Consider the following 282,930-nt stretch of genomic DNA (forward strand, 5'->3'; position numbering starts at 1 on the left):
ACACTTTGAGGCCATGCCACCGTTCATGGCTCTCACATTTGGCTCAGAATCAATGTCTTCAAGTGTTTTATAGAGGTTGGCTTTTTTCATCAACAAAGGGAAACAGAACATAAAAAATTTGGAAAATTCACATCCTGGCCATGTGTTAGAAAAGAAAAGGTATTTTCAGGAGAGAAATATAAGCAGGCTGTGGAGCAGCCACTTGCTAGAGAGATTAGCGTAGCTAAAAGGGAGCTAAGTGCTCATATCGAGAACAAATGGAAAAGGCCTTGAAGACATTTCAGAAATCTCTGAGGCGATCTTTCCCATCACAGGCCCAGAGGCCAAGGAGGAAAGAATGGTTTTGTGGGCCATGCCCATGGCCACTGCTTCCTGTTCAGCCTTGGGACACTGCTTTCCACATCCTGGCTGCTCTGACTCCAGCCTTGGCTCAGATGGCCCCAAGAATATCTCAGCTTGCTTCTTTGGAGAGTACAAGCCACTATAAGCCTTGGTGACTTCCACCTGGTGTTAAGCCTGTAAGGCCCAAGAATGCAAGAGTGATGGAGGCTTGGCATCTTCCCTCTAGATTTGAGAAATGTATGAGAAAGCCTAGGTGTCCAGACAGAAGCCTACTGGCAGCATGGAGCCCTCACAGAGAGCCTCTACTAGAGCGGTGCCAAAGGGAATGTGGGGTTGAACCCCCATATAATGTCCCCAGCAGGACACTGCGTAGTGGAGCTGTAGGAAAGTGGCCACTGTCCTCCAGATGCCAGGATTGTAGATCCACTGGCAGCTTGCACCCTGAATCTGGAAAATCTGCAGGCACTCAACTTTATCCTGTGAGAAAATCCACAGTGGATATATCCTCCAAAGCCACAGGGGTAGAGTTGTCCAAGGCCTTGGGAGCCCACCCCCTGCACCAGTGTGCCCTGGGTATGGGCCTTGAAGTCAAAGGAGATTACTTTGGAGCTTTAAGATTTAATGACTGCCCTGCCAGATATCTGACCTGTATGGGGCATATAGATCCTTTCTTTTTGCCAACCTCTCCCTTTTGGAATGGGCTTGTTTACCCCAATGTCTGCACTCTCATTGTATTTTCGGAGTCAATAATTTGTCTTTGATTTCATAGGCTGATAGGTGGAAGGGAGTCATCTTCAGATGAGACGTGGATCTTGGGAATTTTGGGATGATTCTGGAATGAGGTAAGGCTTTGGGGGACTTTTGAGAAGGCATGATTGTATTTTGCAAAGTGAGAAGGACATGAGATTTGGGGGGCCAGGGGTGGAAGGATATGATTTATATGTTTGTCCCCTCCGAATCTCATGTTGAAATATAATTCCTAGTGTTGGAGGTGGGGCCTGGTAGGAGGTGATTAGATCATGAGGGCAGATCCCTCATGTATGATTTCGCATCATCCCCTTGGTGATGAGTGAGTTCTCCCCCAGTGAGCTTACACACAATCTAGTTGTTTGAGTCTGGGACTCCCCTCAGCCTCTTGCTGCCATTCTTGCCATGTGACATACCTGCTCTTCTGTTATGATTGCAAGTTTTGTGAGGTCCTCTCCAGAAGCAGATGCTGGTGCCAGGCTTCCTATACAGCCTGCAGAACTGTGAGCCGATTCAACCTCTTTCCTTTATAAGTTACCCAGCCTCATGTATTTCTTTACAGTAATGCAAATGGACAAACACAGGTGGCTCAAGATACCCCTCATCTTCTCCTTTGTCATCATATGGCTTACTTCCATGTGTGTCTGGGTCCTCTCCTCTCATGAGGACACCAGTGTTTAGACTTGGGACCCATCCAAAATTTAGTATGGTGTCATCTCAAGTCCTTACCCTAATTTGTGAAGACTCCATTTCTAAATACAGTCACATTCTGAGGTTCCAGGTGGGCATACATTTGGCCAGGGAGATGCCATCAGCCTGCCACATCAGCCTATGCAGGTACATTTGCATACAGCTTAGGGTTGACCTTTCCATGGAAGTATTACATCCCCCTCTGGACTCTGGTTTCACATGTTTTGGAATGCTTCTTCACCTTGTCCAGCAGAATGAGTCTCTTTTCATTTTTCAGTATTTTTGTCTCTCTTCTTTGGACTGAATTAAAAATAATTGACGTATTTTATTGATGCTTCTTTAAGTGTTCAGTTCCTTCTCATGTCTGCTGCAATCTGTTATTAAACTTGAGTAATATTTTTCTCTTTCTTTTCTTTTTAATAAAATAGAGATGGGGTTTTCACCATGTTGCCCAGGCTGGTCTCCAACTCCTGGAATCAAGTGATGCCTCCTTTTTGGCCTCCCAAAGTGCAAGGATTACAGGCATGAGCCACTGTGCCTGGCCAAATGATGTTTTTCATTTCAGAATCATACTTTCAGTTGTAGAATTTTCATTCGGTTCTTGTAAATATTTTCAGTTTTTTAGAGAGATTCCCCATCTAGTCACTCATTACAACTATATTTTCTTTTAAGTCTTTGAACATATTTAACATAAATTCTTTAAAGTCCTTGTCTGATAACTGAGTCTGCATCTAGGTCATCTTGGCATTGATCTCCATTGACCCCTTTTTCTTTTGACTATGGATCACCTTTTCATATTTCTTTGCATACATGGTAATTTTGGATGTGCACTCGATGTTGTTGATAACATGTGGTACTGACGTTGGATTTTTCATTCTTCCTTAGCAGAGCATTGATTGTGTTTTTCAATGTTAGGAAGCAGTTAGCTTGAGTTGACTCAGACCCCAAAGTCTGTCTGCCCGGCAGTTGTCAGTAGCTGGAATCTCAGTTCTCTCAACCTTACAGGTATTGTTTTCTGCTGGGCCCTTTGGAGTTTTCCCTACCCATGCACACCTAAGGGATCAGCCAGAGGTTTCCGTGGAGTTTACCTGCAGATTGTGGGGTTTCCCTTCAGTGATCTTCTCCTTTATGGACATCTTCTCTTCATTTCCAGCTGCTCTGAAAATGCAGCCCTGCATCCCACTCCTCAGCAGGAGGGCTGCAGTTTCCTGCTTGAACTCTAGCTGCACGTGTTACATGCGCTGGGGTGTGACTTCAGACAAATATTTCAAGGAATAATCCTTACCGGTGTTTGTCTACTTTTGGTCATGTTCCAGTGCCTGCAATTGGTGTGTGTGTGTTGTGTGTGCTTACAGTTTTTCCAGTGTTTATAATTGCCATCTGCCGAAGGACTGGTCTGATATTAGCTGCTCCAGCATTATTGGAATCAGAACGACTTTCTCTCATGTGGTTTTTCATTTTCATTTCCCTGTTGACTAGTGTGGTTCAACATCTTTTCAAATGTTTAGTGGCTATTTGGATATCTTCTGTAAAACATCTGTTAAATTCTCTTTCCTATTCCTCTATTGAATATTTGAATGTTTTGGGTTGGTTTACAGATATCTTCTCTATATTATGGATCTGTTTCTGTCAGTTAGTTATATATGTTTATAGGAAACGTTGAGAAAAACTGAAATGGACCAAAAGATTACTAGGTGCCTTCAATGGAAAGCAAGGCATCGTCTTGTACACTCTTCCAGGTTATTTCATTCTATGGAGCTCTGCATCTTTTATTTTCTTTGAACTATTTTACAACTCTATAAGCCAGGAGTCCCCAACCCCTGGGTCATGCACTGGAACCGGTTCGTGGCCTGTTAGGACCTGGGCCACATAGCAGGAGGAGAGGGGTGAGTGAGCATTACTGTCTGAGCTCCACCTCCTGTCAGATCAGTGGCAGTATTAGATTATCATAGCAGCGAACTCTATTGCAAACTGCAGATTCATGTGATCTACGTTGTACACTCCTTATGAGACCCTAATGCCTAATGATGTGAGATGGAACAGCCTTGTCCCCAAGCCATCCCCCGATCCTGGTCTGTGGAAAAATTGTCGTCCATGGAACCGGTTCCTGGTGCCAAAATGTTGGGGACCACTGCTTGAAGCTGTAAATAATTGATAGCGATGCAAAAACTCTTTGAATTGGTAGAAATTCAAGTTCTCATCTTTGGAAGGACAATGGATTCCTCCTCACCTCCCAGGGAAAAGGGCAATTTTGCATCTATTTATGAACTCCTTTTAGCATTCCTTAATCAATTATATAAGTGTAGTCATTTGAATTCCTCTTTGAACTGGTTGTAGCACCTTAATTAATGAGATAAAGAGCATCTCTGAAATGTGTCATCATGTTTATGTGAGTCATGATCATAATATTTTTTTAAAATGATCTTTTAACTCACTGCGATTTCTTCTTCCCCATGGCCCCACCCAGCCTCAGTATCCAGGAAACTTAGTGTTCTGTGGCCCCGGAGGGCAGGAGACCAGGTGTTGACGAGCAGATGTGAGGTTGGTGCAACTTGTCCCCACAGCTCTGCTTCAACCAGTGCCCTGGGAACGCCTCCCAGCCCCACACCTGTCCTGTTGGCCCAGGCGAGCTCCGTGCCATGTGGCATCTCTGCTGGTGGCCACCTGGTGAGTATGTGTTGAATAGAGAACTGTGCAGCCCCTTCACAGAGCTTCCAGGGCTTCTGTGCTCTCCAAACCTGTCTGGGCTCAAGGGACCTTCTCAGGGTGTGATGTGTTGGTGGCTGTGTTGAGCCCTTGTCCCTGAGGGTGGGAGTCAGGCAAGGACAATGTTCTGGACTCAAGGAGGAGGTGTGGGGTGCGTGAAAGGAACAGGAGCTTTGGGGTCAGAAATGTGGGTTCCAGCCTGGCATTGTCCCCATGAGCAGGGGCTGCAGCCTCCCCAAGGCCTCAGTTTCTACAAGGTGAGAGAGTGTCAGAGACCGCAGCATGTATTTGATAAGCATCAGGGATGGCAGGGGTCTAGGTGTGGCCAGCCCTTCTGAATACTGAGGGTGTGACCTTGGTCGTACCACTGACCTTGACGATTGTGAAAGAAAAATAAAATCTGAGTACTCCAAACTCATTTTGCCCCAAAGAAAAGCTGAGCTTGGAAGCTGAGTCATGGAAAAAATAATAATAAAAAAAGAACAAAAGTCATGCGTTTCCTCTTGTTTCTAAACTGATAGCAGCAGCAGGTAGGCCGGGTGTCCCCAGGTGGCCTCCCTCACCCTGACAATATAAATTAACAGCCCGGTCTTCATGGCATGGGGCAAAATGAGACAAGAAATCGTCCCTCCTGCCCCTGAGAAAAATGCATATTTGACGTCTTCTACTCTGTTTATTTTCTTATCAAGTGGAGATTCTCTGAGCACAAGGCGAACGAGTAATTGCTTCCTCCACCCCTCCTTTTCATGCAACGTGGGGGCTCAGTGAGCTCTAATCAAAGCCTCACAAGAATGTGACCCTCCCCTCTTGATTTTTTCTCCTTTATCTTTCCCCTCTTCCAGCTTTTCCCCTTTTCAATATTGAAGGAGGACACAGTGTGACTCCACCTGGGGTCAGGTGTGGGGTGGTCCCTGACCGTGGTGGTCCAGGTTTCCTGGGAGACGGGCAGACGTGGGTGCTGAGGGGAAGAGGCCGGTGCAGTCGCAGGACGGGAGAGAGCATGTCCATTGTGCTGAGCGGGCTGGGAGGGATCCACAGAGAAGACGGTGTGGCTCAGCAGCCAGCACTGGGGACGGGAACGTGGGTGGAGGGCCTGGCACATGGAGCGGCTCAAGGTGAGAGAACTGTGACCCGCCCGGGGAGCCCGTGCCTGAGCGTTCTGGGTGGGTGCTGGGGTTGCAAATGTGTGTATCCCTGCGTGAAGCCCGTGTAAGTACACATATGTGTCACATGGCCCCTGTGTGTGGCAGGCATTGTCGTGTGGCCCCCACGCGTGGTAGGCATGTGCAGCCTGAGTACCATGCCAGACTGGGCTTTCTGTCTCCTCCAGGCCCAGCCCTGCCATGTGAGCAGGGAGCTTGGCCATGGGACTGATGTTCCGTCTCCTCCAGGCCTGGCCCTGGCCTGCCATGTTAGCAGGGAGCTTGGCCTTGGGAATGGTGAGCACAGGTGTGACTGTGCCGGGCCCCACTGGCTGGGCTCGGTGGGGACACCACACCCCTTGCTGGGTGTGGGTAGCAGAAGGGTCGAGGTACCCTCTGGGAGGTGGTCGGGCAGCGCCAGGGTCGGGAGCATATTGGGAGATGGGTGTTCAGCTAGGTTCCTTCCCTGTGCAGTGGCTCAGCTGAAACCAGCCTGAGCCAGCTCCCAGGCCTCAACCCAGCTTGTCCTGGAAGCCCTGCCCCATGCAGAGTGACCAGGGCAGGCAGCACTGTGCCCAGCAGGAGGAGAAACTGCATCCATGTAGGCAAGAGGAGAAGCCCCGGGGGTCCATGTAGTGATGGGGCCAGGGAGGGCCGCGTGGGCAGTGCGTGTGGCCGCAGGAGGCGGGGGGCGTGTGCAGGGAGCCCCCGAGGTCCAGCTCGACCAGCCGCCTCCTGACTCTGCTTCCCACCGGGCGCAGGACGTGCGTGAACACAGGAAGGCTGCTCCCATCACAAAGTACAAGACTTAAAAAAGATATTTTATTGTCATCAAAAACAAGAAACATTAAAGACAATTAATGAGCTTTAGAAAATTTAAAAGAAGACAGAAGCTACCAAAGCTGAAATCGTGGCACCTCCTTCCAGTGAGCCCGGGGGTCCTCCCTGACGGCTGAGGCAGGCGCTTGCCGCGCTCCCGCTCGTGCCTCCCTTCCTGTCTGCAGACTCTGCGTGACATTCACCGAACGGCGTGACGCGGGCAGCAGAGCGTGGCAGCCTCTGTCCAGCAGTCGTGGCCGGCAGCCCCGCTCTCCCCAGGCCGCGGGCACCCTCTTTGCCGTCTCGCCTCCACCTCATGCCCCAGAGTGGCTGCTTGTTCCTGCTGCACGTGACTTGGGGCTGGACTTAAGCCTCTGTGATGAGTTCCGCCGTGTTCACGCTCCTGGCTCTCCTGGTGTCCCTCCACCTCTCTCCCCGGTGCTCCGGGGCCTCCTCTGTCCTCAGGACCCACCAAGGCTGAGTCTTGCCTGCCTGGGACCTGGTCACCAGGCCTCCTCTGGCAGACCTGTCTGGGCAGATGCTCACTCCTTCCTTGGACTATCCTCACCCTTGCCCTGTAGGGCTCCTGTAGCGACCCGTGTCCCGGGCTCTTCTCTGAGTGATCTCGGCTGAGTGGAGTGGGTGGGAGGTGGCTGTGTCCTGGGCCTGGTCCCTCCTCTCCCAGTGCAGACTCTGGGGCTGGCTGTCCCTGTGGGTCGAGTTCCACCCGAGAATCCAGCAGCGTGGGCCGGCAGCCAAGGGGTGGTGCTGGCACCGCGACCTTGTTCCATGAGAGGCTTCTTCCCAGGAGCCGGAGAGCAGCGTGCGTGGCTTGAAATAAGAACAACCTCATTCCTCATGTCAGTTCCCAGGAGTGCCCAGAATGGAGGCGGCTGGCTGCGGGCTGGGAGGAAGGCCATCTGACTGAGCCTTCGCAGCTCTCCGAAGCCTCCCCAACAGGGCCTGATGGTGCTGTGGCTTCTCCGCCTTGGTGGCTGATGCTCCCAGTCACCATGTGGAAACCACACCTGTGTTCAGGAGGCTGGCGTGGACGGGGTGGCTCCAGGGCCAGCTCCTGCCTGGGTGGGCGCCTGGTATGCCGGCCGCTGCCTCCTTTTGTGTGAGCACCTGGCGGGCCGGAGGGCAGGGATGTCCTGCTGAGGGGACACCTGGCCCCCAGTGCCCTGCATGCACCAAGCAGTGGAGGTCTGGGGTAGACCTGCTATGCACAGTGTCTGGAAGGGGGGCGTGTCTGGTATGGCAGGGTCAGAGGGCAACTGCTAGGCCAGAGAGCCATGGGGTTGAGGGTGGTGAGGTCAGGGGTCAGGCGTGGCCTGGGTGGTGGCTGAGCATTGCCCACGGCTCCTGTTTGGGGTCTGGGCGGCCCTGGACACCCCACAGAGGGTGGCCCTAGGGTCCCTGCCCAATCATGTTCCTGTAGTCAGGGATGATGGTCTGCTTCAGGTCCACCACCGAGGAGAAGATCCACTTCACCTGTAGGCAAGGCACAGCACAGGAGTGAGTGAGGCCACAGCCCTTCCCCCGAGGCCCACCCACCCCTCAGACTACCAAAGTCATTGCCCTGCCCCCGAGGCCCACCCACCCCTAGGCCACCCAGGCCACAGCCCTGCCCCTAAGGCACATCCGCCCTTCAGGCCACCCAGGGGCCAGGGCCTCACCATTGCCTGCTCTGAGGCTTAGACATGGAGAGCAGAGCCAGGGCATCAATAGCACGTGGACAGCACAGAAGACAGCGTCAGGGACATGTGGGGACAGTGTGGGGGACAGCATCAGGGATAGATGTGGACAGCACAGAAGACAGCATCAGGGACAGGTGGGGACAGTGTGGGGGACAGTGTCAGGGACAGATGGGGACAGCATGGGGGACAGTGTCAGAGACAGGTGAGGACAGTGTGGAGGAGAGTGTCAGGGACAGGTGGGGACAGCATGGGGGACAGTGTCAGGGAGAGGTGGGGACAGTGTGGAGGACGGCATCAGGGACAGTGTACGGGACAGTGTTGCATACAGGAGGGAACAGCATGGGGGATAGTGTCAGGGATTGTAGGAGACACAGTGAGAGAGTGTCAGGGACAGGTGGAGACCATGAGGGGGACAGGTGGGGACAACGTGGGGGACAGTGTTGGGGATAGGAAGGGACAGGAGAAAATAGCATGGGGGTCATTGTTGGGAATTGGGGACAGCATGGGGGACAGTGTTGGGGACAGCTGGGGACAGCATGGGGGACAGTGTAGGGGACAGGTGGGGACAGGAGACAGCATGGGGGATAGTGTTGGGGACAGTTGGAGATAGTGTGGGGGACAGTGTCAGGGACAGTTGGGGACAGCGTGGGGGACAGTGTTAGGGACAGGAGGGGACAGCATGGGGGACAGTGTTAGGGACAGGTGGGGACAGCGTGGGGGACGGTGTCAGGGACAGATGGGGACAGCATGTGGGACAGTGTTGGGGACAGGTGGGACAGCGTGGGGGACAGTGTCGGGGCCAGGAGGGAACAGCGTGGGGGATAGTATCAGGGATTGTAGGGGACAGAGTGGAAGACAGTGTCAGGGACAGGTGGAGACCATGGGGGGACAGGTGGGGACAGCACAGGGGACAGTGTCAGGGATAGGAGGGGAAATGAGTAAACAGCATGGGGGTCATTGTTGGGGATTGGGGATGGCATGGGGAACAGTGTTGGGGACAGGTGGGGACAGCATAGAGGACAGTGTTGGGGACTGGTGGGGACAGCATGGGGGACAGTGTCGGGATAGGAGGGGACAGGAGTAAACAGCATGGGGGGTCATTGTTGGGGATTGGGGATGGCATGGGGGACAGTGTTGGGGATAGGTGGGGACAGCATGGAGGACAGTGTTGGGGACTGGTGGGGACAGCATGGGGGACAGTATAGGGGAGAGGTGGGGATAGTGTAGGGGAGAGTGTCAGGTACAGGAGGGGACAGTGTGGGGGACAGTGTCAGGGACAGGTGGGGACAGTGTGGGGGACAGTGTTGGACTGGTAGGTACAGTCCAGGAGATAGTGTTGGGGACAGGTGGGGACCGCATGGGGGCAGTGTCAGGGACAGGTGAGGACAGCGTGGGGGACAGTGTCAGGGACAGGTGGGGACAGCATGGAGGACAGTGTCAGGGAGAGGTGGGGACAGTGTGAGGGACGGTGTTGGGGACAGGTGGGTAGAGTGTGGGGGACAGTGTGAGGGACAGTGTTGGGGACAGTGGGGACAGCTTGGGGGACAGTGTCAGGGACAGGTGGGGACAGCATGGGGGACAGTATCAGGAACAGGAGGAGAGAGCATGGTGGACAGGTTTGCCTACAGGAGGGGACAGCATGGGGAATAGTGCCAAGGACTGTAGGGGACAGAGTGGGGGACAGTGTCAGGGATAGGTGGAGACTGTGTGGGGGACAGTGTTGGGGACAGATGGGGACAGCATGGGGGACAGTGTCAGGAATGGGGAACAGCATGGGGCACAGTGTCAGGGACATGTGGCGACAGCCTGGAGGACACTGTTGGACAGGTGGGGACAGCGTGGGGGACAGTGCCAGGCACCGTTTGTGAGACAGTGGGGGACAGCGTCAGGGACAGGTGGAGACAGCCTGGGGGAGAGTGTCAGGGACAGTTTGTGACAGCATGGGGGACAGTGTCAGGGACAGCTGGGGACAACGTGCGGCCGACCTTGAAGAAGGTGACGGTGGCACTGTAGCACACGCTTAGCAGGAAGAGTGTGATGAAGATGGTGATGGTCGTCCACAGCCCGTCCAGCTCCCCATCCTGCGCCTCCGCACAGCTCTCCTCCAGTTGCAGCTCTGGACAGGAAGGGGGTGGTCAGTGCCGTGTCCCGCTGGGCTCGGGCCTCTGGGGGCGATTCCCTCTGTGGTGGGGCCCAGGATGTAGGGCCCGGCCGGGATGGGCCAACAGTGTCCTGAGGTCAGCTCCCCGCAGCTGCCCGCCCTGTGCACCAGCTTTGGCCCCGGGGCTCCGCCGGACACCCGGGCCTAGATAGCAACCCGGCCCTCAGCAGGACCCACTCCCCGTCTCCCGTGTCCCTCCCTGAGGCCCAGAGGGCAGGAGGATGGTGAAGCCCACCCCTCAGGTGACCCCAGCTGCAGGGAAGGGCGGTACTGGGAAGTGGGCCAGAGCCAGGGACGCGATGTGGCGTGGGTTCCCCTGTGTGTGGGGGCCTGTGTGTGTGTGGCGGCTGCAGGGTCTCTGCTGTGAGAGGAGGGCTGGGTTTGTGTGAGCTGGTCAGCATGTGGACAAGCTGCTGAGTGGCTCGTGGGCCTTGAGGTGCTGCGTGGGGCTCGTGGGGGCCTGTGTCCGCGGAGTGTTCACGTGTGCGGGGACCTTGCTGTGGTCTGGGTGCTGTGCAGGTCGCCCGTGTGAGGCTCTGTGCGAGGCGTGTGCGTGTGTGTGTGTGTGTGGTGGCTGTGTGGTCGGCCAACTTCAGTGCCGGGTTTAATGGGTCTGGGGTGAGTGTGTGTGTGTGGGCATCTGGACCAGTCCCTCCACAGGGCCCGAGAGTGCATGTCCCCAGGAGTCGGTTATGTCCCCATGCGGGTGTGAGGCTGGGCAGGGCTGCCAGGGGTTAGTGCCGTGGGGGCAGATGGGTGAGGGAGGGCCTGTCCCTACGCACATGGACTAGGCATGCCCCCGAGTGGGCAGGGGGTCTGAGGACAGGGAGCTCACAGATCAGGACAGTCTCCTACAGAGGCGGGGGCTGTGTGCCTGTCCCCAGGGGGCTCCTAGGCTTCTGGTGGCCCAGCCCAGGGCAGCTGCTGCTGGAGGGAGGGCCTCGCTGGCAAAGCCCCCCACCCCGCCGAGGGCGGCCCCTGGCTGAGCCCCACCCTAGGTGGCCCAGGCACACGTGCACAGCCTGGGCCAGTGTGGGGTCAGTGGGACCTGCTGTGCCTCCCTCGTGCCCCTCAGGCCTCAGACTCAGCCTGTCCCGCGGAAAGAACCATCAGAGTCTCGCAGGGGCCCAGGGCAGCGCTGGGTGCTTTATTTCCATGCTGGGCACCTGGGAAGTATGTACACGGGGTGCGGGTCAAGCATCCTCACGCCACCCCGAGAGCCCGGGGGGCGGGGGCTTGCCGGGTGTCGCACTCATTTACCCGGAGACACGGAGAGGCTCTTCTGGGTGTAGTGGTTGTGCAGAGCCTCATGCATCACGGAGCATGAGAAGGTGTTCCCCTGCTGCCACCTGCTCTTGTTCACGGTGAGCTTGCTGTAGAGGAAGTAGGAGCCGTCGGAGTCCAGCACGGGCGGCGTGGTCTTGTAGGTGTTCTCCGGCTGCCCGCTGCTCTCCCACTCCATGGCGATGTCGCTGGGGTAGAAGCCTGTGACCAGGCAGGTCAGGCTGACCTGGTTCTTGGTCAGCTCCTCCTGGGGCGGGGGCAGGATGTACACCTGCGGCTCTCGGGGCTGCCCTGTAGGGACAGAGGTTGGCACAGCGGTCACTCCCAGGGCAGAGGGTGGGCCGAGCCGGCCTCTGTCCACATGGCCCTCGGGCCCCGCGGGTCCCACCTTTGGCTTTGGAGATGGTTTTCTCGATGGGGGCCGGGAGGCCTTTGTTGGAGACCTTGCACGTGTACTCCTTGCCGTTCAGCCAGTCCTGGTGCGTGACGGTGAGGACGCTGACCACACGATATGTGCTGTTGAACTGCCTCTCCCGCGGCTTTGTCTGGGCATTGTGCACCTCCGCGCCGTCCACGTACCAGTTGAACTGGACCTCGGGGTCTTCCTGGCTCACGTCCACCACCACGCACGTGACCTCAGGGGTCCGGGAGATCATGAGGGTGTCCTTGGGTTTTGGGGGGAAGAGGAAGACTGACGGTCCCCCCAGGAGTTCAGGTGCTGAGGAAGAGATGGAGGTGGGCATGTCAGCACCCAGGCGGGGCCTGTCCCTGGACACAGGCCACTCTAGGGCACTTGTCCCACCTTGAGCTGGAGGGCGAGGCCTGGGCTGGCTTACCTGGGCATGGTGGGCATGGGGGTGTGAACTCTGCAGAGAGAAGATTGGGAGTTACTGGGATCTGGTAGGAGAGAAGGTTTTCGAGCTGAGGGAGTGGAGTTTGGCCTTTGGGGTGGGCTCAGGTCAGGAGCAGGGTCCTCCCAGATATGGCTCTTGACAGGTCTGAGCCCAGCACCTGCCCCTGTGTGTGCAGGGCCTGGGGTAAGGGCATCCAGCCTGTGCCTGCTCAGAGCCTGGTGGAAAAAGCCAGAAAACTGTCTCCCTGAGCATGAGTGGGGTGGGCAGAGGCCTCTGGGTGAGGAGACAGACTGGGCCTGCCCTGCTGCCCTGGGCTGGGGCTGCACAGCCAGGGTTTGTCCAGGTAGAAGGGCTGAGCCTGGCTTCCAGCAGACACCCCCCCTCCCTCCCTCGCTGGCCTCTCACCAACTCTCTTGTCCACCTTGGTGTTGCTGGGCTCATGAACGACGTTGCAGACGTAGGTCTGGGTGCCCAAGCTGCTGGAGGGCACGGTCACCATGCTGCTGAGGGAGTAGAGCCCTGAGGACTGTAGGACAGCCGGGAAGGTGTGCACGCCGCTGGTCAGGGCGCCTGAGTTCCACGACACGGTCACGGGTTCGGGGAAGTAGTCCTTGACCAGGCAGCCCAGGGCCGCTGTGCTCTCGGAGGTGCTCCTGGAGGAGGACGCCAGGGGGAAGACCGATGGGCCCTTGGTGGAGGCTGCAAGAGACGTGGCGCCATGTGACTGCGGTGTGGGACAGAGCTGGGCCCAGGGCGCAGAGGCCCCTCCGTTCTTGTCTCTCAGCGAGGGTCCAGTGTCTGGGCTCACGGGCATTGGGTGTGCACCTGGCTGGTGCCACCTGCCTCACCTTGGCCCCCTCCCTGCCCCAAAGGCAAGGTCAGGCCCAGCCTGTCCCAGAAGGCTTGCAGGAGTGGCGGCCCTTCGGTGCCCTTCTGCAGGCACCCCTGCAGCCTAGGAGGCGGGGCTGGGCAGCCGGGTTAGTGCTCTGTGTCTGCAGGGAGTCAGCACAGCCCAGGGCCTCTAGCTTGGCCTAGGCTTTGGCCTTCGGTGCCACCTCAGGAACGGCTCATGCCCGTCGGCCCCACTCCAGCCTTTTATGGGTGCCTGGCTTGACCAGTGGCCACTGTTCTCAGATGGCTTCTCGTGGGTCCCCCGAGGCCCCTGCAGCCCCTGACCCTGCCGCCCCAGCGTGGCCCTCCCCTAGTGAGTGGGTCTGACTTGCCCAGGGCCCTGGTCATAGCCTGCCCTCTGCCCTCCAGGGCCCTGTTTTTCTGTGCAGCAGAGGGGCCAGACACTGCATAGGGTCGGCACCCTCAGCCCCAGGGCCCCGGAACCTCCTGCCTTGGAATAGCCCCCGGGAGCCCCCTCCTCAGTGTCTCCCCCCTTTCCCCTTAGCCCCAGTGTGTACCACCCCAGGTCAGGGCCCTGAGTGCATCGATGCCCCCTGCCTCCCCAGTGTCCTCCATTACTTCCGGAGGCTGAGTCACCACACCCTCACCCTCCCAGCCCTGGCCTGGCCTTCTCAGCCACCAGCTCACCTCCTCCCTCTCCAGAGCTTCCCCTGGCAAGGTCCCTGCTGGGCTCAGCCCAGTCCCCCCGGCACAGGTAGGAGCCTTGCACCTGCCCTTGGCCCTCCCCACCCTGCATGGCGCCAGGACCCTCAGGCCACAGGGAGGCCCCATGTCTCTGCCGCTGGCCCAGTGGCCCTGGAGTCCCACGGCAGGTCAGGTGTGCCCTGCCCCCAGCCAGGCCATCCCCTCTGCTCAGCCCCAGGGCCCTGCTCACTACCCCTTCCCCTCACCTGCACCACAGGCTCTGGCCGACTCTGCCCAGGCTGTGAACGGGACCCTCTGGCTCCCCTGTGCTGGTACACTGCCCTGCACCACCTCCACTCAGCTTCATTGTGCTGGTGGCCCTGGCTGCTGGCAGCCTGTCTTGTTCCTTCTGGAGCGCCAGCCTCAGAGGCCTTCCTGCCCAGGGTCCACTGGGGCCAGCCCTGGTCTCAGCACACGTTCCCCTGCATCCAGACCTGCCCCTGCCTGTGAGCTGAGCCCTGAGCCCTGGAATGCCTTCCCTTCTCCATCCTAGCTCACCCAGGTGCTCAGTGGGATGGGCTCACACCCGCTTCCCTGCACCAGGAGGCTGCACTGTGCTTTCACCAGCCCTCAGCTGTCGGCTGCCAGCAACTGCCCAGCCCCTTCCAAAGTGTAGGAACTGAGTGCTGCCTCCCACCGGCCTGCTCACCTGTGGCTGCTGTGTCCTGAGCTGTAGTGCCTGTTCCCTGCTTGTTCTGCCTCCCACCGCCCTGCTCACCTGCAGCGGGTCTGCCCTTGTCCCCAGAGCTCCAGGAACTGCCGCCTGGTCCTCCTGCCCCCACCTGCCCCTGTTCAGCTGCATCTGCTCTGCCCTGGTCCTCTGAGCTCCAGTGCCTGCCCCTTGCTTCTCCTGCTTCCCACCAGCCCCTGCTCACGTGCGTGTGATCTGCCTTGGCTCTCTGAGCTCCAGGGGCTGCCCACCTGCTCCCTCTGCTTCTCACCGGCCCTGCTCACCTGCAGCTGCTCTGTCCTGGCTCCCTGAGGGTGAGCCTCAGTTCTGCTCACCTGATGCTCTCCCTTTGTCCCCTGAGCTCCAGGAGCTAACCCCTACTTGTTCTACCTCCCACCAGGACCTGCTCACCTGCGGCTGCTCTGCCTGGTCCCCTGAGTTCCGGGGCCTTCCCCCTGCTCATCCTGCCCGCCACTGGCCCCTGTTCACCTTCAGATGCCCTCCCCTGCTCCCCTGAGCTCCAGAAGCTGTCCCCTGCTCCTCCTGTCTCCCACCTGCCCTGCTCACCTGAGGCTGCTCTGCCCTGGCTCCCTGAGCTCTAGGAGCTGCCTCCTGCTTGTCCTGCCTCCCACCTGCTCTGCTCACCTGAGGCTGCTCTGTCCTGATTCCCTGAGCTCCAGGGGCTGCCCCCTGCTCATCTTGCCTCTCACCAGCCCTTGCTCACCTAGCAGCTGCTGTGCCCTGCTCACCTGAGCTCCAGGGGCTGCCCCTGCTTGCCCATCTCCCACTGAACCCTTCTCATCTGTGACTGCTCTGCCCTGGTTCCCTGAGCTCCAGGGGCTGCCCCCTGCGCGTCCTCCCTCCCACCTGCCCCTCCTCAACTGCAGCTGCTCTGCCCTGGTCCCCTGAGCTCCAAGAGCTGCCCCCTACTTGTCCTGCCTCCCACCAGCCCCTGTTCACCTTCAGATGCCCTCCCCTGGTCCCCTGAGCTCCAGGGGCTGCCCCCTCCTTGTCGTGCCTCCCACCAGCCCCTGCTCACCTTCAGATGCCCTCCCCTGGTCCCCTGAGCTCCAGGTGCTGCCTCCTGCTCCTCCTGCCTCCCACCAGCCCCTGCTCACCTGCGGCTGCTCTGCCCTGGTTCCCTGATCTCCAGGATCCGCTCCCTGCTTGCCCATCTCCCACCGAACCCTTCTCATCTGCGACTGCTCTGCCCTGGCTCTATGAGCTCCAGGGGCTTCCCCCTGCACATCCTGTCCCCCCACCGGCCCCTGTTCACCTTCAGATGCTCTGTCCTGGTCTCCTGAGCTCCAGAAGCTGCCTCCTGCTCCTCCTGCCCCCACCTGCCCTGTGCACCTGCGGCTGCTCGACCAACTGTTCAGTGGGATGGGCTCACACCCACTTCCCTGCACCAGGAGGCTGCACTGTGCTTTCACCAGCCCTCAGCTGTCAGCTGCCAGCAACTGCCTAGATCCTGCCAAAGTGTAGGGGCTGAGTGCTGCCTCCCACCGGCCTGCTCACCTGTGGCGGCTGTACCCTGAGCTCTAGTGTCTGTCCCCTGCTGGTCCTGCCTCCCACCGGCCCTACGCATCTGCAGCGGGTCTACCCTGGTCCCCAGAGCTCCAGGAGCTGCCGCCTGCTCCTCCTGCCCCCGACCTGCACCTGTTCACCTGCGGCTGCTCTGCCCTGGTCCTCTGAGCTCCAGTGCCTGTCCCTTGCTCCTCCTGCCCCTGCTCACGTGCGGGTGATCTGCCTTGGCTCTCTGAGCTCCAGGGGCTACCCACCTCCTCCTCCTGCTTCCCACCGGCCCTGCTCACCTGCAGCTGCTCTGTCCTGGCTTCCTGAGGCTGAGCCTTAGTCCTGCTCACCTTCTGATGCTCTTGCCTTGTCCCCTGAGCTCCTGGGGCTGCCCCCTGCTCATTCTGCCTCCTACCTACCCCTCCTCACCTGAGGCTGCTGTGCCCTGGTGCTCTGAGCTCCAGGGGCTGCCCCCTGCTCTTCCTGCCTCCCACCAGACCCTGCTCACCTGCAGATGATCTGTCCTGGTCCCCTGAGCTCCAGGGGCTGCCCCCTGCTCGTCCTGCCTCCCACTGGCCCTGTTCACCTTCGGATGCTCTCCCCTGGTCCCCTGAGCTCCAGGAGATGGCCTTGTTCCTCCTGTCTCCCACCTGCCCTGCCCACCTGAGGCTGCTGTGCCCTGGTCCCCTGAGCTCTAGGGGCTGCCCCCTCCTTGTCCTACCTCCCACTTGGCCCTCCTCACCTGCGGCTGCCCTCCACTGGTCCCCTGAGCTCTAGAAGATGCCCCTTGCTCCTCCTGTCTCCCACCTGCCCTGCTCACCTGAGGCTACTCTGCCCCAGCTCCCTGAGCTCCTGGAGCTGACCCCTGCGTGTCCTGCCTCCCACCAGCCCCTGTTCACCTGAGGCTGCTCTGCCCTGGTTCTCTGAGCTCCAGAGGCTGCTGCCTGCTTGCCCATCTCCCACTGAGCCCTTCTCACCTGCGACGGCTCTGCCCTGGCTCTATGAGCTCCAGGGGCTTCCCCCTGCTCATCCTGTCCCCCCCACTGGCCCCTGTCATCTTCGGCTGCTCGGTCCTGGTCCCCTGGGCTCCAGGAGCTGCCCCCAGCTCCTCCTGCCCCCACCAGCCCCTGCTCACCTGCGGCTGCTCGGTCCTGGTCCCCTGAGCTCCGATGCCTGCCCCCTGCTCATTCTACCCTCCCTCAACCTGGGGCAGCAACGTCACTCAGGCCACTGTTGCCCCCTGCCTGTCCTGGCACCCTCTGTCCAGGTTTGGGCCCTTTTTTCTGGCCTCATTTTTGTTTTTGCGGCATTTGGCTTGTTCCCTACGCTGTGGAGCACCCCGTGTCCAGTCAGGTCTCCCCAGCAGAGCCCCTTGCTCTTGCCCATGGCCCCCTCCTGGATGAGCTCCTGGATCCTCCCGTCCCGGCACTGCTCCTGCTCTGGAAGCGTCTCCTGAACCTCAGCTCCTCAGTGGCCTCTGCTCTGCTGGGTCAGCTCCCGGAACCCACAGAGCCTCAGCCCCTTTCCTCGCCCCAGGCCTGCTGTGCTCTGGGCCTTTCTGGGCCTCCCTGGGCTCTTCCCTCCTCGCGCCCATGCACTCAGCACAGCTCTCCGCTCCTCTCCGCTGCTGACCACAGCCCTGCTCCCCGCCAGCAGGTGCCCCAGCCCCGTCAGCTGGCTCTGAGCCCAGCCCCTGTCCGTCCCCTGTCCCTGCCTCTGCCTCTGGGATCCTTCACTTCCACCCTCCCGTGCTGCTGCCACATCACCCTCCCTGCTCTGCTCCCGGCTCACCTGCTGTCCTTGGTCCTGGCTGAGAAGAGGCCCCACGGCCAGCACTGCTGACCCTGCCCTGGGCTCCGGTGCTGCTGCCGGCCTGGACAACCCCTCCCTGGGTCCTCTCCTCCTCCCTCGCTCTGCTGCCTCCTCAGCTCAAGTCGGTCCTGGCCATCCTAGCATCGCCCCACGGCCGGCTCTGCCGCATCCCGTCATGTTCCTCGTGATCCCAGCCCGGTGGTCCTGGAGGCCTCCGTCAGCCTCTAGTGCGTCCTGCCCTGTTGGCTGAGAAACCTCTGCCCGCGGGCCCCGTCGTCTGGCACTGGATGGACATTGGTGCCTGAAGCCTGCCCACCTCCCCCATGCTGGCTCCGCTTGGGCCTCCATGTGGGGCCGGCCTCGCCCCAGCGTCTCCCCAGCCCCTTGCAGCCTGTCCGGCAGCTCAGGTCCAGGAGACCCATGGCTGCCCCCAGGCTCTGTCCTTCTCCTCCCAAGCCTGTGCTCCTGCCCTGTGCTGACCCCACTCATCGAGGTGGGGGTCCCAGCCCTTCCTACTCTGTCGCGGTTCATGTGGGTGTCCCCGCCCCCTCTGTCAGCCGCTATTTGTCTTCCTAGGAAAACACAGCTCAGGTCCCAGGTCCCCAGAGGTGGGAACTCCACCCCTGCACCCTGCAAAGACTAAGAACAGGATTGAAACCGGGGGCACTGCTTACTTCCTGAAGTTCCCTTTTCTTCTGGTGGTTTGTGTGTCAGAGGGCGAGGGGGAGTCCAGACACAGCCGAGGCTGCCTCCTGGGTGTGTGGGGATGGGGGTGGTGGGTGCCCCCATACTCACGGGAGAAGGTGGGGAGCCTGGACCTTGTGCGCTGCTCTTTTCTCTGTCCCTGATTCCCTGGGGCTGGACTGAGACTGGCTAGGATCATGCCCATTCCGCCCATGGTCTCAGCCTCTTAATACCTGGGCCTCCCACCCGAGCCTTCTGGCCCCCACTGGGCCCTGGTGGGGCCTGCTTTTGCCTGGGCGTCTCTCCAGGTGGCCCTCACTCATGGTGCAGGGAGGGGAGTGTCAGCCCATCCCGCTGAGCAGCTGGCAAGGGCGAGCTGGGACGGAGAAGGGAAGGCGCTCCAGGGCTCAGGGCTGAGCTCACAGGCAGGGGTGGGTCGGGCTGCAGGGGAAACGTGTGCTTGAGGCCGGGAGGGTCCCAGGGCTGGTTCGAGTGGACCTTGGGCAGGAAGGCCCCTGAGGCTGGCGCTCCAGAAGGATCAAGATGGACTGCCAGGAACCAGGGCCACCAGCTCTGCTCCTAGGGACCGAGGGGACATGGGACAGGTGGGTGAACACACTGAAGCTGAGGTGGTGCAGGGCAGTGTCCCAGCAGAGGGGAGTCAGAGGGGCCCATTCAGGGCCTGGGCAGAGTCAGCCAGAGCCTTTGGTGCAGGTGAGGGGAAGACGTAGTAAGCAGGGACCTGGGACTGAGCAGAGGGGATGGCCTGGCTAGGGGCAGGGCACTCAGCTTCCTCAGAGGCCAGGGGCACACCCGAGTTGCAGTGGGACTCCAGGGCCACTGGGCCAGCAGTAGAGTGAGAAATGGGGTCTCCCTGGGGCATGGGGGTGCTGGTATCATGCAAAGTGGGGAGGGCCAAGGGCAGGTGCAAGGGTCCCATCTGTGCTGGGGAGCCTGGACTGAGTTCAGCAGGGACCTTGCCAGGCAGAATCTCTGGAGAGAGGGAGGAGCTGGGCAAGGGTTGACTTGGAGGTGGGAGGTAGCAGGGGACGGGTTGAAGTCAGAGGGAGTGGGAAGACCAAAAGTCTGAGGAGGTGTAGCACAGGAAGTGTCCAGAATGGAACAGGAAGCATCCAGCATGGAACAGGAAGCATCCAGCATGGAACAGGAAGCATCCAGAATGAAACAGGAAGCATCCAGCATGGAACAGGAAGCATCCAGCATGGAACAGGAAGCATCTAGCATGGAACAGGAAGCATCCAGCATGGAACAGGAAGCATCCAGCATAGAACAGGAAGCATCTAGAATGGAACAGGAAGCATCTAGAATGGACACTTGCGAGGGGAAATCATGTCCCCCCAACTAAGTGTGCTCTCCACAAGGACCCAGCTCACCCTTGTGATCCTGCTGGATCCCCGAGCTCGCACCAGCCGTGCCCTCAGAGAGAATGTCTAGGAGGCAGGTGGAGGTGCACGTGTGGGTCCCTGGGGAAATCCATCCTCCGGCCATGTGCTCCCAGTTGGCTCCCAGCCTCCGGCTCTGGCTTCACACCATGGAACTCATTATGGGCTTAACCTCCCAGACTGGGGGAGGATGGAGTGAGGGGCCCCACACTGCCCATGGCACACCCAGAGGGCTGGGGAGACTGTGCTGGGCTAGGGCAGGGAGTTCTCGTGCAGCCTGTGGGGCTGGCGGCTCAGGACAACACCTGTATCTGTTAGCTGTGTCCCTGGCAACACAGCACCCCAGACTGCGTGGCTGAAACAACAGAAGTTTATTCCGTCCTGCTTCTGGAGGCCAGGCATCTGGGATGGAGGCCTCGGTGAGGCTGACTCCTCTGTGTGACAGGAGAGTCTGTCCTAGGCTCTCTCCTGGCTGCTGGGCGTTGCCGGCCTTCTCTGCCGCTCCTGGCTTGTGGGAGCAGCGCCATCTTCACAGGGCGTTCTCCCCACGTGCTGTCTGTGCCCAGATTCCCCCTTTTGATGAGGACAGCAGTCATATCAGATCAGAGGCTCGCCCTACTCCAGGGTGACCTCATCTGAACTTGATTGCACTTGCAAAGACTCTGTTTCCAAACAAGGTCACATTCTGAGGTCCTGGGGGTTAGGACTTCAACACATGAATTTATACGGGAACACATTTTAACCCGTGAGAGTTTGCCCTCCGCTCCCCCATGATCACGTCCTTCTCACATGCAAAATCCCTGCATCCCATAGCAACACCTCCAAGATGGCTAACCCCTTCCAGCACCAACTCTTCGTCCACAATCTCGGCTGAATGTCACCTGCATCAAGTGTGGGAGAAACCCAGGGTGAGATGAGGAGAGAAACCATGCAGTGGTGGAGAGTCTCCTGTCCCCTCCGGCCCCGGTGAGTCTGTGTGCACTGTGTGGGTGTGTCTGGGGATCCACCTGCTCCCCCATCTACCTGCTCATTTTCCCCAGGCTGTGGGCATTTGGGGCAGGGGCCTCAGTGCCCGTCCTGCTCTCTCCCAGTTCTATCCAATGCCCCAAGCTGTGCTGGGCTGCAGGTTCTGGGCAGGGTGGGCCCCCAGGAAGGGGAACAGGTCACCTGCAGCTTCCATAAGCCCAGGTCCAGTCCCAGCTGGGGCTCCATCTCTGGCCTCTGCCAACCTTGAGATCCCCAGGTCCTCTGTGTCTCCCTCCTGGGGCCCACCAGGCCTGCTCAGCTCCGAGCCCCATGTCCGTACTCACCCTGCTCTGCTTTTCCTTGGGGTGGTGGCCCTGCCCTGGCCTCCAGAAATTGCCCTTGCCCCCACCCCTTCCTGTGTGAGGGGCTGGGCTGTTCCTCTCCTGCCCGGCGTGTTCCCACCTAAGCCCAACTGGCACAGTGCCCCAGCCCCTCCTGCCCTCTTCTGGCCTTCATGCCTAGCCATGCTGGCAGTCTCCCCCAGTGGCCTGGGCCTTTACCAGGGCCTGGCTCTGTGTCCAGCTGCCCCTCCCGTGGTCCCACAGTGCTGCCCCTTTCCCTCAGTGACAGGGGCTAGACTGCATGGGAATGGGCTGTGTCTCAGCTGTACGCACCTGTGTGTGTGTCAGTGTGTGCATGTGAGTGTGTGTGTGTGCTGGGGTGTGTTGCAGGTATACTTGTTTCTGGGGGAAGGGGGAGCATCTGCTTTCCTACCTCAGGCCTGGAATGGCCCTGCCAGGGTGGGTGGGGGCAGCGTGTGTGAGGACAGTGCTGCTTCGGTGTTTGCGTGTGGCTGGTGGGGGCGGGTGGACATGGTGTGGCACGAGTCGAGTCTCGGGTTCCGCATCTCCATCCAGCCGCTCCCGGATGGCCGCACTCCTGAGGGTGCAGAGCAGCCCTGGGGGTCAGGAGGCTGTCGGGACGCTGGAGTCAAGCATTGGCCGGGATGGGGTGGGCTGGACAGGCAGCGTGGCCAGGGGGCTTTGAGCCAGGGCACTGAACCACCCCCGCAACTTTTTTAAGTTTTGAAAGTCATATTTATTCAAGTGTAGTTTATATTCAGTATAATCCATCCTGTTACATGTGAGTTTCAACAAATGCAGAGTCATGCAACCGCCACTGTAATGCACATGAACAGTTGTAAGAAGATGAAGAATCTCTCCAAAAATTCCACCAGTCCCTGATCACTAGGAATCCATTGATCTGCTTTCTGTCAGAAGACTCTGACTTCATCATCCAAATGATCTATTATGGAAAATGTTATAAGCATACAAAACACACAAAACCAAGTTTTAAAAAGTGACATATTTAAAAAGTTTTCTTTAGCATACAAACAAAATGAAGGTACCTTCCCATTTTACTACAGACGTGCAGATATTTTTCTTGGTGCACAGAGATAAGGCAGAATTAGAATAAACATGTTCTAAAACTGACCTCCGGAAGAACTAATGTTCATCATTTCTTTGCAGAGTATGTGAATCAAGATTAGGGTTTGGTCTTTGGTGTCAGCACTGTGTCAAGGATCAGACAGAAAATACAAATGGAGGGGCCCCTTTCTGAGGCCAGACCCCACTGTCAGGGCATGTGTGGTGACCGGGGGCCAACACCAGCTGAGGCTAAGAGGCTGCTCTGAGGAGGGCGGGTTTGCAGCTGCCTCTTGGACCCTTTGTTCAGGGACAGGACATGTGTGGCTGGGCAGCAGCCTTCACACCTCCCGCAGGCTGGTGCCCGGTGCCCACAGCCCTCTGTGGGGTTGTCAGGCCCCTGCACCCATGGTGGGGTGCTGGGCTCCAGAGTTCCCTGGGACCAGCTGACCTCTTGTCCTTGGTTTTGGCCCAAATGCAAGTCCCTGGTCTCTTCCAAGTAAATTTATTTTCCCAAGGCTGTGCAGCCTCCACTGCTGCCTGCTCCTTCCCAGGCCTCTTACAAGTCCCGGTGCTGATGCCTTTTTGTCCACCTAGTTTAAACTGTGGCCGCCGCCTCCAGCTCTGTGTCTGCCTCCCAGCGAGGGAGCCGTGGTTGACGATCTCGTGAGTGTCTGACCTTCTGAAGGGTACAGTGTGGAGTTTCATCGGTTTCACTTAAATGCCTAAGCACCTCTTCAGAAACCAGTGAGTCATGGGGGTTTCTCCATCTTTTCTCTAACCCTGTTTTCTAAGAATTTTCTTGGCAATTTCCTGGAAACTTGCAAGACAAGATTTTTTTGGTTGGAATGTGGGGTTGAACACCCATATAATGTCCTGACCAGGGCACTGCATAGTGGAGCTGTGGGAAAGTGGACACTGTCCTCCAGACGCCAGGATGGTAGATCCATTGGCAGCTTGCACCCTGAATCTGGAAAAGCCACAGGCACTCAACTTTATTCTGTGAGAGAAGTCACAGGGGCTACATCCTCCAAAGCCACAGGGGTAGAGGTGTCCAAAGTCTTGGGAGCCCACCTGCTACACCCAGTGTGCCCTGGGTATGGGCCTTGAAGTCAAAAGAGATTACCTTGGAGCTTTAAGATTTAATGACTGCCCTGCCAGATGTCTGACCTGTATGGGGCATATAGATCCTTTCTTTTTGCCAACTTCTCCCTTTTGGAATGGGCATGTTTACCTCAATGTCTGCACTCTCATTGTATTTTTGGAGTCAATAATTTGTCTTTGATTTCATAGGCTGATAGGTGGAAGGGAGTCATCTTCAGATGAGACGTGGATCTTGGGAATTTTGGGATGATTCTGGAATGAGGTAAGGCTTTGGGGGACTGAAGGCGTGATTGTATTTTGCAAAGTGAGAAGGACATGAGATTTGGGGGGCCAGGGGTGGAAGGATATGATTTATATGTTTGTCCCCTCCGAATCTCATGTTGAAATATGATTCCCAGTGTTGGAGGTGGGGCCTGGTAGGAGGTGATTAGATCATGAGGGCAGATCCCTCATGTATGATTTCGCATCATCCCCTTGGTGATGAGTGAGTTCTCCCCCAGTGAGCTCACACACAATCTAGTTGTTTGAGTCTGGGACTCCCCTCAGCCTCTTGCTGCCATTCTTGCCATGTGACATACCTGCTCTTCTGCTATGATTGCAAGTTTTGTGAGGTCCTCGCCAGAAGCAAATGCTGGTGCCAGGCTTCCTATACAGCCTGCAGAACTGTGAGCCGATTCAACCTCTTTCCTTTATAAGTTACCCAGCCTCATGTGTTTCTTTACAGTAATGCAAAAGATGATACCCCTCATCTTCTCCTTTGCCATCATATGGCTTACTTCCATGTGTGTCTGGGTCCTCTCCTCTCATGAGAACACCAGTCTTTAGACTTGGGACCCATCCAAAATTTAGTATGGTGTCATCTCAAGTCCTTACCCTAATTTGTGAAGACTCCATTTCTACATGCGGTCACATTCTGAGGTTCCAGGTGGGCATACATTTGGCCAGGGAGATGCCATCAGCCTGCCATAGCAGCCTATGCAGGTACATTTGCATACAGCTTAGGGTTGACCTTTCCATGGAAGTATTACATCCCCCTCTGGACTCCAGTTTCACATGTTTTGGAATTCTTCACCTTGTCCAGCAGGATGAGTCTCTTTTCATTTTTTAGTATTTTTCTCTCTCTTCTTTGGATTGGATTAAAAAGAATTGACATATTCTATAGATGCATCTTTAAGTTTTCGGTTCCTTCTCATGTGTGCTGCAATCTGTTATTAAACTTGAGTAACGTTTTTCTCTTTCTTTTCTTTTTTAATAAAATAGAGGTGGAGTTTCACCATGTTGCCCAGGCTGGTCTCCAACTCCTGGGATCAAGCGATGCTTCCTTTTTGGCCTCCCAAAGTGCGAGGATTACAGGCATAAGCCACTGTGCCTGGCCAAATGATGTTTTTCATTTCAGAATCATACTTTCAGTTCTAGAATTTTCATTGGGTTCCTGTAAATATTTTCAGTTTCTTATAGAGATTCCCATCTAGTCACTCATTACAACCATATTTTCCTTTAAGTCTTTGAACATATTTAACATAACTTCTTTAAAGTCCTTGTCTGATAACTGAGTCTGCATCTAGGTCACCTTGGAGTTGATCTCCATTGACCTGTTTTTCTTTTGATTATGGATCACCTTTTCGTATTTCTTTGCATACATGGTAATTTTGGATGTGCACCTGATGTTGTTGATAACTTGTGGTACTGATGTTGGGTTTTGCATTCTTCCTTAGCAGAGCATTGATTGTTTTTTTCAATGTTAGGAAGCAGCTTGAGTTGACTCAAACTCCAAAGTCTGTCTGCCCAGCAGTTGGCAGTAGCTGGAATCTCAGTTCTCTCAACCTTACAGGTGTTGCTTTCTGCTGGGCCCTTTGGAGTTTTCCTTACCCATGCACACCTAAGGGATCAGCCAGAGGTTTCCGTGGAGTTTACCTGCAGATTGTGGGGTTTCCCTTCAGTGACCTTCTCCTTTATGGACATCTTCTCTTCATTTCCAGCTGCTCTGAAAATGCAGCCCTGCATCCCACTCCTCAGCAGGAGGGCTGCAGTTTCCTGCTTGAACTCTAGCTGCATCTGTTACATGCGCTGGGGTGTGACTTCAGACAAACATTTCAAGGAATAATCCTTACTGGTATTTGCCTACTTTTGCTTATGTTCCAGTGCCTGCAATTGGTGTGTGTGTGTTGTGTGTGCTTAGTTTTTCCAGTGTTTATAATTGCCATCTGCCAAAGAACTGGTCTGATATTAGCTGCTCCAGCATTATTGGAATCAGAACGACTTTCTCTCATGTGGTTTTTCATTTTCATTTCCCTGTTGACTAGTGTGGTTCAACATCTTTTCATAAGTTTAGTGGCTATTTGGTTATCTTCTGTAAAACATCTGTTGAATTCTCTTTCCTATTCCTCTGTTGAATATTTGAAATTTTTTGGTTGGTTTACAGGGATCTTCTCTATATTATGGATCTGTTTCTGTCAGTTAGTTATATATGTTTATAGGAAACAGTGAGAAAAACTGAAATGAACCAAAAGACTACTAGGTGCCTTCAATGGAAAGCAAGGCATAGTCTTGTACACTCTTCCAGGTTATTTCATTCTATGGAGCTCTGCATCTTTTATTTTCTTTGAACTATTTTACAACTCTATAAGCCAGGAATCCCCAACCCCTGGGTCATGCACTGGAACCGGTTCGTGGCCTGTTAGGACCTGGGCCACATAGCAGGAGGAGAGGGGTGAGTGAGCATTACTGTCTGAGCTCCACCTCCTGTCAGATCAGTGGCAGCATTAGATTCTCATAGCAGCGAACACTATTGCAAACTGCAGATTCATGTGGTCTACATTGTACACTCCTTATGAGACCCTAATGCCTAATGATGTGAGATGGAACAGCTTTGTCCCCAAGTCATCCCCCAATCCTGGTCTGTGGAAAAATTGTCTTCCATGGAACTAGTTCCTGGTGGCAAAAGTTGGGGACCACTGCTCGAAGCTGTAGATAATTGATAGCGATGCAAAACTCTTTGAATTGGTAGAAGTTCAAATTCTCATCTTTGGAAGGACAATGGATTCCTCCTCACCTTCCAGGGAAAAGGGCCATTTTGCATCTATTTATGAACGCCTTTTACCATTCTTTAATCAATTATATAAGTGTAGTAGTTTGAATTCCTCTTTGAACTGATTGTAGCACCTTAATTAATGAGATAAAGAGCATCTCTGAAATGTGTCATCATGTTTATGTGAGTCATGATCATAATATTTTTTTTAAAATGACCTTTTAACTCGTTGAGATTTATTCTCCCCCATGGCCCCACCCAGCCTCAGTATCCAGGAAGCTTAGTTTTCTGTGGCCCCGGAAGGCGGGAGACCAGGTGTTGACGAGCAGATCTGAGGTTGGCCACAACTTTTCCCCACAGCTCTGCTTCAACCGGTGCCCTGGGAACGCCTCCCAACCGCACACCTGTTGGCCCAGGCGAGCTCCATGCCATGTGGCATCTCTGCTGGTGGCCACTTGGTGAGTAGTGTTGAATAGAGAACTGTGCAGCCCCTCCACAGAGCTTCCAGGGCTTCTGTGCTCTCCAAACCTGTCTGGGCTCAAGGGACCTTCTCAGGGTGTCATGTGTGGTGGCTGTGTTGAGCCCCTGTCCCTGATGGTAGGACTCAGGCAAGGACAAAGCTTTGGACTCAAAGAGGTGGTGTGGGGCGAGTGAAAGGAACAGGAGCTTTGGGGTCAGAAATGCAGGTTCCAGCCTGGCATTGTCTCCATGAGCACGGGCTGCAGCCTCACCAATAATTATAAGATTACTCACCTAGTTATCTTTTGGTCCATTTCAGTTTCTACAATGGTGAAAGTGTCAGAGACCACAGTATGCATTTGAAAAGCATCCAGGGATGGCAGGGTTCTGGGTGTGGACCAGCCCTCCTGACCATAACCCATCACACCAGGGATGTTATGCGACATCACATCCTGAATACTGAGGGTGTGACCTTGACGATTGTGAAAGAAAAATAAAATCTCAGAACTCCAAACTCATTATGCCACAAAGAAAAGCTGAGCTTGGAAGCTGGGTCATGGAAAAAATAAAAATAAAAAAAGAACAAAAATCACGCCTTTCCTTTTGTTTCTAAACTGATAGCAGCAGCAGATAGGCCAGGTGTCCCCAGGTGGCCTCCCTCAGCCTGACAATATAAATTAACAGCCCGGTCTTCATGACGTGGGACAAAAGGAGACAAGAAATCGTCCCTCCTGCCCCTGAGACGAACGCATATTTGACGTCTTCCTCTACTCTGTTTATTTTCTTATCAAGTGGAGATTTACTGAGCACAAGGTGAATGGGTAAGTTCTCCCTCAACTCCTCTTTTTCATGCAACGTGGGTGCTCAGTGACTTCCAATCAAAGCCTCACAAGAATGTGACCCTCCCCTCCTGATTTTTTCTCCTTTATCTTTCCCCTCCTCCAGCTTTTCCCCTTTTCAATATTGAAGCAGGACACAGTGTGATTCCACCTGGGGTCAGGTGGAAGGTGGTCCCTGACCGTGGTGGTCCGCGTTTCCTGGGAGACGGGCAGACATGGGTGCTGAGGGGAAGAGGCCGGTGCAGTCGCAGGACGGGAGAGAGCATGTCCATTGTGCTGAGCGGGCTGGGAGGGATCCACAGAGAAGACGGTGTGGCTCAGCAGCCAACACTGGGGACGGGAACGTGGGTGAAGGGCCTGGCACATGGAGCAGCTGAAGGTGTGAGGCTGTGACCTGCCCAGGAAGCCTGTGCCTGAGTTTGCAGGGTGAGTGCTGGAGTCGCACAGGCTTGTGTCCCTGAGCGAGGCCTGTGTGAGTACATGTTTGTGTCACGTGGCTCCCATGCATGGCAGGCATTGTCACGTGGCCCCCACACGTGGCAGGCATTGTCGTGTGGTCCTCACACTTGGCAGGCATGTGCAGCCTTAGTACCATGCCAGACGGGGCTTTCTGTCTCCTCCAGGCCCAGCCCTGCCATTTGAGCAGGGAGCTTGGCCATGGGACTGATGTTCCATCTCCTCCAGGCCTGGCCCTGGCCTGCCATGTTAGCAGGTATCTTGGCCATGGAAGTGGTGAGCACAGGTGTGGCTGTGCCGGGCCTCGCTGGTTGGGCTCGGTGGGGACCCCACACCCCTTGCTGGGTGTGGGTAGCAGAGGGGCCGAGGTGCCCTCTGGGAGGTGGTTGGGCAGGGGCAGGGTCGGGAGCGTGTTGGGAGACGGGGGTTCAGCTAGGCTCCTTCCCTGTGCAGGGGCTCAGCTGAAACCTGGGCTCTCACTCCCCTCACCCCTGCCTCCCCAGCATCCTCTCTCTGCCCCTCTTCAGCCTGCCTCGGGCCTTGCTCTGGGACCCCTGCTGAGAGGACAGGAGGGGCTTCAGGAGCACCCTGTGCTGGGCGAACACTGAGATCACAGCCTCACTCTGTGTCCCCTCACAAGGCCACATGGTGGCAGGTCCTTCCTCCAGTCTAACCAGAGTCCTGCTTGCTGCTCTGCAAGCCCACTTGGGTCCCGTGGGGCAGGGGCACCTGGCAGGGTGGGCTTCGTGGATTCAAGGGCCACCGATTCCTCCAGGTCAACATGCTCAGATGGTTCCATTCTCCCCCTTCCCTCGGCCACAGGGACCTCTGTATCCTGGGCTGACCACAAATGTCAACACAAGAGTCACACCAGGAATGTCACACCATGTCACATGTCACACCACATCACACTATGTCAGACCAGGATGTCATGCCACATCCCACCATGGAAATCATCACACTGGGGATGTCGTACCCTGTCACACCCCATCATGCCACATCACACCATCTCCCACTGCATCACATCACACCAAGGATGTGACACCCTGTCACAGCACATCTGATGTCACATCATGTCACACCACACCCCATCACACCCCATCACACGAGAGATGTCACATCCCATTATACCACATCACATTACGTCACACCATGTCAAACTACATCATACTACATCACACCAGGGATGTCGCACCACAGCACATTGTCACACTGCAACATACCACATCGAATTATGTTGCACCACATCACACCCCATCACAACACATCACATTACACCACATCAGCTACATCATACCCCATCACACCAGGGATGTTATGCCACATCACATATGTCACGCCACATCACACCACATCACACCAGGGAGGCACACTCATCACATTGTCACACCATGTCACAACACATCATACCCCATCACACCAGGGATGTTACACCCTGTCACACCACATCACACCACATCACACCAGGAGTGTTGCACCCCATCACTCTCCATCACATCACATTGCATCACATTATGTCACACCACATCATACCACATCATACCTCATCACATCAGGAATGTCACACCACATCACATCACATGTTACACCACATCACACCTCATCACATCACATCATGTCACACCACATCACACTATATCACCCCTAGTTACACTTCATCACACCACATTACACCAGGGATGTCACACCCAGTCACAGCACATCACATCATGTCACACCTTACCACATCACACCATGTCATACCCCATCACACCACATCACACCACATCACACCAGGGATGTCACACTCTGTCACACTACATCACACCATATCATACCCCATCACACCACATCACACCACATCACACCAGGGATGTCATACTCTGTCACAACACATCACACCATACCATACCCCATCACACTACATCACACCACATCACACCAGGGATGTCACACTCTGTCACACCACATCACACCATGTCATACCCCATCATACCAGGGATGTCATACCCCATCTGACTGCATCACATCACATCACACCATGTCCAGTCATGTCACATCACATCACACCAGGGACATTGCACCACATCACACCACATCACATCACACCAGGGATGTCACACTCTGTCATACCACATCGTAGCACATCACACCATGTCCTGTCACATCACACCACATTACACCCTGTCACACCAGGGACATCACACCATGTCACACCATGTTGTGTTACATCACAGCACAGATGGCTGGAGGGTGTGCAGGGGTCACCCACAGTGCAGCCTTGCTGGAGAGTTGAGGGAGGGTCCTGGGGCTGGGCGTGGTGTTACTGCAGGAGGGCTGTTCCAGGAGGGCTGGCCCTCTGGAGGATGCTCAGTCCCAGGTGGAAAGGGGGAGGTGGGGCCTGGGTGCCTCAGGGAGGGGCCCAATTTCCCCAGGGAACCTGGTCCAGGCACCAGGCCCTGAAGGGGGCAGGAGCTGCAGGGAGCATCTGCTTCTTCCCAACTCGGCCTGCTCAGGGCACGGAATGACGCAGCACCCAGCACTGCCCTGGGTTTCCCTTCCTTAGCTTGGCCGGGCCGTCTGTCATCAGAGAGTGGACTGGAGCCCATCCCACCAGAGCACCCGGAGGCCCCGAGGGCCGCCTGAAGGGCAGAGGGTGGAGACCTGTCCAGCAGGGTCCCTGCAGGCTGGCTCGTTCTCTGGGCAAAGCTCTCCTGCATCTCTGGGACGCCATCCTTGGGCTTCGGATAGAGCTGGTGAGGCAGCAGCTGCCCGCCCTGACCCCAGGTGCTGTCTCCCTCACCCCCTCACCCCCTCGCGGCTGCAGCAGTGTGTCCTGGGAGTTAAAGGGCTGGGCTTCAGCACCCGGTTCAGGCCAGGCCCCCTGGAACCCACCCTCCAGCGGTGAGGCCTCCCATGGCACCGCAGGGCCTGGAGTCTGGGGATTTCACCCCAACTCTGTGTTTGGTGCAGCTCCTGCTGCTCGATGCCACACCAACGAATCCAACCACTCCCCTTTTCCTGGGTGAGATGGTCTCTCTCCTGCCACAGGAAACTCCGATGGCATTTCCCAGCCCAGCCACCGCAGCCACCTCGGTAACAAGACCATGTCCTTGACTGAGTTCCAGCCAGGCTCCTTGGAGCCTCTCCACTCGGCCTCAGCTTTGGCTCGTAAAGACTTGAGCAGACACTAACAGTGTCTAACAGCTTCTGGTTGCACCCCTAGGCCGACCCCCGCCCCGTCAACATCTGCGTGTGAAAGCTCCGTGCACCAGAACTGACTGTTTGCTCCAACCCCGACCTCCCTTTCTCAGGGCGTCTGCTGAAAGGGCTGCAACCACACGTCCTTCTGTCCGTTCCCGATGTCTGTGCATTTCCTGTGACCCAGGAGGGTCTTTCTCGGGACCTGAGAGCCACTCCCTGAAGTGTCCCCATTGGGAAGATGGGGCCGGTGTCTCCAGGCTCTGGGAGGACAGAATCCTGACCTCAACAGTGGCCGGCGCGGACACAGCGGGCCCCATCCCAGGGACGCTGACCAGCGCTGGGCAACTTTTCCCTTCCCCGACGCCTGAGCCCCGAGCACCCTCGCTGCTCCCTGTACCGTCTCCCTTTACAAGGCTGTCGCCTCTGCACAGATGGAGGTGAGTTCAGGTCTTGCCGGACTCTTTCTTCTGTTGCAATAGTTATTTCTGTTGAAAATCGGTCCTTGCTACATGACCTAGTGCCCAGCTTTATCTTTGACAATGTCTGTCTTCACCTCTGCCTCTCCTGCCTGGTCCTTGTTTCTGGCACCCAACATGTCTCTTATGGGCTGAATTTTACCCCGGAATGAATCACACCAGGTTTCACCCATACCTGATCAAGGTGATATTTTGATGAGATTTCAGGCTGAGAATTGATGCTGAAAGGGCTAAGTTTGGGGGATGCTGAGATAGGATCAATGTATTTTGCATGTGAGAAGAACATGAATTTTGGGGGGCCAGACTATGGACTGTTATGAGTTACATTGTGAGTGCTACAAATTCATATATTGAAGTCTTAATCCCCGGCCTTGCAATGTGACTGTATTTGGAGATGGGGTCTTTACAGAGGTCATTACGTTCCTATGAGGTCACTAATCTAATCTGATGTGTGTTCTTCTGAGAAGAGAAGCTTAGGACATGGGCACACAGAGGGATGGCCATGTGAGGACCCAGGGAAGAGACGGTGTGTATAAGCCAAGGAGAGAGGGCTTGAGAGAAACCAGCCCTGCCTGCATCCCCATCTCAGATTCCTGGTCCCTAGGCCTGGGAGGATCCAGGTCTGCGGTGCGAGCCGCCCCTCTGTGGTCCTGAGCTGACTCACACAGATCTGACACCCACCTCTTGATTCTGCAAGGCCCTCCGTGTGGCTCTGCCTGGCCAGTCTGAGCCAGCTCCCAGGCCTCAACCCAGCTTATCCTGGAAGCCCTGCCCCATGCAGAGTGACCAGGGCAGGCAGCACCGTGCCCAGCAGGAGGAGAAACTGCATCCATGTAGGCAAGAGGAGAAGCCCCGGGGGTCCACGTAGTGACGGGGCCAGGGAGGGCCGCGTGGGCAGTGCGTGTGGCCGCAGGAGGCGGGGGGCGTGTGCAGGGAGCCCCCGAGGTCCAGCTCGACCAGCCGCCTCCTGACTCTGCTTCCCACCGGGCGCAGGACGCGCGTGAACACAGGAAGGCTGCTCCCATCACAAAGTACAAGACTTAAAAAAGATATTTTATTGTCATCAAAAACAAGAAACATTAACGACAGTTAATGAGCTTTAGAAAATTTAAAAGAAGACAGAAGCTACCAAAGCTGAAATCGTGGCACCTCCTTCCAGTGAGCCCGGGAGTCCTCCCTGACGGCCGAGGCAGGCGCTTGCCGTGCTCCCGCTCGTGCCTCCCTTCCTGTCTGCAGACTCTGCGTGACATTCACCGAACGGCGTGACGCGGGCAGCAGAGCGTGGGAGCCTTTGTCCAGCAGTCGTGGCCGGCAGCCCCGGTCTCCCCAGGCCGCGGGCACCCTCTTTGCCGTCTCGCCTCCACCTCATGCCCCAGAGTGGCTGCTTGTTCCTGCTGCACGTGACTTGGGGCTGGACTTAAGCCTCTGTGATGAGTTCCGCCGTGTTCACGCTCCTGGCTCTCCTGGTGTCCCTCCACCTCTCTCCCCGGTGCTCCTGGGCCTCCTCTGTCCTCAGGACCCACCAAGGCTGAGTCTTGCCTGCCTGGGACCTGGTCACCAGGCCTCCTCTGGCAGACCTGTCTGGGCAGATGCTCACTCCTTCCTTGGGCTGTCCTCACCCTTGCCCTGTAGGGCTCCTGTAGCGACCCGTGTCCCAGGCTCTTCTCTGAGTGATCTCGGCTGAGTGGAGTGGGTGGGAGGTGGCCGTGTCCTGGGCCTGGCCCTGGTCCCTCCTCTCCCAGTGCAGACTCTGGGGCTGGCTGTCCCTGTGGGTCGAGTTCCACCCGAGAATCCAGCAGCGTGGGCCGGCAGCCAAGGGGCGGTGCTGGCACTGAGACCCTGTTCCATGAGAGGCTTCTTCCCAGGAGCCGGAGAGCAGCGTGCGTGGCTTGAAATAAGAACAACCTCATTCCTCATGTCTGTTCCCAGGAGTGCCCAGAATGGAGGCGGCTGGCTGGGGGCTGGGAGGAAGGCCATCTGACTGAGCCTTCGCAGCTCTCCGAAGCCTCCCCAACAGGGCCTGATGGTGCTGTGGCTTCTCCGCCTTGGTGGCTGATGCTCCCAGTCACCATGTGGAAACCACACCTGTGTTCAGGAGGCTGGCGTGGACGGGGTGGCTCCAGGGCCAGCTCCTGCCTGGGTGGGCGCCTGGTATGCCGGCCGCTGCCTCCTTTTATGTGAGCACCTGGCAGGCCAGAGGGTAGGAATGTCCTGCTGAGGGGACAGCTGGCCCCCAGCGCCCTGCATGCACCGAGCAGCGGAGGTTTGGGGTAGACCTGCTATGCACAGGGTCTGGAAGGGGGGCGTGTCTGGTATAGCAGGGTCAGAGGGCAACTGCTAGGCCAGAGAGCCATGGGGTTGAGGGAGGTGAGGTCAGGGGGCACCAGTGGCCTGGGTGGTGGCTAAGCATGGCCCTTGGCTCCTGTGTGGGGTCTGGGTGGCCCTGGATACCCCACAGAGGTTGACCCTAGGGCCCCTGCCCGATCATGTTCCTGTAGTCGGGGATGATGGTCTGCTTCAGGTCCACCACCGAGGAGAAGATCCACTTCACCTGTAGGCAAGGCACAGCACAGGAGTGAGTGAGGCCACGGCCCTGCTCCCGAGGCCCACCCACCCTTCAGGCCACTGAGGCCACAGCCCTGCCCCCAGTCCCACCCACCCCTCAGGCCACTGAGGCTATAGCACTGTCCCCGAGGCCTTCCCACCCCTCAGGCCACTGAGGCCATAGTCCTGCCCCCAAGTCCTACTCGCCCCTCAGGCCACTGAGGCCACAGCCCTGCCCCTGAGGCCCATCTACCTCTCAGGTCACTTAGGCCACAGCCCTGCCCCTGAGGCCCATCTGCCTTTAAGGTCACCCAGGTGGCAGGGCCTCTACACTGCCTGCCCCCAGGCCTGGACATGGAGAGCAGGGCCAGGGTAGTGACAGCATGTGGGACAACACAGAAGACAGTGTCAGGGACAGGTGGGTACAGCATGGGGGACAGTGTCAGGGAAAGGTGGGGAGAGTGGTGGACACTGTTAGGGAGAGGTGGGGACAGTGTTAGGGAGAGGTGGGGAGAGTGTGGGGGACAGTGTCGGGGACAGTGTCAGGGAGAGGTGGGGAGAGTGGGGGACACTGTTAGGGAGAGGTGGGGACAGTGTTAGGGAGAGGTGGGGAGAGTGTGGGGGACAGTGTCGGGGACAGTGTTAGGGAGAGGTGGGGAGAGTGTGGGGGACAGTGTCGGGGACAGTGTCAGGGAGAGGTGGGGAGAGTGTTGGACACTGTTAGGGAGAGGTGGGGACAGTGTTAGGGAGAGGTGGGGAGAGTGTGGGGTACAGTATGGGGGACAGTGTCGGGGACAGTGTCAGGGAAAGGCGGGGAGAGTGGCAGACAGTGTTAAGGAGAGGTGGGGAGAGTGTGGGGGACAGTGTCAGGACAGGAGGGGACAGGTAGGGACAGTGTGAGGGACAGTGTGAGGGACAGGTAGGGACAGTGTGGGGGCAGTGTCAGGGAGAGGTGGGGAGAGCGTTGGAGACAGCAACAGGGACAGGTGGGGAAGTGTCGGTGACTGTTGGGGACAGGTGACAGCGTGGGGGACAGTGTCAGGGACAGTGTCAGGGACAGGAGGGTACAGCCTGGGGAACAACATCGGGGACAGGTGGGGACAGCATAGGGGAAAGTGCCAGGAATGGGAGACAGCATGTGGAACAGCATCAGGGACACGCAGAGACCGTGTGGGGGACAGTGTTAGGGAGAGGTGGGGAGATCTTGGGGTACAGCATCAGGGACAGGTGGGGAAAGCATGTGAGACAGTGTTGGGGACAAGTGGGAACAGCATCGGGGACAGGTGGGGACAGTGTGGGGCACAGTCTCTGGAATAGGGGATAGCATGTGGGACAGTGTTGGGGACAGCATCAGGGACAGGTGGAGACCATGTGGGGGACAGCGTGGGAGAGCGTCAGGGATAGTGGGGGGACAGTGTCAGGAATAGGGGACAGCAGGTGGGACAGCAAGGGGACAGGTGGAGACAGCATGGGGGACATTGTCGAGAACAGGTAGGGGCAGCGTGGGGAACAGTGTCAGGGACAGTTTGTAAGAGAGTGGGGGACAGCATCAGGGACAGGTGGGGACAGCATGGGGGACAGTGTCAGGAATGGGGAACAGCATGGGGGACAGTGTCAGGAATGGGGAACAGCATGGGGGATAGTCTCAGGGACATGTGGCGACAGCCTGGAGGACACTGTTGGACAGGTGGGGACAGCGTGGGGGACAGTCCCAGGGACAGTTTGTGAGACAGTGGGGGACAGCGTCAGGGACAGGTGGAGACAGCCTGGGGGAGAGTGTCAGGGACAGTTTGTGACAGCATGGGGGACAGTGTCAGGGACAGCTGGGGACAACGTGCGGCCGACCTTGAAGAAGGTGACGGTGGCACTGTAGCACACGCTTAGCAGGAAGAGTGTGATGAAGATGGTGATGGTCGTCCACAGCCCGTCCAGCTCCCCGTCCTGCGCCTCCGCACAGCTCTCCTCCAGTTGCAGCTCTGGACAGGAAGGGGGTGGTCAGTGCCGTGTCCCGCTGGGCTCGGGCCTCTGGGGGCGATTCCCTCTGTGGCAGGGCCCAGGATGTAGGGCCCGGCTGGGATGGGCCAACAGTGTCCTGAGGTCAGCTCCCCGCAGCTGCCCGCCCTGTGCACCAGCTTTGGCCCCGGGGCTCCGCCAGACACCCGGCCCTAGGTAGCGACCCGGCCCTCAGCAGGACCCACTCCCCGTCTCCCGTGTCCCTCCCTGAGGCCCAGAGGGCAGGAGGATGGTGAAGCCCACCCCTCAGGTGACCCCAGCTGCAGGGAAGGGCGGTACTGGGAAGTGGGCCAGAGCCAGGGACGCGATGTGGCGTGGGTTCCCCTGTGTGTGGGGGCCTGTGTGTGTGCGGCGGCTGCAGGGGCTCTGCTGTGAGAGGAGGGCTGGGTTTGTGTGAGCTGGTCAGCGTGTGGACAAGCTGCTGAGTGGCTCGTGGGCCTTGAGGTGCTGCGTGGGGCTCGTGGGGGCCTGTGTCCGCGGAGTGTTCACGTGTGTGGGGGCCTTGCTGTGGTCTGGGTGCTGTGCAGGTCGCCCGTGTGAGGCTCTGTGTGTGAGGTGTGCGTGTGTGTGTGTGTGTGGTGGCTGTGTGGCCGGCCAACCTCAGTGTGGGGTTTAATGGGTCTGGGCTGAGTGTGTGTGTGTGGGCATCTGGACCAGTCCCTCCACAGGGCCCGAGAGTGCATGTCCCCAGGAGTCGGTTATGTCCCCATGCGGGTGTGAGGCTGGGCAGGGCTGCCAGGGGTTAGTGCCGTGGGGGCAGATGGGTGAGGAAGGGCCTGTCCCTACGCACATGGACTAGGCATGCCCCCGAGTGGGCAGGGGGTCTGAGGACAGGGAGCTCACAGATCAGGACAGTCTCCTACAGAGGTGGGGGCTGTGTGCCTGTCCCCAGGGGGCTCTTAGGCTTCTGGTGGCCCAGCCCAGGGCAGCTGCTGCTAGAGGGAGGGCCTCGCTGGCAAAGCCCCCAGCCCCACCGAGGGCGGCCCCTGGCTGAGCCCCACCCTAGGTGGCCCAGGCACACGTGCACAGCCTGGGCCAGCGTGGGTTCAGTGGGACCCGCTGTGCCTCCCTCGTGCCCCTCAGGCCTCAGACTAGGCCTGACCCGCGGAAAGAACCATCAGAGTCTCGCAGGGGCCCAGGGCAGCGCTGGGTGCTTTATTTCCATGCCGGGCGCCTGGGAAGTATGTACACGGGGTGCGGGCCAAGCATCCTCGTGCCACCCCGAGAGCCCGGGGGTCGGGGGCTTGCCGGGTGTCGCACTCATTTACCCGGAGACACGGAGAGGCTCTTCTGGGTGTAGTGGTTGTGCAGAGCCTCATGCATCACGGAGCATGAGAAGACGTTCCCCTGCTGCCACCTGCTCTTGTCCACGGTGAGCTTGCTGTAGAGGAAGTAGGAGCCGTCGGAGTCCAGCACGGGCGGCGTGGTCTTGTAGGTGTTCTCCGGCTGCCCGTTGCTCGCCCACTCCACGACGATGTCGCTGGGGTAGAAGCCTTTGATCAGGCAGGTCAGGCTGACCTGGTTCTTGGTCAGCTCCTCCCGGGGCGGGGGCAGGGTGTACACCTGCGGCTCTCGGGGCTGCCCTGTAGGGACAGAGGTTGGCACAGCGGTCACTCCCAGGGCAGAAGGTGGGCTGAGCCGGCCTCTGTCCACGTGGCCCTCGTGCCCCGCGGGTCCCACCTTTGGTTTTGGAGACAGTTTTCTGCCTTGGGGCCGGGAGGGCTTTGTTGGAGACCTTGCACGTGTACTCCTTGCCGTTCAGCCAGTCCTGGTGTGTGACGGTGAGGACGCTGACCACGCGATACGTGCTGTTGAACTGTTCCTCCCGCGGCTTTGTCTGGGCATTGTGCACCTCCACGCCGTCCACGTACCAGTTGAACTTGACATCGGGTTCTTCCTGGCTCACGTCCACCACCACGCACGTGACCTCAGGGGTCCGGGAAATCATGAGGGTGTCCTTGGGTTTTGGGGGGAAGAGGAAGACTGACGGTCCCCCCAGGAGTTCAGCTGAGGAAGAGATGGAGGTGGACGCGTCAGCACCCGGGCAGGGCCTGTCCCTGGACACAGGCCACTCTAGGGCGCTTGTCCCACCTTGAGCTGGAGGGTGAGGCCTGGGCTGGCTTACCTGGGCACGGTGGGCACGTGGAACGACATGGGAGCCCTGCAGAGAGAAGATTGGGAGTTACTGGGATGTGGGAGGCGAGAAGGTGTCTGAGCTGAGGGAGTGGAGTTTGGCCTTTGGGGTGGGCTTAGGTCAGGGCAGGGTCCTCCCAGATATGGCTCTTGACAGGTCTGAGCCCAGCACCTGCCCCTGTGTGTGCAGGGCCTGGGGTAGGGGCATCCAGCCTGTGCCTGCTCGGAGCCTGGTGGAAAAAGCCAGAAGACTGGCTCCCTGAGCATGAGTGGGGTGGGCAGAGGCCTCTGGGTGAGGAGACAGACGGGGCCTGCCCTGCTGCCCTGGGCTGGGGCTGCACAGCCAGGGTTTGTCCAGGCAGGAGGGCCGAGCCTGGCTTCCAGCAGACACCCCCCCTCCCTCGCTGGCCTCTCACCAACTCTCTTGTCCACCTTGGTGTTGCTGGGCTCATGAACGACGTTGCAGACGTAGGTCTGGGTGCCCAAGCTGCTGGAGGGCACGGTCACCACGCTGCTGAGGGAGTAGAGCCCTGAGGACTGTAGGACAGCCTGGAAGGTGTGCACGCCGCTGGTCAGGGCGCCTGAGTTCCACGACACGGTCACGGGTTCGGGGAAGTAGTCCTTGACCAGGCAGCCCAGGGCCGCTGTGCTCTGGGAGGTGCTCCTGGAGGAGGACGCCAGGGGGAAGACCGATGGGCCCTTGGTGGAGGCTGCAAGAGACGTGGCGCCATGTGACTGCGGTGTGGGACAGAGCTGGGCCCAGGGCGCAGAGGCCCCTCCGTTCTTGTCTCTCAGCGAGGGTCCAGTGTCTGGGCTCACGGGCATTGGGTGTGCACCTGGCTGGTGCCACCTGCCTCACCTTGGCCCCCTCCCTGCCCCAAAGGCAAGGTCAGGCCCAGCCTGTCCCAGAAGGCTTGCAGGAGTGGCGGCCCTTCGGTGCCCTTCTGCAGGCACCCCTGCAGCCTAGGAGGCGGGGCTGGGCAGCCGGGTTAGTGCTCTGTGTCTGCAGGGAGTCAGCACAGCCCAGGGCCTCTAGCTTGGCCTCGGCTCTGGCCATCGGTGCCACCTCAGGAACGGCTCATGCCCGTCGGCCCCACTCCAGCCTTTTATGGGTGCCTGGCTTGACCAGTGGCCACTGTTCTAAGATGGCTTCTCGTGGGTCCCCCGAGCCCCCTGAAGCCCCTGACCCTGCCGCCCCAGCGTGGCCCTCCCCTAGTGAGTGGGTCTGACTTGCCCAGGGCCCTGGTCATAGCCTGCCCTCTGCCCTCCAGGGCCCTGGTTTTCTGTGCAGCAGAGGGGCCAGACGCTGCATAGGGTCGGCACCCTCAGCCCCAGGGCCCCGGAACCTCCTGCCTTGGAATAGCCCCCGGGAGCCCCCTCCTCAGCGTCTTCCCCGTTTCCCCTTAGCCCCAGTGTGTACCACCCCAGGTCAGGGCCCTGAGTGCATCGATGCCCCCTGCCTCCCCAGTGTCCTCCATTACTTCCGGAGGCTGAGTCACCACACCCTCACCCTCCCAGCCCTGGCCTGGCCTTCTTGGCCACCAGCCCACCCCCTCCCTCTCTCCAGAGCTTCCCCCGGCAAGGTCCCTGCTGGGCTCAGCCCAGGCCCCCCGGCACAGGTAGGAGCCTTGCACCTGCCCTTGGCCCTCCGCACCTTGCATGGCACCAAGACCCCCAGGCCACAGGGAGGCCCCATTTCTCTCTGCCGCTGGCCCAGTGGCCCTGGAGTCCCACTGCAGGTCAGGTGTGCCCTGACCTCTGAGGAAGCTAAGTTCCCTGCCCCCAGCCAGGCCATCCCCTCTGCTCAGCTCCAGGGCCCTGCTCACTACCTGTTCCCCTCACCTGTATCACGGGCTCTGGCCAACTCTGCCCAGGCCCTGAAGGGGTCCCTCTGGCTCCCCTGTGCTGGTACACTGCCCTGCACCACCTCCACTCAGCTTCATTGTGCTGGTGGCCCTGGCTCCTGGCAGCCCATCTTGTTCCTTCCGGAGCACCAACCTCAGGTCCACTGGGGCCAGCCCTGGTCTCATCACATGTTCCCCCTGCATCCAGACCTGCCCTTGCCTGTGAACTGAGCCCTGAGCCCTGGAATGCCTTCCCTTCTCCATCCCAGCTCACCCTTGCCAACTGCTCAGTGGGATGGGCTCACACCCACTTCCCTGCACCAGGAGGCTGCACTGTGCTTTCACCAGCCCTCAGCTGTCAGCTGCCAGCAACTGCCCAGCTCCTGCCAACGTGTAGAAGCTGAGTGCTGCCTCCCACCGGCCTGCTCACCTGTGGCTGCTGTGCCCTGAGCTCTAGTGCCTGTTCCCTGCTTGTCCTGCCTCCCACCAGCCCTGCTCACCTGCAGCGGGTCTGCCCTGGTCCCCAGAGCTCCAGGAGCTGCCGCCTCCTCCTACTGCCCCTGACCTGCCCCTGTTCACCTGCGGCTGCTCTGCCCTGGTCCTCTGAGCTCCAGTGCCTGTCCCCTGCTTGTCCTGCCTCTCATCGGTCCTGTTCACCTGCATCTGCTCTGCCTTGGTCCTCTGAGCTCCAGTGCCTGTCCCTTGCTTCTCCTGCTTCCCACCAGCCGCTGCTCACATGTGGGTGATCTGCGTTGGTTCTCTGAGCTCCAGGGGCTGCCCGCTGCTTGTCCTGCCTCCCACCAGCCCCTGCTCACCTGCGGCTGCTCTGCCCTGGTCCCCTGAGCTCCAGGAGCTGCCCCCTGCTGCCCACCTCCCCCTGAACCCTGCTCATCTGTGACTGCTCTGCCCTGGTCCTCTGAGCTCCACGGGCTGGCCCTTGCGCGTCCTGCCTCCCACCAGCCCCTGCTCACCTTCAGATGCCCTCCCCTCATTCCCTGAGCTCTAGAAGCCGTCCCCTGCTCCCCCTGTCTCCTACCTGCCTTGCTCACCTGAGGCTGTTCTGCCCTGATTCCCTGAGCTCCAGAGGCTACCCCCTGCGCGTCCTGCCTCCCAGGAGCCCCTGCTCACTTGCGGCTCCTCTGCCTGGCTTCCCAGAGCTCTGGGAGCTGCCTCTGCTTACTCATCTCCCACTGAGCCCTTCTCACCTGCGAGGCTGTGCCCTGGCTCTATGAGCTCCAGGGGGCTTCCCCCTGCTCATCCTGCCCCTCACCGGCCCCTGCTCACCTGTGGCTGCTCTGTCCTCGTCCCCTGAGCTCCAGGAGCTGCCCCCTGCTCCTCCTGTCTCCCCGCTGCCTTGCTCACCTGAGGCTGTTCTGCCCTGGTTCCTTGAGCTCCAGGGGCTACACCCTGTGCGTCCTGCCTCCCCCGTGCCCCTGCTCACCTGGGGCTGCTCTGCCCTGGTTCCCAGAGCTCCTGGAGCTGCCCCTGCTTGCTCACCTCCCACTGAGCCCTTCTCACCTGCGACGGCTCTGCCCTGGCTCTAAGAGCTCCAGGAGCTGCTCCCTGCTCATCCTGCCCCTCACCAGCCCCTGCTCACCTTCGGCTGCTTGGTCCCGGTCCCCTGAGCTCCAGGAGCTGCCCCCTGCTCATCCTGTCCCCCCACCGGCCCCTGTTCACCTTCAGATGCTCTGTCCTGGTACCTTGAGCTCCAGGAGCTGCCCCTTGCTCCTCCTGCCCCCACTTGCCCTGTGCACCTGCGGCTGCTCCGTCCTGGTCCCCTGAGCTCCAAAGTCTGCCCCCTGCTCATTCTACCCTCCCTCAACCTGGGGCAGCAACATCACTCAGACCACTGTTGCCCCCTGCCTGTCCTGGCACCCTCTGTCCAGGTTTGGGCTCTTTTTTCTGGCCTCATTTTTGTTTTTGTGGCACTTGGCTTGTTCCCTATGCTGTGGAGCACCCCGTGTCCAGTCAGGTCTCCCCAGCAGAGCCCCTTGCCCTTGCCCATGTCCCCCTCCTGGATGAGCTCCTGGATCCTCCCGTCCCGGCACGCTCCTGCTCTGGAAGCCTCTCCTGAACCCCAGCTCCTCAGTGGCCTCTGCTCTGCTGGGTCAGCTCCCGGAACCCACAGAGCCTCAGCCCCTTTCCTCGCCCCAGGCCTGCTGTGCTCTGGGCCTTTCTGGGCCTCCCTGGGCTCTTCCCTCCTCGCGCCCATGCACTCAGCACAGCTCTCCGCTCCTCTCCGCTGCTGACCACAGCCCTGCTCCCCGCCAGCAGGTGCCCCAGCCCCGTCAGCTGGCTCTGAGCCCAGCCCCTGTCCGTCCCCTGTCCCTGCCTCTGCCTCTGGGATCCTTCACTTCCACCCTCCCGTCCTGCTGCCACATCACCCTCCCTGCTCTGCTCCCGGCTCACCTGCTGTCCTTGGTCCTGGCTGAGAAGAGGCCCCACGGCCAGCACTGCTGACCCTGCCCTGGGCTCCGGTGATGCTGCCGGCCTGGACAACCCCTCCCTGGGTCCTCTCCTCCTCCCTCGCTCTGCTGCCTCCTCAGCTCAAGTCGGTCCTGGCCATCCTAGCATCGCCCCACGGCCGGCTCTGCCGCATCCCGTCATGTTCCTCGTGATCCCAGCCCGGTGGTCCTGGAGGCCTCCGTCAGCCTCTAGTGCGTCCTGCCCTGTTGGCTGGCAAGCACCAGCCCGCGGGCCCCGTCGTCTGGCACTGGGTGGGCATCGGTGCCTGAAGCCTGCCCACCTCCCCCATGCTGGCTCCGCTTGGGCCTCCATGTGGGGCCGGCCTCGCCCCAGCGTCTCCCCAGCCCCTTGCAGCCTGTTCAGCAGCTCAGGTCCAGGAGATCCATGGCTGCCCCCAGGCTCTGTCCTTCTCCTCCCAAGCCTGTGCTCCTGCCCTGTGCTGACCCCACTCATCGAGGTGGGGGTCCCAGTCCTTCCTGCTCTGTCGCGGTTCATGTGGGTGTCCCCGCCCCCGCTGTCAGCCGCTATTTGTCTTCCTAGGAAATCACAGCTCAGGTCCCAGGTCCCCAGAGGTGGGAACTCCACCCCTGCACCCTGCAAAGACTAAGAACAGGATTGAAACCGGGGGCACTGCTTACTTCCTGAAGTTCCCTTTTCTTCTGGTGGTTTGTGTGTCAGAGGGCGAGGGGGAGTCCAGACACAGCCGAGGCTGCCTCCTGGGTGTGTGGGGATGGGGGTGGTGGGTGCCCCCATACTCACAGGAGAAGGTGGGGAGCCTGGACCTTGTGCGCTGCTCTTTTCTCTGTCCCTGATTCCCTGGGGCTGGACTGAGACTGGCAAGGATCATGCCCATTCCGCCCATGGTCTCAGCCTCTTAATACCTGGGCCTCCCACCTGAGCCTTCTGGCCCCCACTGGGCCCTGGTGGCTTCTTTTGCCTGAGCATCCCTCCAGGTGGCCCTCACTCATGGTGCGGGGAGGGGAGTGTAAGCCCATCCCGCTGAGCAGCTGGCAAGGGCGAGCTGGGACGGGGAAGGGAAGGCGCTCCAGGGCTCAGGGCTGAGCTCACAGGCAGGGGTGGGTCGGGCTGCAGGGGGAACGTGTGCTTGAGACCAGGAGGGTCCCAGGGCTGGTTCGAGTGTACCCTGGGCAGGAAGGCCCCTGAGGCTGGCGCTCCAGAAGGAACAAGATGGACTGCCAGGAACCAGGGCCACCAGCTCTACTCCTAGGGACCGAGGGGACATGGGACAGCTGGATGAACACACTGAAGCTGAGTGGAGGTGGTGCAGGGCAGTGTACCAGCAGAGGGGAGTCAGAGGGGCCCATTCATGGCCTGGGCAGAGTCAGCCAGAGCCTTTGGTGCAGGTGAGGGGAAGGGGTAGTGAACAGGGCCCTGGGACTGAGCAGAGGGGATGGCCTGGCTAGGGGCAGGGCACTCAGCTTCCTCAGAAGCCAGGGCACACCCGAGTTGCAGTGGGACTCCAGGGCCACTGGGCCAGCAGTAGAGAGAGAAATGGGGTCTCCCTGCTGCTGGGGGTGCTGGTATCATGCAAAGTGGGGAGGGCCAAGGGCAGGTGCAAGGGTCCCATCTGTGCTGGGGGAGCCTGGACTGAGTTCAGCAGGGACCTTGCCAGGCGGAAGCTCTGGAGAGAGGGAGGAGCTGGGCAAGGACTGATGTGGAGGTGGGAGGTAGGAGGGGACAGGATGAAGGCAGAGGGACTGGGCAGACCAAAAGCCTGAGGAGGTGTCGCACAGGAAGTATCCAGAATGAAACAGGAAGCATCCAGCATGGAAGAGGAAGTATCCAGAATGAAACAGGAAGCATCCAGCATGGAAGAGGAAGTATCCAGAATGAAACAGGAAGCATCCAGCATGGAAGAGGAAGTATCCAGCATGGAAGAGGAAGTATCCAGCATGGAATAGGCAGAATGCAGAATGGACATTTCGAGGGGAAATCATGTCCCTCCTCCTAAATGTGCTCTCCACAAGGATACGTCCCTCCGTTGTGTCCCTGCTGGATCCCTGAGCTGGCACCAGCCGTGCCCTCAGAGAGAATGTCTAGGAGGCAGGTGGAGGTGCATGTGTAGGTCCCTGGGGAAATCCATCCTCCGGCCGTGGGCTCCCAGTTGGCTCCCAGCCTCCAGCTCTGGCTTCACCCCATGGAACTCATTATGGGCTCAACCTCCCAGACTGGGGGAGGACGGAGTGAGGGGCCCCACACTGCCCATGGCACACCTAGGGGGCCAGGAAGACTGTGCTGGGCTAGGGCAGGGAGTTCTCGTGCAGCCTGTGGGGCTGGTGGCTCAGGACAACACCCGTACCTGTTAGCTGCAGCCCTGGCAACACGGCACCCCAGACTGCGTGGCTTAAACAACAGAAGTTTATTCTGTCTTGGTTCTGGAGGCCGGGCATCTGGGATGGAGGCCTCGGTGAGGCTGACTCCTCTGTGTGACGGGAGACTCTGTCCCAGGCTCTCTCCTGGCTGCTGGGCGTTGCCAGCTGTCTCTGCCGCTCCTGGCTTGTGGAAGCAGCGCCATCTTCACAGGGCGTTCTCCCCACGTGCTGTCTGTGCCCAGATTCCCCCTTTTGATGGGGACAGCAGTGATATCAGATCAGAGGCTCGTCCTACTCCAGGGTGACCTCATCTGAACTTGATTGCACCTGCAAAGACTCTGTTTCCAAACAAGGTCACATTCCGAGGTCCTGGTGGTTAGGACTTCAACACATGAATTTATAGGGGAACACATTTTAACCCGTGAGAGTCTGCCCTCAGTTCCCCCATGATCACGTCCTTCTCACATGCAAAATCCCTGCATCCCATAGCAACACCTCCCAGATGGCTAACCCCTTCCAGCACCAACTCTTCGTCCACAATCTTGGCTAAACATCACCTGCATCAAGTGTGGTAGAAACCCAGGGTGAGATTAGGAGAGAAACCACGCAGGGGTGGCGCGCTTCCTGCCTCCTCCAGCCCTGGTGTGTCTGTGTGCACTGTGTGGGTGTGGCTGGGGCTCCACTTGCCACCCCGGCCCCATCTATCTGCTCATTTCCCGCAGGCTATGGGCACTTGGGGCAGGGGCCTCAGTGCCTGGTCAGCTCTCTCCTGGTTCTATCCAATGCCCCAAGCTGTGCTGGGCTGCAGGGGATGGGCAGGGTGGGCCCCCAGGAAGGGGAACAGGTCACCTGCAGCTCCCATAAGCCCAGGTCCAGTCCCAGCTGGGGCTCCATCTCTGGCCTCTGCCAACCTTGAGATCCCCCAGTCCTCTGTGTCTCCCTGCTGGGGCCCACCAGGCCTGCTCAGCTCCGAGTCCCATGTCCGTTCTCACCCTGCTCTGCTTTTCCTTGAGGTGGTGGCCCTGCCCTGGCCTCCAGAAATTGCTCTTGCCTCCACCTCTGCCTGTGTGAGGGTCCGGGCTGTTCCTCTCCTGCCTGACGTGTTCCCACCTAGGCCCAACAGGCACAGTGCCCCAGCCCCTCCTGCCCTCTTCTGGCCTTCACGCCCAGCCATGCTGGCAGTCTCCCCCAGTGGCCTGGGCCTTCACCAGGGCCTGGCTCTGTGTCCAGCTGCCCCTCCCGTGGCCCACAGTGCTGCCCCTTTCCCTCAGTGACAGGGACTAGACTGCGTGAGAACGGGCTGTGTCTCAGCTGTACACACCTGTGTGTGTATATGTGTGCTGGGGTGTGTGCAGGTATGCTTGTTCGGGCAGGGGGAGAGTCTGCCCTCCTGCCTCAGGCCTGGAATGGCCCTACCAGGGTGGGTGGGGGCAGCGTGTGTGAGGACAGTGCAGCTTTGACGTCTGTGTGTGGCTGGTGGGGGCGGGAGGATGTGATGTGGCACCAGTCTCGGGCTCCACATCTCCATCGAGCTGCTCCCGGATGGCTGCACTCCTGAGGGTGCCGAGCGGCCCAGGGCTGTCTATGCTGGGGGTCAGGAGGCTGTTGGGATGCTGGAGGCAAGCGCTGGTAGGGCTGGGGGCCGGCTGGCCAGGCAGTGTGGCCAGGGGGCCTCAAGCCGGGGCAGTGAACCACCCCCCAACTTTTTAAAGTTTTAAATGTCGTATTTATTCAAGTGTAGTTTACATTCAGTATAATGCATCCTGTTACATGTGAGTTTCAACAAATGCAGAATCTTGCAACCACCACTGTAATCCAGACGAACAGTTGTAACAAGAAGAGTCTCTCCCCTTTGCAATCAACGCCTCCCTGATTGCCAGGAATCCATTGATCTGCTTTCTGTCAGAATACGCTGACTTCATCATTAAAATGATCTATTATGGAAAATGTTATAAGCATACAAAACACACAAAACCAAGTTTTAAAACGTGATATAGTTTAAAAGTTTTCTTTAGTACACAAACAAAATGAAGGTACCTTCCCATTTTACTACAGACGTGCAGATATTTTTCTTGGTGCACAGAGATAAGGCAGAATTAGAATAAACATGTTCTAAAACTGACCTCTGGAAGAACTAGTCTTAGTCATTTCTTTGCAGAGTATGTGAATCAAGATTAGGGTTTGGTCTTTGGTGTCCGCACTGTGTCAAGGATCAGACAGAAAATACAAATGGAGGGGCCCCTTTCTGAGGCCAAGCCCCACTGTCAGGGCATGTGTGGTGACCGGGGGCCAACACCAGCTGAGGCTAACGGGCTGCTCTGAGGAGGGCGAGTTTGCAGCTGCCTCTTGGACCCTTTGTTCAGGACCAGGACATGTGTGGCTGGGCAGCAGCCTTCAGACCCCCTGCAGGCTGGTGCCCGGTGCCCACAGCCCTCTGTGGGGTTGTCAGGCCCCTGCATCCATGGTGGGGTGCTGGGCTCCAGAGTTCCCTGGGACCAGCTGACCTCTTGTCCTTGGTTTTGGCCCGAATGCAAGTCCCTTGTCTCCTCCGAGTAACTTCCTTTCCCCAGGGCTGTCCAGGCCCCACTGCCGCCTGCTCCTTCCCAGGCCTCCTGCAAGTCCCGGTGCTGACACTTCTTTGTTCACCTCGTTTAAACTGTGGCCGCCGCCTCCAGCTCTGTGTCTGCCTCCCAGCGAGGGAGCCGTGGTTAATGATCTCATGAGTGTCTGCCCTTCTGAAGGGTACAGTGTGGAGTCTCGTCAGTCTCACTTAAATGCCTAAGCACCTCTTCAGAAACCAGGGAGTCATCCGGGTTTCTCCATCTTTTCTCTAACCATGTTTTCTAAAGGTTTTCGTGGAAATTCGCAAGACAGGATTTTTTGGTTGCCAACTTCCGATTAGCTTTAAACTTGCCACGATCTCCCAGGTCATCCCGTCTATTGATGATGCTTATTACATTCTTCCTGATTTCCATGTGGTCAAATTCAATAGTTATTTACCCGAGGCTTGTATTTTGGAGGCTAGAGAACTCTGTTACCAGCTACATCCGTGCTGTTGCTGCTGTAACAAAATATCACAAATGTGGCTTCAAACAAGAAAAATTAATGTCTTCAGAGTTCTGGAAGTCAGGAGTCTGAGATCAAGTGTTGGAGACCAAGGTGTTGGTGGCTGTCTCTCTCTGAGTGCTCCAGGAGAGGACCCTCCGCCTCTTTCAGCTTCCTGTGGTGAAATGGGTTGGACATGTGTCCCTCCAAATTTCATGTTGAGATGTGATGCCCAGTGTTGGAGGTGGGGCCTGGTGGGAGGTGATTAGATCACAGGGCTGGACCCCTCATGAATGGTTTAGCACCATCCCCCAGGTGATGAATGAATTCTCCCTCAGTTAGTCCATGTGACAACTGGTTGTTTAAAAGTCTAGGACATGCCACTTCTCTTCTCTTGCTCCCTCTTACCATGTGACATGCCTGCTTCCCCTTCGCCTTTTGCCATGATTGCAATCTCCCTGAGGCCTCGCCAGAAGCAGATGCCAGGGCCATGTTTCTGGAATGGCCTGCAGAACTGTGAGCTAATTAAACCTCCCTTCCTTCCTTCTCTTCTCCCTTCCCTGCCCTTCCCTTCTGCCCTGTGCTTCCCTTCTGCCCTGCACTTCTGCCCTCCCCCACCCTTCCCCACCCTCCCCTGCCCTTCCCTTCTGGTCTTTTCAAGATAAGTTCTCACTATGTTGCCCAGGCTGATCTCAAACTTCTGAGCTCAAACTTCTGAGCTCAACTGATGCTCCTGCTTTGGCCTCCCAAAATGCTGGGATTACAGGTATGAGCCACAGTACCTGGTGCAAACCTCTTTTCTTTATAAATTACCAGCCTCACGTATTATTATTATTTTTTCTTCTAGTAACACAAACTAACACAGAAAATTGGTATTGAGGAGTGGAACGTTGCTATAAAGATTCCTGAAAATGTGGAAGCAGCTTTGGAATTAGGTAACAGGAAGAGAGGTTAGAAGAATTTGGAGGACTCAGAAGACAGGAAGATGAGGGAAAGTTTGGAATTTCTTAGAGACTGATTAAATGGCTGTCACCAAAATGCTGATAGACATATGGACTGCGAAAGCCAGGCTGATGTAATCTCGGATGGAAATGAAGAACTTATTGGCAACTGGGGTAAAGGTCACCCTTGTTAAATCCTAAGAAACAACTTGGCTGCATCGTGTTCATGCCCTAGGGATCTGTGGAAGTTTGACCTTAAGAGTGATGACTTAGGGCATCTGGTGGAAGACATTTCTAAGCAGACACTTCTAAGATGTGACCTGGTTGCTTCTAATAGTCTATAAAATAGGGAAGCAAAGAAATGACTTAAAGTTAGAACTTATATTTAAAAGGTGTAAATAAAAAAATGAAATGCTAATCCAAGGGGATTCCAAAGAAACCTGAAAAGCCAGTTCAGTCCATGACAGGAAGGGGAGGGGTTGGAGGTACCTCACTATAACCTCCCCCTTTTAGAGTTTAGGCTCAGCTGACCAGTATTAACATTAAAACAAGGAGCTTAAGACTGACAAAGCAGACTCTTTGTAGCAATAAGATATCAAATTCCAACCTGAGTCTGGTATAGCATCACATGACAGGTGGCAGGCATGGAAGGAAATTAAAGTATTTTATCCCAGAATCTATTTCTCTGACACATTTTGGAATGGCCCTGCAAAGCTGTCTCTTGTGGAGGAAATTTATATTCTCTAGAGAATCTTCTTCCCTTTCCAGGTCTCTTCCTGATTCAGGAGAGATTTATGTGAGTCTAGCACCTTTTAGGGTCTGATGAGAGACATTTGCCATCTCTTCTTTCTGAAACCTGGAGGCTTCATCTACATGAGAAGAACCTTGGCTTCCACAATCCCCTTTATCTTAAGCATTACTTTTTGCTGACTTAAACTTTTTAGGTAATTTAACTTTTTCAGCCAATTGCCAATCAGAAAATTTTCAAATCCACCTGTGATTTGCAATTCCCCACTTTAAATTGTTCTGCCATTCCAAAGCAAACCAATGTATACTTTACATGTTTTGATTGACGTGTTATGTCTCCCTAAAACATAAACCAAGCTGTAACCCAACCACCCTGCACACATGTTCTCAGGACACTTTGAGGCCATGCCACAGTTCATGGCTCTCACATTTGGCTCAGAATCCATGTCTTCAAGTGTTTTATAGAGTTTGGCTTTTTTCATCAACAAAGGGAAGCAGAGCATAAACAATTTGGAAAATTCACATCCTGGCCATGTGTTAGAAAAGAAAAGGTATTTTCAGGAGAGAAATATAAGCAGGTTGTGGAGCAGCCACTTACTAGAGAGATTAGCATAACTAAAAGAGAGCTAAGTGCTCATATCCAGAACAAAGGGAAAAAGGCCTTGAAGGCATTTCAGAAATCTCTGAGGTGGTCTTTCCCATTACAGGCCCAGAGGCCAAGGAGGAAAGAATGGTTTTGTGGGCCATGCCCATGGCCACTGCTTCCTGTTCAGCCTTGGGACACTGCTTTCCACATCCTGGCTGCTCTGACTCCAGCCTTGGCTCAGATGGCCCCAAGAATATCTCAGCTTGCTTCTTTGGAGAGTACAAGCCACTATAAGCCTTGGTGACTTCCACCTGGTGTTAAGCCTGTAGGGCCCAAGAATGCAAGAGTGAAGGAGGTTTGGCATCTTCCCCCTAGATTTGAGAAATGTATGAGAAAGCCTAGGTGTCCAGACAGAAGCTGACTGCCAGCATGGAGCCCTCACAGAGAGCCTCTACTAGAGCGGTGCCAAAGGGAATGTGGGGTTGAACCCCCATATAATGTCCTGACCAGGGCACTGTGTAGTGGAGCTGTGGGAAGGTGGCCACAGTCCTCCAGACCCCAGAATGGTAGATCCACTGGCAGCTTGCACCCTGAATCTGGAAAAGCCACAGGCACTCAACTTTATCCTGTGAGAGAAGTCACAGGAGCTACATCTTCTAAAGCCAGAGGGATAGAGGTGTCCAAGGCCTTGGGAGCCCACCTCCTGCACCACTGTGTCCTGGATATGGGCCATGATGTCAAAGGAGATTACCTTGGAGTTTTAAGATTTAATGACTGCCCTGCCAGATGTCTGACCTGTATGGGGCATATAGATCCTTTCTTTTTGCCAACTTCTCCCTTTTGGAATGGGCATGTTTACCCCAATGTCTGCACTCTCATTGTATTTTTGGAGTCAATAATTTGTCTTTGATTTCATAGGCTGATAGGTGGAAGGGAGTCATCTTCAGATGAGACATGGATCTTGGGAATTTTGGGTTGATTCTGGAATGAGGTAAGGCTTTGGGGGACTGTTGAGAAGGCATGATTGTATTTTGCAAAGTGAGAAGGACATGAGATTTGGGGGGCTAGGGGTGGAAGGATATGATTTATATATTTGTCCCCTCAAAATCTCATGTTGAAATATGATTCCCAGTGTTGGAGGTGGGGCCTGGTAGGAGGTAATTAGATCGTGAGGGCAGATCCCTCATGTATGATTTTGCATCATCCCCTTGGTGATGAGGGAGTTCTCCCCCAGTGAGCTTACACACAATCTAGTTGTTTAAGTCTGGGACCCCCCCTCAGCCTCTTGCTGCCATTCTTGCCATGTGACATACCTGCTCTTCTGCTATGATTGCAAGTTTTCTGAGGTCCTTACCAGAAGCAGATGCTGGTGTCAGGCTTCCTATACAGCCTGCAGAACTGTGAGCCGATTCAACCTCTTTCCCATATACGTTACCCTTATACATTACCTCTGGACTCTAGTTTCACATGTTTTGGAATGCTTCACCTTGTCCAGCAGGATGAGTCTCTTTTCATTTTTTAGTATTTTTCTCTCTCTTCTTTGGATTGGATTAAAAAGAATTGACATATTCTATTGATGCAACTTTAAGTTTTCAGTTCCTTCTCATGTCTGCAGCAATCTGTTATTAAACTTGAGTAATGTTTTTCTCTTTCTTTTCTTTTTTAATAAAATAGAGATGGGGTTTTATCATGTTGCCCAGGCTAGTCTCAAACTCCTGGGATCAAGTGATGCTTCCTTTTTGGCCTCCCAAAGTGTGAGGATTACAGGCATGAGCCACTGTGCCTGGCCAAATGATGTTTTTCATTTCAGAATCATACTTTCAGTTGTAGAATTTTCATTCGGTTCTTGTAAATATTTTCAGTTTCTTATAGATATTCCCCATCTAATCTCTCATTACAACCATATTTTCCTTTAAGTCTTTGAACATATTTAACATAAATTCTTTAAAGTCCTTGTCTGATAACTGAGTCTGCATCTAGGTCACCTTGGAGTTGATCTCCATTGACCTGTTTTTCTTTTGATTATGGATCACCTTTTCATATTTCTTTGCATACATGGTAATTTTGAATGTGCGCCCAATGTTGTTGATAACATGTGGTACTGACGTTGGGCTTTTCATTCTTCCTTAGCAGAGCATTGATTGTGTTTTTCAATGTTAGGAAGCAGTTAGCTTGAGTTGACTCAAACTCCAAAGTCTGTCTGCCCAGCAGTTGGCAGTAGCTGAAATCTCAGTTCTCTCAACCTTACAGGTGTTGCTTTCTGCTGGGCCCTTTGGAGTTTTCCTTACCCATGCACACCTAAGGGATCAGCCAGAGGTTTCCGTGGAGTTTACCTGCAGATTGTGGGGTTTCCCTTCAGTGACCTTCTCCTTTATGGACATCTTCTCTTCATTTCCAACTGCTCTGAAAATGCAGCCCTGCATTCCACTCCTCAGCAGGAGGGCTGCAGTTTCCTGCTTGAACTCTAGCTGCACCTGTTACATGCACTGGGGTGTGACTTCAGACAAACATTTCAAGGAATAATCCTTACTAGTGTTTGTCTACTTTTGGTCATGTTCCTGTGCCTGCAGTTGGTGTGTGTGTGTTGTGTGTGCTTACAGTTTTTCCAGTGTTTATAATTGCCATCTGCCAAAGGACTGGTCTGATATTAGCTGCTCCAGCATTATTGGAATCAGAACGACTTTCTCTCATGTGGTTTTTTGTTTTCATTTCCCTGTTGACTAGTGTGGTTCAACATCTTTTCATATGTTTAGTGGCTATTTGGATATCTTCCGTAAAACATCTGTTCAGTTCTCTTTCCTATGCCTCTGTTGAATTGTTTGAGTTTTTTTGGTTTGTTTACAGGGATCTTCTCCATATTATGGATCTGTTTCTGTCAGTTAGTTATAAATGTTTATAGGAAACATTGAGAAAAACTGAAATGGACCAAAAGACTACTAGGTGCCTTCAATGGAAAGCAAGACATCGTCTTGTACACTCTTCCAGGTTATTTCATGCTGTGAAACTCTGCATCTTTTATTTTCTTTGAACTATTTTACAACTCTATAAGCTAGGGGTCCCCAACCCCTGGGTCATGCACTGGAACCGGTTCGTGGCCTGTTAGGAACTGGGCCACATAGCAGGAGGAGAGGGGTGAGTGAGCATTACTGTCTGAGCTCCACCTCCTGTCAGATCAGTGGCAGCATTAGATTCTCATAGCAGCAAACACTATTGCAAACTGCAGATTCATGCGATCTACATTGCACACTCCTTATGAGACCCTAATGCCCAATGATGTGAGGTGGAACAGCTTTGTCCCCAAGCCATCCCCCGATCCTGGTCTGTGGAAAAATCGTCTTTCATGGAACTAGTTCCTAGTGCCAAAAAGGTTGGGGACCACTGCTCGAAGCTGTAGATAATTGATAGCGATGCAAAACTCTTTGAATTGGTAGAAGTTCAAATTCTCATCTTTGGAAGGACAATGGATTCCTCCTCACCTTCCAGGGAAAAGGGCCATTTTGCATCTATTTATGAACGCCTTTTACCATTCTTTAATCAATTATATAAGTGTAGCAATTTGAATTCCTCTTTTAACTGGTTGTAGCACCTTAATTAATGAGATAAAGAGCATCTCTGAAATGTGTCATCATGTTTATGTGAGTCATGATCATAATTTTTTTTAAAATGACCTTTTAACTCATTGAGATTTCTTCTCCCCCATGGCCCCACCCAGCCTCAGTATCCAGGAAGCTTAGTGTTCTGTGGCCCCGGAGGGCAGGGGACCAGGTGTTGACGAGCAGATCTGAGGTTGGCCGCAACTTTTCCCCATAGCTCTGCTTCAGCCAGTGCCCTGGGAATGCCTCCCAACCCCACACCTGTCCTGTTGGCCCAGGTGAGCTCCATGCCGTGTGACATTTCTGCTGGTGGCCACCTGGTGAGTATGTGTTGAATAGAGAACTGTGCAGCCCCTTCACAGAGCTTCCAGGGCTTCTGTGCTCTCCAAACCTGTCTGGGCTCAAGGGACCTTCTCAGGGTGTGATGTGTTGGTGGCTGGGTTGAGCCTCTGTCCCGGAGGGTAGGACTCAGGCAAGGACAATGTTCTGGACTCATAGAAGTGGTGTGGGGTGAGTGAAAGGAACAGGAGTTTTGGGGTCAGAAATGCGGGTTCCAGCCTGGCATTGTCCCCATGAGCACGGGCTGCAGGCTCCCCAAGGCCTCAGTTTCTACAATGGTGAAAGAGTGCCAGAGACTGCAGTATGCATTTGAAAAGCATCCAGGGATGGCAGGGGTCCGGGTGTGGACCAGCCTTCATGAATACAGAGGGTGTGACCTTGACCATTGTGAAAGGGAAATAAAATCTCAAGACTCCAAACTCATTATGCCAAAAAGAAAAGTTGAGCTGGGAAGCTGAGTCATGGAAAATAATAATAATAATAAAAAAGAATGAAAGTCGTGCCTTTCCTTTTGTTTCTGAACTGATAGCAGCAGCAGATAGGCCAAGTCTCCCTAGGTGGCCTCCTTCACCCTGACAATATAAATTAACAGCCCGGTCTTCATGGCACGGGGCAAAATGAGACAAAAGAATGTGTATTTCACAGCTGTTGGATGAAATGTTGTGTAAATATCTGTCAGATGCATTTGGTCTAAAGTGCTTTTTAAATTGAATGCTTCTTTGTTGATTTTCTGTCCAGATTATCTGTTCAGTGCTGAAAGTGGTGTTGAAGTTCTCAACTACCATTGTATTGGGATCTATCTCTTCCTTTCTTCTGCTTGATCAAATCTGCTGTTGAAGCTCATCACTGTATTTCTAAATTTTATTCATTGAATTCTTCACCTGCAGAATTTTAGTTTTGTTCTCTTTTATTTCTATCTCTGTTGAATTTTTGGTTCATACTGTAAATTACTTTCCTGAATTCATTGAATTGTTTATCTGTTTTCTTGTATCTTGTATCTTATTGAGTTATCTGAAGATCAAAGTTATCTGAAGACCATTATTTTGAATTCTTTTTCCAGCAATATATTGATTTCTTTTTCACTGAGGTCTATTAATGAGAGTCATGTTCCTTTGGTGGTGTCATATTTCCTTGCTTTCTCTTGTTTATTGTGTTCCTGCATGGATGTCTGTGCATCTGGTGAAACAGTCACCTCTTCCAAACTTTCAAGAGTGGGATTTTAGAAAAAGAATTTCACCTGCAGTTGGGTTTAGTGTTTTGGTTGGGAAAGTGTGATGACTCTGTTTCTGAATAGGTGCAGTGGCATTGCCTACGTGCATCTTCTTCAACTGCATTCAGCCTCAGCAATAACTGTGGGCACTTCAGTGGCCTAGGCTGTAGACGTTTGTGGATGTAGCAGTGGCATAGGTTTTTAGTGTACTCAGTGTCCAGGGCTTTTGGAGTCCTCCTCTTCTTGTTTCCCCACAATGAGGAGACTTAGTCAAGGGGCTCTCTCTCGGTGGCAGGTCTAATGTGACCAATGTGCAGCTGCAATGGTGCTGGGTTCCAGGTGCAGAAAATTAGAGTAGCTGTGCAGCTGGGGTCCTAGTCTCCTGGTTTCAAGAATCTACTGTGGCACCTGGATCTTGGGGTGTAGGTTCAGTTTCTGTGGCAAGGTTGGATTAGGTTGCTCACAGTGCTAGGATCTGTGACTTTGAGGCACCCCTTAACAGTTTTTGCTCAAGGGGTCAGGTTGCAGCTGTGAGTCTATTCCTGGGGGGTGCATCATTGGTCCAACTCGGGGAAAGAAGGGGTGTTCTGGAGGTGTGGACCTGGGGAGTAGGGGATGGCTGCAATTTGGGAAACTGAGCCAATAGGGCACAATGTAAACTTTGGTCCCAGGGGATGAGGCACTGTGTGGTATTGACTGTAGACCCTAGAATGGTGGGGCTCAGCAGGATCCCAGACTCTGTGAGACCAGGTACAGTGGCAGCAGGTATCCCAGGATGGCAGAGTGTAGCTGTAATTTGGGCCTTGGTAGGGGGCAGGCAGGGAATAGCACAGTGCTGATTCTACTTCCCAGGGAGAGGGTGCCTCAGCAGCTCAGACTCTAGGGGCCTAGGCAAGCTCCAGGGAAGCAGGGCACCACAGCTGTTTGCCCTGTCAGGTGAGATGTCTCAGCTTAGCCACTGCTCTGTTTCCCTGGGACATAGGGTGCTATATCAGCTCAGCCTAGGGATGTGCTGCTGCTCAGCTTAAGCCAGGGCACTGATTCCCTAGAGGGTGATGTATGGCTTCAGCTCAGGCCTTCTCCACTGTAAGGGAAGGCCTGCATTTACATATCGGTGGGTGTGATTGTTCTGAGTGTTCCAGGCACCATTTCCGTAGGATACAGGTTGCTGCTTCAGCCTAGGTACTACAGCGTGTGACCTTCTGGGTGGCCAAGGCATTATTTCCTGGGATGCAGGGTGATGCTTCAATGTAGACACTAGAAAGGCATGATTCTTCTGCATGGCCAAAGTCCTGTTTTGCTAGGAGACAAGAAACTGCTTTAGCTTCGACTCAAAGGGTTGGGGGAGGGGTGGGTGGAGCTGATCCACTTGACTCTGTGAGGAAGGGTTTAATAGATGCCCATACCTTGACTTGGAGACATCGGGCCACTAGTCTGGGTTGTTCGGTGGCAGCTTAGCTTCAGGGATGAAGGGGAGCTGTGGCTACTGACTCCTCGAGTAAGACACACTCCAGCCAAAGTTCCTATTCCCGTGTAGTGAAGCACTAGCCATGTGGGAGTGGGGTACGGTGTCAGCACCTTTTTTGGGGAGCACAGCTGTGTGGCCTCCCAGCAACTCCCTCTAGTGCAAACTGCAGGGGACCGCAGTGGCGAGGTCTGCAGGTGTCCAGGGTGTTAGTGGGTGCCGCTGGGATCCTCTTGCTTACCTCCTCATGTCAGAAGTTCCTCCGGATTCCCAGATAATCCTGGTTGGGCGAAGGAGTAGAGGAGGCCGTGTGTTTCCTTCTGTTGTCTATGTGGCCAGCCCACATCTCTGTGCGTATCAGGGTTTCTCTTACTCCTCTGATGGACTCAGTGCTCTCCCTCAGTTATTTTCATTAAAATAGAGTTGTGTAGTCACTGTTCTGGCTGTCTTTATGAGGATGATGAGCACTAGCGGCTTCTAGTTGGCCCTTTATTAGATTTAAGGCTCAAGATTCATCCTCCTCAGTTAATGCTCCATCTTCCAGGCCCACTGGGGTGGCCCCACGCTCTGGGCCATGGTGGCCACAGCAGCCCCAACAGCCTCCTCACCTGTGGCTCTGATCTCAAAGTCTCTCTTTCTTTATTTTGTCTGGTCTCATTTTTTTTTTTTCATGCCAGTCTTTACTTTTAAATGATTATTAGTACACTGAGTAATAAGATGTAACAAGTTCTTGAATTCTATCATCTAGTAATTTTGATTAAGAAGCTGAAGCAATTATACTAGTGGTATTCACTGTTCTAGTTATTAGCAGGAATGGACTACTTTAAGGCTGGCTGATGCTTCACACAGGTTACGAAAACTACTACTTTTTCGTAGATAAAGCCCCTGACCTTCAAAAAAGCATTAAGGAGAAAATGATTTAATTCCTTCCTTTCTTCAAAGGATTGTTTTGTTTTTTCTTTTAAACTTGATATAAGAAAGAAAAAGTCAACAGTGATATATATATGTGTATGTATATATGTATGTATATATATTGCTTGAACCAAACAGCATAATAAAATAGACAGTATTTACCCATTATATTCCTAAGAAATATGAGGTAAAAAGATGAAATCTTTAGATAAGTTTTATTTGAGACAGGGTCTCACTCTAGCACCCAGGCTGGAGTGCAGTGGCATGATCTTGGCGCACTATAACCTCTGCCTTCTGGGCCCAAGTGATCCTCTTGCCTCACCCTTCCAAGTTGCTAGGACTATAGGCGTGTACCACCAAATCTGGCTAATTTTTATATTTTCTTGTAGAGACACAGTCTCACTATGTGGTTCAGGCTGGTCTCAAACTCCTGAGCTCAAGCCATCTGCCCGCCTTGGCTCCTGAAAGTGCTGGGATTACAGGCGTGAACCACCATGCCCAGCCTAGATAATTTCTAAGTCTGTACAAAGAAACTAGTTTTGCTTCTCTCCAAAAAGTGAATGGACCTACTATATAATATACAGAGATAAGGTAATGTCTTCTTATGAGAATATAACTAGAGCTTCTTATTCCATGAGGGCATCTAAAATGCCAATCCATGGAACAGGTGCTTCTCTTTTCCTATCCATTTATGCGATAGTTTTCAGGGATTTCTGGCTGGATGCCTCAGACAAAGGCCAAAAGTTGATCTAAGACTTCTTCCCTGCTCTGCTGGAAGTAGGTCTGGAGGATGGTCATCCTGGGTCTGTGAGATCCTAGTGCTGCAGCTTCCTTGGCCTTGAACTGTTTCTCCTTCTGCAGGCAGTGCTGTTCAATTTCAGCCTGAGCTGCTGCTTTGGGCTGCTTCAGCCTCTGCTTCTTTTGCTTGTGGGCCCAGGACACCTTCTTGGTAGCCTGCCTCTCGGCCTGCAGCAGCTGCTGGATCGCCTGTGACTGACTGGCCATGGCCGTGGTGACTCTGAGACCGAGGTGAGCAGCCTACATCCGCTCGAAGGGCCCTTGGGTCAGCTGACCCAGCCACCTCAGCACTTCCCTCTTCAGCTGGTCTCTCTCTTCTCACATTTTACTGTAAGCTGCAAGGAGAAATCAGGAATGCCTTCAACAATTTTCTTAGGAACTTCCTCAGCTAAACATCTAAGTTCATCATGTATAATTTCTACTTTCCACAAGACGGGAGAAGACAGTTCAGCCAAGTGCTTTGCCACTTTTTAACAAGGGTCACGTTTCTTCTAGTTTTCGATAACACGTTCCTCACTTCTGTCTGGAGCCTCATCAGAGGCACCTTTAACATTCACATTTCTAGCAACATTCTGTTTGTGACAATTCATGTATTCTCTAAGATGACAGATGTTTTCTCTACAGCTCTCCTCTTTCTTTCTGAGCCCCCACCGGGATCACCTTTAATGTCCAAATTTCTACCAATAGTCTTCAAAGAAACCTAAGCTTTTTCTAACACACACCTCAGAACTCTTCCAGCCTCTACCCCTTACTGAATTCCACATTTTTGCTACTTGTGACCCCTGGGTTCACTGAAAACTTACTGCTCACTTCTGATTCTTCAGTTTCTCTTTTGATAACATGCACAAAGTGGCCTGGTCTTGTTCAACCCAGTTCTAGGCCTGTTATCTTGTAATTCTGGGGCAGCCTCAGCCAAATCCTGGGCTCAGCTGGTGTGATTGGGCCTCCCAGCCCTGTACCCTGAGGGCGCTTGGGCTTCACTGGGAGAGCCTGACCAAGTATCTTTCAGTACCGTGCATGTCACTCAATGTCACCCCTAGAGATTTGGGGGTGAGCAATAACATGGAGTTCCTGATGTGATTTAGATGTTTGCCCCCTCCAAATTCCATATTGAAATATGATCCCCAGTGTTGGAGGTGAGGCCTGATGGGAGGTGTTTGGGTCATGGGGGCAGATCTCTCATGAATGGTTTGGTGCCATCCCCTTGGTGATGGGTGATTTCTCACTGTATTAGTTCATACAAGAGCTGGTTGTTTAAAAAAGCCTGACGCCTCTTTCTTATCTCTCTTTCTCCCTCTCTCACCATTCTCACCGTGTGACATGCTGGCCTCTATTTTTTTTTTTTATTATACTTTAAGTTCTAGGGTACACGTGCACAATGTGCAGGTTTGTTACATACGTATACATGTGCCATGTTGGTGTGCTGCACCCATTAACTCGTCATTTACATTAGGTATATCTCCTAATGCTATCCCTCCCCCCCACCACAATAGGACCTGGTGTGTGATGTTTCCCTTCCTGTGTCCAAGTGATCTCATTGTTCAATTCCCACCTATGAGTGAGAACATGTGGTATTTGGTTTTCTGTTCTTGCGATAGTTTGCAGAGAATGATGGTTGGGTTGATTCCAAGTCTTCGCTATTTTGAACAGTGCCGCAATAAACATACGTGTGCATGTGTCTTTATAGCAGCATGACTTATAATCCTTTGGGTATATCCCCAGTAATGGGATGGCTGGGTCAAATGGTATTTCTAGTTCTAGATCCTTGAGGAATCGCCACACTGTTTTCCACAATGGTTGAACTAGTTTACATCCCACCAACAGTGTAAAAGTGTTCCTATTTCTCCACATCCTCTCTAGCACCTGTTGTTTCCTAAGTTTTTAATGATTGCCATTCTAACTGGTGTGAGATGGTATCTCATTGTGGTTTTGATTTGCCTTTCTCTGATGGCGAGTGATGATGAGCATTTTTCCATGTGTCTGTTGGCTGTATGAATGTCTTCTTGTGAGAAGTGTTTGTTCATATCCTTTGCCCACTTTTTGATGGGGTTGTTTGTTTGTTTTTTTTTGTAAATTTGTTTGAGTTCTTTATAGGTTCTGGATATTAGCCCTTTGTAAGATGAGTAGATTGCAAAAATTTTCTCCCATTCTGTAAGTTGCCTGTTCACTCTGATGATAGTTTCTTTTGCTGTGCAGAAGTTCTTTAGTTTGATTAGATCCCATTGTCAATTTTGGCTTTTGTTGCCGTTGCTTTTGCTGTTTTAGACATGAAGTCGTTGCCCATGCTTATGTCCTGAATGGTATTACCTAGGTTTTCTTCTAGGGTTTTTATGGTTTTAGGTCTAACATTTAAGTCTCTAATCCATCTTAAATTAATTTTCATATAGGGAGTTAGGAAAGGATCCAGTATCAGCTTTCTACTCATGGCTAGCCAATTCTCCCAGTATCTTTTATTAAATAGGGAATCCTTTCCCCATTTCTTCCTTTTGTCAGGTTTGTCAAAGATCAGATGGCTGTAGATGTGTGACATTATTTCTGAGGGCTCTGTTCTGTTCCATTGGTCTATATCTCTGTTTTGGTACCAGTACCATGCTGTTTTGGTTACTGTAGCCTTGTAGTATAGGTTGAAGTCAGGTAGCGTGATGCCTCCAGCTTTGTTCTTTTGGCTTAGGATTGTCCTGGCAATGTGGGCCCTTTTTTGATTCCACACGATCTTTAAAGCAGTTTTTTCCAATTCTGGGAAGAAAGTCATTGGTAACTTAATGGTCATGGCATTGAATCTATAATTTACTTTGGGCAGTATGGCCATTTTCACGATATTGATTCTTCCTATCCATGAGCATGGTATGTTCTTCCATTTGTTTGTGTCCTCTTACTTCACTGAGCAGTGGTTTGTAGTTCTCCTTGAAGAGGTCCTTTACATCCCTTGTAAGTTGGATTCCTAGGTATTTTATTCTCTTTGAAACTATTGTGAATGGGAGTTCATTTATGATTTGGCTCTCTGTTTGTCTGTTACTGGTGTGTAAGAATGCTTGTGATTTTTGCACATTGATTTTGTATCCTGAGACTTTGCAGAAGTTGCTTATCAACTTAAGGAGATTTTGGGCTGAGACAATGGGGTTTTCTAAATATACAATCATATCATCTGCAAACAGGGACAATTTGACTTCTTCTTTTCCTAACTGAATACTCTTTATTTCTTTCTCTTGCCTGATTGCCCTAGCCAGAACTTCCAACACTATGTCGAATAGGAGTGGTGAGAGAGGGCATCCCTGTCTTGTGCCAATTTTCAAAGGAAATGCTTCCAGTTTTTGCCCATTTAGTATGATATTGGCTGTGGGTTTGTCATAAATAGCTCTTATTATTTTGAGATACGTTCCATCAATACCGAATTTATTGAGAGTTTTTAGCATGCAGGGCTGTTGAATTTTGTTGAAGGCCTTTTCTGCATCTATTGAGATAATCATGTGGTTTTTGTCTTTGGTTCTGTTTATATAGTGGTTTACGTTTATTGATTTGTGTATGTTGAACCAGTCTTGCATCCCAGGGATGAAGCCCACTTGATCATGGTGGATAAGCTTTTTGATGTGCTGCTGGATTCGGTTTGCCAGTATTTTATTGAGGATTGTTGCATCGATGTTCATCAGGGATATTGGTCTAAAATTCTCTTTTTTTTGTTGTATCTCTGTCAGACTTTGGTATCAGGATGATGTTGGCTTTGTAAAATGAGTTAGGGAGGAATTCCCTCTTTTTCTAGGCTTGGGAGAGTATAAGTGTCCAGGAAATTACCATTTCTTCTAGGTTTTCTAGTTTATTAGCATAGAAGTGTTTATAGTATTCTCTGATGGTAGTTTGTATTTCTGTGGGGTTGGTGGTGATATCTCCTTTATCATTTTTTATTGCATCTATTTGATTCTTCTCTCTTTTCTTCTTTATTAGTCTTGCTAGCGGTCTATCAATTTTGTTGATCTGTTCAAAGAACCAGCTCCTGGATTCATTCATTTTTTGGAGGGTTTTTTGTGTCTCTATCTCCTTCAGTTCTGCTCTGATCTGTTATTTCTTGCCTTCTGGTAGCTTTTGAATGTGTTTGCTCTTGCTTCTCTAGTTCTTTTAATTGTGACGTTAGGGTGTCAATTTTAAATGTTTCCTGCTTTCTCTTGTGGGCATTTAGTGCTATGAATTTCCCTCTACACACTGCTTTAAATGTGTCCCAGAGATTCTGGTATGTTGTATCTTTGTTCTCATTGGTTTCAAAGAACATCTTTATTTCTGCCTTCATTTCGTTATGTACCCAGTAGTCATTCAGGAGCAGGTTGTTCAGTTTCCATGTAGTTGAGCGATTTTGATTGAGTTTCTTAGTCCTGAGTTCTAGTTTGATTGCACTGTAGTCTGAGAGAGAGTTTGTTATAATTTCTGTTCTTTTACATTTGCTGAGGAGTGCTTTACTTCCAACTATGTGGTCAATTTTGGAATAAGTGTGATGTGGTGCTGAGAAGAATGTATATTCTGTTGGTTTGGGGTGGAGAGTTCTGTGGATGTCTAGTAGGTCCACCTGGTGCAGAGTTGAGTTCAATTCCTAGATATCCTTGTTAACTTTCTGTCTCATTGATCTGTCTAATGTTGACAGTGGGGTGTTAAAATCTCCCATTATTATTGTATGGGAGTCTAAGTCTCTTTGTAAGTCTCTAAGGACTTGCTTTATGAATCTGGGTGCTCCTGTATTGGATGCATATATATTTAGTATAGTTAGCTCTTCTTGTTGGATTGATCCCTTTACCATTATGTAGTGGCCTTCTTTGTCTCTTTTGATCTTTGTTGGTTTAAAGTCTGTTTTATCAGAGACTAGGATTGCAACCTCTGCTTTTTTTTGTTCTCCATTTGCTTGGTAGATCTTCCTCCATCCTTTTCTTTTGAGCCTATGTGTGTCTCTGCATGTGAGATGGGTCTCCTGAATACAGCAAACTGATGGGTCTTGACTCTTTATGCAGTTTGCCAGTCTGTGTCTTTTAATTGGAGCATTTAGTCCATTTACATTTAAGGTTAATATTTTTATGTGTGAACTTGATCCTGTCATGATATTAGCTGGTTATTTTGCTCGCTACTTGATGCAGTTTCTTCCTAGCATCAATGGACTTTACATTTTGACATGTTTTTGCAATGGCTTGTACCTATTGTTCCTTTCCATGTTTGGTGCTTCCTTCAGGATCTCTTGTAGGGCAGGCCTTGTGGTGACCAAATGTCTAAGCATTTGCTTGTCTGTAAAGGATTTTATTTCTCCTTCACTTATGAAACTTAGTTTGGCTGGACATGAAATTCTGGTTTGAAAATTCTTTTCTTTAAGAATGTTGAATATTGGCCCTGACTCTCTTCTGACTTGGAGAGTTTCTGCTGAGAGATCTGCTGTTAGTCTTCCCTTCCCCCTTGCACTTCCCAGGTGAGGCGATGTCTCGCCCTGCTTCAGCTCTCACTGGTCGAGCTATACCCACGGAGCAGCGCCAACTGTCCGACACACCCCAGTGAGATGAACCCGGTACCTCAGTTGAAAATGTAGAAATCACCCATCTTCTGTGTTGCTCACGCTGGGAGCTGAAGGCTGGAGCTGTTCCTGTTTGGCCATCTTGGGCATGCCCTCCTTAACAAGAATTTATTTTATATTTCCAAATAGCTAGAAGAGAAGATTTGAAATGTTCCCAACACAAAGAAATGATAAATTTTGAGATGATGGATATTTTAACTACCCCGATTTGATCACTACACATTCTAGGCATGTATCAAAATATCATGCATACCCCATCAGTACATTAATATAAAATTATTATGTGTCCACAAAAATAATCAATTAAAAATTAGGTTATCTATGAAAGAGGCCATGGATGGAAAGGCCATATTGCCAGTCAGACCTTGGCCATCCTCCTCGTCATCCAAAACCTTTCTTGGTGTCCAGTCTTGTTTGGGCTCTAGAAGAAGTCAGCTTTTCCACTCCTTCCCTGTGATTTTTGGATATTCTCTATTCTTTAAAATTTTTGCTTGCAAAACCACCAATTCTCTGACCTAACCTCTTTTCTCTGGTTAATTAATGAAGGGAGCTAATAGTAGCCAACAAACTCTTAATACTCGATTTTGCCATCTCTTACCCTAGAGCTGCAGGCTGAATAGGCAGGGACTCTGCCTTCCAAAGTTTAATAACTGATTTATTAAGGCATGACAAGCGTCTGCAGCCCTCCAGCCTGACACCAGGTTCCTCACTAACTGCCCGTCATCTTCTAAGGCAAGTTTTTTATTTTATTTTTTTGAGCTAGAGTCTCACTTTGTTGCCTAAGCTGGGGTGCAGTGGTATGATCTCAGCTCGCTGCAGCCTCCACTTCTGCAGGCTCAGGTGATCCTTCCACCTCAGCCTCCCTGGTGGCTGGGACTACAGGTATCTGTCTCCATGCTTGGCTAATTTTTAATTTTTTTCTAGAGATGGAATTTTGCTTTGTTGCCCGGGCTGATCTTGAATTACTGGGTTCAAGTGATCCTCCTGTCTCGGCCTCCCAAAGTGCTGGGATTACAGGCATGAACCACATAATATTATTTTTTGTTACAGCATCACATCTCTTCAAGGTACTGTTTGACTTATTCACATTACTCATTGAACAGAACTGGTAACAGGTCTCCATCCACATGTGATGGCACTGGGAAACACTGTCTAGCAGGAGTCCAAAGGAAGGAGAAAAACAGGTATGGATGAGTTGTTGTCATCTTTTTCAAAGATTCCTTACCTTTGACATTGACAGTGTAAAATCTAATGTTAATGAAATAATAGCAAATGAAATCCAACCATGTATAAAAAATAATATACCCATTGAGATTTATCCCAGGTATGCAAATGTGATGGCTGATTTTACTTGTCAACTTGGCTAGGTTTTGGAACCCAATATTTGGTCAAACATCAGTCTGGATGTTGTGAAGTTACTTTTTTTTTTTGGACAGGATTAACATTTAAGTTGTTAGACTTTAAGTAAAGCAGATCATCCTCCAAAATGTGGGTGGGCCTCATCCAATCAGCTGAAGACCATAAGAAAAGACAGACTGAGGTCCCCTGAGGAAGATGGAATTGTGCCTCCAGATTATATTTGGACTCAAGCTGGAACATCATCTTTTCCCTAGCTCAGCTTCCACACTGTGGATTTGATTTGGACTTGCCAGCCTCCCCACCCACGTGAACCAATTCCTTAAAATTTCTCTCTTTCTCTCTCTCTCTCTCTCTCTCTCTCTCACACACACACACACACAAACACACACACACACACACACACACACACACACACACACACACACACACCCTATCCTATTAGTTCTGTTTATCTGGAGAACTCTCAGTAATACAAACAAGGCTGATTGGACATTCAAAATCAATTAATATAAGCTTTCCCCTTAAAAGTCAATTAACATATTCCATCTCTGGAAGAGATTAAAGAAAACTCATGTGGTCATATCAATAGAAAACAAAAAAGTATTTGACAAAATACAGCTCCATTTATCATAAAAACTCTCAGCAAACTTTGAATAAAGGGGAATACCCTCAAATTGATAAAGGACATCTACAAAAAACCTGCTACTAACATCATACTTCATAGTGAGAAGCAACAGGTAAGCAGGTCCCCTTACCGCTCCCAATTAACACCATGCTGGAAGTCCTAGCTAATGTGTTGAAACATGAAAAGAAAGTATAAGATACACAGATTGGAGGAGAAGAAATAAAGCTGCATTTGTCATCAGATGACATGATATCTATGCAGAAAATCCCAAATAATCGACCAAAAACCTCCTGGAACTAATAAGTGATTACAGCAATGATATAGTTTGGATATTTGTTCCTGCCCAAATCTCATGTTGAAATGTAATCCTCAATGCTGGAGGTGGGGCCTGCTGGGAGGTGGTTTAGTCATGGGGCGGATCCTCATGAATGGCTTGGGCCAGCCCGTTGGTGATGAGTGAGCTCTCGCTCAGAGTTCAGAGGAGATCTAGTCGTTAGTAGTGTGTTCCACCTCCCCCTCCACAGAGTCTCTTTCTTGCTTCTGCTTCGGCCATGTGATATGGCTTCTGCCACTTTGCTGTTTGCCATGATTGGAAGCTTCCTGAGGCCTCCCTAGAAGCAGAGGCTGCCATGCTTTCTGTATAGCCTGTAGAACCATGAGCCAATTAGACCTCTTTTTTTTTTAAAATAAATTACCCAATCTCAAGTATTTCTTTATAGCAATGCAAGCATGTCCTAACAGCATATTTGAAGGATGTTAAGTTTACCAGGCAAAAGCCATTTTTCTCCCCTGTATACCAGCAATGAACAATTGGGATTTAAAGTGGAAAACCGAATACTATTTATATTAGCACCAGAAACTGAAATACTTGGGTGTAAATCTAATAAAACATATACAAGATATATATTAGGAAAACTATAAAACTCTGAAGAAATGAAAGAAGATCTAAATCAGTCGACAGATATTCCACATTCATGAAAAGAAAGACAATATTCTTAAGATGTCAGTTCTTCCCAACTTTATCTATAGATTTAACACAATCCTAATCAAATTCCCACCATTTTATTTTGTGGATGTTGGCAAACTGATTCTACAGTTTATATGGAAAGGGAAAATACCCGGAGGAGACAGCACAATATTGACAAACAACAAAGTTAGTGTACTGACTCTTCCCAACTTTTATGCAAGACTTACTGTAAAGCCACAATAATCAGGACAGTGTGGAATTGGTGAAAGGATAGACAAATAAATTGACAGAACAAAATTGTCTGAAAATAGACCCCCATAAACATAGTCAACTGATCTTCAACAAAAGAGCAAAGGCAGTTCAATGGAAAAAACCTCATCTTTTCACTAAACGGCACCAAAGCAAAAAAAAAAAAAAAAAAAAAAAAAAAAAAAGGAATCTAGAGACAGGCCTTATAGGCCCTATGCTTTTCACAAAAATTAACTCAAAGTGGATCACAGGCCCAAATGTACAGCATAAAACTATGAAACTTTTAGAAGACAATAGGAGAAAATCCAGATGACCTTGGGCTGTCAATGAGTTTTTAGATATAATACAAAAAGCACAATTTGTAGAAATAGAAAAATTAGTTAACTGAGTTTTATTAAAATGAAAAAATGTCTACATGTGAAAGACACTGTCAAGAGAATGAAAAAGTCAGGCCACAGACAGGGAGGAGAAAATGTATATCTGATAAACGACTTGTATCTAAGCACTTAAAGAACCATTATTAAATTTAAACAATAAGAAAACAAACAACCCAATTAAAACATAGGCAAAAGATCTGAACAGACACCTCATCAAAGGAGGCTTGTAGATGGCAAATAAGCACATGAAAATATGCTCCACGTGCTGTGCCATTGGGATGGCAAATGAAAACAACAATGAGGTACCACAACCAGCTACTAGAGTGGAGAAAATCCCAAACAAAACAAATGAAACAAAAAACTCTCAACGCCGAATGCTGTGGAGGATGTGGGGCAAAAAGAACTCTCTTTCATTGCTTGAGATGAAGTTTTAGTTCATCAACTTTCAGGCTTTTATCTTTCATAATATATGCTTTTAAGGCTATCAGTTTTCCTCTAAGCACTGTTTAGGCTGCATCTCACCATGTTTTCATATGTAATATTTCCCTTATCATTCAGTTAAAAATATTTTAAACTTATTTTAATTTTAACGTTTCCATTATGATTTCTCCTTTAGCTTCAGGGTTATTTAGTAGTTTATATCTTACTTTCCAAACATATATGTATTTTAACTTACCTCTTTGCTATTTATTTCTGACTTAGCACTGTGGTCACATCATCACTAAATACTTTCAGTCTTTCAAAAGGTGTTAAATCTTCCTTTGTGGTCATAAATGGTATAAATTGTGAATATTCCACCTGGCTTGAAATGAAGGTGCATTCTGTAGCTGCTCTTTCTAAGATCTGTATATGCCTAGTAGATCGAATTTATTGATCATATTGTTCAAATTAAGCTCATTTTCCTTATCTTTTTTTCTGCTGTTTAGTCAGGAGAATTTTAATTGACCTGCCTTCAAGTTCACTGATTATTCTACCTGCTCAAGTTTCATCTTGATCCTGTGGTGAAGTTTTCATTTTAGTTACAGTACTTTGCATTTCAAGAATTCTATTTGGCCCTATTTTATAATTTCTATCTCTTTATTGATATTCTCTAGTTCTGAGGCATTGTTCTCCTGGTTTTCTTTAGCTCTTTGAGAATATTTAAGACAGTTGATTTAATGTCTTTGTCTAGTAAATCCACAGTCTGGGCTTCCTTAGGGAAAGTTTCTGTTAATTTACCTTTTCCTGTGAAAGGGTCATACTTCTTGTTTTTCTGCATGTCTCATACTTCTTTGTTAAAAACTGGAAAATTTGAATAAATATTATAATATGGGAGACTAGGTTCTTTTTCTCCCTAGGGTTTGTTGTTGTTGCTCCTTATGTGTTATAGTTGTTTAGTGACTTTTCTAAACTACTTTTCTAAAGACTTTTGTAAAGACCTTTGTCATATGTAGCCACAGAAATCTTTGTTATGTTAGTTTCGTGGTCAGCTAGTGTTTTGACAGACTTTCTTAAATTCCTTAAGCCAAAAGAAAGAAAGAAAGAAAGAAGGAAAGAAAGAAAGAAAGAAACACAAAGAGAAAGAAGACCCTCCTGTTCTTTGCAGGCTGGCTCCGGGTTACTTAGAGCACTGCTGCAACACTTAGCCAGGTCATTTACAACTCTGCCTTAGCTTTTACTTCCTGCTCATGTGAAGCCTAACCATCAGCCAGAGGTGAAAGCTTAGGGTGTTCTCAGGTCTCATCTGAGCATACATTTAGAAATACATGTGACTGTTTGAATTCCTTAGTATATGTGGGAGTTTTTTAAAGTTCTCATTTCCCCACATGTTTCCTTCCTTAGCCTTTTACTTCCTAGGTGTTTGAGCCTGTCTACTGTTTTCCCCTTCTATTATCTGTTGACCTAGATGGCTGTGACAAGTAAATGCCTTTAAATACTTTCCATGTATGCTGCCCAGGAGGCTGTTTGATCCTGCAGAGAATTCTGTGTTTGTGTTTGTTGGGGGTAGGACACGGGGGAGGGAGGGCAGGGGCAGGGTGAGCAAAACAAAGGCAAGCTCCTGAGCTGATCCCTCAGAGAGCTGTCAGATAGGTCGAGATTTGCAAGCACAATTCTTTGATGACAACAGCTTTTTTACTCCCTCTGGCACCAGCAAACCACACTGGGAAGATGAGCTGCTGTTGCCCTGTATGCTTCTGAGCCAGGACATGAGGGGTTTATAGGCAGGTAAGAAAACTCTACAATTCTCTTTTACCCAAATTTAGCAGTTTCTTTCTTCATTAAGCATCCTTTGATTTAAGTTTTTGGTTATATTCTAGAGTTATGAAAAAATGAATTCTGTCAGTTTTTTGCCAGCTTAATTGTTGTTTTTGTGAAGGGACATGTTTTTGGAGCTGCCATTTTCAGTGACATTACTCCCAGACCATTTACATTTAATGTAAATGCTGATATATTTGATCCTAAATCTCCTGTCTAGCAATGTGGTTTTAAAATTAATATAATTTTTAATTGACAAATCATAATTAGATATATTTATGGAGTTCAATGCAATGTTTTTTGTTTGTTTGTTTCTTTATTTCTTTGAGACAGAGTCTGGCTCTGTTGCCAGGCTGCAGTGCAGTGGCATCATCTCAGCTCACTACAACCTCTGCCTCCCGGGTTCAAGTGATTCTCCTGCCTCAGCCTCCCAAGTAGCTTGGATTACAGGCATGTACCACTATGCCCAGATGATTTTTGTATTTTTAGTGGAGGTTAGGTTTCACCATGTTGGCCAGGCTGGTCTTGAATTCCTGACCTCAAGTGATCCACCCACCTTGGCCTCCAAAAGTGCTGGGATTACAGGCGTGAGTCCCCGCACCTGGCCGCAATATTTTGATACATGTAAACAATGTGGAATGATTGAATAAAGCTAATTAATGTAACTGTTACCTCATTTACTTATTTTTTGTGGAGAGACCCTTTCAATTTACTCTCTCAGTTATCTCAAAATATACATTATTATTGAGTATAGTCACTCTGTCATGCAATAGATAGCTGCCAGCCTTGCTGGTCCTCCTTTAAAGCTACTGTGAGCTTCCCTGCCCTTGGCTACTTTTAAGGTAGCCTCTTTTTTTTTTTTTTTTTTTTTTTCTGTATTCAGGAGTTTTATAATGTTATGGATGGATGTGGTTTCCTTTCCTTTTCTTTCCTTTCCTTTCCTTTTCTGTGTTTTTCTTCTTTTCTTAAGAGTCTTGCTGTCACCCAGGCTGGAGTGCAGGGGTGTGATCTTGGCTCACTGCAACCTCCACCTCCTGAATTCAAGAGATTCTCCCGCCTCAGCTTCCCAAGCAGCTGGAATTACAGGTGAGCACCACCACGCCAGGCTTATTTTTGTATTTTTACTAGAGAGAGGGTTTCACCATGTTGGCCAGGTTGGTCCGAAGCTCCTGTCCTCAAGTGATATGCCTGCCTCAGCCTCCCAGAGTGCTGAGATTACAGGCATGAACCACCATGCCAGGCCCAGATGAGATTTTCTACGTATTTTATTCTATATGAATGATGGGGTGGATATTTCCTTAAGTTTAGAGAGATTTCTGCAATTGTCTCTTTAAAAATGTTTCTTCTTTTCTTTCTCACTTTTCCTTCTGGGACTCTAACTACCTATATGTTAGACCTTACCAGTGGACACTCTCTTCTTTTAACCCTCCAGTTCTGTGCTTGTGTTTTTGTCTATCCTTCATTCTAGATATTTTCTTCTGATCCAGCTTCTGGTTCACTAATTCTTTCTTCAGCTGTGTTAAGTCTGCTCTTAAACCCATCATGTGAGCTCTTAATTGTACACTTCTGTTCTAAAATTCTAAACTAAAAAAGATCTGTTATGTGTGTTTTATAGTTTTCAATTTATGATGAAATTTTCAGATTACATTTAAACTCTTCAAACCTAGTAGCACTGTTATTTTATTAGTTTTAAAATTTTACTTATTTTTATTCTTTTCAGGAGACAGGGCCTCACTCTGTCATCCAGGCTGGAGTGCAGTGATTCAATCACAGCTCCCTGTAGCCCCAAACTTCTGGCTGTAGCGATCATCCCACCTCAGCCTCTCAGATAGTGGGGGCTACAGATGTGTATCACTATGCCCAGGTAATTATTAAATATTTTTTGTAGAGATAGGGTCTTGCCATGTTGCCCAGGCTGGTCCCAAATCTCCTGCCTCCTGAAGTACTGGGATTACAAGTGTGAGCCACCCTGCCTGGCCTCTTACAGGATGAGGGTGGGTGGGGGAGGTGAAGAATAAAAAACTATATATTGGGTATAGTGTACACTACTTGGATGATGGGTTCCCTAAAATCTCAGAATTCACCACTATATAATTCATCCATGTAACCAAAAACTACTTGTATCCCCAAAGCTACCGAAGTAAAAAATATTAGGAAAGTCTTCATTTGATGATTCCCATAGCTGAGGTCTGGAGTCCCTGTTGATCTTCCGTTTTTGTTGTTCTTCCTCATGTTGCTTCATCTCCTTGTATGTGTGGTTCTTTGTGATTGTGTGCTGGATATTGTATTCAGAAGGATTGGGTTGAGCAATTGAGACTAAAGTGATGTTATAATTTTCCAGAGATGATTTTCATATGCTTCTGGCTGGTTCCTGGTGGAATTCAAAATCTGAGGTCAACTTAACCCAGTGGCAGAGGTTGAGCTTTTCTAAGGACCTGGATGACGTGCATCTGGTTGCAGTTCATGTGAGGGATGATTTCCTTCATCTTTGTTCCCATGAGGAAAGTCTATGGGTTTCTAATCCAAAGTCCAGGGAGTTCCCAAGTGCCTTTCTCCTGGTGAGTCCTGGCTTCTGAGTTTTTTCTCCCTAGCTCTAAGATTGTCAGGATTTCTGCTGAGCTTCTCGCTGACTATCCCAGAATCAGCAAATGCTTTCGGGGGGTGGCTTAGGGGGAAGTGGCCACAAATGACAACTACTTTGGTGGCTATTATTCACCACTTTGATATCTCTCCATTACCTTCAGACAGATTTTTAAAGTATTTCTTTCAGATTTGCTAACTGGTCCGAGTTCCCTGTATGCCCTTAATAGAAGCAGACGTCTGCCATCTTTATAAGAATCACATTTTCTGTTTGTTGCTGTTCTATAGGAATAAAACGGATTTCTGTACATTGGCATTATAGCCAGTGATCTATTATATTTAATAATATATGTTTTTATTATTTGTAGTACTATTTTAAGTAATAACATTTAAATTATTGAATATTTTGGATTTTTGTTATTTTGAATTACTTTTGAATACTTTTATATATTCTTCTGGATTTTTTCTGCTCTTCCACTGGGACACTGCGTAGACACTGGTGGGTCCTGTGACTCCCCTCCTCAGCCCAGTGCCACTCACTTTCCTGTGGCTCCCAGGAAAACACACAACCCCTCCTCAAGTCCCTCCGAGGATCTGTCACCATAAAGTGAAGTCCAAGGCTGGAATCGGGCCGGTCTGGCCCCGTGCAGTCTGGCCTCAGGCCTGTCCTTCCAGCCCATTCCTTCCCAAGCCCACTGGCCTTCCCACTGCTCTTGAACTTGGCAAGCACGTTTCTGGCCCGGACCCTTCCCCTCCTGCTCCGTCTGCCTGGGATGCATCTCCCAGTGGTCCATGTCCTCAAGGACACATTCTGGATGCCTGACATTGATGACCACACCCTCACGTGGCACTGTTGTCCTTTATGGAGCATTTATTTGTTTTTAATTGCTTTTTTTCCCTTCTGTTTTCTTTGTGATTGGGTTTTAATTGTATTATCCATTCCCCGCCAGGATCTTAGTGCTGCAGTGCAGGCACACTGCATGTGTCCACCTTAGCTCTTGCCTGGCACACAGTAGGTGTTCAAGGAACATCACATTGTAAGTTGCTTTCCATTGACGATTTGTGACTTTTAATAATCTCCATTATTAAATGGAGTTCTATTGGCTATTTGTGTCTGCAGCTTGCTAAACTGAACTCTTCTTCCCCATGTTCCACTGAAAACTTCTCCAAGGTTGAGTTTGTCTCATTCATCATTTTTTTTTTTTTTTACATTCATTTACTTGGACTCCGTGAGAGTTAATTTTAGATGTTAACTTGGGCAGGCCGTGGTACCCAGATATTTGGCCATGCACCAGTCTAGATAGTGCAGGTAATTTTTAGATGTTATTAACATTTCAACCAGTGGACTTGGCATAAGGCAGATCATCATCCATCATGTGGGTGGATTTTATCCAGGCAGATGGAGGCCTTAAGAGAAAACAGACGGCAGTCCCCAAGGAGGAGGGAGTTCTGCCAGCAGGCTGAACTTTGGACGGGAGCAGCAGCCTCAGCTCTTCTCTGGATCTCCAGCCTGCTGGTTTGCCCTGCAGATTTTGGACATTCGTCTCCACAATTGTGTGCGCCAATTCCTTAAAATCTCTCTCTCGCATCTCTCCCTCTATCCATACCTGTGGCCATAGACTGTGTCCGTGTTGATTCCTATTTCTGTCGATATCCACATCCACATCCTGTGGGTTCTGTCTCTCTGGAACTCATGTGAATGCAGACTCTCTCTGATGTTAGATACTTTGGTCACTTTCTTTCCTGTGTTGTTTGCTTTGTTTACGGAGGCTTTGTCCTTGGAGACTCTTTACTTTTTTCCTGTGGGCAAATTCATCAGTCTTACTTTTCACTGTTCCTGGCCTTAGCGTCATTCTGAGAAAACACTTATTCACCTTAAGAGAATATAGATATTTTGCCATATTTTTTTCTGGTCTGATTATTGATCTGTATCAGTGCTGGTCCTTAATTGCTTTTTGTCCTTACAATGAGAGCAGAAATGCTTTTTCTTTTCTCTTTCATTTCCCCAATTCTGTTTTGAGGTCTTGTCCAAACCAATGTTTTCTAGAATAAACTTGGCAAGTACAGATCTGGCTGTGGCCACAGCCACAGACATCAGGGCCTCGGCTGGGGAGGAGAGGTGCAGGCCTCTGGAAGGCTCTTTGGGGCTGGAGACTATGGCCTGATTTCTGTCCAGGTCTTGGGGGGCCTCTGTCCACAAGTCTAGCGGGGCAGAAAGGGCTCAGACCCTTCCCTCAGAATACCAAGGGAGAGGTGATCGGCTGGGCCCAGGCAGGTAGCTGGTGCTGAGCGCCCCGAGACCAGGCCAGGCTTGTCAAGCATTGATTTAGGTGTGCGAGGCACACATGTCCTGTTTGTTACAAGCTGGAAACAGATGTTTCTGCCCCGAGTGCCCCCTCAGAGGGTGGCGTCCAGGCCCAGGAGGCTGCGGCGACACGGGTGAGCTGCAGAGCATGCAGGGGCGAGGGCCCTGGCCCATGTCACGAGGCTGAGTTATGACTGTGGCTTCAGTGATGGGAACGCTGTAAACACATTCCTGTGCGAGGCCCTGGGCCACCTGGGGCCGTCACATGCCCCCAGCAGACAGATTTCTGTAGTTGGTCAGGACTCAACGGACATTTATGTAACATGAAAAGGGTAAGTGGTGCTGGAGGGCAGCTCCCTGAATCACTCTGTCGGAGCAAGTCTGTTGGATGAAGGTGCATGAAAACAACACAGTGCGGCTGAGGGCCAGGGCTGTAGACATTCGGGCAAGTGCACAGGCTGTGCTGGACCAGCCCCGGCACTAGAAACAGGCGCAGGGTGGGGAGTTTGCTGGGGACAAAGTGCGTCGCGTCATGCACTTTAGGGCATTTCCTAGGTATGATTGCTAGAGAGAAGCAAAGCTCAAATACAGACCATCTGCCCCACACCGTCAGATTGGGTTCTCACCGTCCTCAGGGGAATCACAGGTGACTGGCTTTGGAGCCCGAGATGTCTTCCCGCCTCCCAGGGGCCTGTGGATGGGGCTCCCTGCAGATTCAAGGCCCAGGGGAAAAGCCAAGAGCTGCCTCCTTGGGGACAGCTGGGCGGCAACTGTGATCACACCTGGGGGGCTTCGTGGCAGAGGCCTGAGCTGCTCCCTCCGTTGGCCAGCAGGCTCTGAGAGCCCTCGCCCGGCCTGACTGTTCATCCATCGTTTCACACGGAGGCCAGCTGTGGCTGTCTGTGCTCTCAGAGGGGAGGCGATGGCAAGGCGCCTGCCATGCAGATGGGTGGTGGGAGGGAGCCTGTTACACTCTGAGGCCAGGAGCAGACCTGCGGGCACTGGGGATCCAGGCTGGCTGAGGGCAGTGGGTCAGGCCTGAGAGTTCTGACTTTGTTCTTGGTGCAGTGGGAACGTCTCTGTGGGTTTGAATGGGCTGCCCTGACAGATTCATGTTTTAAAAAGACCACGTGGTCCGTGGGGTGGGGCTGGGGCCGGAGGATCAGCAGGAACCTCTGGCTTTGAAGTGATAGCGCTTTCTCCTTCGTCTCACGTCTCCCTCTGCCTCCCTCATATGACACCTGTGATCACATTCGGAGCCACCCACGTAACCCAGGCTCCTCTCCTCATCTCAAGATCGTTCACTTAATCTCATCTGCAAAGTCCCGTTTGCCACGTAGGATCTCAGAGTCACGGTTTTGGGAATCTGGATGAGGACACAAGTCCCATTTGCCATGTAAGATCTCAGAGTCATGGTCCTGGGAATCTGGATGAGGACACTTTTGGGGCCTGACTTAGCCGACTATCCCCCTTTAGTTTCGGATGTCTTGAGTAGGAGGCACACAGCTGATTGCCAGTGCCAACGCATGGAATAAAAGTCCACACTTAGGGACAGATACGAGTTGAAACCATGAACAGTTGCTGTTGGAAACCACAATATTGATAAGCTCGCCAAGAGCACGAGCAGGGGTTGAGGGGAGACTGAGCGGGACAGCTGCAAGAAGACGACCTACAGGGCACATCCTAGGAGCAAATGAGGCACCGGGTTGGGGACACATGGCTGACACCCGGGCTCACCCTCATCCTGTCTCTGATCCGTGGGTGGGGAGGGCACGTGGCGGGAGGACCTGTTTGGGGAGCAAGCTCCCGCCACACCCCACTATTGTTTCCTCATCTGGTGGAGTGAGAGAAGCCTGTGTCCAACTGACAGGGTCAAATCCAGGCCCCCCGTCCACTGCTGGAAGATTCCGGACAACGTCTTGGCCTGTTTTGGCTGTTGTACCAAATACCTGTCAAGCTAAATAATGAACAGAGAGAGACTCTAACAGAAAATGATATTTACTGGGGAAGAGTGAGGTGTGGCGGGAACTTGGTCCCCAAGCATTGCAGTGGGAGTGCACGTACCATCATAAACTACCTGTATATTCGGGGAGGTAAGGGACAACAAAGGTTTTTAAAGGAAAAATGAGGACGATTACATGATCGTTTCGAGGTAATCTTTGGCTACAAGGATCAATAACAAGGGTGATGCCAGTATGAGGCTCACAAGAAGTTGCTGGGCAGATGTCCTCGCAGAAGTATTTTTGTGTAAGGTTGCAATGGTCTTTGTGCGAGGCTGTGTTTTTTATAGTCTTTTGTGATAGTTTTTGCTAGCAGGTGTTTATGCATGAAAACGCTTCTTTTCTTATCCTTCTCTGGGTTTATATGTCAGAGTTTCTTTTATTTGTTGGTTTTTTAACACAAGTGACTCCATTTTGATTCTGACCACTTTCATCATATTTTCTCCTTTTGCTCAAGGTCTTTCTCTGGAATTCTCACTGATGGACCATGCTGTGGTAGGTTCTGATGTCCTCAGTACCTGGATGGGCCTGTCCCAGGTTTCTGGTCTCATCACATGTTTGAAGGAGTGATTGATGTCTAGGAGTCAGTGTCAAAATCCTTTTAGCCACATTTGAGTAACAAAGGAGGTTTGAAGAGAATGGCTTTCAGGCTAAGTCTACCTGGAGTACATGATTAAGTTCGATTTTGTTGTGCTGTAGTCTTTTGCTATCATCTCAAAGTGCTGGGCTAGCATTATTCCATTAGAAGTTGTACTTCTGAAAAAATTCAGCAAGTAACAGATACAAAGTTTAAAAAGGGAAAATAAGAAGTAAAATTAGTAATAATATGACAATCCTAGTTTGCATAATAGGATTATGCAATGTCTAGGATTAAAGGCAATTAATTGAATAAATAATGAATCTAGGATTAAAGGCAATTACTTGAATAAATATAATTGGAAACCAAGTAAAAAATGTAGGCCCTAGGACAGGTAAGAGTCCCATTATGATATGGAGTCTTGTTCCCATGACTCGGGAGAAGCTGTCTACAGAGTGAAATTGTGAAATTCTCATCCTGGTTTGCAGTTTGAATGTCTCTAGCCGTGACATTGGGCGGTCTGGTGCATTTTCTGTCTGACTTGGGCATCAAGCAGGAGACTTGTTTCTTAACATTTATCTAGCTTCAGCTTATAGGGCTTCAGGAACAGAGTAGCTTTCATTTTCCTCCATGGAAGAAAGTTGGATTGGAAGAATCTAGAAGAATTCAGGATCTAGTCTATAGGTAGAAAACAAGAACTTGAAAATAATGCACATAGCTACAATCTATAAACAGGTGTGTTATAGCTTTTCTTTAGAAGCATTACTGTTCCTCTGTACACTGATCAAATAGGAATCTCAAACTTCAATACCTCTTTATGCTGGTAAGCCAAACCAAGACAGGCTTTAGCTTTTTCTTACAGTTTTAAGGTTTCTGAGCTTGCCAAGAAGTGATGAGTTTTACTCATTATAAGGAGCCATGGAAACCAGGCATTGTTTTTTCTTTCTTTTTTCTTGAGATGGAGTCTCACTTTGTTGCCCAGGCTGGAGTGCAGTAGCATGATCTTGGCAGACTGCCATCTCTGCCTCCCATGTTCAAGCGATTCTCCTGCTTCAGTTTCCTGAATAGCTGGGATTATAGGTGCCCATCACCACACCTGGCTAATTTTTGTATTTTTAGTAGAGATGGGGTTGAGATGGGGTTTTGTCATGTTGGCCAGGCTGGTCTCGAACTCCTGACCTTGGGTGCTCTGCCTGACTGGGCCTTCCAAAGTGCTGAGATTACAGGGGTGAACCACCCTGCCCGGCCAAAACTAGGCATTCTATGTATATTTTTCAAATATGATATTTCAGCCAAAGCCTTAGTATTATGCCTGATGTTTCCAATTATATCCTGCAGTAAGGAGACAAGTTTTTATTTGGACTTACACAAATAGCCACATCATCATAAGAACACTCATGAATAGTTTCGGAATTTTGGAGGAATCAAGTAGGGGGGAAAATAAATGCTTTCATCTTTGTTCACAAAAAGTATACTTTATTAAATTACTGTAAACTATAGACAACCTAAGAGAGAAAATTTCCTCTAATCTGGCAAACAAAACATTTAAGTAAAGAACTAACAATGCTTCAAATAAAATTCATGAAAATATTCCCCTCATCAGCTCTTCAATATCATGAAGTTAGTTTTTCTGCTTGAGCTTGATCAGGGGTTTTTGAGTTTCTCAGTGTCTTATTAGAGTTCTGAAAATTTTTTATTGAGTCCATTGATCTTTTATCAGGAAACTGTATTGAAGAGTTCCTGTTTGAGTCTCTTCCATGAAAAGCCATTTTGGACAATAGCTGATGACAAATGCTCTTGGAGAAAAATCTAAACAATAACTCTGGGTCACAAAAACAAAACAGTCATGGTTAAACAGCTGATGAAAATTCATTATAATCAGCAATTGATAAGGAAATTTACTTTTTAAAAATTACTGTAGCGTTTTAAGGTAACAAACAGAATCATGACTGTGACTGATAACATCACATCAGAACCATCAGGGTTTTATAAATTTCACATAATCTTTAGAGTACTCACATCAATAACAGCTCCATACAAATATAGCTTTAAAGAAGATGTACCATAACCAAAATTATGGCTGATAACATTATAGACTTATATGAATTTATATAATTTTTGAAACATCATATCCATAGAATACCCATATACGTAACTGAAAGAAGATCTAATATCACTTATGATTTGACAATGTTTCCCATATAATTTACCATATAAGCCTAATCATTTATTTTCTCTATGGGATGAGAGAGAAATTATTTGAGGCTTTCCAGGGGTCTAACTGTAAAATCCCTAAGTCAATTCTAGATAAAAAAGACTTACTTTAGAAGTTTGATCCTGAGGAAGCCTGCCAAAGATGTCAACAGGATCAACATGGTTGATGAAAGCAGAATCACAGGTCACTATTAAATATGGCCATGTATTTAACTAGTGATCATCAAAAGACTTTAAAAGTAATACGGAAAGTTACATGGATTAAAAGGACCTAACTTCTTCAAAGCTTAAGTTTCCTAAGTAACCAAAAACCTCATAAAGACAACACAAAAAATCATACTAGTAAAATACAAAATCTTTGTTTTTTTAGGCCACTTACGCAAAAGTTAGAGAAATGCCTCCTGCAGTGTGATTGTGTCCCCTCATGGGAAGCCCATGTGGATCAACTGGCAGTCAAACCTGATGAAAAAGACACTGAGTTTAATTAGGCCGAGAAAGAGTGTGTCCAAGGCTATGAGTGTGAACCATTAGTAGAGAAATGTAAACAAGATAACTAGTACCTGAGCAGGGGAACACATAGGAAAAGTAAGAGCATGAGAAGTTTCCTGGTTACATGGGACAATTCAGTTATACTGGAATTATACTGGAGATAAATTTGTTTTCTAGACTTTCAGGATAAACATTCCGGCATCAAGCCATGACAGCCGAGTTTTAATGGGAGAAAAAATGTGATAGGAGTTGATAAAAAAGTTGAAAGAGAGAGTTATCACCCCAGGCCATCTCATGGGGAGGAGGAGCTGAAGGCGCTGATGGATAAATCTGTATTTATAGATATGATCTATAAATCCTTATTTATAGACATGATCTATAAATCATGTGCTGTGAGATACAACAGAAGTTGAACTTCTGAAATCTAAATCTGAGAAGCTTTAGGGGAAGAAGTCTATGTCAAGAAATGAAATTCCCATTTTACACGAAGAGGACATCATTTCCAACCTGAAACTAGGGAAAGTAAATGGATCCCAGGAAGCAATAGAAATGGTCTGTTAAAGAGGAGATTTTAGGATTAAAAATAAAAACTTCTTGTAGTTTTAAGAACAGATCAATACTTCAAGATAACCTTGTTGTTCTAACACACGAAACTAAATCTTTAGTTTTATATTAGTGTATTTTTAATAGCAAAGCTCAGTCTTTAGACTTACAAATAATTCTCTTCTAATCATAGCCATCTTGATCACACGCAAAATTCCTTTCATAAATTCATTATTTACACATCTTATTATGACTTACTGAGATATTTTATGACATGTTGAGACATTCTGCTTTGTTTGATACCTCCTTTTTTCAAGTAAGCAGTCATTTTACTTTATGACAAAAATTTATCACACAAGAATCTTCCTTTTTAAAAAATTATTCTCTTTTCTTTTTAACCTTTGTTACCAAAAATACATCTTCATACCCATAACTTCCTTCACATACCTCTCTTCTACTTACTGTTTTTAAAATGTTTTTGTCTTCTTAATTCTTTTAATTTTTATTTTTCTATAGGTTATTTGAATACAGGTGGTATTTGGTTACATGAATAAGTTCTTTAGTGGTGATTTGTGAGATTTTGGTGCATCCATCACCTGAGCAGTACACACTGCACCATATTTGTAGTCTTTTATCCCTCATTCCTCTCTCACCCTTACCCCCAAGTTCCCAAAGTCTATTGTATCATTCTTATGCCTTTGCAACCTCATAGCTTAGCTCCCACATGTCAGTAAGAACATAAGATGTTTGGTTTTCCATTCCTGAGTTACGTCACTTAGAATAATAGTCTCCAATCTCATCCAGGTCGCTGTTGATGCCATTAATTCATTCCTTTTTGTGGCCGTGTAGTATTCCACCATATATACATACTACAGTTTCTTTATCCACTTGTTGATTAATGGGCATTTGGGTCGGTTCCACAAGTTTGCAGCTGCAAATTGTAGTGCTATAAACGTGAATGTGCAAGTATCTTTTTCGTATAATGACTTCTTTTCCTCTGGGTAGATACCCAGTAGTGGGATTGCAGGATCAAATAGCAGTTCTACTTTCAGTTCCTTATGGAATCGCTGCACTGTTTTCCATAGCGGCTGTACTAGTTTACATTCCCACCAGCAGTGTAGAAGTGTTCCCTGATCACTGCATCCACACCAACATCTACTGTTTTTTGATTTTTTGTTTATGGCCATTCTTGCAGGGGTAAGGTGGTATCGCATTGTGGTTTTGCTTTGCGTTTCCCTAATCATTAGTGATGCTGAGCATTTTTTCATATATTTGTTGGCCATTGGCATATCTTCTTTTGAGAATTTTCTATTCATGACCTTAGTCCACTTTTTGATGGGATTGTTTTTTCTTTTTTCTTTTTTTATTATACTTTAAGTTCTAGGGTACATGTGCACAACGTGCAGGTTTGTTACATATGTATACATGGGCCATGTTGGTGTGCTGCACCCATTAACTCGTCATTTACATTAGGTATATCTCCTAATGCTATCCCTCCCCCATCCGCCCTCCCCACAATAGACCCTGGTGTGTGATGTTCCCCTTCCTGTGTCCAAGTGATCTCCTTGTTCAATTCCCACCTGAGTGAGAACATGTGGTGTTTGGTTTTCTGTTCTTGCGATAGTTTGCTGAGAATGATGGTTTCCAGCTGCATCCATGTCCCTACAAAGGACACGAATCCATCCTTTTTTATGGCTGCATAGTATTCCATGGTGTATATGTGCCACATTTTCTTAATCCAGTCTGTCACTGACTGACATTTGGGTTGATTCCAAGTCTTTGCTATTGTGAATAGTGCCGCAATAAACATACGTGTGCATGTGTCTTTATAGCAGCATGATTTATAATCCTTTGGGTGTATCCCCAGTAGTGGGATGGCTGGGTCAAATGGTATTTCTAGTTCTAGATCCTTGAGGAATCGCCACACTGTTTTCCACAATGGTTGAACTAGTTTACAATCCCACCAACAGTGTAAAAGTGTTCCTATTTCTCCACATCCTCTCCAGCACCTGTTGTTTCCTGATTTTTTAATGATTGCCATTCTAACTGGTGTGAGATGGTATCTCATTGTGGTTTTGATTTGCATTTCTCTGATGGCCAGTGATGATGAGCATTTTTTCATGTGTCTGTTGGCTGTATGAATGTCTTCTTTTGAGAAGTGTCTGTTCATATCCTTTGCCCACTTTTTGATGGGGTTGTTTGTTTTTTCTTGTGAATTTGTTTGAGTTCTTTGTAGGTTCTGGATATTAGCCCTTTGTCAGATGAGTAGATTGCAAAAATCTACTCTGTGCAGAAGCTCTTTAGTTTAATTCAATCTCATTTGTCAATTTTGGTTTTTGTTGCCATTACTTTTGCTGTTTTAGACATGAAGTCCTTGCCCATGCCTATGTCCTGAATGGTATTACCTAGTTTTTCTTCTAGGGTTTTTTATGGTTTTAGGTCTAACATTTAAGTCTCTAATCCATCTTGAATTAATTTTTGTATAAGGAGTAAGGAAAGGATCCAGTATCAGCTTTCTACTTATGGTTAGCCAATTTTCCCAGAATCATTTATTAAATGGGGAATCCTTTCCCCATTTCTTGCTGTTGTCAGGTTTGTCAAAGATCAGACGGCTGCAGATGTGTGGTATTATTTCTGAGGACTCTGTTCTGTTCCATTGGTCTATATCTCTGTTTTGGTACCAGTACCATGCTGTTTTGGTTACTGTAGTCTTGTAGTATAGTTTGAAGTCAGGTAGCATGATGCCTCCAGCTTTGTTCTTTTGGCTTAGGATTGTCTTGGCAATGCAGGCTCTTTTTTGGTTCCATATGAACTTTAAAGCATTTTTTCCCAATTCTGTGAAGAAACTCATTGGTAGCTTAATGGGGATGGCATTGAATCTATAAATTACCTTGGGCAGTATGGCCATTTTCATGATATTGATTCTTCCTATCCATGAGCATGGTATGTTCTTCCATTTGTTTGTGTCCTCTTTTATTTCACTGAGCAGTGGTTTGTAGTTCTCCTTGAAGAGGTCCTTCACATCCCTTGTAAGTTGGATTCCTACGTATTTTATTGTCTTTGAAGCAATTGTTAATGGGAGTTCATTTATGATTTGGCTCTCTGTTTGTCCATTATTGGTGTGTAAGAATGCTTGTGATTTTTGCACATTGATTTTGTATCCTGAGACTTTGCTGAAGTTCCTTATCAGCTTAAGAAGTTTTTGGGCTGAGACGATGGGGTTTTCTAAACATACAATTATGTCATCTGCAAACAGGGACAATTTGACTTCTTCTTTTCCTAACTGAATACTCTTTATTTCTCTCTCTTGCCTGATTGCCCTAGCCAGAACTTCCAACACTATGTTGATAGGAGTGGTGAGAGAGGGCATCCCTGTCTTGTGCCAGTTTTCAAAGGAAATGCTTCCAGTTTTTGCCCATTCAGAATGATATTGGCTGTGGGTTTGTCATAAATAGCTCTTATTATTTTGAGATACATTCCATCAATACCGAATTTATTGAGAGTTTTTAGCATGCAGGGCTGTTGAATTTTGTCAAAGGCCTTTTCTGCATCTATTGAGACAATCATGTGGATTTTGTCTTTGGTTCTGTTTATATGCTGGATTTACGTTTACTGATTTGTGTATGTTGAACCAGCCTTGCATCCCAGGGATGAAGCCCACTTGATCATGGTGGATAAGCTTTTTGATGTGCTGCTGGATTCGGTTTGCCAGTATTTTATTGAGAATTTTTGCATCGATGTTCATCAGTGATATTAGTCTAAAATTCTCTTTTTTTGTTGTGCCTCTGCCAGGCTTTGGTATCAGGATGATGTTGGCTTTGTAAAATGAGTTAGGGAGGAATTCCCTCTTTTTCTATTCATTGGAATAGTTTCAGAAGGAATGGTACCAACTCCTCCTTGTATCTCTGGTAGAATTCAGTTGTGAATCCATCTGGTCCTGGACTTTTTTGGTTAGTAGGCTATTAATTATTGCCTCAATTTCAGAGCCTGCTATTGGTCTATTCAGGCATTGAACTTCTTCCTGGTTTAGTCTTGGGAGAGCGTAAGTGTCCAGGACATTACCCAGTTCTTCTAGGTTTTCTAGTTTATTTGCATAGAGTTGTTTATAGTGTTCTCTGATGGTAGTTTGTATTTCTGTGGGATCGATGGTGATATCCCCTTTATCATTTTTTATTGCGTCTATTTGATTCTTCTCTCTTTTCTTCTTTATTAGTCTTGCTAGACATCTATCAATTTTGTTGATCTTTTCAAAAATCTGGCTCCTGGATTCATTGATTTTTTGGAGGGTTTTTTGTGTCTCTATCTCCTTCAGTTCTGCTGTGATCTTAGTTATTTCTTGCCTTCTGCTAGCTTTTGAATGTGTTTGCTCTTGCTTCTCTAGCTCTTTTAATTGTGATGTTAGGGTATCAATTTTAGATCTTTCCTGCTTTCACTTCGGACATTTAGTTCTATAAATTTCCTTCTACACACTGCTTTAAATGTGTCCCAGAGATTCTGGTATGTCATATCTTTGTTATCATTGGTTTCAAAGAACATCTTTATTTCTGCCTTCATTTCATTATGTACCCAGTAGTCGTTCTGGAGCAGGTTGTTCAGTTTCCATGTAGTTGAGCGGTTTTGATTGAGTTTCTTAGTCCTGAGTTCTAGTTTGATTGCACTGTGTTGTGAGAGACAGTTTGTTATAATTTCTGTTCTCTTACATTTGCTGAGGAGTGCTTTACTTCCAACTATGTGGTCAATTTTGGAATCAGTGCGATGTGGTGCTGAGAAGAACGTATATTCTGGAGTAAGTGTGATGTGGTGCTGAGAAGAATGTATATTCTGTTGATTTGGGGTGGAGAGTTCTGTGGATGTCTATTAGGTCTGCTTGGTGCAGAATTGAGTTCAATTCCTGGATATCCTTGTTAACTTTCTGTCTCGTTGATTTGTCAAATGTTGACAGTGGGGTGTTAAAATCTCCCATTATTATTGTATGGGAGTCTAAGTCTCTTTGTAAGTCTCTAAGGACTTGCTTTATGAATCTGGGTGCTCCTGTATTGGGTGCATATATATTTAGGATAGTTAGCTCTTCTTGTTGAATTGATCCCTTTACCGTTATGTAGTGGCCTTCTTTGTCTCTTTTGATCTTTGTTGGTTTAAAGTCTGTTTTATCAGAGACTAGGATTGCAACCCCTGCCTCTTTTTTTTTTCCATTTGCTTGGTAGATCTTCCTCCATCCCTTTCTTTTGAGCCTATGTGTATCTCTGCATGTGAGATGAGTCTCCTGAATACAGCAAACTGATGGGTCTGACTCTTTATCCAGTTTACCAGTCTGTGTCTTTTAATTGGACCATTTAGTCCATTTACATTTAAGGTTAATATTGTTATGTGTGAACTTGATCCTGTCATCATGGTATTAGCTGGTTATTTTGCTCGTTAGTTGATGCAGTTTCTTCCTAGCATCAATGGTATTTACATTTTGGCATGTTTCTGCAATGGCTAGTACTGGTTGTTCCTTTCCATGTTTAGGGCTTCCTTCAGGATCTCTTGTAGGGCAGGCCTGGTGGTGACAAAATGTCTAAGCATTTGCTTCTCTGTTAAGGATTTTATTTCTCTTTCACTTATGAAACTTTGTTTGGCTGGATATGAAATTCTGGGTTGAAAATTCTTTTCTTTAAGAATGTTGAATATTGGCCCCCACTCTCTTCTGGCTTGTAGAGTTTCTGCCGAGAGATCTGCTGTTAGTCTGATGGGTTTCCCTTTGTGTGTAAACTGACCTTTCTCTCTGGCTGCCCTTAACATGTTTTCCTTCATTTCAACTTTGGTGAATCTGACAATTATGTGTCTTGGAGTTGCTCTTCTCGAGGAGTATCTTTGTGGTGTTTTCTGTATTTCCTGAATATTAATGTTGGCCTGCCTTGCTAGGTTGGGGAAGGTCTCCTGGATAATATCCTGCAGAAAGTTTTCCAACTTGGTTCCATTCTCCCCGTCACTTTCAGGCACACCAATCAGATGTAGATTTGGTCTTTTCACATAATCTCATATTTCTTGGAGGCTTTGTTCATTTCTTTTTACTCTTTTTTCTCTAAATTTCTCTTCTCAACTTCATTTCATTCATTTGATCTTCAGTCACTGACACTCTTTCTTCCAGTTGATCAAATCGGTTACTGAAGCTTGTGCATTTGTCACATAGTTCTTGTGTCATGGTTTTCATCTCTATCAGTTCGATTTATGGACTTCTCTGCATTGGTTACTATAGTTATTCATTCTTCCCTTCTGTTTGCAAGGTTTTTAGCTTCTTTGTGCTGGGTACGTAGTTCCTCCTTTAGCTCTGAGAAGTTTGATTGACTGAAGACTTCTTCTTTCAACTTGTCAAAGTCATTCTCTGTCCAGCTTTGTTCCATTGCTGGCGATGAGCTGCATTCCTTTGGAGGGGGAGATGTGCTCTGATTTTTTAAATTTTCAGCTTTTCTGCACTGCTTTTTCCTCATCTTTGTGGTTTTATCTGCCTTTGGTCTTTGATGATGGTGACATACTGATGGGGTTTTGGTGTGGGTGTCCTTTCTGTTAGTTTTCCTTCTAACAGTCAGGACCCTCAGCTGCAGGTCTGTTGGAGCTTGCTTGAGGTCCACTGCAGACCCTGTTTGCCTGGGTATCAGCAGCAGAGGCTGCAGAAGATAGAATATTGCTGTACAGCAAGTGTTGATGTCTGATTCTTGCTCTGGAAGCTTCGTCTCAGAGGTGTACCCAGCCGTGTGAGGTGTGACGTGTCAGTGTGCACCTAGTGGGGGATGTCTCCCAGTTTGGCTACTCAGGGGTCAGGGACCCACTTGAGCAGGCAGTTCATCTGTTCTCAGATCTCAGCCTCCATGCTGGGAGAACCACTGTTCTCTTCAAAGCTGTCAGACAGGGACATTTACATCTGCAGATATTTCTGCTGGTTTTTGTTTAGTTATGTCCTGTCCCCAGAGGTAGAGTTTACAGAGGTAGGCAGGCCTCCTTGAGCTGAGGTGGGCTCCACTCAGTTTGAGCTTCCCAGTGGCTTTGTTTACCTACTTAAGCCTCAGCAATGGTGGCCGCCCCTCCCACAGCTTCGCTGCCGCTTTGCAGTTAGATCTCAGACTGCTGTGCTAGCAATCAGGGAGGCTCCATGGGCGTTGGACTGTCCAGGCCAGGCGTGGGATATAATATCCTGGTGTGCTGTTTGCTAAGATCCTTGGTAAAGCACAGTATTGGGGGGGAGTTACCTGATTTTCCAGGTGTTGTGTCTCAGTTTCCCTTGGCTAAGAAAAGGAATTCCCTTCCCCATTGCGCTTCCCAGGTGAGGCGATGCCTCACCCTGCTTCAGCTCTCGCTTGTTGGAGTGCACCCACTGACCAGCACTGACTGTCTGACATGCTGCAGTGAGACGAACCCGGTACCTCAGTTGAAAATGCAGAAATCACCTGTCTCCTGTGTCACTCACGCTGGGAGCTGGAGGCTGGAGCTCTTCCTATTTGGCCATCTTGGGTGCCCCTGGGATTGTTTTTTTCTTGCTGATTTGTTTGAGTTTGTTGTAGATTCTGGATATTAGTCCTTTGTCAGATGTATAGATTGTGAAGATTTTCTCTCACTCTGTGGGTTGTCTGTTTATTCTGCTGACTGTTCCTTTTGCCATGCAGAAGCTCTTTGGTTTAATTATGTCCCAGCTCTTTATCTTTGTTTTTATTGCATTTGCTTTTGGGTTCTTGGTCATGAAGTCCTTGCCTAAGCCAATGTCTGGAAGGGGTTTTCCAATGTTATTGGAAATTTTTGTAGTTTCTAGAATTTTAATAGTTTCAAGTCTTAGATTTAAGTCTTTGATCCATCTTGAGTTGATTTTTGTATAAGGTGAGAGATGAGGATCCAGTTTCATTCTCCTACATGTGGCTAGCCAATTATCCCAGCACCATTTTTTGAATAGGGTGTCCTTTCCCCACTTTGTGTTTTTGTTTGCTTTGTCAAAGATCAGTTGACTGTAAGTATTTGGGTTTATTTCTGGGTTCTCTGTTCTGTTCCATTGGTCTATTTGCCTATTTTTAAACCAGTACCATGCTGTTTTGGTGACTATGGCCTCACAGTATGGTTTGGAATACAGCTGTGTGATGCCTCCAGATTTGTTCTTTTTGCTCAGTCTTGCCTTGGTTATGCAGACTGTTTTTTGGAAATGAATTTGAATTTTTTTTTTTGAGACAGGTTCTCATTCTTTGGGCCAGACTAGGATACAATGGCACAATTTAGGCTCACTGCAAATCTTCCAGGTTCAAGTGATTCTCCTGCCTCAGCCTTCTGAGTAGCTGGAATTACAGGCGCATGCCACCACACCTGGATAGTTTTTGTATTTTTAGTAGAGATGGGGTTTCACCATGTTGGCCAGGCTGGTCTTGAACTCCTGACCTCAAGAGATCCTACTGCCTTGGCCTCCCAAAGTGCTGGGATTACAGGCATGAGCCACCGTGCCTGGCCTCCATATGAATTTTAGAATTGGTTTTTCTAATTCTGTGAAGAATGATGGTGGTATTTTGATAGGGATTGCATTGAATTTGTAGATTGCTTTTGGCAGTGTGGTAATTTTCACAATATTGATTCTACCCATCCATGAACGTGGTATGTGTTTCCATTTGTTTGTGTCATCTATGATTTCTTTCAGCAGTGTTTTGTAGTTTTCCTTGTAGAGATCTTTCCCTTCCTTGGTTAGGTATATTCCTAAGTATTCCTTTTTTTTTTTTTTTTTTTGGTGGCTATTGTAAAAGGGGTTGAGTTCTTGATTTGATTCTCTGCTTAATTGCTGTTAATGTATAGAATAGTTACTGATTTGTGTACATTAATCTTCTATCCAGAAACTTTGCTGAATTTTTTTTCAGTCCTAGGAGCTTTCTGGAAGAGTCTTTAGGGTTTTCCAGGTAAACAATCATATCATCAGTAGTGACAGTTTGACTTCCTCTTTATTAATTTGAATGCCCTTTATTTCTTTCCCTTGTTTGATTGCTCTGGCTAGGACTTCTAATACTATGTCCAATACTATGTTGAAGAGGAGTGGTGACAGTGGGCATCCTTGTCTTTTTCCAGTTCTCAGAGGGAATGCTTTCAACTTTTCCCCATTCAGAATTATGTTGGCTGTGGGTTTGTCATGGATAGCTTTTTTTACATTGAGGTATGTCTCTTGGTATGTCAATTTTGCTGAGAGTTTTAATCATAAAGCTATGCTGGATTTTGTCAAATGCTGTTTCTGCATCTATTGAGATGATCATGTGATTTTTGTTTTTAATTCTGTTTATGTAGTGTATCACATTTACTGACTTGCATATGTCAAACCATCCCTGCATCCCTGGTATGAAATCCACTTGATCATGGTGGATTATCTTTTTGATATGTTGTTGGACTTGGTTAGCTAGCATTTTGTTAAGGATTTTAGCATCTGTGTTCATCAAGGATATTGGTCTGTAGTTTTCTTTTTTGGTTATGTCCTTTCCTGATTTTGGTATTAGGGTGATGCTGGCTTCATAGAATGAATTAGGGAGGCTTCCCACTTTCTCTATCTTGTGGAATAGCTCCAATAGGATTGGTACCAATTCTTTGAATGTCTGGTAGAATTCTACTGTGAATCTGGTCCTGGACTTTTTACGTTGCTGGTAATTTTAAAATTACCATTTCAATCTCACTGCTTGTTATTGGTCTCTTCAGGGCATACAATTCTTCCTGATTTAAGCTAGGAGGGTTGTATTTTTCTAGGAATTTATCCATCTCTTCTAGGTGTTCTAGTTTATGTGCATAGAGGTGTTCATAGTAGCCTTGAATGATCTTTTGTATTTCTGTGTTGTCAGTTGTAATATTTCCTGTTTCATTTCCTATTGAGGTGATTTGGACTTTCTTCTTTTCTTCGTTAATCTTGCTAATGGTCTATCAATTTTATTTATCTTTTCAAAGAACCAGCTTTCTGTTTCTTTTATCTTTTGTATTTTTTTTGTCTCAATTTCCTTTAGGTTTGCTCTGATCTTGATTATTTCCTTTCTTCTGCTGAGTTTGGATTTGGTTTGTTCTTATTTCTCTAGTTCCATGAGTTGTGACCTTAGAATGTCAGTTTGGGCTTTTTCAGTCTTTTTGACATAGGCATTTAGGGGTATGACCTTTCCTCTTAGCACCGCCTTTGCTGTATTCCAGAGGTTTTGACTGGTTGTGTCGCTGTTGTCATTCGGTTCCTTTTGGAATTGATTTCCTATCATGCGGTCACATTCTATTCAACAGCGTATGGAACATTCTCCTAGACAGACTGTACGATAGGCCACAAAACAAGCCTCAATAAATTTAAGAAAATTGAAATGATATCAAGCACTCTCTCAGACCACGGTGGAATAAAACTGGAAATCAACTGCAAAAGGAACCTTCAAAACCATGCACATACATGGAAATTTAAATAACCTGCTCTTGAATGATTATTGGGTCAAAAACGAAATCAAGATGGAAATTAAAGAAATTTTCGAACCGAAAGTACCGGGTAACCTATAAAGGAAAACCTGTCAGATTAATAGCAGGTTTCTCAACAGAAACACTACAAGCTAGAAGAGATTGGGGCCCTATCTTCATCTTCCTCAAACAGAACAATTATCAGCTGAGAATCTTGTATCCAGTGAAACTAAGCATGTGGTGCGTTTGTCTCACAGCTGTTAAGATTCTTTCCTTCATCTTAACTTTAGGTAACCTGATGACAATGTGCCTAGGTTTTGTAGATTGCTTGCTTTAGTTTTAGTTTTAAAGTTCTTTTTGTGATGAATTTTCCCGGTGTTCTTTGTGCCTCTTGTATTTGGATGTCTAGGTCTCTCACAAGATCGTGGAAGTTTTCCTTAATTATTCCCCCAGATACGTTTTCTAAACTTTTATATTTCTCTTCTTCCTCAGGAACACTAATTATTCTTAGGTTTGTTCATTTAACATAATCCTGGACTTCTTGGAGGCTTCGTTCATATTTTCTTATTCTTTTTTCTTTGTCTTTGTTGGATTGGGTTAATTCAAAGATGTTGTCTTCAGGCTCTGAATTTCTTTCTTCTACTTGTTCAATTCTATTGCTGAGACTTTCCAGAGCATTTTGCATTTCTATAAATGTGTCCAATGTTTCCTGAAGTTTTTATTGTTTTTTCTTTATGCTATCTATTTCCTTGAACATTTCTCCCTTCATTTCTTGTATTTTTTTTTTTTAATTTCCTTGCATTGGGCTTTGTATTGATGTAGTGCCTCCATGATTAGCTTAATAACCAACCTCCTGAATTCTTTTTTAGGTAAATCAGGGATTTCTTCTTGGTTTGGATCCATTGCTGGTGAGCTAGTGTAATTTGTTGGGGGCGTTAAAGAGCTTTGTTTTGTCATATTACCAGAGCTGGTTTTCTGGCTCCTTCTCATTTGAGTAGGTTCTGTCTGAGGGAAGGTCTAGGACTGAAGGCTGTTGTTCAGATTCTTTTGTCCCACGGGGTGTTCCCTTAATGTAGCCCTCTCCCCCGTTTCCTATGGATGTGGCTTCCTGAGAGCCGAGCTGTAGTGATTGTCAACTCTCTTCTGGGTCTAGCCACCCAGCAAGTCTACCAGGCTCCAGGCTGGTACTGGGGGTTGTCTGCACAGAGTCCTGTGATGTGAAACGTCTGTGTGTTTCTCAGCCATGCATACCAGCAACTGTCCCAATGGAGGTGGCAGGGGTGTGAAATGGACTCCATGAGGAGTCCATTAGCTTTAGTGGTTTAATGCTCTATTTTTGTGCTGGTTGGCCTCTTGCTGGGAAATGGCGTTTTCCAGAGAGCATCAGTTGTGGTAGTATGGAGAGGAACCAGCGGTGGGTGGGGCCCTAGAACTCCTAAGAGTATATGCCCTTTGTCTTCAACTACCAGGATGGGTAGGGAAGGACCATCAGATGCAGGCAGGGCTAGGTGTGTCTGAGCTCACAGAGTCTCCTTGGATGGGTCTTGCTGCGGCTGCTTTGGGGGATGGCTGTGAGGTTCCCAGGTCAATGAGTTGTGAACCTAGGAGGATTATGACTGCCTCTGCTGAGTCATGGAGGTTGTCAGGGAAGTGGGGAAAGCTGGCAGTCACAGGCCTCACCCAGCTCCCATGCAATCCGAAGGGTGGGTCTCACTCACACCATGCCCCTTGCCAACAGCACCGAGTCTGTTTCCAGGCATTGCGCAAGCAAGCAGAGAACTTGCCCCAGGCTACCTGCTTCCCAGCTCTGAAAGAACAGGACTTTGTTCCTCCACTGGTGGAGTCTGCACTCCGGATTCGTGCCCTCCCCTGAGTTCAGCTAGAGACTTCCTTCTCCCTGTGACATTTTCCCTGTGCCTCTGGCCACCCTCCCAAAGTATTCATATGGTGCCAAGCAGGAATGTCCCTCTTGGGGACCTAGCAAGCTCCCAGGGCCTTTCCTGCTGCTCCCTCTACTCCTGTATTTCACTTGACTTTCTAAATTGACTCAGCTCCAGGTAAGGTTGGACCTTCAGTTTCTCTAGTGAGGGTGTGTGTGCAGGACGGAGGATCTCCCATTCCCACTTCCACTGTTTGGGCACTCACAGTATTTGGGGTGTCTCCGGGTCCTGCAGGAGCAGCGTGCTTCCTTCAGATGGTCTGTGGGTCCTCTTGGGATTCCTGATTTATTCCTGCAGTTGTTCTGGAGCTAAAATTCATGACGCGAGCCTCCACATGTGCTCTGTCCGTCCCAGTCGGAGCTGCAATCTAGCCCTGCCTCCTGTCCACCATGATGGTCTCTCCCCCTTCATTCTTTTTTAATGGCTGTGGAGTTTTCCACTGAGTGTTCTGTGGTTCATTGAAACAATTTCCCCACTGATGGGCCTTTAGTTTGTTTTCAGGTCTTTATGCTGCAAAGGGTATTATTGTCCATATACCTTAAAGTTACTTGCTCAACTCTATTTGTAGATTAAATTCAGTTCCACGTGGCTGGGGAGGCCTTGGGAAACACAATCGTGGTGGAAGGGGAGCAGGTATGTCTTACATGGCGGCAGATGAGAGTGGTTCTTTTCTATCTTGTTTTTAGGTTTTTCTTAAATCTGTGCTTTGAAACAACCTTTAAACAAACTCCAAATTAGATAATTATTTTTTGAAATAAAAATAATTTATAAATGCCTTTCTTATAATTTTTAAAAATAAAAAACATCTTTTTTTGTGGTATACTTTGTAGACAGAATTATATATATTAATTAGAATTTTAACTCTTAGTAACCTGCATCATGTCACACCAAGGATGTGACACCGTGTCAAGCACATCACGCATGTCACACCACATCACATCCTGTCACACCAGAGATGTCACACTCCATCCCACCACATCACATTACGTCACACCCATCAAACGACATCATGCCCCATCACACCAGGGATTTATGCCACATCACATTATGTCACACCACAACACACCCCATCACACCAAGAATGTTGCACATCATCACACCACGTCACATTACGTCATCCCCAACAAACGACATCACACCCATTCACACCAGGGATGTCACCCACCATCACATTATGTCAAACCACATCACATCATGTCACACCACACCACATCACACTATGTCACACTGTTACACTGCATCACACCACATTACACCAGGGATGTCACACCCTGTCCCATCACATCACATCATGTCACACCATACCACATCATCCCATATTATACCCCATCATGCCATGGATGTCATACCCCATCACACTACCTCACACACATCACACCAGGGATGTCACAGTCTGTCACACCACATCACACTATGTCACACCACATCACACCAGGGATGTCACAGTGTCATAGGACATCACACCACATCACACCATACCACTTTACACCATATCATACCCTATCATACCAGGGATGTCATACCTGAACCCACTATGTCACACCACATCACGCCATGTCCAACCATGTAACATCACACCACGTCACACCAGGGACGTTACACCATGTCACACTACATCACACAACGTCACACCAGGGATGTCACACTCTGTCATACCACATCATAGCACATCACACCATGTCCTGTCACATCACGCCACATTACACCCTGTCACACCAGGGACATCACACCACGTCACACCATGTCATGTTACATCACGGCATGGATGGCTGGGGGGTGTGCGGGGGCCGCCAACAGTGCAGCCTTTCTGGAGAGTTGAGGGGGTGTCTTGGGGCTGGCCATGGTGTTCCTACAGGAGGGCTGTTCCAGGAGGGCCGGCCCTCTGGAGGATGCTCAGTCCCAGGTAGAAAGTGGGAGGTAGGGCCCGGGTGCCTCAGGGAGGGGCCCAATTTCCCCAGGGAACCTGTTCCAGGTGACAGGCCCTGCACTGGGCAGGAGCTGCATGGAGCATTTGCTTCTTCCCAACTCGGCCTGCTCAGGGCACGGAATGACGCAGCGCCCAGCACTGTCCTGGGTTTCCTTTCCTTAGCCTGGCCAGGCCGTCTGTCATCAGATGGTGGACTGGAGCCCACCCCACCAGAGCACCTGCTTGAAGGGCAGAGTGTGGAGACCTGTCCAGCAGGGTCCCTGCAGGCTGGCTCGTTCTCTGGGCAAAGCTCTCCTGCATCTCTGGGACGCCATCCTTGGGCTTCGGATAGAGCCGGTGAGGCAGCAGCTGCCCGCCCTGACCCCAGGTGCTGTCTCCCTCACCCCCTCGCGGCTGCAGCAGTGTGTCCTGGGAGTTAAAGGGCTGGGCTTCAGCACCCGGTTCAGGCCAGGCCCCCTGGAGCCCACCCTCCAGCGGTGAGGCCTCCCACGGCACCGCAGGGCCTGGAGTCTGGGGATTTCACCCCAACTCTGTGTTTGGTGCAGCTCCTGCTGCTCGATGCCACACCAACGAATCCAACCACTCCCCTTTTCCTGGGTGAGATGGTCTCTCTCCTGCCACAGGAAACTCCGATGGCATTTCCCAGCCCAGCCACCGCAGCCACCTCGGTAACAAGACCATGTCCTTGACTGAGTTCCAGCCAGGCTCCTTGGAGCCTCTCCACTCGGCCTCAGCTTTGGCTCGTAAAGACTTGAGCAGACACTAACAGTGTCTAACAGCTTCTGGCCGCACCCCTAGGCCGACCCCTGCCCCGTCAACACCTGCGTGAGAAAGCTCCGTGCACCAGAACTGACTGACTGCTCCAACCCCGACCTCCCTTTCTCAGGGCGTCTGCTGAAAGGGCTGCAACCACACGTCCTTCTGTCCGTTCCCGATGTCTGTGCATTTCCTGTGACCCAGGAGGGTCTTTCTCGGGACCTGAGAGCCACTCCCTGAAGTGTCCCCATTGGGAAGATGGGCCGGTGTCTCCAGGCTCTGGGAGGACAGAATCCTGACCTCAACAGTGGCCGGCGTGGACACAGCGGGCCCCATCCCAGGGACGCTGACCAGCGCTGGGCAACTTTTCCCTTCCCCGACGCCTGAGCCCCGAGCACCCTCGCTGCTCCCCGTACCGTCTCCCTTTACAAGGCTGTCGCCTCTGCACAGATGGAGGTGAGTTCAGGTCTTGCCGGACTCTTTCTTCTGTTGCAATAGTTATTTCTGTTGAAAATAGGTCCTTGCTACATGACCTAGTGCCCAGCTTTATCTTTGAAAATGCCTGTCTCCACCTCTGCCTCTCCTGCCTGGTCCTTGTTTCTGGCACCCAACGTGTCTCTTATGGGCTGAATCTTACCCCGGAATGAATCACACCAGGTTTCACCCATACCTGATCAAGGTGATATTTTGATGAGATTTCAGGCTGAGAATTGATGCTGAAAGGGCTAAGTTTGGGGGATGCTGAGATTAGGATGAATGTATTTTTCATGTGAGAAAAACATGAATTTTGGGGGGCCAGAGTATGGACTGTTATGAGTTACATTGTGACCCCTACAAATTCATATATTGAAGTCTTAATCCCCGGCCTCGCAATGTGACTGTATTTGGAGATGGGGTCTTTACAGAGGTCATTACATTCCTATGAGGTGAATCTAATCTGATGTGTGTTCTTCTGAGAAGAGAAGCTTAGGACACAGGCACACAGAGGGATGGCCATGTGAGGACCCAGGGAGGAGACGGTGTGTATAAGCCAAGGAGAGAGGGCTTGAGAGAAACCAGCCCTGCCTGCATCCCTATCTCAGATTCCTGGTCTCTAGGCCTGGGAGGATCCAGGTCTGCGGTGCGAGCCGCCCCTCTGTGGTCCTGAGCTGACTCACACAGATCTGACACCCACCTCTTGATTCTGGAAGGCCCTCTGTGTGGCTCTGCCTGGCCAGTCTGAGCCAGCTCCCAGGCCCCAACCCAGCTTGTCCTGGAAGCCCTGCCCCATGCAGAGTGACCAGGGCAGGCAGCACCGTGCCCAGCAGGAGGAGAAACTGCATCCACGTAGGCAAGAGGAGAAGCCCCGGGGTCCATGTAGTGACAGGGGCCAGGGAGGGCCGCGTGGGCAGTGCGTGTGGCCGAGGCGGGGGGCGTGTGCAGGGAGCCCCCGAGGTGCAGCTCGACCAGCTGCCTCCTGACTCTGCTTTGCACCGGGCGCAGGACGCGCGTGAACACAGGAAGGCTGCTCCCATCACAAAGTACAAGACTTTAAAAAGATATTTTATTGTCATCAAAAACGAGAAACATTAAAGACAATTAATGAGCTTTAGAAAATTTAAAAGAAGAAAAAAGCTACCAAAGCTGAAATCGTGGCACCTCCTTCCAGTGAGCCCGGGAGTCCTCCCTGACGGCCGAGGCAGGCGCTTGCCGCGCTCCTGCTCGTGCCTCCCTTCCTGTCTGCAGACTCTGCGTGACATTCACCGAACGGCGTGACGCGGGCAGCAGAGCGTGGGAGCCTCTGTCCAGCAGTCGTGGCCGGCAGCCCCGCTCTCCCCAGGCCGCGGGCACCCTCTTTGCAGTCTCGCCTCCAGCTCCTGCCCCAGAGTGGCTGCTTGTTCCTGCTGCACGTGACTTGGGGCTGGACTTAAGCCTCTGTGATGAGTTCCGCCGTGTTCACGCTCCTGGCTCTCCTGGTGTCCCTCCACCTCTCTCCCCAGTGCTCTGGGGCCGCCTCTGTCCTCAGGACCCACCAAGGCTGAGTCTTGCCTGCCTGGGACCTGGTCACCAGGCCTCCTCTGGCAGACCTGTCTGGGCAGATGCCCACCCCTTTCTTGGGCTGTCCTCACCCTTGCCCTGTAGGGCTCCTGCAGCAGCCACGTGGCCCAGGCTCTTCTCTGAGTGATCTTGGCGGAGTGGAGTGGGTGGGAGGTGGCCGTGTCCTGGGCCTGGCCCTGGTCCCGGTCCCTCCTCTCCCAGTGCAGACTCTGGGGCTGGCTGTCCCTGTGGGTCGAGTTCCACCCAAGAATCCAGCAGCGTGGGCAGGCAGCCAAGGGGTGGTGCTGGCACCGAGACCCTGTTCCATGGGAGGCTTCTTCCCAGGAGCCGGAGAGCAGCATGCGTGGCTTGAAATAAGAACAACCTCATTCCTCATGTCAGGAGTTCCAAGGAGTGCAGAATGGAGGCGGCTGGCTGCGGGCTGGGAGGAAGGCCGTCTGACTGAGCCTTCGCAGCTCTCCGAAGCCTCCCCAACAGGGCCTGATGGTGCTGTGGCTTCCCCGCCTTGGTGGCTGATGCTCCCACTCACCATGTGGAAACCACACCTGTGTTCAGGAGGCTGGCGTGGACGGGGGTGGCTCCAGGGCCAGCTCCTGCCTGGGTGGGCGCCTGGTATGCCGGCCGCTGCCTCCTTTTGTGTGAGCACCTGGCAGGCCAGAGGGTAGGAATGTCCTGCTGAGGGGACACCTGGCCCCCAGTGCCCTGCATGCACCAAGCAGTGGAGGTCTGGGGTAGACCTGCTATGCACAGGGTCTGGAAGGGGGGCGTGTCAGGGGTCAGAGGGTGACTGAGAGGCCAGAGAGCCATGGGGTTGAGGGTGGTGAGGTCAGGGGGCAGGTGTGGCCTGGGTGGTGGCTAAGCATGGCCCATGACTCCTGAGTGGGGTCTGGGTGGCCCTGGACACCCCACAGAGGGTGACCCTAGGCCCCCTGCCCAATCATGTTCCTGTAGTCGGGGATGATGGTCTGTTTCAGGTCCACCACCGAGGAGAAGATCCACTTCACCTGTAGGCAAGGCACAGCACAGGGGTGAGTGAGGCCACGGCCTTGCCCCCGGGGGCCCACCCATCCCTCAGGCTACCCAGGCCACAGCCCTGCCCCCGAGGCCCATCCGCCCTTCAGGGCACCCAGTTGCCAGAGCCACACCACTGCCTACTCTGAGGGTTGGACATGGAGAGCAGAGCCAGGGCACCGACATCATGTGGACAATACGGAAGACAGTGTCAGGGACAGCGTGGGGACAGCGTCAGGGACAGGTAGAGACAGCCTGGGGGACAGTGTCAGGGACAGGTGGAGATTACACTGGGGACAGTGTCGGGGACAGGTGGGGACAGCCTGGGGGACAGCGTCAGGGACAGGTAGAGACAGCATGGGGGACAGTGCCAGAGACAGGTGGAGATTACACTGGGGACAGTGTCAGGGACAGGCAGAGACACCATGGGGGACAGTGTCGGGGACAGGTGGGGACAGCCTGGGGGACAGTGTCAGGGACAGGTGGAGACAGTGTGGGGGAGAATGTCAGAGACAGGTGAGGACAGCATGGAGGAGAGTGTCGGGGACAGGCTGGGACATCGTGGGGGACAGTGTTGCGTACAGGAGGCAACAGCGTGGGGGACAGTGTCAGGAACAGGTGGAGACACTGTGGGGGAGAGTGTCAGAGACAGGTGAGGACAGTGTGGAGGAGAGTGTTGGGGACAGGTAGGGACAGCATGGGGGACAATGTCAGGGACAGGTGGAGACAGTGTGGGGGAGAGTGTCAGGTGAGGACAGCATGGAGGAGAGTGTCGGGGACAGGTGGGGACCGTGTGGGGGACAGTGTTGCATATAGGAGGGGACAGCGTGGGGGATAGTGTCAGGGACTGTAGGTGACAGAATGGGAGACAGTGTCAGGGATTGTAGGGGACGGAGTGGGAGACAGTGTCAGGGACAGGTGGAGACTGTGTGGGGGACAGGTGGGGACAGCATGGGTGACAGTGTTGGGGATAGGAGGGGACAGGAGGAAACAGCGTGTGGGACATTGTTGGGGATGGGGGACAGTGTGGGGGACAGTGGGGACAGGTGGGGACAGCATGGGGGACAGTGTAGGGGACAGGTGGGGACAGGAGGGGACAGCATGGGGGATAGTGTCAGAGGGACAGGTGGGGACAGTGTGGGGGACAGTGTTGGGGACAGATGGGGACAGCATGGGGGACAGTGTTGGGGACAGGTGGGGACAGTGTGGGGGACAGTGTTGGGGACAGGAGGAGACAGCATGGGGGACAGTGTTGGGGACAGGTGGGGACAGTGTGGGGGACACTGTCAGGGAGAGGAGGGGACAGTGTTGGGGACAGGTGGGGACAGCATGGGGGACAGTGTTGGGGACAGCATGGGGGACAGTGTCAGGGATTTTAGGGGACAGAGTGGGAGACAGTGTCAGGGATAGGTGGAGACTGTGTGGGGGACAGGTGGGGACAGCATGGGGGACAGTGTTGGGGATAGGAGGGGACAGGAGGAAACAGCGTGGGGGACATTGTCAGGGATGGGGGACAGTGTGGGGGACAGTGGGGACAGGTGGGGACAGTGTGGGGGACACAGGGAGAGGAGGGGACAGTGTTGGGGACAGGTGGGGACAGCATGGGGGACAGTGTTGGGGACAGCATGGGGGACAGTGTCGGGGACAGGTGGGGACAGTGTGGGGGACACTATCAGGGAGAGGAGGGAACAGCATGGGGGACAGTGTTGGGGACAGGTAGGGACAGCATGGGGGACAGTGTCAGAGACCGGGGACAGTGTGGGGGACAGCATCAGGGAGACAGTGTGGGGGATAGTATTGGGGACAGGTGGGGACAGCATGGGGGACAGTGTCAGGGATAGGAGGAGACAGGAGAAGATAGCATGGGGACAGTGTCAGGGACAGGAGGAAACAGCGTGGGGACAGTGTTGGGGACAGGTGGGGATAGTGTGGCCTACAGTGTCTGGGACTGGTGGGCACAGTGTGTTGGACAGGGTTGGGGACAGGTGGGGAGAGCATGGGGGATAGTGTTGCGGATAGGTGGGGACAGTGTGGGGGACAGCATCAGGGAAAGGTGGGGACAGCATGGGGGACAGTGTCAGGGACAGGTGGGGACAGCATGGGGGACAGTGTCAGGGATGACGGACAGCATCAGGGACATGTGGAGACAGCATGGGGGACACTGTTGGACAGGTGGGTACAGCCTGGGGCACAGTGTCAGAGACAGCTGGGGACACAGTGGGGGACAATGTCATGGACAGTTTATGACAGTGTGGGGGACAGTGTCAGGGACAGATGGGGACAGCATAGGGGACAGTATCAGGGACAGGTGGGGACAGCATGGGGGACAGTGTCAGGGACAGGTGGAGACAGCCTGGGGGACACTGTTGGACAGGTGGGGACAGCGTGGGGGACAGTGCCAGGGACCGTTTGTGAGACAGTGGGGGACAGCGTCAGGGACAGGTGGGGACAGCCTGTGGGAGAGTGTAGGAGACAGTTTGTGACAGCATGGGGGACAGTATCAGGGACAGGTGGGGACAGCATGGGGGACAGTGTCAGGGACAGGTGGAGACAGCCTGGGGGACACTGTTAGACAGGTGGGGACTACGTGGCGGACAGTGCCAGGGACAGTTTGAGAGACTGGGGGACAGTGTCAGGGACAGTTTGTGACAGCATGGGGGACAGTGTCAGGGACAGCTGGGGACAACGTGCGGCCGACCTTGAAGAAGGTGACGGTGGCACTGTAGCACACGCTTAGCAGGAAGAGTGTGATGAAGATGGTGATGGTCGTCCACAGCCCGTCCAGCTCCCCGTCCTGTGCCTCCACACAGCTCTCCTCCAGTTGCAGCTCTGGACAGGAAGGGGGTGGTCAGTGCCGTGTCCCGCTGGGCTCGGGCCTCTGGGGGCGATTCCCTCTGTGGCGGGGCCCAGGATGTAGGGCCCGGCCGGGATGGGCCAACAGTGTCCTGAGGTCAGCTCCCCGCAGCTGCCCGCCCTGTGCACCAGCTTTGGCCCCGGGGCTCCGCCAGACACCCGGCCCTAGATAGCGACCCGGCCCTCAGCAGGGCCCACTCCCCATCTCCCGTGTCCCTCCCTGAGGCCCAGAGGGCAGGAGGATGGTGAAGCCCACCCCTCAGGTGACCCCAGCTGCAGGGAAGGGCGGTCAGAGCCAGGGACGCGATGTGGCGTGGGTTCCCCTGTGTGTGGGGGCCTGTGTGTGTGCAGCGGCTGCAGGGTCTCTGCTGTGAGAGGAGGGCTGGGTTTGTGTGAGCTGGTCAGCGTGTGGACAAGCTGCTGAGTGGCTCGTGGGCCTTGAGGTGCTGCGTGGGGCTCGTGGGGGCCTGTGTCCGCGGAGTGTTCACGTGTGCGGGGACCTTGCTGTGGTCTGGGTGCTGTGCAGGTCGCCCATGTGAGGCTCTGTGTGCGAGGCGTGTGCGTGTGTGTGTGTGTGGTGGCTGTGTGGCTGGCCAACTTCAGTGCGGGGTTTAATGGGTCTGGGCTGAGTGTGTGTGTGGGCATCTGGACCAGTCCCTCCACAGGGCCCGAGAGTGCATGTCCCCAGGAGTCGGTTATGTCCCCATGCGAGTGTAAGACTGGGCAGGGCTGCCAGGGGTTAGTGCCGTGGGGGCAGATGGGTGAGGGAGGGCCTGTCCCTACGCACATGGACTAGGTATGCCCCCGAGTGGGCAGGGGGTCTGAGGACAGGGAGCTCACAGATCAGGACAGTCTCCTACAGAGGCAGGGGCTGTGTGCCTGTCCCCAGGGGGCTCCTAGGCTTCTGGTGGCCCAGCCCAGGGCAGCTGCTGCTAGAGGGAGGGCCTCGCTGGCAAAGCCCCCAGCCCCACCGAGGGCGGCCCCTGGCTGAGCCCCACCCTAGGTGGCCCAGGCACACGTGCACAGCCTGGGCCAGTGTGGGGTCAGTGGGACCCGCTGTGCCTCCCTCGTGCCCCTCAGGCCTCAGACTTGGCCTGACCCGCGGAAAGAACCATCAGAGTCTCGCAGGGGCCCAGGGCAGCGCTGGGTGCTTTATTTCCATGCCGGGCGCCTGGGAAGTATGTACACGGGGTGCGGGCCAAGCATCCTCGTGCCACCCCGAGAGCCCGGGGGGCGGGGGCTTGCCGGGTGTCGCACTCATTTACCCGGAGACACGGAGAGGCTCTTCTGGGTGTAGTGGTTGTGCAGAGCCTCATGCATCACGGAGCATGAGAAGACGTTCCCCTGCTGCCACCTGCTCTTGTCCACGGTGAGCTTGCTGTAGAGGAAGTAGGAGCCGTCGGAGTCCAGCACGGGCGGGGTGGTCTTGTAGGTGTTCTCCGGCTGCCCGCTGCTCTCCCACTCCACGACGATGTCGCTGGGGTAGAAGCCTTTGACCAGGCAGGTCAGGCTGACCTGGTTCTTGGTCAGCTCCTCCCGGGACGGGGGCAGGGTGTACACCTGAGGCTCTCGGGGCTGCCCTGTAGGGACAGAGGTTGGCACAGCGGTCACTCCCAGGGCAGAGGGTGGGCCGAGCCGGCCTCTGTCCACATGGCCCTCGCGCCCCGCGGGTCCCACCTTTGTCTTTGGAGATGGTTTTCTGGATGGGGGCCGGGAGGGCTTTGTTGGAGACCTTGCACGTGTACTCCTTGCCGTTCAGCCAGTCCTGGTGCGTGACGGTGAGGACGCTGACCACACGATATGTGCTGTTGTACTGCGTCTCCCGTGGCTTCGTCTGGGCATGATGCACCTCCGCGCCATTTACGTACCAGTTGAACTTGACATCGGGGTCTTCCTGGCTCACGTCTACCACCACGCACGTGACCTCAGGGGTCCGGGAGATCATGAGGGTGTCCTTGGGTTTTGGGGGGAAGAGGAAGACTGACGGTCCCCCCAGGAGTTCAGGTGCTGAGGAAGAGATGGAAGTGGGCATGTCAGCACCCAGGTGGGGCCTGTCCCCGTATGCAGGGCACTCTATGGCACCTGTCCCACCTTGAGCTGGAGGGCGAGGTCTGGGCTGGCTTACCTGGGCACGGTGGGCACGTGGGAGGTTTGCTGCCACCACCACATGTTATCTCTGCAGAGAGAAGATTGGGAGTTACTGGAATCTGGGAGGGGAGAAGGTGTCTGAGCTGAGGGAGTGGAGAATTTGGCCTTTGGGGTGGGCTTAGGTCAGTGACAGGGTCCTCTCAGATATGGCTCTTGGCAGGTCTGAGGACAGCACCTGCCCCTGTGTGTGCAGGGCCTGGGGTAGGGGCATCCAGCCTGTGGCTCCCCAGAGCCTGGTGGAAAAAGCCAGAAGACCGTCTCCCTGAGCACGAGTGGGGTGGGCAGAGGCCTCTGGGTGAGGAGACAGACGGGGCCTGCCCTGCTGCCCTGGGCTGGGGCTGCACAGCCAGGGTTTGTCCAGGTAGAAGGGCCGAGCCTGGCTTCCAGCAAACAGCCCCCCTCCCTCGCTGGCCTCTCACCAACTCTCTTGTCCACCTTGGTGTTGCTGGGCTTGTGGTTTACGTTGCAGACGTAGGTCTGGGTGCCCAAGCTGCTGGAGGGCACGGTCACCACGCTGCTGAGGGAGTAGAGCCCTGAGGACTGTAGGACAGCCGGGAAGGTGTGCACGCCGCTGGTCAGGGAGCCTGAGTTCCACGACACGGTCACGGGTTCAGGGAAGTAGTCCTTGACCAGGCAGCCCAGGGCCGCTGTGCTCTCGGAGGTGCTCCTGGAGGAGGGCGCCAGGGGGAAGACCGATGGGCCCTTGGTGGAGGCTGCAAGAGACGTGGCGCCATGTGACTGCGGTGTGGGACAGAGCTGGGCCCAGGGCGCAGAGGCCCCTCCGTTCTTGTCTCTCAGCGAGGGTCCAGTGTCTGGGCTCATGGGTATTGGGTGTGCACCTGGCTGGTGCCACCTGCCTCACCTTGGCCCCCTCCCTGCCCCAAAGGCAAGGTCAGGCCCAGCCTGCCCCAGAAGGCTTGCAGGAGTGGCGGCCCTTCGGTGCCCTTCTGCAGGCACCCCTGCAGCCTAGGAGGCGGGGCTGGGCAGCCGGGTTAGTGCTCTGTGTCTGCAGGGAGTCAGCACAGCCCAGGGCCTCTAGCTTGGCCTCGGCTCTGGCCATCGGTGCCACCTCAGGAACGGCTCATGCCCGTCGGCCCCACTCCAGCCTTTTATGGGTGCCTGGCTTGACCAGTGGCCACTGTTCTCAGAGGGCTTCTCGTGGGTCCCCCGAGGCCCCTGCAGTCCCTGACCCTGCCGCCCCAGCGTGGCCCTCCCCTAGTGAGTGGGCCTGACTTGCCCAGGGCCCTGGTCATAGCCTGCCCTCTGCCCTCCAGGGCCCTGTTTTTCTGTGCAGCAGAGGGGCCAGACACTGCATAGGGTCGGCACCCTCAGCCCCAGGGCCCCGGAACCTCCTGCCTTGGAATAGCCCCCGGGAGCCCCCTCCTCAGCATCTCCCCCCTTTCCCCTTAGCCCCAGTGTGCACCAGCCCAGGTCAGGGCCCTGAGTGCATCGATGCCCCCTGCCTCCCCAGTGTCCTCCATTACTTCCGGAGGCTGAGTCACCACACCCTCACCCTCCCAGCCCTGGCCTGGCCTTCTCGGCCACCAGCTCACCTCCTCCCTCTCTCCAGAGCTTCCCCTGGCAAGGTCCCTGCTGGGCTCAGCCCAGTCCCCCCGGCACAGGTAGGAACCTTGCACCTGCCCTTGGCCCTCCCCACCCTGCATGGCGCCAGGACCCCCAGGCCACAGGGAAGCCCCATTTCTCTCTGCCGCTGGCCCAGTGGCCCTGGAGTCCCACAGCAGGTCAGGTGTGCCCTGACCTCTGAGGAAGCTAAGTGCCCTGCCCCCAGCCAGGACATCCCCTCTGCTCAGCCCCAGGGTCCTGCTCACTACCCCTTCCCCTCACCTGCACCACAGGCTCTGGCTGACTCTGCCCAGGCTGTGAACGGGCCCCTCTGGCTCCCCTGTGCTAGTACACTGCCCTGCACCACCTCCACTCAGCTTCATTGTGCTGGTGGCCCTGGCTCCTGGCAGCCCATCTTGTTCCTTCCGGAGCACCAACCTCAGGTCCACTGGGGCCAGCCCTGGTCTCAGCACACGTTCCCCTGCATCCAGACCTGCCTCTGCCTGTGAGCTGAGCCCTGAGCCCTGGAATGCTTTCCCTTCTCCATCCCAGCTCACCCTTGCCAACTGCTCAGTGGGATGGGCCCACACCCGCTTCCCTGCACCAGGAGGCTGCACTGTGCTTTCAGCAGCCCTCAGCTGTTGGCTGCCAGCAACTGCTCAGCTCCTGCCAAAGTGTAGAAGCTGAGTGCTGCCTCCCACCGGCCTGCTCACCTGTGGCTGCTGTCCCTGAGCTCTGCTGCCTGTCCCATGCTTGTCCTGCCTCCCATCGGCCCTGCTCATCTGCAGCGGGTCTGCCCTGGTCCCCAGAGCTTCAGGAGGTGCCGCCTGCTCCTCCTGTCCCCGACCTGCCCCTGTTCAGCTGCATCTGCTCTGCCCTGGTCTCTTGAGCTCCAAGAGCTGCCCCCTGCTCATTCTGCCTCCCACCTGCCCTTCCTCACCTGCGGCTGCTCTGCCCTGGTCCTCTGAGCTCCAGTGCCTGCCCCTTGCTTCTCCTGATTCCCACCAGCCCGTGCTCACATTCGGGTGATCTGCCTTGGCTCTCTGAGATCCAGGGGCTGCCCACCTGCTCCCCCTGCTTCCCACCAGCCCTGCTCACCTGCAGCGGGTCTGCCCTGTTCCCCAGAGCTCCAGGAGCTGCCGCCTGCTCCTCCTGCCCTGACTTGCCCCTGTTCAGCTGCATCTGCTCTGCCCTGGTCTCCTGAGCTCCAAGAGCTGCCCCCTGCTCATTCTGCCTCCCACCTGCCCTTCCTCACCTGCGGCTGCTCTGCCCTGGTCCTCTGAGCTCCAGTGCCTGTCCCTTGCTTCTCCTGATTTCCACCAGCCCCTGCTCACGTGCGGGTGATCTGCCTTGGCTCTCTGAGCTCCAGGGGCTGCCCACCTCCTCCCCCTGCTTCCCACCGGCCCTGCTCACCTGCAGCTGCTCTGTCCTGGCTCCCTGAGGCTGAGCCTCAGTCCTGCTTACCTTCCGATGCTATCCCCTTGTCCCCTGAGCTCCAGGAGCTAACCCCTACTTGTTCTACCTCCCACCGGTGCCTGCTCACCTGCAGCTGCTCTACCTGGTCCCCTGAGCTCCAGGGGCTGCCTCCTGCTCCTCCTGACTCCCACCTACCCCTGCTCACCTGAGACTGCTGTGCCCTGGTGCTCTGAGCTCCCGAAGCTGCCCCCTGCTCCTCCTGCTTCCCACCAGCCCCTGCTCACCTGTGGACGATCTGCCCTGGCTCCCGGAGCTCCAGGGGCTGCCCCCTGCTCGTCCTGCCTCCCGCCAGCCATGCTCACCTTCTGATGCTCTGCCCTGATCCCCTGAGCTCCAGGAGCTGCCCTCTGCTTGCCCACCTCCCCCTGAGCCCTGCTCATCTACGACTGCTCTGCCCTGGTTCTCTGAGCTCCAGGGGCTGGCTTCTGCTCCTCCTGCCTCCCACCTGCCCCTTCTCACCTGCAGCTGCTCAGCCCTGGTCCCTTGAGCTCCAGGAGCTGCCCCCTCCTCTTCCTGCTTCCCACCAGCCCCTGCTCACCTGCAGATGATCTGCCCTGGTTCCCTGAGCTCCAGGGGCTGCCCTCTGCTCCTCCTGCCTCCCACCAGCCCCTGCTCACCTGAGGCTGCTGTGCCCTGGTGCTCTGAGCTCCAGAAGCTGCCTCCTGCTCCTCCTGCTTCCCACCAGCCCCTGCTCACCTGCGGCTGCTCTACCTGGTCCCCTGAGCTCCAGGGACTGCCTCCTGCTCCCCCACCTCCCACCAGCCATGCTCACCTTCTGATGCTCTGCCCTGATCCCCTGAGCTCCAGGAGCTGCTCTCTGCTTGCCCACCTTCCCCTGAGCCCTGCTCACCTGCGGCTGCTCCGCCCTGATCCCAAGTTCTGGGGCCTTCCCCCTGGTCATCCTGCCTGCCACTGGCCCCCGTTCACCTTCAGATGCCCTCCCCCGCTCCCCTGAGCTCCAGAAGCTGTCCCCTACTCCTCCTACCTCCCACCTGCCCTGCTCACCTGAGGCTGCTCTGCCCTGATCCCCTGAGCTCCAGGGGCTGCCCCCTGCTTGTCTTGCCTCTCACCAGCCCTTGCTCACCTGCAGCTGCTGTGCCCTGGTCACCTGAGCTCCAGGGGCAGCCCACTGCTTGTCCACCTCCTACCAGCCATGCTCACCTTCAGATGCCCTCCCCTGGTTCCCTGAGCTCCAGGGGCTAGCTCCTGCTCCTCCTGCCTCCCACCTGCCCCTCCTTACCTGCGGCTGCTCAGCCCTGGTCCCCTGAGCTCCAGGGGCTGCCCCTGCTTACCCATCTCCCACTGAACCCTTCTTATCTGCGACTGCTCTGCCCTGGCTCTATGAGCTCCAGGGGCTGCCCCCTGCTCGTCCTGCCTCCCACCTGCCCCTCCTCACCTGCGGCTGCTCTGCCATGGTTCCCTGAGCTCCAGGGGCTGCCCCCTGCTTGTCCTGCCTCCCACCAGCCCCTGCTCACCTTCAGATGCCCTCCCCTGGTCCCCTGAGCTCCAGGTGCTGCCTCCTGCTCCTCCTGCCTCCCTCCAGCTCCTGCTCACCTGCGGCTGCTCTGCCCTGGTCCCCTGAGCTCCAGGAGCTGCTCCCTGCTTGCCCATCTCCCACTGAACCCTTCTCATCTGCGACTGCTCTGCCCTGGCTCTATGAGCTTCAGGGGCTTCCCCCTGCGCATCCTGCCCCCCACCAGCCCCTGTTCACCTTCAGATGCTCTGTCCTGGTCCCCTGAGTTCCAGGAGCTGCGCCCTGGTCCTCCTGCTCCCACCTGCCCTATGCACCTGCAGCGGCTCGGTCCTGGTCCCTTGAACTCCAATGCCTGCCCCCTGCTCATTCTACCCTCCCTCAACCTGGGGCAGCAACATCACTCAGGCCACTGTTGCCCCCTGCCTGTCCTGGCACCCTGTGTCCAGGTTTGGGCTCTTTTTTCTGGCCTCATTTTTGTTTTTGCGGCACTTGGCTTGTTCCCTACACTGTGGAGCCACCCTGTGTCCAGTCAGGTCTCCCCAGCAGAGCCCCTTGCTCTTTCCCATGTCCCCCTCCTGGATGAGCTCCTGCATCCTCCTGTCCTGGCACTGCTCCTGCTCTGGAAGCCTGTCCATTACTCCCTGTCAGCTCCCTGAACCCATGGAGCCTCAGCCCCTTCTCTCACTCCAGGCCTGCTGTGCTCTGGGCCTTTCTGGGCCTCCCTGGACTCTTCCCTTCTCCCACCCATGCACTCAGCACCACTCTCTCCTCCTCTCCGCTGCTGACCACAGCCCTGCTCCCCGCCAGCAGGTGCCCCAGCCCCATCAGCTGGCTCTGAGCCCAGCCCCTGTCCCTTCCCTGTCCCTGTGTCTGCCTCTGGGCTCCTTCACTTCCACCCTCCCGTGCTGCTGCCACACTCACCCTCCCTGCTCTGCTCCCGGCTCACCTGCTGTCCTTGGTCCTGGCTGAGAAGAGGGCCCCACGGCCAGCACTGCTGACCCTGCCCTGGGCTCCGGTGATGCTGCCGGCCTGGACAAGCCCCTCCGTTCACCTGCGGCCTCTCCTCCTCCCTCGCTCTGCTGCCTCCTCAGCTCAGGTCAGTCCTGCTCATGCTGATACCACCCCATGGCCGGCTCTGCCGCATCCTGTGTGTTCCTCGTGATCCCAGCCCGGTGGTCCTGGAGGCCTCCGTCAGCCTCTTGTGCGTCCTGCCCTGTTGACTGGGAAACCCCTGCCCACGGGCCCCGTCGTCTGGCACTGGGTGGGCATCGGTGCCTGAAGCCTGCCCACCTCCCCCATGCTGGCTCTGTTTGGGCCTCCATGTGGGGCCGGCCTCGCCCCAGCATCTCCCCAGCCTCTTGCAGCCTGTCCGGCAGCTCAGGTCCAGGAGACCCACGGCTGCGCCCAGGCTCTGTCCTTCTCCTCCCAAGCCTGTGCTCCTGCCCTGTGCTGACCCCACTCATCGAGGTGGGGGTCCCAGTCCTTCCTGCTCTGTCGCGGTTCATGTGGGTGTCCCCGCCCCCGCTGTCAGCCGCTATTTGTCTTCCTAGGAAATCACAGCTCGGCCCCCAGGTCCCCAGGGGTGTGAACTCCACACTGCACCCTGCAAAGACTAAGAACAGGATTGAAACCGGGGGCACCGCTTACTTCCTGAAGTTCCCTTTTCTTCTGGTGGTTTGTGTGTCAGAGGGCGAGGGGGAGTCCAGACACAGCCGAGGCTGCCTCCTGGGTGTGTGGGGATGGGGGTGGTGGGTGCCCCTATACTCACGGGAGAAGGTGGGGAGCCTGGACCTTGTGCGCTGCTCTTTTCTCTGTCTCTGAGTCCCTGGGGCTGGACTGAGACTGGCAGTGATTATGACCATTCTGCCCATGGCCTGAGTCTCTCAATACCTGGGCCTCTCACCTGAGCCTTCTGGCCCCCACTGGGCCCTGGTGGCTGCTTTTGCCTGGGTGTCTCTCCAGGTGGCCCTCACTCATGGTGCGGGGAGGGGAGTGTCAGCCCATCCCGCTGAGCAGCTGGCAAGGGCGAGCTGGGACGGAGAAGGGAAGGCGCTCCAGGGCTCAGGGCTGAGCTCACAGGCAGGGGCGGGTCGGGCTGCAGGGGAAATGTGTGCTTGAGACCAGGAGGTCCCAGGGCTGGCCCAAGTGGGCACTGTGTAGGAAGTCCTCTGAGGCTGGTGTTCCAGAAGGAACAAAATGGGCTGCCAGGGGCCAGGGCCACCAGCTCTGCTCCTGGGGGCCGAGGGGTCGTGGAGATGGATGAACACACTGAAGCTGAGTGGAGGTGGTACAGGGCAGTGTACAAGCAGAGGGGAGCCAGAGGGACCCATTCAGGGCCTGGGCAGACTCGGCCAGAGCCTGTGGTGCAGGTGAGGGGAAGGGGTCGGGGCAGGGCCCTGGGACTGAGCAGAGGGGATGGCCTGGCTAGGGGCAGGGCACTTAGCTTCCTCAAAGGCCAGGGGCACATCCCACCTGCAGTGAGACTCCAGGGCCACTGGACTACCAGCAGAGAGAGAAATAGGGTCTCCGTGGTGCTGGGGATGCTGGCACCATGCAGGGTGGGGAGGGCCAAGGTCAGGTGCAAGGCTCCTACTTGTGCTGGGGGAACCTGGACTGAGCTCTGCAGGGACCTTGGCAAGCGGAAGCTCTGGAGAGAGGGAGGAGCTGGGCGAGGACGAACGTGGAGGTGCGAGGTAGCAAGGGATGGGATGAGGCCAGAGGACTGGGCAGACCAAAAGCCTGAGGAGGTGTCACACAGGAAGTGTCCTGAATGTAACAGGAAGTGTCCGGAATGGAGTAGGAAGCATCCAGAATGGAACAGGAAGCATCCAGAGTGTAACAGGAAGCGTCCAGAATGGGCACCTGCAAAGGGGAAATTGTGTCCCTCCCACTAAATGTGCTCTCCACAAGGACCTGGCCCTCACCTCTGTCCCTGCTGGATGCCTGAGCTGGCACCATTCCTGCCCTCAGAGAGAATGTCCAGGAGACAGGTGGAGGTGCACGTGTGGGTCCGTGAGGAAATCCATCCTCCAGCCACCAGCTCCCAGTTGGCTCCCAGTCTCTGGTTCTGGCTTCACGCCATGGAACTCATCACGGGCTCAACCTCCCAGCCTGTGGGAGGATGGAGTGAGGGGCCCCACAATGCTCATGGCACACCCAGGGGGCTGGGGAGACTGCACTGGGCTCGAGTGGGGAGGCCTTATGTCGGCCATGGGGCTGGCAGCTCAGGACAACACTCATATCCCTTAGCTAAGTCCCTGGCAGTATAGCACCCCAGACTGCATGGCTTAAAAAACAGAAGTTTATTCTGTCCTGGTTCTGGAGGCCAGGTATCTGAGATGGTTGGCTTGGTGAGGCTGACTCCTGTGTGTCATGGGAGACTCTGTCCCAGGCTCTCTCCTGGCTGCTGGGCTTTGCCGGCCTTCTCTGCCGCTCCTGGCTTGTGGGAGCAGCGCCTCTTCACAGGGCATTCTCCCCACGTGCTGTCTGTGCCCAGATTCCCCCTTTTGATGAGGACAGCAGTCATATCGGGTCAGAGGCTCGCCCTACTCCAGGGTAACCTCATCTGAACTTGATTGCACCTGCAAAGACTCTGTTTCCAAACAAGGTCACATTCTGAGGTCCTGGGGGTTAGGACTTCAACACATGAACAGTTTAACCCATGACAGTTTGCCCTCTGCTCCCCCCATAATCATGTCCTTCTCACATGCAAAATCCCTGCATCCCATAGCAACACCTCCAAGATGGCTAACCCCTTCCAGCACCAACTCTTAGTCCAAAATCTCAAAATCTCAGCTGAATGTCACCTGCATCAAGTGTGGGAGAAACCCAGGCGGAGATTTATTCTGGGGTGAAATTCCTCTCCGTATGTGGACCTTTGTAACTAGACAAGAAGTTATCTGCTTCCAAAGTAGAATGATGGGACAGGCATAGGCTGGACATTCCCATTCCAAAAGGGATACATTGGGAGGGAGAGAGGAGCCATGGGTCCCAAGCAAGCCCAAAACCCAGTAGGGAAAACTGCATTAGATTTTTTTTTAAAGAAAACAATATACTTTTATTTTACCTGTTTAAAACATTTTTTATTATTGTTTTTAATTGACACATAATAATTGTATACATTTTGGGGTATATTGTGATATTTGGATACATATATACAATGGGTGATGATCACATCAGGGTAATTAGTATTGGGGGAATGCACCCCCAATATTTCAACATAGGTTCTTTGTGTTTTCCATAATTGTTGGCTGGCTGAGAAATAAAGACAGACAAATAAAGAAATAAAAAGAGAAGAATTTTACAGCTGGGCTGCTGGGGGTGACGTCACATATCGGTAGGACTGTGATGCCTACTTGAGTCTCAAACCAGCAAGTTTTTTGTTAAGGGTTTCGAAAAGGGAGGGAATGTAAGAACGGGGAGTAGGTACAAAGATCATATGCTTCAAAGTGCAAAATCAGAACTACTAATAAGGGTCCAACAAAGATCACATGCTTCTGAGGGAACAGGACAAAGGGCAAAAGCAGAACTACTGATAAGGATCCAACAAAGATCACAAGGCAAAGGGCAAAAGCAGAACTATTTACAAGGGTCTATGTTCAGCAGTGCAAGTATTGTTTTGATAAGCATCTTAAACAACAGAAAACAGGGTTCGAGAGCAGGGAACCAGTCTGACCACAAATTTACCAGGGCTGAGTTGTTCCCCACCCTAATAAGCCTACTGCAGCAGATGAGGGTGTATCTCAGTCCTTATCTCAACCGCATAAGACAGACATTCCCAGAGCGGCCATTTATGGACCACCCCCCAGGAATGCATTCCTTTTCTAGGGTATTAATATTAATATTCCTTGTTGGGAAAAGAGTTTAGTGATATCTTCCCTACTTGCACATCCATTTATAGGCTCTCTGCAAGAAGAAAAATATGGCTCCTTTTGCCCGACCCCACAGGCAGATAGACCTTATGGTTGTCTTCCCTTGTTCCCTAAAAATTGCTGTTATTCTGTTCTTTTTCAAGGTACACTGATTTTATATTGTTCAAATGCACATGTTTTACAATCCATTTGTACAGTTAACACAGTTATCACAGTGGCCCCGAAGTGATGTACAGCCTCAGCTTATGAAGCTAACAGGATTAAGAGATTAAAGTAAAGACAGGCATAAGAAATTATAAAAGTATTATTTGGGAACTGATAAACATCCATGAAATCTTCACAATTTATGTTCCTCTGCTGCGGCTCCAGCCGGTCCCTCCATTCAGGGTCCCTGACTTCCTGCAACAATTAGCATATCCATCACCTCAAACGTTTATCACTTCTTTGTGCTGGGAACATTCAAAATCTGCTCTTCTAGCCATATGAAAATATACAATAAATTGTTGTTAGTTATAGTCACCCTGTGGAGTTAGAGAACACCTGGACCTATTCTGCCTAGCTGACTGTAATTTTGTATTTATTAACCAACCTCTAGCTATCCCCATCCAGTCCCATTCCCAGCCTCTGGTTACCACTATTCTACTCCCTATTTCTATGAGATCAACTTATTTAGCTTCCATATATGAGTGAGAACATGTGATATTTGACTGTCTGTGTCTAGCTTTATTTCACTTAACATGTCCTCCAAGCTCATCCATGTTGCCTCAAATGACAAGATTTCATTCCTTTTCATGGCTGAATAGAATTCCTCTGTGTGTGTGTGTGTGTGTGTGTGTGTGTGTGTGTATAAATACTACATTTTCTTTATGCATTTGTCTGTTGATGGACATGTAGGTTGATTCCAACACTGGCATTGTGAATAGTACTGCAATGAACATGGAGTGCAGATATCTCTTTGACATAGATTTCCTTTCCTTTGGATAAATACCCAGTAGAGGATGGCTGGATCATGGGACAGTACTCATTTCGATTTTTTGAGGAAGCTCTTTACTGTTTTTCAATGGCTGTGCTAATTCCAAAGGCAAGATTTCAACCAATAGTGCATTCAAGCTCCCCTTGAATGGCTGGATCATGGGACAGTACTCATTTCGATTTTTTGAGGAAGCTCTTTACTGTTTTTCAATGGCTGTGCTAATTCCAAAGGCAAGATTTCAACCAATAGTGCATTCAAGCTCCCCTTTCTCTGAATCTTTGACAGCAGTTTTTTCTTTTTTGTCTTTTTAGTAATAGCCATTCTAACTGGGGAGAGATTATATCTTATTGTGGTTTCTATTTGCTTTTTGCTTATGTTTAGTAATGCTGAGCATTTTCTCATGTGTCTGTTGGCCATTCATATATCTTCCTTTTAGAGATGTCTATTCAGTTCCCTTTTTGATTTTAAAAAATTTTAAATATTTTTTCATTTGCCTATTTTTAATAAAAATATTTGTTTTCTTTTCTGTTTAGTTGTTTGAGTTTCTAATATTTTCTAAATATTTAGAATATCCGTTGTTGGATGGAGAGTTTGCAAATATTTTCTAACATTCTGTAGATTGTCTTTTCACTCTGTTGATTGTTTCCTCCTGCTCAAGTGATCCTCCTGCCTTGGCCTCCCAAAGTGCTGGAATTGGAGGCGTAAGCCACTGCATCTGGCCTGGTATCATTGGCTTGCTCCAGAATTTAGAGAAAAGCCTTCAACTCTTGCATGTTCAGTATGATGTTGGCTATGGGTTTGTCACATATAGCTCTTATTGTGTTGAGGTATACTCCTTCCATACCTAATTTGCTGAGAATTTTTATGAAGGGACAATGGATTTTATGAAATACTTTTTCTGTGTCTGTTATGATGATAATATGGTTTTTGTCCTTCATTCTGTTGATGTGATTTGCATATGTTGAATCATCCTTGCATTCCTGGGATAAATCTCACTTGATCATGGTAAATATGTTTTTAATGTGCCGCTGGATTCAATTTGCTAGTATTTGGTTTAAGGTTTTCATCTATTATCTTCATCAGAGTAATTAGCCTATAGTTTTCTTTTTTTGTGTGTCCTTGTCTGGTTTTGGAATCATAATAATCACATAATCATAATCATAATCATAATCACCATAATAGTGGCCTCATATAAGGAATTTAGAAGAATTCCCTCCTCTTCAATTTTCTGGAAGATTTTTCAGAAGAGTATGTATTAGTTTTTTTAGTGTTTGGTAGAATTCCCCAGTAAAGCCATTGGGTTACAGTCGAATTGACATTTTGATTGGAATGTCATTGGTATTTCAATAGGAATTTCTTTGGGCTTTCCTTTGATGGGAGCTTTTTACTACGGATTCAATCTCAATGCTCATGACTGGTTTGTTCAGGCTTTCTGTTTTTTCTTAGTTCAGTCTTGGTAGTTTGTACTGTCCAGAAATATACCTGTTTCTAGGTTTTCTAATCTGTTGGTGTACGGTCTGTTTATGCTAGGTTTTCTAATCTGTTGGTGTACAGTCTCTAATGATCCTTTGTGTTTCTGTGGTATGAGTTGTAATGTTCCTTTTTCATTTCTGATTTCATTCACTTGGGTCTTTTTTGTTTAGTCTAGCTAATTATTTGTCATTTTTGTTTACCTTTTGAAAAATTCAATTTTTCCTTTTGTTGATCTTTTTTTTTTTTTAGTCTGAATTTCATTTATTTCTGCTCTGATCTTTATTATTTCTTTCTTTCTACTAATTTTGGGTTTGGTTTGTTCTTGATTTCCTAGTTCCTTGACATGCATTTTCAATGATGAGATTTATTTGAAATCTCTCTATTTTTTGTGTAGGTATTTATTGCCATTAACTTCCATCTTAATGCTGCTTTTTGCTGTATCTTATAAATTCTAGTACTTTGCATTTCTATTTTCATTTTCTTTGTTGACATTCTAAAATTCCCTTCTTAATTCCTATTGGTCATTCAGGAGTATATTGTTTAATTTCCCATGTCTTTGTACAGTCTTAAAAGTTCCTTTTATTGATTTCGAGTTTTATTGTGGTCATAAATGATATTTGATATAATTTAATTTTAGTTCTTTTAAATTTGTTGAGACTTGTTTTGTTACTTACCATATGGTCTATCCTAGAGAATGTTCTGATGTGCTGATGAAAAGAATGTGTATTTCACAGCTGTTGGATGAAATGTTGTGTAAATATCTGTCAGATGCATTTGGTCTAAAGTGCTTTTTAAATTGAATGCTTTTTTGTTGACTTTCTGTCTAGATTATCTGTTCAGTGCTGAAAGTGGTGTTAAGTTCTCAATTACTATTGTATTGGGATCTATCTCTTCCTTTCTTCTGCTTGATCAAATCTGCTGTTGAAGCTCATCACTATATTTTTAAATTTTATTCATTGAATTCTTCACCTGCAGAATTTTAGTTTGGTTCTGTTTTATTTCTATCTTTGTTGAGTTTTTGATTCATACTATAAATTACTTTCCTGAATTCATTGAATTGTTTATCTGTTTTCATGTATCTTATTGAGTTATCTGAAGATCATTATTTTGAATTCCTTTTCCAGCAATACATTGATTTCTTTTTCATCGAGGTCTATTAATGAGAGTCATGTTCCTTTGGTGGTGTTATATTTCCTTGCTTTCTCATGTTTATTGTGTTCCTGCATGGATGTCTGTGCATCTGGCGAAATAGTCACATCTTCCAAACTTTCAAGAGTGGGATTTTAGAAAAAGAATTTCACCTGCAGTTGGGTTTAGTGTTTTGGTTGGGAAAGTGTGATGACTCTGTTTCTGAATAGGTGCAGTGGCAGAGCCTCCGTGCATCTTCTTCAACTGCATTCAGCCTCAGCAATAACTGTGGGCATTTCAGTGGCCTAGGCTGTGGATGTAGCGGTGGCATAGGTTTTTAATGTACTCAGTGTCCAGGGCTTTTGGAGTCCTCTTCTTGTTTCTGCACAATGAGGAGACTTAGTCAAGGGGCTTTCTCTCGGTGGCAGGTCTAACGTGACCAATGTGCAGCTGCAATGGTGCTGGGTTCCAGGTGCAGAAAATTAGAGTAGCTGTGCAGCTGGGGTCCTAGTCTCCTGGTTTCAAGAATCTACTGTGGCACCTGGGTCTTGGGGTGTAGGTTCAGTTTCTGTGGCAAGGTTAGATTAGGTTGCTCACAGTGCTAGGATCTGTGACTTTGAGGCACCCCTTAACAGTTTTTGCTCAAGGGGTCAGGTTGCAGCTGTGAGTCTATTCCTGGGGGGTGCATCATTGATCCAACTCTGGGAAAGAAGGGGTGTTCTGGGGGTATGGACCTGGGGAATAAGGGATGGCTGCAATTCGGGAAACTGAACCAAACAATGTAAACTTTGGTCCCAGGGGATGAGGCACTGTGTGGTATTGACTGTAGACCCTAGGATGGTGGGGCTCAGCAGGATCCCAGACTCTGTGAGACCAGGTACAGTGACAGCAGGTATCCCAAGATGGCAGAGCATAGCTGTAATTTGGGCCTTGGTAGGGGGCACGCAGGGAACAGCACAGTGCTGATTCTACTTCCCAGGGAGAGGGTGCCTCAGCAGCTCAGACTCTAGGGGCCTAGGCAAGCTCCAGGGAAGCAGGGCACCACAGCTGTTTGCCCTGTCAGGTGAGATGTCTCATCTTAGCCACTGCTCTGTTTCCCTGGGACATAGGGTGCTATATCAGCTCAGCCTTGGGATGTGCTGCTGCTCAGCTTAAGCCAGGGCACTGATTCCCTAGAGGGTGATGTGTGGCTTCAGCTCAGGCCTTCTCCACTGTAAGGAAAGGCCTGCATTTACGTATCGGTGGGTGTGATTGTTCTGAGTGTTCCAGGCACCATTTCCGTAGGATACAGGTTGCTGCTTCCGCCTAGGTACTACAGCGTGTGACCTTCTGGGTGGCCAAGGCATTATTTCCTGGGATGCAGGGTGATGCTTCAATGTAGACACTAGAAAGGCATGATTCCTCTGCATGGCCAAAGTCCTGTTTTGCTAGGAGACAAGAAACTGCTTTAGCTTCGACTCAAAGGGTTGGGGGAGGGGTGGGTGGAGCTGATCCACTTGACTCTGTGAGGAAGGGTTTAATAGATGCCCATACCTTGACTTGGAGACATCAGGCCACTAGTCTGGGTTGTTCGGTGGCAGCTTAGCTTCAGGGATGACGGGGAGCTGTGGCTACTCACTCCTCGAGTAAGACACACTCCAGCCAAAGTTCCTATTCCCGTGTAGTGAAGCACTAGCCACGTGGGAGTGGGGTACGGTGTCAGCACCTTTTTTGGGGAGCACAGCTGTGTGGCCTCCCAGCAACTCCCTCTAGTGCAAACTGCAGGGGACCGCAGTGGCGAGGTCTGCAGGTGTCCAGGGTGTTAGTGGGTGCCGCTGGGATCCTCTTGCTTACCTCCTCATGTCAGAAGTTCCTCCGGATTCCCAGATAATCCTGGTTGGGCGAAGGAGTAGTGGAGGCCGTGTGTTTCCTTCTGTTGTCTATGTGGCCAGCCCACATCTCTGTGCATATCAGGGTTTCTCTTACTCCTCTGATGCACTCAGTGCTCTCCCTCAGTTATTTTCATTAAAATAGAGTTGTGTAGTCACTGTTCTGGCTGTCTTTATGAGGATGATGAGCACTAGCGGCTTCTAGTTGGCCCTTTATTAGATTTAAGGCTCAAGATTCATCCTCCTCAGTTAATGCTCCATCTTCCAGGCCCACTGGGGTGGCCCCACGCTCTGGGCCATGGTGGCCACAGCAGCCCCAACAGCCTCCTCACCTGTGGCTCTGATCTCAAAGTCTCTCTTTCTTCATTTTGTCTGGTCTCAATTTTTTTTTGTTTTTTTTTTTCATGCCAGTCTTTACTTTTAAATGATTATTACTACACTGAGTAATAAGATGTAACAAGTTCTTGAATTCTATCATCTAGTAATTTTGATTAAGAAGCTGAAGCAATTATACTAGTAGTATTCACTGTTCTAGTTATTAGCAGGAATGGACTACTTTAAGGCTGGCTGGTGCTTCACACAGGTTATAAAAACTACTACTTTTTCGTAGATAAAGCCCCTGACCTTCAAAAAAGCATTAAGGAGAAAATGATTTAATTCCTTCCTTTCTTTAAAGGATTGTTTTGTTTTGTTTTTTCTTTTAAACTTGATAAAGAAAAAGTCAACAGTGATATATATATTTGTGTATGTATACATATATGTATGTATATATGTATATAGCTTGAGCCAAATGGCATAATAAAATAGACAATATTTACCCATTATATTCCTAAGAAACATGAGGTAAAAAGATGAAATCTTTAGATAAGTTTTATTTGAGACAGGGTCTCACTCTAGCACCCAGGCTGGAGTGCAGTGGCATGATCTTGGCGCACTATAACCTCTGCCTTCTGGGCCCAAGTGATCCTCCTGCCTCACCCTTCCAAGTAGCTAGGACTATAGGCATGTACCACCAAATCTGGCTAATTTTATATTTTATTGTCGAGACACGATCTCACTATGTGGTTCAGGCTGGTCTCAAACTCCTGAGCTCAAGCCATCTGCCCGCCTTGGCTCCCGAAAGTGCTGGGATTACAGGCGTGAACCACCATGCCCAGCCTAGATAAATTCTAAGTCTGTACAAAGAAACTAGATTTGTTTCTCTCCAAAAAGTGAATGGGCCTACTATATAATATACAGAGATAAGGTAATGTCTTCTTATGAGAATATAACTAGAGCTTCTTATTCCATGAGGGCATCTAAAATGCCAATCCATGGAACAGGTGCTTCTCTTTTCTTACCCATTTATGCGATAGTTTTCAGGGATTTCTGGCTGGATGCCTCAGACAAAGGCCAAAAGTTGATCTAAGACTTCTTCCCTGCTCTGCTGGAAGTAGGTCTGGAGGATGGTCATCCTGGGTCTGTGAGATCCTAGTGCTGCAGCTTCCTTGGCCTTGAACTGTTTCTCCTTCTGCAGGCAGTGCTGTTCAATTTCAGCCTGAGCTGCTGCTTTGGGCTGCTTCAGCCTCTGCTTCTTTTGCTTGTGGGCCCAGGACACCTTCTTGGTAGCCTGCTTCTCGGCCTGCAGCAGCTGCTGGATCGCCTGTGACTGACTGGCCATGGCCGTGGTGACTCTGAGACCGAGGTGAGCAGCCTACATCCGCTCGAAGGGCCCTTGGGTCAGCTGACCCAGCCACCTCAGCACTTCCCTCTTCAGCTGGTCTCTCTCTTCTCACATTTTACTGTAAGCTGCAAGGAGAAATCAGGAATGCCTTCAACAATTTTCTTAGGAACTTCCTCAGCTAAACATCTAAGTTCATCATGTATAATTTCTACTTTCCACAAGACGGGAGAAGACAGTTCAGCCAAGTGCTTTGCCACTTTATAACAAGGGTCACGTTTCTTCTAGTTTTCGATAACACGTTCCTCACTTCTGTCTGGAGCCTCATCAGAGGCACCTTTAACATTCACATTTCTAGCAACATTCTGTTTGTGACAATTCATGTATTCTCTAAGATGACAGATGTTTTCTCTACAGCTCTCCTCTTTCTTTCTGAGCCCCCACCGGGATCACCTTTAATGTCCAAATTTCTTCCAATAGTCTTCAAGGAAACCTAGGCTTTTTCTAACACACACCTTAAAACTCTTCCAGCTTCTACCCCTTACTGAATTCCACATTTTTGCTACTTATGACCCCTGGGTTCACTGAAAACTTACTGCTCACTTCTGATTCTTCAGTTTTTTTTTGATAACATGCACAAAGTGGCCTGGTCTTGTTCAACCCAGTTGTAGGCCTGCTATCTTGTAATTCCGGGGCAGCCTCAGCCAAATCCTGGGCTCAGCTGGTGTGATTGGGCCTCCCAGCCCTGTACCCTGCGGGCGCTTGGGCTTCACTGGGAGAGCCTAAACAAGTATCTTTCAGTACCGTGCATGTCACTCAATGTCACCCCTAGAGATTTGGGGGTGAGCAATAATATGGAGTTCCTGATATGATTTAGATGTTTGTCCCCTCCAAATTCCATATTGAAATATGATCCCCAGTGTTGGAGATGGGGCCTGGTGGGAGGTGTTTGGGTCATGGGGGAAGATCTCTCATGAATGGTTTGGTGCCATCCCCTTGGTGATGGGTGATTTTTCACTGTATTAGTTCATACAAGAGCTGGTTGTTTAAAAAAGCCTGATGCCTCCTTCTTATCTCTCTTTCTCCCTCTGTCACCATTCTCACCATGTGACATGCTGGCTCCTATTTTTTTTTTTGGATATGGAGTTTCACTCTTGTTGTCCAGGCTGGATTGCAATGGTGTGATCTCGGCTCACTCACTGCAACCTCTGTCTCCTGTGTTCAAGCAATTCTCCTGCATCAGCCTCCCTAGTAGCTGGGACTACAGGCATGCACCACCATACCCAGCTAATTTTGCACTTTTAGTAGAGATGGGGCTTCCCCATGTTGGTCAAGCTAGTCTCGAACTCCCTCCTGACCTCAAGTGATCCATCTGCCTTGGCCTCCCAAAGTGCTGGAATTACATGTGTAAGCCACCATGCCTGGCCTATGCTGGCTCCTTTTTTTGCCTTCTGCCTTGATGGTAAGCTTCCAGAGGCCTCACCAGATGGAGATACTGGCGTTATGCTTCTTGTACAGTTTGTAGTGAGCCAAATAAACTCTTTTTCTTTATAAATTATCCGCTTCAGATATTCTTTTATAGCAATGCAAAATGGATGAAAACAGAAAATCGGTAGCAAGGAGTGGGGTGTTGCTATAAAGATACCTGAAAATGTGAAAGTGGCTTTGGAACTGGGTAATGGGCAGAGGTTGGAAGAGTTTGGAGGGCCCAGGAAGAAGATAGGAAGATGGGGGGAAATTTGGAACTTTTTAGAGACTGGTTAAATAGTTGTGACCAAAGTGCTGATAGAAATACAGACAGTGAAGGCCAGGCTGATGAGGTCTCAGGTAGAAATGAGGAATTTATTGGGAACTGGAGTAAAGGTGATGCCTGTTATGCCCCCAGCAAGGAGCTTGGCTGTATTGTGTCCATGTTCTAGGGCCTTGTGAAAGGCTGAAATTAACAGTGATGACCTAAGTTATTTGGTAGAAGAAATTTCTAAGTAGCAAAGCATCCAAGAAGTAACCTGGCTGCTTCAAATGGCCTAAAGTAAATATGGGAGCAAAAAATGACTTAAAGTTAGTATTCATAATTAAAAGGTAAGCAGAGGATAAACATTTGGAAAATTTGCAGCTGGCCATGAGGTTGAGAAGAAAAGAGCCTTTTCAGGCAAGGGACCCAAATGCCTTATGGAGCAACCACTTGCTAGAGAGATTAGCATAACTAAAAGGGAACTAAGTGCTAATAGCAAAGACAATGAGAAAAAGGTCTTGAAGGCATTTCAGAAGTCTTTGGACAGTCTCTCCCATCACAGGCCCAGAGGCCTAGGAGGATGAAACGGTTATGGGGGCCAGGGCTGGGGTCTTGCTTCCTTGTGGTATCTTGGAAGGTTGCTGCTCCAGGTTCAGCCAAGGCTCAAAGAGTCCCAGCTGCAGCTCAGGCTCCACTCCAGAGGTGTAAGCTGGAAGCCTTGGTAGCTTCCGCATGGTGCTAAGCCCACAGGTTTGCAGAATACAAGAGTGAAGGAGGCATGGCAGCTCCTACCTACATTTCAGAGGATGTATAAGAAAGTCTGGGTGCCCATCCAAATCAGTAAAGAGGAAGTCAGACTGTCGCTGTTCACTGATGATATGATTGCATACCTAGAAAACCTAAAGTTCATCCAAAAAAGCTTCTAGATCTGTTAAATTAATTCAGTAAAGTTTCAGGATACAAAATCAATGTACATAAACTAGTAGCACTGCTATACACCAAGAATGACCAAGCTGAGAAACAAATTAAGAACTCAATCCCTTTTACAACACCTGCAAAAAATAAAATACTTTGGAGTATACCTAACCAAGTAGGTAAAAGATCTGTACAAGAAAAACTACAAAACACTGCTGAAAGCAATCATCAATGACACAAACAAATGGAGACACATCCCATGCTCATGGATGGGTAGAATCAATATTGTGAAAATGACCATACTGCAAAAAGCAATCTACAGATTTAAAGCAATTGCCATCAAAGTTCCACCATCATTCTTCACAGAAATATAAAAAACAATCCTAAAATTCATTTGGAACCAAAAAAGACTCCACATAGCCAAAGCAAGACTAAGCAAAGGGAACAAATCTGGAGGCATTACATTACTGAAATTCATACTATACTACAAGGCTATAGTTATCAAAACAGCATGGTACTGGTATAAAAATAGGCCTTAGACCAATGGAACAGAACAGAGTATCCAGAAATGAAGTCAAATACTTACATCCAACTGATCTTTGACAAAGCAAACAAAAACGTAAAGCGGGGAAAAGGACACCCTATTCAACAAATGGTGCTGGGATAATTGGCAAGTCATATGTAGAAGAATGAAACTGGATCCTCATCTCTCACTTTATACAAAAATCAACTCAAGATGGATGAAAGGCTTAAATCTAAGACCTGAAACTATGAAAATTGTAGAAGATAACAGTGGTAAAACTCTTCTAGACATTGGCTTAGGCAAAGACTTCATAATCAAGAACCCAAAAGCAAGTGCAACAAAAAGAAAAATAAATAAATAAATGTGACCTAATCAGACAAAAATGGTTCTGTACAGCAAAAGGAATAATCAGAGAGTAAACAGACAGCCCACAGAGTAAGAGAAAATATTTGCAAACTATGCATCTGATAAAGGACTAATATTGAGAATCTACAAGGAATTCAAACAATCAATAAACCAAATAATACCATCAAAAAGTGGGCAAATGACGTGAATAGACAATTCTCAAAAGAAGATATACAAATGGCCAACAAACATATAAAGAAATGCTCAACATCACTAATTTTCTGGGAAATTCAGATTAAAACTGCAATGAGATACCACCTCACTCCTGTAAGAATGACTATAATTAAAAATTAAAAACTGATAGATGTTGTCATGAATATGGTGAAAAGGGAACACTTTTATACTGCTGGTTGGGAATGTAAACTAGTACAACCACTTTGGAAAACAGTATGGAGATTCCTTAAATAACTAAAAGTAGAACAACCATTTGATCCAGCAGCATCACTATTGGGTATCCAGAAAAAAATAAGTCATTATATGAAGAAGACACTTGCACACACATATTTACAGCAGTGCAATTGCAACTCCTTACAGTTGCAAAAATATGGAACCTGCCTAAATGCCCATTGACCAATGAGTGGGTAAAAAATGTGGCATATATACACCGTGGAATACTACTCAGCCTTAAAAAGGAATAAAATAGCGGCATTTGCAGCAAGCTGGATGGAGTTGGAGGCCATTATTCTAAGTGAAGTAACTCAGGAATGGCAAAACAAACATCATGTGTTCTCACTTATAAGTGGGAGCTAAGCTATAAGGATAAAAAGGCATAAGAATGGTGTAATGGACTTTGGATACTTGAGGGCAAGTGGAGGATGGAGGTGAGGGATAAAAGATTACATACTGGGTACAGCGTACACTGCTTGGGTGATGAGTGTGCCAAGATCTCAGAAATTACCATGAAATAACTTATCTATGTAACAAAAAACCACCTATTTCCCTAAAACTATTGAAATAAAAATAAAAAAAGAGAGAGAGACAATAAAGAAAGCCTGGGAGCACAGACAGAAACTTGCCACGGGGTGGAGTTCTCCCACAGAGCCTCCACTAGGGCAATGTGGAGGGAAAATGTAGGGTTGGAGCCCCTTCACAGAGTCCCCACTGGGGCAATGCCTAGTGGAGCTCTGGGAATGGGGCTGCTGCCCTCCAGACGCAAGAATGGTAGAACCACCAGCAATTTGCACCCAGAGCCTGGAAAAGATTCAGGCACTCAACTCCAACCCATGAGAGCAGCCATGTGGGCTGCACTCTGCAAAGCCATGGGGGCTGACTTGCCCAAGGCCTTGGGAGCCCGCTCCTCACACCAGTGTGCCCTGGATGCAGTACATGGAGTCAATGATTATTTTGGAGCTTTAAAGTTTAATGTTTTTCTCTCAGAATTGTGTGGGGCCTGTTGCTTCTCCCCACTCCCTTTTTTGGCTGATTTATCTCTTTTGGAATGGAAATGTTTACCCAATGCCTGTACCATCACTGTATCTTGGAAGTAGCAACTTGTTTTTGATTGTACAGCCTCATAGGTAGGAGCATGCCTTGAGTCTCAGATGAAACTTCGGAGTTTTGATTGAGTAGATGCTAGAGCAAGTTGAGATTTTTGGGCACTATTGAGAAGGGATGATTATATTTTGCAATGTGAGAGGGACATGACATTTGTGGGGACAGTGTGGAATGACATGGTTTGGATATTTGTCCCCTCCAAATCTCCTGTTGAAATGTGATCCCCAATGTTGGAGGTAGGGCCTAGTGGGAAATGTTTGGGTCATGCCATGGATCCCTCATGAATGGCTTGCTGCCATCCTCTTGGTGATGAGTGAGTTTTGCTCTGTTGGTTCACACAAGCGCTGGTGTTTAAAAGAGCTTGGCATCTCCTCCTTCCCTCTCTTGCTCTCTCTCTCACCATGTCACATGCTCTCTCCCTCATCACCTTCTGCCATGGTTGTAAGCTCCCTGATGCCCTCATGAGAAGCAGATGCTGGCACGAGGGTTCTTGTATGGCCTGCAAAACCCTGAGCCAAATAAACTTCTTTGTTTTATAAGTTACCGAGCCTCAGGTATTCCTCTACAGCAATGCAAAATGAATGAACAAAGCCAGTTGTACTTTACCACCCCATCATGGAGGCTACAAGAGGAATTGTTTTTATCTGATTCTACACTCCTCTTCAGCATCAGAATGTTCTAGGAGCACCAAAGGAGCTCAGGTGGAGATGAGAATGGCCTCTCCTCCTGGTGCCCACCCCTGATAGCTGGGGTGAGCTGTCTTGCAGATGGGAAGACTTGGTAGTCTGCTCAGGTTGACAGCCTGATAGCCTATGGTGTCTGACAATGAGCCCTGTCATCACAACTCCTCTGTTATCAGCTCTGACAAGCCTGGCCCTCAGGGTCTCTCTCCAGCTGGGGTCCCCGGGCTGTGGGTGCCATGACCCACCTGGCTCTGCCAACATCCTCCAGGCTGGCTCCCCACGTGCCCCACAGCCTCTGTCCTTGGAGTGGACTCTGGCCTGCCTCACTCCTTGGGAGCTGGATGGTCAGCTCCTTGGGTGGGCTGGCTGCCTGCAGGAGATCAGAGGGAGGAGATACTGATGCTAAATAGTGACACTGGGTGTCTCCTTGCAGGGTGGCCTGGACTTTATTGCCTTCCTCAACAGACAGCCCAAGGAGCCTCTGTTCCTGCAGATCTCAGAGTGGCTCGCTCTCCTCCTCCAGTGTGTGTGGGAATGGTGCTTGCTTTTGTAGGGGAAGAAACATCTTCCCCCCTTCAACCCATCTTAGGTTCATTAACTGGGGTCTTGTCAATTAGATTAACAAGATATCAACAAGAGAAAAACAAATAGAAGTTTACTAACATGTGCATTATGCCTCCATGCCGGAGCCGTCAGAGATGAGGAACTCAAAGGAGCGGTTGGAATGTGAGCTTACGGAGCATCTTAGCAAATGGGCAATCATTTTTACAGAATTGACAAGACAAAACAAAGGGGCTTTCAACCTGTAGGGCAGCAAATTCTGGGAAGTAAATATATAGGTGAAGCTAACAGAAGATAACTTGCTAGTTTGTTGTGTAGATTCCTCTAGTGCCTTCTCTGGGCTGATAAGCATCTACGGTTGTCTCCAAGGATTAAGAATCCTCTGCTTTTCCTGGTAGAAAGGGAGTGGGCAGAGATTTTCTTCTTGGGTATGCTTCTTTATAATTGTCTTCAGCTCAAAATTATTCTTGTTTGAAAGTGGCACATTCTGCTACTCTTCACTCTGCCGGGGCCGGCTCTGGAGGCCTCAGTGTCCCAGGGGCTCTTGCATCAAGCCCAGACCTGTGTCAGCAAGGTGTCCTTCCATTAAATCCTTCCTAAATGATTTAGTTGGAGGTGCAAACCCACAGAGTATTGCTGGAGGCACGTGGGAGAGTGGCTGTCAGGCATCGTCTTTGACCATTAAGTTGCTATAAGGGAATTCCTGAAACTGGGTAATTTATAAAGAAAAGAGGTTTATTTGGCTCATTGTTCTGCAGGCTGTACAAGAACCATGGTATGTGCAGAGATCACATGGGGAGAGAGGAAGCAAGAGAGAGGGGAGATGCCAGGCTCTTTTCAACAGCCAGTTCTAGCAGGAGTAAGAGTGAGAACTCACCTTCAAAGGAGAGCATTAATCTACTCATGAGGGATCTGCAGCCAAAATCCAAACACCTTCTACCGGGCCCCGTCTCCAACACTGGGGATCAAATTTCAACATGAAGTCTTGGGGGACAAACATCCAACTGTAGAAAGGGTCCTTCAGGGACTCTCTCCCTCCCATTTAACTTCAAGCCTGAGTGCGTGATGGAATTTGGTGTTTTGTCTTGACAGGATTTGTACTGCCCAAGTCTGCAGCTACATCTTTAGAATTGGAAGGCCCCCTTCACCTCCAGGGTGTCTTGTGACCAGGTCAGCAGCAGTGCCCACTCAGCCCTGCCCCTGCGGCCTGGTCACATGGGGTGGAAGTAGAGTCAGGATCTTGATTGGCAGGCAGCTTCTCCCAGAGGAGCAGCCTCCTGACTCCCACTGCCTCCCACCTCCCACGATGGTGTCCCAGCACCCATGGCAGAGGCCACAAAGACACCCAAGGACACTTCTGGGTCAGAAGGGGTGCCACTGAGGGGGTGAGCTCTGTGTCTGTAGCAGGTAGAGGCACTGAGATTTATAACAGAATGAACTGAGTTTTTGGCAAGTGCAGGAAGGCTGTCCACATAAGTCCTTGAGAACTCGGGAAACAGAATGAGCAGATAAAAAGAGGAAGCTCATGTGTTTATGCTCTTGGTCCACTGAATTAAATAAGCTATGATGAAGTTGCTGCTGCTTCCAGGGCTGAAGTACATGCCTCGGGCAGTGACCCCATAGCAGGGCCACTGTGCACTTCACATGCTCTGAGGACAGGCTCTCCCATCACACTGCTACTGCTACTGGAGGGGTCAAGTGATCACCCCATCCTGCCCACCACAGCCAGCATCTATGTGAGCCACTGGAGCCTGGAGAAATTCATCGCCACTATATTGGTCTCACACGAAATGCTTAAGGGAGTTCTATACCTGGATGCAAAAGGATTATCTCCACCATCATGAAAACACATAAATGTATAAAACTTATAGCAGCACAGCAAATACAAAAAATGAGGACGAGAAAAGACTCAAATGTCACCACTACAGAGAACCACCAAGCCACAATGATAAAGGATAAGAGAGAAAGAAAAGAACACAGGATAGACAAAACAACAAGAAAACAACCAACAAAATGACAGAAATAAGTCCTTATGTGTCAATAATAACCTTGAACGTAAACAGATAGAACTTTCCACTTAAAAGATATATTCTGGCTGAACAGAAAAAAACCCAAAGACTCCACCAAAAACTCTTAGATCTGACAAATAAATTTAGTAAAGTTGCAAGATACAAAATCAATATATGAAAGTCAGTAGTATTTCTCTACCCTGATAATGAACTAGCTGAGAAAGAAACCAAGAGGGCAATCCAATGTACAATAGCTACAAAAATCCATATAAATGAATTTCACCAAGAAGGTGGAAGACTTCTGCAAGGAAAACTACAAGACACTGATGAAAGAAATTGAGGAGGACACAAACAAATCAAAAGACCTTTCAGGCTCATAAATTGGAAGAATTAATATTGTGAAAATGACCGTACTATCCAAAGCAATCTAAAGATTCAATGTAATTGCTATTAAAATGGCAATGTCATTTTTTCACAGAAATGGAAAAACAATCCTAAAATTAGTATGAAACCAAAAAAAGAGCTTGAATAGCTAAAGCAACCCTTAGGAAAAAGAATAAAGCTAGAAGCATCATACTACCTGACTCAAAACATATCACAAGGATATAGGAAACAAAACAGCATGACATTGGTATAAAAACAGACACAGACCAATGGAACAGAATTGAGAATCTAGAAACAAAACAACTGCATATTTACAGCTAGTGATTTTCAATGAAAGTGCTAGGAAAGGACAGCCTCGTCAATAAATGATGCTAGGAAAACTGGATATTCATATGCAGAAGAATAAAACTAGGTCCTGATATAATAAAAAAAAAACTAAAATGTATTAAAGACTTAAACATAAGACTAAAAATTATGAAACTACTAGAAGAAAACATAGGGAACACATTACAGGACATTGTCATAGACAAATATTTTATGGTTAACACATCAAAAGGACTGGCAACAGGAACAAAAATAGACAAATGGGACTATATTAAACTACAAAACTTTTGCACAACAAGGAAACAGTCAACAGAGTGAAGAGTCAACCTTTTTGATGGGATAAAATTCATCCAACAAGGGACTAATATTCAGAATATACAAGGAACTCAACAACAACAAAAATCCCATTAAAATTGACAAAAGACATGAATATGCATATCTCAAAAGAAGACGTGCAAGTGTGACCAACATTTACATGAAAAATGTGCAACATTACTAATGATCTGGGAAATGTAAATCAAAATCACAATGAGGTATTATCTTACCCCAGTTAGAATGGTTATTACCAAAGACAAAAACTAAACATATTCTGGTGAGGATGTGAAGAAAGGGGAATACTCATTCCCTGCTAGTTGGAATGTAAATTAGTACAACCATTATTGAAAACAGTGTAGAAGTTCTTCAAAAAATTAAAAATAGAACTACCATGTAATTCAGCAATTTCACTGATGCATATATATCCAAAAGAGAGGAAATCAATATTTTGGAGATATATCTGCACTCCCATATTCATCGCAGCACTGTTCACAATAGCTAAGATAGGGTATCAACCTAAGGGTCTATCAGTGGATAAATAGACAAAGAAAATGTGGTATATATACATAATGGAATACTATTCAGCCATAAAAAAGAATGAAATCCTATCACTTCCAGCAACATTGATGGAATGGGAGGTTATTATGTTAAAATGAAATAAGCCAGGCACAGAAAGTCAAAGATCATGTGTCCTCTTTCATTTGTGGGAGCTATAAATGTGGATCTCATGGAGGTGGTTACCAGAGGCTGGGAAGGATCACTGGGGTGGGGGAGGAGATAAGAGAGGTTGGTTAACGGATACAAAAATACAGTTGGGTAGGTTGGGTGTTGTGGCTGAAGCCTGTAATCCCAGCACTTTGAGGCTGAGGTGAGTGGATCACCTGACATCAGGAGTTCAAGACCAGTCTGGACAACATGGTGAAACCTGTTTCTAGTAAAAATACAAAAAAATATCAGGACATGGTGGCATGTGCCTATAATCCCACCTGCTTGGGAGGCTGAGGCAGGAGAATTGCTTGAACCTGAGTGGCAGAGGCTGCAGTGAGCTGAGATTGCACCACTGGACTTCAGCCTGGATGACAGAGCAAGACTCCATCTCAAAAAACAAAACAAAACAAAACAAAAAAACAGTTGGATAGAAAGAATAAGTTCTAGTGTCTAATAGCACAGTGTGGTGACTAGAGTTAACAACAATTTATTTTATATTTCCAAATAGCTAGAAGAGAAGATTTGAAATTCCCAACACAAAGAAATGATAAATTTTGAGGTGATGGATATTTTAACTACCCCGATTTGATCATTACACATTCTAGGCATGTATCAAAATATCACGTGTACCCCATAAATACATTAATATAAAATTATTATGTATCCACAAAAACAATCAATTAAAAATTAGGTAATCTATGAAAGAGGCCATGGATGGGAAGGCCACACTGCCAGTCAGACCTTGGCCATCCTCCTTGTCATCCAAAACCTTTCTTGGTGTCCAGTCTTGTTTGGGCTCTAGAAGAAGTCAGCTTTTCCACTCCTTCCCTGTGATTTTTGGATATTCTCTATTCTTTAAAATTTTTGCTTGCAAAACCACCAATTCTCTGACCTAACCTCTTTTCTCTGGTTAATTAATGAAGGGAGCTAATAGTAGCCAACAAACTCTTAATACTCGATTTTACAATCTCTTACCCTAGAGCTGCAGGCTGAATAGGCAGGGACTCTGCCTTCCAAATTTTAACAACTGATTTATTAAGGCGTGACAAGGGTCTGCAGCCCTCCAGCCTGACACCAGGTTCCTCACTAACTGCCTCTCGTCTTCTAAGGCAAGTTTTTTATTTTATTTTTTGAGCTAGAGTCTCACTTTGTTGCCTAAGCTGGGGTGCAGTGGTATGATCTCAGCTCACTGCAGCCTCCACTTCTGCAGGCTCAGGTGATCCTTCCACCTCAGCCTCCCTGGTGGCTGGGACTACAGGCGTGTGCCTCCATGTTTGGCTAATTTTTAATTTTTTTTCTAGACATGGAGTTTTGCTTTGTTGCCCAGGCTGATCTTACATTACTGGGTTCACGCGATCCTCCTGCCTCAGCCTCCCAAAGTGCTGGGATTACAGGCATGAACCACATAATAATATTTTTTGTTACAACATCACATCTCTTCAAAGTACTGTTTGACTTATTCACATTACTCATTGAACAGAACTGGTAACAGGTCTCCATCCACATGTGATGGCACTGGGAAACACTGTCTAGCAGGAGTTCAAAGGAAGGAGAAAAACAGGTATGGATGAGTTATAGTTGTCTTTTTCAAAGATTCCTTACCTTCTACACTGACAGTGTAAAATCTAATGTTAATGAAATATTAGCAAATGAAATCCAACCATGTATAAAAAATAATATACCCATTGAGATTTATCCCAGGTATGCAAATGTGATGGCTGATTTTACTTGTCAACTTGGCTAGGTCTTGGAACCCAATATTTGGTCAAACATCGGTCTGGATGTTGTGAAGGTATTTTTTTTAGACATGATTAACATTTAAGTTGTTAGACTTTAAGTAAAGCAGATCATCCTCCAAAATGTGGGTGGGCCTCAGCCAATCAGCTGAAGACCATAAGAAAAGACAGACTGAGGTCCCCTAAGGAAGACGGAATTGTGCCTCCAGATTATATTTGGACTCAAGCTGGAACATCGTCTCTTTCCTAGGTCAGCTTCCACACTGTAGATTTGATTTTGGACTTGCCGGCCTCCACACCCACGTGAACCAATTCCTTAAAATTTCTCTCTCTCTCTCTGTGACACACACACACACACACACACACACACACACCCCTTATCCTATTGGTTCTGTTTATCTGGAGAACTCTCAGTAATACAAACAAGGCTGATTGGACATTCAAAATCAATTAATATAAGCTTTCCCCTTAAAAGTCAATTAACATAATCCATCTCCGGAAAAGATGAAAGAAAACTCATGTGGTCATATCAATAGATAGGAAAAAAGTATTTGACAAAATACAGCTCCATTTATCATAAAAACTCCCAGCAACCTTTGAATAAAGGGGAATACCCTCAAATAGATAAAGGACATCTACAAAAAAACCTATTGGTAACATTGTACTTCATGGTGAGAAGCAACAGTTGAACAGGTCCCCTTACCACTCCCGATTAACACCATGCTGGAAGTCCTAACTAACGCGTTAAAACATGAAAAGCAAGTATAAGGTATACAGATTGGAGGAGAAGAAATGAAGCTGCGTTGGTCATCGGATGATATGATATCTATGTCATGTCAATCCCAAATAATCGACCAAAAACCTCCTGGAATTAATAAGTGATTACAGCAATGATATAGTTTGGATATTTGTTCCTGCCCAAATCTCATGTTGAAATGTAATCCTCAATGCTGGAGGTGGGGCCTGCTGGGAGGTGTTTTAGTCATGGGGGCGGATCCTCATGAATGGCTTGGGCCAGCCCGTTGGTGATGAGTGAGCTCTCGCTCAGAGTTCAGATGAGATCTAGTCGTTAGTAGTGTGTTCCACCTCCCCCTCCACAGAGTCTCTTTCTTGCTTCTGCTTCGGCCATATGATATGGCTTCTGCCACTTTGCTGTTTGCCATGATTGGAAGCTTCCTGAGGCCTCCCCAGAAGCAGAGGCTGCCATGCTTTCTGTATAGCCTGTAGAACCATGAGCCAATTAGACCTCTTTTTTTTTTAAAATAAATTACCCAATCTCAAGTATTTCTTTATAGCAATGCAAGCATGTCCTAACAGCAAATTTGAAGGATGTTAAGTTTACCAGGCAAAAGCCATTTGTTCCCCCTATATACCAGCAATGAACAATTGGGATTTAAAGTGGAAAACCGAATACCATTTACATTAGCACCAGAAACTGAAATACTTGGGTGTAAATCTAATAAAACATATACAAGATATATATTAGGAAAACTGTAAAACTCCGAAGAAATGAAAGAAGATCTAAATCAGTTGAGAGATATTCCACGTTCATGAAAAGAAAGACAATATTCTTAAGATGTCAGTTCTTCCCAACTTTGTCTATAGATTTAACGCAGTCCTAATAAATTCCCATCACTTTATTTTGTGGATGTTGGCAAACTGATTCTACAGTTTATATGGAAAGGGAAAATACTCAGAAGAGACAACACAATATTGACGAAGAACAAAATTAGAGGACTGACTCTTCCCAACTTTTATGCAAGACTTACTGTAAAGTCACAATAATCAGGACAGTGTGGAATTGGTGAAAGGACAGACAAATAAATTGATAGAACAAAATTGTCTGAAAATAGACCCCCATAACCATAGTCAACTGATCTTCAACAAAGGAGCAAAGGCAGTTCAATGGAGAAAACGTCATCTTTTCACTAAAGGAATCTAGAGACAGGCCTTATAGGCCTTATGCTTTTCACAAAAATTAACTCAAAGTGGATCATAGGCCCAAATGTACAGCATAAAACTATGAAACTTTTAGAAGATAATAGAAGAAAATCCAGATGATGTTGGTCTTGGCAATGAGTTTTTAGATATAATACAAAAAGCACAATTTGTAAAAAACATAAAATTAGTTAACTGAGTTTTATTAAAATGAAAAAATGTCTACATGTGAAAGACACTGTCAAGAGAATGAAAAAGTCAGGCCACAGAGTGGGAGGAGAAAGTGTATATGTGATAAACGACTTGTATCTAAAACACGTAAAGAACCATTATTAAATTTAAACAATAAGAAAACAACCCAATTAAAACATGGGGAAAACGTCTGAACAGACACCTCACTAAAGGAGGCTTGCAGATGGCAAATAAGCACATGAAAATATGCTCCACATGATGTGCCATTGGGATGGCAAATGAAAACAACAATGAGCTACCACCACCAGCTACTAGAATGGAGAAAATCCCAAACAGAACAAATGAGACAAAAAACTCTCAACGCCGAATGCTGTGGAGGATGTGGGGCAAAAAGAACTCTCTTTCATTGCTGGTGGGAATACAAATGGTGCAGCCACTTTGGAAGACAGTTTGACAGTTTTAAAAGCTAAATCTTATCTTACCATACAATCAATGGATTGAAAACTTATGTCCATGTAAAAATCTGCATCAGTTTTTATAGCAGCTTTGTTCGCAATTGCCAAACTTGGAAGCAATTAAGATACCATTCACAGGTGAATGGATCAGTTAACTGTGGTACATCCGGACAGTGGAATATTATTCAGCAATAAAAAGTGAGCTATCAAGGGCAGGCATGATGGCTCACACCTGTGATCCCAGCACTTTGGGAGGTTGAGACAGGAGGATCATTTGAGCCCAAGAGTTCTAGATCAGCATGGGCAATATAGCCAGATACCATCTCTACAAAAATTTAAAAAGTGGGCATGATGGTGGTGCCTGTAATCCCAGCTGTGTGGGAGGCTAAGGCAAGAGGATCACTTGAGCCTGGGAGGCTGAGGCTGTAGTGAAATATGATTGCACCACTGCACTCCAGCCTGGCTGACAGAACAAGACCCTATCAAAACCAAAAAACAAACAAACAAACAAAAAACAAAAAATGATTAAACCACAAAACACATGGAGGAATCTTAAATACATATTGCTAAGTGAAAGCAGCCAGTTGGAGAAGGCTAAATACTTTATGTTTCCAAGCTATATATTTGGAAAGGCAAAACTACAGAGAGAGTAGAAAGATCAGCAGTTGCCAGGGTTTGGCAACTTCTTCTTCTTCTTCTTGCCTGAGGATTTTCTCTGGTAGTCAGGGTTTGGAATGAATAGTGAAATACAGGGGATACTATTCTGCATAAAACTGCCTTGATGGATACGTGGCATTGCGCATTTGTCAAAACTCATGAACTGTACAACACAAGTAGTGAACCCTAAGGTAAACTACGGATTTCAGTAGTTTACTAAATCACTCCCCAAAGGCCACATCTCCAAATCCATCACATTGAGGATTAAGGCTTCAATATATGAATTTGGGGAGAGGTGAGGACATATTCAGTCCATAACAGGATCTCAATAGGCAGGAACAAGACTGTAATAGTAAGCCAGCTAATAATAGAAAAATGTTGAAAATTATCCAAGGAAAAGAAATTCTGGAATCCTGTACAGCAGTAAAAGTGAAAAAAATACAACATCCCACAACAACATAGATGAATCTTGGAAACAAGATGTATCAATATTGGTAAAAAATGCCAATCACAGACAACTGCATATAGTATGATATAATTTTATATAGCTCAAAGGCAAACAGAATCAGACAAGTTCAGATATACATACATATTCGATAATTTCGATAATTTTTTTTTTTTTTTTGAGACAGAGTCTGCCTCTGTCACCCAGGCTGGAGTGCAGTGGTGCCATCTTGGCTTACTGCAATCTCCACATCCAAGGTTCAAGAGATTGTCCTGCATCAGGCTCCTGAGTAGCTGGGGCTACAGGTGTATGCCATGACACCCAGCTATTTTTTGTATTTTTAGTAGAGACAGGGTTTCTCCATGTTGGCCAGGCTGGTCTTGAACTCCTGATCTCAGGTGATCTGCCTGCCTTGGCCTCCCACCGTGCTGGGATTACAGATGTGAGCCATAGAGCCCAGCCATATTTGATAAATTTTTATTATGGAAAGGGAGGGAATGATGCATACAAAAATAAAGAGTGTGGCTACCTCTGATCAAGAGACAAAAGGATACACAAAAGAAGGAAACACAGATGCAAATAATTGATGATCTAGTTTCAGGTCAGGACATGGGTATTGGATAAGGTCTCAGATTTGCTGATGGGAATGTGAATTGGTGCCAAGACTTTGGAGGATGACATGGCATTATCTTGTTAATTTAAACATTCGTACACCCGTGGCAGTAATTTTTGGGGCCCTTCAGGTGCCCTGGGCCTTTACACTTTAGTGTATATTGGTGTAACCTGTAACTGCTAGCATCTGCATCTTCTTGCCTGAGGGTTTTCTGTGGTAGTCAGGGTTTCTGTGCACAACAGGCCTGTAGTTGCACAGGATTTTGCTCTGCACAAGCTGCCATCAACAAATGACTAACAAGTTAGCATATAAATACCCCAGCTCCCTTGCTGCTAGGGTGTGTGTGTTGGGGGAAGTACTGGGAAGGTGTTTGTTTGACACTGGCTTCCTGAGGCCCCTGGTAAGTTTCAGCTACAGTTATTTCCATGGTAACATGCTTATTAGTGCACTTTTTATTGGCTTCCTTTCATCCCCAACTCTTCCACCATTGTTTCCTGGCATCACCTCTCAAGCAAACTGTACACTTAAAATATTCTCTCAAAATCAGCTTCTGGGGATCCCCAACACAGACAAAAGTGGTCCTGGGAAGCAGATTCTTGGAACACAATTCTGAAATTGGATACATGTCTAACAAGATTGCAGTTAGGGCCTACTGTTTGGTGTTATGTGGGATGATGATAAACCTTTGCATGTTGTAGCCCCACAATTTCTGAGACTTTCATCTGCAGTGAATTGGCTGGGTCTCAGCTCTATCTGTGTCATGACCAGGAAGTAAGGGACTCCTTCAAGCTTCCATGGCTCTCTGTATGTATTCTTTTTGCTATGTTCATAGCTTTCACTGCTTCTTTTCTCCTGTGTACACTCTGTATGGTCATGAGAAAAAGTTGGTGACTCCATAATCTTTAGCATCCCTCTTGTTGCCATGACAACAAAGTGCCACTGCACCTTGACCTGCCCATGCCTTTTTCTCTCCTTGTACTTTGCCTGCACTCCTGTCAGGGACTGTCTGAGACATCATGGTGCCACCATGTGTCATGGATGGCCACCCCATTTCCTGCAGGCAATCAATTACGCCTGTGGTCCTCAAATATGTGAGATAACTTTCCAGAAGCCCGTTTTGAAAGTCAGTTTCCTGAGGTCATTTCTGTGATGAATTACTTTATCAGTGGCAGTCCCAATGGAAAACAGAGGTCACACTCAGATTACAATGGCTTTATACAGTGGCTTTCAGGGCATGGACTCTTCTTCAGCTCCCTGGAAGAGTTTGTCTAAGAATGTTGATATTTCCCTAAATAATTATCAGAAATCCCCTAAAAATCATGTCTGGTTCACAGTTTTCTCTGGGGTAAGGTTATAAATTGTAGATTAAACTTTTTAAATACTTATATTTATCCACTTAGAGTTCATCCAATTATTCACACTTAGTGCCTTAAAGCTTTCCCAAATATTCTTTGTTACATTTAAACATCTGTAGGATGTGTGTGATGTCACTTTTTATTTCTGACATTAGTTATTTGCTTTTTTTCTTTTCTTCCCCAACAAGTGTTATCAGGGGTTTACCAGTTTTATTAATTTCCTTGGTGGATCATTTCTTTGCTTTATTATCCTCAGTTTAGTCATTTTCTTATATTATTTTAATGATCTCTTTCTATTTTCAGTTGGTTTTACATTCTTTTTTAACTTCTTGAGATGAATTTTCAGTTCATCAACTTTCAGGCTTTTATCTTTCATAATATATGCTTTTAAGGCTATCAGTTTTCCTCTAAGCACTATTTAGGCTGCATCTCACCATGTTTTCATATGTAATATTTCCGTTATCATTCAGTTAAAAATATTTTAAACTTATTTTAATTTTAACATTTCCATTATGATTTCTCCTTTAGCTTCAGGATTATTTAGTAGTTTATATCTTACTTTCCAAACATATGTGTATTTTAACTTACCTCTTTGCCATTTATTTCTGACTTAGCACTGTGGTCACATCATCACTAAATACTTTTAGTCTTTCAAAATGTGTTAAGTCTTCCTTTGTGGTCATAAATGGTATAAATTGTGAATATTCCACCTTGAAATGAAGGTGCATTCTGTAGCTGCTCTTTCTAAGATCTGTATATGCCTAGTAGATCGAATTTATTGATCATATTGTTCAAATTAAGCTCATTTTCCTTATCCTTTTTTCTGCTGTTTAGTCAGAAGAATTTTAATTGACTTACCTTCAAGTTCACTGATTATTCTACCTGCTCAAGTTTCATCTTGATCCTGTGGTGAAGTTTTCATTTTAGTTACAGTACTTTGCATTTCAAGAATTCTATTTGGCCCTATTTTATAATTTCTATCTCTTTATTGATATTCTCTAGTTCTGAGGCATTGTTCTCCTGGTTTCCTTTAGCTCTTTGAGAATATTTAAGACAGTTGATTTAAGTCTTTGTCTAGTAAATCTGCAGTCTGGGCTTCCTTAGGGAAAGTTTCTGTTAATTTACCTTTTCCTGTGAAAGGGTCATACTTCTTGTTTTTCTGTGTGTCTCATACTTCTTTGTTAAAAACTGGAAAATTTGAATAAATATTATAATATGGGAGACTAAGTTCTTCTCCCTAGGGTTTGTTGTTGCTGCTCGTTATGTGTTATAGTTGTTTAGTGACTTTTCTAAACTACTTTTGTAAAGACTTTTGTAAAGACCTTTGTCATATGTGGCCACAGAAATCTTTGTTATGTTAGTTTAGTGGTCAGCTAGTGTTTTGACAGACTTTCTTAAATTCCTTAAGCCAAAAGAAAGAAAGAGAGAAAGAGAGAAAGAGAGAAAAGACACTCCTGTTCTTTGCAGGCTGGCTCTGGGTTACTTAGAGCACTGCTGCAACACTTAGCCAGGTCATTTACAACTCTGCCTTAGCTTTTACTTCCTGCTCACGTGAAGCCTAACCATCAGCCAGAGGTGAAAGCTTAGGGTGTTCTCAGGTCTCATCTGAGCATACATTTAGAAATACATGTGGCTGTTTGAATTCCTTAGTATGTGTGGGAGTTTTTTAAAGTTCTCATTTCCCCACATGTTTCCTTCCTTAGCCTTTTTCTTCCTAGGTGTTTGAGCCTGTCTACTGTTTTCCCCTTCTATTATCTGTTGACCTAGATGGTTGTGACAAGTAAATGCCTTTAAATACTTTCCATGTATGCTGCCCAGGAGGCTGTTCGATCCTGCAGAGAATTCTGTGTATGTGTTTGTTAGGGGTAGGACACGGGGGAGGGAGGGCAGGGGCAGGGTGAGCAAAACAAAGGCAAGCTCCTGAGCTGATCCCTCAGAGAGCTGTCAGATAGGTCGAGTTTCGCAAGCACAATTCTTTGATGACAACAGCTTTTTTTACTCCCTCTGGCACCAGCAAACCACACTGGGAAGATGAGCTGCTGTTGCCCTGGCTGCTTCTGAGCTGGGAAATGAGGGGTTTATAGACAGGTAAGAAAATTCTACAATTCTCTTTTACCCAAATTTAGCAGTTTCTTTCTTCATTAAGCATCCTTTGATTTAAGTTTTTGGTTATATTCTAGAGTTATGAAAAAATGAATTCTGTCAGTTTTTTGCCAGCTTAATTGTTGTTTTTGTGAAGGGACACGTTTTTGGAGCTGCCATTTTCAGTGACATTACTCCCAGACCATTTACATTTAATGTAAATACTGATATATTTGAGCCTAAATCTCCCGTCTAGCCATGTGGTTTTAAAATTAATATAATTTTCAATTGACAAATCATAATTAGATATATTTATGGAGTTCAATGCAATGTTTTTGTTTGTTTGTTTCTTTGAGACAGAGTCTGGCTCTGTTGCCCAGCCTAGAGTGCAGTGGCATCATCTCAGCTCACTACAACCTCTGCCTCCCGGGTTCAAGTGATTCTCCTGCCTCAGCCTCCCAAGTAGCTTGGATTACAGGCATGTACCACCACGCCCAGCTGATTTTTGTATTTTTAGTGGAGACTAGGTTTCACCATGTTGGCCAGGCTAGTCTTGAATTCCTGACCTCAAGTGATCCACCTACTTTGGCCTCCAAAAGTGCTGGGATTACAGGCGTGAGCCCCCGCACCGGGCCACAATATTTTGGTACATGTAAACAATGTGGAATGATTGAATAAAGCTAATTAATGTGTCTGTTACCTCATTTACTTATTTTTTGTGGAGAGACCCTTTCAATTTACTCTCTCAGTTATCTTAAAATATACATTATTATTGAGTATAGTCACTCTGTCATGCAATAGATCTCAGAACTTATTCCTCCTGTGTATCTGAGACTTTGTACCCTTTGACTAACCATGCTCCATTCCCGCCCTCTCCACCCCTAGCCTCTGGTAACCACCATTCTATTCTCTACTTCTATGAGCTCAGCTCTTTTTAGTTTCCACAAATAAGTGAGATAATGCTGTTCTTGTTCGTCTTCTTTATCCCTTTTTTCTTGCCTCCCTTTGGATGGAGTTTCTTACAGTTGCATTTTTTTTCTATTAGTTTAATTTATAAGAAAATTTGTCACGAATTCTTTGATCTTCTTTTCAGATAAGATGATGCAGTGTTATTAGCCCTTCATTACTTGTATGTTATTGCTATGTATCTAAATTGTTTTAATTTTCTATCCTCACTAGACATCACCTCATCATTGTTATTAGTTAATAACTCTTAAAATGTACTCACCTGTGTACTTTACACTCTTCAATTCTTTTTTTCATCTCTGAGGTTTCCTCTGGGGTCATTTTCCTTCTTTCTTAAGCCTATCTTTAAGTAGTTCCTTTAGTGTGTGTCCTCTGGCAACAAATGTTCTGTTTTGTCTGAAAATATTTCTTTAGCTTCAGCCAAAAATTGGAAGTTGCAAGAAAAGTACAAAGAATTTTTATCTGAATCATTCAAGAGAGTATTTTTCTGACCTGCCACCTCCTCCTTCATAAATATTTTAGTGTGTTTTCTACAAATCAGGACAGCTTCTGTATAATGGCTATTTATGTTAGAAACCATGTATTCAAACTGGATCAAATTCCATTCCAGTACCATAGGATTCATGCCAGTTTCTCTCTGTAGTCTGTTCTTGAACTGCTATAAATAAATACCTGAGACTGGGTAATTTATAAAGAAAAGAGGTTTAATTGACTCACAGTTCTGCAAGCTATCCAGGAAGCATAGTAGCTTCTGCCTGGCTTCTGGGGAGGCCTGAGGCAACTTAAAATGATGGTTGAAGGTGAAGGGAAGCAGGCATATCTTACATGCCCAGAGTAGGAGAAAAAGAGACCAGGGAGGTGCCACGTGCTTCTAAACAGCCAGATCTCAGGAGGACTCTAAGGAAAACAGCACTAGGGGGATTGTGCTAAACCATTCAAGAGAACCTGCCCCCATGATCCAACCACCTACCACCAGGCCCCACCTCCAACACCGGGGATTACAATTCGACATGAGATTTGGGTGGGGACACAGATCCAAACCATCACTCCCTTTTGGTATTTGGAACTATCTTCTCTCTTTTCTACTCTTTTCAGTATATTTACTTACTTGACCAATCCCCTTGTGTGACCAATCTGCCCTCTCTGCCAGTATTCTCTTCCCATCTGCCATTCCGGCTCCCCCTCCATTCTAGTCTGCACTCCCTCCCCATCTGGAACCCTTCTCACCCCGCTTAAGATCTGACTTTCCACATGAGGCTGCCCACTCCTGCTCCTGTGGGTGCTCTGAGCCTGGACTCCACACTGGCTTCCCACTCTGGGCCCCTGCATCTCTCCTCCCACCCCCACCATGCAGACACCCCCCCCCACCCTTGATCTGCCCACTGAACAGCTTTGAGTCCAAACTGCTCTTCTCAGGAAGAGAGAGTATACTGAGTTGAATAGAGTCACTCCCAAATTTATGTCCACCCAGAACTTGAGAATGTGGCCTTATTTGGAAAGAGAGACTTGGCAGATGTAATCAAGGTAACATGAGGCCACTCTACAGTAGAGTGGGTCCTAGATCCACTATGGTCAGTGCCATTATAAGAAGAGAAACATTGAGACACAGATATAGGGAGAACACTGTGTGAAGACAGAGGCAGAGGCTGGAGCAATGCATCTGCAGGCCCAGGAGTGCCCAGGGCAGTCGACAACCACAGGAGCTGGAACAGTCACATTTGGTGCTGCACTAAGTCCTTTGCATGTTATCTCATATGATTTCCAGAAAAACATGGTAAGCTAAATATTATCAAGATTCTAATGATAAAAACATTGATTATCACAGCACACAAAAAGTAAGGGAGTAATTAGTAGAATTGGGATTAGAATCCAGATATGCTTGACCACAAAAGAAATACTATTTTTCTGTAATATGCTGATATCTATGAGTGTATATTGGGTACTGGCTTTAAAGTTGACAGAGCCTTTTATATACACCATTTAAAGTGATCTTCCTAATGATGTTGGTGTAGTCATAGTCTGTCGGGAATTGGTGGGTTCTTGGTCTCACTGACTTCAAGAATGAAGCCGCGGACCCTCAAGGTGAGTGTTATAGTTCCTGAAGATGGGGTGTCTGGAGTTTGTTCCTTCAGACATTCAGATGTGTCTGGAGCTTCTTCCTTCTGGTGGGTTCGTGGTCTCACTATCAGGAATGAAGCTGCAGACTTTTGTGGTGTTACAGCTTTTAAAGGCAGCACTCGTCTGGAGTTGTCCATTCTTCCTGGTGGATTCGTGGTCTCACTGGCTTCAGGAATGAAGCTGCAGACCTTCACGGGGTGTGTTACAGCTCATAAAGTTAGAATAGACCCAAAGAGTGAGCAGCAGCAAGATTTACTACAAAGAGCAAAAAAACTAAGCTTCCACAGCCTGGAAGCCAACCCCAGCTGGTTGCCACTGCTGGCTCCCGCAGCCTGCTTTTATTCCCTTATCTGGCCCCACCTACATCCTGCTGATTGGGCCATTTTGCAGAGAGCTGATTGGCCTGATTTGACAGAGTGCTGATTGGTACGTTTACAATCCTTTAGCTAGACACAGAGTCACAGAGAGCTAGTTAGCTAGATACAGAGTTAGCTAGATATAGAGTACCAATTGGTGTATTTACAAACTTTGAGCTATACACAGAGTACTGATCGGTGTATTTACAAACCTTGAGTTAGACACAGAGCGCTGATTGGTGCATTTACAATCCTTGAGCTAGACACAGAGTCAGACTGCTAGTCCTGCAAGTCTCCACTAGGTTAGCTGGATACAGAGTACCAATTGGTGTATTTACAAACCTTGAGCTAGACACAGAGTGCTGATTGGTGTATTCACAAACCTTGAGCTAGACACAGAGTGCTGATTGGTGCATTTACAATCCTTGAGCTAGACACAGAGTGCTGATTGGTGCATTTACAATCCTTGAGGTAGACACAGAGTGCTGATTGGTGCATTTACAAACCCTGAGCTAGACACAGAGTGCTGATTGGTGTATTCACAAACCCTGAGCTAGACACAGAGTGCTGATTGGTGCATTTACAATCCTTGAGCTAGACACAGAGTGCTGATTGGTGCATTTACAATCCTTGAGGTAGACACAGAGTGCTGATTGGTGCATTTACAAACCCTGAGCTAGACACAGAGTGCTGATTGCTGTATATACCATCCTCCAGGTAGATATAAAAGTTCTTCAATTCCCCACCCAGTTCAGGAGCCCTTTCACACAGTGAGTCCTGCACGAGGGCTGCAGGCAGAGCTGCCCGCCAGTACCGAGCCACGCCTGCACTCTTCAGCCCTTGGGCTGTGGATAGGACCAGGCGCCACAGAGCAGGGGGCGGCACCCGTGGGAGAAGCTCAGGCCGCGCAGGAGTCCACCGCAGGGGGAGGAGTTCAGACAAGGCGGGCTGTAGGTCCCGAGCCCTGCCACGCCAGGAGGCGGCCAAACCTGGTGAGAATTTGAGTGCATCGCTGGCAGACTGGCACTGCTGGGGGACCCAGCACAACCTCCGCAGCTGCTGGCCCGGGTGCTAAGCCCCTCACCGCCCTGGGCCGGCGGTGCCGACCAGCCGCTCAGTGTGCGGGGCCCACCGAGCCCGAGCCCGAGCCCGAGCCTGCGCCCGCGCCAGCCAGAACTCACACTGGCTCGCGAGCGCGCAGTGCGCAGCCGCGGTTCCCGCGTGCTCCTCTCCCTCCACACCTCCCGACAAGCAGAGGGAGGGGGCTCCGGCCTCAGCCAGCCCAGAGAGGGGCTCCCACGGTGCCTCGGCAGGCTGAAGGGCCCCTCAAGCACCGCCAGAGTGGACGTTGAGGCCGAGGAGGCCCTGAGAGTGAGGGCTGCTAGCACTTTGTCAGGTATCAATAGCATTATTATTATTGTTTTACTGATGAAAAAAACTGATGCTGGAGAAAAACAAGTATCTAATCTCAAAACTAAAATCATGTATTTCAGAGACAAGACTGTCAACCACCCATCTCAGCGTCTGGTCATCCAGTGGTCTTTCCACCACGTCAGGTATGAAGAAGCTTCTGTCTCTCTGAATATTATCTGCGAATGCTACTCTCGTGTTGATTTACTGAGTATGAGGACCTTAAATTTGCCTTGAGAATATGCACATATGTTACCTGAATTGTGTAATGTTCCCAAAGACAACGGATTTTCCTCTCTTAGGTCACATGGAGCCAAACTACCCCACAGTGCCTTGTTTGGCACGTTCCAGAGCTTCTGGAAGCCTGACATTTGCGAATCACAGATGACCTAAAACTTTGTGCAAGGCGTGGTGGCTCACACCTGTAATCTCAGCGCTTCGGGAGGCCGAGGTGGGCAGATCACTTGTGGTCCGGAGTTCGAGACCAGCCTGACCAACGTGGTGAAACCCCATCTTTAAACATACAAAATTAGCCAGGCGTGGTGGCGCATGCTTGTAATCCCAGTTACTCAAGAGGCTGAGGCAGGAGAATCGCTTGAACCCAGGAGAGGGAGGTTGCAGTGAGCCGAGATCAGGCCATTGCACTCCAGCCTGGGCAACAAGAGAGAAATTCCATCTCAAAAGAAAAAGAAAAAAAAAAATCCTCTATATCTCTCCACTTGCACACATTGCTTGTTGTATATTTGGACCCTGCTGTCAGAAGGAGCAATTGACTGCTGGCTTTATCAGCATGCTTTTGTCCTATTTGTAAATTATTAGATCCACCAAGGTGCATACAAAACAAGCAACATTGTACTTTTAAATCTATAAGCTGTGCATAAGAGGCAAATAAGAAAAAAATGCATATAGGATCATTCAGACATTTTTAGAGGCACAAAGAACATTTTTCTAAAAACCCTTTATTTTGAGTTCAGGGGTACATATGCAGGTTTGTTACACAGGTAAACGTGTGCCATGGGAGTCTGTCGTACAGATGATTTAATCACCCAAGTATTAAGCCTAGTGCCCCTTAGTTATTTTTCCCGTCCCTCTCCCTCCTCCCGGCCTCCACCCTCCAATAGGCGCCAGTGTGTGTCGTTCCCCTCTATGTGTCCATGTGTTCTCAAAAGCAACATATTTTATGTCAGTAACTGAAAATCTATTTTAAGTAATAATCATGGTTCTTAGCAATACAGTTGTTTTTAGAAATTTAAAAAAAGAAGCTAGAAGGGGCAAGAAAGGATCCTACCCTACAGGCTTTAGAGAGAGCCCAGCCCTTCTGACACTTTGAGTTTAGACTTCCAGCTTCCAGAGCTGTGCAAGAATATACTTCTGTTCTTTATGGTCCTTTTTAGGATAGCCCTAGGGAATGAAAACAGAAAATAAGAGAAAAATAAAAGTCATCTTTATTTTCAAAAGATAGTTTCTCTGGCTTAGCAGGTATTTCTTTTAGCACTGTAAAGATAGCATCTCATTCTCTTTGTTTCTGTTATGACATTAGCTGCCAGCCTCACTGGTCCTCCTTTAAAGCTACTGTGAGCTTCCCTGCCCTTGGCTACTTTTAAGATAGCCTCTTTTTTTTTTTTTTTTTTTTTTTTTTTTTCAGTATTCAGGAGTTTTATAATGTTATGGATGGATGTGGTTCCCTTCCCTTCCCTTCCCTTCCCTTCCCTTCCCTGCCCTGCCCTGCCCTGCCCTGCCCTGCCCTGCCCTTCCCGTCTTGCTGTCACCCAGGCTGGAGTGCAGGGGTGTGATCTTCGCTCACTGCAACCTCCACCTCCTGAGTTCAAGAGATTCTCCCGGCTTAGCTTCCCAAGCAGCTGGAATTACAGGTGAGCACCACCAAGCCAGGCTAATTTTTGTATTTTTACTAGAGATAGGGTTTCACCATGTTGGCCAGGTTGGTCCGAAGCTCCTGTCCTCAAGTGATATGCCTGCCTCAGCCTCCCAGAGTGCTGAGATTGCAGGCATGAACCACCATGCCAGGCCCAGATGAGATTTTCTACGTATTTTATTCCTGAGATTGCAGGCATGAACCACCATGCCAGGCCCAGATGAGATTTTCTACGTATTTTATTCTATATGAATGATGGGGTGGATATTTCCTTAAGTTTAGAGAGATTTCTGCAATTGCCTCTTTAAAAATGTTTCTTCTTTTCTTTCTCACTTTTCCTTCTGGGACTCTAACTACCTATATGTTAGACCTTACCAGTGGACACTCTCTTCTTTTAACCCTCCAGTTCCATGCTTGTGTTTTTGTCTGTCCTTCATTCTAGATATTTTCTTCTGATCCAGCTTCTGGTTCACTAATTCTTTCTTTAGCTGTGTTAAGTCTGCTCTTAAACCCATCATGTGAGCTCTTAATTGTACACTTCTGTTCTAAAATTCTAAACTAAAAAAGATCTGTTATGTGTGTTTTATAGTTTTCAATTTATGATGAAATTTTCAGATTGCGTTTAAACTCTTCAAACCTAGTAGCACTGTTATTTTATTAGTTTTAAAATATTACTTATTTTTATTCTTTTCAGGAGACAGGGCTTCACTCTGTCACCCAGGCTGGAGTGCAGTGATTCAATCACAGCTCCCTGTAGCCCCAAACTTCTGGCTCAAGCGATCATCCCACCTTAGCCTCTCAGATAGTGGGGGCTACAGATGTGTATCACTATGCCCAGGTAATTATTAAACATTTTTTGTAGAGATAGGGTCTTGCCGTGTTGCCCAGGCTGGTCCCAAACCTCCTGCCTCCTGAAGTACTGGGATTACAAGTGTGAGCCACCCTGCCTGGCCTCTTACAGGATGAGGGTGGGTGGGGGAGGTGAAGAATAAAAAACTACATATTGGATATAGTGTACACTAGTTGGATGATGGATTCCCTAAAATCTCAGAATTCACCACTATATAATTCATCCATGTAACCAAAAACTACTTGTATCCCCAAAGCTACCGAAGTAAAAAATATTAGGAAAGTCTTCATTTGATGATTCCCATAGCTGAGGTCTGGAGTCCCTGTTGATCTTCCGTTTTTGTTGTTCTTCCTCATGTTGCTTCATCTCCTTGTATGTGTGGTTCTTTGTGATTGTGTGCTGGATATTGTATTCAGAAGGATTGGGTTGAGCAATTGAGCCTAAAGTGATGTTATAATTTTCCAGAGATGATTTTCATATGCTTCTGGCTGGTTCCTGGTGGAATTCAAAATCTGAGGTCAACTTAACCCAGTGGCAGAGGCTGAGCTTTTCTAAGGACCTGGATGACGTGCATCTGGTTGCAGTTCATGTGAGGGATGATTTCCTTCATCTTTGTTCCCATGAGGAAAGTCTATGGGTTTCTAATCCGAAGTACATGGAGTTCCCAAGTGCCTTTCTCCTGGTGAGTCCTGGCTTCTGAGTTTTTTCTCCCTAGCTCTAAGATTGTCAGGATTTCTGCTGAGCTTCTCGCTGACTATCCCAGAATCAGCAAATGCTTTTGGGGAGTGGCTTAGGGGGAAGTGGCCGCAAATGACAGCTACTTTGGTGGCTATTATTCACCACTTTGGTATCTCTCCATTACCTTCAGACAGATTTTTAAAGTATTTCTTTCAGATTTGCTAACTGGTCTGAGTTCTCTGTATGCCCTTAATAGAAGCAGACATCTGCCATCTTTATAAGAACCACATTTTCTGTTTGTTGCTGTTCTATAGAAATAAAACGAATTTCTGTACATTGGCATTATAGCCAGTGATCTATTATATTTAATAATATGTTTTTTATTATTTATAGTACTATTTTAAGTAATAGCATTTAAATTATTGAATATTTTGGATTTTTGTTATTTTGAATTACTTTTGAATACTTTTGTATATTCTTCTGGATTTTTTCTGCTCTTCCACTGGGACTCCTGCATAGATACTGTGGGCCCTGTGACTCCCCTCCTCAGCCCAGTGCCACTCACTTTCCTGTGGCTCCCAGGAAAACACACAACCCCTCCCCAAGTCCCTCCGAGGACCTATCACCATAGAGTGAAGTCCAAGGCTGGAATTGGGCCGGTCTGGCCCCGTGCAGTCTGGCCTCCGGCATGTGCTTCCAGCCCACTCCTTCCCAAGCCCACTGGCCTTCCCGCTGCTCTTGAACTTGGCAAGCACTTTTCTGGCCTGGACCCTTCCCCTCCTGCTCCTTCTGCCTGGGATGCACCTCCCAGTGGTCCATGTCCCCAAGGACACATTCTGGATGCCTGGCATCGATGGCCACACCCTCATGTGGCAGTGTTGTCCTTTATGGAGCATTTATTTGTTTTTAATTGCTTTTTTTCCTCTTCTGTTTTCTTTGTGATTTGTTTTTAATTGTATTATCCATTCCCCGCCAGGATCTTAGTGCTGCAATGCAGGCACACTGCATGTGTCCACCTTAGCTCTTGCCTGGCACACAGTAGGTATTCAATGAACATCACATTGTAAGTTGCTTTCCATTGACGATTTGTGACTTTCAATAATCTCCATGTGTTCTATTGGCTGTTTGTGCCTGCAGCTTGCTAAAGTGAACTCTTCCCCATGTTCCACTGAAAACTTCTTCAAGGTCGAGTTTGTGTCATTCATTTTTTTTTTTTTTTACATTGATTTACTTGGACTCCATGATAGTTAATTTTAGGTGTTAACTTGGGCAGGCCATAGTACCCAGATATTTGGCCACGCAGCAGTCTAGATAGTGCAGGTAATTTTTAGATGTTATTACCATTTCAACCAGTGGACTTGGCGTAAGGCAGATCATCATCCATCATGTGGGTGGGTTTTATCCAGGCAGATGGAGGCCTTAAGAGAAAACAGACGGCAGTCCCCAAGGAGGAGGGAGTTCTGCCAGCAGGCTGAACTTTGGACGGGAGCAGCAGCCTCAGCTCTTCTCTGGGTCTCCAGCCTGCTGGTTTGCCCTGCAGATTTTGGACATTCGTCTCCACAATTGTGTGAGCCAATTCCTTAAAATCTCTCTCTCGCATCTCTCCCTCTATCCATACCTGTGGCCATAGCCTGTGTCCGTGTTGATTCCTATTTCTGTCGATATCCACATCCACATCCTGTGGGTTCTGTCTCTCTGGAACTCATGTGAATACAGACTCTCTCTGATGTTAGATACTTTGGTCACTTTCTTTCCTGTGTTATTTGCTTTGTTTACGGAGGCTTTGTCCTTAGAGTCACTTTATTTTTTTCCCTGTGGACAAATTCATCAGTCTTACTTTTCACTGTTCCTGGCCTTAGTCTCATTCTGAGAAAACACTTATTCACCGTAAGAGAATATAGATATTTTGCCATATTTTTTTCTGGTCTGATTATTGATCTGTATCAGTGCTGGTCCTTAATTGCTTTTTGTCCTTACAATGAGAGCAGAAATCCTTTCTCTTTTCTTTCATTTCCCCAATTCTGTTTTGAGGTCTTTTCCAAACCATGTTTGGCAAGTACAGAGCCGGCTGTGGCCACAGCCACAGACATCAGGGCCTCGGCTGGGGAGGATAGGTGCAGGCCTCTGGAAGGCTCTTTGGGGCTGGAGACTATGGCCTGATTTCTGTCCAGGTCTTGGGGGGCCTCTGTCCACAAGTCTAGCGGGGCAGAAAGGGCTCAGACCCTTCCCTCAGAATACCAAGGGAGAGGAGATCGGCTGGGCCCAGGCAGGTAGCTGGTGCTGAGCGCCCCGAGATCAGGCCAGGCTTGTCAAGCATTGATTTAGGTGTGCGAGGCACACATGTCCTGTTTGTTACAAGCTGGAAACAGATGTTTCTGCCCCGAGTGCCCCCTCAGAGGGTGGCGTCCAGGCCCAGGAGGCTGCGGCGACACGGGTGAGCTGCAGAGCATGCAGGGGCAAGGGCCCTGGCCCATGTCACGAGGCTGAGTTATGACTGTGGCTTCAGTGCCGGGAACGCTGTAAACACATTCCTCTAGGGGGCTCTTGGCCACCTGGGGCCGTCACATGCCCCCAGCAGACAGATTTCTGTAGTTGGTCAGGACTCAACGGACATTTATGTAACATGAAAAGGGGAAGTGGCGCTGGAGGGCAGCTCCCTGAATCACTCTGTCGGAGCAAGTCTGTTGGATGAAGGTGCATGAAAACAACACAGTGCGGCTGAGGGCCAGGGCTGTAGACATTCGGGCAAGTGCACAGGCTGTGCTGGACCAGCCCCGGCACTAGAAACAGGCGCAGGGTGGGGAGTTTGCTGGGGACAAAGTGCGTTGCGTCATGCACTTTAGGGCATTTCCTAGGTATGATTGCTAGAGAGAAGCAAAGCTCAAATACAGACCATCTGCCCCACACCGTCAGATTGGGTTCTCACCGTCCTCAGGGGAATCACAGGTGACTGGCTTTGGAGCCCGAGATGTCTTCCCGCCTCCCAGGGGCCTGTGGATGGGGCTCCCTGCAGATTCAAGGCCCAGGGGAAAAGCCAAGCTGTCCCCTCCTTGGGGACAGCTGGGTGGCAACTGTGATCACACCTGGGGGGCTTCGTGGCAGAGGCCTGAGCTGCTCCCTCCGTTGGCCAGCAGGCTCTGAGAGCCCTCGCCCGGCCTGACTGTTCATCCATCCTTTCACACGGAGGCCAGCTGTGGCTGTCTGTGCTCTCAGAGGGGAGGCGATGGCAAGGCGCCTGCCATGCAGATGGGTGGTGGGAGGGAGCCTGTTACACTCTGAGGCCAGGGGCAGGCCTGCGGGCACTGGGGATCCAGGCTGGCTGAAGGCAGTGGGTCAGGCCTGAGAGTTCTGACTTTGTTCTTGGTGCAGTGGGAACGTCTCTGTGGGTTTGAATGGGCTGCCCTGACAGATTCATATTTTAAAAAGACCACATGGTCCGTGGGGTGGGGTTGGGGCCGGAGGATCAGCAGGAGCCTCTGGCTTTGGAGTCATAGCGCTTTCTCCTTCGTCTCACGTCTCCCTCTGCCTCCCTCATATGACACCTGTGATCACATTCGGAGCCACCCACATAACCCAGGCTCCTCTCCTCATCTCAAGATCGTTCACTTAATCTCGTCTGCAAAGTCCCGTTTGCCACGTAAGATCTCAGAGTCACGGTTCTGGGAATCTGGATGAGGACACTTTTGGGGCCTGACTTAGCCGACTACCCCACTTCAGTTTCGGATGTCTTGAGTAGGAGGCACACAGCTGACTGCCAGTGCCAACACATGCAATAAAAGTCCACACTTAGGGACAGTTATGAGTTGAAATGATGAACAGATGCTGTTGGAAACCACAATATTGATAAGCTCGCCAACAGCATGAGCAGGGGTTGGTATACAAAACATTTAACTAAAGAACCAACAATGCTTCAAATAAAATTCATGAAAATATTCCCCTCATCAACTCTTCAATATCATAAAGTTAGTTTTTCTGCTTGAGCTTGATTAGAGATTTTTGAATTTCTCAGTGTGTTTAATAGAGTTCTGAAAATTTTTTATTGAGTCCATTGATCTTTTATCAGGAAACTGTATTGAAGAGTTCTTGTTTGAGTCTTTTCCATGAAAAGCCATTTTGGACAATAGCTGATGGCAAATGCTCTTGGAGAAAAATCTAAACAATAACTGGGTCACAAAAACAAAATAGTCATGGTGAAACAGCTGATGAAAATTCATTATAATCAGCAACTGATAAGGAAATTTACTTTTTAAAAATTACTATAGCGTGTTAAGGTAACAAACAGAATCATGACTGTGACTGATAGCATCACATCAGAACCATCAGGGTTTTATAAATTTCACATAATCTTTAGAGTACTCACATCAATAACATCTCCATACAAATATAGCTTTAAAGAAGATGTACCATAACCAAAATTATGGCTGATAATATTATAGACTTATATGAATTTATATAATTTTTGAAACATCATGTCAATAGCATACCCATAAATGTAACTGAAAGAAGATCTAATATCACTTATGATTTGACAATGTTTCCCATATAATTTACCAAATAAGCCTAGTTCATTTATTTTCTCTATGGGATGAGAGAGAAATTATTTGAGGCTTTCCAGGGGTCTACCTGTAAAATCCCTAAGTCAATTCTAGATAAAAAAGACTTACTTTAGAATTTTGATCCTGAGGAAGCCTGCCAAAGATATCAACAGGATCAACATGGTTGATGAAAGCAGAATTACAGGTCATTATTAAATATGGCCATGTATTGAACCAGTGATCATCAAAAGACTTTAAAAGTAATACAGAAAGTTACATGGATTAAAAGGACCTAACTTCTTTAAAGCTCAAGTTTCCTAAGTAACCAAAAACCTCATAAAGACAACGCAAAAAATTATACTAGTAAAATACAAAATCTTTGTTTTTTTTAGGCCACTTACCCAAAAGTTAGAGAAACGCCTCCTGCAGTGTGATTGTGTCCCCTCATGGGAAGCCCATGTGGATCAACTGGCAGTCAAACCTGATGAAAAAGACACTGAGTTTAATTAGGCCGAGAAAGAGTATGTCCAAGGCTATGAGTGTGAACCATTAGTAGAGAAATGTAAACAAGATAACTAGTACCTGAGCAGGGGAACACATAGGAAAAGCAAGAGCATGAGAGGTTTCCTGGTTACATGGGACAATTCAATTATACTGGAATTATACTGGAGAGAAATTTGTTTTCTAGACTTTCAGGATAAACATTTCGGCATCAAGCCGTGACAGCCGAGTTTTAATGGGAGAAAAAATGTGATAGGAGTTGATAAAAAAGTTGAAAAAGAGAGTTATCACCCCAGGCCATCTCATGGGGAGGAAGAGCTGAAGGCGCTGATGGATAAATCTGTATTTATAGATATGATCTATAAATCCTTATTTATAGACATGATCTATAAATCATGTGCTGTGAGATACAACAGAAGTTGAACTTCTGAAATCTAAATCTGAGAAGCTTTAGGGGAAAAGTCTATGTCAAGAAATGAAATTCCCATTTTACATGAAGAGGACATCATTTCCAACCTGAAACTAGGGAAAGTAAATGGATCCCAGGAAGCAATAGAAATGGTCTGTTAAACAGATTTTAGGATTCAGAATAAAAACTTCTTGTAGTTTTAAGAACAGATCAATACTTCAAGATAACCTTGTTGTTCTAACACAGGAAACCAAATCTTTAGTTTTATATTAGTGTATTTTTAATAGCAAAGCTCAGTCTTTAGACTTATAAATAATTCCCTTCTAATCATAGCCATCTTGATCACACGCAAAATTCCTTTCATAAATTCATTATTTGCAAACCTTATTATGACTTACTCAGATATTTTATGACATGTTGAGACATTCTGCTTTGTTTGATACCTCCTTTTTTCAAGTAAGCAGTCATTTTACTTTATGACAAAAATTTATCACACAAGATTCTTTCTTTTTTAAAAATTATTCTCTTTTCTTTTTAACCTTCCTTACCAAAAATACATCCTCATACCGATAACTTCCTTCACATACCTCCCTTCTACTTACTGTTTTAAAAATTTTTTTGTCTTCTTAATTCTTTTAATTTTTATTTTTCTGTAGGTCACTGGAATACAGGTGGTATTTGGTTACATGAATAAGTTCTTTAGTGGTGATTTGTGAGATTTTGGTGCACCCGTCACCTGAGCAGTATACACTGCACCATATTTGTAGTCTTTTATCCCTCATTCCTCTCTCACCCTTACCCCCAAGTTCCCAAAGTCTGTTGTATCATTCTTATGCCTTTGCATCCTCATAGCTTAGCTCTCACATGTCAGTAAGAACATAAGATGTTTGGTTTTCCATTCCTGAGTTACGTCACTTAGAATAATAGTGTCCAATCTCATCCAGGTCACTGTGAATGCCATTAATTCATTCCTTTTTGTGGCCGTGTAGTATTCCACCATATATACATACTACAGTTTCTTTATCCACTTGTTGATTGATGGGCATTTGGGTTGGTTCCACAAGTTTGCAGCTGCAAATTGTGGTGCTATAATCATGAGTGTGCAAGAATCTTTTTCGTATAATGACTTCTTTTCCTCTGGGTAGATACCCAGTAGTGGGATTGCGGGATCAAATAGCAGTTCTACTTTTAGTTCTTTATGGGATCTCCACACTGTTTTCCATAGTGGCTGTACTAGTTTACATTCCCACCAGCAGTGTAGAAGTGTTTCCTGATCACTGCATCCACACTAACATCTACTGTTTTTTGATTTTTTGATTATGGCCATTCTTACAGGGCTAAGGTGGTATCGCACTGTGGTTTTGATTTGCATTTCCCTAATCATTAGTGATGTTTCATATATTTGTTGGCCTTTTGATATCTTCTTTTGAGAACTGTCTATTCATGTCCTTAGCTCACTTTTTGATGGGATTTTTTTTTCTTTTTTTTTTAATTATACTTTAAGTTCTAGGGTGCATGTGCACAACGTGCAGGTTTGTTACATATGTATACATGTGCCATGTTGGTGTGCTGCACCCATTAACTCGTCATTTACATTAGGTATATCTCCTAATGCTATCCCTCCCTCCTCCCCCAACCCCACAATAGGCCCCAGTGTGTGATGTTCCCCTTCCTGTGTCCAAGTGATCTCCTTGTTCAATTCCCACCTATGAGTGAGAACATGTGGTGTTTGGTTTTGTGTTCTTGTGATAGTTTGCTGAGAATGATGGTTTCCAGCTGCATCCATGTCCCTACAAAGGACACGAACTCATCCTTTTTTATGACTACATAGTATTCCATTGTGTATATGTGCCACAATTTTTAAATCCAGTCTGTCACTGATGGACATTTGGGTTGATTCCAAGTCTTTGCTATTGTGAATAGTGCCGTAATAAACATATGTGTGCATGTGTCTTTATAGCAGCATGACTTATAATCCTTTGGGTATATCCCCACTAATGGGATGGCTGGGTCAAATGGTATTTCTAGTTCTAGGTCTTTGAGGAATCGCCACACTGTTTTCCGCAGTGGTTGAACTAGTTTACATCCCACCAACAGTGTAAAAGTGTTCCTATTTCTCCACATCCTCTCCAGCACCTGTTGTTTTCCTGGTTTTTTAATGATTGCCATTCTAACTGGTGTGAGATGGTATCTCATTGTGGTTTTGATTTGCATTTCTCTGATGGCAAGTGATGATGAGCATTTTTTCATGTGTCTGTTGGCTGTATGAATGTCTTCTTTTGAGAAGTGTCTGTTCATATCCTTTGCTCGCTTTTTGATGGGGTTGTTTTTTTCTTGTAAATTTGTTTGAGTTCTTTATAGGTTCTGGATATTAGCCCTTTGTCAGATGAGTAGATTGCAAAAGTGTTCTCCCATTCGGTAGGTTGCCTGTTCACTCTGATGGTAGTTTCTTTTGCTGTGCAGAATCTCTTCAGTTTAATTAGATCCCATTTGTCAATTTTGGCTTTTGTTGCTATTGCTTTTGCTGTTTTAGACGTGAAGTCGTTGCCCATGCCTATGTCCTGAATGGTATTTACCTAGGTTTTCTTCTAGGGTTTTTATGGTTTTAGGTCTAATATTTAAGTCTCTAATCCATCTTGAATTAATTTTCGTATAAGGAGTAAACCAAGGATCCAGTTTCAGCTTTCTACTTACGGCTAGCCAATTTTCCCAGCACCAGTTGTTAAATAGGGAATCCTTTCCCCATTTCTTGCTTTTGTCAGGTTTGTCAAAGATCAGACAGCTGCAGATGTGTGCTATTATTTCTGGGGCTCTGTTCTGTTCCATTGGTCTGTATCTCTGTTTTGGTACCAGTACCATGCTGTTTTGGTTACTGTAGCCTTGTAGTATAGTTTGAAGTCAGGTAGCGTGATGCCTCCCGCTTTGTTCTTTTGACTTAGGATTGTCTTGGCAATGCAGGCTTTTTTTTAGTTCCATATGAACTTTAAATCAGTTTTTTCCAATTTTGTGAAGAAAGTCTTTGGTAGCTTAATGAGGATGGCATTGAATCTATAAATTACCTTGGGCAGTATGGCCATTTTCACAATATTGATTCTTCTTATCCATGAGCATGATATGTTCTTCCATTTGTTTGTGTCCTCTTTTATTTCACTGATCAGTGGTTTGTAGTTCTCTTTGAAGACATCCTTCACATCCCTTGTAAGTTGGATTCCTAGGTATTTTATTCTCTTTGAAGCAGTTGTGAATGGGAGTTCATTCATGATTTGGCTCTCTGTCTGTTATTGGTGTATAAGAATGCTTGTGATTTTTGCACATTGATTTTTTATCCTGAGACTCTCCTGAAGTTGCTTATCAGCTTAAGGACATTTGGGGCTGAGATGATCGGATTTTCTAAATATATAATCATGTCATCTGCAAACAGGAACAATTTGACGACTTCTTTTCCTAATTGAATACCATTTATTTCTTTCTCTTGCCTGATTCTTTCTCTTGCCTGATTCTCTTTATCTTTCTCTTGCCCTAGCCAGAACTTCCAACACAATGTTGAATAGGAGTGGTGAGAGGGGGCATCCCTGTCTTGTGCCAGTTTTCAAAGGGAATGCTTCCAGTTTTTGCCCATTCAGTATGATATTGACTGTGGGTTTGTCATAAATAGCTCTTATGATTATGAGATACGTTCCATCAATACCGAATTTATTGAGAGTTTTTAGCATGAAGGGCTGTTGAATTTTGTCAAAGGCCTTTTCTGCATCTATTGAGATAATCATGTGGTTTTTGTCTTTGATTCTGTTTATATGCTGGTTTACGTTTATTGATTTGTGTATGTTGAACCAGCCTTGCATCCCAGGGATGAAGCCCACTTGATCATGGTGGATAAGCTTTTTGATGTGCTGCTGGGTGCGGTTTGCCAGTATTTTATTGAGGATTTTTGCATCGATGTTCATCAGGGATATTGGTCTAAAATTCTCTTTTTTTTGTTGTATCTCTGTCAGGCTTTGGTATCAGGATGATGTTGGCCTCGTAAAATGAGTTAGGGAGGATTCGCTCTTTTTCTATTCATTGGAATAGTTTCAGAAGGAATGGTACCAACTCCTCCCTGTACCTCTGGTAGAATTTGGCTGTGAATCCGTCTGGTCCTGGACTTTTTTGGTTTGTAGGCTATTAATTATTGCCACAATTTCAGAGCCTGCTATTGGTCTATTCAGGGATTCAACTTCTTCCTGGTTTAGTCTTGGGAGATCGTAAGTGTCCAGGAAATTATCCATTTCTTCTAGATTTTCTAGTTTATTTGCATAGAGGTGTTTATAGTATTCTCTGATGGTAGTTTGTATTTCTATGGGGTCAGTGGTGATATCCCCTTTATCATTTTTTATTGTGTCTATTTGATTCTTCTCTCTTTTCTTCTTTATTAGTGTTGCTAGCAGTCTATCAATTTTGTTGATCTTTTCAAAAAACCAGCTCCTGGATTCATTGATTTCTTGGAGGATTTTTTGTGTCTCTATCTCCTTCAGTTCTGCTCTGATCTTAGTTATTTCTTGCCTTCTGGTAGCTTTTGAATGTATTTGCTCTTGCTTCTCTAGTTCTTTTAATTGTGATGCTAGGGTGTCAATTTTAAATGTTTCCTGCTTTCTCTTGTGGGCATTTAGTGCTATAAATTTCCCTCTACACACTGCTTTAAATGTGTCCCAGAGATTCTGGTATGTTGTATCTTTGTTCTCATTGGTTTCAAAGAACATCTTTATTTCTGCCTTCATTTCGTTATGTACCCAGTAGTCATTCAGGAGCAGGTTGTTCAGTTTCCATGTAGTTGAGTGGTTTTGATTGAGTTTCTTAGTCCTGAGTTCTAGTTTGATTGCACCCCATACTGATGGGGTTTTGGTGTGGGTGTCCTTTCTGTTTGTTAGTTTCCCTTCTAACAGTCAGGACCCTCAGCTGTAGGTCTGTTGGAGTTTGCTTGAGCTCCACTCCAGACCCTGTTTGCCTGGGTATCAGTAGCGGAGGCTGCAGAAGGTTGAATATTGCTGAACAGTGAGTGTTGATGTCTGATTCTTGCTCTGGAAGAATCTAGTGGGGGATGTCTCCCTGTTAGGCTACTCAGGGGTCAGGGACCCACTTGAGCAGGCAGTCTGTCTGTTCTCAGATCTCAACCTCCATGCTGGGAGATCCACTGCTCTCTTCGAAGCCGTCAGACAGGGGCATTTACCTCTGCAGAGGTTTCTGCTGCTTTTTCTTTAGCTACACCTTGTCCCCAGAGGAGGAGTCTACAGAGGCAGGCCGGCCTCCTTGAGCTGCGGTGGGTTCCACCCAATTCGAGCTTGTGGGCAGCTTTGTTTACCTACTTAAGCGTCAGCAATGGCGGGCACCCCTTCCCCAGCCTCGCTGCCGCCTTGCAGTTAGATCTCAGACTGCTGTGCTAGCAATGAGGGAGGCTCTGTGGGCGTGGGACTCTCTAGGCCAGGTGTGGGATATAATGTCCTGGTGTGCCGTTTGCTAAGACACTTGGTAAAGCGCAGTATTAGGGTGAGAGTTACCCGATTTTCCAGGTGTGGTGTGTCTCAATTTTCTTTGGCTAGGAAAAGGAATTTCCTTCCCCCTTGAGCTTCCCAGGTGAGGTGATGCCTCGCCCTGCTTCAGCTCTCGCTGGTCAGGCTGCACGCACAGTCCAGCACCAACTGCCCGACATGCCACAGTAAGATTAACCTGGTACCTCAGTTGAAAATGCAGAAATCGCCCGTCTTCTGTGTCGCTCACGCTGGGAGCTGGAGGCTGGAGCTGTTCCTATTCGGCCATCTTGGGTGCCCCCCTATTCTACTTTTTTTTTGCAGCTATTGTAAAAGGGGTTGAGTTCTTGATTTGATTCTCTGCTTAATTGCTGTTGGTGTATAGAATAGCTACTGATTTGTGTACGTTAATCTTCTATCTGGAAACTTTGCTGAATTTTTTTTCCGTCCTAGGAGCTTTCTGGAGGAGTCTTTAGGGTTTTCCAGGTAAACAATCATATCATCAGTAGTGACAGTTTGACTTCCTCTTTATTAATTTGAATGCCCTTTATTTCTTTCCCTTGTTTGATTGCTCTGGCTAGGACTTCTAATACTATGTCCAATACTATGTTGAAGAGGAGTGGTGACAGTGGGCATCCTTGTCTTTTTCCAGTTCTCAGAGGGAATGCTTTCAACTTTTCCCCATTCAGAATTATGTTGGCTGTGGGTTTGTCATGGATAGCTTTTTTTTACATTGAGTATGTCCTTTGGTATGTCAATTTTGGTGAGAGTTTTAATCATAAAGCTATGCTGGATTTTGTCAAATGCTGTTTCTGCATCTATTGAGATGATCATGTGATTTTTGTTTTTAATTCTATTTATGTGGTGTATCACATTTACTGACTTGCATATGTTAAACCATCCCTGCATCCCTGGTATGAAACCCACTTGATCATGGTGGATTATCTTTTTGATATGTTTTTGGACTTGGTTAGCTAGCATTTTGTTAAGGATTTTAGCATCTGTGTTCATCAAGGATATTGGTCTGTAGTTTTGTTTTTGGTTATGTCCTTTCCTGGTTTTGGTAATAGGGTGATGCTGGCTTCATAGAATGAATTAGGGAGGCTTCCCACTTTCTCTATCTTGTGGAATAGCTCCAATAGGATTGGTAATAATTCTTCTTTGAATGTCTGGTAGAATTCTACTGTGAATCTGGTCCTGGACTTTCTTTGTTGTTGGTAATTTTAAAATTATCATTTCAATCTTGCAGCTTGTTATTGGTTTCTTCAGGGTATATAATTTTTCCTGATTTAAGCTAGGAGGGTTGTATTTTTCTAGGAATTTATCCATCTCTTCTAAGTTTTCTAGTTTATGTGCATAAAGGTGTTCATAGCAGCCTTGAATGATCTTTTGTATTTCTGTGTTGTCAGTTGTAATATTTCCTGTTTCATTTCCTATTGAGGTGATTTGGACTTTCTTCTTTTCTTGGTTAATCTTGCTAATGGTCTATCAATTTTATTTATCTTTTCAAAGAACCAGCTTTCTGTTTCTTTTATCTTTTGTATTTTCTTTTGTCTCAATTTCCTTTAGGTTTGCTCTGATCTTGATTATTTCCTTTCTTCTGCTGAGTTTGGATTTGGTTTGTTCTTATTTCTCTAGTTCCATGAGTTGTGACCTTAGAATGTCAGTTTGGGCTTTTTCAGTCTTTTTGACATAGGCATTTAGGGGTATGACCTTTCCTCTTAGCACCGCCTTTGCTGTATTCCAGAGGTTTTGACAGGTTGTGTCGCTGTTGTCATTCGGTTCCTTTTGGAGTTGATTTCCTATCATGTGGTCACATTCTATTCAACAGCGTATGGAACATTCTCCTAGACAGACCGTACGATAGGCCACAAAACAAGCCTCAATAAATTTAAGAAAATTGAAATGATATCAAGCACTCTCTCAGACCACGGTGGAATAAAACTGGAAACCAACTGCAAAAGGAACCTTCAAAAGCATACACGTACATGGAAATTTAAATAACCTGCTCTTGAATGATTATTGGGTCAAAAACTAAATCAAGATGGAAATTAAAGAAATTTTCGAACCGAAAGTACCGGGTAACCTATAAAGGAAAACCTGTCAAATTAATAGCAGATTTCTCAACAGAAGCACTACAAGCTAGAAGAGATTGGGGACCTATCTTCATCTTCCTCAAATGGAACAATTATCAGCGGAGAATTTTGTATCCAGTGAAACTAAGCATGTGGTGCGTTTGTCTCACAGCTGTTAAGATTCTTTCCTTCATCTTAACTTTAGATAACCTGATGACAATGTGCCTAGGTTTTGTAGATTGCTTGTTTTAGTTTTAGTTTTAAAGATCTTTTTGTGATGAATTTTCCAGGCGTTCTTTGTGCCTCTTGTATTTGGATGTCTAGGTCTCTCACAAGGCCGGGGAATTTTCCTTAATTATTCCCTCATATATGTTTTCCAAACTTTTAGATTTCTCTTTTTCCTCGGGAACACTAATTATTCTTAGGTTTGTTCATTTAACATAATCCTAGACTTCTTGGAGGCTTTGTTCATATTTTTTCTTATTCTTTTTTCTTTGTCTTTGTTGGGTTAATTCAAAGACCTTGTCTTCAAGCTCTGGATTTCTTTCTTCTACTTGTTCAATTTTATTGCTGAGACTTTCCAGAACATTTTGCATTGCTGTAAGTGTGTCCAATGTTTCCTGAAGTTTTTATTGTTTTTTCTTTATGCTATCTATTTCCTTGAACATTTCTCCCTTCACTTCTTGTATTGTTTTTTTTTTTTATTTCCTTGCATTGGGCTTTACATTGATGTGGTACCTCCATGATTAGCTTAATAACCAACCTCCTGAATTCTTTTTTAGGTAAATCAGGGATTTCTTCTTGGTTTGGATCCATTGCTGGTGAGCTAGTGTAATTTGTTGGGGGCGTTAAAGAGCTTTGTTTTGTCATATTACCAGAGCTGGTTTTCTGGCTCCTTCTCATTTGAGTAGGTTCTGTCTGAGGGAAGGTCTAGGACTGAAGGCTGTTGTTCAGATTCTTTTGTCCCATGGGGTGTTCCCTTAATGTAGCACTCTCCCCCATTTCCTATGGATGTGGCTTCCTGAGAGCCGAGCTGTAGTGATTGTCAACTCTCTTCTGGGTCTAGCCACCCAGCAAGTCTACCAGGCTCCAGGCTGGTACTGGGGGTTGTCTGCACAGAGTCCTGTGATGTGAAACGTCTGTGGGTTTCTCAGCCATGCATACCAGCAACTGTCCCAGTGGAGGTGGCAGGGGGACTCCATGAGGAGTCCATTAGCTTTAGTGGTTTAATGCTCTATTTTTGTGCTGGTTGGCCTCTTGCCGGGAAATGGTGTTTTCCAGAGAGCATCAGTTGTGGTAGTATGGAGAGGAACCAGCGGTTGGTGGGGCCCTAGAACTCCTAAGAGTATATGCCCTTTGTCTTCAACTACCAGGATGGGTAGGGAAGGACCATCAGATGCAGGCAGGGCTAGGTGTGTCTGAGCTCACAGAGTCTCCTTGGATGGATCTTGCTGTGGCTGCTGTGGGGGATGGCTGTGAGGTTACCAGGTCAATGAGTTGTGAACCTAGGAGGATTATGACTGCCTCTGCTGAGTCATGGAGGTTGTCAGGGAAGTGGGGAAAGCTGGCAGTCACAGGCCTCACCCAGCTCCCATGCAATCCGAAGGGTGGGTCTCACTCACACCATGCCCCTCGCCAACAGCACCGAGTCTGTTTCCAGGCATTGGGCAAGCAGAGAACTTGCCCCAGACTACCTGCTTCCCAGCTCTGAAAGAACAGGACTTTGTTCCTCCACTGGTGGAGTCTGCACTCCGGATTCGTGCCCTCCCCTGAGTTCGGCTGGAGACTTCCTTCTCCCTGTGACATTTTCCCTGTGCCTCTGGCCACCCTCCTAAAGTATTCATATGGTGCCAAGCAGGAATGTCCTGCTTGGGGACCCAGCAAGCTCCCAGGGCCTTTCCTGCTGCTCCCTCTACTCCTGCATTTCACTTGACTTTCTAAATTGACTCAGCTCCAGGTAAGGTTGGACCTTCAGCTTCTCTAGTGAGGGTGTGTGTGCAGGACAGAGGATCTCCCATTCCCACTTCCACTGTTTGGGCACTCACAGTATTTGGGGTGTCTCTGGGTCCTGCAGGAGCAGCGTGCTTCCTTCAGATGGTCTGTGGGTCCTCTTGGGATTCCTGATTTATTCCTGCAGTTGTTCTGGAGCTAAAATTCATGACGCGAGCCTCCACATGTGCTCTGTCCGTCCCAGTCGGAGCTGCAATCTAACCCTGCCTCCTGTCCACCATGATGGTCTCTCCGCCTTCATTCTTTTTTAATGGCTGTGGAGTTTTCCACTGAGTGTTCCGTGGTTCGTTGAAACAATTTCCCACTGATGGGCCTTTAGTTTGTTTTCAGGTCTTTATGTTGCAAAGGGTATTATTGTGCATATACCTTAAAGTTACTTGCTCAACTCTATTTGTAGATTAAATTCGTTTCTACATGACTGGGGAGGCCTTGGGAAACACAATTGTGGTGGAAGGGGAGCAGGTACGTCTTACATGGCGGCAGTTGAGAGTGGTTCTTTTCTATCTTGTTTTTAGGTTTTTCCTAAATCTGTGCTTTGAAACGACCTTTAAACAAACTCCAAATTAGATAAAATTATTTTTTGAAATAAAAATAAGTTAGAAATGCCTTTCTTATAAATTTTAGAAATAAAAATCACATCTTTTTTTTGGTATACTTTGTAGACAGAATTATATATATTAATTAGAATTTTAACTCTTCATAAGTTTAATTTCTAGCGAGTTTTAACCATTTGTCACATATCACTATTTTATAGATGAGAAACATTTTATAATTTTTGAAAACATATTTCCATAGTTTTTACATATATTAATAGACCCAAATAAATTTAGTCTTTCTACAAAATTTGTGTAAAATTTAAGAAGCCAAGAACAAACATTTATGTTCCATAAGTTGTTTTAGGTTTAAAAATCTTATTTGGAAATGACCCGGACATTTGATGAGTATCTATTATTTGACTGAAGATAACGTAACTTTAAGATTTTAAATTACATGGCTGGGTATGGTGGCTCACGCCTGTAATCCTAGCACTTTGGGAGGCTGAGGCAGGTGGATCACAAGGTCAGGAGATTGAGACCATCCTGGCTAACACGGTGAAACCCCATCTCTACTAAAAATACAAAAAACATTAGCCGGGCGTAGTGGCAGGTGCCTGTAGTCCCAGCTACTCAGGAGGCTGAGGCAGGAGAATGGCATGAACCCGGGAGATGGAGCTTGCAGTGAGCCGAGATCACGCCACTGCACTCCAGCCTTGGTGACAGAGTGAGACTCCGTCTGAAAAAAAAAAGACTGTAAATTATATGAAAATCTTATTTATAAACATTTATTTTATTGACATTTATCTTATTTATTTATTTATTTTTTAGTTGGGGGTCTTGTTGCATTGCTCAGGATGGCCTGAACTGGGCTCAAGCAATCCTCCCACCTCAGCCTCCTGAGTAGCTAGGACTATAGGCGTGTGCCATGTCACCAGGCTTAATTAATTTATTTTTAACAATTTACCTAGATTACTTGTGAAAATTGAGATATTAGACAAAGCTAGCCATCACTGAAATTTATTTCCCTTTTAACCATTCTTATAGCCTGTGATTATTAGATGTTCACTTAAGTAAGAAACTTAGTTAAGTGTATGGGTATTTTGTCAATAACTCAGAAGATACAGCTGTTTTTATTAAGCCAGTCATATTAAATTAGTCTTTTTTTTTTTTGAGATGGAGTCTCGCTCTGCTGCCCAGGCTGGAGTGCAGTGGCGCTATCTTGGCTCACTGCAACCTCTGCCTCCCAGGTTCAAGTGATTTTCCTGCCTCAGGCTCCCAAGTAGCTGGGATTATGCACACCACCATGCCTTGCTAATTTTGTATTTTTAGTAGAGATGGGATTTTGCTGTGTTGGCCAGGCTGGTCTCAAAGTCCTGACCTCAAGTGATCTGCCCACCTTGGCCTCCCAAAGTGCTGGAATTACAGGCCTGAGCCATCGCATCCAACCAAATTAGTCTTATTTATCAAAGATCATATAAAGATTATTCTGTTTTAGGATGGGTTTATAGTTTTATCATCTTTGTGTCAAACCCTGACATCTTAAAACATCTATTAGAGACAAATATAAAACTGCCTGATCAGTAAACTCAGGCAAAAATGTATGCTGACAATTCTGAGAATATTTGTATTTTTATTTTACCAACAATTTAAAAAGTGATTTATTTATTAAAGATATACTTTAGTCACATGAACTAAAAGGCATTTGGGTTAATTAGTATATAGTTTTTATGAATTCTCATTTATTTAAGCCAATCTAAATAGAATCCCTTAATAGATCTTTTGTTGATGATGCCAGATTTTACCATGTAGATACAACATACAACATAATACACATACATATGCATAAACACACTTAACCACATACACACACAAATAAAGACATTATAGCTTTCATTTTAGAATTTTGGTCATGAGATAATAACACAAATCTATCAGTTTCTAAAAGACACGTCAATCCAAATTATGTTTTTGACAAAACTGGGACTTGTTCACATGCTAAACTTTATTTGTCCTGATAGGTAATCTAATGAGGGCCATGGATCAGAATTTTGGGTTTCTGCATTAAAGCAGAAAACTGCATTAAAACAGTGTCTGCATTAGTTTGATTTCAAAAGACCTTTTTCAGTTTTAAATGAATTTAAGGTTAAATTTTCAGTGATTGTGTTTTAGCTAGGACTGGCTGAATTCCATATGAGAAACAAAAATCTTCAGCTAGTCTATACTAGTAACAGATCTATATTTTGGTTGCTGGTCTGATTTTCTGGACTAGACAATGTATGCAGGGAAGCATTTTAGCAGTGTTTTTCCTTTTTCTGGCACCTGTGTGGCAAAGCAAAATTTTTATGGCAGACAGAGATACCTTGTATTACTGCTCTAAGCTCGAGATTTTGGCCTGTTCTATCTGAGAGCCTAATTTCTATAAATATTTACCTAGTTATTTTCTTTTAGACTGTCAGTCCTTCAGTTAGCTATTCCATCAGCCTAAGCAATTGTTAGCCAGGCAAACCTAAATTTACATTTTCAACAGAAATGACTCTTAGATCTAGGTCATTGGTTACCATAAAGCTGTTGTAATTTGTAAAGCCATTAATTTAAAACCTTTAAGAAACTTTAAAACATCTTGGGCCAGGCGCGGTGGCTCAGGCCTATAGTTTTAGCACTTTGGGAGGCCAAAGCAGGCGGATCACTTGAGGTCAGGAGTTCCAGACGAGCTTGGCCAACAGAGTGAAAACCCATCTCTACTAAAATACAAAAACTAGCTGGGCATGGTGGTGAGCGCCTGTAATCAGCTACTCAGGAGGCTAAGGTGGGAGAATCACTTGAACCCGGGAGGCAGAGGTTGCAGTGAGCCAAGAAGGGAACCACTGCATTCCAGCCTAGGTGACAGAGCAAGACTCCAGCTCAAAAAACAAACAAACAAAAAACAAAAAACAAAAAATCTTGACTGGAATGCCGTAACCAGTGAGTTTTATTGCAACATGAGTAAAAACATCAGCAGGTTTAAAGTCGGCAGAAAAAAAAAATAGAGAGACAGAGGAGTTAGGAGGCTCTACATGGTGACTACAGTTGCAGGGTTTTTGTTAGAGAGTTGGAACAATGACCATTTGAACTCTAAGTTTTCCTTGATGTATTTGCCCATTAGTTTAAAAATGTGCACAAGGATGTAGCCAGTGGGAGTCCCAGAAAACTTGGCATGCCTTAATATTTAAAAACCATTCCCCTTCTTAATAATCTTTTTACAGTAAAGAACATTCTACAGATGCTATGAGGCCACGCTGGCAGTTTGGACTGGTGCTTTAGATGGTGGTGACTGCTGTAGCAGCTTTTAATGAGCCAGCCTGTGCCCACCATTTAGAATGTTTGTTTTGCTCTCAAAAGATTTTTAGAAACAAGCAGAGGAAAAGAGCCAAATCATTGACAGATACACACAACCACAGCAAAAAAAAAAAAAAAAAAAAAAAAGGCAAGATAACGGTGCTCACAAAAATGTTAACCCAAGCATGCATATCCAACAAAATATTAAATGAGGCATACAGAAAGAGCCAAAGTCACCTCGCCAGAGAAGACATCCCTCAGAGACAGAATGCAAACTCTGTAGAAACCAGAGTACTCAGACCGGAATGTCTTTATGCCAAACAGGACTTGCCAGAAAACACAAAAAGTCTTTTATCATTCCAGGAGGGACATACGGTCCTTTATGAAGGCAGTCCAATAACCAAAACAAACCTGACCTAATATTAAAAAAGCATTTTCTAAAAAGAGGGAGGGTTTGGCCTGAGAGAAGATTGAGTAGGTCAGAAAAAGCAAGCCGTGGAAGCTGAGAGCTCAAAGGGCTCAAGTGAATATGCACACCGGGCCCCAGGAACTGCTGATTCCTTCCAGCAGTGATCCTTCTCCACATCCCACTTCTGACTCCATTTATCTCAACCTAAATAACAGAGAAAGGCCCTCTAAAAGAAAAATATATCTATTTGCGGATAGAGCATTGCAATGGGATATGCCTGCCATAGTCAACTATGTATGTATTCAGGGAGGCAAAGGGAGATCAAGGCTTTCAAAGGAAAAGTGAGGAGGATTACATGATTGTTTTGAGATAATTACCCTTGCTACAAGGACCAATAACAAAGGCAATGCCAGTCGGAGGTTGGACAGGCCGTTGCTGGGAAGATGTCCTCACAGAAATATTTTCTGTGTAAGGTTGTGATAGCCTTTGTGCCAGTTGCAGTTTTTGTAGAGTCTTTTATAGTAGTTTTTGTTATCAAGTGTTTATGGATGAGAACCCACTTCTCTTCTTGGTCTTCCTAGGCTCTATTTGTCAGGGATTAAAAAAAAATAGGTGACTCAATTTTGATTCTGATGACTTCCACATACTATAGACATAGTGGCTCATAAACAACAGAAACTGATTTCTCACCGTTCTGGAGGCTGAATGTCCCAGACCAAGGCTCCAGCAGACGGGTATCAGGCGAGGCCTGCATCCTAGTTCATAGACAGCATCTCCTCACAAGGGAGAAAGGGTGAGGGAGCTCTCTGGGGCCTCTCTTATAAGGGCGCTAATCTTCTTCATGAGGGCCCCACTTTTATGACCTCAGCACCCCTAAAAACCCCATCTTCTAATACCATTACATTGGAGGTTAGGATTTCAGGGAGAAATGTCTGAATATATGAATGTATGAATTTCAGGAGGACACACATGTTCAGCTCACAGCAGAACAGGAGGGCCGACCAATACCTGGGTCCTTGCTGAGCCCCTTTCAGATAGAATTTTACTCACTTGTCACCTCACTCTACTTGACAGGTATTTTCACCCCATTCTGATGAGGAAAGGGAGGTACAGGGTTCAGGCTCTTGCCCACAGTCATGCAGACAGTAAGAGGTGCAGGCAGATACACACAGAAAGAGCTCCATATGCAAGGTTGTTCCTGTGCCATCTTCTCATGGTGTGTGCATGTGTAAGTGTGCATGTCTGTGTGTATGTGTGTGCATGACCATATGTGTGCATATGTGTTTGTGAGCTGTGCATATGTGTATGTGCACATAGATGTGTGTGTGCATGGGTGTGCATGTACAGGTGAGCGCGCATGTTTGTGTTTGGTGTGTGGAGGGGCGTTTCTTAGCCCATAACTTCAGAGCAGGGTCTCTGCTCAGTTCTTGCTGTGACAGATTTGGCTATTGTGTTCCCTGTTGCTGCTGACACCCCAAACTCCCTGCCTATTGCCTTCAGCTCCCTGTGTCCTTTAACTTCAGGTGAATCCAGGCCGCTGGGACAAAGCACAGGAGGCAGGTGAAATGAACCAAAGCGTGTTTATGGGGAGGCCGGGGGGTGCAGATGGGACTAGCTGGCTCTGGGGGAAGCACAGGAAGGAGGCACAGGGGTTAAGGCCAGGGCAGGGGTGCTCCGCTTCACCTGCGGAGTGATGGGTGCCCGTTCCCCTGGTCTAGAAGACTGGGTTCTGTGGCGGACAGAGGGGAGCTGGAGGCAGGGGCTGGTGCATTTTCCTGCGTACAGCAGAGTCCAGGGTGGGTCCTTTCTGCTCTCTGGCATCCACGGATGAGGCACAGAGGCTGCTTCCCTTTTCTGCAGGTACAGGGCGTCCTGCTCTTCTAGGGCTACTTCACCTGCAAGACAGCCCCTGGGGTCAGACGGGGGCAAAAAGCCTGAGGGGTGCAGGGGCAGGGGAGACAGAGGAGCAGGGGAGGGGGTGCTGTCCTTTATCCACAGGGTCAAGAGGGCCTTCGGCAGTGTCCACAGCCCACAGTGGGCCTGCATGTCCTCTAGGCTCCCTCAGCCCTGCCTCTGCCTGGTCCAAGATCCCCGGACCAGCTCCGGCATGTCCCCCGGCAGGGCACCTTGCCCCGTACCCACCCCGAGGGGCACCGAGAGCCTGGCGGCTCCCCTGACCTTGATGAAAGTGACAATGCCGCTATAGAGGAGGGTGAGGACGAAGAGGGCCACGAACGTGGACAGGGTGGTCCACAGGCTGCCCATGTCATCCAAGGTCGTGTAGTCATCGCTGTTCTCATCCTTGCTCTGAGGGATCGGGGGGGTTGTGGCCAGGTCTGGAGGAACAGGGGCTGAGTGAGAAGCTCCCTGGTCCTGAGGGCCAGGCTACTCCTCCACCCGCCCCACACAGGGTGGAGCTGAAATGACGGCGAGTCTTTCCAGGAGGCATGGTTATCTCCAGGGAGCTCCCAGCCTCGCCCTCTTGCTCATCTGCCCCCTTGACAAGCCTCTGCCCACTGGGTCCTCCCCGCCTGGACATGTCGCTGCCCTGAGTGGGGCAGACAGACAGAACCATAGACTCTCGTGGTTTGGGCTCCTGTGAAACAGAACCATAGACTCTCGTGGTTTGGGCTCCTGTGACAAGGGTGATGGGAGGCTGGGGCACTTCTGCACACCTGCACACTTGGAGGCCTTCTTTAGGAAGTGGCCACTGTGACAAGGTGTGGAAGGCAAGACACAGCCAGGCAACAAGGACAGAGTGGCTTCTCCACGGGGGGGAAAGCAGATGCCCTGAACTGGAGGGGCTGACCCAGGAGGGTGGAAAGGGGCCCAGGAGGGGAGATCCAGGCAAGGCGATTTTATCCCAGCAGCAGGAGGGAGCCATGGAAGGGGCTAAGCAAGGGTCTGTCACGAACAAATGTGTGTGTAAAAGGTAATCTGCAGCTGGAGACGGTAGTGGGGCCCAAGGCAAGCCCAGGCTGGGAAAAACACTTCCGTGGCCAGCACAGCCCCCTCCATGAGGAAGAGCCTGTGGGCGGGCAGGAAGCATTGACAAGAACCAGCCACGTCACAGATTTCCTAGTGTTCATTCAACAAGCGTTTATTGTGGTTGTACTGTGAGCTCAGCCAGGGCTGCTGAGTGGCGGGTGTGGACGGATCTGTTCCAGGGATCATTTCACGGGGCCACGGTCTGTTAAATCTAATAACAAAAAATTGGCGTGTCTTTCTGTTCATATCATTTTTCTAGTATTTCTTACTGCATTTTACAAAGGCATTGTTTTGTGAAGAACTGGAAATTTAGAAAGAAGCTGGATTCTCTGCCACAGATAACGTGAGACACGTGGAACACACCATGTGTGGTCTGGGTGGGTCAGAGAGCTCCTGCCCTGCTCTCTCAGGTGGAGGCCAGGGTGCTCAGATACCTGCACCCCGCCTGCCCACGCACATACAGGAGCCCCTCCTAGCACCAACTCACTTCCTCCTCACAGCAGCCCAGGACGTGGCCCCTGCTGGCTCAGCAGACAAGAGGGGAAATCGAGGCAAGAAAAGCACAGGGGCTTCCTTGGACCAAGGCGCCAGGGTTCTCCGGGATAAGCCTTAGCTCTAACCACTGCACCGTCTGGGCCTCACTGCTTGGGAGGGAGACTTGTGCTTGGGGGCATAAGAGTTCACTCAGATATCCTAGGTACACACGGGTACACACACACACACACCCCCCATAGTACTGCAAGCTGGGGCCCTGGTGTGTGGTGGCAGGGCAGCTTCCAGTCTCTCCCAGGTCTGGCCAGGTGGATGGTCCAGCTCACCTGTGAGATCTCAGACTGTGCCTGGAGATGACTGGACAGCTGGGCTTGGGAGCCTGGGGGAGGGTCAGCGTGGAGCCCATAGTGGGGGGTGGACAGGCAAGGTCAGGAGGCCATGGCAATGATGGGAATCTGTAGGCCAAACCTGGGCCCCAGCACAGATGGTGCCCCGAAGGGGAGGGGGCAGTGGACAGGGAGTCCTGGCCCCTGGTGGGCAGCCATGGGCTGGGGCTGCAGCTTCAGGGGAGACCATCTGTTGGGGACAGGGAGGTTGGGGGACTGAGAAGCAGCTGCTGCTGCAGGGGGCGTGCCTGAAGGGTCAGGTGGGGCTGCTGCCCCACAGGCCACCCACTGCTGTGGGGCCCATCTGTGTGAGGCAGGCAGGATCAGACACTGTCCTCGGAGGGGGTTCTCTGTGAGGCCACCTCACAGGGTCACTCTTCGGGAAGGCCCATGCTGGGTCAGGGCTGCTGGCAGCCCCTGGGGCCAACAGAGCCTGGGACAGCCCTCAGCCCTGCCCCTGATTGACTTGGGTGTCTTCCTTTCCCTGGCTCTGCAGAGCGGCTGGGCGCCTGGCTACAGCTCACACCTGGGGCCCTTCTGCGCCTCCCTTGGCTAGACAGCTGGGGCACCGGCAGCAGGCCCTGAGCAGAGCGGACACCCTCTTGCTGTGTGCACAGCCCCTCATGGCCACCAGGTCCCGCTGGGGCCATGCTCGGGCAGGGGCTGCACTGGTCTGGGTGCTGTGCCTCAAGGGGGTGGCAAAGGGTGGGCCTGGCAGGAGGCTGGGAGCTGTCACTCTGGGTTGGCGCCCACTGTGGGTATGTGTGGGGCTGACCTTTCACTGGGCACTGAGCCCAAACCTGACATCTGGGGGTCTCTGGAGATCCCCTCTGGCTCCCAGAGGTGCTGACTGTGGTCTTGACAGTCAGATGTCCCCAGGGAGGGCAGCTGCTCAGGATGACCACATTCACGGTCACACCAAGGAAGGCCTGTGCCCAGCACCCAGCCATGAGGAGCGTCTTGGCAGGAAACCACCACTCCTCAGGGCATGGCGAAGGGTCGTATCCATCTCTTACTGTGCTAGCCAGCCTGGGCCAGCACGTGGTGTGGCCAGTGAGGATGGGCGCTGGGACACCCATGGCCCAGGAGTACTGGGAAGCCTTTGCTCCTGCCAGACACCGAGAAGGAGCCTGTGTGCCCCGGGCAGCATAGCCCTGCCCCTGCCCAGTGCCCCACCCCTGCCCAGTACGGAGTCCAGCTCCTTATGGTCCCCCACAGAGTCCCCCTCCCAACCCTGGGCCTAGGGGTGACTTACAGCTGACATCCAGGCTCCGGCTGGTGTTGAGCAGAGTCCTGGAGTCCTCGTGGCTGACCACACACGTGTAGGTGGCTGGCTGAGGGCTGGTCGGGCCTGGGACACGCAGCACACTCCAGGCCCAGAACATGGTGCTCCCGGGCTGTGGAGTGGGGTGCGTGGTGGCAAACCAAGAAGTGTTCACCTCGCGCTGGTCCTCCAGCCACATCAGGAGGATGTTGGGGGGCGAGAAGTCAGACACCTCACACAGGAGCCATGAGGCTGCTTCCGGAGGGTCAGACGAGGCCAACAGGTTCAGGGAAAGCCTGACGGGTGCCTGGGCAGCTGCAGGGAGGCAGGGGAGGCTGTCAGGCTGTGGCCACAGGGGGCGCTGCGGGGAGGCAGGGGAGGCTGTCAGGCTGTGGCCACAGGGGGCACTGCGGGGAGGCGGGGGAGGCTGTCGGGCTCAGGCCACAGGGGGCACTGGGAGAGAAGCGGGGCCGGCCAGGGTGCTGGTGCCTCCCTTCTCCTTTCCTGTGAAAGATGATGGGTGCTGCTGGGGCCCAGCTGGGGTCGTGGCCCTGGGGCAGGCGTGGGGGTCGGCAGGCTGCGGGCACCCTCATCTCCCCACCTGGGAGCCAGCCTCACCGGGTTCTCTCAGCGCCATCAGCTTCTGGGATGGGAGGCTGGGATGGTTCAGTGTGCAGGTGACGGAGGTCCCCGCATTCCACAAGGACCTGGGTAGGGCCAGGCGGCTGTGCTGGCTCTGGGAGCCGTTGCTGTGCTGCTCCAGCGGCCCCTCCTCCATGCCCCCTTTGAGGACCTTCCCGGCCACCTCCCAGGACAGGTGGGCATCCTGCAGGTCACTGCCCACCACGAAGCAGGTGAAGGTGACTTTGTCTTGGAACCACAGGTCCTGCAGGGCCGGGGGCAGCAGGTAGACGCCGAGAGGCTGGGTGTGGCTTGGACACTCTGCGGGGGAGACCAAAGGAGAACAGCTGTGGCTGGACCCTCAAGAGCAGCTGGCTCCCGCCCCGGGCGCTGCACAGAGCTCCACAGCAGCCTCCCCATGAGTGTGGGGCCTGCCTGCATGGCCACGTGCACCGACCCTGTCTCCAGGAGCTGGGGGGTCCATGGGCAAAGACCCGTTGGGCCATGGGTGGTGCACTCTTGGTCACTGTCTGGCCCCAAGGCTGCTGCCGGCTCTTCCCTGAGCAGACTTGGGGCTTCGTTGCTTCCAGAGCTCTCTGCTCTGTGGCTGCCAGGCCGGGACTCATCCACAGGCCGGGTTTTTTTCTGGTGCCGTCTCCCTGCAGGGACTGACTTAACCACTGGGCTCTCCTCCCCCCAGCTTCTGGCCAGGTGTGGCTAGTGGAGGGCACTGCGGAGGTGGCAGTGCGGGGGACACCCTGGTCAGAGGCACAGAGGCTGCCCATGGAGCCTCCTCCTCAGCCTGCCCCCGACCCATGTGGCAGAGCCCTCTGAGGGGCTTGAGAGGCCCCACGCTTCTAAGAGCTCCTTCCTCAGTGCTCCCTGAGTTCGGGGGGACTCTGACTGTCCTCGTGGGGGTCCTCAGGGGTCATGAGCTTCTAAGTGTCCAGGGCCCATCCACACAACAGCAATCACTTCTATAGTTTAGGGTGCCAATGGCCAACTAGTTATTGGGTCATAGGTGTTTTGACAACCCAGGGGTCAGAAAAAACCTGGGGTCTTTGTCTCTCCCTCTTGTTGTTCTTTCTCCTCCTCGTCCTCCTTTTCTCTTCTTCCTAAAAATTTTTAATTGACAAAAATTATATATGTTTATCATGTACAACACAATGTTTGAAATATGTGTACATTGTGGAATGGCTAAATCAAGCTAATGACCATGCATTATCTCACATACTTGTCACTTTTTGTGGCAAGAACACTTAAAATCTATTTTCTTAGTGGTTTTCAAGAATACAATCCATTGTTACTAACTACAGTCCCCATGTACAAGGAATGTCCTGAACTAATTCCTCCCAACTGAAGTTTTGTGCCCTTTGACCAACATCTCCGCAGTCACCAGTGCCTGCTCCCTGGCACCCACCTCTCTACTCTCTGCCTCTAAGAATTTGCCTTTTTAGCATTCCAAATGTAAGTGCAATCATGCAGTATTGCTCTTTCTGTGCCTGGCTTATTTCGCTTAGCCTAAATGCCCTTCAGGTTCATCTACATTGTTGCCAATGACAGAATTTCACTCTTTAAAAATTTAAAGGCTGAGTAGTATTCCATTGCGCCCCACATATACCACATTTTCTTTACCCGTGCATATGCTGAGGGTGCTTAGATTGGTTCCATATCTTGGCTTTTGTTACTGGTGCTGCCATGAGCATGAATGCAGATGTCTCTTCTAAATAGTGACTTCTTGCCCTTTGGCTCTGTCGCCAGCAGTGGGATTACCAGGTGGGACGGTACTTCCATGTTTTGTTTTCTGAGGAAGCTCCATACTGTTTTCCAAGATGGCCGTACTAATTACATTCCCACCAATAGTGCACCAGGGTTCCTTTCCTCCACAGCCCCACGAACAAATGTTAAGTTCTGTCTTTTTGGTGATAGGAATCCTAACAGCTATGAAATGATATCTCATTATGGTTTTAATCTTAATTCCTCTGAGGGTTAGTGAGGTTGAGCACTTTTTCGTGCATGTATTGGCCATTAAGGTCTTCTTTTCATAAATGTCTACTGAGATACTTCACCCATTTTTAAATTGAGTTATTTGTTTTCTTAGTACTGAGTTGTTGAGTTCCTTATACATTTTGGGTATTAGTTCCTTCTCAGTTGTAGGGTTTGCAAAGAATTTTCTCCCATTCCATAGGTTGTCTCTTCACTGTTGATTGTTCCCTCTGCTGTGCAGAAGCTTTGAAGTTTGACGTAATCCCATTTGTGTATTTTTGCTTCGGCTGCCTGAGCTTTTGGGATCATACTGAAAAATTGTTGCTCAGACTAATGTCATGGAGTTTTCTCCCTATGTTTTCTTCTAGTAGCTTTATCTGTTCAGTTAAACCTTTAGACTGTTTTCTTTTTTTTTTTTTCTTTTTGAGACACAGTCTCACTCTGTTGTCCAGGCTGAAATGCAGTGGCACAATCTCGGCTCCCTGCAACCTCTACCTCCTGGATTCAAGTGATTCTCCTGCCTCAGCTTCCCGAAAAGTTGGGATAACAGGTGTGGGCCACCATGTGCTAAATTTTGTATTTTTAGTAGAGACAGGGTTTTGCCATGTTGGCCAAGCTGGTCTCAAACTCCTGACCTCAGGTGATGCGCCTTGCCTCGGCCTGCCAAAGTGCTGGGGTTGCAGGCGTGAGCCACTGGCCTAGACTGTTTTCAATTGATTTTTGTGTAGTTTCAGTGGTCTGCACATGGATATCCAGTTTCCTGAACAGCACTATTTATTGAGGAAACTGTCCTCTCCGCATTGTGTTTTCCTGGTGCCTTTGTTGAAAATCAATGGACTGCAAACATGTAGATTTATTTCTTGGCTCGCTTGTGTGTTCCATGGGTCTGTGTGTCTGTTTTTATGATGTACCATCCTGTTTTGATTACAACTGCTTTACAGTATGTTTTGAATTCAGGTACTGGGATTTTTCATACATTGTTCTTTCTGCTCAAAATTGTTTTGGCTTTTGGGGTCTTCTGTGGCTACATATGTGCGTTAGGATGGTCTTTTCCACTTCTGTGAAGAATGTCATTGAAATTTTGGTAGAGACTGCGTTGAACTCCTCTTCTTCCTCTTCCCTGTTTTTCTCTCTCCCTCCCCTCTTTCTCTTCCTCCTCCATCCCACTAAAATAAAGACATTTCTAGGCCACACAAAACAGGCCCTGGCTGTATCTGGCCTGTGGGTCACTGTCCACGGGGTCATGCCATAACCCTGGCTGTGTCTGGGTCAATTGGGTCCTCCAGGTGGGGCAGTGCAGACCAGACCTGAGGGCTCAGCTGCTGAGGTCAGCACATCTCAGGCCACCTATGAAGGGTCATCTTTAACTGGATGCTCTCCAGGCCCCAGGGCAGGAGGCTCTCGCCTGTCTGCACCCCGTATTGTTGTGGGAAATCGAGGTGCCAGGAAGTAGCACTGTGGTCTGAGTAAGAGCACTTGGCTGTCTTCTTGAAGGCTGCCCAGGGGAAGGCCCCTCCAACAGCAGAAAAGGCGGTGGGGTGAGTGACTTGGCTCCAGAGCTGGTCGCCAATGCACTCAGCTTGTTTTGTTGCTGAGTCTCCACTGCCCATGAGGAGGGTGGAGAGGGACAAGTGCAGATGCCTAGGTCAGGGAGCAGCTGCCCTCACCTTTCTCACGGGAAGCTCTGGCCCCTGTGCTGTGTCCATCTCCCTGCATGCAATTGACCCACCCCAAGCCTGGGAGCTAGGTATGTTTAGAGATGGGAATGTCATGTTTCTGCACCTGCAGAGTGGAGGCAGATTCTTGCTCAGGGTGAGGGCACTGTGGCCACTCATCCAGGCAGGGGTCACCATGGCTGTGCCATGCCCTTGTCAGAGCTTGACCCACACCCCAGAGGGTGGGTGAGGGATAGTCATTCTGCCTGTTGGTCCAGCCCACCTACTGCTGCTTCTCCTAACAGCCTCCTGCCCTACTCAGAGAAGGTCAGGCACGTACCTGGGTTCTCCCGAACACTGAACCCGTCCCCCTGGCCACATGGACATCTCAGGTGGGTCAGAGTCACAAGCCTCAGACTTCTCAGATAAAGTTCCTGGTGAGGACCCTCTTTCCTTTGCCATTCTGAGGTGGCAGGCAGGGTGAGGGTGAGAAGCAGGCTGGCCATCAGGACCTAACACTTGCAGAGAGCCAGGCCTGGGGCAGGCAGGAGGCGAGGGTCACGGGGAGGGGCTGCTGCAGCCCAAGTCACCTGTGAGTCTGCGAGCCAGACTGCCTCGGCAGGGTGGCTCTATGTGAGGCTGCACTAAGAGCCCATGCCTCAGCCCAGCGAGGCAGAGCTGGGTCCATGGGCCAGGGAGCCGGCTCAGGTCTGCTCTGGGAGTCTGCTGGCTGTTTGGCATCTGCTGTCCCACAGACTGACTGGCTGTAGGTGTTTGTTAGAGGTCAGTTCAATGTTCCTTTCCTTACCCAAAGTGTGACTTGGAGACTCAGACAAGGAGTTATGAAGGGCTGCCTGCAGGAGGCAGCTGAGGAATGAGCAGGTGGGTGGGGGTGGGGTGCAGGGAAAGGGCTTCTCACCTGTGTTCCTGTTGGTGGCCGGGGGTCTGGTTGCCTTGGAGAGGCCGCCCTCTGCTTGGGGCTGTACAGTGGGCACTGAGGGGTACTGTGCCTTTGGAGACTCTGAAATCCAAGGAACAGTGCAGGTGAGGGTGAGGGCAGAGGGCATGGATGTACCAGAGGCTGGGTTGTGGACAGGTAGGTGGGGGGCACAGGGAGCCAGGCAGGCAGAAGGCAGGGGCCACAGCATGGGGTGGGAGCTTGGCTGTGGGAAGCCCACTCAACAGCCACCTTTGCTGGGCAAGCTGCCTCCGTGCATACTGAGGGAAAGGTCTGGAAGGAAAGAGATCTGAATGTTGGGAGATGGGGCTGCAGAGAGAGGGAGCGGAGGGGCTGAGGGAGAGGGAAGGGGAGGTCCAGTGGGGTGGATACAGGGTAAGGGGGGAAGGATGTACCCCGAGGGGAGAGGTGGGGGTTGCCTCACAGCCCAGCCCTTGCTTCTGTCTTTGTGGTCGGGCCCTGAGTGGAAGGTGCTGGGGATCCTGGGGGACCCTTCTAGGTGCTCTCCGGTGCTACCTACCTGGCCAGCGGAAGGTCTTCTCATTGTTTGTATCGCTGGGGGTGTGCTTGACGGTGCATTTGTACTCGCCTTGGTGCTGTTGGGAGAGGGGTGGGGTGGGGGCGAGCTGGCTGCTTGTCGTGTAGCTGCCCTCTCTCTCTGTCTCAGGGAACATAATCTGGTTCTGGATCTGTGTCCCCAGGTGCCAGGTGACAGTCACGGACTTTGGGTTGTACCCAGTTATCAAGCATGCCAGGACCACAGGGCTGTTATCCTTTGGGAGTTGGCACGCTGATGTGATGGGGAACACATCCGGAGCCTTGGTGGATGCTGGAAGACAGACACAGTGGGAGTCTGAGGTTGGAGGCTCTGAGGACAAGGGGCAGGGCAGGGCAGAGGTCCCTGGCAGCAGAATGACAGGGGAGCCAGGGAGAAGGGGTCCAGGAGGAGTTCCCAGGTTGAGCAGGGCTGGCCAGGTGGCCTGTGCACGCGAATGTCCCGACTGCTGCTCCTATCAGCATGACTGAGTGGGACCCGTGGCTTTGCGGACACTGGGCTGCTGTTGCTGAGAGCCCTTGGAAGGGAGCGGTCTTCCTTGTAAGGGGTGTTATTCATGGACAGCAGGCTGTAGGGTGGCAGGTCCCAGAATGTGTGGCTGCCTGCTGGGCTTGGCTCTCAGCCTCACTTTCCTGGAGACCTGGGTACCCAGGGCAGCTGAGCAAGTGCAGAGTTCTTGCCTGGGTCCCTGGTGGGCCCAGGTGCTCCGTCTTAGTCTAACCTTCTACTCACCCTCTGCCTCCACCCACGTCTTCCCACCACCACACTGACTGTCACTGCTCAGGTGGGGCCAGTTGTTCCCGTTCTTCAGCCTGGTACACAAGGTCATCCGGTGTGGCGGTGGCCCCATCCTCCTTCCCTTCTCCCTTGGGGCAGAACCTGCCGCCCTGCTTTCCCAAACACTGGATGACCCTGCTCTTTTCCCCATTTACATCCTTTTTCCTGGGATTTTCTGAGCAGGATTGTCAACCCATTGTCAACCCTCCACATCCTAGGCAGTATTCATGGCCCACCTCAGAGTCTTCCACCTGAACAGAATCTTCCACCTCTGGGGCCTTACCAGAGGCACCTTTAACATTCACATTTCTAGCAACATTCTGTTTATGACAATTTATGTATTCTCTAAGATGACAGACGTTTTCTCTATAGCTCTCCTCTTTCTTTCTGAGCCCCCACCAGGATCACCTTTAATGTCCAAGTTTCTACCAATAGTCTTCAAGGAAACCGAGACTTTTTCTAACATGCACCTCAAAACTCCCTTCCTAATTCCCTTCCTTGAGCCACCTCTTGGACTTCTCTGTGCTATTTTCACTTTTCCCTGAGGTTCTGGGATGTCAGCCCTGCCAGGCCTCCCTCTACAGCACCACTGGTGAGACACTAAGGATGGGTCTTGTTTTGGGTTGAGTTGTGTCTTCAAATAAATGGACGTGTTGAAGCTTTGACCTGTAGGGCCTCAGAATGTGCCCTTCTTTGGAAGTAGACTTTTGCAGATGCAATCAAGTTAAGATGAGGTCACGCTGGAGGCGGGTGAGCCTCTGATCCAATATGGCTGGTGTCCTTATGCAAAGGGGAAACTTAGACAGACATGCACACAGGCAGAATGCCAAATGAAGGTAAAGGTGGAGATGGAGGAGCTGTTTCCAAAAGCCAAGGAACACCAAAGTTTCCCAGCAAACCAACACAATTCAGGACAGAAGCCTGGAACAGGTTCTCCTTGCCAACCCGGAGGAACCAACCCTGCCCACAGCTTGATCTCAGACACCTGGCCTCCAGAAATGAGAGAGAATACATTTCTGTTGTTTCAGCCATGCAGTTGTGGTACTTTGTTACAATAGCTCAAAAGAAACTAAAACAGATTTGGCTTTAGAAGTGGGGTGCTGATTTAATCGATACCTAAAACTGTGGAAATGAATTTGGGATAGGGTAATGTGTAGAGGTGAGAAGAGTTTTGAGGTGCATGTTAGAAAAAGCCTAGGTTTCCTTGAAGACTATTGGTAGAGATTTGGACATTAAAGGTGATCCTGGTAGGGGCTCAGAAAGAAAGAGAGCTATAGAGAAAACGTCTGTCATCTTAGAGAATACATAAATTGTCACAAACAGAATGTTGCTAGAAACGTGAATGTTAAAGATGCCTCTGGTAAGGCAACATGTTATTGAAAATTTGAGGAAAGGTGACCTTTGTTATAGTGGCAAAGGACTTTGCTGAATCACATTCTTTTTACGGTAAGTAGGACTTACAAGTGATGAACTTGGATGTTTAGCTGAGGATATTTCTAAGAAAAGTGTTGAAGGCACAACCTGATTTCTCCCAACTGCTTATAGTAAAATGTGAGAGGAGAGAGATCAGTTGAAGAAGAAAGTGTTCAGTAAACAGGACCCACAACTTGAACAGCTGGCAAATTCTCAGCCTGTCCAATTGTGTGCTCTGGAAACAAGGCCAAGGATGTGTCTGGGCAATAATTTGTTAAAGAGATTGGAATCATGACTTATGGATCCAGTCAAACATCTCAGCAGAAACCAGGAGTAGAGATGAGGTTATTGAGGATATAACTGTACAGGGCTCTCTTGTCTGATGACTCGAACCCCGATGAATTTCATGGGAAGCTGACAAGGCTTTTGTGAATTATAAAACAGCAGAAACAATGCCAGGTTGGATGGAAGGGGAAGGAGACCAGACACAATGAAGGAAGGGTGACTTTGAGATCAGAGCCAAGGATGAGGAGGCTGTGGGGGCTCTGACCACCATGGGCCAAGAGCATGTGGTCACCCCCGTGGACCTGGAAGATGGAGCATTGACCCAGGAGGATGAGCCTTGAGTCTTAAATCTAATGCAGTTTTCCCTGCTGGGTTTTGGGCTTGCTTGGGACCCATGGCTCATTACTCCCTTTTGATGTATACCTTTCAGAATGGGAATGTCTATCCTATGCCTGTCCCATCATTGCACTTTGGAAGCAGGTAGCTTCTTGTCCAGTTACAAAGGTCCACAGATGGAGAGGAATTTCACCCCAGAATGAATCTCACCCTGGGTTTCTCCCACACTTGATGCAGGTGATATTTAGCTGAGATTGTGGACTAAGAGTTGGTGCTAGAAGGGGTTAGCCATCTTGGAGATGCTGCTATGGGATTCAGAAGTTTTACATGTGAGAAGGACATGATTATGAGGGGAGCAGAGGCAAAGTGTCATGGGTTAAAGTGTGTTCCCCTATAAATTCATGTATTGAAGTCCTAACCCCCAGGACCTCAGAATGTGACCTTGTTTGGAAACAGTCTTTGCAAGTGCAATCAAGTTCAGATGAGGTCACCCTGGAGTAGGGCGAGCCTCTGATCTGATATGACTGCTGTCCTCATCAAAAGGGGGAATCTGGGCACAGACAGCACGTGGGGAGAATGCCCTGTGAAGATGGCGCTGCTTCCACAAGCCAGGAGCAGCAGAGACAGCCGGCAACGCCCAGCAGCCAGGAGAGAGCCTGGGACAGAGTCTCCCGTCACACAGAGAAGTCAGCCTCACCGAGGCCTCCATCCCAGATGCCCGGCCTCCAGAAGCAGGACAGAATAAACTTCTGTTGTTTAAGCCACACAGTCTGGGGTGCTGTGTTGCCAGGGCCACAGCTAATGGATATGGGTGTTGTTCTGAGCTGCCAGCCCCACGGCCTGCACGAGGCCTCCCTGCCCGAGCCCAGCACAGTCTCCCTAGCCCCCTGGGTGTGCCATGGGCAGTGTGGGACCCCTCACTCCGTCCTCCCCCAGCATGGGAGGTTGAGCCCATGGTAAACTATATGGGGTGAAGCTGGAGCCGGAGGCTAGGAGCCAACTGGGAGCCCACGGCCGGAGGATGGATTTCCCCAGGGACCCACATGTGCATCTCTACCTGCCTCCTGTACATTCTCTCTGAGGGCAGGGCTGGTGCCAACTCGGGGATCCAGCAGGGTCACAAGGGCGAGCCAGGTCCTTGTGGAGAGCACAGTGGGAGGGACACAAGTTGTACCCAGCAGCCCCCAGATGTCCGTGACAGCTGGCTCAGAGCAAGTGCCAGGCTGCTCCTCAGAACCTGAAATGGCCTCCTTCTGGGCCTCCAGCTTTTGAGCCCTCCCAAGATGCCATCCTGGATGCTTCCTCCAGGACACTTCTATGGCCTTGGGGTCTGCCCAGTCCTCCAGCCTGGTCCTTTCCCCTCAACCACCTGACTGCAGCCTGGTCTCACAACCACTGCTGTCCTTGACTTTGCCATGGACTGTGGGTCGCCTCTGGCTGGCTGCACCATGGCCAAGTGAGCCTCCTGGCATGAGCCCCCAAGTTCTGCTTGGCTGCCATCTCTGAAAAAGTCCCCTGTTCTTTGATCTTGCTCCTACCAACCTGGGGAGTCATTTTTTGGCACTGCCCAAAGCCTGACCACCACCTGCCCATCTTCAGGGTGATGGTGGAGACTTACCCTCCCCACCATGTATTCCCTAATGGTTCCTAAGGACCACACGGTCATGCCCCCCAGTCCTCACCCACAAGGGGATAACATTGGGAGCCTGAGCATCTGGGAAATGATGAGGCCCTCGTGATGGGCTTAGCGCCCGTATGAAAGAGACCCCGAGAGCTCCTTCACCCACTTCTGCCGCGTGAGGATGCAGTGAGAAGGTGCGTATCTGAGCCGGGAACTGGCCTTCACTAGACGCTGAAGTTGCCGGCGCCTTGATCTTAGACTTCCAGCCTCCAGAGCTGTGGGAGGCAAATGTCTATTGCTCAAGCTTCCCAGCCGATAGTGTTTTGTGACAGTCGCCCAATTGGAGTAAGACACTGCGTCACCCAAAATTTTTGCTCCAACTTCCACACCCCTGCCACGGGCATGGCTGCAGCCAACCCACCCCTGTGCTTCTGTGGGGTGCAAGAGGCCCCCACACTGTGCAGACAGGGCCACCTGCTCTCGAGGGCTCAGCCCATGCCTCCTGGATCCTGGTGGCATGCACCAGACGTCACGAAGGTTTGGGGCAAGGCCAAGACCTATCTGGGCTTGCTAGGAACGGCGGCAAGGTGACCCAGGCAGTTATAGGCTCGTGGAGCACACACAGAGACCGCCGAGGCCTGAGCCCCAGTCTCCCAATTCAGGCTGTGCTTGGGGGACCAGGCCTGGAGTCCTCTCCTGCTCAGTTGCCCTCCTTCCATCAGGCTGGGCATGCCCCGAGTCTGAGTCTGGACCACCTGCTCCTGCGGCCCCTTTCCTGGGCACATGGCTTTCCTGGAAACCCCCTGCACTGACCCAGCGCTCTTTTCCACAGCTGCCTTTGAGATGCCCTTGAGAAGCATGAAAGTTTTGAAAAAGAAACAAAAACCCTCACGAGAAAGCAGTTTCATGGATAAAATGTGCATATTTATTTCAGGGCAACAAGCGTATACACAGCAAAGCGGTGTGGGGTGGAGCCCCCGTCGTGGTCCTCACGCCAGCCCGCCCCTGCCTCTCTAGAAGGAATCCTGTGTTAGAGCACATAGCTGGAGGCCGGGCAGGGAAGAGAAACACGCGCCAACAGGCCACGCAGGCCGGGACCCCAGACCCGGAGGCAGCGCCCCTTTGAGTTCCTGTCTCTGGTTTCTGATGTTCTTCTGTTGGGATCATTTCACCTGCGGGCAACAGAGACAGGGTGAAGTGCTTTCCCCATGGTTGGGAAGGGAGCTGGGGCAGAGGTGACCCAGCAGGGTGGTATGGGGGCCTCCGGGGTAGACGTCCAGCCCAGGCTGCTCCCCGGGCTCCATGCTCCCCGGGTCCCACACTCCCCCTGTGCCCTCATCCCTGTGCCACAGCCGTGCTACCTTGAACAAGGTGACAGTGGTACTGTAGAAGAGGCTCAAGAGGAAGAGGACGATGAAGGTGGAGGCAGTGGCCCACAGGTTCTCAAAGCCCTCCTCGTCAGCACTCACCTCCCCCTCTGCAGGAGACACAGCACAGGGGAATAGGGTCAGGCTGGGGTGGCACCCAGCAAAGCCTGCCCCTGGGGCCCATCCTCTAAGCCTACCCTTGGCCCCGAGGCTGTGCTGCACCCGGGGCGGGGGCAGGGAGAGCAAGTGCAGGGGGGCTTGGGCACTGTTCAGGGTCTGGGCTGGGTCCCTGAAAGCCTGATGCAGCGGGGGCACAGGCCGAGGCTGGGCAGGGCTGGGACCCTGAGGTCTCTTCCCAGGAGCCCTGGGGTGGCGGAGAGAGCGTGGGGGATGCAGCACACAGACACAGGTGGGGGCCGGAGGTTGGGGCCCTAGCGGAGCGGCGGCCAGCATGTCCTCACTCTCCTGGAGGGGGAAGCAGGGGGTGTGGCCCTGCCCTTGTGCTGTGGGGGTGGGCAGGTGGGAGGACTAAGCTGGGAGGTGCCCGATCTTCACCCCCTCACCAAGGCCCTGACTCTCCAGCTCCCTTTTGGAGCAGAGTCTTCGTGGGGACATCCTGGCAGACTTGTCCTACCCTGCCAGGACCCAGGGGGCAGACGGAGACCTGAGCTCCACAGTGGAATGAGGACATTCGGGGGGCTACATCCCCTGCACAGATGGGCCCCTGGAGACACCTGGAGCCCAGGACCCCAAAGGGCCAAGAGTGTGGTGGGGACTCCCCAGTTAGGGACAGCACTGTGTGTTGGGTGTGGAGACCTCACTTGGGCCCTGCCTTCCCTGCTTGGGCTCGGTCCTTCCTGGGCTGCTGCTGTCTGACCTCGCCTGCTCCCTGCTGTGGGCTGGGGAGCAGGTGGTCTTTGCAGGGGCAGACTCGCTCCAGCTCATCTCCTGAGGCCTCCTGTAAGAGGAGCAGCCGCCAGAGCAGCCGCCCTGCCCTCTGGGCCCATGCTTAGTCACTGCCTGCCCTCAGCACATGGCACAGGCCCTGGTTCTGCTCACCAGTGGGTGTGGGGCTATCTACTGCCTTCATCAGGAGCCTGGCCTCAGCAGGGTTCACATGCTATCCCTGGGGCCGCTGCTCCCCAGGTAGAGTCCAAGCTGGGTGCCACGGCAGCACCTCCAAGCAGAGACAGAAGGACAAGCAGAGCCTGGGCCCAAAGCCCCGGGGCCAGCATAGCACAGAGAGCAAACTGCTGCAGGGACAGAGTGTATGACAGGGCACCGGGAGAATGCGGGCGGAGGCTGGCCAGCATGTGCACATGTTGTATCTGTGGGTGTGTGCATGTCTGTGTGCACGTGTCCGTCTGTTGTGTGCCTGTGGGTAGACATGCGTGTGTCCACGTGTTAGTGTATGCACGTGCTCCTGCGTGTCTGTCGGTGTGTCTGTGTGTGTGCACGTGTCCATGTACTTGTGTCTGTATGTGTGTGTGTGCATGCACCTGTGTGTTTGTGGATGTGTGTCTGTGTGTGTATGCCTCTGTGCTAGTGTGTCTGTGTGTGTGCATGTCCTGCACATGTATGTGTCCATGTGTGCATACGTCCATGTGTCCATGCCTGTAGTGTTCTCTTTGTGTGCCTGTGCATGGTTGTACATGTGTGTCCACGTATGTTTGTGTATGCATGTGTCCATGTCTGTGTATGTGTGTGCCCATGGGTTAGCACATCTCTGTGTGTCCATGTGTCTGTGTGTATCCGTGTCTGTCCATGTGTGTCCACACATGCCTGTGTGCTGCCTGTATACGTGTGGCCTTGCTTTCAGCTTTCTTCCTGGAAGCAGTAGGAGGAATGGCAAGTCTGAGGTCAGCCTGCTGTGAGCAGCTGCAGGGAGTTCAGGGGTTTCTAGAAGCCACTGCGGCACGCAGGTGGGTGAGGCAGGGGTGGAGGCTGTGGAGGAAGGTGGTGTGTAGGGGAGGTGCAGAGTGGGTGCAGCACAGCCACCACCCCAGCAGGCTAGAGCATTGTGCACTCAGGACCAGTATCTTTTGAATGGATCTTTTTATTTCTAATTTTATAAGATGCAACATCTCACCCCGTTGACACGGTTAGTTTGCGTGCACACACACAGGGTGGCCGGCCGCCCTGAGCCTGTGGGCAGGCCAGCAGGGTCAGTAGCAGGTGCCAGCTGTGTCGGACATGACGAGGGACACGTTGTACAGGGTGGGTTTACCGGTGGACTTGTCCACGGTCCTCTCGGTGACCCTGTTGGGCAGGGCCTCATGGGCCACGACGCAGGTGTAGGTCTCCCCCGTGTTCCAGTCCTCTTCAGACACGGTCAGGATGCTGTGGGCGAAGTACCGGCCTGGGGCCTGGGGCTCAGGCATTGGGGCACTGGTCACATACTTCTCCGGGGACAAAGGCTGCCCCCTCTGCATCCACTGCACGAAGATGTCCGCGGGAGAGAAGCCCGTCACCAGGCAGGTGATGGTGGCCGACTCCCGCAGGTTCAGCTGTTCCCGGGCTGGTGGCAGCAAGTAGACATCGGGCCTGTGCATGGCCACCCCTGTGAGAAGAGATGGTGGTGAGGGCGGGGCAGTGAGGGGACCGGCCTGTGGGCTGGGGGCAAGTCCCCTTTTCCCCAGTTGCCCAGACAACGGGGGAGTGAGGGGTGCTCTCCACCATGCCCCAGAGGCCAAGGGAGGGTCCCAGGGAGTGCAGGAAGAGGGGCAAGAGTGGGGCCTACCCTTGGGCCTGGAGATGGTCTGCTTCAGCGGCGAGGGCAGGTCCGTGTGGGTCACGGTGCACCTGAACCTCTCCCCGGAGTTCCAGTCGTCCTCGCAGATGCTGGCCTCACCCACAGCGCTGAAGGTGCCATTGGGGTGGCTCTCGGAGATGTTGGTGTGGGTTTTCAGAGCTTCGCCATTCTGGCGGGTCCAGGTGATGGTCACACTGTCATAGGTGGCCAGGTCTGTGACCAGGCAGGTCAACTTGGTGGACTTGGTGAGGAAGATGCTGGCAAAGGATGGGGGGATGGCGAAGACCCGGATGGCTGTGTCTGGATCTGAAGTCAAGAGAAGGGAGTCAGAGGTGGGGCAGGTGTGGATGCGGGCGGAGGCGTGGTTCCCACCCAAAGAGTAGCAACAGCCTCTGCCGAGCCCCTGCCCTTGGCCGCTCTGGGAAGCCAAGGCTCAGGGAGCAGACGGCTGCGTCTGGGTGGTGAATGCCAGACCCAGGTGGACCCCTGTGTGTCGGTGGGTGCCGCCCTCGGGGACAGGTCACTCACTGGGGCAACACACGGAGGACACGTTCTTCTGGAAGGTCAGGCCCCTGTGATCCACGCGGCAGGTGAACACGCTCTGGCTGAGCCAGTCTGTCTCGCTGACGGTCAGTGTGCTGGTCACCTTGAAGGTTGTGGGCCCAGACTCTTTGGCTTCAGCCTCCACCCGGTCCGTGGTGATGCCAGACCCCACCTGCTTCCCGTCGCGCAGCCAGGACACCTCAATCTGCCGGGGGCTGAAACCTGTGGCCTGGCAGATGAGCTTGGACTCGCGGGGGTTGCCGACGAAGCCGTCTCGGGGTGGGATGAAGACACTCACGTTGGGAGGCCGCTCGGCAACCACTGCAGTGAGGGACACACATCAGCCCGGTGCCCGCCACTCCCGCCCCCTTTGGCTCCCTCTCTGCCCCTGGTGGGTGGGCCCCGCCCTCACCTGGAAGAGGCACGTTCTGTTCTTTGTTGCCATTGGGGTGCTGGACTTTGCATACCACGTGTTCGTCTGTGCCCTGCATGATGTCCTTGGAAGCTAGCAGCACCTGCGAGGTGGCCGCGTACTTGTCCCCTGTCAGGACTGATGGGAAGCCCCAGACGCCTTTGCTGATGTCAGAGTTGTTCTTGAATTTCCAGGAGAAAGTGATGGAGTCGGGAAGGAAGTCCTGTGCGAGGCAGCCAACGGCCACTTCGTTTGTATCCAACGGGGCATTCTCACAGGAGACGAGGGGGAAAAGGGTTGGGGCGGATGCACTCCCTGAGGACCCGCAGGACAAAAGAGAAAGGGAGGGGTGAGGAGCTGCCTCCTTGTGCCCTGCCTGTCGGGGCTGAGTGGCGTTCTGAGTGGCCCTACTTGTGTCCCACTGTGGCTGCCCCACCAAAGCCAAGGCCACCTGCAGGCCTCCAAAGCCCAGATTATCATGGCTAACGGGTGGTGGGACCGTGGCGAGGCCTCGGGTCTTTGTCCAAGGCTGTCGGGGCTGCAGGCCTCAGCCTGTCCTGCTGCAGGGCCCAGCGCTGAACACCTGGGCAGACCTGGGGTCTCCTGGAGCAGGTGGAGCCGCCCCTGCCACCATTCAGTTGGCTGCACTCTGAGGCCTGCCTTCCCCTGGCTCCCTGCTCAGAATGGCTGAGGGCTCAGGTTTGGGTGGACCAGGCCTGCTTTCCCCTGAGGCAGCAGCAGGTAGGTGCTGCACACACTCAGCTCCCAGCACATGCAGCTGGAGGGCCCAGGTTGCATACCTGAATGGGAAGCCTGGAGCCACACACCCTGCAGGCAGCCAATAGAGAGCTTGGTCCCTCCAACCCAGCTTATGCTGCCCCCATCTCAGCCACACTCCAGCTACCCTGAAGTCTCCCCAGGCAGACAACCCAGGCCTGGGAGTGAGTATAGGGATGGTGGATGTGATGGGGAACGCAGTGTAGACTCAGCTGAGGCTATCCATCTGTGTCCGACAAGATCATGAAGACTGGCCCAGTGCCATGTCTTCCAGTTCATCCCAGCCCAGGCCAGCTCAATCCAGCTCAGCCAAGCCCATCTCAGCAAAGCCAAGCTCAGCTCAACCCAACTCAGATGAGCTCAGACCAGCTCAGCCCAGCCTAGCTGAGCTCAGACGGTGCACCTAAGACCATCTCAGCTCAGCCCAGCTAAGCCCAGTATAGCCCAGCCCAGTTAAGCACAGTTCAACACAGCCCAGCTCAGCACAGTTCAGCCCAGCTCAGCACAGCCCAGCTCAGCCCAACCCAGCCCAGCCCAGCTCGCTCAACCCAGCTCGGCTCAGCCCAGCTCAGCACAGGGTAGCTTAGCCCAGCCCAGCCCAGCTCAGCTCAACCTAGCCTGGCTCAGCGCGGCCTAGCCCAGCCCGGCTCGGCTCAACCCAACTGAGCTCAGCCCAGGTCAACCTGGCTCAACTCAGCCCAGCCCAGCTCCGCTCAACCCAGCTCAGCTCAGCCCAGCTCAGTTCAGCTCAGCTCAGCCCAGCCTAACTTGGCTCAACCCAGCTCAGCTCAGCCCAGCCCGGACCAGCTCAGCTCAGCCCAGCTCAGTTCAGCTCAGCTCAGCTCATCGCAGCCCAGCCCAGCCCGGTTCAGCTCAACCCAGCTCGGCTCAGCCCAGGTCAGCCTGGTTCAACTCAGCCCAGTCCAGCCCAGCTCAACCCAGCTCTGTTCAACCCAGTCCAGTTCAGCCCAGTTCAGCCCAGCTCAGCCCAGCTCACCCCAGCTCAGCCTAGTTTGGCTCAACCCAGCTCGGTTCAGCCCAGCCTGGACCAATTCAGCTCAGCCCAGCCCAGCACAGCACAGCACAGCACAGCACAGCACAGCTCAGTCCAGTTCAGCCCAGCACAGCCCAGTTTAGCTCAGCTCAGCTCAGCTCAGCCCAGGTCAGCCCAGCACAGCCCAACCCAGCTCAGCTCAGCTCAGCTCAACCCAACCCAGCTCAGCTCAGCTCAATCAAACCCAGCCCAGCTCAGCCCAACCCAACCCAGCCCAGCTCAGCCCAGCTCAGCTCAGCCCAGTTCAGCCCAGCTCAGCCCAGCCCAGCCCAGCCCCACTCAGCCCAGCCCAGCCCCACTCAGCCCAGCCCAGCCCAGCCCCACTCAGCCCAGCCCAGCCCAGCCCCACTCAGCCCAGCCCAGCCCAGCCCCACTCAGCCCAGCTCAGCCCAGCTCAGCCCAGCTCAGCCCAGCTCAGCTCACCTCAGCTCAGCTCAGCCCAGCCTAGTTCAGCTCAGCTCAGCTCAGCCCAGTCCAGGTCAGGTCAGCCCAGCCCAGCCCAGGTCAGCTCAGCTCAGCTCAGCTCAGCTCAGCCCAGCTCAGCCCAGCCCAGTCCAGGTCAGGTCAGCCCAGCCCAGCCCAGCCCAGCCCAGGTCAGCTCACCTCAGCTCAGCTCAGCCCAGCCCAGCCCAGGTCAGCTCAGCTCAGCTCAGCTCAGCCCAGCCCAGCCCAGCCCAGCTCAGCTCAGCTCAGCTCAGCCCAGCTCAGCTCAGCTCAGCTCAGCTCAGCTCAGCTCAGCCCAGCCCAGCCCAGGTCAGTTAAGCTCAACCCAGATCATCCCAGCTCAGCTCAGCCCAGCTCGGCTCAGCCCAGCTCAACCTGGCCCAGCCTGGTCCAGGTCAGCCCAGCCCGTACTGCCCAGCCCAGCTCATCCTGGTTCAGCTCAGCTTGACTGAGCTCAGCCCAGGTCCGCTCAGCCCAGCCCAAATCAGCTCAGCCCAGCCCAGCTCATCCCAGCTCAGCCCAACACATCCCACTTCAGCTCAGTTCAGCTCAGCCTAGGTCAGCTCAGTTGAGGTCAGCTCAACTCAGCCCAATCCAACCTGACTGACCCCAGCGAAGCCCAGCTCACCCTAGCTCAGCTCAGATCAGCCCAGCCCAGGTTAGCTCAGCCCAGCTCATCCCTACCCAGGTTAGCTCAGCCCAGCTCATCCCTACCCAGGTTAGCTCAGCCCAGCTCATCCCTACCCGGGTTAGCTCAGCCCAGCTCATCCCTACCCAGGTTAGCTCAGCCCAGCTCATCCCTACCCAGGTTAGCTCAGCCCAGCTAAGCTCAACTCGGCTCAGCTCAGCCTAGCTTGGCTCAGCCCAACACAGCACGCTCAATCCGGTTCAGCTCGGCTCAGCCTGGTTCAGCTTGGCTCAGCCCAGTTCAGCCCGGCCCAGCCCAGCTCAGCGCGGCCCAGCCCAGCTCAGCTCCGCTCAGCTCATCTCAGCTCAGCTTAGCCTAGCCTTGCTCAACTCAGCTCAGCTCAGCCCAGCTCAGCCCAACCCAGCCCAGCAAAGCATAGCTCAGCCCAGTTCAGCCCAGCATAGCTTAGCTCTTAGTTCTCTAGCAGGCTTAGCTCTGCTCAGCTCAGCCCAGCTCAGCCCAGCCCTGGTTAGCTCAGCCCAGCTAAACTCAGCTCGGCTCAGCTCTGATGAGCTCAGCCCAGCTTGGGTCAGCCCAACACAGCCTGCTCAGCCCAGCCCAACCTAGCTCAGCTCAGCTCAGCCCAGCCCAGGTTAGCTCAGCCCCAGCCCAGGTTAGCTCAGCCCAGCTCAGCCCCTGCCCCGGTTAGCTCAGCCCAGCTAAGCTCAACTCAGCTCGGCTCAGCCTAGCTTGGCTCAGCCTGGTTCAGCTCAGCTCAGCCCAGCCCAGCCCAGCCCAGCCCAGCTCAGCCTAGCCCAGCCCAGCTCAGCCTAGCCCAGCCCAGCTCAGCCTAGCCTTGCTCAGCTCAGCCTAGCCTTGCTCAGCTCAGCTCAGCTCAGCCCAGCCCAGCCCAGCTCAGCCTAGCCTTGCTCAGCTCAGCTCAGCTCAGCCCAGCTCAGCCCAGCCTAGCCCAGCCCAGCCCAGCCCAGCAAAGCATAACTCAGCCCAGGTCAGCCCAGCATAGCATAGCTCAGCTCAGCCCAGCTCAGCACAGCTCAGCCCTGCCCGGCTCAGCCCAGCTTAGTGCAGCCCAGCCCAGCTTAGCTCAGCTAGTGCAACTTAGCCCAGCTCAGCTCAGCTCAACCCAGCTCAGCTCAGCGCAGTTCAGCCTTGTTTAGTCTAGGTCAGCTTAGGTCAGTTTTGCCCATCCAAGGCCATTTCTGAAAGCTGGATGGAGTTGTCATGGCTGGAAACGGTCAGCCCACCAGACCTGCTTGTCTCGGCTAAGGCCGTCTCATTGCTAGGTTCCTGCACAGGCCGGCTTTCATCTTTTGTCTCCCTCTACTTGATACCCCAGTTTCCTGCAGTCCTGCCCTAGCACCACCTGGGTTTTGGTTCCAAAGCAGTACCAATCATTACCACCCTCCACTACCTGGGTGGAATATTTCTTTGCTGCTTTAAAGTTATTAGAACATCTTCAGAATTAGACCGAGAATTTAGGAGCTTGTACTGTGATAAAAATGAGGAGCTCCCCTTGCTCTAGAATCGGCAGCATAGCTTCTGCACCGAGAGGAGGGTACTGAAATGCTCAAAGCCTCCACCGTCTCAGAGCATCTCCTCCCTTCTGAGTCTGAAATAAACCCCTGCCTTTAAATTCCCTCTGGATAACAGTCATCATTGGAAACAACCAAGAAATGCATTTTATCTGAATTTGCCACTTAAAATTCTGCCATTTACCGCAAATCGCTTTGGAAGGCATGGGCTACTTTCAAGGGCGCGATGACCTAAGTCAATGATTTAGACAAGGGCGATGCCAGTGGGGCTGAAGCATCATGACTCATGCCATCCGCATTCAGAGGTTGCGAAAGAGCTCGGGTGACCTCTCCTTCAAATGGGCTTTAGGGAAAGTTAAATGGGAGTGACCCAGACAATGGTCAGTCAAAAGACTCACACGAATGAGTCTCCTGCTCTTCATCAAGCAAAGACCAATTCCCCTTCTAGTGCAAATAAGACATCAAATACAAAGGTTTAAGAGAAGCGAATGCAGCAGCGGCGGCTGCCTGTCTCTTACCATGTCGGGTGTGTAGTCACTGCGAGCCTTGCAAGGCTTTGGCATGGAATCATTCCTCCAAGTCCATTAACAAGGGCTGGGTCCTGAGCAGCCAGTTGGCCTGGTGGCAGAAGCCACGCATCCCAGCTCTGGGTAGTCCGGGGAGACCCAAAGCCCAGCCCGGGCCTGGCAGGCAGCCTCCCAGAGCCTCCGCTAGGCCAGTCTGGCTGAAGCCGAATCGGTGATTCCCAACAGAACCCGTCCTTCTAAGGTGTCTCCACAGTCCTGTCTTCAGCACTATCTGACTGAGTTTTCTCTTAAGCCACAAACTCACATGTTTAACTGAAATAATTCAGGATAATGATGCATATTTTACCTAAAACTCATCCTAAAGCGAGTAGTTGAAAAGTGGTCTTGAAAAACAACTAAAATGAAGGCCACTCTATCAGAATATCAAAGTGTTTCTCCTTAATCACAAAGAGAAAACGAGTTAACCTAAAAAGATTGTGGACATAGTTATTATAAAAATAATGCTCTGAGGTACTGAAAACGTGTTTGAGATTAATTATCACATGAAGGGATAACAGACTAATTTTAAAAGTTTTTTGAATGCAGTCATAAACTCTCCCTAAGACTGTTTAATTTCTTAAACATCTTACTGTAAAAATGAATGCAGTTTAGAAGTTGATATCCTGTTTGCACAAACTAGCAGTTGATAAGCTAAGATTGGAAATGAAATTCTGATAGTTAAAAAAAAACAGCCTTTCCAGTTTCGGTCAGCCTTGCCTTATTTTAGAAACGCAAATCGTCCAGGTGTTGTTTTGCTCAGTGGAGCACTTTCAGATCTGGGCCCAGGCGAAACCACCTCTTCACAACCAGAAGTGATAAATTTACCAATTGTGTTTTTTTGCTTCCTAAAATAAACTCTTGCGGTGACCTGCTTCCTGCCACCTGCCGTGGGTGCCCAAGACCCCCACGCAGCCATCTTGACTCTAACTCATCATCCGCTCCCAGCTTCACTCAATTAATTAAAAAAATAAACTTGATTTATGATGCTCAAAACTCAGTCCTGCATCAGAGCCGACAGCACTGTGCTAGTATTTCTTAGCTAAACTTACTTTGGCCCTAATTCCAGAGACATACCACTCATGGGTGTTAATCAAATGATAAGAATTTCAAATACTTGGACAGTTAAAAAAATTAATATACTTCAAAATCTTTCACATTTTTAAGTCATAATTGTCTTAACCATTTTTCTCTGGAGCCACTTCAAACATATCCTGTCTTTTAACATTTAATAAGCACGCCTCTTAAGATGAACAATCCTTTTCTCTTGGAAACCAACTTCAGGGCACTGAGCTCCTGGGGCCTCCCTAAGCCTCTGTCAGGACAGCAGCCACCCTTTCTGGACTACCCGTGCCCCGACCCTGCTCTCATCAAGACCAAGGCTACGCATCCGTCCTGGCTGGATTCACCCACTCTGACAGTTCTCTTTCCAGCCAACAAAGAATTTAAGATGCAGGTTGGCACACAGCGCACCTCATAATTCTAAAGAAAATGTTTCATGATTCGCTGTGTATGCAGCGATCTTGCAGTCCTACAGACACCGCACCTGAGACACATTCCTCAGCCATCACTAAGACCCCTGGTTTGCTCTGGCATCTCGTCCAAATGTGGCTCCCCAAGCCCCCAGGCTCAGTTACTCCATCAGACACATCCAACCTAAGTCCCATTTTCCAAAGGCATCGGAAAATCCACAGAGGCTCCCAGATCCCCAAGGCACCCCAGTGCCCGTCCCTTCCTGGCCAGTCCGCCCAGGTCCCCTTGGAACATGTCCCGAGGACCAGCCTGCAATGCTCAGAAAACCCCACAGGCAATAGCAGAAAACAAAGGCTCTAGAGTGGCCATTCTTACCTGAGGAGACGGTGACGACGACCCCTTGGCCCCAGGAATCCAAACCGTAGTAATCACAATGGCAGAATGTCCATCCTCACCCCACAAAAACCCTGGGCGCCCGGCTCACGTTGTTCCCAGCCACCCAGAGACCTTCTGTCTCCAGGCGTCACATGGAAGCCGACTGTCCGTGTCCCTGTCCTGCCCTTCTCATGGAACCCTCCGCTGGCCTCCCACGTACCCCACATTCTGGCCTGACCCCTCAGAAGCCAGACCACTGTCAGCCTGGGACATCCAACTGCAAGCAGACGGCTGACAAGTCACCCCCAGGAGTCCAAACACCCCGGCGGGCACCCATCCCAGAGAGCGGGTGCCTTGGAGCGGGACAGAGTCCTACCACACAATCGTCACCACAGCCCCTGAGAATGCTCCAAATGAAGCAGAGAGTGGTCACCCCAGACCAGCCAAAGGAACCCCCCAGCTGCCGACATCTGTGGCTGGACTTGGGGAGGAGACGCTGGGTTCCCATTTGAAGGGACCCTCTCCCTGGCTTTCTTTCCTGACCTCCAAAGTGCCTCCAGGCCTCTGACCCTGAGACCCCGGCAAGCCGAGTCTCCCTAAGTGGACTCGGAGAGGGGGTGGTGAGGACTCACCTGAGGAGACGGTGACCAGAACTCCCTGGCCCCAGACATCCAATGAGTTGTCACATTGTGACAACAATGCCAGGACCCCAGGCAAGAACTGGCACCCGCTAAGTCCCTGGGACCCTCTCAGACAGAGCCCATGGAGGGCCCGGGGGTTGTTGGGCTAAGGGACCCCAGAGGCCCAGGGTGGCCCTGACCAGAGAGACCCCTGCTGCTGGGCTCAGGAGGAGGGAGCGTCTGGAGCCCTTGCCCCTTGTCTGTGTGGCCGCTGTCGCCTCAGGGCGTCCTCCTGAGCCCCCCCGGCTGCTCCAGGGCTTTCTTGGCAAGAGACCCAGGCACACTTGTTTTCCCCCAAAAATGCAGCAAAACCCCTCAGAGTTAAAGCAGGAGAGAGGTTGTGAGGACTCACCTGAGGAGACGGTGACCAGGACTCCCGGGCCCCAGACATCGAACCGGTTGTCACATTGTGACAACAATGCCAGGACCCCAGGCAAGAACTGGCACCCGCTAAGTCCCTGGGACCCTCTCAGACGGAGCCCGTGGAGGGCCCAGGGGTTGTTGGGCTAAGGGACCCCAGAGGCCCAGGGTGGCCCTGACCACAGAGAGACCCCTGCTGCTGGGCTCAGGAGGAGGGAGCGTCTGGAGCCCTTGCCCCTTGTCTGTGTGGCCGCTGTCGCCTCAGGGCGTCCTCCTGAGCCCCCCCGGCTGCTCCAGGGCTTTCTTGGCAGGAGACCCAGGCACACTTATTTTCCCCCAAAAATGCAGCAAAAACCCTCAGAGTTAAAGCAGGAGAGAGGTTGTGAGGACTCACCTGAGGAGACGGTGACCAGGACTCCCTGGCCCCAGTAGTCAAAGTAGTCACATTGTGGGAGGCCCCGTTAAGGGGTGCACAAAAACCCTACTCTCCGACTGTCCTGGGCCAGCTGTGGCAGCCAGCCCCGTGTCCCAAGGTCATTCTGTCCCCAGCACAAGCATGACTCTGCCCACCCTTTGTCCCAGGAGCAGAGTCCCGATTCCCAAAGAAAGGCCTTCTGCTGAACGTGGCCCTGCACAGACCAAGGAGCCACTGGACATTATCTCCCAGCTCCAGGACAGAGGACGCTGGACCCAGAGCAAGGAGGCAGAAAGAAAGCCATCTTACCTGAAGAGACGGTGACCCTGAGCCCTTGGCCCCAGAAATCAAAAGCATCACACAGGGACACAGTCCCTGTTCCTGCCCAGACACAAACCCGTCCCCATGCGGGACACTCGAATGGCTCACATGGCCCAAACACAGAGCAGAGGCAGCTGGTGTCCCTGTCCCCAGTCACACAGATCACCAGGCTGAGACCCAGGCTGGGAGGGGTGATGTTCCCAGCCCTGGCCCCAGCTCTGCCCACAACTTCTCCTTCCCATCCCTGCCCTCGGCCTGCTTGCCATCTGTGGAGGGTCCCTGATGGGGCTGAAGCCCAGCGGGGTCCCTGACTGTCCTTGGGGGCTCTAGCTGGCCCCAGGGCTAAGTGACAGCAGGGCTCTGGCATGCAGCCCATGGCAGAGATCCCAGGGATGGCAGCTGGTGTGGCCTCAGGCCAGACCCAGACCAGCTGCAGACCCCAGAGACCTGGCCTGGTGCCTGGACAGAGAAGACTGGGAGGGGGCTGCCGGGGGACTCACCTGAGGAGATGGTGATTGGGGTGCCAGGGCCCCAGATATCGAAGTACCAGTAGCACAGCCTCTGCCCTCCTGCTTCTCCCATACAAAAACACACCCTCCGCCCTCCTGCCAGCCTCCTTTGCTGAGCACCTGTCCCCAAGTCTGAGGCCAAAGCCCTTGCCTGGCCCAGTACACCTGGCTCCCCACTATCCCCAGACAGCAGACTCACCGGAGGAGACGGTGACCAGGGCGCCCTGGCCCCAGAACTCGAAGTATTCAGCCACAGTGAGTCAGCCCTGAGCCAGGGGCTGCAGAAACCCACAGCCAGGGTCCCTGGAGGGCATGGTTTTTGCAGAGCTTCCTATCACTGTGTCCCCAGTTAGCACAGTGGTTCCCAGCTCAGCCAAAACCCTGCGGCTGGTAGGGGGCCCGCGGGGCCTGGGGCTGGTCTGGCTGCGGTCCCCAGGGTGGGTCGGGTCCAGGGGCCCCCAGCACCTTTGGCAGTGCTCTCCCTTCCGCTGTTAGCCCCAGAACATGCGGGAGACCCCAGCCCTCAACCCTGCCAGTCCCTCTTGAGTCTCGTGCCAGTCATTTGCTGCCGTTGAGAATCATTAGAGTGCTGAAGGCTGCCGTTGTGTTTTTCTTTTTCTCATGTAAATTAGAGCAGATCTGAAGCTGGGTCAGTCACGCCACCTCTCATTGCTTGCTTTCTGAGTTGTTTTCCCAGCTGCAGAGAGACCCGGGTGGCAGTGGCTGGGGGAGCCTCCTGGCCTGCAGGGCCACGGCCCCCCTGAGGGCTCCTCGCTGGCCCGCAGGGGCAGGGAGCCTTTCCTGCTCTGATCCCGTCTATGGGGCCCGGTGTGGGTTGCCTGGCTGGTTCCACCTATTCACCGATGTTCCACTGAACGGGAGGCCTCAGCGGGTGGCGCTGGGTCTCACTCACCACAGAGCCCTGGCGTGGGCTCCCTGTGTGTCCACCAGTGTTAGGTCCCTTCCCTGCGCCTCAGCTGGTCCTCAATGAGGTCTCAGCTCTTCCCATGGCGGGTGCCAGGGAAGGTGCAAGGTGGTCTACAGGGAGCCCCTCCCCAGGCCCGCACTGGCTGCCTTCCGCCGAGTCTGGGTGAGGGGCTTTGCAGGCACCACTGGCCAGACGCGGGCTGGGTGGGGCCCTCGGGGAGGCCGAGGCCCGCGGCCAGGTGTGAGCATGGGGGTGTGCCCTGCGAGGGCCTCTGCTGGGTGAACTGATGGGCACAGGGTGTCTGGGGGAGGGGAGTTGCCCCTGCAGGCTTGCTGGGGAGGATCTATGTCGGGGCAGAGTTCCAGGGAGAGGAATAGGCAAGGTAAAGGCTGGGAGGCTGGGACCTGTCATTGGAGGTCGCAGGTGGTTTGCTGAGGCGGGGTGGAAAGGGGGCCTGAGTGCCTTGAAGGGGCTGAAGGGTGCTGGGGGCTTGCTTAGAGGCTGCTCAAGAAGACTCGCTCAGTCACCGTGCGGGCAGGGATGAGGGGTCTGGGAGGGAAGCCTGGATGTGGGGAGAGGGTTGGGGTTCCTGTAGGGGTGTGGACAGAATGGCAGTGGTTTGTGGGGTTTCCTACAGGGGTCCAGGCAGGACGGGGGACTCTGAGGTACTGTCTGGGGCAGTGGATCTCTCTAGACATGGTTGAACAGTTGCCAGCATGGGGACGGAGTCTTAGGCTGGGAATGGTGAGATAACCCGTCTCTAGCCATGAGGGGCTGAGAACCCATTTGATTAGGGGTGGTTGGGCCCTGATGGCCAGGGAGGCACCTGTGAGGGGGCAAGGTCGGGGAGTGAGAAGGAGGGTGGTCTGGTGCTGGGGGAGTGGTTCTCTGGCTTAGGACTTCTGGCCCTGGGGGGCGCAGGCAGGGTCAAGGGTCAGGGGAGCAGGCTGAGGGTGGGCTGTGCCTCACGCCCCCATGCCTGGGCCTCTGGATCCTTGGGCTGGGGGAGGGAGGGCCTGGCCTTCCCTCTCCTCCTGCACTGGGGTCCTGCTGTCTGAGGAAGCAGTGGGGTTCTGAGCTGCCCTTTGAGACTCACTTGGGCTCACAGTTCGTGGTAGGACTCCTTGAGCCCCCAGACCCTTTCCCAAGGCTCTTCCTCTGATGGTCTCAGCTCTGGGGCCTCCTGCATCCTTTGCAGGGGTGAGGGGTGGGGTTTCCAGGTCCCTCCAGAAGCACTGGCTCCAGCCCTTGCCCGCATCCAGCCCTGCCCTGGCCCTGCCTTTTCACACACTTCAGAGGCCCGTTCAGCTCCAGCAGACGCGCAGGCACATGAGGCCCCTGTATATGGTCCCTGTGTGCAGATCTGTGGAGGGGCCAGAGACCCCCATGCCCATAGCTTTGCAGGTGTCTGGGCCCAGCTCCTTCCACAGCACCCTGTGGCTGAGTCCTGGGAGCACACCCTCTGCCCCCACCTGCCACAAGGACACACCAGGGAAAGCACACGAGTGTCACAGACATGGTGGCTGGATTGTGCAATGGGTGGCCAGGGCAGGGCCCACAGGCCAGGTCGAGTTGGCCCCCAGCCTCTGCCCACAGCTGGCATCTCCTGGGGTACCTGTCCCCCCTCAGGGTCACTTAGCCTGGATGGCACTTCCTGGCCTGGCTGCCCTGAGCAGGGCTGGGAGCTGAGCTGAGAGCTGCAGCCCCAAGGGCAGTGGAGAGGGCACTCTGCTCACATGGCCCATGCACTGTTTAGGATGCAGCCTTTTGATCCTGCTCTGCTCACGTGGCCCATGCATTGTTCAGGACATAGCCTTTCGATCCTGCTGAAGAAAGTCCTTGAGCAGGAGCAGCTCCCCGGCTGTGACAGGGTCCTGGACATCCAAGCCAGAGGGAAAGGCCAGGGGTCAGCAACAAGGGAGGGTCTGGGCCCAGAAGCAGAGGGGCAACACCTACTCTGGGCACTGAGTCTCTGGACTGTGCCATCCTGGAGAAGGAGAAGCCAGAGGCGACCCTTGGCAGGGATGGCAGGCCTCACTGGAGGACAGGGCACTGCAGCAGGTCTCCATGCCTTCCAGGCCTACGGTGCAGCTTGGCGAGCTGGCCAGGCTCCAGGTTGGCGAGGGGCTGGCTCTGGGCTGGCTCTGTGGTGGGCCAGATGGCTGGAACACAGGGGTATCACTGTGAGGGATGACGCATTCTGTCACTCCCAGGCTGGGGAGAGCGCGTTGTATCCCTTATATCCGAGGCTCTGCTTCTGATGGTCTCTGCTGCTAGAGATGTGGTTTCCACGCTTCCACTGCTGCTCCTCCAGCCCGGCACTCTGCTCTGGGAGGAAGGCCCTTCCGGGTAAAGCCACAGCGGAAAAAGTCTTGCTGTTTCATTTCCCAGGTCAGAAGCAATGCAGGAGCACACCGCTGCTACAGCTGGTGAATCTACAGTTTCCCTCCACTGCCACCCAATTCCTTCTCTAAGAGGACTGGGAGAGTGAGGAGAAGGTCTGAGGAGAATCATCTTCCCTGGCATGGAGCTTGACATTTTGTCCCAGAGGAAACAGTGGAATTTGCTTGGGGTGAATTTTGCCCAAGTTTTTTCAGCTTTCCCTATTTTATGTGTAATAATCTTGGGGTCCAATTTGAATGTCTCTTCCTTTTAATAGGCAAGTTAAGACCATTCACGTTTGTTGTTTTCATAGATCTGTTTGGCTTCAATCTTAGTAGTTTATGTTCTCTATTTTTATACTTTCAAAAGTTTTCCATGTTAAGTTTTCTTATTCTTTGATAGCTTCTACGTGTAGTGGCTACCTTTATAACTTTCCAAAATATTCTTTGTTCTTCTTTGGATAGTATACTTTAGTTCTTTACCATATACAGGTATGAAATTACCTGGTTTCCTCTTCCTTTTCTCCTCCATCTCTAGCATCATATGATTGTAGTCAGTAATATTATTTTCTTAAAATTTGTTTGTACTGTCTAATATGCCAGATTTGATTTTACTGATGTCCTTTGGATGAGAGTTATTTGGAGTGGGGCAGTAATTCAGAAGTGCTATCTCATATTCTGTGTTTTGATCATTGTAAAATGTCCACTTTGTCAGGCAGACACCATTTCACCTCTGTTGAGGTCACACAGTCCCCCACAGTCATTTCTGTCTTAGTCTTGCAGTTAAGGACACTTAATATTTACTTTTAGTTCTTGGCCCTGAGTTCTCCAAGCACCTTTTGATGGCTGGCGGTCTTCCTCTAGTAGTTTTATCATGAGATTACGGACTATAGAATGTTTGGAACTCCTTTTCAGCAGCCTTTGTTCTTGAAGAACAGTTGGCTGTATATAGACTCTGGACTATCCACCACTTCTTCCCCCCTTGAGAACCCTACAGGTGTTGTCCTACCATTTACTGATCTTGAATGTGGCTGGTGAGAAATCTGGGACTGGTCATCAACTACCTTATAGATGATTTTGTGTGTGTGTGTGTGTGTGTGTTTTTTTTTTTTGGATTTAGATTTTTTTGAATTTGTGCCCAAATTAGTTCTTCCTAAAATTAATTACCAAAAGTAATAGAACAGAAAGCATACTTACATCTAATTCAAAAACTGTATCCTGAAATAAAACAAGATTGCCCCCGTATTGGTGGGCAATAAGAGCCAGAGAAAATTGGCTCAGAATGGTGGCTCCTGAGATGTCTACTAGCAAATGCACTGGACTCCATTCTCTCCTAGGGACTCGGATTGTGTGGATGTCATCTCTTCTTTGCCTGTCTTCCATATCTGTCACCTCTTTTTATATATTTTATTTTTCAGAACTTTTATGGGTACATAGAAGATGTATATATTTATGGGGTACGTGGGATGTTTTGATACAGGCATGCAATATGAAATAATCACATCATGGAAAATGAGGTATCCATCCCTTCAAGCATTACCCTTTGTGTTACAAACAATCCAATTATACACTTTTGGTTATTAAAACTGTAGAACTAAACTATTGACTATAGCCACCTTGTTGTGCTATCAAATAGTAAGTTTTATTCATTCTATTTTTTGGTACCTATTAACCATTCCCATATTTCCGTATCCCCCCATTACCGTTCCCAGCCTCTGGTAACCATCCTTTTACTCTTTATGAACATAGGTGCAATTGTTTTGATTTTTAGATCTCATTAATAAGTTAGAACATGTAATGTTTGTCTTTCTGTGCCTGGCTTATTTCACTTAACATAATGATCTCCAGTTCCATCCATGTTGTTGCAAATAACTCAACTCATTCTTCTTTATGATTGAATAGTACATTGTGTATATGCACCACATTTTCTTTATACATTCAACTGCTGATGAACACTTAGGTTGCTTCCAAATCTTGGCTGTTGTGAACAGGGATGCAACAAACATGGGAGTGCAGATACCTCTTAATATACAGACTTCCTTTCTTTTGGGGTACATACGCAGCAGTGGGATTGCTGGATCCTGTGGTAGCTCTCTTTTTAGTTTTTTGAGGAACTTTCATGCTGTTCTCCATAGTGGTTGTACTAATTTACATTCCCACCAACAGTGTATGAGGGTTCCCTTTTCTCCACATCCTTGCCAGCATTTGTTCTTGCCTGTCTTTTGGATATTAGCCATTTTAACTGGGGTGAGATGATAGCACATTTTAGTTTTAGTTTTGATTTTGTTTCTCTGATAATCCATGATGTTGAGCACTTTTCCATGTCAGTTTGCCATCTGTATGTCTTATTTTAAGAACTATCTATTCTAACATCTTTCCCATTTTTAAATAAGATTATTAGATTTTTTTCTATAGCACTATTTGAACTCCTTATTTATTCTGTATATATTCTGGTTATTAATCCTTTGCCAGATGGGTATTTTTCAAATATTTGCTCCCATTCTGTGTGCTGTCTTTTCATTTTGTTGATTGTTTCCTTTACTGTGCAGAAGCTTTTTAACTCGATATGATCCCATTTGTCCATTTTTGCTTTAGTTGTCTGTGCTTGTGAGATATTACTCAAGAAATCTTTGCCTGGATTGATGTCTTGGAGAGTTTCCGCCAAGGTTGTCTTACAGTAGTTTCATAGTATGAGGTCTTAGATTTAAGTTCTTAATCCATTTTGATTTGATTTTTATATACAGTGAAAGAGAGGGGTCTAGTTTCACTGTTATATATATGGATATCCAGTTTTCCCGGCACCATTTATTGAAGAGATATCATTATCTTTTCCTTAGTGTGTGTTCTTGGCAACTTTGTCAAAAATGAGTTCGCTGTAGGTGTGTGGATTTATTTCTGGGTTTTTAATTTTATTCTGTTCATCTCTGTGTCTGTTTTTATGCCAGTACCATGCTGTGTTGGTTACTTCTATAGCTCTGTAGTACAATTTGCAGATAGGCAATGTCATTCCTACAGTTTTGTTCTTTTCGCTTAGGAGAACTTTGGCTATCCTGGGTCTTTGTGGTTCCATGTAAATTTTAGGGTTTTTTTTCTATTTCTGTGAATGATGTCATTGATGTCATTGGTATTTTGATAGGGATTGCATCGAATCTGTAGATTGCTTTGGATAGTATGGACATTGTAACAACATTGATTCTTCTAATCCATCCATGAACATGCAATATCTTTCCATTTTTTTTTGGTGTACTCTTCAATTTCTTTCATCAGTGTTTTATAATTTTCATTATAGAGATCTTTTACCTCTTTGGTTAATTCCTAGGTGTTTATTTGTGGTTATTGTAAATAGGGTTACTTTTTAATTTCTTTTTCAGATTGTTCATTGTTGGCATATAGAAATGCTACTGATTTTTGTATGTTGATTTTGTATCCTGCAACTTTACTGAATTTGTTTACCAGTTCTAATAACTTATTTTTGGTGGAGTCTTTAGTTAGTTCTAATTAGAAGATCATACCATAGGCAAATGAGGATAATTTGACTTCTTCCTTTCCAATTCGGATGCCTTTTATATCTTTCTCTTGTCTGATTACTCTAGCTAGGACTTCCACTACGATGCTGAATAACAGTGGTGAAAGTGGGCATCTTTGTCATGTTCCGGATCTTAGAGGAAAGGCTCTCAGTTTTTCCTCATTTAGTATCATACTGTGGCACTGTCATATATGGCTTTATTATGTTGAGGTAAATTTCTTCCATACCTACTATAGAAGAGAATTTTTACTATGAAGGAATGTTGAATTTTATCAAATGCTTTTTCAGCATCAATCAAAATGATCAAATGGTTTTTGTCATTCATTCTGTTGATATGATGTGTCTCATTGATTGATTCATATATGTTGAACTATCCTTGCATCCCAAGTTGGATAAATTCCACTTGGTCATGATAAGTGATCTTTCTAATGTGTAGTTGAATTCGGTTTGCTAGTATTTTGCTGAGGATTTTTGTGTCAATATTCATCAGACATATTGGCCTGTAGTTTTCTTTTTTTGATGTGTCTTTGTCTAGTTTTGGTATGAGGTTAATACTGGCCTTGTATAATGAATTTCGAAGTATTCCCTCCTCCTCTATTTTCTGGAATAATCTGAGTAGGATTGGCATTAGTTCTACTTTAAATGTTTGGTAGAATTCAGCAGTGAAGCCATTGGGTCCTGGGCTTCTCTTTACTGGGAGACTTTTTATTATGGCTTTGATCTCAATACTTGTTATCAGTCTGTTTGGGTTTTGAATTTCTTCTTGGTTCAATCTTGGGAGGTTGTATGTGTCTAGGAATTTGTGCATTTCTTCTAGATTTTCCAATTTATTGCCATGTAGTTGCTTATAGTAGCCACTAATGATCCTTTGAGTTTCTGTGGTTTAAGTTGTAATGTCACCTTTTTCGTTTCTGATTTTATTATTTGGATCTTCTGTCTTTTTTCCTTTTTTTCTTTTTTTTTTTTGAAGTATACTTAAGGAATTTATTCAGCTGATTTTTAAGTAAAGGAGCTCAGTCAGTCAATATCCTACCATCTTGAAAGCTCCCTTCCAACATAATTTTCATAGTCTTTACATTTTAACTGTCATTGTTTATTACCATTTGGCTATATTCTCTACAATTTCAGCAGCATTTTAAAGAGACAATGTGTCTATGTACAATGAAAAAACAAAATGGCTTGCAACATCAGAAATACAGTTTAACTGTACAATATTAAAGAGAATCCGTGGTAAGTATAACCTCCTTTTTCTGCAATATGAACAACTTACAAGTAAGTATCAGCATTATGAATGTGACAATAAAGAAAAAGTCCTTCCAGGAGTGAAATACAGCATCCTGAAAAATATTGGTTTCTACCCTACGAGGCAGTTAGAAAATGTTCACATTTTAACAAATCTGTACAAACCACAAGAAATTTGTTTATGGGACCATCTTGCTGATAAGAACTTTCTAGAAATGTAGAATAACCATGAACAAAGTATAAATCTAGTATCTATGTGCTCCACAGCCCTAGAACCCAATCAACTGATTTTAAAAATTCAATTATGTCCAACATGGATCACTTTCACGTCTTCATTGTTAATGACTGTATGCTTTTTAATATCTATGATGTACAGTCAACTTGCACCTTCTAGGTCATTTAATTTTTTAGCAAAGAAGCAACATCATTTAGCAGCAATCAGAGCAGCAATTAGAGCACCTTCAAGAAGACTTAAAAAAATACAGTATCCAATTAGAAAAGTCATACTTTAGACATTTGTACAAGAATAAGCTGCTGAAACTTAGTAATTGAAATGTGACATCTGTACAACAATTTACAATAGAGCTAGAAGGGAATTTATCATTATCTTGCATAGAACTGGTCTGCATTTGGTTACATACTGTCACCTGTTTTGATGAACAAGGCCTAGTAACAAAAGAAAAATACCTGTTATCAATTCTAACATGTTGAAAACACTGGCAATATTGTAATTTAGTGAATTTAACTGATTTCAAAACAAGCAGCTCATTTTGTCAAAAGTGTAAAGTATTTAGAAATAATAGCTTTCCCTTTAATATAACCAGTGAAAGAAAACGGACATGTGATCTTGAGGAACAACTTGGTAAAAGCCAGAATAGGCAAATGACAAAGCCTAACTTTGTCCAAAGATTCTAACTCTCACATTCTATTACTATAAAACACAACTGTCACTGTCATTCAGTTCTTACTTTGCTTTCAGCAGATTAACTGCCAAATGCTGAAGAATGTATCCAGGCACTATAGTTCGTATGTTAGAAATATGTCTCTTATTTTTCCATGTGTTTTTAAATAATGAAAAACTACCCTTCATATTAGAACTCTCTAGTAACAACCAAATGTGTTTAAGTATTATAAACGTTATTTACAGTGTTCCCCCAAATAAACAAAATTTTTTTCTTCTATCTTAACATGGTATTCCTGTTTCTGTGTAACAGGCGGTCATCCTTCACTGCTCAAAATTATAGTCAGAAGTGTGCATTTATTCATTGTCCATGATCCACTCTCATACAAATGACACTATGAGGAACTATGTTCACAAACAGTTCTTAACCATGTCTTGTGTAAAAAACAAACAAACAAAAAAACAACACTCAAATGCTCTCAAACTCAAGTGTGCATCTGGAAGCAATTCAAAGATATCATGCCAGTCTTGGAGGAAAGTCAGTAAGTAATTATGCTTGAAGAAGGGGGCGTAGGGGATGCTGTCAGCCCAGCCATGTGTAGGTTTCCTGAAGAATTTGATCTTCTCATATGTGGGAGAAGGTATGGGTCATTTGCCAGCTGGTGCACATCAAATTGATCTTCTTTTCGATATGCCAAACAGCGTCTTGTAAAGGCCTTGGCTTCACCGCTTACAACAGGTTTTACAGGGAACTGAACTTCTGTGGCTTTTAATATTGTATTTTCTTGAAGAATGCCTCATTGAGATTGATTGTGACCAAATGGCTTTCTACCATAAAGACACTGAAAGAAGATGACTCCAACTGACCATACATCAACCTTGTTGGAAATCTTTGGTGGCTCTTTTCCAACTACAAAATACTCAGGAGGTAAATACCAGTAAGTGCCTGCCCCCTGGGAAGTTAGATCCATTCCATCTACACCATAGCTATCACTGTCCATAATCCTGGGCAGACCAAAATCAGTGATTTTGATTTCACCACATGCTGATCCATCTACCAGCTGGATGTTTCCTGGCTTAAGATCATAATGTATAATAGGTTTTTTTTTTCTTTTTGAGATGGAGTCTGGCTCTGTCGCCCAGGCTGGGGTGCAGTGGCTGGATCTCAGCTCACTGCAAGCTCCGCCTCCTGGGTTTACGCCATTCTCCTGGCTCAGCCTCCCGAGTAGCTGGAACTACAGGCGCCCGCCACCTCGCCCGGCTAGTTTTTTTGTATTTTTATTAGAGACGGGGTTTCACTGTGTCAGCCAGGATGGTCTCGATCTCCTGACCTCGTGATCCGCCCGTCTCGGCCTCCCAAAGTGCTGGGATTACAGGCTTGAGCCACTGCACCCGGCCCCTGGCTTAAGATCATAATGTATAATAGGGGGTTTGATCTCATTGAGATATCTTGGTGCATTTACAATCTGCATTACAATAGACCTAGCTTCTTTCTCTGACATTAACTTGTGTTGCTTCAGATAGAAATCCAAGTCATTGCCTTCACAGTATTCTAACACTATACAAAACGTATCTGTATCCAAGGAGAAATAATCATAGAGTTTAACTATTCAGGGGTGATCCATTTCTTTGTGTATTCTATACTCTCTGCAGGCATGTTTGTGGTAGTTTTCTTTCTTCTCATCTCTCCAGCTTTTTTTAAGCTGATGTATCTTCACAGCAGCACATCTTTGTTCATAAAGGTCAAAAGCCTTATATACTTCACTAAAGCCACCTCTACCAAGTAGATGAAGTAATAAATATCTTTCATTTAATGTTGGGTGATCTTTGAACTGTGAATTATCTTCATTGTTTATTCTTTTCAGCTCATGTGTGTGAAGATTTCTGACTCTTTCCAAACGTTCAAGTTCTGCCTGGATTTCTGTCTCTTCCTTTTTGAGATGTCCTAGTCTAAGTTTGAAAATTTCTTCCTGTTCATGATATTCTGCCAAAGTCAACAGTTGGGGTAAATTTGGTCTAACAAAGGGATCATTCTCTGCTCCATTGACTGCTTTGTTTTTCCTTTATTTTGGCTCAGAATCGGTAGAGGGTGCCTGAGAATTATTAGCTGTGGGAGGTTAGGGTTTGGCTAAAAGTTTCCTTTGCCTTTCAATATCTTCCCTTTGCTGATTCACCCATTCTTGTTGCTTCACAAGATTCTGAAATGCAAAACCATCTGTCTATTGTTCAGTAAATGAAGCGCCATGTCTAACTGTTGTAAAGTGCCCAAGGGGTAATCGATCTTGCATACTCTTCTCTCTGCTTGACAATTTTTCTTGTGTACTCTTTTCAATAAGAAGTTTCTTGCTCATTGATATGCACTTACTTAATCGTTCTTTGTATTTTTCAAGTAATTTTTGTTGTTCATCTATTTGCCGTCTGAGATCACAGTTAGCCCTGAGAAAATCATCTATACGTCCCTCCTTCTTTTCCAGGTCCTGGATTTTATTACTTTCTAATGCTGCTAATTTCAGCATTGTGAGATCTGTCTGAATAATTTTAAAGGATAACTGCTTTGGTTGTACAATAGGGTGGTCCCCAAATGCTAATGCAGTAGGAGAATGGCTGTTGGGTCGAACAGATGAGGAAGGAGTGGAACGTGAATGTGAATTTTGAGGAGAACGGATTGCAGGAGGTATGCCTCTTACTGGACTTGAGCCATTTCCACCCTGGTATTCAAAATAGTCGCTAATTTTGTGGCCACATCCCCCAATACTTTTTCCCTGATTACTTTCATTCCGGTTTTCTGCTTTTCTCTTTCTTCCCCTGGATGATTCTGATTGTTTCTTCTCTGGTGTCTCTGATTCTTTGTCACTTAAAGATCCCAAGCTTCCAAAACTGTGATTAGAGTTTTCGTTATTTGTTGAAGCTTTAGCTCCAACACTGCAACTGCCTGCACTCGCAGTGCTCCCACTTGCAACTCCAGAAAATCTAGCTTTCGATAACTCTTGCCTTCTTGGATCCAGACTATGAAGCTCATCCACTGCACCTTCCCTGGGCCTCCCGGATGGCGGCGTGCGATTCAGGAGGGACCTGGCCGCCGCCGCCGAGCCCGGGGTTGGAGACACGGAGGGCTGGGACCAAGATGGCGGCCCCTCCAAACTTCCACTGCTACTTTGGACACTCATCAAGCTACTTTCTGGGAACCCAACTCCCCCCCTGCGACGGCAGCGGCGGCAAGGGCACCGGCGGCACCCACCTCCGTCATGGCGGGGGCCGCGCTAAGGGCGAGCTAGAGAGCGAGGGCTGGGAGGGGAGAGTCAAGGGGATGGGGGAGGAAACCGAGAAGAGGAGAGGTGGTGAGGAAAGAGGTGAGGGAAGGATAGGGGTCAGGGAGGAGTGAAAGGGAGAAAAGCCAGGGAGCGGGCGGGCGGGCGCGCCGGAGAAGAGGCGGAGAAAAAGCGCGCGGCGGCGGAGGCGTCGAAGGGGTGCCCTGAGGCCGGCATCCGAGCGCGGGCTGCGCCGGCCGAGGAGACTTCCGCGGGCGGAACCTGCCGGCACCTCAGCAGTGCCTCGGTTCCCGGCGGTGGGTGGTGGCTGAGATGGTGGCGGCGGCGGCGGCGGGCGGTGGGTGGCGGCTGAGGGGGCGGCGGGCGGTGGGTGGCGGCTGAGGCGGCCGCGGGCGGTGGGTGGCGGCTGAGGCGGCCGCGGGCGGTGGGTGGCGGCTGAGGCGGCGAGGTAACCCCTGCATCGGTTACAGGCGGCGGCGGCGGTGGGTGGCGGCTGAGGGGGCGGCGGGCGGTGGGTGGCCGCTGAGGCGGCGAGGTAACCCCTGCATCGGTTACAGGCGGCGGCGGCGGTGGGTGGCGGCTGAGGGGGTGGCGGGCGGTGGGTGGCCGCTGAGGCGGCCGCTGAGGCGGCGAGGTAACCCCTGCATCGGTTACAGGCGGCGGCGGGCGGTGGGTGGCGGCTGGGGCGGCCGCGGGCGGTGGGTGGCGGCTGAGGCGGCGAGGTAACCCCTGCATCGGTTACAGGCGGCGGCGGGCGGTGGGTGGCGACTGAGGCGGCGGGGTAACCCCTATATCGGTTACAGGCGGCGGTGGCGTCACGTGCCGCCTGTGCAAACACTATCGCGAGGCTCCTGCGCCTCCGGTAGCAGCGGCGGCCGCGGGAGCAGGCTTGGGGGAGGGACCTGCCAGGGACTGGGGGGGTGGGGGCATGGGGAGGGAGCGAGCGCGCGAGGAAAGAGACGAGAGCGTCGGGGCGACCCTGCCGCACCCGTGGATCGCAGGGCAGCGAGGGAGCCCGGGGTTGCCTGACTCGCGTGCCTTCTGTCTTTTCTTAGTCTGGCTAAAGGTTTGTCAATTTCATGTAACATTTCAAGAAAACAACTTTTTGTTTTATTAATCTTTTGTATTGTTTTCTTCATTTCAATTTTACTTATGTCTGCTCTGACCTTTACTATTTGTTTTCTTCCACAAATTTTGGGTTTGATTTTCTTGCTTTTCTAGTTCTTTAAGATGCATTGTTATGTTTTTTATTTGAAGTTTCTCTTCTTTTTTATGTAAGCATTTGTAGCTGTAAACTTCCCTCTCAGTACTGGTTTTGCTGTATCCCACAGGTTTTGGTATTTTGTGTTTCCATGATCATTTGTTCCAAGAAAATTTTCAGTTTCCTTCTTAATTTCTTCATTGACCTACTCAGCATTCATTGTTTAATTTCCATATATTGATAGAGTTTCCAAAATTCCTCTTGTTATTGATTTCTAGTTTTATTCCATTGTGGTCAGAGAAGATGCTTGATAGTATATAAATTTCTTTGAATATTTTAAAACTTGTTTTGTAACCCAACATATGGTCTATCCTTGAGAATGATCTATGTGCTGAGGAAAAGAATGTGTGTTCTGCAGCTGTTGGATTAAATGTTCTGTAAATATCTGTTAGATCCATTTGGTTGATAGTGCATATTAAGTCCAGTATTTGTTGATTTTCTATCTGGAGGATCTGTTCAGTGTTGGAAGTGGGATGTTGAAATCTCTGGCTATTATTGCATTGGAGTCTATTTCTCTCTTTAGCTCTAGTAAATACTTGCTTTATATATCTGGGTGCTCCAGCATTGGGTGCATATGTATTTACAATTGTTATAGCCCCTTGCTGAATTGACCTGTTTATCATTAGTGACCTTGTCTCTTCTTATAGTTTTGTCTTGAAATCTGTTTTGTCTGATGTAAGTGTAGCTACTGTGTCTCTTTCTTTGGTTTCCATTGGCATGGAGTATCTTCTTCCATCCCTTTGTTTTCAGTCGATATGTGTCTTTATAGATGCTGTGTGTTTCTTGTAGACAACAGATCAATAGGTCTTGTTTTTTCTTTAATTGATTCAGCCACTCTATGTCTTTTGATTGGAGAGTTTAGTCCATTTACATTCAATGTTATTATTGATAAGTAAGGACTTACTCCTGCCATTTTGCTAATTGCTTTTGGTCTTCTCTCTCTTCTTTCTTTTCTCCATCTTCCTTTTAGTGAAGGTCATTTTCTCTGATGACATGATTTAGCTTCTTGCTTTTTGTTTTTTGTGTATCTGTTGTACTGTTTTTGGTTTGATGTTACCATGAGGCTTGCAAATAGTATCTTATGACCCATTATTTTAAGCTGATAACAACTTAACACTGTTTGCATAAACAAAGAAGTAAAAAGAAGACTAATTAAGACTTTATGCCTTAACTTCATCCCTCCACTTTTTAACTTTTTGTTATGATTTTTATCTTACTGTACTGTGTCTTGAAAAGTTGTGGTTACTATTTTTCATTGCTTCATCATTTTGTTTTTCTACTCAAGATAAGACTAGCCTGACCAACATGGTGAAACCCCATCTCTACTAAAATACAAAATTAGCTGGACATGGTGGCACATGCCTGTAATCCCAGCTACTTGGGAGGCTGAGGCAGGAGAATTGCTTGAACCCAGGAGGCAGAAGTTGCGGTGAGCCGAGATTGCGCCATTGCACTCCAGTCTGGGCTGGAGCGAAACTCCATCTCAAAACAAAAAACAAACTAACAAAAAAAGGAGTTTACACACTACAGTTACAGTGTTATAATGTTCTGTGTTTTTCTGTGTATTTAATATTACCAGTGAGTTTTATGCCTTCAGATGATTTCTTATTGTTCACTAACATCTGTTTCTTTCTGATTGAAATACTCCCTTTAGCATTTCTTGTAAGACTTGTCTGATGTTCATGAAATCCCTCAACATTTGTTTGTCTGGAAACAAATTATTTCTCCTTCATGTTTGAAGGGTAATTTCACCAGCTATACTATTTGAGGGTAAAAGTTTTTTCCTTCAGCACTTTAAATCCGTTATGCCACTCTGTCCTGTCCTGTAAGGTCTTCACTGAGAAGTCTGCTGCCAGACATATTGGAGCTCCATAGCATTTTATTCATTTCTTTTCTCTTGCTGCTTTTAGGATCTTTTTAAAATCCTTGTCATGTGGGAGTTTGAGTATTGAATGCCTTGAGGTAGTCGTCTTTGCATTAGATCTGCTTGGTGTACTGCATCCTTCTTGCATTTGGATATTGATATCTTTCTCTAGGTTTGGGAAGTTTTCTGTTATTATCCCTTTGAGTAACCTCTCCATCTCTCTTTCTCTACCTCCTCTTTAAGGCTAATAATTCTTAGATTTGGCTTTTTGAGGCTATTTTCTAGGTCCCGTAGATAGGCTTCATTGTTATTTATTCTTTTTTGTTTTGTTTCCTTTTATTGTGCTTTTTCAAACAGCCTGTTTTCAAGCTCACTAATTTTTCTTCTCCTTGATATATGATGATATTCAAGTACTCTGATGCATTTTTCAGTATGCCAATTGCATTTTTGAGCTCCATAATTTCTGCTTAATTCTTTTTAATTGTCTCAATCTCTGTTAAATTTATCTGATAGGATTCTGAATTCCTTCACTGTACTATCTTGAATTACTTCGAGTTGCCTCAACACAGCTGCTTTGAATTCTCTGAAAGGTAACATATCTCTATTTCTCAAAGACTGGTCCCTGGTGCCTTATGTAGTTCATTGGTTGAGGCCGTGTTTTCCTGGATGGTGTTGCTGCTAGGAGATGTTCTTCAGTGTCTGGGCATTGAAGAGTGAGGTATTTATTGTAGGTTTTTGTAGTCTGTGTTTGTTTGTTTTCTCCTGTCCTTGGGAAGGCTTCCCAGATATTCAAAAGGACTTGGGTGTTGTCATCTTAGCTATATCTGCTTTAGGGGGACTCCAAGCCCAGAAACATTATGGTTCTTGCAGACTCATAGAGGTACTGCTTTGATCATCTTGGCCAAGATCTAGAATAATTCTCTGGATTACCAGGCAGAGACTTGTTCTCGTCCCTTACTTTCTTCCAAACAAGTGGAGTCTCTCTCTCTCTCTCTGTTCTGAGCCTCCTGGATTTGGGGTTGGAGTGACACAAGCACCCCCACCACCACTATGGACACCACCACTATGACTGTGCTGGGTCAGACCTGAAGTCAGCACAACACTGGGTCTTGCTCAAGGCCTACTGTAACTACTCCCTGGCTACTACCTATGTTTGTTCCAATCTGTGGGGCTCTACGATTAGTAGGTGGCAAAGACAGCCAAGCCTGTGTCTTTCCCTTCAGGGTGGCAAGGTCCCCCAGGCCCCAGACAAGTTCAGATCACTTGTCTTTAGTTCTGTAAAATTTTATTTCTGCTCTGTGTTTCGTCTCGTTTATTTTTCTCCCTGTGTCCTATTTGTGTCTTCCATGGGATCTATTTTCCTCTTGCTCTTTCTACTTGCCATGATGAAGGTTTTTTTTTTTTTGATGGAGTCTTGCTCTGTCGCCGAGACTGGAGTGCAATGGCGCCATCTCAGCTCACTGCAAGCTCTGCCTCCCAGGTTCACGCGATTGTCCTGCCTCAGCCTCCCGAGTAGCTGGGACTACAGGTGCTTGCCACCACGCCCAGCTAATTTTTCTCTTTTTAGTAGAGATGGGGTTTCAGCGTGTTAGCCAGGATGGTCTTGATCTCCTGACCTCATGATTCGCCCTCCTTGGCCTCCCAAAGTTCTGGGATTACAGGTGTGAGCCACTGTGCCCAGCCCAATGAAGGTTTTTTTAAAAAATTTATTTTGTAACTTCGACCAGACCCTACTTTATCTCCTTCTGTTCATTTTTGATTCTCTTCTCTTGTATTTGAGCCTCATGATTTTCATTCATAAACTCAATCCCTTCATTATTTTCTTTTTTTTTTTTTTTGAGACGGAGTCTCGCTCTATCGCCCAGGCTGGAGTGCAGTGGCCGGATCTCAGCTCACTGCAAGCTCCGCCTCCCGGGTTCCCGCCATTCTCCTGCCTCAGCCTCCCAAGTAGCTGGGACTACAGGCGCCCACCACCTCGCCTGGCTAGTTTTTTTGTAGTTTTAGTAGAGACGGGGTTTCACTGTGTTCGCCAGGATGGTCTCGATCTCCTGACCTCGTGATCCACCCGTCTCGGCCTCCCAAAGTGCTGGGATTACAGGCTTGAGCCACCGCGCCCGGCCCCCTTCATTATTTTCTATCCAAGGAGAATTACTTGGCTGAAATTCTCATCTCATTGTTTGGAAATATTCCTCCGGTGAATATTTTTTATACACTCTGTTGCTGTTTGTAAAATGTCGATACTGTTCCAGTTCAAGTTTATTACTCATTTTCATGAATTAAGCTGTGCCGGGCCTGCTGTTTGTAGGTGTTTCTGTGGAGGTGGGAGAAGAGGAGCCTGTGAAGCTCTGCAGCCCAAAGGGTTTCTCGTTTTCTGCTTTGGCAAAGACAAATGCATGCAGCAAAAGCGACTTAGGGTGTGACTGGCTGCCCCAGCGCCGTCTGCATCTTAAATTCACCTGGACACATGGACACCGGGTGTCCGCCGGCAACTCTCTTTATTCTGGCTCCTGTGCTGGTCATTGTATGTGCAGGATAAAGCTTCTGCACGCTCAGAAGAGGTCCTCATGTTTAGAAAGTGTATTTTAGCTGCCTCTGGGCCCTCGTACCGTTGTCGTGTATTCACTTCCTCCCATGTGACCTCTGTCCAATGTCAGCTGTTTTTGGCATCTTCATATATATTTTGGATTCTGTGGGGTTTATCTCTTTTCCTAGTTTCACTAAAAAATAAAAGTTTCCAAAAAAAAAAACCCTGTACATTGTGTTCTAGCGATCCCACTGCTGGGTGTTTGTCCAAAGGACATGAAGTCGGTACGTTGAAGAGACATCCGCACCCCGTGTTTATTGCAGCACCATCCACAACAGCTACGAAACGGAGTCAACCTAAATGTCCATCAGTTGATGCATGGATAAAGAAAATGAGGTTCGTTTACACAGTGGAATACTGTTTAGACTTTAAAAAGAATGAAACCCTGTCACTTGCAACCACATGGATGAATCTGGAGGACAGTGTGTTAACTAAAATAAGCCAGGCATAGAAAGCAAATGCTGTATGATCTCATTCATCTGTGGAATCTTAAAAAGCTGAACTCATACAAGTAGAGGATAGAGTGGTAGTTACCAGGGCCAGGGGCTGGCGTGGGGGATGCTGGTGAAAGGATGCACAGCCTCAGCTGGCAGGAGGGTGAGTTTGGGAGCTTGGCTGCGCATCACAGTGACCACGGTTGATAACAATGTACTGCATTCTTAAAAAATACTAAGGGAGTGGATTTTAAGCATTCTCGCCACAAAAGATGACAAGTTTGTGAAGTAATGCATGTTAATTAGCTCCATGTTGCCGTCCCACGGTGTGTACATATTTTAAAACATTATGTTGTACACAATAAATAGATATGGCTTCATTTGTCAATTAAAACATTAATTAAAAAAAGAAAAACCATCTACATTTTGCTTTTTCGCAACCATGGGGAAGGCAGGGGGAAACAGTTTTGTGAGGGAGGAAGGGTCAGAGGTGCATGAACGCACTTTTTGCCCGGGCCGGGGGTTGTTGTGACTGCATCCACTGCCTCACCCTCTCCGACCTGTTTTGTCCCCTGGAGGCAACCTGCTCGGCGCCTCTCTCTGGGCCAGCTGCATCAGTGGCTGCTGGTGTAAGGACCCCAAGTCCTGGGCAGCCTTGCAGCCGACCTGGGCCTTGGCCCACTCTGCTGCCTCGTTCCCTTGAGGGATGGCTCCAGGGACCGCGCCTCAGCCACCGCTGAGCTCACTGCAGCAAACCTTGGTCAGCAGGCTGGGGAGACTGCTTTGCGCAGGGCCCTAGCCTCCCAGATCCCCTGAGCTGAGTGTACAGCATTGTAAAGAGTCCCCTCAGCAAGCTCCCTTTGCAGTCTGCTCTCTTTTCCTACCATGTCGGGAGGCAGCACTTTGTTTAGCTTTGTTTTCATCAGCTCCACGGGCCTCTGGGCTCTGCTCCTCCGCCTCACTTCCAGTGGTTGCCCTAGAGCTTGTAACACGCTCTTTGCCTTGCACAGCCAGCCTCCTGAGAACGCTGAGGCCGGAGTGGCCATGGTGGGCACTGAGAGATGCTGGCACTCCTGCCATGTGCCTGGCCGCCCAGCACCCACGCCGGGCTTCACTGTGCTGGCCTTGCCTTCCTGTCTGGAGCTTTGCATCTTTGTCTCCGCGTGATGAAATTTGTCTTTATCCAAAAATAAATTTCTTTGTCTTTTTTTTTTTGATGGAATCTTGCTCTGTCGCCAGGCTGGAGTGCAGTGGTGTGATCTTGGTTCACTGTAACCTCCGCCTCCTGGGTTCAAGCAATTCTCCTGTCTCAGCCTCCTGAGTAGCTGGGATTACAGGCATGCACCACCATGCCTGGCTAATCTTTGTATTTTTAGTAGAGATGGAGTTTCATCATGTTGGCCAGGCTGGTCTCAAACTCCTGACCTCAGGTGATCTGCCCGCCTCGGCCTCCCAAAGTGCTGGGATTACAGGTGGGAGCCACCGTGTCCGGCCTATTTGTCAATGTTCTTTATTGTACATATTGAATAAATAAAATAAAAATGAACCATCTTACACATAAAAATAGACATACACATTTATGAATGTGCTTAAACACCATGTAAGATTTACGCAGTGAGAGAAGCACTCAAGGGGCCACATTCCCCGAGTGTGTCCGTGTGGAAAATATGCCAGCTTTGTTGGCTTAACATTTGAATCATATTTTCTTTCCAACAGACTTTTACAGGCATTGATAAATTTTTGCATTTTTTGAGAAATCTGAGGTGACACTGACTTTCCCTTCATAAGGGATTGTTGCCCAGGGGCTCATGTTATTTACACTGAAGTCTGGTAACTTTAATGACATCCATTTGTTACGGAATGGTCTGAATTTCTGGCTGCCTCTTACTTCCTTGGTCCTGGCTAGTGGAGTGGCTGGAGCTGGAAGCTCACCCCCACCCTGCCTGCCCCCAGGCACCCTGAGGCTGCCTTCCGTGAGGAGGTGGCCCCCAGCTCAGGGCTGACCTGCACCCGGCACTCCGGGGTATGAACCCAATGCAGGAAGAAAGGAAGGAGGGAGGAGGGAGGGAACACAGGGGTGCTGGGAGTAAATGGAGAGGGAAATGGCAGCGACCCGAGAGCCAGGCGGTCCTGGTTTGGGGTTGGACTGTGTGGAAACAGTCCCTGGCCCGTGTGTAAGTGGATGGGGGAGGGCATGGAGGTCTGGGGCAGGAAGGGGTGGCAGGAAGGCAGCTCCCAGCCCTGGGGTTCTGGAGCTTATCTTCTTCCTGTGAGCTGGCGGTGGGCGGCTGCCTGGGGCTGTGCCTTGGTCTGGTGGTCTGGTGGAGTCCAGGTCTCCCAGGGACAGCAGGGCAGCTGGGGCTGGAGGAGCCCTGGGGCCCAGTACCCACACCTGTGACCAGCGCTGGCAGGGGGGACCGGGGCACGAGGCGCCTTTGCCCAGGAAGGGAAGCGAGTGAGTGAGACCTGGAGCCCCCACCCTATGGGCGGCTCCAACCCTCCTGGAGGGCGACTGAGCAGGGGGTGGGTGTTTGTGTATAGGTGTGGGGGGGTGAGGAGGGGTGGGCTCCAGCCTCTGGGAATCCTGCCAAGGGCTTGGGCACTGCAGGGTGGCTGGGCACGGGGTGCCTGGTGTGGCCAACGTGGCTGCATCCCCAGAACCGCGATGGAGGCGCAGTGGGACCGGCGCCAGGGAGGTGCCTGGTGGTGGCTGCATGGAGGACCTGCCTGCATGACGCCGCTATCTTGAGGGGCGTGGGGTCCACATGAGAGAAGAGGGCACAAACCCCTCCTGGGGGTCTTCCTGAGGCCACCTCAGTCCGGGGCTCTGTGCCTGGTGACTTGCCAGAAGGTCCTCCCTGCCCAGACTCCAAAGTCTGTGCTGCCCCAGGGCAGGAAAGAAAAATCTGTGGCCTGGTCGAAGTTGGGCCCCACAGTGGTGCCCCCTAAACCTGAGTCGCTCCAAAGCGCTTGCCCCTCAGCAGGCCCTGAGTCGGCGCCAAAGCGCTCGCCCCTCAGCAGGCCCTGAGTCGGCTCCAAAGCGCTCGCCCCTCAGCAGGCCCTGAGTCCGCTCCAAAGCGCTCGCCCCTCAGCAGGCCCTGAGTCCGCTCCAAAGCGCTCGCCCCTCAGCAGGCCCTGAGTCCGCTCCAAAGCGCTCGCCCCTCAGCAGGCCCTGAGTCCGCCCCAAAGCGCTCGCCCCTCAGCAGGCCCTGAGTCCGCCCCAAAGCGCTCGCCCCTCAGCAGGCCCTGAGTCCGCTCCAAAGCGCTCGCCCCTCAGCAGGCCCTGAGTGAGCGACAGAGACAGGGGTGGGCTCTTTGATCCAGATGGACATGGGGTTGGATTCCAGTGGGAAGTCACCAGGGCCGGGGTCCTCCAGGGTGTTGGGGTGTCTGTGTTCAGGTGTCAGCTCTGGATTTGGGTTTGTGCCTGTGCTGCCTAGGGGTGATGTTGGGAGGTGCAGATGGCCCCCGGCCCCCATCCTCACCATCCAGTGGGGACACCGTGGGGCTCCCGGTGCTGGGGGTCACGAGGGCTGGGAAGGTCGTAGGTTCAGGCGGCTGCTCCCCCTCTGGTTGGGCCTCCAGCAGCGGCCGGGAGACAGTTTTGGACGCAGCTTTTCTCACAGTGGTTGTAGTTCCCACTATACTCACCGTGACTCGGGGCTGTTCAGAATCCCCCCAGGTGCCCTGAGCTCTGGGGCCTCCTGGGTGGGGGCTGGGCTGCTGGGCGGGGTCTCCTGTGGGGGCTCTGGAGGCTGTGGCTCGCCTTAGGTGTGGGGTGAGCGCCGGGAGCCCCAGCTAGCGGCACACCCACAGAACCTGAGGCCTGCACACATTCCGCCTGGGTGTGTGGGGTGGGTCCAGGCCTCTCTGGACAGGTTGGCCTCTCAATGGGAAGGGGGCTAGGGTTGCCGCCTGGCTCCTCCTCGGGGTAGAGGGGACCCATCTCCTGGCCCTGGATCCCCTCAGGCTGCCCCTGTTTTCTCAGGAACACCGAACAGGGCAGAGCGCCTTGGAGGGGAGACATCTACTGGCCTGGGTGTCAGGTGCGGCCTCATATCCTAAACATGTCCTGCCTGCTCTCTCTGCCTCCGGCTGACTTGGGATGGGGTTTCTGTCCTGGCCAGTGTCATTGTGGTAGCTGCTGCTATACCCCACTGTGACACAGACACCTTCAGAAACCTCCTGGTTTGTTTGGGGGCCTTCCCTTGCTGGGCTCAGCGCCTCTTGGACTTGGCTGGCCTGGACAGGGGCATTTGTCAACACTGGCTCTGGGGGGCCTGCCCGTCTGTCTGGTGTCTGGAATCGGCGTCCGAGGCGGAGACCAGCTGCCTAGTTGCCTGCAGGGGCTGGAGACAGGCATTCCTCCCAGGGCAGGGGCCGGGCGGTCCTGGATGGAGCTGAGGTCTGTGCCTGTATCGGGGCCCCATATCCTGCTCCTCCATGGCTCTGAGCTCCCCGTGGCAGGACCTCCTCAGGGTGCTGGGTTCATCCTGTCTGGGAGGGGCTGCCCCCCAGTCCCAGGACTCTAGCGGAGAGCTCACTGAGGGGCTTTTGGGTCTGGCCTGGGCCGCTGTGGGGGTATTCCACTGTGAGAGGGTCCCGCAGAGAATCTCCCATCCTGCTTGTCCTCCCAGACCCTGGAGGGGGCTGGATCTGGGGATCCCAGAGGAGGATCCTGGACCCAGGGGAGGGGGGCCTCTTCACTCACCTCCCCTCCCTGCATCCCTCCCTTCCCCAAGCTGCCCTGTCGGCCCCCCTGCACCCCAGCCTCTGTCTGCACTGGCTCTGCTGGCTCTGGTGTACCAGGGTGGTGCCCGGGTGGAGAGGAGGTGGGCGGGTCTGTGGGTGAGAGGGGTGGGCTCATCCAGGACGGTGGAGCACCCGTAGGGCCCTGAGCCCTCTCCCACACCATCCCTGTTCTTTCCTCGAAGCCTGCCACTGTGGGAGCCCTTGGCAGGGTGGACCATACCCTCTAGGAGGCTGGCACTTCCCTGGGTTCATGAAGACGGAGCCTCCTGCCCGGTGGCCCCGCTTCCTCCTTCAGCCCTTCCTGATGGCTTCCTGGGGATTCCAGATTCCCATGGGGTGATGAGAGGAGAACAGAAGGCAGGAGGGGCAGGGCTGGGTCCTGGGGAAGGGGGCGATCGATCTGGTGTCCCTGGAGAGAAGTTCTGGGCTCCTGGGCACCAATCAAGCAGGCGTCCTTTCTGTCCACCCCCCCCCCCCCGAGGGTCCCGTCCAGAGCCAGGTGGGGGACCCGTAAGGGGAGGGCCTGTGTCCTGTCTCCCCAGTTCTCTAGACAGGGAGGGGATAAGGGGTCCTCCCATGGCAGCGCCAGGCAGTGACTCTGGTATTGGGTTGTTGGTCTTCGTGGACTGGCCTGGGGAGTGGGGGGGGTGCAGAGCAGGAGGGGGTGGACTCAGGTGGGGGATGGGCCGGTCACCCCTGTGTTCCTGCCATTTCCCGCCCTGGTCACCTGCAGTGAACCCCGGCAAGGATGGGGGTGGCCTCCCAGCCTGCTGCCTGCCTGGGGTCTGCTCTGGCACTGGAACTGGGGATGGGAGCCATCCTGGAGGTCAGCAGCCTCCTAGGACAGCAGGAGACCAGGCCAGCCCCTATCAGGGGAAGCAGTGGGGATTTTGGCAGGGTCTGCGTTGAGAGCCCCTACCCGGTAGTCACAAAGCTCGATGCCCCAACAATATGTCCTGTCCGCAGCCAACAGCCCACCCTGTCTTAGCCGGGACAAGGGAGGGTGCTGTGCCCCTGGCAGGCCCAGCCTTTGGCCTTCCTTGCAGGGATGAGGCCCTGGAAGCTGAGCTGTTGGTGCTGGGAGAGGTCCCCAGGGCAGGGGGATAGGGCTTAATCGAGCAGCCTGGGTGGGGTTGGGTCCTCCTGCAGGCTGGCCACTCATTGATGGACATCTCTGGGTGGTCCTGCAGCTGGTGCCAGGATACACAGTGCTCTGGGCCCACTGCCTGGGCTCACAGCCTCATTTCCAGGGGGTTGGGTGGTGCTCCAAGCCTCAGTTTCCCCACTGTGGAGGGGATGCTGCTGGAGGGATGAGGATCATAGAGCACAGCCTGGCAGCTTCTGTGCCCGCTATCCCTGCGGACTTGGGCTGTGGGACGGGCGGGTTTCCCCATCAGGGCTGGGCCTGCCAGGGGCACAGCAACCTCACATGCCCACACTGGGGGCTCCATGGCTCTGTGACTCCGTGGTGCTGCCTGCACCTCTCAGGGCTGGAAGCTGCCTTTCCCTGCAAGCCTTTGGTTTCTATCTCAGTCATCCCTGCCCTGGAGCACAGACCTCCCACCGAGGGAACCTCCCCACAGAGGGCCAGAGGGCAGACAGCAGCAGCCTTGAGAGCCCCAGGAGAAGCAGGTGAGCTGGAGGCCTGGGGCTGCGCGGCAGGGGCCCGTCTACTTGGCCTGGTTGCTGCTATGGTGGCACCACTGTGGTAACTGTACCCACTGTATTCCCCACAGCCTGACACCCCCTGACAATAACCACACCTGGAACTGGAGGCGGGGCTGTCAGGAGGAGCTTCCCAGGGAACGGGGAGGGTCCAGACAGCTGTGCCAGGAGCCCCCAGTGCTGGGGAGGCGGGGGGGCTGCTCAGGTACCAGATGTGCACAGTGTCCCCCTGGAGAGGCCTCTGCAGCCTCCTGGGCTCTGGAACAGGCCTCTGGTCAGCAGGAGGCTGGGTGCGCCCCCAGCATGTGCTCTCCTGTGCTCCTCACCAGTGAGCTCCTATGCAACCCCGTGCGGGCCCAGCTCCAGCGTCCACTCCTGTCAGCCTGGCCGAGGGTCCAGGCAGAACTGGATATGGGCTCCTTCTTAGGTCCCTCGGAGACTCTATGGTTGTACCTGGAGCTAGGGGCTCCATAAGTGGTGTTTGTCAGGTGGGGACATCAAAGGCAGGAGTTTCTACGTGGGCAGGTGAGGGGGACTGTCTGGGGCCTGGCCCTGCGGAGCACAGTGTCCTCTCGGAGGAGGGTGTGTGGGAGTCCTGCCTGTTGGGAGCCTGGGGGACGCTGCCCTGTTGATTCCAACCAGGATGGGAATCCAGACAATTGGCAGGAGGTGCTGGAACAACGCTCGTTTCTACAGGGATTCCAGGCCCCAGGAATTGGCTTTTGGAACTGGGGCATTGAGCCCAACTCCTGGAGTTTGAGCCCTGGGGCAGGTGCAGGGGTGGGATGTCTTTTAGGGGTCTGGGAAGGGCTGGGCTGTGGGGCTGTCCCATGGGCCATCTTGTGTTCTGGGGGCCGTCCCGATCCAGATGTGGGTTCCCGCTGTGATGCCACCAAGGACTGTCCTGGAAGAGGGTGGCCACTGGGGAGAGAGACAGGGATTTCTGGAAGGTTCTTTGTCTCTGACTGTGGGAGGTGAGTCCTCTGTTGGCCTCCCCGGTGAGGTCTGGAAACCAGCAGGACTCAGGACGGCCGGGCAGGATGAGTGATGCCCAGCTCCGGCTGTCCCCGGGAATGTCTTCTGTGTTGGAAATGACCCAGGAGAGGCTCAGGCATCAGGGCCGGGCAGGGCAGTGACCACAGGGGCAAGGACAGTGCACAGGGCCAGCCCCACCCTCCTGATGCCCCTACTCAGACATGGGGGCCTCTCAGGGTCCACACATGTGGCCCAGTTTTGAGGGCGAGGCTTCCAGGACCACCAGCCAGACAGCAGCAGATAGTGCTGTAGGGCCAGCCCTGTCCCCATCTGGACTGGTGTTGGAGGGCAGCAGTGGTGTGGACTCCTTGGAGCAAGGTCTGGCTGACCTGTGGGGTGACCTTGGCCATCTGTTTCATGGTCTCTGGGGCTGGCGGGCTGGAGCCCAGCATGGTCACTCCTGGGCCTGTCCATAGTGCCTGCCACCCTGTGTGTCTGGGTCACGGGCTGCACTGCTGTGGTGGCCACCACACCCATGGTGCTGTGTCCTTGATCAAAATCCTAACATGGCACGCGGCGGTCCCCCGGGAGGGCTCTGGCGGGAGGCTCCTAGGGATGGGTTTTTGATGGACTCTGTGACACTGTGGGTTTAATATCGACTACTAATATCGTAATCGTAATACCACAGTGACACAGACCTTACTCCAAACCTACCCAGGCCTGAGGAAACCCGGAATGTCCAGGGTTGACCTAAGGAGGCAGCAGGGATCCAAGGGGAAGCTGTGGGCCCAGCCCTCTCAGGTGTGCTGTGGGGACACACTGGTCTGCCCCTCACTTAGATGGCACTGTCCATGCCCACTTGTGTCCTGAGGCTCCACCTCAGGCTGGCATCTGTCCCTACTGTCCCTACCCACCACATGGCCATGTCCTTCTGGGTTCATAAATTGCCCCCAAATTATGTAGGCATCGTTCTGGGGCTTTTTATGTTCCCGAGGAGCTCGGTGCCTCCACCCCGAAAGGTGAGATCTGGGAGAGTTCCAGAGTCATTCCTTAATCCTGGATGAGCCCCTGCAGCCTGGGTGCTACTCAGGTTCCAGCAAGACCTGGAGCAGGTGCAGGTGAGGCCCAAGTCCAGGTGAGGCCCAGGCCAGGTGAGGCCCAGGCCAGGTGAGGTCCAGGTCAGGGGAGGCTGAGGTGGATGTGTGAGGCTTCTGCAGTTTTCTCTGGGTGCTGACCCTGCCTGGTGTCCCTGCCCCTCCTCCCAGCCCCCGCGCTGTGCCTGCAAGGTGGCAGCGCCTGCACAGGAAGTGCTGGCTGTGGAGGAGCTGGGCTGTGCATGGGCGTCCCTCTCGGGCTCTGGCCGGGGAGTGTGGCTGAGTTGCTCCTCTCTGGAAATCACTGAGTGTGCCATCCTCGGGGGTATACATCCTTGCTCCACATCAGGCCACAGGAGCTGCCAGCAGGTACCAGCATGCCCTGCTGAGCAGTGAGCCTGCAGCCTGTCGTGGATGCCCAGGGAGGTGAGTTCTACCACACATCAGGCCTTTTTGTCTTTAAAGTCGTTTCTTTGGGGGATACATCATCGGTGTCTCATATACTAAATATATGTCTGTATCATTGTGCAATTTCCTGTGTCATTGCTTGTTTCTCCAACCTAGGTTAATGTCTTTGCTATTGTGAACAGTGCTGGAGTGAGAATTTTCTAAACACAGCTCTGTGCATTTTCCTCTTCTTGCGATTTAGAAGTTTAACTGCTGTTTTCAAGGTACTGTCATGTATTTGTTCTGTTCTTGTTAGGAGACTTGCCAACCCTGTGCGTCTCAGTTCGTACCCTCTTCCTTGCCCAGTAGAGGTAACCACAACTGTGTTTATGTGATCCTCATTTTCTTGATTTTCCTTGTAGTTTTTCTAGTGGAAAGTTTATCCCTTAAGATAGTTCATTTTGCCGGGTGTAAATTTTATTTAGAAGAAATCACATTGAAATTATTTTTTTGGACTTTCTTTTGTTACCCCAGTTACTCAGCTTTATCATGAACTCAACTGCAGAGTTGCCTGCAACCCTGTACTGTTGTCCTCGTGGCTGTCTGGGTTTGCGTTGCACGAACCTGCCATTGTTTATTTGCCTGTTCTCCTTCAGGTGGACATTTGCTTCGTTCTCAGTTTGGGGCTATGACAATCAGATGTTCTGCACATCTTTGCCCATGAGGCTCTCAGGGAGGGCTCTGGGGCTGGCATTGCCTGCAGGGTTCTGCTTTGTCATGGGGAGTTCCTGCCAGTGCTTTTCAGAGTGTGTGTGCCCAGCAGCAATGCCTGAAGGTGCCCACTGAACTTTGCCCTGGCATCAGGAACTTTCTGTGTGCTTGCTTCTGTGCTGCTCCACCTTCTGGAGAATTTATTCAGATCTGTGCTGCAAATCCATCTCACTGATTCTCTCTTTAGCTGTGTCTACACCAGCTGTTAAGCATCGCGTGATGCAGCAGTGTGGGCACAGGGCAAACTTTCGAATGATGACAGTGTAGGATAGAGGCTGCTCCTCCTTCCCTGTGCTCTTCCCACAGACTGCCCTCCAGGGCTCACTCCCAGCCATTGATCCCAAACACCGGTTTATGTAATTCTCTTCACAGGAAAGCAAAAACAGCAAAAGGCCCTGCTCAGGCTCTGCCTGCATCCCCTCTTGCACACTCACCAAAGCTCTTTCCTTGGGGCCTGTGCCAGCTTCCCCAGCTGCCTCTCATTTTCTGTTTACTCTGCTCACTGGCTGGTGGGGTGATGTCTTGGCGGGGAGTCTGGGGCATTTTGTACATTGATGGACACCCCTAGGCCCTATTTCCCAGATGCTGCCCCAGCCCCTAAGTCCCAGAGTGGGTGTGTTTGCAGTAGGGCTTTGGGAATGGGGCTGTGTCACTGTGGGCGTAGCAGACACCACGACTACAATATGCTCACAGTGACACGAGCCCCCACAAAATCCTCCTGTCCCTGCGGTGTCACCGAGTCCCGTCTTGCTGACTCTGGCCCGGCTCTCCTGCTGAGACTGTGCATTCCAGGGGGTTTTTGTCTGAAACTCAGGGTGCCTTGGGGAGGACTCTGAGCCCAGTGCTGTACAGGGGGCTCCTCCTTTGTCCTGGGGGAGTTTCATGGACCCTGTTTTTGGTCAAGGCAAGCGCTTGCTGGTGGAGGAGACCTTCCCTCCTCTCTTTCTCAGGAACCCCCTCTGATGGTGTTGCCTGGTGTTTCTCAGGGCTGGTTCTGGGGACTTGGCAGAGTCTACCCTGTTCCAGGTGGGACTGTGGGTCTGTTCTTTTTCCACGGGGTGTTGTGGGGCCACCAGTGAGGGGCTCGGGACGTCAGCAGCTAGTCTCTCTCCCTGCGGTCTGGGCTCTGGCTCACAGCTCCCCTGCCCTCCAGGTCAGTCACTGACTCAGTTACTATCCAGCCGGCTCCATGGCTGTTTGGTGGTGGCTGCAGGTCTCTTCCCAGGAGAGGCCTGTGAGAGGACCAGGATGTCTGGGAGCCGTGCATTCTCCCGTGATGTTGCTGCCTGGATCCCTCGTCTTTGAAGGGAGAGCTGAGCCTCCCTGCAGGTGTGGGCGGTGACTGATACAGGCGGACGTGCTCAAGGCGCTGGAGGCCGATTTGTTTCAGTGCCTTCTGCCTGTGGAAGGGCTGAGCTCCCTGCTTCTGTGCACAGGAGGCTGCCCTGTATCCAAGTAGTGAGGGCAAGGGCCCAGGCCTGCATGGCAAAGACTTGGGCGAGGCTTTGTCTTGGAAGTACCAGGGCCGGGCCTGAGAGGGGATCGGGGCTGGAGTGGCCAGGAGGAAGGTGAGGGCATGGGCAGTGTGTGGGTGGGAGTGCAGGGTCAGTGTCATGGCTCAGGGGCCCCAGAAGACGAAGAGATCACTTTGTGGGCAGGTGGGGGCAGGGGGTGGGCACAGGCGGGAGAAACTGAGGCTCTGGCAGCAGGAGAGAGGAGGGCCTGCAGGGGCAGGGTTGGCCTAGTAGGGGTATCTGGAGTGAGGGACGGGGTCTGGGTGGGGACCAGGGTGGGGACTGCAGGCACCGGGCCGCAGGGTTGTCTGGGTTGGCAGTAAGAGCAGCAGGGTTGGAAGGGCCGAGGCAGGGTCGGGTCTCCCCAGGGTGTGGGCTGCAGGGAAGGGCTGCACTGGGTGTTTCCCTGAAGGAGGGAGGAGGGAGGGAGCACAGAGGCACTGGGAGCGAATGGAGAAGAAGATGGCAGTGACCTGAGAGCCAAGTGGTCCCGGTTTGGGGTTGGACTGTGTGGGAACAGCTCGCTGAGCTGTGTGTAAGTGGTCAGGGGAGGCATGGAGGTCTGGGCTACAAGCAGTGGCAGGAAGCCAGGTCCTGGCCCTCGGGGTCTGGAGCTTATCTTCCTCCTGTGAGCTGGGTGTGGGTGGCTCTTGTGGGCAGTGCCCTGACCTGTGGTCTGGTGGAGCCCAGGCTTCCCAGGAATGGCATTGCTGACTGGGCTGCAGCAGCCTTAGGGGCCAGGTCAGGGTAGCCCTGGGGCCACTGCCTCCAGCTGTGTCCAGTGCTGCAGGGATCTGGGCATGAGGCCTCTTCTCCCAGGATGGGAGGTGCATGAGTGAGACCCTAAGTCCATACCCCATGGGGGCTTGAGCCTCCTGCAGAGGGGCTGAGCAGTGGTACGTGGCTGTGTGCAGATGGGGGGTGGGAGGTGGGGAGCTCAGCCCCTCGAAGACGCACCCGGCTCTGCTCCAGGGTGTGTGCTTGGGCGCTGCAGGATGGCTGGGCCTGACCTGCCTGGGGTGCCTGAGGTGGCTGCATTCCCAGAGCCGGGACTGAGGCCCAGTGGGGTCTGGGGAGGAGTCTGAAGGGGGCTCCATGGAGGACGTGCCGTGGACGGCACCCCTATCTTGAGGAGGACATGGGATCCAGTTGGGAGGAACAGGCGTGGACCACCTCCTGGGGGCCTTCCTGGGGCCACTTCAGCCTGGGGGCTCTGTGCTTGGCCACCAGCCAGTAGTTCTTCCCCGGCCAGACCCCAAAGTCTGTGCTGCCTCAGGAAAGGAAGGAAGGGTCTGTGGCCTTGTCAAAGTCGGGGCCCACAGTGGTGTCCCCTAAGCCCGAGTCTGCTCCCAAGTGCTGGCCCCACAGGAGGCCCTGAGTAAGGGACAGAGACAGGGGCGGGGCCTTTGGTCCTGGTGGACTCTGGGGCGGATTCCAGTGGGGAGACATCAGCGTCAGGTCCTCCAGGGTATTGAGGCGTCTCTGCTCCTGGAGTCGACTCTGGATGTGGGTTTGTGCCTGGGCTGCCTGGGGTTGATGTTGGGAGGCGCTGCTGATCTCTGACTCTCTGAGGATGTTTGTCAGAAGGGTCAGCTCCAGCCAGGGGCCCTGGGCCAGGGCAGAAGGATGGGATCAAGCCCCTGCCCGGACCTGCCAGAGCCCCCGGCCCTTGTCCTCCCATCCAGTGGGGACACCGTGGGGCTCTGGGTGTCGGGGGTCATGGGAGCCGGCAGGACATGGGTTCGGGCGGCTGCTCCCCTCTCTGGCTGGGCCTCCGGCAGTGGCCGGGAGACAGTTTTGGACGCAGCTTTTCTCACAGGGGTCGTTCCAGGTGTTCCTGCTGTGACTCGGGGCTGTTGAGAATCCGAGGAGCTGCCCTGAGCTCTGGGGCCTCCTGGGTGGGGGCTGGGCTGCTGGGCGGGGTCTCCTTCAGGGGCTCATTTTAGGTGTGGGGTGAGCACTGGGAGCCCCAGCTCGCAGAACACCCACAGAGACCGGGGCCTGCACACATTCCGCCCCAGTGTGCGGGCCCAGGCCCCTCCAGGCAGGTCAGCCTCAATGAGGAGGGTGCTCAGGTCCTGCCTGGCTCCTCCTTGGGGTAGAGGGGGCCCATCTCCTGGCCCTGGACTCCCTCAGGCTGCACCTGTTCTAGTAGGAACGCAGGACAGTGGAGGGTGCCCTGGAGGGGAGACGTGTGCTGGCCTGGGTGTCAGGTGCGGCCTCAGACCCTGAACATGTCCTCCCTGCTCTCTCTGCCTCCGCTGACTAGGGACGGAGTTTCTGGCCCAGCAAGTGTCACTGTGGGACCAGCCACCGCTATACCCCACTGTGACACAGACACCTTCGGAAACCTCCTGGTCTGTTTGGAGGCCTTCCCTTGCTGGGCTCAGCGCCACTTGGTCTTGTCTGGCCTTGACGGAGCGTCCCACAACCCTGGTTCTGGGGGGCCTGCCCCTCTGTCTGGTGTCTGGAGTGGGGGTCCAAGGCAGAGGCCAACTGCCTCCCAGCCTGCAGGGGCCAGAGACAGGTGTTCCTCCCAGGGTGGGACCGGAGGTCCTGGATGGAGCTGAGGTCTGTGCCTGTATCAGGGGCCCCATATCCTGCTCCTTCATGGCTCTGAGCTCCCCCTGGCAGGACATCATAGGGGTGCTGGGTTCATCCTGTTTGGGAGGGCCTGCTTCCAGGCCCGGCACTGCAGTGCAGGCCTCACTGAAGGGCTTTTGGGTCTGGCCTGAGCCGCTGTGGGGGTATTCCACTGTGAGAGGGTCCCGCAGAGAATCTCCCATCCTGATTGTCCTCCCAGAGCCTGGAGGGGGCTGGATCTGGGGATCCGAGAGGAGGATCCTGGACCCAGGGGAGGGGGCCCTCTTCACTGACCTCCTCTCCTTCCATCCTTCCCTCCCGCAAGCTGGCCTGTTCAGCCCTCCTGCACCCCAGCCTCTGTCTGCACTGGCTCTGCTGGCTCTGGTGTAGGTGGGACTTAGGATGTATGGACAACCTGTGGCCAGGGTGGAGAGGAGGTGGGCAGGTGGGAGAGGAGATGGGTAAAGGGGGAGGCTCAGTGAGGATGGAGGAGCACTCCGTGGGGCCCTGAGCCCTTCCCCACACCGTCCCTGGTCCATCCCCGCAGCCTGCCACTGTGGGAGCCCTCGGCAGGGTGGAGCATACCCTCTAGGAGGCTGGCACTTCCCTGGGTTCACAAAGACGGAGCCTCCCGCCTGGTGGTGCGGCAGCCCTGCTTCTTCCCTCAGCTCTTTCTGATGGCTTCCTGGGGATTCCCGATACCCATGGGGTGATGAGAGGAGAGCAGAGGGGAGAAGGGGCAGGACTGTGTCCTGGGGAAGGGGACGCTCGGGTTGGGGTCCCTGGAGAGAAGTTCTGGGTTCCTGGGGGCCAATCAGGCAGGCGTCCTTTGTGTCCACACACTGGCTCCCGGCAGGAGCCAGATGGGAGAACAGTAAGGAGAGGGCCTGTGTCCTGTCCTCCCCAGTCCTCTAGACAGGGTGGGGGCTGAGGGATCCTCCCCAGGGCAGCGCCAGGCAGTGACTCTGATGTGGGGCCCTGGTCGTGGTGGACTGGCTTGGGGGGTGCAGGGTGCAGAGCAGGGGGTGCAGACTCTGTTGGGGGATGGCCTGGTCATCCCTGTGTTCATGCCATTTCCTGTCCTGGTCACCAGCAGTGAACCCTGGCAAGTAGGGGCTGGCCTCCCAGCCTGCAGCCTGCCTGGGATCTGCTCTGGCCCTAGAACTGGGGATGGGAGCCATCCTGGCGGTCAGCAGCCTCCTAGGACAGCAGGACACCAGGCCAGCCCCTATCAGGGGAGGCAGTGGGGATTTTGGCAAGGACTGCATTGTTTGGGAGCCAGTGCCCCACTAGGCACAGTGACAGATACCCCAAGAGTATGTCCTTTCCCCCACCAGGCTGCCCACCCTATCTTAGCCGCAGTGTGTAAGGGTGCTGTGCCCCTGGCAGGCCCAGCCCTTGACCTTCCATGCAGGAATGAGGCCCTGGGAAACTGAAAACAGACCTCCCACTGAGGGAACCCTCCCCACAGAGGACCAAAGGGCAGACAACAGCAGCCTTGAGAGCCCTGGGAGAGGCAGGTGAGCTGGAGGCCTGGGACTGCGCGGCAGGGGCCCATCTACCTGGCCTGGTTGCTGCTATGGGCGGCACCACTGTGGTAACCGTAGCTATATCCACCACAGTCTGACACCCCCTGACAATAACCACACCTGGAACTGGAGGCAGGGCTGTCAGGAGGAGCTTCCCAGGGAACAGGGAGGGTCCAGACAGCTGTGCCAGGGGCCCACAGGGCTGGGGAGGCGGGGGGCTGCTTAAGTACCAGATGTGCACAGTGTCCCCCTGGAGAGGCCTCTGCAGCCTCCTGGGCTCTGGGACAGGCCTCCGGTCAGCAAGAGGCTGGGTGCTCCCCCAGCATGTGCTCTCCTGTCCTCCTCACCAGTGAGCTCCTATGCGACCCAGTGCGGGCCCAGCTCCAGCATCCACTCCTGTCAGCCTGGCCGAGGGTCCAGGCAGAACTGGGCATGGCTCCTTCTTAGGTCCCTCAGAGACTCTCTACGGTTGTACCTGGGGCTGGGGGCTCCATAAATGGTCTTTGCGAGGTGGGGATGTCAAAGGCAGACATTTCTATAGTGGCAGGTGAGGGGGACTTTCCGGGGCCTGGCCCTACGGAGCACAGTGGCCTCTCAGAGGAGGGTGTGTGGGAGTCCTGCCTGTTGGGAGCCTGGGGGGCGCTGCCCTGTTGATTCCAGCCAGGGAATTGGCAGGAGGTTCTGGAACAAGGCTGGTGTCTACCATGATTCTGGGCCCCAGGAATTGACTGTTGGAACCGGGCCAGCCGTTGGGACAGGGTCTGGTGCAGCTGGCAGGGAAGGGACCAGGGAACCTGTGGTCATCAGTGAGGTCACCTCAGAGTCCTCTGAAGCCCCTGTTTGGGGGTACACGGTGTGCGGGGCACCAGCCTGTGGGCTGAGATGGCCCGGGTGTCCCTAGAGGCCGAGGGTCTGGGCACAAACCGTTGGGCCTGGCTATCGTGGTCCCGGAGAGCTCCGAGCTGAGGAGTGTGCATGGCCCCGGGGTGTCCGGACAGTTTTTGCCGCTGGGTTCATCACTGTGGTAGTTACCGTAGTCACACAGTAGGAGGGTCCTTCACAAAAAGCCCCTGAGTGTGGCTAGAGGCCTTTCCCACACAGGCCCTGGTCCAGGCGTCTGGGGCCCCCACTAAGAGTGGTGCTGTGTCCTGGGGATCTCAGGCCTTTCTGAATCTTCCACACCTGCCATCCAGGGCAGGTGGATCTGACTCACCTCCCAGGCTCCTGTCCCCTCCAGGAGGGGCTGAGGTGACATCCGGCCAGAGGGTGTGCAGGAGTCAGGCCTCCTGGAGTTTGAGCCCTGGGGCAGGTGCAGGGGGTGGGACGCCTTTTAGGGGTCTGGGAAGGGCTGGGCTGTGGGGCTGTCCCCATGGGCCATCTTGTGTTCTGGGGGCCGTCCCGATCCAGATGTGGGTTCCCACTGTGATGCCACCAAGGACTGTCCTGTAAGAGGGTGGCCACTGGGGAGAGAGAAAGCGATTTCTGGAAGGTTCTTTGTCTCTGACTGTGGGGGTGAGTCCTCTGTTGGCCTCCCCGGTGAGATCTGGAAACCAGCAGGACTCAGGACGGCCAGGCAGGATGAGTGATGCCCAGTTCCGGCTGTCCCCGGGAATGTCTTCTGTGTTGGAAATGACCCAGGAGAGGCTCAGGCCTCAGGGCCAGGCAGGCCAGGGACCACCGGGGCAGGGACAGTGCACAGGGCCACCCCCCGTTCCTGTTGTACTCAGACATGGGGGTCTCTCAGGGTCCAGACATGTGGCCCAGCCTTGAGGGAGGGGCTTCCAGGACCGCTGGCCGGACAGCTGCTGATGGTGCTGTGGGGTCGACCCTGTCCCCATCTGGATCGGTGTTGGAGGGCAGCAGCAGTGCGGACCCCTCGCAGCCAGGTCTGGATGACCTTTAGGGTGACCTGGCCATCTGTTTCCTGGTCTCTGGGGCTGGTGGGCTGGAGCCCAGCGTGGCCACTCGTGGGCCTGTCTGTCATGCCTGCTGCCCTGTGGGTTTGGGTCAGGTGTTGTAGTGCTTTGGCAGCCACCACACCTGTGGTGCTGTGACCCCGATAAAACATCCTGTGACAAAGGCACGCAGCAGTGCCCCGCAGGGAGGGCTGTGGCGGGAAGCTCCCAGGGATGGGATTTTGATGGACTCCGTGACACTGTGGTCATAATAATCACCCCAGTACCACAGTGACACAGACCTCACTCCAAACCCACCCAGGCCTGGGGAAACCCAGGATGTCCAGGGTTGACCTGAGGAGGCAGCAAGGCCCCGAGGGGAGGCTGTGGGCCCAGCGCTCTCAGGTCTGCTGCGGGGACACTCGGGTCTGCCCCTCGCTTAGGTGGACAGTGTCCGTGGCCACCTGTGTCCTGGGGTTCCTCCTCAGTCTTGCGTCAGTCGCTACCCGCCCCGTTGCCATGTCCTTTCGGGTTCCTAAATTGCCCACAAGTCACGCAGGCATCGCTCTGGGGCTTTTTATGTTCCCAGGGAACCAGGTGCCTCCACCCAGAAAGGTCAGATGTAGGGGAGTTCCAGAGTCATTCCCCAACCCTGGATGGACCCCTGCAGCCTCAGTGCTACTCAGGTTCCAGCCAGACCTGGAGCATGTGCAGGTGAGGCCCCAGGCAAGGTGAATCCCAGGCCAGGTGAGGTCCAGGCCAGTGAGGCCCAGGTCAGGTGATGTCCAGGCCAGGTAAGGTCCCAGCCAGGTGAGGCCCAGGACAGGTGAGGCCAAGGTCAGCTTAAGCCCATGTCAGGTGAGGCCCAAGCCACGTGAGGTCCAGGTCAGGGGAGGCCAGGTGGACGTGTGAGGCTTCTGTAGTTTACCTCTGTGCCGAGCCTTTCTGGTGTCCCTGCCCCTCCTCCCAGCCCACGCTCTGTGCCTGCCAGATGGCAGCCCCTGCCCAGGTGGTGCTGGCTGTGGAGGAGCTGGGCTCTGCCTCCCTGTGCATGGGTGTCCCTCTCGGGCTCTGGCCGGGAGTGTGGCTGAGCTGCTTCTCTCCAGAATGCACCGACTGTGCCGTCATCAGGGGGATACAGCTCTGTGCTTGCTCCACATCAGGCCCCAGGAGCTGCTAGCAGGTACCGGGCTGCCCTGCCACACGGTGAGCCTGCAGCCTGTTCGGGGATGCCCAGGGAGGTGAGTGCTACCACACATCAGGCCTTTTCTCTTTAAAGTCCTTTCTTCAGGGATGCATCATAGATGTCTCATATATTAAATATATGTCTGTATCGTTGTGCAATTGCCTGTGTCATCATTTTATTTATCCCATCTGGGTTAATGTCTTTGCTATTGTGAACAGTGCTGGAGTGAGAATTTTCTAAACACAGCTGTGTGCATTTTCCTCTTCTTGCGATTTAGAAGTTTAACTGGTGTTTTTAAGGTACTGTAATGTGTTTGTTCTGTTCTTGTTAGGAGACTTGCCAACCCTGTGCGTCTCAGTTCATACCCTCTTCCTTCCCCAGTGGAAGTAACCACAACTGTGTTTATGTGATCCTCATTTTCTTGATTTTCCTTGTAGTTTTTCTAGTGGAAAGTTTATCCCTTAAGAAAGTAATTCATTTTGCCAGGTGTAAATTTTATTTAGAAGAAAACATATTGAAAGTATTTTTTGGAGTTTCCTTTGTTACTCCAATTACTCAGCATTGTCATGAACTCAACCACAGAGTCACACGTAACTCTCTACTCTTGTCATTGTCGCTGTCCTAGTTTGCGTTGCATGAACCTGCCATCGTTTATTTGCCTGTTTTCCTTCAGATGGACGTTTGCTTCGTTCTCAGTTTGGGCCTGTGACAGTCAATTTTTCTGCACATCTTTGCCCATGAGGCTCTCAGGGAGGGCTCTGGGGCTGGCATTGCCTGCAGGGTTCTGCTTTGTCATGGGGATTTCCTGCCAGTGCTTTTCAGAGTGTCTGTGCCCAGCAGCAATGCCTGAAGGTGCCCACTGAACTTTGCCCTTGCATCAGGCACTTTCTGTGTGCTTGCTTCTGTGCTGCTCCACATTGAGGAGAATTTATTCAGATCTGTGCTGCAAATCCATCCCACTGATTCTCTCTTTAGCTGTGTCTACACCAGCTGTTAAGCATCCCATGATGCAGCAGTGTGGGTACAGGGCAAACTTTCGAATGATGACAGTGTAGGATAGAGGCTGCTCCTCCTTCCCTCTGCCCTTCCCACAGACTGTCCTTCTGGGTTCACTCCCAGCCATTGATCCCAAACTCCAGTTTATGCAATTATCTGCACAGGAAAGCAGAAACAGCAAAAGGCCCTGCTCAGGCTCTGCCAGCATCCCCTCTTGCACACTCACCAAGGCTCTTTCCTTGGGGCCTGTGCAAGCTTCCCAGCTGCCTCTCATTTTCTGTTTACTCTGTCGATGACCGGTGGGGGTAATGTATCGGGGGGGTATGGTGCATTTTGGACATTGATGGACACCCCAGGCCCTACTTCCGAGATGCTGCCCCCAGCCCCTCAGCCCCAGAAGTGGGTGAGTTTGCAGTAGGGCTTAGGGACTGGAGCTGTGTCACTGTGGGAGGAGCAGCCACTATCACTACAGTGTGCTCACAGTGACACGAGCCCCCACAAAATCCTCCTGTCCCTTCGGGTGTCACCGAGTCCCCTCTTTCTGGCTCTGGCCCGGCTCTCCTGCTGAGACTGTGCCTCCCAGAGGATTTTTGTCTGAAACTCAGGGTGCCTTGGAGAGGACTCTGAGCCCAGTGCTGTACAGGGGGTTCCTCCTTTGTCCTGGGGGAGTTGCGTGGACCCTGTTTCTGGTCAAGGGAAGCGCTTGCTGGTGGAGGAGACCTTCCCTCCTCTCTTTCTCAGGAGCCCCCGCTGATGCTGTTGCCTGATGTTTCTCAGGGCTGGTTCTGGGGACTCAGCAGTGTCTGCCCTGTTCCAGTTGGGACTGTAGGTCTATTCTGTCTCCTTGAGGTGTTGTGGGGCCACTAGTGAGGGGCTTGGGACGTCAGCGGCTGGTCTCTGTCCCTGCGGTCTGGGCTCCAGCTCACAGCTCCCCTGCCCTCCAGGTCGGTCACTGACTCAGTTACTATCCAGCTCCATGACTGTTCTGTGGTGGCTGCAGGTCTCTTCCCAGGAGAGGCCTGTGAGAGGACCGGGATGTCTGGGAGCCCTGCATTCTCCCGTGATGTTGCTGCCTGGGTCCCTCGTCTTTGAAGGGAGAGCCGAGCCTCCCTGAAGGTGCGGGCGGTGACAGACACAGGAGGACGTGCGTCAAGGTGCTGGAGGCTGATTTGTTTCAGTGCCCTCTGCCTGTGGAAGGGCTGAGCTCCCTGCTTCTGTGCACAGGAGGCTGCCCTGTAAACGGGCAGTAAGGGCAAGGGCCCAGGCCTGCATGGCAAAGACTTGGGTGAGCCTTTGTCCTGGAATACAACAACTGGGCCTGAGATGTGGGGTACAGGGAGAAGCTGCACAGGGTGTTCTCCCGAAGGAGGGAGGAGGGAGGGAGCACAGAGGTGCTGGGAGCAAATGGAGAAGGAAACAGCAGTGACCTGATGGCCAGGCGGTCCCGGTTTGGGATTGAACTGTGTGGGAACGGCTTCCTGGCCTGTGTGTAAGTGAAAGGGGGAGGGTGCCGAGGTCTGGGGCAGGAAGCCGGGGTAGTAACCAGGTCCCGGCCCTGGGGGTCTGGAGCTTATCTTCTTCCTGTGAGCTGTGTGTGGGCGGCACCTGCGGGAGGTGCTCTGGACCTGTGGTCTGGTGGAGCCCAGGCCTCCCAGGGACAGCAGGACAGCCGGGGCTGGAGGAGCCTGAGGGATCAGGTCAGGGTAGCCCTGGGGCACTGCCTCCACCTGTGAATAGTGCTACTGTGGGGATCTGGGCATGAGGCCCCTTCACTCAGGAGGCGTGAGTGAGACCCTAAGTCCGTACCCCATGGGGGGCTCTGACCCTCCTGCAGAGGGGCTGGGCAGGGGTGGGTGGCTGGGTGCAGGTGAGGTGGGGAGCCCAGTCCTTCCCAGACGCACCCTGCTCTGCTCCAGGGTATATGCTCGGGCACTGCAGGGTGGCTGGGCCTGGGCTGCCTCGTGTGCACGTGGTGGTTGCATTCCCAGAACTGGGACTGAGGCCCAGTGGGATCCGTGGAGGAATCTGAAAGGGGCTCCGCGGAGGACCTGCCTTGGATGACACTCCTATCTTGGGGAAGACATGGGGTCCAGCTGGGAGGAAGGTGAGTGTGAGGGTCTTCCTGGGACCCTCTCAGCCTGGGGGCTCTGTGCTTGGCGACCTCCCAGAAGTTCCCCAGAAGTGGGGAGTCATCAGCGTTGGGGTCCCCCAGGGTATTGGGGCGTCTCTGCGCCTGGAGTCAGCTCTGGATGTGGGTTTGTGCCTGTTCTGCCTGGGGTTGATGTTGGGAGGCGCCGCTGATCCCCGTCTCTCTGAGGACACTTGCAGAAAGGTCAGCTCCAGCCAGGAGCCCTGGGGCCAGGGCAGAAGGATGGGATCAAGCCCCTGCCCCGACCTGCCGGAGCCCCCAGCCCTTGTCCTCCCATCCAGTGGGGACATCGTGGGGCTCTGGGTGCTGGGGGTCATGGGATCTGGCAGGACATGGGCTCGGGTGGCTGCTCCCCTCTCTGGCTGGGCCTCTGGCAGTGGCCACGGGACAGTTTTGGACACAGCTTTTCGCACAGGGGTCATTCCAGTTATACCCACGGTGACTTGGGGCTGTTCAGAACCTGACGAGGCGCCCTGAGCTCTGGGGCCTTCTGGGTGGGGGCTGGGCTTGTGGGCGGGGTCCCCTGTGGGGGCTCCAGAGGCTGTGACTCGTTTTAAGTATGGGGTGAGCACTGGGAACCCCAGCTAGCGGAGCACCCACAGAACCGGGGCCTGCACACATTCTGCCCAGTGTGTGGGCTGGGCCCAGGCCCCTCTGGGCAGGTCGGCCTCAACGGGGAGGGTGCTCAGGTCCTGCCTGGCTCCTCCTTGGGGTAGAGGGGACCCATCTCCTGGCCCTGGACCTCGTCAGGCTGCCCCTGTTCTTGCAGAAATGCAGGACGGTGGAGAGTGCCCCAGAGGGGAGATGTCTGCTGGCCTGGGTGTCAGGTGCGGCCTCAGATCCTAAACGTGTCCCTGCTCTCTCTGGGTTCTGCTGACTTGGGACGGGGTTTCCGCCCTGGTGAGTGTCACTGTGGTACCAGCCGCTGCTATACCCCACTGTGACACAGACACCTTCAGAAACCTCCTGGTCTGTTTGGGGGCCTTCCCTTACTGGGCTCAGCACCCCCTGGTCTGGTCTGGCCTTGACGGGGCATCCCTGAACTCTGGTTCTGGGGGGCCTGCCCCTCTGTCTGGTGTCTGGAGTGGGGGGTCTGAGGCAGAGGCCAGCTGCCTAATTGCCTGCAGGGACTGGAGACAGGCCTTCCTCCCAGGGCAGGACCAGCGGTCCTGGATGGAGCTGAGGTCTGTGCCTGTATCGGGGCCCCATATCCTGCTCCTTCATGGCTCTGAGCTCCCCCTGGCAGGACCTCCTTGGGGTGCTGGGTTCATCCTGTTTGGGAGGGGCTGCCCCCCAGTCCCAAGACTCTAGCGGAGAGCTCACTGAGGGGCTTTTGGGTCTGGCCTGGGCTGCTGTGGGGCATTCCACTGTGAGAGGGTCCCACAGAGAATCTCCCATCCTGCTTGTCCTCTCAGAGCCTGGAGGGGGCTGGATCTGGGGATCCGAGAGGAGGATCCTGGACCCAGGGGAGGGGGGCCTCTTCACTGACCTCCCCTCCCTCCATCCTTCCCTCCCCGAAGCTGCTCTGGCAGCCCCCCTGCACCCCAGCCTCTGTCTGCACTGGCTCTGCCGGCTCTGGTGTAGGTGGGACTTAGGAAGGTGTGGATGACCTGTGGCTAGGGTGGAAAGGAGGTGGGCAGGTCAGTGGGTCACCGGCCGTGGGGTGGGCTCATCCAGGACAGTGGAGCACCCGTGGAGCCCTGAGCCCTCCCGACACCATCCCTGTTCTTTCTCCGCAGCCTGCCACTGTGGGAGCCCTCGGCAGGGTGGACATACCCTCTAGGAGGCTGGTACTTCCCTGGGTTCATGAAGTCAGAGCCTCCCGCCCAGTGGTGCAGGAGGCTTCATCCCTCCGCCCTTCCTGATGGCTCCCTGGGGATTCCGGATTCCCATGAGTTGATGAGGGGAGAGCAGAGGGGAGGAGGGGCAGGCTGGGTCCTGGGTTAGGGAGCACTCGGGCTAGGGTCCCTGGAAAGAAGTTCCTGGTTCCTGGGGGCCAACCAGGCAGGCGTCCTTTCTGTCCACACACTGAGGGTCCCAGCAGGAGCCACGTGGGGGAATGGTAAGGAGAGGGCCTCTGTCCTGTCCTCCCCAGTCCTCCAGACAGGGTGGGGGCTGAGGGGTCCTCCCCAGGGCAGGGCCAGGCAGTGACTGTGGTGTGGGGTTGTTGGACGTTGTGCACTGGCCTGGGGGGTGCGGGGTGCAGAGCAAGAGGGGCGGACTCAGGTGTGGGATGGCCCGGTCATCCCTGTGTTCATGCCATTTCCTGCCCTGGGCACCTGTACTGAACTGCAGCAAGGATGGGGGTGGCCTCCCAGCCTACAGCCTGCCTGGGATCTGCTCTGGGCCTGGAACTGGGGACAGGAGCCATCCTGGAGGTCAGCAGCCTCCTCGGACAGCAGGAGGAGACCAGGGCCACCCCTAGCAGGGGAGGCAGTGGGGATTTGGGCAGGGACTGTGTTATGGGAGCCAATACCCAGAAGGTACAGTGACAGATGCCCCAGCCGTGCGTCCTGTCCACAGCCGCCTGCCCACCTTGTCTCAGCCGCGGCCTGGGAGGGTGCTGTGTTTCTGGCAGGCCCAGCCCTTGACCTTCCTTGCAGGGATGAGGCCCTGAGAAGCTGAGCTGCTGGTGGTTCTCGAAGAGGTCTCCAGGGTAGGGGGATGGGATTAATCATGTGGCCTGGGTGGGGTCGGACCCTTCTGCCACTCAGGGTTTGGCATCTCTGGCTGATCCCTGTACCCAGGTACTGCCGGGGTACACACAATGCTCCAGGCCCACTGCCTGGGCTCACAGCCTCGTTTCCAGGGGGTTGGGTGGTGCTCCAAGCCTCAGTTTCCCCACTGTGGAGGGGATGCTGCTGGAGGGATGAGGATCATAGAGCACAGCCTGGCAGCTTCTGTGCCCGCTGTCCCTGCGGACCTGGGCTGTGGGACGGGCAGGCTTCCCCATCAGGGCTGGGCCTGCCAGGGGCACAGCACCCTCATGTGCCCACACTGGGGGCTCCGTGGCTCTGGCTCCGTGGTGCTGCCTGCACCTCTCAGGGCTGGAAGCTGCCTGTCCCTGCCAGCCTTTGCTTTCTATCTCAGTCATCCCTGCCCTGGAGCACAGACCTCCCACTGAGGGAGCCTCCCCACAGAGGGCCAGAGGGCAGACAGCGGCAGCCTTGAGAGCCCCAGGAGAAGCAGGTGAGCTGGAGGCCTGGGGCTGCGCGGCAGGGGCCCATCTACTTGGCCTGGTTGCTGTTATGGTGGCACCACTGTGGTAACTGTACCCACTGTATCCACCACAGCCTGACACCCCCTGACAATAACCACACCTGGAACTGGAGGCGGGGCTGTCAGGAGGAGCTTCCCAGGGAACAGGGATGGTCCAGACAGCTGTGCCAGGACCCCCCAGGGCTGGGGAGGTGGGGGGGCTGCTCAGGTACCAGACATGCACGGTGTCCCCCTGGAGAGGCCTCTACAGCCTTCTGGGCTCTGGGACAGGCCTCTGGTCAGCAGGAGGCTGGGTGCTCCCCCGGCATGTGCTCTCCTGTCTCCTCACCGGTGAGCTCCTATGCAGCCCAGTGCGGGCCCAGCTCCAGCGTCCACTCCTGTCAGCCTGGCTGAGGGTCCAGGCAGAACTGGGCATGAACTCCATTTTAGGGGCCTCGGAGACTCTCTACGGCTCTACCTGGGGCTGGGGGCTCCATGAGTGGTCTTTGCCAGGTGGGGACATCAGTGGCAGGTGTGTCTGTAGTGGCAGGTGAGGGGGACTGTCTGGGGCCTGACCCTACGGAGCACAGTGTCCTCTCAGAGGAGGGTGTGTGGGAGTCCTGCCTGTTGGGAGCCTGGAGGATGCTGTCCTCTTGATTCCAGCCAGGATGGGAATCCAGGCAATTGACAGGAGCTGCTGAAAGGGGGCTGGTGTCTATAGCAATTCCAGGCCCCAGGAGTTGGCTGTTGGAACCGGGCCAGCTCTCAGGACAGGGTCTGGTGCAGCTGGCAGGGAAGGGCCAAGACACCTGTGATCATCAGTGAGGTCACCTCAGAGCCCTCTGAAGCCCCTGTTTGGGGGCATACGGTGTGCGGGGCACCAGCGCACGGGCTGAGATGACCCGGGTGTCCCTAGAGGCCGAGGGTCTGGGCAAAACTCTCAGACCCGGCTCTTCTGGTCCTGGACAGCTCCGAGCCGAGGAGTGTGCGTAAACCCTGGGTGTCCGGCTGGTTTTTGCCACTGGGTTCATCACTGTGGTAGTTGCTACCGTAGTCACACAGTAAGAAGGCCTTTCACAAAAAGCCCCTGAGTGTGGCGAGAGGCCTTTCCCACCCAGGCCTTCTTCCAGGTGTCCGGGGCCCTCATTGACAGTGGTGCTGCATCCTGGGGATCTCAGACCTTTCTGAATCTTTTCCGTCTGCCATCGAGGGCAGGTGGATCTGACTCACCTCCCGAGCTCCTGTCCCCTCCAGGAGAGGCTGAGGTGACGTCCAGTGGAGAGTGTGCAGGAGTCAGGCCTCCTGGAGTTTGAGCCCTGGGGCAGGTGCAGGGGGTGGGACGCCTTTTAGGGGCTGGGAAGGGCTGGGCTGTGGGGCTGTCCCCATGGGCCATCTTGTGCTCTGGGGCCGTCCTGATCCAGATGTGGGTTCCTGCTGTGATGCCACCGAGGACTGTCCTGGAAGAGGGTGACCACTGGGGAGAGAGAGAGGGATTTCTGGAAGGTTCTTTGTCTCTGACTGTGGGGGTGAGTCCTCTGTTGGCCTCCCCGGTGAGGTCAGGAAACAAGCAGGACTCAGGATGGCCGGGCAGGATGAGTGACGCCCAGCTCCGGCTGTCCCCGGGAATGTCTTCTGTGTTGGAAATGACCCAGGAGAGGCTCAGGCCTCAGGGCCAGGCAGGCCGGGGACCACAGGGGCAGGGACAGTGCACAGGGCCAGCCCCACCCTCCTGGTGCCCCTACTCAGACATGAGGGGCTCACAGGCTCTACACATGTGGCCCAGCCTTGAGGGAGGGGCTTCCGGGACCGATGGCCGAACGGCAGGAGATGGTGCTGTGGGGCCGGCCCTGTCCCCATCTGGACTGATGTTGGAGGGCAGCAGCGGTGCGGACCCCTTGGAGCAAGGTCTGGCTGACCTGTGGGGTGACCTTGACCATCTGTTTCATGGTCTCTGGGGCTGGCGGGCTGGAGCCCAGTGTGGTCACTCGTGGGCCTGTCCATTGTGCCTGCCGCCCTGTGGGTTTGGGTCACAGGCTGCACTGCTGTGGTGGCCACCACACCCATGGTGCTGTGTCCTTGATCAAAACCCTAACATGGCACGCGGCAGACCTCCGCGGGGAGGGCTGTGGCGGGAGGCTCCCAGGGTTGGGTTTTTGATGGACTCTGTGATGCTGTGGGTGTAATAACCACTACCATAGTAATACCACTGTGACACAGACCTTACTCCAAACCTACCGCCAGGCCCGAGGAAACCCGGGATGTTGAGGGCTGACCTGAGGAGGCAGCGGAGCCCTGAGGGGAGGCTGTGGGCCCAGCGTTCTCAGGTCTGCTGCGGGGACACCCGGGACTGCCCCTCGCTGTGGTGGACAGTGTCCGTGCCCACCTGTGTCCTGAGGCTCCATTTCAGGCTGACATCTGTTCCTACTGTCCCTACCCACCCCATGGCCTTGTCCTTTTGGGTTCATAAATTGCCCACAAATCACGCAGGCATCATTCTGGGGCTTTTTATATTCCGAGGGCCACCAGGTGCCTCCACCCAGAAAGGTGAGATGTGGAAGAGTTCCAGAGTCATTCCCCAACCCTGGATGAGCTTCTGCAGCCTCAGTGCTACTCATGTTTCAGCAAGACCTGGAGCATGTGCAGGTGAGGCCCGAGGCCAGGTGAGTTCCAGTCTGGTGAGGCCCATGCCAGGTGAGTTCCAGGACAGGTTAAACACAGGTCCGGAGAGGTCCAGGTGAGTTGAGGCCCAGGTCAGGTGAAGCTCGGTACAGGCAAGGTCCAGGCCAGGTGAGGCCCAGGTCAGGTGAAGCCCATGTCAAGTGAGGTCCAGGTCAGGGGAGTCTGAGGTGGATGTGTGAGGTTTCTGCAGTTTTCTCTGGGTGCTGACCCTGCCTGGTGTCCCTGCCCCTCCTCCCAGCCCCTGCTCTGTGCCTGCCAGACGGCGGCCCCTGCCCAGGTGGTGCTGGCTGTGGAGGAGCTGGGCTCTGCCTCCCTGTGCACGGGCGTCCCTCTCGGGCTCTGGCGGGGGAGTGTGGCTGAGTTGCTTATCTCTGGAGTTCACTGACTGTGCCATCCTCGGGGATATACATCCTCGGGGCTCTGCGCTTGCTCCACGTCAGTCCCCAGGAGCTGCCAGCAGGTACCGGGCTGCCCTGCCACACGGTGAGCCTGCAGCCTGTCCGGGGATGCCCAGGGAGGTGAGTGTTGCCACACATCAGGCCTTTTCTCTTTAAAGTCGTTTCTTTGGGGGATACATCATCGATGACTCATGTACTAAATATACGTCTGTGTCATTGTACAATTGCCTGCGTCATCATTTGTTTATCCAGCCTGGGTTAATGTCTTTATTATGAACAGTGCTGGAGTGAGAATTTTCTAAACACAGCTGTGTGCATTTTCCTCTTGCAATTTAGAAATTTAACTACTATTTTCAGATACTGTAATGTAATTGTTCTGTTCTTGTTAGGAGACTTGCCAACCCTATGTCTCAGTTCATACCCTCTTCCTTCCCCAGTGGAAGTAACCACTACTTTGATTATGTGATTATTATGTTCTTGGTTTTCTTTATGGTTTTCTAACTGGAAAATGTATCCCTTAAGAAGATAGTTCATTTAGCTGGGCGTACATTTTATTTAGAAGAAATCACATTGAAAGTATTTTTTGGAGTTTCTGTTGTTACTCCAATTACTCAGCATTGTCGTGAACTCAACTGCAGAGTCGCTCATAAGCCTGTACTGTTGTCCTCGTGGCTGTCTGGGTTTGCATTGCATGAACCTGCCATTGTTCATTTGCCTGTTCTCCTTCAGATGAATGTTTGCTTTGTTCTCAATTTGGGCCTATGACAATCAGTTGTTCTGCACATCTTTGCCATGAGGCTCTCAGGGAGGGCTCTGGGGCTGGCATTGCCTGCAGGGTTCTGCTTTGTCACGGGGAGTTCCTGCCAGTGCTTTTCAGAGTGTCTGTGCCCAGCAGCAATGCCTGAAGGTGCCCACTGAACTTTGCTGTTGCATCAGGCACTTTCTGTGTGCTTGCTTCTGTGCTGCTCCACATTCAGGAGAATTTATTCAGATCTGTTCTGCAAATCCACCTCACTGATTCTCTCTTCAGCTGTGTCTACATCAGCTGTTAAGCATCCCATGATGCAGCAGTGTGGGCACAGGGCAAACTTTTGAATGATGACAGTGTAGGATATCGGCTGCTCCTCCTTCCCCCTGCCCTTCCCACAGACTGTCCTCCTGGGCTCACTGTCAGTCATTGATCCCAAACTGCAGTTTATGGAATTATCTGCACAGGAAAACAGAAGCAGCAAAAGGCCCTGCTCAGGCTCTGCCAGCATCCCCTCTTGCACACCCACCAAACCTTCCTTGGGGCCTGTGCCATCTTCCCCAGGTGCCTCTCATTTTCTGTTTGCTCGCTGGCTGGTGGGGGTGATATGTGGGGGGGAGTCTGGTGTGTTTTGGGCATTGATGGCCACCCCTAGACCCTACTTCCCGGAAGCTGCCCCCAGCCCCTCAGCCCCAGAAGTGGGTGTGTTTGCAGTAGGGCTTTGGGACTGGGACTGTGTCACTGTGGGCGTAGCAGTAAGTACTACTACAATATTCTCACAGTGACACGAGCCCCCACAAAATCCTCCTGTTTCTGCGGGTGTCACCGAGTCCCGTCTTGCTGGCTCTGGCCCGGCTCTCCTGCTGAGACTGTGCATTCCAGGGGGTTTTTGTCTGAAACTCGTGTGTCTTAGAGAGGACTCTGAGCCCAGCGCTGTACAGGGGGCTCCTCCTTTGTCCTGGGGGAGTTGCATGGACCCTGTTTCTGGTCAAGGCAAGCGCTTGCTGGTGGAGGAGACCTCCCCTCCTCTGTTCTGCAGGAGCCCCCGCTGATGCCGTTACCTGGTGTTTCTTGGTACTGGTGCTGGGGGCTCAGCAGTCTCCGCCCTGGTCCAGCTGGGACTGTGGGTCTGTCCTGTTTACACGGGTGTTGTGGGGCCACCAGTGAGGGGCTCGGGATGTCAGCGGCTGGTCTCTGTCCGTATAGTCTGGGCTCCAGCTCACTGCTCCCCTGCCCAGGGTCTGGCAGTGACTCCGTTAGTATCATCCACCTCCAGGGATGTTTTTTGGTGTTAGACTCCGTTGACTGGGTGGCTGCAGGTCTCTTCCCAGGAGAGGCCTGTGAGAGGGCTGGGATGTCTGGGAGCCCTGCATTCTCCCGTGATGTTGCTGCCTGGGTCCCTCGTCTTTGAAGGGAGAGCCGAGCCTCCCTGCAGGTGCGGGCGGTGACAGACACAGGCGGACGTGCGTCAAGGCGCTGGAGGCCGATTTGTTTCAGTGCCTTCAGCCTGTGGAAGGGCTGAGCTCCCTGCTTCTGTGCACAGGAGGCTGCCCTGTAAATGGGCAGCGAGGGCAAGGGCCCAGGCCTGCTTGGGAAAGACTTGGGTGGGCCTTTGTCCTGGAAATACAACAGCCGGGCTGAGAGGGGATCGGGGCTGGAGTGGCCGGAGGAAGGTGAGGGCATGGGCAGTGTGTGGGTGGGAGTGCAGGGTCAGTGCCATGGCTCAGGGGCCCCAGGAGAGGAAGAGCTTGAGTTGTGGACAGGAGGGGGCAAGGGATGGGCACAGGCGGGAGAAACTGAGGCTCTGCAGCAGAACAGGGGAGGGCCTGCAGGTGCAGGGTTGGCCTAGTGGGAGTGTCTGGAGGGAGGGACAGGGGTCTGGGTGGAGACCAGGGTGGGGATTACAGGGACAGGACCCCAGGGTTGTCTGTGTGGGCGGCAAGAGCAGTGGGGTAGAAAGGGCTGGGGGCAGCGTCCGGTCTTCTCAGGGTGTGGGCTGCAAGGATGGGACCCCAGGGTTGTCTGTGTGGGCGGCAAGAGCAGTGGGGTAGAAAGGGCTGGGGGCAGGGTCGGGTCTCCCCAGGGTGTGGGCTGCAGGGAGGGGCTGCACAGGGTGCTCCCCCGAAGGAGGGAGGAGGGAGGGAGCACAGAGGCACTGGGAGCAAACGGAGAAGGAAACGGCAGTGACCTGAGTGCCAGGTGGTCCCGGTTTGGGGTTGAACTGTGTGGGAACAGCTTCCTGGCCTGTGTGTAAGTGGAAGGGGGAGGGCGCCGAGGTCTGGGGCAGGAAGCAGTGGTAGCAAGGCAGGTCCTGGCCCTGCGGGTCTGGGGCTTCTCTTCTTCCTGTGAGCTGTGTTGGTGGCTCCTGCGGGTGGTGCCCTGGACCTGTGGTCTGGTGGAGCCCAGGCCTCCCAGGGACAGCAGGGCAGCCTGGGCTGGAGGAACCTTAGGGGCCAGGTCAGGGTGGCCCTGAACCACTGCCTCCACCTGTGACCAGGGCTGCTGTGGGGATCTCGGCATGAGACCCCTTTTCCGAGGAGGGGAGGCACGTGAGTGAGACCCTAAGTCCATACCCCATGGGGGCTTGTCCCCCTGCAGAGCCGCTGGGCAGGGGTGGGTGTGGTGTGCAGGTGGGGGTGGGGGTGGGGAGCCCAGACCCTCCCAGATGCACCCTGCTCTGCTCCAGAGTGTGTGCTTGGGCACTGCAGGGTGGCTGGGCCTGGGCTGCCTGGGGTGCCCGAGGCAGCTGCATTTCCATAGTGGGGACTGAGGCCCAGTGGGGTCTGGGGAGGAGCCTGAAGGGGGCTCTGTGGAGGACCTGCCTCGGATGACACCCCTCTCTTGGGGAGGATATGGGGTCCAGCTGGGAGGAAGGGGAGGGGGCCTCCTCCTGGGGGTCTTCCTGCGGCCACCTCAGCCTGGGGGCTCTGTGCTTGGCGACCTGCCAGAAGTTCCTCCCAGCCCAGACCCCAGAGTCTGTGCTGCACCAGGGCAGGAAGGAAGGGTCTGTGGCCTGGTCGAGGTTGGGGCCACAGTGGTGTCCCCTAAGCCCGAGTCTGCTCCCAAGTGCTCGCCCCGCAGGAGGCCCTGAGTGAGGGACAGAGACAGGGGCGGGGCCTTTGGTCCTGGTGGACTCTGGGGCGGATTCCAGTGGGGAGTCATCAGCGTCGGGGTCCCCCAGGGTATTGGGGCGTCTCTGCTCCTGGAGTCGGCTCTGGATGTGGGTTTGTGCCTGGGCTGCCTGGGGTTGATGTTGGGAGGAGCCGCTGATCCTCGTCTCTCTGAGGACACTTGTCAGAAGGGTCAGCTCCAGCCGGGGGCACTGGGCCAGGGCAGAAGGATGGGATCAAGCCCCTGCCCCGACCTGCCGGAGCCCCCGGCCCTTGTCCTCCCATCCAGTGGGGACACCGTGGGGCTCTGAGTGCTGGGGGTCACTGGAGCCGGCAGGACGTGGGTTCGGGCGGCTGCTCCCCTCTCTGGCTGGGCCTCCGGCAGTGGTCATGGGACAGTTTTGGACGCAACTTTTCTCATAGGGGTAGTTCCAGTTATACCCACCATGACTCGAGACTGTTCAGAATCCAACCAGATGACCTGAGCTTTGGGGCCTCCTGTGGGGGCTGGGCTGCTGGGTGGGGTCTCCTTTGTGGGCTTTGGAGGCTGTGGCTTGTTTTAGGTGTGGGGTGAGCACTGGGGGCCCCAGCTAGCTGGAGACCCACAGAGACCGGGGCCCGCACACATTCCGCCCCAGTGTGTGCAGTTGGCCCAGGCCCCTCCGGGCAGGTCAGCCTCAATGGGGAGGGTGCTCGGGCCCTGCCAGCTCCTCCTTGGGGTAGAGGGGACCCATCTCCTCGCCCTAGATCCCCCCCAGGCTGCCCCTGTTCTTGCAGAAATGCAGGACAGGGTGTGGTGCCCTAGAGGGGAGACATCTGATGCCTGGGTGTCAGATGCGGTCTCAGATCCTAAACCTGTCCTCCCTGCTTTCTCTGCGTTCCGCTGACTTGGAATGGGGTTTCTGGCCCGGCGAGTGTCACTGTGGTTCCAGCTGCCGCTATACCCCACTGTGACACAGACACCTTCAGAAACCTCTTGGTCTGTTGGGGGCCTTCCCTTGCTGAGCTGCGCCCCTTGGTCTTGTTTGGCCTTGACGAGGGTGTCCCTCAACCCTGGCTCTGGGAGGCCTGCCCCTCTGTCTGGTGTCTGCAGTAGGGGTCAGAGGCAGAGGCCAGCTGCCTCTGGGCCTGCAGAGGTTGGAGACAGGCGTTCCTCTCAGGGTGTGGGCTGGGTGGTGACGTCTGTGTTTGTACTGGGGGCCCCATATCCTGCTCCTCCATGGCTCTGAGCACCCCCTGGCAGGACCTCCTCGGGGTGCTGAGTCTGTCCTGTCTGGGAGGGGCTGCCCAGGCCCGGGACTCTAGTGGAGAGCTCACTGAGGGGCTTTTGGGTCTGGCCTGAGCCGCTGTGGGGTATTCCACTGTGAGAGGGTCCCGCAGAGAATCTCCCCCTCTGACCTCCCAGAGCCTGGAGGAGGCGGGACCCAGGGGTCCCATAGGAGGATCCTGGACCCAGGGGAGGAGGCCATGTTCACTGACCTCCCGTCCCTCCATCCTTCCCTCCCCGAAGCTGCCCTGGCGGCCCCCCTGCACTGTCTGCACCCCAGCCTCTGTCTGCACTGGCTCTACCAGCTCTGGTGTAGGTGGGGCTTAGGAAGGTTGGACAACCTGGAGGTGGGAGAGTCAGTGGGTCACCAGCGATGGGGGTTCACTGAGGACGGAGGAGCACCCGTGGAGCCCTGAGCCCTCCTGCACATTGTTGCTGGTCTTTCCCCGCAGACTGCTATGGTGGGAGCCCTTGGCAGGGTGGACATACCCTCCAGGAGGCTGGCACTTCCCTGGGTTCACGAAGACAGAGCCTCCCGCCCAGTGGTGCGGCAGCCCCGCTTCCTCCCTCAGCCCTTCCTGATGGCTTCCTGGGGATTCCAGATTCCCTTGGGGAGATGAGGAGGGCAGAGGGGAGGAGGGGCAGGCTGGGTCCTGGGTTAGGGGGCGCTCGGGCTGGGGTCCCTGGAAAGAAGTTCCTGGTTCCTGGGGGCCAATCAGGCAGGCGTCCTTTCTGTCCACACACTGAGGGTCCCAGCAGGAGCCACGTGGGGGAATGGTAAGGAGAGGGCCTCTGTCCTGTCCTCCCCAGTCCTCCAGACAGGGTGGGGGCTGAGGGGTCCTCCCCAGGGCAGGGCCAGGCAGTGACTGTGGTGTGGGGTTGTTGGACGTTGTGCACTGGCCTGGGGGGTGCGCGGTGCAGAGCAGGAGGGGCGGACTCAGGTGTGGGATGGCCCGGTCATCCCTGTGTTCATGCCATTTCCTGCCCTGGGCACCTTCACTGAACTGCAGCAAGGATGGGGGTGTCCTCCCAGCCTGCAGCCTGCCTGGGATCTGCTCTGGGCCTGGAACTGGGGATGGGAGCCATCCTGGAGGTCAGCAGCCTCCTCAGACAGCAGGAGGAGACCAGGACAACCCCAGCAGGGGAGGCAGTGGGGATTTGGGCAGGGTCTGTGCTGTGGGAGCCAATACCCAGAAGGTACAGTGACAGATGCCCCAGCAATATGTCCTGTCCATAGCCGCCTGCCCACCTTGTCTCAGCCGCGGCCTGGGAGGGTGCTGTGTTTCTGGCAGGCCCAGCCCTTGACCTTCCTTGCAGGGATGAGGCCCTGAGAAGCTGAGCTGCTGGTGGTTCTCGAAGAGGTCTCCAGGGTAGGGGGATGGGATTAATCAAGTGGCCTGGGTGGGGTCGGACCCTTCTGCCACTCAGGGTTTGGCATCTCTGGCTGATCCCTGTACCCAGGTACTGCCGGGTACACACAATGCTCCAGGCCCACTGCCTGGGCTCACAGCCTCGTTTCCAGGGGGTTGGGTGGTGCTCCAAGCCTCAGTTTCCCCACTGTGGAGGGGATGCTGCTGGAGGGATGAGGATCATAGAGCACAGCCTGGCAGCTTCTGTGCCCGCTGTCCCTGCGGACCTGGGCTGTGGGACGGGCGGGCTTCCCCATCAGGGCAGGGCATGCCAGGGGCACAGCACCCTCACATGCCCACACTGGGGGCTCCATGGCTCTGGCTCCGTGGTGCTGCCTGCACCTCTCAGGGCTGGAAGCTGCCTGTCCCGCCAGCCTTTGCTTTCTATCTCAGTCATCCCTGCCCTGGAGCACAGACCTCCCACTGAGGGAGCATCCCCACAGAGGGCCAGAGGGCAGACGGCGGCAGCCTTGAGAGCCCCAGGAGAAGCAGGTGAGCTGGAGGCCTGGGGCTGCGCGGCAGGGGCCTGTCTCGTTGGCCTGGTTGCTGCTATGGGTGGCACCACTGTGGTAACTGTACCCACTGTATCCACCACAGCCTGACACCCCCTGACAATAACCACACCTGGCACCGGAGGCGGGGCTGTCAGGAGGAGCTTCCCAGGGAACGGGGAGGATCCAGACAGCTGTGCCAGGAGCCCCTAGGGCTGGGGAGGTGGGGGGCTGCTCAGGTACCAGACATGCACAGGGTCCCCCTGGAGAGGCGTCTGCAGCCTCCTAGGCTCTGGGATGGGCCTCTGATCAGCAAGAGGCTGGGTGCTCCCCCGGCATGTGCTCTCCTGTCTCCTCACTGGTGAGCTCCTATGCAGCCCAGTGCGGGCCCAGCTCCAGTGTCCACTCCTGTCAGCCTGGCTGAGGGTCCAGGCAGAACTGGGCATGAACTCCATTTTTGGGGCCTCGGAGACTCTCTACGGCTCTACCTGGGGCTGGGGGCTCCATGAGTGGTCTTTGCCAGGTGGGGACATCAGTGGCAGGTGTGTCTGTAGTGGCAGGTGAGGGGGACTGTCTGGGACTTGTCCCTATAGAACACAGTGGCCTCTCAGAGGAGAGTGTGTGGGAGTCCTGCCTGTTGGGAGCCTGGGGGACGCTGTCCTCTTGATTCCAGCCAGGATGGGAATCCAGGCAATTGGCAGGAGGTGCTGGAAGATAGTTGGTGTCTATAGCAATTTCAGGCCCCAGGAATTAGCTGTTGGAACCGGGCCAGCTCTTGGGACAGGGTCTGTTACAGGTGGAGGGAAAGGGGCCAGGACATCTGTTATCAGTGAGGTCACCTCAGAGTCCTCTGAAGCCCCTGTTTGGGGGTACATGGTGTGCGGGGCACCAACCCAGGGGCTGTGATGGCCCAAGTGTCCCTAGAGGCTGAGGGTCTGGGCACAGACCGTTGGGCCCGGCTATCGTGGTCCCGGAGAGCTCTGAGCCGAGGAGTGTGCATGGCCCCTGGGTGTCCGGCCAGTTTTTGTCTCTGGTTTCATCACTGTGGTAGTTACTGTATTCACACAGTAGGAGGGTCCTTCACAAAAAGCCCCTGAGTGTGGCCACAGGCCTTTCCCACACAGGCCGTGGTCCAGGCCTCTGAGGCCCCCATTGACCGTGGTGCTGCGTCCTGGGGATCTCAGGCCTTTCTGAATCTTCCACACCTGCCATCCAGGGTAGGTGGAGCTGATTCACCCTCCTGGGCTGCTGTCCCCTCCAGGAGGGGCTGAGGTGACGTCTGTCAGGAGAGTGTGTAGGAGTCAGGCCTCCTGGAGTTTGAGCCCTGGGGCAGGTGCAGGGGGTGGGACGCCTTTTAGGGGTCTGGGAAGGGCTGGACTGTGGAGCTGTCCCCATGGGCCATCTTGTGTTCTGGGGGCCATCCCGATCCAGATGTGGATTCCTGCTGTGATGCCACCAAGGACTGTTCTGGAAGAGGATGCCCACTGGTGAGTGAGACACAGAATTCTGGAAGGTTCTTTGTCTCTGACTGTGGGAGGTGAGTCCTCTGTTGGCCTCCCTGGTGAGATCTGGAAACCAGCAGGACTCAGGACGGCCAGGCAGGATGAGTGATGCCCAGTTCCGGCTGTCCCCGGGAATGTCTTCTGTGTTGGAAATGACCCAGGAGAGGCTCAGACCTCAGGGCCAGGCAGGCCAGGGACCACCGGGGCAGGGACAGTGCACAGGGCCAGTCCCCCATTCCTGTTGTACTCAGACATGGGGGTCTCTCAGGGTCCAGACATGTGGCCCAGCCTTGAGGGAGGGGCTTCCAGGACCGCTGGCCGGACAGCTGCTGATGGTGCTGTGGGGTCGACCCTGTCCCCATCTGGATCGGTGTTGGAGGGCAGCAGCAGTGCGGACCCCTCGCAGCCAGGTCTGGATGACCTTTAGGGTGACCTGGCCATCTGTTTCCTGGTCTCTGGGGCTGGTGGGCTGGAGCCCAGCGTGGCCACTCGTGGGCCTGTCTGTCATGCCTGCTGCCCTGTGGGTTTGGGTCAGGTGTTGTAGTGCTTTGGCAGCCACCACACCTGTGGTGCTGTGACCCCGATAAAACATCCTGTGACAAAGGCACGCAGCAGTGCCCCGCAGGGAGGGCTGTGGCGGGAAGCTCCCAGGGATGGGATTTTGATGGACTCCGTGACACTGTGGTCATAATAATCACCCCAGTACCACAGTGACACAGACCTCACTCCAAACCCACCCAGGCCTGGGGAAACCCAGGATGTCCAGGGTTGACCTGAGGAGGCAGCAAGGCCCCGAGGGGAGGCTGTGGGCCCAGCGCTCTCAGGTCTGCTGCGGGGACACTCGGGTCTGCCCCTCGCTTAGGTGGACAGTGTCCGTGGCCACCTGTGTCCTGGGGTTCCTCCTCAGTCTTGCGTCAGTCGCTACCCGCCCCGTTGCCATGTCCTTTCGGGTTCCTAAATTGCCCACAAGTCACGCAGGCATCGCTCTGGGGCTTTTTATGTTCCCAGGGAACCAGGTGCCTCCACCCAGAAAGGTCAGATGTAGGGGAGTTCCAGAGTCATTCCCCAACCCTGGATGGACCCCTGCAGCCTCAGTGCTACTCAGGTTCCAGCCAGACCTGGAGCATGTGCAGGTGAGGCCCCAGGCAAGGTGAATCCCAGGCCAGGTGAGGTCCAGGCCAGTGAGGCCCAGGTCAGGTGATGTCCAGGCCAGGTAAGGTCCCAGCCAGGTGAGGCCCAGGACAGGTGAGGCCAAGGTCAGCTTAAGCCCATGTCAGGTGAGGCCCAAGCCACGTGAGGTCCAGGTCAGGGGAGGCCAGGTGGACGTGCGAGGCTTCTGTAGTTTACCTCGGTGCCGAGCCTTTCTGGTGTCCCTGCCCCTCCTCCCAGCCCCCGCTCTGTGCCTGCCAGATGGCAGCCACTGCACAGGTGGTGCTGGCTGTGGAGGAGCTGGGCTCTGCCTCCCTGTGCATGAGCGTCCCTCTCAGGCTCTGGCGGGGGAGTGTGGCCGAGTTGCTTCTCTCCAGAATGCACCGACTGTGCCATCCTCGGCGGTATACGTCCTTGGGGGGATACAGCTCTGTGCTTGTTCCACAACAGGCCGCAGGAGCTGCCAGCAGGTACCGGGCTGCCCTGCCACACGGTGAGCCTGCAGCCTGTCCGGGGATGCCCAGGGAGGTGAGTGCTACCACACATCAGGCCTTTTCTCTTTAAAGTCGTTTCTTCGGGGATATATCATCGATGTCTCATATACTAAATATATGTCTGTATCATTGTGCAGTTGCCTGTGCCATCGTTTATTTCTCCAGCCTGGGTTAATGTCTTTGCTATTATGAACAGTGCTGGAGTGAGAATTTTCTAAACACAGCTGTGTGCATTTTCCTCTTCTTGCGATTTAGAAGTTTAACTGCTGTTTTCAAGGTACTGTCATATATTTGTTCTATTCTTGTTAGGAGACTTGCCAACCCTGTGCGTCTCAGTTCATACCCTCTTCCTTCCCCAGTGGAAGTAACCACAACTGTGTTTATGTGATCCTCATTTTCTTGATTTTCCTTGTAGTTTTTCTAGTGGAAAGTTTATCCCTTAAGAAGATAGTTCTTTTTGCTGGGTATAAATTTTATTTAGAAGAAATCATATTGAAAGTATTTTTTGGAGTTTCCTTTGTTACTCCAATTACTCAGCATTGTCATGAACTCAACCACAGAGTCACACGTAACTCTCTACTCTTTTCCTTGTCACTGTCCTAGTTTGCATTGCATGAAAGTGCCATTGTTTATTTGCCTGTTTTCCTTCAGATGGACATTTGCTTCGTTCTCAGTTTGGGCCTATGACAATCAGTTTTTCTGCACATCTTTGCCCATGAGGCTCTCAGGGAGGGCTCTGGGGCTGGCATTGCCTGCAGGGTTCTGCTTTGTCATGGGGAGTTCCTGCCAGTGCTTTTCAGAGTGTCTGTGCCCAGCAGCAATGCCTGAAGGTGCCCACTGAACTTTGCCCTGGCATCAGGCACTTTCTGTGTGCTTGCTTCTGTGCTGCTCCACATTGAGGATAATTTATTCAGATCTGTTCTGCAAATTCACCTCACTGATTCTCTCTTCAGCTGTGTCTACACCAGCTGTTAAGCATCCCATGATGCAGCAGTGTGGGCACAGGGCAAACTTTCAAAAGATGACAGTGTAGGATAGCAGCTGCTCCTCCTTCCCTGTGCTCTTCCCACAGACTGTCCTCCTGGGCTCACTCCCAGTCATTGATCCCAACCACCAGTTTATGGAATTATCTGCACAGGAAAGCAGAAACAGCAAAAGGCCCTGCTCAGGCTCTGCCTGCATCCCCTCTTGCATACCCGCCAAAGCTCTTTCCTTGGGGCCTGTGCAAGCTTCCCAGCTGCCTCTCATTTTCTGTTTACTCTGCTCACTGGCTGGTGGGGTGATGTATGGGGGGAGTCTGGGGCATTTGGGACATTGATGGCCACTCCAGGTCCTACTTCCCAGATGCTGCCCCAGCCCTTCAGCCCCAGAAGCAGGTGCGTTTGCCACAGGGCTTTGGGAATGGGGCTGTGTCACTGTGGGCATAGCAACCACTACCAGTACAGTATTCTCACAGTGACACGAGCCTCCACAAAATCCTCCTGTCCCCGCGGGTGTCACCGAGACCCCTCTTTCTGGCTCTGGCCCGGCTCTCCTGCTGAGACTGTGCCTCCCAGGGGCTTTTTGTCTAAAGCTCAGGGTGCCTTGGAGAGGACCCTGAGCCCAGTGCTGTACAGGGGGCTCCTCCTTTGTCCTGGGGGAGTTGCATGGACCCTGTTTCTGGTCAAGGCAAGCGCTTGCTCGTGGAGGAGACCTCCCTTCCTCTCTTTCTTAGATGCCGCCTCTGATGGTGTTGCCTGGTGTTTCTCAGGGCTGGTTCTGGGGACTCGGCAGTGTCTGCCCTGTTCCAGGTGGGACTGTGGGTCTGTTCTGTTTCCACAGGGTGTTGTGGGGCCACCAGTGAGGGGCTCGGGATGTCAGCAGCTGGTCTCTGTCCCTGCGGTCTGGGCTCGGGCTCACAGCTCCCCTGCCCTCCAGGTCGGTCACTGACTCAGTTACTATCCAGCCGGCTCCATGGCTGTTTGGTGGTGGCTGCAGGTCTCTTCCCAGGAGAGGCCTGTGAGAGGACCCGGATGTCTGGGAGCTGTGCATTCTCCCGTGATGTTGCTGCCTGGATCCCTCGTCTTTGAAGGGAGTGCTGAGCCTCCCTGCAGGTGTGGGCGGTGACAGACACAGGCAGATGTGCGTCAAGGTGTTGGAGGCCAATTTGTTTCAGTGCCTTCTGCCTGTGGAAGGGCTGAGCTCCCTGCTTCGGTGCACAGGAGGTTGCCCTGTAAATGGGCAGTGAGGGCAAGGGCCCAGGCCTGCATGGCAAAGACTTGGGTGAGCTTTTGTCCTGGAAATACAATAGCCGGGCCCGAGAGGGGAGCAGGGCCGGAGTGGCCAGGAGGAAGATGAGGGCATGGGCAGTGTGTGGGTGGGTAGTGCAGGGTCAATGCCATGGCTCAGGGGTCCCAGGAGAGGAGGAGCTCGAGTTGTTTGCAGGAGGAGGTAAGGGGTGGGCACAGGCAGGAGAAACTGAGGCTGTGTTGGCAGTAAAGGAGTGGGCCTGCAGGTGCAGAGTTGGCCTGGGAGGGGTGTTTAGAGGGAGGGAGACGGGTCTAGGTAGAGACTTGGGTGAGGGTTATAGGGACAGGACCCCAGGGTTGTCTGGGTGGGTGGCAAGAGCAGTGGGGTAGAAAGGGCTGGAGGCAGGGTCAGGTTTCCCCAGGGCGTGGGCTGAAGTGTTGGGACCCCAGGGTTATCTGGGTGGGCGGCAAGAGCAGCAGGGTAGAAAGGGCTGAAGGCAGGGTCAGGTCTCCCCAGCATGTGGGGTGCAGGGCGGGTCTCCCCAGGATGTGGGGTGCAGGGTCGGGTCTCCCCAGGGCGTGGGGTGCAGGGTCGGGTCTCCCCAGGGCGTGGGGTGCAGGGCGGGTCTCCCCAGGGCGTGGGGTGCAGGGCGGGTCTCCCCAGGGCGTGGGGTGCAGGGCGGGTCTCCCCAGGGCGTGGGGTGCAGGGTGGGTCTCCCCAGGGCGTGGGGTGCAGGGTGGGTCTCCCCAGGGCGTGGGGTGCAGGGTCGGGTCTCCCCAGGGCGTGGGGTGCAGGGTCGGGTCTCCACAGGGTGTGGGGTGCAGGACGGGTCTCCCCAGGATGTGGGGTGCAGGATGGGTCTCCCCAGGGCGTGGGGTGCAGGGTCAGATCTCCCCAGGATGTGGGGTGCAGGGTCGGGTCTCCCCAGGGTGTGGGGTGCAGGGCGGGTCTCCCTGGGCATAGGGTGCAGGGCGGGTCTCCCCAGGGCGTGGGGTGCAGGACGGGTCTCCCCAGGGCGTGGGGTGCAGGGCGGGTCTCCCCAGGGCATTGGGTGCAGGGGCGGATCTCCCCAGGGTGTGGGGTGCAGGAAGGGGCTGCACAGGGTGTTCCCCTGAAGGAGGGAGGAGGGAGGGAGCACAGAGGCACTGGGAGCGAATAGAGAAGGAAATGGTAGCGACCTGAGTGCCAGATGGTCCCAGTTTGGGGTTGGACTGTGTGGGAACAGCTTCCCGACCTGTCTGTAAGTGGACGGGGGAGGGCGTGGAGGTCTGAGGCAGGAAGCAGTGGTAGGAAGGCAGGTCCCTGCCCTGGGGGTCTGGAGCTTATCTTCTTCCTGTGAGCCATGTGTGGTCAGCTCCTGTGGGCTGTGCCGTGGACCTGTGGTCTGGGGGAGCCCAGGCCTCCCAGGGAGAGCAGGGCAGCTGGGGCTGGAGAAACCTGAGGGGCCAGGTCAGGGTGGCCCCTCCACTTGTGACTAGCGCTGCTGTAGGGATCTGGGCATGAGGCCCCTTCACCCAAGTGGGGAGGCGCGTGAGTGAGACCCTAAGTCCATACCCCATGGGGGCTCTGACCCTCCTGCAGAGGGTGGCTGTGTGCAGGTGGGGGGTGGGGAGCCCAGCCCCTCCCAGACGCCCCCTGCTCTGCTCCAGGGTATGAGCTTGGGCACGGCAGGGTGGCTGGGCCTGCGCTGGGCCTGGTGTGCCCGAGGCGGCTGCATTCCCAGAGCTGGGACTGAGGCCCAGTGGAGACCTGGGAGGAATCTGAAGGGGGCTCCATAGAGGACCTGCCTTGCATGACACCCCTCTCTTGGGGAGGACATGGGGTCCAGCTGGGCGGAAGGGGCTTGGACCACCTCCCGGGGGTCTTCCTGGGGCCACCTCAGCCCGGGGGCTCTGTACTCGGCGACCGTCCAGAAGTTCCTCCCTGCCCAGACCCCAGAGTATTTGCTGCCCAAAGGCAGGAAGGAAGGGTCTGTGTCCTGCTCCAGGTCGGGCCCACAGTGGTGTCCCCTAAGCCCGAGTCTGCTCCCAAGCGCTCGCCCCGCAGCAGGCCCTGAGTGAGGGACAGAGACGGGGCGGGGTCTTTGGACCTGGTGGACTCTGGGGCGGATTCCAGTGGGGAGTCATCAGCGTCGGGGTCCCCCAGGGTATTGGGGCGTCTCTGCTCCTGGAGTCGGCTCTGGATGTGGGTTTGTGCCTGTTCTGCCTGGTGGTGATATTGGGAGGAGCCGCTGATCCCCGTCTCTCTGAGGACACTTGTCAGAAGGGTCAGCTCCAGCCAGGGGCACTGAGGCCAGGGCAGAAGGATGGGATCAAGCCCCTGCCCTGACCCGCCGGAGCCCCCGGCCCTTGTCCTCCCATCCAGTGGGGACACCGTGGGGCTCCGGGTGCCGGGGGTCATGGAAGCCGGCAGGACATGGGTTTGGGCGGCTGCTCCCCTCTCTGGCTGGGCCTCCGGCAGTGGCCACGGGACAGTTTTGGACACAGCTTTTCTCACAGTGGTCGTTCCAGCTATACCCACTGTGACTCGGGGCTGTTCAGAATCCGCCCAGGGTCCCTGAGCTCTGGGGCCTCCTGGGTGGGGGCTGGGCTGCTGGGCGGGGTCTCCCTCAGGGACTCTGATGCTCTGGCTCGTTTTAGGTGTGGGGTGAGCACTGGGAACCCCAGCTAGCGGAGCACCCACAGAGACCGGGGCCTGCACACATTCCGCCCCTGTGTGTGGTGCGGGCCCAGGCCCCTCTGGGCAGGCCAGCCTCAAAGGGGAGGGTGCTTGGGTCCTGCCTAACTACTTCTCAGGGTGGAGGGGACCCATCTCCTGGCCCCAGACCCCCTCAGGCTGCCCCTGTTGTTGCAGAAATGCAGGACTGGGCAGGGTGACCTGGAAGGGAGACTTCTGCTGGCCTGGGTGTCAGGTGCGGCCTCAGATCCTAAACGTGGCTCTGCTCTCTCGCTGTTCCGTTGACTTGGGATGGGGTATCTGGCCTGGTGAGTGTCACTGTGGGATCTGCTGCTATACCCCACTGTGGCACAGACACCTCCAGAAACCTCCTGGTCTATCTGGGGACCTTCCCGTGCTGGGCTCAGTGTCCCTTGGTCTGGTTTGTCCTTGACGGGTCGTCCCTCCACTTTGGTTCTGGGGGGCCTGCCCCTCTGTCTGGTGTCTGGAGTGGGGGTCTGAGGCAGAGGTCACCTGCCTCCCGGCCTGCAGGGACTGGAGAAAGGGGTTCCTCCCAGGGCGGGACGTGGCGGTCCTAGATGGAGCTGAGGTCTGTGCCTGTATCAGGGGCCCCATATCCTGTTCCTCCATGGCTCTGAGCTCCCCCTGGCAGGACCTCCTTGGGGTGCTGGGTCTGTCCTTTGTGGGAGGGGCTGCCCCCAGGCCTGGCACTGCAGTGGAGAGCTCACTGAGGGGCTTTTGGGTCTGGCCTGAGCCGCAGTGGGGGTATTCCACTGTGAGAGGGTCCCGCACAGAATCTCCCATCCTGCTTGTCCTCCCAGAGCCTGGAGCGGGCGAGCGGGTGGGATCTGGGGGTCCCAGAGGAAGATCCTGGACCCAGGTGAGGGGGGCCGGACGAGCGGGTGGGATCTGGGGGTCCCAGAGGAAGATCCTGGACCCAGGTGAGGGGGGCCTCTTCATTGACCTCCTCTCCCTCCCTCCACCAAGCTGCCCTGGAGGTCCCCCTGCACCCCAGCGTCTGTCTGCACTGGCACTGCCAGCTCTGGTGTAGGTGGGACTTAGGATGGTGTGGATGACCTGTGGCCAGGGTGGTGTCCAGGTGGAGAGGAGGTGGGCTGGTCTTATCCATGATGGAGCACCGCGGGGCCCTGAGCCCTCCCCCACACCGTCGCTGGTCTTTCCCCGCAGCCGGCCACTGTGGGAGCCCTCGGCAGAGTGGACCCTTTAGGAGGCTGGCACTTCCCTGGATTCACGAAGACGGAGCCTCCCGCCTGGTGATGCAGCGGTCCCGCTTCCTCACTCAGCCCTTCCTGATGGCTTCCTGGGGATTCCGGATTCCCATGGGGTGATGAGAGGCAGGCAGAAGGGAGGAGGGGCAGGGCTGGATCCCGGAGAAGGGGGTGCCCAGGCTGGGGTCCCTGGAGAGAAGTTCTGGGTTCCTGGGGGCCAATCAGGCAGGTGTCCTTTCTGTCCACCCCCTGAGGATCCCGGCCGGAGACAGGTGGGGGAACCGTAAGGGAGAGGGCCTGTGCCTCTCAGTCCTTTAGGCAGAGTAGGGACTGAGGGGTCCTCCCCAAGTTAAGGCCAGGCAGTGACTCTGATGTGGGGACCTGGTTGTCGTGGACTGGCCTGGGGGCTGCGTGGTGCAAAGCAGGAGTGGGTGGACTCTGTTGGGGGATGGCACAGTCATCTCTGTGTTCATGCCGTTTCCTGCCCTCATCACCTGCAGTGAACCCTGGCAAGGTGGGGCTGGCCTCCCAGCCTGCAGCCTGCCTGGGATCTGCTCTGGCCCTAGAACTGGGGACAGGAGCCATCCTGGAGGTCAGCAGCCTCCAAGGACAGCAGACCAGGCCAGCCCCTAGCAAGGGAGGCAGTGTGGATTTTGGCGAGGACTGAATTGGTTGGGAGCCAGTGCCCCACTAGGCACAGTGACAGATACCCCAGGAGTATGTCCTGTCCCCAGCCAGGCTGCCCACCCTGTCTTAGCCGTGGCATGTGAGGGTGTTGTGCCCCTGGCAGGCCCAGCCCTTGACCTTCCGTGCAGGAATGAGGCCCTGGGATGCTGAGAACAGACCTCCCACTGAGGGAACCTCTCCACAGAGGGCAGAGTGCAGACAACAGCAGCCTTGAGAGCCCCAGGAGAAGCAGGTGAGCTGGAGGCCTGGGGCTGCAAGTTAGGGGCCAATCTGGTTGGCCTGTTTTCTGCTGTGGGTGGCAAAACTGTGGTAACTGTAGCTGTATCCACCACAGCCTGACATCCCCTGACAATAACCGCAGCTGGAACTGGAGGCGGGACTGTCAGGTGTGGGGAAAAGAGAGATCAGACTGTTACTGTGTCTATACAGAAAGAAGTAGACATAAGAGACTCCATTTTGTTCTGTATTTGAGATGCTGTTAATCTGTGACCCTATCCCCAACCCTGTCTTTGCAAGAGACATGTGCTGTGGTGACTCAAGGTTTAATGGATTTGGGGCTGTGCAGGGTGTGCTTTGTTAAACAAGTGCCTGAAGGCAGCTTGCTTGTGAAAAGTCATCACCATTCTCTTAATCTCAAGTACCCAGGGACACGTACACTGCTGAAGGTCGCAGGGACCTTTGCCTAGGAAAGCTAGGTATTGTCTAAGGTTTCTCCCCATGTGATAGTCTGAAATATGGCCTTGTGGGGAGGGAAAGACCTGCTCGTCCCCCAGCCTGACACCCGTGAAGGGTCTGTGCTGAGGAGGATTAATATAAGAGGAAAGAAGGCCTCTTGACAGTTGAGATAGAGAAAAGCATCTGTCTCCTGCCCGTCCCTGGGCAATGGAACCTCTCGGTGTAAAACCCGATTGTATGTTCTGTTTACTGAGAAAGGAGAAAACCGACTTAGGGCTGAAGGTGGGATGTGCTAGCGGCAATGCTGCTCTTTATGCACTAGAAAGGTTTATGGAGATGTTTATATATGCATATCAAGGCACAGCACTTTTCCTTAAACTTATTCATGTCACAGAGATCTTTATCATATGTCTTACTGCTGACCTCCCTACGATGATCCTATTATCCTGCCACTTCCCTTTTCTAAGGTGGTAAAGATAATAATTAATAAATAATGAGGGAACTCAGAGACCGGTGCAGGCGTGGGTCCTCTGTATGCTGAGCGCCGGTCCCCTGGGCCCACTTTTTCTTTCTCTATACTTTGTCTCTGTGTCTCATTTCTTTTCTCAAGTCTCTCGCTCCACCTAACGAGAAACGCCCACAGGTGTGGAGGGGCAGGCCACCCCTCAAGGAGGAGCTTCCCAGGGAGCAGGGAGCATACAGACAGGTGTGCCAGGGGCCCCAAGGACTGGGGATGTGGGGGACTGCTCAGGTACCAGACATGCACAGTGTCCCCCTGGAGAGGCATCTGCAGCCACCTGGGCTCTGGGACGGGCCTGTGCTCTCCTGTCCTCCTCACCAGTGAGCTACTATGCGGCCCAGTGCCGGCCCAGCTCCAGCGTCCACTCCTGTCAGCCTGGCCGAGGGTCCAGGCAGAACTGGGCATGGCTCCTTCTTAGATCCCTCAGGGACTCTCTCTACAAATGTATCATGGGCTGGGGGCTCCATAAGTGGTCTTTGACAGGTGGGGATGTCAACGGCAGGCATTTCTATAGTGGCAGGTGAGGGGGACTGTCCAGGGCCTGGCCCTATGGAACAGAGTGGCCTCTCAGAGGAGGGTGTGTGGGAGTCCTGCCTGTTGGGATCCTGGGGACGCTGCCCTGTTGATTCCAGCCAGGATGGGAATCCAGGCAATTGGCAGAAGGTGCTGGAACAAGGCTGGTGTCTACAGTGATTCTGGGCCCCAGGAATTGGCTGATGGAACTGGGGCAGCTATCAGGACAGGGTCTGGTGCAGCTGTTGGGGAAGGGGCCAGGCACCTGTGGTCATCAGTGAGGTCACCTCAGAGCCCTCTGAAGCCCCTGTTTGGAGGCAGACAGTGTGTGGGACACCAGCCCATGGGCTGAGATGGTCTGGGCACAAACGCTCGGGCCGGGCTCTTCTGGTCCTGGAGAGCTCAGAGCTGAGGAGTTTGCATGGCCCTGGGTGTCTGGCCAGTTTCTGCCGCTGGGTTCATCACTGTGGTAGTTACCATAGTCACACAGTGACAGTCACACAGAGGGCCCTTCAAAAAAGCCCTTGAGTGTGGCCAGAGGCCTTTCCCACGCAGGCCCTGGTCCAGGCATCTGGGGTCCCCACTGACAGTGGTGCTGTGTCCTGGGGATCTCAGGCCTTTCTGAATCTTCCCTGCCTGCCATTCAGGGCAGGTGGATCTGACTCACTGTCCCCTCCAGGAGGGGCTGAGGTGACATCCGGCTAGAGGGTGTGCAGGAGTCAGGCCTCCTGGAGTTTGAGCCCTGGGGCAGGTGCAGGGGGTGGGACGCCTTTTAGGGGTCTGGGAAGGGGTGGGCTGTGGGGCTGTCCCCATGGGCCATCTTGTGTTCTGGGGGCCGTCCCGATCCAGATGTGGGTTCCTGCTGTGATGCCACCAAGGACTGTCCTAGAAGAGGCCACTGGGGAGTGACACAGAGATTTCTGGAAGGTTCTTTGTCTCTGACTGTGGGAGGTGAGTCCTCTGTTGGCCTCCCCGGTGAGGTCAGGAAACGAGCAGGACTCAGGACAGCCAGGCAGGATGAGTGACGCCTAGCTCCAGCTGTCCTGAGGAATTTCTTGTGTCTTGGAAATGACCCAGGAGAGGCTCAGGCATCAGGGCCAGGCAGGCCAGGGACCACCGGGGCAGGAGCAGTGCACAGGACCATCCCCCCCAATCCTGGTGCCCGTACTCAGACATGGGGGCCTCTCAGGGTCCACACATGTGGCCCAGCCTTGAGGGAGGGGCTTCCGGGACCGCTGGCTGGACAGCAGCAGATGGTGCTGTGGGGCCGGCCCTGTCCCCATCTGGACTGGGGTTGGAGGGCAGCAGTGGTGTGGACCCCTTGGAGCAAGGTCTGGCTGACCTGTGGGGTGACCTTGACCATCTGTTTCATGGTCTCTGGGGCTGGCGGACTGGAGCTCAGCGTGGTCACTCGTGGGCCTGTCCATTGTGTCTGCTTCCCTGTGCGTTTGGGTCACAGGCTACACTGCTGTGGTGGCCACCACACCCATGGTGCTGTGTCCTTGATCAAAATCTTAACATGGCACGCGGCGGTCCCCCGCGGGGAGGGCTGTGGCGGGAGGCTCCCAGGGATGGGTTTTTGATGGACTCTGTGACGCTGTGGTAGTAATAACCACTATAGTAATACCACAGTGACACAGACCTCACTTCAAACCTACCCAGGCCTAGGGAAACCCGGGATGTTGAGGGCTGACCTGAGGAGGCAGCGGAGCCCTGAGGGGAGGCTGTGGGCCCAGCGTTCTCAGGTCTGCTGCGGGGACACCCAGGTCTGCCCCTCGCTGTGGTGGACAGTGTCCGTGCCCACCTGTGTCCTGAGGCTCCATTTCAGGCTGGCATCTGTTCCTACTGTCCCTACCCACCCCATGGCCTTGTCCTTTTGGGTTCATAAATTGCCCACAAATCACGCAGGCATCATTCTGGGGCTTTTTATATTCCCAGGGCCACCAGGTGCCTCCACGCAGAAAGGTGAGATGTGGGAGAGTTCCAGAGTCATTCCCCAACCCTGGACGAGCTTCTGCAGCCTCAGTGCTACTCAGGTTCCAGCAAGACCTGGAGCATGTGCAGGTGAGGCCCGAGGCCAGGTGAGTTCCAGTCCGGTGAGGCCCATGCCAGGTGAGTTCCAGTCCGGTGAGGCCCATGCCAGGTGAGTTCCAGTCCGGTGAGGCCCATGCCAGGTGAGTTCCAGGACAGGTTAAACCCAGGTCAGGAGAGGTCCAGGTGCGTTGAGGCCCAGGTCGGGTGAAGCTCGGGACAGGCCAGGTCCAGGCCAGGTGAAGCCCGGGTCAGGTGAAGCTCAGGTCAGGTGAGGCCCAGGCCAGGTGGGGCTGAGGTGGATGTGTGAGGTTTCTGCAGTTTTTTCTGGGTGCTGACCCTGCCTGGTGTCCCTGCCCCTCCTCCCAGCCCCCGCGCTGTGCCTGCCAGATGGCGGCCCCTGCCCAGGTGGTTCTGGCTGTAGAGGAGCTGGGCTCTGCCTCCCTGTGCATGGGCGTCCCTCTTGGGCTCTGGCCAGGGTGTGTGGCTGAGTTGCTTCTCTCTGGAATTCGCTGACTATGCCATCCTCAGGGGTATATGCCCTCAGGGCTCTGTGCTTACTCCACGTCAGGCCACAGGAGCTGCCAGCAGGTAACGGGCTACCCTGCCGTGCAGTGAACCTGCAGCCTGTCCGGGGATGCCCAGAGAGGTGAGTGCTACCACACATCAGACCTTTTCTTTTTAAAGTCATTTCTTTGGGGGATACATCATTGATGTCTCATATACTAAATGTATGTCTGTATCGTACAATTGCCTGCATCATCGTTTATTTCTCCAACCTGGGTTAATGTCTTTGCTATTGTGAACAGTGCTGGAGTGAGAATTTTCTAAACACAGCTGTGTGCATTTTCCTCTTCTTGCGATTTAGAAGTTTAACTGCTGTTTTCAAGGTACTGTCATGTATTTGTTCTGTTCTTGTTAGGAGACTTGCCAACCCTGTGTGTCTCAGTTCATACCCTCTTCCTTCCCCAGTAGAAGTAACCACTACTTTGATTATGTGATTATCATGTTCTTGGTTTTCTTTATGGTTTTCTAACTGGGAAATGTATCCCTCAGGAAGACAGTTCATTTTGCTGGCTGTACATTTTATTTAGAAGAAATCACATTGAAAATTTTTCTTGGAGTTTCCGTTGTTACTCCAATTATTCAGCATTGTCATGAACTTAACCGCAGAATCGCTCATAACCCTGTACTGTTGTCCTCGTGGCTGTCTGGGTTTGCATTGCATGAACCTGCCACTGTTTATTTGCCTGTTCTGCTTCAGATGGACATTTGCTTCACCCTCAGTTTGGGGCTAGGAGAAGCACCTGTTCTGCACATCTTTGCCCATGAGGCTCTCAGGGAGGGCTCTGGGGCTGGCATTGCCTGCAGGGTTCTGCTTCGTCACAGGGAGTTCCTGCCAGTGCTTTTCAGAGTGTCTGTGCCCAGCAGCAATGCCTGAAGGTGCCCACTGAACTTTGCCCTGGCATCAGGCACTTTCTGTGTGCTTGCTTCTGTGCTGCTCCACATTCAGGAGAATTTATTCAGTTCTGTGCTGCAAATCCATCTTGCTGATTTTCTCTTTAGCTGTGTCTACATCAGCTGTTAAGCATCCCATGATGCAGCAGTGTGGGCACAGGGCAAACTTTCGAAAGATGGCAGCGTAGGATAGCAGCTGCTCCTCCTTCCCCCTGCCCTTCCCACAGACTGTCCTCCTGGGCTCACTCCCAGCTATTGATCCCATACACCAGTTTATGGAACTCTCTGCACAGGAAAGCAGAAACAGCAAAAGGCCCTGCTCAGGCTCTGCCAGCATCCCCTCTTGCACTCCTGCCAAAGCTCTTTCCTTGGGGCCTGTGCCACCTTCCCCACTTCCCCAGCTTTCTTCTCATTTTCCGTTTACTCTGCTCGCTGGATGATGCCTCAGGGGGAGTCTGGTATGTTTTGGACATTTGTGGACACCCCAGGTCCTACCTCCCAGTTGCTGCCCCAGCCTCTCATCCCCAGAAGTGGGTATGTTTGCAGTAGGGCTTTGGGACTGGGGCTGTGTCACTGTGGGCGTAGCAGTAAGTACCACTACAATATGCTCACAGTGACACGAGCCCCCACAAAATCCTCCTGTCCCTGCGGGTGTCACCGAGTCCCGTCTTGCTGGCTCTGGCCCGGCTCTCCTGCTGAGACTGTGCATTCCAGGGGGTTTTTGTCTGAAACTCCGGGTGCCTTGGAGAGGACTCTGAGCCCAGCGCTGTACAGGGGGCTCCTCCTTTGTCCTGGGGGAGTTGCGTGGACCCTGTTTCTGGTCAAGGCAAGCGCTTGCTGATGAAGGAGACCTCCCCTCCTCTGTTCTGCAGGAGCCCCCGCTGATGCCGTTACCTGGTGTTTCTTGGTACTGGTGCTGGGGGCTCAGCAGTCTCCGCCCTGGTCCAGCTGGGAATGTGGGTCTGTCCTGTTTACACGGGTGTTGTGGGGCCACCAGTGAGGGGCTCGGGATGTCAGCGGCTGGTCTGTGGCCGTATAGTCTGGGCTCCAGCTCACTGCTCCCCTGCCCAGGGTCTGGCAGTTGACTCCGTTAGTATCATCCATCTCCGGAGATGTTTTTTGGTGTTAGACTCCGTTGACTGGGTGGCTGCAGGTCTCTTCCCAGGAGAGGCCTGTGAGAGGACCGGGATGTCTGGGAGCCCTGCATTCTCCCGTGATGTTGCTGCCTGGATCCCTCGTCTTTGAAGGGAGAGCCGAGCCTCCCTGCAGGTGCGGGCGGTGACAGACACAGGCGGACGTGCGTCAAGGTGCTGGAGGCCAATTTGTTTCAGTGCGTTCTGCCTGTGGAAGGGCTGAGCTCCCTGCTTCTGTGCACAGGAGGCTGCCCTGTAACCGGGCAGTGAGGGCAAGGGCCCAGGCCTGCATGGGAAAGACTTGGGTGAGCCTTTGTCCTGGAAGTACAAGGGCCAGGCCTGAGAGGGGATCGGGGCCGGAGTGGCTGGAGGAAGGTGAGGGCATGGGCAGTGTGTGGGTGGGAGTGCAGGGTCAGTGTCATGGCTCAGGGGCCCCAGGAGACAAAACTTGAGTTGTGGGCAGGAGGAGGCAGGGGGTGGGCACACGCGGGAGAAACTGAGGCTGTCACAGCAGAAGAGGGGAGGGCTGCAGGTGCAGGGAGGGCCTGGTAGGGGTGTCTGGAGGGAGGACAAGGGTCTGGGTGGAGACCAGGGTGGGGACTGCAGGGACAGGACCCCAGGGTTGTCTGTGTGGGCGGCAAGAACAGCGGGGAAGAAAGGGCCGAAGGCAGGGTTGGGTCTCCCCAGGGTGTGGGCTGCAGGGAGGGGCTGCACAGGGGGCTCCCCCGAAGGAGGGAGGAGGGAGGGAGCACAGAGGCACTGGGAGCAAAAGGAGAAGGAAATGGCAGTGACCTGAGTGCCAGGTGGTCCTGGTTTGGGGTTGAACTGTGTGGGAACAGCTTCCTGGCCTGGTGTAAGTGGAAGGGGGAGGGCGCCGAGGTCTGGGGCAGGAAGCAGTGGTAGCAAGGCAGGTCCTGGCCCTGTGGGTCTGGGGCTTCTCTTCTTCCTGTGAGCTGTGTTGGTGGCTTCTGCAGGTGGTGCCCTGGACCTGTGGTCTGGTGGAGCCCAGGCCTCCCAGGGACAATAGGGCAGCCTGGGCTGGAGGAACCTTAGGGGCCAGGTCAGGGTGGCCCTGAACTACTGCCTCCACCTGTTACCAGGGCTGCTGTGGGGATCTCGGCATGAGACCCCTTTTCCGAGGAGGGGAGGCACGTGAGTGAGACCCTAAGTCCATACCCTATGGGGGCTTGTCCCCCTGCAGAGCCGCTGGACAGGGGTGGGTGGGGTGTGCAGGTGGGGGTGGGGGTGGGGAGCCCAGACCCTCCCAGACGCACCCTGCTCTGCTCCAGAGTGTGTGCTTGGGCACTGCAGGGTGGCTGGGCCTGGGCTGCCTGGGGTGCCTGAGGTGGCTGCATTCCCAGAGCCGGGACTGAGGCCCAGTGGGGTCCGGGGAGGAGCCTGAAGGGGGCTCCGTGGAGGACCTGCCTCGGATGACACCCCTCTCTTGGGGAGGACATGGGGTCCAGCTGGGAGGAAGGGGCGTGGGCCACCTCCTTGGGATCCTCCTGCGGCCACCTCAGCCCGGGGGGCTCTGTGCTTGGCGACCTGCCAGAAGTTCCTCCCAGCCCAGACCCCAGAGTCTGTGCTGCACCAGGGCAGGGAGGAAGGGCCTGTGGCCTGCTCGAAGGAAGGGTCTGTGGCCTGCTCGAGGTCGGGCCCACAGTGGTGTCCCCTAAGCCCGAGTCTGCTCCCAAGTGCTCGCCCCGCAGCAGGCCCCGAGTGAGGACAGAGATGGGACGGGAGTCATCAGCGTCGGGGTCCTCCAGGGTATTGGGGCGTCTCTGCTCCTGGAGTCGGCTCTGGATGTGGGTTTGTGCCTGGGCTGCCTGGGGTTGATGTTGGGAGGCGCCGCTGATCCCCGTCTCTCTGAGGACACTTGTCAGAAGGGTCAACTCCAGCCCGGGGCCCTGGGCCAGGCAGAAGGATGGGATCAAGCCCCTGCCCCGACCCGCCGGAGCCCCCGGCCCTTGTCCTCCCATCCAGTGGGGACACCGTGGGGCTCCAGGTGCCGGGGGTCACGGGAGCCGGCAGGACGTGGGTTCGGGCGGCTGCTCCCCTCTCTGGCTGGGCCTCCGGCAGTGGTCATGGAACAGTTTTGGACACAGCTTTTCTCACAGTGGTCGTTCCAGCTATACCCACCGTGACTCGGGGCTGTTCAGAATCCGCCCAGGCTCCCTGAGCTGTGGGGCCTCCGGGGTGGGGGCTGGGCTGCTGGGCGGGGACTCCTTCAGGGACTCTGATGCTGTGGCTCGTTTTAGGTGTGGGGCGAGCACCGGGAACCCCAGCTAGCGGAGCACCCACAGAGATCAGGGCCTGTACACATTCCATCCCGCTGTGTGGTGCGGGCCCAGGCCCCTCTGGCAGTTCAGCTTCAAAGGGGAGGGTATTGGGATCCTATCTGGCTCCTTCTCTGGGTAGAGGGGACCCATTTCCTGGCCCTGGACCCCCTCAGGCTGCCCCTGTTCTTGCAGAAACACAGGACATGGCAGGGCGCCGTGGAGGGGAGACGTCTGCTGACCTGGGTGTCAGGTGTGGCCTCAGATATTAAATGTTTCCTTCCTGCTCTCTCTGCATTCCACTGACTTGGAACGGGGTTTCTGGCCCGGTGAGTGTCACTGTGGGACCAGCTGCTATATCCCACTGTGACACAGACACCTTCAGAAACCTCCTTGTCTGTTTGGGGGCCTTCCCTTACTGAGCTCAGCGCCCCTTGGGTTTGGCTGGCCTTGACAGGGTGTCCTCAGCCCTGGTTCTGGGGGGCCTGCTCCTCTGTCTGGTGTCTGGAATGGGGGTCCAAGTCAGAGGTCAGCTGCCTCCCGGCCTGCAGGGACCGGAGAACGGGGTTCCTCGCAGGGCAGGACCTGGCAGTCCTGAATGGAGCTGAGGTCTGTGCCTGTATCGGGGCCCAATATCCTGCTCCTCCATGGCTCTGAGCTCCCGCTGGCAGGACCTCCTTGGGGTGCTGGGTTCATCTTGTCTGGGAGGGGCTGCCGCCCAGGCCCGACACTGCAGTGGAGGGCTCACTGAGGGGCTTTTGGGTCTGGCCTGGGCCGCTGTGGGGGCATTCCACTGTGAGAGGGTCCTGCAGAGAATCTCCCATCCTGCTTGTTCTCCCAGAGCCTGGAGAGTTGGGATCTGGGGTTCCCAGAGGAGGATCCTCGACTCAGGGGAGGGAGGCCTCTTCACTGACCTCCCCTCCCTCCATCCTTCCCTCCCCGAAGCTGCCCTGGTGGCCCCCCTGCACCCAGCCTCTGTCTGCACTGGCTCTGCCGGCTCTGGTGTAGGTGGGACTTAGGATGGTGTGGACGACGTGTGACCAGGGCGTTGAATGGGTAGAAAGGAGGTGGGCGGATCCGTGGGTGAGAGGGGTGGGCTCATCCAAGATGGAGCACCCGTGGGGCCCTGAGCCCTCTCACACACTATCGCTGGTCTTTCCCCGCAGCCTGCCACTGTGGGAGCCCTCGGCAGGGTGGACCATACCTCTAGGAGGCTGGCACTTCCCTGGGTTCACGAAGACGGAGCCTCCCGCCCAGTGGTGCAGCAGCCCTGCGTCTTCCCTCAGCCCTTCCTGATGGCTTCCTGGGGATTCCTGATTCCCATGGGGTGATGAGAGGAAAGCAGAGGGAGGAGGGGCAGGACTGTGTCCTGGAGAAGGGGGTGCTCGGACTGGGGTCCCTGGAGAGCTCTGGGCTCCTGGAGGCCAATCAGGCAGGCGTCCTTTCTGTCCACCCCCACAAAGGTCCCGGTAAGAGCCAGGTGGGGGAACCATAAGGAGAGGGCCTGTGTCCTGTCCCCCCAAGTCCTCTAGACAGGGTGGGGGATGAGGGGTCCTCCCCAGGGCAGGTCAGGCAGTCGCTCTGAGGTGGGGCCCTGGTCATGGTGGACTGGCCAGGGAGGTGTGGGGTGCAGAGCAGGAGGGGGTGGACTCAGGTGGGGCATGGCCTGGTCATCCCTGTGTTCATGCCATTTCCTGCCCTCATCACCTGCAGTGAGCCCTGGCAGGGTAGGGTTGGCCTCCCAGCCTGCAGCCTGCCTGGGATCTGCTCTGTCCCTGGAACTGGGGACGGGAGCCATTCTGGAGGTCAGCAGCCTCCTAGGACAGCAGGAGACCAGGCCAGCCCCTATCAGGGGAGGCAGGGGGGATTTTGGCAAGGACTGCGTTGTTTGGGAGCCAGTGCCCCACTAGGGACAGTGAAAGATGCCCCAGCAATATGTCCTGTCCACTGCCAGGCTACCCACCGTATCTTAGCTATGGCATGTGAGGGTGCCCAGCCCTTGACCTTCCTTGCAGGAATGAGGCCCTGGGTAGATGAGAACAGACGTCCCACTGAGGGAACCTCCCCACAGAGGGCCAAAGGGCAGACAACAGCAGCCTTGAGAGCCCCGGGAGAGGCGGGTGAGCTGGAGGCCTGGGGCTGGGCGGCAGGGGCCCATCTACTTGGCCTGGTTGCTGCTATGGGCGGCACCACTGTGGTAACTGTACCCACTATATCTCCCACAGCCTGACACCCCCTGACAATAACCACACCTGGAACTGGAGGCGGGGCTGTCAGGAGGAGCTTCCCAGGGAACAGGGCGGGCCCAGACAGCTGTGCCAGGGGCCCCCAGGGCTGGGGAGGCGGGGGGCTGCTTAAGTACCAGATGCACAGTGTCCCCCTGGAGAGGCCTCTGCAGCCTCCTGGGCTCCGGGACAGGCCTCCGGTCAGCAAGAGGCTGGATGCTCACCCGCCATGTGCTCTCCTGTCTTCCTCACTGGTGAGCTCATATGCGACCCAGTGCGGGTCCAGCTCCAGCGTCCACTCCTGTCAGCCTGTTTGAGGGTCCAGGCAGAACTGGGCATGGGTCCCTTCTTAGGTCCCTCAAGGACTCTCTCTCTCTGACTGTATCAGGGGCTGGGGGCTCCATAAATGGTCTTTGCAAGGTGGGGATGTCAAAGGCAGACATTTCTATAGTGGCAGGTGAGGGGGACTGTCTGGGGCCTGGCCCTACAGAACACAGTGGCCTCTCGGAGGAGGATGTGTGGGAGTCCTGCCTGTTGGGAGCCTGGGGGACTCTGCCCTGTTGATTCCAGACAGGATGGGAATCCAGGCAATTGGCAGGAGGTGCTGGAATGAGGCTGGTGTCTACAGGGATTCCGGGTCCCAGGAATTGGCTGTTGGAACCGGGCCAGCTGTCGGGACACGGTCTGGTGCAGCTGGCAGGGAAGAGACCAGGGTACCTGTGGTCATCAGTGAGGTCACCTCAGAGTGCTCTAAAGCCCCTGTTTGGGGGCACATGGTGTGCGGGGCACCAGCCCATGGGCTGAGATGGCCCGGGTGTCCCTAGAGGGTCTGGGCACAAACCCTCAGGCCTGGCTTTTCTGGTCCTGGGGAGCTCTGAGCCAAGAAGAGTGCATAAACCTTGCGTTTCTGGCCAGTTTCTGCCGCTGGGTTCATCACTGTGGTAGTTACCGTAGTCACACAGTAGGAGGGCCCTTCAGAAAAAGCCCCTGAGTGTGGCCAGAGGCCTTTCCCACACAGGCCCTGGTCCAGGCGTCTGCGGCCCCCATTGACAGTGGTGCTGCGTCCTGGGGATCTCAGGCCTTTCTGAATCTTCTCCGCCTGCCATTCAGGGCAGGTGGATCTGACTCACCCTGCCAGGTTCCTGTCCCCTCCAGGAGGGGCTGAGGTGACATCTGGCCAGAGGGTGTGCAGGAGTCAGGCCTCCTGGAGTTTGAGCCCTGGGGCAGGTACATGGGGTGGGATTCCTTTCAGGGGTCTGGGAAAGGCTGGTCTGTGAGGCTGTCCCCACGGGCCATCTTGTGTTCTGGGGCTGTCCCAATCCAGATGTGGGTTCCCGCTGTGATACCACCAAGGACTGTCCTGGAAGAGGGTGGCCACTGGGGAGAGAGACAGGGATTTCTGGAAGGTTCTTTGTCTCTGACTGTGGGAGGTGAGTCCTCTGTTGGCCTCCCCGGTGAGATCTGGAACTCAGGACGGCCGGGCAGGATGAGGGACGCCCAGTTCCGGCTGTCCCTGGGAATGTCTTCTGTCTTGGAAATGACCCGGGAGAGGCTCAGGCATCAGGGCCAGGCAGGCCAGGGACCACAGGGGCAAGGACAGTGCACAGGATCAGCCCTGCTCTCCTGGTGCCCCTACTCAGACATGGGGGGCTCTCAGGGTCCACACATGTGGCCCAGCCTTGAGGGAGGGGCTTCTGGGACCGATGGCCGTACTGCAGCAGATGGTGCTGTGGGGCCGGCCCTGTCCCCATCTGGACTGGTGTTGGAGGGCAGCAGCAGTGCAGACCCCTCGGAGCCAGATCTGGATGACCTGTGGGGTGACCTTGGCCGTCTGTTTCATGGTCTCTGGGGCTGGCGGGCAGGATCTCAGGGTGGTCACTGGTGGGCCTGTCCATCGTGCCTGCCGCCCTGTGTGTTTGGGTCACGGGCTGCACTGCTGTGGTGGCCACCACACCCATGGTGCTGTGTCCTTGATCAATATCCTAACATGACACGCGGCGGTCCCCTGCCAGGAGGGCTGTGGCGGGAGGCTCCCGGGAATGGGTTTTTGATGGACTCTGTGACGCTGTGTGTGTAATAGTAACCCGTAATCATCCTCGTAATACCACAGTGACACAGACCTCACTCCAATCCTACCGCTAGGCCTGGGGATACCTGAGATGTCCAGGGCTGACCTGAGGAGGCAGCAGGGCCCCGAGGGGAGGCTGTGGGCCCAGCCCTCTCAGGTCTGCTGCAGGGACCCTCCGGTCTGCCCCTCGCTTACGTGGACAGTGTCCGTGTCCACCTGTGTCCTGAGGGTCCACCTCAGGCTGGCATCTGTCCCTACCTACCCCATGGTCATGTCCTTTTGAGTCCATAAATTGCCCCCAAATCATGCAGGCATCATTCTGGGGCTTTTTATATTCCCTGGGCCACCAGGTGCCTCCACCCAGAAAGGTGAGATGTGGGAGAGTTCCAGAGTCATTCCCTAACCCTGGACGAGCTTCTGCAGCCTCAGTGCTACTCAGGTTCTAGCAAGACCTGGAGCCGGTACAAGTGAGGCCCGAGGCCAGGTGAAGCCCAGGCCAGGTGAGTTCCAGTCCAATGAGGCCCCGGACAGGTGAGGCCCCGGACGAGTGAAATTCGGGACAGGTGAGTTTCAGGCCAGGTTAAACCCAGGTCAGGAGAGGTCCAGGTGAGTTGAGGTCCAGGTCAGGTGAAGCTCCTGATAGGTGAGGTCCAAGATAGGTGAGGCCGAGCTCAGGTGAAGCCCAGGTCAGCTGAGGCCCAGGTCAGGGGAGGCCCAGGTCAGGGGAGGCCCAGGTCAGGAAAGGCTGAGGTTGATATGTGAGGCTTCTGTAGTTTTCTCTTGGTGCGAATCCTGCCTGGTGTCCCTGCCCCTCCTCCCAGCACCCGCTCTGTGCCTGCCAGATGGCAGCCACTGCACAGGTGGTGCTGGCTGTGGAGGAGCTGGGCTCTGCCTCCCTGTGCATGGGTGTCCCTCTCGGCTCTGGCCGGGAGTGTGGCTGAGTTGCTTCTCTCCAGAATGCACCGACTGTGCCATCCTCAGTGGTATACGTCCTCGGGGGTATATGGTCCTACGCTTGCTCCACATCAGGCCGCAGGAGCTGCCAGCAGGTACCGCCCTGCCCTGCCACACGGTGAGCCTGTAGCCTGTCCGGGGATGCCCAGGGAGGTGAGTGCTACCACACATCAGGCCTTTCCTCTTTAGAGTCTTTTCTTCAGGGAAACATCATCGATGTCTCATATACTAAATATATGTCTGTATCATTGTGCAATTGCCTGCATCATTGTTTATTTCTCCAACCTGGGTTAATGTCTTTGCTATTGTGAACAGTGCTGGAGTGAGAATTTTCTAAACACAGCTGTGTGCATTTTCCTCTTCTTGAGATTTAGAAGTTTAACTGCTGTTTTCAAGGTACTGTAATAAATTTGTTCTATTCTTGTTAGGAGACTTGCCAACCCTGTGCGTCTCAGTTCATACCCTCTTCCTTCCCCAGTAGAAGTAACCACTACTTTGATTATGTGATTATCATGTTCTTGGTTTCCTTTATGGTTTTCTAACTGGGAAACGTATCCTTTAAGAAGATAGTTCATTTTGCCGGGTGTAAATTTTATTTAGAAGAAATCACATTGAGTATTTTTTGGAGTTTCTGTTGTTACTCCAGTTACTCAGCATTGTCATGAACTCAACCACAGAGCCGCTCATAGCCCTGTACTCTTATCCTTGTGACTGTCCTAGTTTGTGTTGCATGAACCTGCCATCGTTTATTCATCTGTTCTCCTTCAGATGGACGTTTGCTTCGTTCTCAGTTTGGGGCTATGACAATCAGATGTTCTGCACATCTTTGCCCATGAGGCTCTCAGGGAGGGCTCTGGGGCTGGCATTGCCTGCAGGGTTCTGCTTTGTCAGAGGCAGCTCCTGCCAGTGCTTTTCAGAGTGTCTGTGCCCAGCAGCAATGCCTGAAGGTGCCCACTGAACTTTGCCCTGGCATCAGGCACTTTCTGTGTGCTTGCTTCTGTGCTGCTCCACATTCAGGAGAATTTATTCAGATCTGTGCTGCAAATCCATCTCATGGATTCCGTCTTTAGCTGTGTCTACACCAACTGTTAAGCATCCCTGATGCAGCAGTGTGGGTACAGGGCAAGCTTTTGGAAGATGACGGCGTAGGATAGCAGCTGCTCCTCCTTCCCTGTGCTCTTCCCACAGACTGTCCTCCTGGGCTCACTCCCAGCCATTGATCCCAAACACCAGTTTATGGAATTCTCTGCACAGGAAAGCAGAAGCAGCAAAAGGCCCTGCTCAGGCTCTGCCGGCATCCCCTCTTGCACACCCACCAAACCTCTTTCCTTGGGGCCTGTGCCAGCTTCCCCAGCTGCCTCTCATTTTCCATTTACTCTGCTCGCTGGCCGGTGAGGTGATGTCTTGGGGGAGTCTGGCGTGTTTTGAACTTGATGGCCACCCCTAGGCCCTACTTCCCAGACGCTGCCCCAAGGCCGTCAGCCCCAGAAGTGGGTGCGTTTGCAGTAGGGCTTTGGGACTGGGGCTGTGTCACTGTGGGCGTAGCAACCACTACAATATTCTCACAGTGACACGAGCCTCCACAAAATCCTCCTGTCCCTGCGGGCGTCACCGAGTCCCCTCTTTCTGGCTCTGGCCCGGCTCTCCTGCTGAGACTGTGCCTCCCAGGGGATTTTTGTCTGAAACTCAGGGTGTCTTGGAGAGGACTCTGAGCCCAGTGCTGTACAGGGGGCTCCTCCTTTGTCCTGGGGGAGTTGCGTGGACCCTGTTTTTGGTCAAGGGAAGCACTTGCTGGTGGAGGAGACCTCCCTTCCTCTCTTTCTTAGATGCCGCCTCTGATGGTGTTGCCTGGTGTTTCTCAGGGCTGGTTCTGGGGGCTCGGCAGAGTCTGCCCCGTTCCAGGTGGGACTGTGGGTCTGTTCTGTTTCCACAGGGTGTGGTTCGTCCGCCAGTGAGGGGCTCGGGACGTCAGCAGCTGGTCTCTGTCCCTGCGGTCTGGGCTCTGGCTCACAGCTCCCCTGCCCTCCAGGTCGGTCACTGACTCAGTTACTATCCAGCGGCCTCCATGACTGTTCTGTGGTGGCTGCAGGTCTCTTCCCAGGAGAGGCCTGTGAGAGGGCTGGGATGTCTGGGAGCCCTGCATTCTCCCGTGATGTTGCTGCCTGGATCCCTCGTCTTTGAAGGGAGAGCCGAGCCTCCCTGCAGGTGCGGGCGGTGACAGACACAGGTGGACGTGCGTCAAGGCGCTGGAGGCCGATTTGTTTCAGTGCCTTCTGCCTGTGGAAGGGCTGAGCTCCCTGCTTTTGTGCACAGGGGGCTGCCCTGTAACCGGGCAGTGAGGGCAAGGGCCCAGGCCTGCATGGCAAAGACTTGGGTGAGCCTTTGTCCTGGAAATACAACAGCCGGGCTGAGAGGGGAGCGGGGCCAGAGTGGCCGGAGGAAGGTGAGGGCATGGGCAGTGTGTGGGTGGGTAGTGCAGGGTCAGTGTCATGGCTCAGGGGCCCCAGGAGACAAAACTTGAGTTGTGGGCAGGAGGAGGCAGGGGGTGGGCACACGCGGGAGAAACTGAGGCTGTCGCGTCAGGAGAGGGGAGGGCCTGCAGGTGCAAGGAGGGCCTGGTAGGGGTGTCTGGAGGGAGGACAAGGGTCTGGGTGGAGACCAGGGTGGGGACTGCAGGGACAGGACCCCAGGGTTGTCTGTGTGGGCGGCAAGAGCAGCGGGGGAGAAAGGGCCGAAGGCAGGGTCGGGTCTCCCCAGGGTGTGGGCTGCAGGGAGGGGCTGCACAGGGTGCTCCCCCGAAGGAGGGAGGAGGGAGGGAGCACAGAGGCACTGGGAGTAAACGGGGAAGGAAATGGCAGTGACCTGAGTGCCAGGTGGTCCCGGTTTGGCGTTGAACTGTGTGGGAACAGCTTCCTGGCCTGGTGTAAGTGGAAGGGGGAGGGCGCTGAGGTCTGGGGCAGGAAGCAGTGGTAGCAAGGCAGGTCCTGGCCCTGGGGGTCTGGGGCTTATCTTCTTCCTGTGAGCTGTGTTGGTGGCTCCTGTGTGCGGTGTCCCGGACCTGTGGTCTGGTGGAGCCCAGGTCTCCCAGGGACAGCAGGGCAGCCGGGGCTGGATGAACCTGAGGGGCAGATCAGTGTGTTTCTGGGGCCACTGCCTCCACTTGTGACCAGCATTGCTGTGGGGATCTGGACATGAGGCCCCTTCAGGGGAAGCATGTGAGTGAGACCCTAAGTCCATACCCCATGGGGGCTCTGACCTTCCTGTAGAGCCGCTGGACGGGGTGGGTAGGAGTGTGCAGGTGGGGGTGGGGGTGGGGAGCCCAGCCCCTCCCAGATGCACCCTGCTCTGCTCCACGGTGTGTGCTTGGGCACTGCAGGGTGGCTGGGCCTGGGCTGCCTGGGGTGCCTGAGGCAGCTGCATTTCCATAGTGGGGACTGAGGCCCAGTGGGGTCTGGGGAGGAGCCTGAAGGGGGCTCTGTGGAGGACCTGCCTCGGATGACACCCCTCTCTTGGGGAGGACATGGGGTCCAGCTGGGAGGAAGGGAAGTGGGCCACCTCCTTGGGATCCTCCTCGGGCCACCTCAGCCTGGGGGCTCTGTGCTTGGCGACCTGCCAGAAGTTCCTCCCGGCCCAGACCCCAGAGTCTGTGCTGCACCAGGACACGAAGGAAGGGCCTGTGGCCTGGTCGAGGTCGGGCCCACAGTGGTGTCCCCTAAGCCCGAGTCTGCTCCCAAGCGCTCGCCCCGCAGCAGGCCCTGAGTGAGGGACAGAGACGGGGCGGGGTCTTTGGACCTGGTGGACTCTGGGGCGGATTCCAGTGGGGAGTCATCAGCATCGGGTCCCCCAGGGTATTGAGGTGTCTCTCTTCCTGGAGTCGGCTCTGGACGTGGGTTTGTGCCTGGGCTGCCTGGGGTTGATGTTGGGAGGAGCCGCTGATCCCCGTGTCTCTGAGGACACTTGTCAGAAGGGTCAGCTCCAGCCGGGGGCCCTGGGGTGAGGGCAGAAGGATGGGATCAAGCCCCTGCCCTGACCTGCCGGAGCCCCCGGCCCTTGTCCTCCCATCCAGTGGGGACACCGTGGGGCTCCGGGTGCCGGGGGTCACGGGAGCCGGCAGGACGTGGGTTCGGGCGGCTGCTCCCCTCTCTGGCTGGGCCTCCGGCAGTGGCCACGGGACAGTTTTGGATGCAGCTTTTCTCACAGGGGTCGTTCCAGCTATACCCACTGTGACTCGGGGCTGTTCATAATCCGCCCAGGGTCCCTGAGCTCTGGGGCCTCCGAGCTGGGGGCTGGGCTGCTGGGCGGGGTCTCCTTCAGGGGCTCTGAGGCTGTGGCTCGTTTTAGGTGTGGGGTGAGGAGTGGGGGCCCAGCTAGCGGAGCACCCGCAGAGACCGGGGCCTGCACACATTCCGCCCAGTGTGTGGGCTGGGCCCAGGCCCCTCTGGGCAGGTCAGCCTCAAAGGGGAGGGTGCTTGGGTCCTGCCTAACTACTTCTCTGGGTAGAGGGGACCCATCTCCTGGCCCCAGACCCCCTCAGGCTGCCTCTGTTCTTGCAGAAATGCAGGACGGTGGAGGGTGCCCCGGAGGGGAGACGTCTGCTGGCCTGGGTGTCAGGTGCGGCCTCAGATCCTAAACGTGTCCCTGCTCTCTCTGGGTTCTGCTGACTTGGGACGGGGTTTCCGCCCTGGCGAGTGTCACTGTGGTACCAGCCGCTGCTATACCCCACTGTGACACAGACACCTTCAGAAACCTCCTGGTCTGTTTGGGGGCCTTCCCTTGCTGGGCTCAGAGCCCCTTGGTCTGGTCTGGCCTTGACGGGGCATCCCTCAATCCTGGCTCTGGGGGGCCTGCCCCTCTGTCTGGTGTTTGGAGTGGGGGGTCTGAGGCAGAGGCCAGCTGCCTCCGGGCCTGCAGGGGCTGCAGACAGGCCTTCCTCTCAGGCCGGGGGCTGGGCGGTCCTGCATGGAGCTGAAGTCTGCCTGTATCCTGTATCGGGGGCCCCCTATCCTTCCTCCATGGCTCTGAGCTCCCTCTGGCAGGACCTCCTCACGGTACTGGGTTTGTCCTGTTTGGGAGGGGCTGCCCCCAGGCCCGGCACTGCAGTGCAGAGCTCACTGAGGGGCTTTTGGGTCTGGCCTGGGCCGCTGTGGGGGTATTCCACTGTGAGAGGGTCCTGCAGAGAATCTCCCATCCTGCTTGTCCTCCCAGAGCCTGGAGTGGGGGGATCCGGGGTTCCCAGAGGGGGATCCTAGAGCGGGGGCCTCTTCACTGACTTCCCCTCCCTCATCCTTCCCTTCCCCAAGCTGCCCTGTTGTCCCCCACTGCACCCCAGCCTCTGTGTGCACTGGCTCTGCTGGCTCTGTTGTAGGTGGGACTTAGGATGGTGTGGACGACCTCTGGCCAGCGTGCTGCCTGGGTGGAGAGGAGGTGGGCGGGTCCGTGGGTCCGTGGGTCCGTGGGTCCATGGTGGGGGTTGCTCACTGAGGACAGAGGAGCACCTGCGGGGCCCTGAGCCCTCCCCGACACTGTCGCTGGTGTTTCCCCACAGCCTGCCACTGTGGGAGCCCTCAGCAGGGTGGACCATACCCTCCAGGAGGCTGGCACTTCCCTGGGTTCACGAAGACGGAGCCTCCTGCCTGGTGGTGCAGCAGCCCCGCTTCCTCCCTCAGCCCTTCCTGATTGATGGCTTCCTGGGGATTCAGGATTCCCATGGGGTGATGAGAGGAGAGCAGAGGGGAGGAGGGGCAGGGCTGGGTCCTGGGTTAGGGGGCCCTCGGGCTGGGGTCCCTGGAGAGAAGTTCCTGGCTCCTGGAGGCCAATCAGGCAGGCGTACTTTCTGTCCACACCCTGAGGGTCCTGGCAGGAGCCAGATGGGAGAACGGTAAGGAGAGGGCCTGTGTCCTGTCTCCCCCAGTCCTCTAGACAGGGTGGGGGCTGAGGGATCCTTCCCAGGGCAGCGCCAGGCAGTGACTCTGGTGCTGGGTTATTGGATGTCATGGGCTGGCCTGGGGAGTGGGGGGTGCAGAGCAGGAGGGGCGGACTCATGTATGGCATGGCCCGGTCATCCCTGTGTTCATGCCATTTCCTGCCCTGGGTAACTGCACTGAACCTCAGCAAGGACAGGGGTGGCTTCTCAGCCTGCAGCCTGCCTGGGATCTGCTCTGGCACTAGAACTGAGGACGGGAGTCATCCTGGAGGTCAGCAGCCTCCCAGGACAGCAGGAGGAGACCAGGCCAGCCCCTCACAGGGGAGGCAGTGGGGATTTTGGCAGGGTCTGCATTGAGAGCCAGTACCCAGTAGTCACTGAGCCAGATGCCCCAGCAATATGTCGTGTCCACAGCCGTCTGCCCACCCTGTCTTAGCCGGGACAAGGGAGATTGCTGTGCCCCTGGCAGGCCCAGCCTTTTTCCTTCCTTGAATGGCTGAGGCCCTGGGAAGCCGAGCTGTTGATGGCGCTGGGGAGAGGTGTCCAGGGCAGAGGGATGGCGCTTAATCGAATGGCCTGGGTGGGGCCAGGTCCTCCTGCAGGCTGCAACCCAGGTTTGGCATCTCTGGCTGATCCCCATGACCAGGTTCTGCCAGGGTACACACAATGCCTGGGCTCACAGCCTCGTTTCCAGGTGGTTGGGTGGTGCTCCAAGCCTCAGTTTCCCCACCATAGAGGGGATGTTGCTGGAGGGATGAGGATCATAGAGCACAGCCTGGCAGCTTCTGTGCCCGCTGTCCCTGCGGACCTGGACTGTGGGACGGGCAGCCTTCCCCATCAGGGCTGGGCCTGCCAGGGGCACAGCACCCTCACGTGCCCACACTGGGGGCTCCGTGGCTCTGTGACTCCGTGGTGCTGCCTGCACCTCTCAGGACTGGAAGCTGCCTGTCCCCGCCAGCCTTTGGTTTCTATCTCAGTCATCCCTGCCCTGGAGCACAGACCTCCCACTGAGGGAACCTCCCCACAGAGGGCCAGAGGGCAGACAGCAGCAGCCTTGAGAGCCCCAGGAGAAGCAGGTGAGCTGGAGGCCTGGGGCTGCGCGGCAGGGGCCCATCTACTTGGCCTGGTTGCTGCTATGCGTGGCACCACTGTGGTAACTGTACCCACTGTATCCCCCACAGCCTGACACCCCCTGACAATAACCACACCTGGAACTGGAGGCGGGGCTGTCAGGAGGAGCTTCCCAGGGAACAGGGAGGGTCCAGACAGCTGTGCCGGGGCCCCCAGGGCTGGGGATTAAGGGGGGCTGCTCAGGTACCAGATGTGCACAGTGTCCCCCTTGGAGAGGCTTCTGCAGCCTCCTGGGCTCTGGGACAGGTCTCCGGTCAGCAGGAGGCTGGGTGCTCCCCCGGCATGTGCTCTCCTGTCTCCTCACTGGTGAGCTCCTATGCGACCCAGTGCAGGCCCAGCTCCAGTGTCCACAGCTGTCGGCCTGGCCGAGGGTCCAGGAAGAACTGGGCATGGGCTCCTTCTTAGGGGCCTCGGAGACTCTACGGCTATACCTGGGGCTGGGGGCTCTATGAGTGGTCTTTGCCAGGTGGGGATGACAATGGCAGGAGTTTCTACATGGGCAGGTGAGGGGGACTTTCCGGGACCTGGCCCTACGGAGCACAGTGTCCTCTCGGAGGAGGGTGTGTGGGAGTCCTGCCTGTTGGGAGCCTGGGGGACGCTGTCCTCTTGATTCCAGCCAGGATGGGAATCCAGGCAATTGGCAGGAGGTGTTGGAACGACACTGGTGTCTACAGGGATTCCAGGCCCCAGGAATTGGCTGTTAGAATCGGGGTATCTGTCGGGACAGGGTCTGGCACAGCTGGCAGGGAAGGGACCAGGACACCTGCGGACATCAGTGAGGTCACCTCAGAGCCCTCTGCAGCCCCTGTTTGGGGGCACACGGTGTGCGGGGCACCAGCCCATGGGCTGAGATGTCCCGGGTGTCCCTAGAATCCGAGGGTCCGGGCACAAACCCTCAGGCCTGGCTCTTGTGGTCCTGGAGAGCTCTGAGCCGAGGAGTGTGCATGGCCCCTGGGTGTCTGGTCAGTTTTTGTCTCTGGTTTCATCACTGTGGTAGCTACCATAGTCACACAGTAGGAGGGCCCTTCACAAAAAGCCCTTGAGTGTGGCCAGAGGCCTTTCCCACGCAGGCCCTGGTCCAGTGTCTGGGGCCTCCATTGACAGTGGTGCTGCGTCCTGGGGATCTCAGGCCTTTCTGAATCTTCTCCGCCTGCCATAGAGGGCAGGAGGGTCTGACTCACCCTGCCGGGCTCCTGTCCCCTCCAGGAGGGGCTGAAGTGACGTCCGGCCAGAGGGTGTGCAGGAGTCAGGCCTCCTGGAGTTTGAGCCCTGGGGCAGGTGCAGGGGGTGGGACACCTTTTAGGGGCTGGGAAGTGCTGGACTGTGGGGCTATCCCCACGGGCCATCTTGTGTTCTGGGGGCCGTCCCGATCCAGATGTGGGTTCCCACTGTGATGCCACCAAGGACTGTCCTGGAAGAGGGTGGCCACTGGGGAGAGAGACAGGGATTTCTGGAAGGTTCTTTGTCTCTGTCTGTGGGGGTGAGTCCTCTGTTGGCTTCCCCGGTGAGATCTGGAAAGGAGCAGGACTCAGGACGGCCGGGCAGGATGAGTGACGCCCAGCTCCGGTTGTCCCCGGAAATGTCTTCTGTCTTAG

General features: G+C 52.1%; 2 long non-coding RNA genes, 4 pseudogenes and 5 gene segments (V, D, J or C); 2 read left to right on the forward strand and 9 right to left on the reverse strand.

Moving 5' to 3' along the window:
• Window positions 1-6,429: 6,429 nt before the first annotated feature.
• Window positions 6,430-13,314, reverse strand: LOC102142558 (immunoglobulin heavy constant gamma 4-like; the record flags this gene model as incomplete). The annotated part of the segment is given in 6 exon segments: window positions 6,430-7,940; window positions 10,132-10,262; window positions 11,568-11,882; window positions 11,980-12,309; window positions 12,428-12,457; window positions 12,851-13,314. Coding segments are annotated over 6 exon segments (1,354 nt in total), but the record flags the coding sequence as incomplete, so codon positions are not given.
• A 19,780-nt stretch (window positions 13,315-33,094) lies between these two features.
• Window positions 33,095-197,533, reverse strand: LOC123574618 (immunoglobulin heavy constant gamma 1-like; the record flags this gene model as incomplete). The annotated part of the segment is given in 7 exon segments: window positions 33,095-34,611; window positions 36,450-36,580; window positions 37,886-38,200; window positions 38,298-38,624; window positions 38,743-38,778; window positions 39,167-39,460; window positions 197,476-197,533. Coding segments are annotated over 7 exon segments (1,245 nt in total), but the record flags the coding sequence as incomplete, so codon positions are not given.
• LOC107130518 (V-type proton ATPase subunit G 1 pseudogene) lies at window positions 58,958-59,236 on the reverse strand (annotated as a pseudogene).
• LOC135971616 (uncharacterized) lies at window positions 74,446-148,783 on the forward strand. Of its 4 annotated transcripts, XR_010587864.2 has the most exons (6): window positions 74,446-74,511; window positions 140,103-140,176; window positions 145,104-145,166; window positions 145,323-145,471; window positions 147,588-147,731; window positions 148,209-148,783. It is a non-coding gene; the product is annotated as an uncharacterized lncRNA (long non-coding RNA). The 4 variants fall into 4 exon arrangements; XR_010587865.2 differs by lacking the exon at window positions 145,323-145,471; XR_010587866.2 differs by lacking the exon at window positions 140,103-140,176.
• On the reverse strand, window positions 97,633-102,005 carry LOC135971580 (immunoglobulin heavy constant gamma 1-like; the record flags this gene model as incomplete). The annotated part of the segment is given in 2 exon segments: window positions 97,633-99,150; window positions 101,856-102,005. Coding segments are annotated over 2 exon segments (234 nt in total), but the record flags the coding sequence as incomplete, so codon positions are not given.
• Window positions 120,366-120,644, reverse strand: LOC135971615 (V-type proton ATPase subunit G 1 pseudogene; annotated as a pseudogene).
• LOC135971612 (immunoglobulin heavy constant delta-like) lies at window positions 169,274-196,469 on the reverse strand. The segment is given in 8 exon segments: window positions 169,274-169,607; window positions 169,891-170,048; window positions 172,834-173,157; window positions 173,461-173,784; window positions 174,516-174,578; window positions 178,024-178,125; window positions 178,583-178,891; window positions 196,426-196,469. Coding segments are annotated over 7 exon segments (1,134 nt in total).
• LOC102116308 (immunoglobulin heavy constant mu-like) lies at window positions 183,953-197,105 on the reverse strand. The segment is given in 7 exon segments: window positions 183,953-184,222; window positions 184,412-184,527; window positions 186,645-186,977; window positions 187,158-187,475; window positions 187,698-188,033; window positions 188,125-188,439; window positions 193,099-197,105. Coding segments are annotated over 6 exon segments (1,191 nt in total).
• An 8,446-nt stretch (window positions 197,534-205,979) lies between the features above and the next one.
• Window positions 205,980-207,474, reverse strand: LOC135964413 (serine/threonine-protein kinase tousled-like 1 pseudogene; annotated as a pseudogene).
• LOC102115297 (serine/threonine-protein kinase tousled-like 1 pseudogene) lies at window positions 207,472-209,434 on the reverse strand (annotated as a pseudogene).
• A 1,017-nt stretch (window positions 209,435-210,451) lies between these two features.
• On the forward strand, window positions 210,452-216,081 carry LOC123574722 (uncharacterized). Its single transcript, XR_006699926.2, has 2 exons — window positions 210,452-210,589; window positions 215,416-216,081. It is a non-coding gene; the product is annotated as an uncharacterized lncRNA (long non-coding RNA).
• The last annotated feature ends 66,849 nt before the right edge of the window (window positions 216,082-282,930 follow it).

This window comes from Macaca fascicularis, chromosome 7 (assembly GCF_037993035.2).
Source record: "Macaca fascicularis isolate 582-1 chromosome 7, T2T-MFA8v1.1".
NCBI lineage: Eukaryota > Metazoa > Chordata > Mammalia > Primates > Cercopithecidae > Macaca > Macaca fascicularis.